The following is a 288358-nucleotide window of genomic DNA, read 5'->3' as shown; positions in this document are numbered from 1 at the left end:
GGCAAACACTTTACTGGTTAAAATAGACTTGTATATATGCATTTAGTCGGTAAATATTCATTAAATCATGTTTCAAAGTAAGCCCTGTTCTTCTATACTGAAACTAATGTATTTTCTAAGATCAACGCACCATAAGACATTTACCATTTGAATTTTCTCGGAAGATGAATTCTTTTTAAAAAAAGATTGTTTCAGAGATTTCCTCAGACTTTGTGCACTTCCACCAACTGTATCTGTCATTATATTGCATTATGCATTCTGGTACCAACGTATACAGATTTTCTCTTTGCTGCTTTGGAATGGTAAGGAGCTGCCAGCCTTCAGTCAATGGTCCCTTGATCCTCTTTCTGCCATGCTCTCAGTGCTGGATAAGAAAAGACTCTGGGCTTCTTTCTGGGTCCTCAGGGAATCTTTTGAGGCGACTGTACCCAAGCATGATATGCATGTTATTTCCTAAAAGGATGTTACAGAGAATACACAACTCTTAACAAAGTACGAAAACTTAACTTTAGCATTTTTTAGGAGCGATAGCTTTCTTTTATCAATTGATCAAGATGAAGTTATAGGAGTACATTATATCTAGCATACATTCATAGGGAGTATTAATAAGTTCTTAACAAAAATGTAATAAAAGCTGTCTTAATTTCAGGGCAGAATTATTCATGACCCTTTAAAAAATAAACCTATGCAGAAGAATATTAAAATAGCATTTACATTTTGTGACTCACAGACATTTTGTTGGCCAATAAAAATTATCTGAATAGTGGAGCAAAATGTAGGTGATGATTAGAAGTTGGATCCTCAATTTCACACCTCTGTCACTGTAACAACATGAGTACGTCCTAAATTAGATCTGTACAAGCCCTCAGGTAACTTTATACTAGTGTGGTTACTGAATAGGTAAGAAAATAATTCATTCATTCTTTTACTCATTAAATCAAGCGATATTTATGAATGTTTAATATGCGCTGAGTACTATCTTAGGTAATTTATATATTGTAATTAGTAAAACAAAGATTGCCCTTGACCTCAGAGAACATAATGTTTAGTGAAGAAAGAATGTCAGTGCATAGGTGAATTTAAAATCACGCAATTAAATAGTGAGAAATGAATGCTACCATGTTAATAAACAAAATACTACCTGATGGAGATTAATTAGTGAAAGCTGCTAGGATAGTTTAGCTTGAAAAACCTGATAAGAAGGCAATAAAAACAAAACAAAAAAAAACAATGAGAGCTTTATAGGCCAGAAAGGACATAAATGTCCAAGATGAATAAAGAGTAAGCACAAAGTATCTAAAACCAAAAACCAGTGTTATTTCAAAATTTGAAAGGAAAATTGGGAAAACTAGAATATAGTAAAGGAAGAAGAAAATGGCTCAAATTTGAGTTTGAGGATTTCAAGATTATACAAAAACTCATAAGGAGATGGAATATTATGTTATGTTCAATAGACATTAAGATTCTTATTATTTAAAGTCAGATAATGACATGATCTCATTTATAGGTTTTTTTTTTTTAATATGATTCTGACTCCTTTGTGAAAAATAATTTTAAAAGAATAAAAAATAAGAGAGGGAACAAACAATGATAATGGAAAGAATTGGGTCTATCACCAGATAGTTCAATGTCAATAAAAGAAACTCTAAGACATCAGCAGTCAATCCCTCTAAATTTTTATCATGTAGGTAGAAGGCACATTGACACTGGTATGAAAATTTAATTGCACACACATACGCACACACATTGCTCTTTTATCAAAGTTAGACTAAAATAAGGATATTTTCCATCCTTATGAGGTCAAAGAAATCTCCTAAATTTCAACATTCTCAAGAGAACTTTCAAGTTATTCTTGAAAATTTAGAGGGCACAATGCCTCAATATACAAAACCAACACTGGATGGAAATAAATCATTATTTAAGGAAATAATTAATCTGTGTTTCCACATACTTTATTTTCACGTGTATTAATGAATATATATATATACATATATATTCATTATATATGAGTATATATATGTATATATATGTGTGTGTGTGTATATATATATATATATATATATATATATATATATATATATATATATATGTTCTCTTAAAAGATGTATACTTTTTTTGGCACTGTGTGTGTGTGTATGTGTGTGTTAGTCATTTTGTGAAAGACAACTTAGGACTTGAATGGCATCATATCCTGCCATATTTCTGTTACCTGATATCAAGTGTAAACAGCTGTATTTTTCACCTTTTAGGATAATGGATAACTAGCTATATCTTCTTAAGTAAAAAATTAAAGGTGGTTCTTTAGTTTCTTCTTCAGCCCAAAGAAAGGTTGGGCCATACCTAAAATCCCATACCTATGATGTTGACCATACCTAAAATTCCATTAAGCTTTAATGTTCTATGAGAAACATTTGAGAATAGCAAAGGGCTGGTTCTTCTTCTGCTTGACAGCTTGGAAATACCTCTATATGTAAATTGTCTCGACTTGAAAATCTTGATCCATAGGATTATTGAGAAAAAAATCAAATGTGTGGAAAGAGAATGTGTTCTATATTTTTCAGTGCTCCAGAGAATGTCAGATTCCATATTCAATTTAACAAAACATTCATTATTCTTTGTGTAGTCCAGATATCAGATGTGTAGAGATTCAAAATATAGCATCTGTTCCCAAGGTGTCCACGGTCCAGTAGGAATAACTGATGAGTAAACGACAATGACAATCCAGAGAAATAAGAAAAATCATTGAGCTATTAATAAAATTATGGTTCTATGAGATTGTGAAGATGGGTTTTATTTTCTGTGAGTTTTCAAATAAATATGACTCTTTTGGAGTGTATCCTAGACTGATTGCTTCCTTAGCAATTTCCCAACATCTCTAATGACAGCTCCTATATAATTGGACAAAACACTGGTGCAAGAACCATCTCTAGTCACATAAAGTTGAAAGCAGGTTCGAGGCCATTTTCTGCAAGCTGATCAATACAGAGTGCACACCACATGTCCACCCTGAATTTATTCCCGTGATTTATCTTAGCTTTGAGTGTAGCCATGGGTAATTGCTAATCCATATTCATTGAACATCACAAATGAGGGCATAGTCAGAGATACTCATGTACCATCTCATATACTGTGAAAAGAAGTTACGAGCTCATATTTTCATCTTCTTTTACAAATGTGTAGCTTCTCTACACATCTTAAAAATTAAAAAAAAAAAAACACTGTTGGAGAATATCACAGAATTTGTATGGCAATACTTAGCAGGCAATGACTTCATGAAAAATAAAAACATAATTTAAACTGCCACCATATAGGAGCTGAATTTGTTTAATTGGACTATTTGTGTTAAAGATATATATATTCTTTTAAGTTGTGAAATTATGTGTATTTCCAAAGGCATCAACTCTAACATTGCAAATGTAATTATTTGGAATATTTCATGAATTCTATTTAAAATGATCTCTAAATTAATGTGAGGCATGGGCCTGCAACCTAAAGCTTTCTGTTTAAGCACTTAGGTATTTCCAAATCACCTTAGTGCATTTACTCTGAGAATGAAATTTGTTGAAAAGTGTATGGTAGAAGGGCTGCTAAAATTACACAGATGGAGGATGTAAGAAATTCACCTCTGATTTGGATGACGCTAATTTTGAGCAGTTTTCCAACTCTGAAAAATATTATGACATCATTTTTGATGGTTTTGATTATTCTGCATTGCATGTGAGCCATGATTGAACTACAGAACCAGCATTCTGGTATTTTTACAAACAACCATACATATATGAAATAGAACTTAGGAGGTAGCCAATTTTTTTTTACCTAAAAATGTTCAATAGATGTATAATGATATTAATTGTATTATAACAGAAATGTCTCTCCCAAATCTCCAACCCTTGCTTTAAGATATTTAGTTGGATATTGGAAAACTATAAAAATGGAGAGATGAAAAGAGTGATAGCTAATACTGTATTGTTTAGCTTTTTGATAACATTTATCAAATACTTTTCTATGTATTGATGTACTTTTAATAATCGTTATTTAAGAACTACATTATTAAGAACTCTAAGCCTTTATTTATGAACATTTTCAGCAGTAACATTAATAGTGATCATACTTGAAGGTCTGGTTCTGCACAAAATCACCTACATTAAGAAGTTTTTTTTAATCCTCAGGATATGAAACTAGGGCCCTATATCAGATATTGGGGAAACTTGAGCCTAGGGAGATTAATTAATATATCCACGTTCATAAAGGAAGGGACTGCCAAGGTCCAGATTCAAATTCAGTTTTGTCTGAATATTTTTACAGATCATGCACTTAACTACTTTGCTGTGTTAATATTATTTCAATTTTTTTATAGATAACACTAAGGTAGCATCTGTTGCTTTTTAAAACTAATTTACATTCCACATATCTGCAATAGTATGCATTTGCTATTTTATATGAAAGTATTATATTCTCAATCTTAATTTATATACTGCTTTCCATAAAAATTTAAAGTATTTATAAAATCCCTGCAGGTATCCACATTTTTGGGGCAGAGGACCTGAATGGACACTTCTCCAAAGAGGACACACAGATGGCCAACAGACGTAAGAAAAAATGTCCAACATCACTAACCATCAGATAAATGCAAATCAAAACCACAATGAGATATCACCTCACTCCTGTTAGAATGGCCATCATCAACAAACAGCAAGTTTTGGCAAGGATGTGGAAAAAAGGTAATCCTTGCGCACTGTTGGTGGGATTATAAATTGGTGCAGCCACTATGGAAAACAGTACGGAGTAACCTCAAAAAATTAAAAATAGAACTACCTGATGACCCAGCAATTCCACTTCTGGGTATTTACCCAAAGAAATCTAAAACACTAATTTGAAAAGATATATGCATTTCTATGTCCACTGCAGCAGCATTATTCACAATGCCCAAACATGGAAGCGACTTAAGTGCTCACCAACAGATAACTGGATAAAGAAGTGGTACATACATACAATAGAATGTTACTCAGCCATAAAAAAGAATCAAATCTTGCCATTTGTGACAACATGGATGGACCTAAAGGGTATTTTCCTAAGTGAAATAAGTCAGAGAAAGACAAACACCCAACAGTATTCAAAGGCGGAAGTAAGCCATTTCCAGAGCTATAACAAAGCAAAAAAGAAGGCACAGGTATAATCCATGAACTCTCTCTCACTCTGCCTTTTTATGTCCTGCTGCTTTTCATTGGTCAAATCCAATAGAAGTCAGAGAGTCAGGGAGCTCAGGAGGTGCCATCCTTGGAGATCACAGAGCAGGACAGAGCAGAGAAGGGTGGAGAATGTATCTGGGGGCAAATTAAAGGATAACTAAATCGGAATCCTTTCTTGTTACCCTCTAGTGGTGTTACGTGTCCCTCCGAGGAGCTTTCTTTGTACCCTGTCCTTTATGAAAATTTTTATCACATTGTATAAAGTGTACTCTTTAATGTCCTAACCCTCCCTTCCCCCCAGCATGTGAGAACTCTAAGATAGATAGATTGTGTCTCTTTTTCCCCCTATAATTTCATCCCTAGTGACTAAAATAAAACCTGGGATATGTTTAACCTTTTCAAAATTCCAAACTTTCACACTTGCTAACTTATACAAATGAACTAAATTATTTATTCTAGTAGGGCAAAATATTGTTGCTGTTGTTATATGAAAGTGTGTGTGTTCCTGTGTGTGTGTGTGTGTGTGTGTGTGTGTGTGTGTGTAGGCATATAGCTTATGTAATAAGGTGCACAAATATTAAGCATATGGCTTTTTAAATGTTAATATATTATACACTGGAATATTTAATAGGTGGATTAATTTTCAATGATACTATTTCAAATCAATCTAATTGAGTCAATCCATCTGGCACTGATCAGCGTTAGTAGCTCATTAAGATCTGAGAATCTAAATTTTCTATATAGAAGAACCTTGGAGTTGCCAATATGTGTATTAGAGATGTTTCCTGGAGGCTCAATTAGCATAGTAAGCTCTGTGTTTTCACTTGGATTGTTTGTTTATCATGCGCGGATCTGGGGCTCAGCACTGACAAAATCACAAGAAGAGCTGCTACACTGCATTACGCAACTCCAGGAGGGACCATTCCTATTGTAATTCACATTAGTACTGTATTGACAGTAGGCTGGAGTCCTAAGGAGTAGCTACAGCTCTCCCAAAATGCCCCTTGGCCACTATCCCCAGGGCCATTGTTTTCAGCAGACTCAAGGAACTGCTGAGAGTGGTTTTATGTGTTTGTTAAAAAAAATAAATAAGTGGATAGTTTGGTGTCGATAAACCTATACATTTAACGTAAATAACTTTAATGGATGTTTCATCATAAGCTTGGAATCTGGTCCACTGACTACTGAACTTGTTAGGCATATTTCATCTTGGAATCTATTCAAGAATTACACCTGTACCATAATGTAGACAGTGGGCCTGATTCCAGTTTTGTTTTGTTTTGTTTTTTCTTGTTCCTGCAGAAATACATAAGCCAACTACGGTGGGTTTGGTGATAACAAATTTAGATAATACTATTAAAAGCAATGGCCCAATGCCTAGAACCTAATATAAATACAATTAATACTATTATTTATTATTTTCCAGATTACTTCTAAATTCTGGAAAAAGATAAAATTAAGGGCATGTTTCTGGGTTTTTTTGGTTTGTTTGTTTGTTTTTTCATTTTACAGTGAAAGGCCTCTTTAATATTATCACCCTCCGTTTTTTATTGACAGCCTGATAGAATACCATACCAAATCCCACTCATTTTCCTTACAAGCTCATTTGTTTACTTGTATTATTTCTCTAATGATTTTGACATGGAACATTATGAAAGACAATTAGAGTCAAATAAGTAATATTTGTTCCAGGCTATTCCTGCATCCGTACACACACACACACACACACGCACGCACGCACGCACACACACTTTTAAACACAGAGGGTACCAAAAATATGTATACATGTTTTAAGAAAAAAAACTATTAAAATTGTAATACTCAATATATACCAATAACAAAAGATGAATACAAGTCACGATTGATTTCTGCAATTACAAGAGGTGCTCAAAGTGGTTACCATCAGCATCCAGACGCTTCTGATTATGGCAAACGACTGCTTGAGCAACGTTGACCAAAATGTCCACTTGTGTACATTTTTTCGGTTCATTCATTTGTCTACTGATACTGTAAAGAATTAATGAGCTGACTTCTTTGAAAAACGGAAGGAAGCAAGCAGATTTGGGAGAAGTCCACTTTATGACTTCAGTGAACTGGTTTTGTTCTGATTAAAGAACAACACTTAGAACTTCATATTGTCAGCACAAGGGAAATTAGCATGTCCATATTTGAATTTAGTACATCATTTGGCATGCAGTACAGTACCATAAATATGCTAGCACATGCCTACGTAACAATTTGTGGCATGGATCACATGTAATATTTTTTCTCAGTTGGTTATAAAGCAAATTTGGAAACCAAAATTAACCAGATGACATTTTATTATGCAGTTGGACTGATTTAATGTAAGATTTAATTACATAATATTTCACACACAGCTGTGACAAAACACGTATGAGTTTCTGAGATTTACCGGCTACCCTGAAATGGAGATCTTTTGTGGAGGTGATCAAAGTGGGTTGTAAGCAAGAACATTTTCGAAAGCTGACTGTTCTCTGGATAAATGAGGGCCTATTTATGTCCTGAGGCTTTTTTCTTAAATACTCAAGTGACACTTTCACCAAGTTCCTCTGAGAGAACAGATATGCTCTAGATAATCTTTTAAGACAAAACAAAACAAGCAATGCAAAACAAAACCGTTAATCTGAATTGCCTTGAAAAGCATCATGAGTAGTTGGTGAGTTTGCCCTATTTTAATCCCCCGTGTTTACAAAAGCTTCAGATTTTTGGTATCTAATTGCTAGCAAACAGCAGATAATAAAATGCACTTATCAAGCCAAACAAGATTTGAGTTCATTTGGTGGCTGCATTGTCTCTGTCTAAAAAATCCTATTTGAAATGTGCTCAATGAAAAGTCATTTTACACCTAGAGAGAAAAATTTAATTAGGATAAAATGAATGAGATGCCAATACCATCAATTCAACCAGCATTTATTGAGTCTTACTATTTATTCAGCACTGTGCAAGGAGATGGAGAGATATGGGAGAATGATTTTTTTTTTTAAGGCTTATATTTCCAGTGCATGTGTTTTGAGTTTGTATGGTCCTGTGGGAAACACCCACCTGGGCTATACAAGAGGCCATTTGATGCTTTGTTCCCATGATTCTGTTCTGAGCATCGGGACTCCAGTCTGAGCAAGGGAGATTCAAAGGGTCCATAAACACTAAATTTATAATTTAAAAACAAGACTTTAATGAGGCCCCTCCCAGGCCTGGCCTTATGTGCTGTCACTCAGCACCCCTGTCTAGTACAAGAGCTTCTTACTAGCTCGTAGGGCCTTCTTTCCGGTGTATTAGGGTGGGGGTGGAAAAATGATGGAACTGGGAGAGCCCAAATCATCATCATTGTTTTTTAAGGGAAGCAACTCCTTCAATGCCAACCTCAGGGTGTCTTAACTTCCAACTCAAAGATGCAAAGCTGGCTTGATGTGTGTGATAAACATGTCAGTAGAGTTGACTCTTAGACTAACTCTGGGGTGACATAACCCACAAAGGGTTCCTGGTTCATTAAGTGCAGCTAAATTCAGACAACAAATAATCGGAAGATTAAGAGGAGCTAAAGCCAACCTCAGTGTCAGCTTCTCCTCACAGAACTGTCTTAATTCAATTACCTAAAGGCTCATGTGGGCAATGTGTTTTCTCCCACCCCCAAACCATCACTGCAATTACAAAACTGTCTTCAGTGTTTCTCTGACACTGTAGGACCAAACCGGTTCCTGTCGCCCTGCCTTTATGCTTTTATCCGACTGTTTATTCTCCCTGCACTATTCATTATATGGAACTCCCCTCCTTTATTATAACACAACTCATACTCATTTCTTCACTAAAAGCCCTCTCCGAAGGTTTCTCAGTAGCTCCATTATTAAAACGTATTATTATTACTACAATAATGCATTGGGGTTGTTTCTTTTCTCTCTCTCTACCACCAGGTTGTAGGCCTCTTAAAAATAGTTCAACCTCTTCATCTGTGTGTCACCAGTTTCAAACACCATGCCTGGTATAACTTAACTACTAAACTGAAGGGGGAAAAAAGAAAGAAAAAAAAACAACAAAAAAACTGAGATATCGCCTCTGCAGAAGTTGTCTCAGAGATTTATAAAACTCCAAACCCCAAAGGAAAAGTAGGGATCATTGCACTTCGAGTTTCTCAGTTATTCTGTTTGCATACAAATCACAACCACATTTGCAAACATCACCTATATAGGAATACCTGCTTGGGTAAAAATGCAAAGTTGTACAATAATTACAATATTACAAGTAATCAGTATACACTTATTAAGAACAACCTGATAATATCACTCTGTTCACTGCAGGCCTGGGTCAGGTCAATTTCAGATTTTATCACAATTTCAGAAATTTTAACTACAGATCTACCCATCAAGAAACCATGTCAGAATGGCCAGCTATTACCTATTTAATTTACCTAGTCCAGCCTTAAAGGTCCTACGTATGCACCACAAGAGTCGTTAGGTTAATGGATAGCTATAGGGTTCTGTTGAGATTGTGACCTAAAATGCAGAAACACTCAAATTACATGTGGAATAAAAAGCTAAGCCACATGCAAACTTATGCAGTGCAAGACAGGAGAAAGAGCTGTATTATGGAAAGAACAGGTAGCAAATAGATTTTGAGAGATGAAGAAAATGTCTGGCCAGTGACAGTGTTTCAGTTTCTTGTATCCCCTAATTGTAGTACTGCCCTGCCCTTGGTGGTCTGTGAAATCAAGAGATTAATATTGTTGTAATAAAACACCGCTTTGTGAGCCAACTTGAACTGTCCTCATCCTTATCATCGCAAACAACACAGTTTTTTTAAAAGTAGAAAATTGAATCCAGTTATTTTTTAAAAAATAAATCACTTCCAAATCTTTGCAGTTTTACCATTATTATTTTATTGTCATACTATTTATTGTGATCCTTAAGAATTGATATGAGTGCACTTCACTCCCTTAGGAAACTACTAATTTCACCGAAAACATTCATTTTGTAGATGAAGAAAGTGAGGTCCAATAAGGTTGGGTGGCTTAACAAGCTGGTCAGATAACACCAACACATGAGTTATTCTAATTATCTCCTACTCGGCCCTGAGATTTGGCTTATAATGTTCATGCCTTGCTCTTTTGTCATCATTCCCAGTTTTCTCTAACATCTATGAATAAAGATTGGCATAAAGCATGAAGGTATATTTTCCATATTTGAAAACAAATAAAAGTTTAATGATAGAAAATGCATTTGGAAAAAATGAAATTTCAGGTATTTCTATGTTCTTGTACCAAACAACCTTGATGTGTAAAGAATATTTGTAAGTTTTATTTTGTTGTATGTAAGAAAAGAGAATATTGCCAAATTTAATGTTTCACTTCATTTCAGCCCACTACTGCCTGGGTACTTCACTGGAAGAAACTGAGTGCCTGAAAAGTAATTTATTAATAGTGGATGAGTTCTGTGTGCGGAGCTCCAGCTGGCACAGCTTACTCTACCCCTGACTGAGAGCTGGAACAGGACAAGCTGATGCTTTGAGAACAGACTACCCTTGTTCCTAAACTGTTACAGATAATTCAGCTTTGGTGCCAACAATATATATGGGGCAGGGTTTCTTTACAAGATTGGTGAAATTAAATAAACAAAATGAGTTCCAGATGCCCAGCCTCTCACACACACATATGCACGCACGAGCGCGTGTATTTGTGTGTGTATATATATATATATATATATATATATATATATATATATATATATATATATATATATATATATATATATGTATGTATGTATATATATATGTATGTATATGTATATATCCCATAATGTGTGTTTAAATTTCTGGACAGATGTTATCAGCTAAGCATTGTGTCGCCATGGAAATGTCCACCTAATCAAGTGATGCCCTTAGACCGTGGAAAAAGAAACAATTACTGTAGTAAGTGGCACCCACAAGTAGATGGAGTTCTTTCTGCATGGGGTGCTCAATGTTTCCTAAGGTTGTGCATCCTCCTTCTCCCAACAAATGTTTTAAATCAGACAGATCTGTTGTCGTATCTTGGCTCTTCTACCTCCCCATGTTGTAAACTTTGACAAGTTACTCAACTGCTCTGAGGGTTCTCTTTCTCATCTAAAGCAGGGGGATCAATACATAACCTTATAATAGTGCTGTAATAATTAAATTAGGACACACACACACACACGAGTATATAAATTAAATCTGGTAAACTAAACTAACCATTCTTGATTTATAAAATCCATACATCATTTATCGATCTCTGTTATGGTAGTTGGGTATATTTTTCTCCCTTATCTCTTTCCCATTTCCCCTTCACCAGCATTCTGTTAATACGTCTATGCCATAATCAGCGTTTAAAATCAATAGTGTACATATCAATGTAAAAGCTAACTATAATGAAGCCAAATATTACATAGAAAGCTCAATTTTTTTTTTTTCTCCTGGAATTGGTATTTAACCTCAGGTACAAATTAACTTGTCCAAGACTGATCTCTCACACCTGGCTTTCCAGGGAAGGACTGTGCCTTCCACTCAACTTCAGAACCTAAACACAGCCAAGTACTTATGGCAAGGACAAGGTTGAATCCCATTTCTCCATCACTCTTGGGGAGGGACTGGTGCTCTTTTAACCATATAAGGTGAGATCATGCCACATCTTACCAGACCATAGATTGGCTCCTAGATGTTTGAGCATTCCAGAAAGCTGAGCTGTTGAAATAAGGTGAGAGACGAGGTACTGCCACGTTGTTTTTACCACACTGAACCCCTGATGATTCTAGGAGAGGGGCTGATGATTCCAAACACACACACACACACACACACACACACACACACACACACACACAAATTCCGACAGCGCAAATGTCTGGTTCTCTCTCCCAAAGTCTGGCATCCATTCCGGCTAGGTCTCTATGTTCTGTCCTTGAAAGTAGAGAGCAACAGGCTCATAAGCCTGCTATCTGTTTCCATAAGCTTCCCTTTCTAAGAAGCTTGTGTATGTGTGCTATTCTATCATCCATTTGCCATTCTCCTGATATGAAGTCTTGTTTCTTGTATGTTATACATACTTTTAAATTAATTCTATACTTTCATTTAAATACATTCTCCCATAGAAACATACGTGTCACCATTTCACTGACAATTGGGTCGGATGCAGAAATTTAAGATGTAAGTATTGTTTTTATGAGGATTTTGTAGGCATTGCTAAACAAATTTTATTATCCAAAATTATTGTTGACAGGTACAATACTATATGAATTTACATTATCTTTTACATGACCTGTAAGTCTATTTGGAAGCCATTAAGAATTATCTTTTTATCCTTGGGTTGTAAAACTTCATCATTGTAAGCCTTGGTGTGTGAGTGTGTGGGTGTGTGTGTGTGTGTGTGTGTGTGTGATTTTTTTAATGTATGAAACATTATTTTGAAAGTTTATTTTTAGTTATTATTTGCTCTTTGCATTTTATCAGTTTCTATTTGCTTGTATTGGTCTCTCTTGTATTGAAAGATTTCCCCAAATATTTGGAGATTCTTGGCTTTCCATTTAGTAAAATAGTAAGCCTTGTGCATGGGGGAAATATTGATGACCAGGGATCCTCTTTTTATTGTTTACACAGAGTAGTCTGCCATCGTCATGGAGATACATATGTGGAGGTATTTATTTGAATCATTCAGTTTCTCTACAGAAAAATCCTCTAATTTCTTGTTTCGACGTACATTAACTATTCTTCCTAAATTTTGTGATTAGGATGGATAGTGAGGAAAGTGTCCCATAGTATAACACATAGACAGTTACTTTTATCACTTTTTTAAAACTGTCCCACCCCTTCCCCATCTCAGCTTCACTTTTTGACAAGTATGACTGACTCCAGATCTTCTGATTAAATATTTCTACATGGCAAGCTTCTTATCTCCGGTGAGAAGGAAGAGTCAGTGGGAGAGAAAGAGTAATCCACGGGGACCGTGGAAGGAAAGGGAAACCTGAGAGATGCCAACTGCTTTGTAAAACACAACAATATAAAAACAAAACAAACAAAACAAAACAAAAAACACAACATATAAATAATTCTCCTGTGTTCACACCTTCTTCCATCTGCCTCCAAATTATGAGCCCCTCATGGGTTCTGCAGGGCAAATTGCCCAATTTCTTCATAGTTTTCCTCCTCAGAAGCCAACTTAAGTTTTAACTTCCTTCCTTCTGTGGCAGAAATCCTCTATTTGTGTTCTATCTACCTGCCAAGTGTCTTGGGAAAAAAAAAAATAATAATAATCTGCTTTCTTCCTCACCTGTCTCTTTGTCATTTGGCTAAATAGTGATTTTACTCACCTTTTTTGCCATCAGTGTTGTGAGATTTCAGAGTGGAGAGAAATTAAACTGCATGTGGTTAATATCCTGCATTACATTTATAACAAAACAGTTATACAAAATATGTAAGTGGTGGAAGAAACTACAAGTTGATCTCAGTTTCAAATGATTACATTTGACAGGAAAACGTTCAAACATGTAATGCGAATGATGTGCATGGAAGCCACATGGCTGTTCTCTCACACAAACAGAAAACATGAGGACGCAGAACATGTGGAAGTGAAAACATTACGGCTAAGACAGAAAAACTGACGGACTTCTCTATGTCAGGAAAACATTCAGCCAAAGGAAATACGCTTTTCCATTTGTAAATCATCATGCACTTTACTGGAAGGAGGGCAAGAAACAGACAAGTGCATCCTGAAAAGGGAAGTTAGATACAACACTTTGCAAAAAATAATATGACAGAATGAATAAAGAACAATCTTTACACTATTTGTCTTATTAATCCTGATTCTGGCAATCCATCGCATAGAGTGTTGGGGAGAGACAAATATTTAATAATAAATAAATTACATAATATGCATGAAGGAAGGAAGGAAGATGGAAAGACAGAAAAAGAAAAAAAATGCTGCAACCTCATAACCGTCGCATTTTACTACACAGAAATATGTAATCTGTATATGAAAAACTATATAACATTGTTCAAAATAATGATTTCATATAGAAAAAAATTACCTACTAATGTTAATTTTTAAAAGTCAGACACTAAATTATATTATGCATGCAATATGACCAAAACCACACCAGAATTAACACTGAAAGAGCCTAGAAAACAAAATATTTAAATGTACAAGATCACTGGCTTTGCATAGGTGAGTAGATGTCATTGTTTTGCTCTTACGTAGTTTTCAAATTTTGTCTGAACAATTACTTTACTTCTACATTAAAATAACAAACTAAACATTTGAAAATAGGATTAGAAGAAAACCCAATGGTGGTGTTTTTAAAGAAAAGAAGGCCTCCATATCCGCCTTTTCAAGCCATTGATCTCATGACACATAAACTCAGAACACTAGGCCCTGCCCAGGCAAGAAGCCCTCCCACTATTGACTCTTCCCACTCCTCATTCCTTTAGCACCATGTTTGCCCGAAAACAAGACCTAGCCGGACCATCAGCTCTAATGCGTCTTTTGGAGCAAAAATTAATATAAGACCCAGTATTACATTATATTATATTATACTATACTATACTATACTATATTATATTATATTATATTATATTATATTGGTCTATATTATATTATATTATACCCAATCTTATATTATATAAGACTGGGTCTTATATTAAAATAAGATCAGCTCTTATATTAATTTTTGCTTCAAAAGACGCTTTAGAACTGATGGTCTGGCGAAGTCTTATTTTCAGGGAAACACGCTAGTTAAGAACATGGGTCTCAGGCTTCATCGGACTTGTCTTAAAGCCTGAATTGTACTCTTTTATTAAGATTTCTCACCCTTGGCACTATTGATATTTTGGCCTAGATAAGAAGTTTGGCAGCATCCTTGGTCTCTACCCACAAGACTCCAGTAGCATATCCTCCTGTGACAACCACAACAAAATGTCTCCAAACATTTCCAAATGTCCCCTAAGGGCCAAACTCACTACCATTTGCAAACAGTTGACTTGCTAGTTGTGGATTTTGGCAAGTTATTAACTTTTTGATCTTTTATAAAATTAGCCTACTAATACCTATATATTAGTCTCAGAATTGTTGTGAGTATTATATGTGTTCAATGTAGCTTGGCACATTATCTGGTAAACATTTGGGGATCCTTAGCTGTGATGAGAGAAAAAAATATTGTTATTTTAGTCATAACCATTATTGTCATGGGTTGAATTGTATCCCTCAAAAAATTATATATTGAAATCTTAACCCCCACTAACTCAGAATGTAACTTAAGCTCTTTACAGAGGTAATCAAGTTAAAATTAGATCATTAGGGTGGGCCCAGATTCAATATGATTGTTCCTTATAAAAGAGGGAAATTTGGAGACACGCACAGACATAGGTGAAACACCAAGTAAAGATGAAGGCAGCTATTGGGGAAATGCTTCTCGAAATCAAAGAACACCAAAGATTACCATAAACCACTGGAAACTATTAGGCTGGTGCAAAAGTAATTGTGATTTTTGCAATTATTAACCTTTTAAACCTCAATTACTTTTGCACCAACCTAATAGATGAGAAGAATGGAACAAATTCATAGTGCTCTGAAGGAAGAGAACCTGTAGATACGTTGATTTTGGACTTTTAACCTCAAGAATGTTGAGACAACAAATTTATGTTGTATAAATCACCCAGTTTGTGGTCCTTTGTTATGATAACAATAGCAAACTAATACAATCATTATTATTATTATATTAATAATTATTATTATTACTTTATTGTTGTTATTATCATTACTTTGTCTCAATCCACCTATTTTCCACACCAGTTGATTCCTATGCAGATAGTAGTAGGGTGTTAGATATACTTTTGCTTGGTAGTAAAAGATAAAATAAATAAAACTACTTGAATTTGATTTTGGTTCTTCAACAGATTTATCCTGAAAGTATAAAATGCTGCTGGATCCGGATTTAGGTTATAAATCACCAAAAGTTATACGGTTGTCATAATTGCGTGAAGTCATTCAGCTTTAGAAAGAGTAATAGAGACTTAACAGTTGCCTTTGAAATTTTGGGGGTAGAATGCAATTGCAGATCATGGATAAAGCCTGTGAGGACAGTGACTTCCTGGGATGTTTGAGTGAACATTGGGCAAACTGCATTTTCGTCCTGGTTCTACTCTTTTGCACTAGGACTCACCACAAGTCAGCTCGCTTTTAGGGACATCAGTTTTATCAACCATGAATGATGTGCGATGGTTGGATTAATGCTTTCCTTGAAGCATTAATATTTTGTATGTTTATATTTTTATGTAGACAAATAGTGAGCAGAAAAGAAACAAGAGTTAACGATGACATTTTTTTGGTTTTCTTTCTAAAATGCACTTCATTTGCAATACTTGTCACTTTTGATTATGTTTCTTGAGAGAGGTAAAACATGCACACACACACACACACACACACACACACGCGCACTCATTAGGGGCTGTGCAGTCATCCCCTCCTACTTATCATGGAGTAGATGAGTAAAGTCCCCTCAGGAGAAAAGCATCGATATTGTTCTTTCACAGAAAATGCCTGTGTTCTTTCTGAAGACTCTGGCACAATGCAAGACAATAGACATCGACTGAGAAGCCTACACATGAGTGTCCAAAGGCTTAATTTCTTAAAAGTCACTGTCTTGAGTTCAGGGTAGTAAATAAATATAAGCTTTAAGTGAAACACACTGTTATTTTCTCTTCTGTTTTCTTGGGTCAAATTATTTCATCAGTTACATGAAGAAGAGTATGCCGATATGTCCTCAAAGCAGAAATAACCCAAAGTCTCTCACAAAAGACGTATCTACCAAAACTCATGTGATAAATGCTCTCTATACACACATACACTCAGTGCTAACTTAGAAATGCCTTTGATAGCAGATGACTATCTTGAAATTCAGCAACGTGGGCTTGTCCATCTGTGTTGGGTTCGTTTCAACAAGTCCTACTGGAATATTCCACTATATAGTACCAGAGTAAGCCTGAAAAAACACCGGTGCCGAGTGCACCCACTTGGGCACAATTATCAACCAACATTTCTTTCTGTTCTTCCTTCTCTTTCTTCTATTGAACAAGATATTTCCATAAGTAGAAGTTAAGACATTGTTTAAAGAATGAAATTTGCACCTTTGTCGTAAAAGACACTACTGGAAACAGCCCATATAGATTTTTTTTATTTAAAGTTAGTGAAGTTGCATCTTGTAAGATTGTGTGGTTTAGCTATAGAATGTAATGGAACATTCACTTCAGTGAGGAGGATATTTCACCCAGAATACATTATAATCCCTCATGACATCAACTGCCTTCCCTAGTAAAAGTCTAAAGAACAATATAATTAAAATCATATGCAATTTGTTCCCAATTTATTAGTTTTGTCCTCAAGGGGTGAATTACCAGGCAAGATAAAACAAATTTTATATTTGAATGCCCAAATACATCCATATAACCCCAGCACTGAGTAACATAATGCAATGCAGGTTTTTGCATTTGTCTCATAATCCTCGTTAAATAGAGTTTCTTTTTCTAGTTATTAATTATAACATTCATTCATCTACAAATGGCATTCTGTGTAAACGGCATGTGCCACAGAATGCAATTTGGGAAGTTGTGTGATAGCACACAGAACAAGGGAAAACACCGAGAGGCAGAGAGACAAGTGGATGTGCCTCTGTCTTTCACTGCTGCATCCAAGTTGCCTGATACAGTGCCCGACAAAACACCAAGTGCATCCTAAATATTTTTGTAAAATAAATTGATTAATGAATACATGAACTTGAGTATTAGCATTTTGTATTTTGTTTCTATTTTCAAACTATGTTAAATGTGATATTATTTCTCTTGTATCCTACTCTTATTGGAGGCTCGAGACTAACCAATTTTAGGCCTGAAATAGATCCATCAATAAATATTGAATGAATGGTCGTTCATGATCACTAGATTGTATCCCTGCTGTCCTCTTCTCACCTCAGCCAGGACCTTCTCCCTGGTCAATCTGAGTCGTGTTAATGGTTTCAGCTGTTATGCCTATGTAGATAACTTTCAAATCAAAGTTTTCAAGTCAGATTCTGTCTGACCGCCAAATCCATGTGTAACTCTGCCAACTTGCTGTGTGCCATTATGACACTGACTCCACAGACTATTTTCAAAGTCCACTTTTTTAATACTCTCCATTCCTAATTCTATGTCGTATGTCATTTGGCATTTGACTCTAGTCCATTTCTCTTGCTTCTGGTCTTGCTTTCTTTAATCCTTCTGCTTTGAACTGATCATTATAATGTGGTTTGTTTATTCACTGTCCATCTAGCATCTTTCGTTAGCTCATAACAATCTATATTATAAGCTGAACCTTTACCAAACTCTACAAGGCTCTTCATGATATAACGATGCCTCCCCACCCACTTCATCTTTGACTTGATGACTTCATTTGGCAATCCCCAATGATTTTATGAAGTACATTTGTACTTTTCTAGACAACTGAACGTGAAAATCTATCCACGTGGAAGACCTTGTAAGCTTATCTACGTAGCAAAATGCTTTTATCCATTAAGTTGAATCTCAAATATCGCCTTCTCTGAGAAGACTCGACAGACTCCCCATGGAAGGTTGTGAGATGATACCTCCTCCACATCATGTACACCCTTCCACAATCCTCTAACATTTTGGTGGGTTTGAGTGGAGGTGGAGGAATTTAGGGAATTCCAGGAATGAATGCCCTAGGGCAGGGGTGTCCAAACTTTTTTCAACGTTTTTTACCAAGGGCCATATGCGGTAAAATACACAAACAGTCGGGCCACTCACTTGAGGGGAAGTACGTATTGCCTCACCTGGTTTATTTAAGTAAACTAAATATATTTTTGGTATTTGCTGTGGGCCAATAAAAAATGGATTGCGGGCCGCAGTTGGCCCGCGGGCCGCAGTTTGGACACCCCTGTCCTAGGGAAACATGCTTTATTTTGCTTTTTCTCCAGAGAATTGGGCATAGAAGGTCACATGTTCACACTTAAAAATTTATGTGAAACAGTGCCAAGATTAAAATGTGAAAAAAATTAATTCAAACACAATTTCCAAATAATAGGCTTGAGCAGATCACAGTTGCTGAGTTACAGTGCTAAAAGAATTGGCCGAGGGGAAAAACAGTAGCCAAGTGACTAAATTAACAGAAGTAGGCACTCAGTAGGGGGTACAGACAAGTTCTGAACTTAGTTGTCAGACTCTTTAGTAAATATTGTCCCTCTCATTATCTGTGTCTATTTGTTTAGAAATATCCACATAGAGGGTGCGGTACAGAGCAAGGAAATACCTCCATTACATAACCATCTTCATAGTGTATTTTATAATCCCCAATTCAAGTATTTCTCCCAATTAGAATATGAGCTCCTTGCAGATAGACGGTACTTTATTTATCACATTAATTCTACTACTTTGTCAAGATCTCAGCCAGAATAAGGGGCAGGGAATGTTGGTTAAATTAATGAGTGAAAAATTATCATCAGGCAGCAGCAAGAAAATCACCTAAGTAACTGAATGGTGGCATAATTATGAGAAAACGTCTCTGAATGTTTTACTGAAATATTTTAATGACCTAGATAAATTTAGATGGTACCAGCTCTGCTCTCCCTCCGATCCACATCTCTGCATCTCTTTGCCTCATTTCATATAAGCAGCATCCTAAGAGGCACTCGGTAAACCTTTCATGACTTTGGAGATACATGCCCAAAGAAGTGATGTCGTGAGAAGAATTATTTCTTGCTGAATTCCACTCGCCTCTGACAGGGGCTTACACTGTTCTTTGAAACAGTGGGAGCTCCAAAACAGCAGCCAAGAAAGACAGCAACTGCAGGGGGACTCCTCTCCCTGCCGATGATGGAAGGGTTTTTTAGAATGAAGCTTATTGACCCTTGGTAAGTAAATGTTGCAATTGTGAATTCTCACTCCATGATACTGAAGTTTAAAGTTCATTGTAAAAGAAGTTGTGCCTAACCCACTAAGCTGACTCTATTGAAAAAGTTGATGAGGCTTCCCCATCCTCTGGAGATGTGTTCCTGGAAAAGCTTTTTTTTTTCCAGGATGTGAGCTCATTTCGAGTGAATCACATAGTTACCTATCTCTTAGGGAAGCAGATCCATTAGGCAATAATCTTTCAGGAGGACAGATGCCATGCTCTTACTTGTCAAAATGAATTGCTTGCTAAGAGTTCTACCTTCAAATCATTTAAGGTACATTCTGCTTCGTCAATTCAGCTGCTATTAAAAATTAGGAAGTGTATTATTGTTAATTGGACTTTCTGAAAGTAACTGGCGATATGATTCAAGATCATAGTTTCATGTTCCAGAGAAGCCTCAGAAATGACCTGGTGGCATTGCCGTAATTGAATTCCTGCCCAGACATTCCTCTGTGAGGCCTCCGTGAGGGTCCTACCCCTGACAGAGGTGCTGTTACCATCTCTCATGCGTCTGATGGGTGATTTTAGGCATAGTGTCCTCATCGCTGTGGCCCCACACTATTGTGTGGGCACAGCCATCAGTTTCAGGTACTGGAATGATCACACCTCCCTGCAAGTTATCTGGTTGACATTTCACTGGTATTTATTGCATGTCTGCTACAGGTAGGCACGGAGCTGATGCATTTCCACATGGTTGCATTTAACTTTCACAACGATTTTGGAAGTTTCTAATAGTGTTCCCATTTTTAAAATGATGAAATTTCAGCACGAACAATTTAAGCATTTTGCCTAAAATCACAAAGATGAAACAGCAGAGAAAGGATGAGAAGCTAGTTTTCCTGATTCCAATCCTAAGGTTATTTCCTATGCTCTCAGCATGAGACTTCTCACTCATTCTGTTTACTTGATAGGATTTAACACATCACCCTCAGATGGTGCTGGTAATTTCTGTTCGTTATCTCTATTTTCCAAAGTTCTTATTATATAATTTTATAAGTGCCTCAAATACATATGGATGCATATATATGTAAATCATTTCTTCCATTATTAAAACTAGGAGTCAGCAAGTTGCCACCTGCATTTGTAAATAAAGGTTTATTGGAACACAGCCACATTAATTTGTTTATTTATTTATTTATTTTTCCCCCTGGCTGCTTTTGTCCTGTAACAGCAGAACTGTAGTTGCAACAGAGACTTTATAACCTGCAAAGCCCAAATATTGACAACAGGTCCCTTTCCAGAGTCCTGTCATAAAATTGAGGATTCTGACCTTAAACACAGCCCTTGTATCAGTGTAAGAGCACCTCATGCCTTTTTGCTTCATTGTACCAAGATAGCGCTGAATAGTGCTGATATACTTTGTACATTTTAAATTAATGTGCTGTCTAAAATGTTTGCTTACCCCGGGTTTCAGCCATAAGAGATCAGGCACAGAAATTGTTAGCATTTGTGTGTGTACGTGTAGAGATATATACACATGCATTTAAAAATGTTGGCAAATTCTCGTTTGAGAAAAAAAAAAAAAGGGTGAAAACAAATGTTTGCAGATGAAGGTTCTCTCTCTCTCTCTCTCTCTCTCTCTCTCTCTCACTCACTATCTAGCTATCTAGCTGTCCTCTTTCATGCCCCACCTTTTACTTCAGTCATTGCTGCAATAACAAGCTTTGCAAATGTACATTTAAAATGGCTTATCTCATCTGAACTACATTTCTCTCTCTTGCTATCGTAGAGTTTCTTTGGCATCACAGCAAGGCCTACAATGATGACCAGTTTAATAACTAGCCTTAGATTGTTTTTTTCTTCTTCCTTATTTTCCCTTTCTAGGGCCTCACTCCTAATTTCTAGGATGACTTGTGGGAATAAACTAACTGCAGTCACACACCCACTCAAGCACACAGGATATAGAACAGTATGTGTACATATGTCATATATGGTTGGTTTAGAGTTGGCAAATGACTAGTAAACTTCCAGCAATTTCTCCTTATTGTGACAATGGTATCCTTTATCATAGACATGCTTCCCCATGGCAGTTAGATGAGCCATTTGAATCCTCTTCAAAATAGAATTTTAGAAAAAAACTACTAAATATACAAAATCGCCATATGAAATAAAAACATCACACAAATTGTATTCTCAATAATATATCTACTCTTGCATATATTAAAGATACTGGAATTTATATTACATAATACTATATTTTGTTATAGTATATGAAATAGAATTATTTGAAATGTGACTATATAAGAAAATGCTGATGTGTCATATACTATCAGATAAAACACAAAACAGGGAAATTTAAAATAGAACAAAACACTAATACAAAAATAGTGATATACTTCTGACTAAACCTGCGTGATTAAATTTATTAGAATTCAGTTTGTTCAACCTGTGTTGCTAGGTTCTCATATTTTAAAAATTGTGAATGTTACTCTTCATGTTTTGGACAGAGAAGCGAGGATAATGCAAAACACACTGCATTATAAAGTTGCTGTTTTGTGATATCAACGTTGGTTCCAGTGGCACAATGTCTCCTATCAGTGAACAGCAAGACAGTATTTATCAATCAGGTGTGAATATAACTGGCATCGCCAAGCATAATAGACAATAGATTCTACTGTAAGTTTAGAAAACACACAGACACGCTCTTCAAAATGATGTCTCTTGTACTCAGCTTCCATAAAATCCAATGTCATAACATTATATCTTTACTCTGGGAAAGTATTTTCATGTCAGCCCAGAAATTATGTCCTATTATAAAATCTGCCCTTGATCGACAAAAGAGTGGCTTCTAGACAAAATACAGTCCGCCAACACAGGTTAGTGTGATGGAGAGATTATGGAGCCTAGAGTCAAACTCTCATAAGTGTAAGTCTGGGGTGGGTGAATGTGTGTGTGTTTCTTTCTGTGACCCTCTGTTTCATTCTCAGTGGGTTAGTTTACTATTGCTGCTGTAACAAATTACCATATACTTAGTGGCTTAAAACAACACAAATTATTATCTCACAATTCTTTAGGCCAAAAGTCAGACACAAATCTCAGTGGGCTCTAAAATCAAGGTATCAGCAGGGCTACATTCCTGCTGATTTGGGGGAAGAATGGTGCCCTTCCCTATTCTATTTTCTAGAGGCCACCCACAATCCTTGGTTCTCGACTTCTATCTTCCCTTGCTCTATCTTCAAAGTCAGTAACACAGCATCTCTCTGACCATTTTTTCATAGTCACATCTTCTGACCTCAGATGGGGAAGGTTTCCACTTTTAAGGGCCCATGTAATACATTGGGCCCACCCACCCACGTAATTAGAGATCTCACCCAGGACACTCTCCCCATCTCATGGTCCATCATCTTAATCACATCAGGAAAGCCATTTTTGCCCCATTAAGTTAACATAGTTGCAGGTTCTGTAGATTAGGATGTGCTGTTATTGCAGGGAGGGGTATGATTCTCCCTACCATACTCATTACAGAGATCAGTTTCATAGGACTGCATGATTGATTCACTAAGATGATACAGGGAAAGTGCCTACGATACTGTAGTCCAGAGTGGGTGACTGATAAATATAGGTTACTTTCTACTCTTCCCATGTCTTTCCAGGTATTTAATCACTATGAAGTTTGTATTAGTTAGACATAGAAGTACACTGATACATGCTGAACACTGTGTCATGATACCCCGGATGATGATATCAGCCTAGAGCAGGCACAGATTAAAAAGTGAGGGAAAAACATTCCTCATTAAACAAATAGAAGTATTCATGCTCACAGCAGGTTCAGATCCACTAAGGGCAAACTGTAATAGAAATTGATTTTTTTTTCTTTTTTATCCCCATTATGTATATGATCTCACTGTATTTTAATCATCTGTTGTTGTTTTTTATCAGTTTCACTGTTAGATAGTGACATTGTTAGGGGGCAGTACATTTTTTTTCTTATTTATTACAGTTTTTCTGTACCAGGTATTGTTGCGAGTATATATACATGCAAAGAATGCTTTTATCATAAATACTACAAGAAAGAAGCATTTACAGAATGTATAATATATTTATATAATATATAAACATATATTAAGCAATGTAAAAAAAGTACATACACCTATATGTGTGTGTGTACACACACACACACACACACACACACTGTTTGATTCATTTATATATGCCTGTGTTTAATTTCTTTATCTATTCATAAGATAATCCAATATTGTCAGAACAGTTTGCATACATTAAATGTTCTATATTTATTTATTATATTATATATATATATATATATATATATATATATATATATATATATATGAGTTTACACACACCCACTTGATTTTTCCCCCTTGTCATTCAATACGTGTCACGGCATTTATTTCTGCCAAACACCCAAATAATGAGATATGGTAAAATGGTTGTGATTTTAAACTGGTAAGTTTTAAAGTAATGTATTTCATAGCAATTGATAAGTATGAAAGATTGAAGACAAAATGGCCTTAAATTCCTAAAAAATACATGGAAGGTGATGATGTGAAAGGTAGCATTTTTTAGTGGTTACCAGAGGGTAAGAGGGGAGGGGGGAGCGGGGCTCTAGAAGAGGGTAAACAGGGTCTAATATATGGTGATGGAAAGTGAACTGACTCTGGGTGGTGAACACACAATGTGAGATATAGATAATGTATTACAGAATTGTACACCTGAAATCTATGTAACTTTAGTAACAACTGTCACCCCAATAAACTTTAATTTAAAGAAAAAAAAGAAAAAAGGTAGCATTTCAGGCTGTGATTAAAATTAGATGAAGATCGGGAATAAAATGATTGTACATTCTCAAAATGGAAAAATGGGATCTTAAGTTTTAAGTTTAATTTTATTTTTTAAAGTATTATTAACTTTATTGGTTCATAAAATTATATAGGTTTCCAGTGTACAATTCTGAAGATTGCTGGCTCTTTGAGGCTTCAACATAACAAGGGCATGTGAAGGTCTGACAATTGAGAACTTGTCGCTACGATGTTGCTAAACTTTTTTGACATCAGAGGGATTTTTCATTATGAATTTGTACAAACTGGACAAACAGTTAACCAAATTTACTATTTGGAAGTGCTGAAAATGCTGTGTGAAAAAGGTAGAGGACCTGAACATTTTGCCAACAATTCATGGCTTTCACATCACAATAAGGCACCAGTCACATAGCACTGTCTCTGAGGGAGTTTTTAGCCAGTAAACAAATAACTATTGGAACAACCTCCCTACTCACCTGATCTGGCCCCCAATGACTCCTTCCTTTACTCGAAGATAAAGAAAACATTGAAAGGAAGACATTTTGATGACATTCAGGATATCAAGGGTAATACGACAACAGCTCTGATGGCCATTCCAAAAAAAGTTTCAAAATTGCTTTGAAGGGTGGACTAGGCACTGGCATTGGTGCATAGCTTCCCAAGGAGAGTATTTCGAAGGTAACCGTAGTGATATTCAGCAGTGAGGTGTGTAGCACTTTTTCTAGGATGGGTTTGTGAACTTAATTGTCCAAACTTCATATATATAAATACACACACACACAAACACACACATATGAAAGTTAATATAAAGACAAAAAGTATGAATTGGAAAAATGTAGGGGTTGAAATCATACAGAGCAGGATTAAAACAAATTGGCAACAACCACTTACTGTTTGACCTTCAAGAGGTAAATAACATCTAGAGTGTTTCTTTTTTTTTTTTTAAACTTACATTGCATCAACGTGAACAGTAATATAAAATACATAAAGAACCTGACACCTTGATGACACCTAATAGCTGATTGCTATTGCATTGGCTTTGCCAGCAGTTCTAAGGCTTGGCTATTCATAGAAAGTCTTTATAAATTCTTAGGAATAAGCAATCCTGCCTAGACAGGACCATATTATTATTCTGTTTTTGTTTTGTTTTTTTTTTAAACAAAAGTAGTGAAGTAATTTGGGGCCTTTCAGATAAGCTCGACTTTCATCTATTGTTACCTGGGGCCAGGGAAAATATCGGTGGGAAAGCAAACGGTAGAAATAGATAGGACTATTTGCTCTGTAAGTGTCTTTGTGCCTGTGAAGTGATGGTTCCACAGGCAGATTTCCCAAAGCCTGTGAGGGGATTACTGCTCAGCTGGAGCCCTTTACCTGTGCACTAAAATAGCCAGAAGAGCTACCTTCTTATGAAGTCTTAAGTCTGTCCATTTACTCCAAGAGATCAATAAATCCCAGTTCCTGGTTTTACTCTAAGTATTCGTCTGCCATTGATAAAAATCAAATGAAAATATTTTACTGTCAAAGAAGAAATCATCGTCATAAAAGAAGGTGCCACGTATGTAATATCAACAAAGCCATGTTAAGTGTTTTGTGTGTATTATTTTATTTAATCCATACAAAGATCCCTCTGAGTTAGATTCTATTATTATTAGCATCATTTTATAGAAGAGGCTCCTGACACTTAGAATAGTACATTAATATTCACAGCAAGTAAGAGGTAGAAAAAAGATTTAAACTCATATCTTTCTTAATATAAAAGCCCTGCCCTTTCTATTGAATTATACTATTTTAAAAATATTAATTGTCACATGTTAATGAGAAATAGTGGTATACTGGAAATTGAACTACGTGGGCTATATGCTCTTATTTTTCATTGTAGAGTGAAGAGCCATTTGCTAAGAGGATGGCAGAACAGGACAAGTCCATAGGAAGACTTTTATCTCAGTGCAATTGATGCTAAAAAATGCAATGTGTTTGGGTTTGGGATATAGGTATCCCTGTTTCGACTTTATCAATTTTTAGCTGTGTGAATTTAAGGTAGTCACTGATCTTCATAAAGTTGTTTCCCCAAAAGGAGACCTTGTGACAAAGATTTGTGTGCAAGTATTTTACTTAAGAATCAATCCTAGCAGGTATGCAGTAGGTGGATGGGGTAGATAATATGGGAAAGAAAAGGAAGTCGATACAGAGTACATTAATGAGCAAGTCATGATTGTGAGCCCCACTGGGGGCTTCTGGGAGACTGCAAAGCACATGTATCAGAGCCCCACATCTCTGAAAACAAGTAAGGAAGTTGGGGCGTTTATCTACCAGTTCCAGTCCATCACTGGGCCAGGACTGCAATATAAGCATTAACCTCTGTCTTTTCTGGTCTGCCCCATGGATACAAGCCTGCTCCAATTACCAGAGGAAATCATCAGTCAAAATGTCACAGGTTCTGGAAGTAGAAAACCATCAGTGTGTACATATAGAAATGACGAGAGCTGGAAACAGACGGACAGGGCACTGACAGCATCCTCTGCACTCAGACAGGCTTAAGTTTCCTGTGCAGAAAATAGGATAACAACCTTTACTCTGTCCAATTTGGGTGCTATTAAAATATAAATAGCATGAACACCAAAATGATTTGAAGAAAAATATTTGATCAAATGGTATGTTTTATTCTTTTTGATGAAATGATTAGTCCTATTGTTGTAACAAAATCTCATTAAGTTAAGTAGTTCCCTTCCTGATACCAAAACCTAGCTTTTCTCATTCTAGCCATCTCTGTTAAGCTAATGAGAGTTTTCCTTATTATCTTTTCTTTCAAGCCATGTACTTTTGGACTTTCCAATTGAAGAAAAGTCCCCCACCACCACCCCTTAGGGGATGATCAGGAAATGATTTGCAAAGGCAATCTGGGGGGAGCATACGTCATTCATCTTTGTGTATCACCAGTTACAACTACATCTTGGAAGGTAATTCATAGGCATTTGATAGATAAATAAATTGAATTCATAGTCTTATATGGTAGGCTAAAGATGTTAGAAGTGTATTCTAAGTTTATTATTTTTAGAATTCTCTCAATTAGAGCATTTTAAGAATACTTAAAATAAATGCCTCTTCTGATACCTGATTCATTGCTTCAAAACAATAGCCATGTTCCTCCCCTTGAACATAGAAGAGCTTGGTGTTATTTTTTATCTGACAGGTACTGATGACATTTGGTCATTTACTACTAAAAAGATTTAAAGGAGTATTTTCACCCCTCTGGTTCATTTTATTGTTGTATATACCCCCAGTAGCCTACTGTCAACATGTGGGGAAAACCTATCTAAATAATGTCACAAGTATTTTGGAGATCCCAACCCTTTTCAAATGTGTAAATTGGGCTGTCAAACAATAAAATGTGTGTGTCGTCGTGGGTAGGGGCCAGCAACAACATGGGGTTTATGAGCAATTTAGAATTTTTGAAATGAAAAAATCAAAAGAAGTTAAAGAGTAAACTCAAAGAACCAGGTATGAAGGGACTTGGAAAGTATGCTGAACTAATTGTAATATATACAATTTAAAGGATTTTTGGCATGAAAACAAGGTACCTAAATTTATAAACTATATGCTTCAGGTAGTACCAAATCCCAACCCCGCACCATTTAGAATATAATAAAGGCTGTCTCTTAGGAGCAAAGACCACACACAAAAAAAGAAAGATGTGCTTTCCCCATAAAGGAAGTCTAAAATTAAGATTTGATAGGATTTGTATGGGAGATAGAATGGAGTTCCTTCTGCAAAAGTTATAGCTGCTTGGGAAATACTTTGGGTTTTCCATAGATACTCACTAGTAATGTTTAAAGAGAAACATATATAAGTTCAAGATGATCAGATCATAACTGAAGATAGAATTCTGCTCCTAGGTATTTACCTAGAAGAAATAAAAACATACGCCCCTCAATAATTTGTACATATACGTTCACAGCAGCTGTGTTTATAATTGTCCTGAACTGGAAACAAACCAGTTGTCTATCATCAGGTGAATATATAAACTATGGTATATTTGTACAGTGAAAAGCTACTTGTTCAGCAATAAAAAGGAAAGAACTACTGAAACACAGGACAAAACGGACAAATCTCAGAAATATTATGCTGAATAAAAGAAGCAAAACAAAAGAGCAAACACTGTATGTTTGTTTTTGAGAATGTGTGCTGAATGCAAAGGGATATAAAATTATTTTTTTATATTAAGGCAGTATTATATATTTTGATTGAGATAGTATTATATATTTTGATTGAAAACATGGGTGTTATGGAATGAATTTTGTCCACCCAAAATTCATACATCAAAAATCTAACCCCCAATTTGACTGTCAAAGAAGTATAATAAGTAAGGCTAAATAAAGTCTTAACGATGGCATCCTGACCTGGGAGGAGTGGTGTCTGTATAGGAAGAGATACCAGAGAGCTCACTCTCTCTTTCTTTTTACCATATGAGGACACAGCAAGAAGGCAATCAAGTACAAGCCAAGAAGAGAACTCTTACCAGAAACCAAAGAGACCAGAACCTTAATCTTAGACTTTTAGCCTCCAGCACTGTGAGAATATAAATTTCTATTGATTAAGCCACCCAATCTATAGTGCTTTAGTTATAGCAACTCAAGCTGACTCATATAATGAATATTTACATTTGTTAATACTTAGTGAACTCTGTATTTAAACATGTGTGAAATTTATTATTATATATATATATATATATATATATATATATATATATATATATATATATAAATTATACTTCAATAAAGTTGATTATACATATGTTACCAAGACAGCTCACTGACAGAAATGTGTTTTATTGATGAAGAAGAATGAAGATGGAAAACAGAATGCCTAGTTACTGTTTGTACATGAATTCAATGGGAAGTACGGAACAAAAATTAAAAGGAAAAAGAAAACGAATCTGGGCTTTTGGCAGAAAGTAGGAAATGGGCTCAAAAACCCCCATATTATCCAGATGCTACAATCAATATATTTTGGAGTTTGACAGGTTACGTTGTGGTGACAAAGATGGATGGGTTTTGGGTGATATCCAAGTTTCTGGATTAAGTGACTAGGTGAATGATGACATTTATTTGAAATTCAGGGAACCATAAACCATGCAGATTGGGAGGAAAGATGCATTTATTTTTGGTAAAATAGGTTGAGTTGTCTTGGGGATATTCAAAAGGCGATACATCTATGGCACTAGATGTAGAGCTATGTACTTCAGAATGAGTTCATACTTCCCTATAAATTAGAGTAATTATCATAAAAATGAGAATTACAACCATGAACATGCATGAGATTATCCAGTTGGAGATGTTAGAGAAAAGCAAGAAATTAGCCAAGAAAACATAAAAATGCAAATATTTAAGAGACAGGTGGAGGAAGTGAAGTCAAGGAAGGAAGCAAAGGAAGATAAAAGGGTCAGTAAAGAAAAGTGGTGTCACAGAAGTCAAGGGAATAGAGAATTTTGAGGAGGGCTACATCAATAACATCAAATGAGGCTGAAAAGCCTTGTAAAAGAGTCCATTTAGGTTTGAAGTACAGTTATTAGATTTGGCACTAAGAACTGGGACTGGCCAGGGACAAGAGAAAGGAATCTTGGTCTAAAAGTTAGAGTATCTGCATTCACATTAAGACTCCAGGTAAGTACAATGTGACACAGAACAAATTCCTTTATGTCTTGGAACCTGAATGCCTACTTTTCAAAATGGGATGATAAAAACAGACTGTAGAAAGATGGAATGCAATGAGTGTGGAAGCAACTTCCTACAATACTTCATGAGGGAAGATAATGTATAAGAAATAGAATCATTCTATTATATCTTCATCAGTCAGGAGAGGATAACCTATGTTGCAGTAACAAAATATCAAAAAATCACCATGGTTTAACACAACTAAAGTATATTTCTCATATCCGTGTTGCCTGGCTAAGTAAGTGGATGATGGAGTTGGGTCCACACATTCACCCTAGGCCACCTTAAAATACTATGCCATCTTATGGCGTGCTATCACACATAGATGTCTTCAGGTTCTTTTTGTCATGGAAGGAAAGAGCTGAAAATCAAGGCCTGATAATTATGTTTTTCCTGGAAATGACAGGCCACTTCTTTTCATATATCCATCCCATTGACATAATTAGATGCTTAATCATTTCCAACGTCAAACAGTTAGGGAAGTCCAATTTCCCCATGTCCTCTCAAGGGAAAGACTAGAAATACTAGAACTAAGTAGAATTACTATTATAGTACTGCAAAATGATATTAGGATACAAGTACTATAGACAAACACTACACAGAGACATACACACTTCTGGCCTTATTCAGTGCAGGCCTTTCTTTTGTTCCCAACTTTGTTTGTCACTTATAGTATCTAACCATGTCCAAAAACTTGTCAGAAAAGCATAACCCTTTCACATATATTGTATGATTGATTATACAGAAAGACATTATTGTACAGTGGAAAGAGCATGGATATTGAGTAAAACAGACACGGATTTGAATACTGGATATTTATTGTAACTAGTATAGGCAAAATACTTACACTCTCCAAGAGTTGCCATTTTTGCTTGGGTAATAAAGACAATATATAACTCTCAGATTTTTTTTTTTTTTCTGAAAATGATATGAGATAAATAAAATCCCTGAGCACAATACCTTACATGGAAATAGTAAAGCATTTTTTCTCATTTACTTTTTATTTTTTTCTTGCCATACCTAGTCAAGTCAGATCCGCTGAATTTAGAAATGATTTTATACCTTTAGGCTACACTTATAGAATGCGTTCATTTTAACTTCCTTGAACAGGTAATTAAAAATACTATTAAATAAACATACTTAGAATATCAGGGGAAATAGTCTTACTATTCATCCATGTTCCACCTTTCCCTGGCTGCCATAGAGGCAAGAAGAACTGGCCATCTCTGGGACATAAGGCTGCTGAGGCCGAAGGCCTTACGTGTGCTTTCTCTGGCTTCCTGCTGTGTGTCCTGTGGAACTGGGGAGATTCAGACTGTGAAGGTCCACAGCACTGCCATACCAGTTCTAAGGAGTCATTAAACTCAACCCCCATATTCACCTAATTTATTCATGGTCTTCTACATGTAGGAGGGGATGCAATAGAAAAAAAATTATAATGGCTTATGAGTTGCTTCCATTTAATTGCAGTTTTCCCAGAACCCATAAATCAGAGTCAATACTTTAATCCAAATGTTAGGTCAGCCACCCAAATTATCAATAATCAGGCTATCACCTAATCAGCTATTTTGCATCTTACTGAATGAAACCATCAGAGGCAACATCAATATTTCTGATGTGGAAGGAAATCTGCTTTTTGAAGGAAATTAATTATATTGCTTTCCATAGCGCCATCAGGTTCTTGTCTAATTTATTCTACTACACTAACTCAGGAGTGATTGTTCATAAAGTGGCAAGCATCTTCTCAGGACCAAAAAAGTGCTGTTGGCAAATAATACTGCTGGAGTCTGACCAGATTTTCCTACTCTCTATTTGGCCACTATGAAGGAAATACGTTAGACATCTCGGTCATGGTTTGTTTGATTTAACATGTGATTATACTTGTATATCTCAACTTATCAGAGAAGTACTCAAACAATAATTCTCACTCCTGTTTCCAAAGCATTGAGCTGGAATCAAGAATCAAAGACCAGGCCATTTGCCACATGCTGTCAATAATATACCTCAATAGTGATTCATCCTCCTTGAAAGGAAAATCACTTTTTTGCATGCTGTTTGAAAACGAACTCTAAACTTATATGACTACTGTAAGGAAATAGTGAAATTGTAAAAATGCAGTCAGCTTCCTTTAGAAATAATTTACTGAAGTAATATAAGTCACAAACAAAAAAAAAAGATATACAGCTTTAAAATATGATCAACCCTTTAAAATCGGATCAAATTTATATTAATATTTTCTGCCAAACAGCAATTTCAATTTCAAAAGGGAAATAATAAATAGCAGCAACTATGAACATAAATCAAAACCAGCTTCATTTTCACAAATGCTTTTCTTGCTTATTTTTTTTAGAAGAGATAACAAATAACTCTATTCCAATGAAGCTGGTTTTAAATGAAATTAAAGCTGAAGGGTTCATTAATAAGTATTGACTAATCTCTGTAATCCTTGAGCAGATTATCTGAAAATAGATTGACTTTTGATGGCCACAAACAGTGCATCATGAAGATACTGGAGTTTTTGTTTTTGTTTTTTAACATAATTGTTACTGTGCTTTTAAAACTAAATAACCAAAATCCTAAAGCCAAAATGAAAAAAAATGCCCATTATTATTTGCTTAAACTTCAACAATCCAAATTTAATCACATAAATAATAAAACCACATGTTTTATTAAAATACAGAGCCATATGTTACAATGATAGAAGTTTGAGTTTGGCTTCTCTAGAATTCGTTTTAAAGTGGGTCTCTTTTACTGGTCTGTGTTAGTCAGGTTTATCTAGGGAAACAGAACCAATAGTAGAATATATATATATATATATATATATATATATATATATATATATATATATATATGTATGTATGTATATTTATTTGAGAGAGAGAAACAGAGACAGAGATTTTAAGGATTTGGCTCACATAATTACAGGAGCTGACAAGCCTAAAATTGGCAAGGCAGCAGGCCTCCAGGCTGGAGACCCAGAGAAGAGCTCATGTTGCAATCTCAAGTCCAAGAGCAATGTACAGACATAATCCCTTTCTTCTCTGGGGCTCTCAGCGTTGGTCTCTGATTGCAGCATATTGGTCATTCCGCAGTTCAACACCTAGGTCAGTCTTAGTGAATGGGAGTCTGTGCTGTTGGCCCACACAGCCTCTGTCTCACCACCTTGACTATTGTGCTCATGCAACAAGACGCATCTCCCTAAAATGACCAATGTTAGGGGCCAACTGAGGTCAATTGGCTGCTTCCTGTTGTCTAGGTTTCTAGGGTCTTCCCCATAGTTGATGCTCTCTGGTGGGTGCTAACATGCAATATAAAGATATTATACTCAGTATTCAATCATATATGTCCATCTGCGTGCTTGCTTTCTAGACCTTTCTGTCCATTATCTTTCAATCATTTTCTTTCTAAGCCCCTGACCAATTAGGCTAGCCATTTGCAACTACCTATGAGTCCATGTATGTTTTTGCCTCAGCCTTATACTTTTCACACACGTATTTGATGAGCACCCAGAAAGCATCCCACTTTTCTTTTTTTTTTAATGTTTCCTCTCTGCTGTCTTGCATGACCACTTATTTATGGGGATGCAGAAAAGCAGTCAATTTATACCTCACACACACAACCTGAGACAACATGTGTAAGGACCATGTTCATCCTATTTCTACCAGTTGGTGATCAGAGGCACTGGCCTTCACGAGAGGGTCTTAGTGTGACACTGCAGAATCCACTACAAAGAATATGTCATATTTTTTGACGACCAAATAAGAGAGGATGGCATAAATACCCAAGTTTGAGTAGTTGAGTAGTCCTCATGAAGGGGTTTGTATTTTCCCTTGATCTTGATAAATTAATAGGAGCCAATTATAGGAGAACGGAGGCATGAAGGGGTGTTACACATTCCAATAATAGTGAAACTCCCATATCCTTCCATATGTTTAGACAATGCCATGCTCTTAAGCAATTCCACATGTCTGGAATTTATTTTTAATCCAATGCGTTAAGGGACCTCACATATATTTCTAACAGCCTAGCTCAAATACCTCTCCATATGCAATGCTTTCCCTGAAAATGTATTCTAGTCTAATTTATTTTTTACAGCTTTGTTGAAGTAAATTGATATACCAAAAATGGCTACAATTTGATGAGTTTGGACATATGCCCATATTGGTGATACCTTCACTACAATCAAGGTAATAAATGTCTATTACCTTCCAAAGTTTCCTTGTGTCCTGTTACAGTGTGTGTGTGTGTGTGTGTGTGTGTGTGTGTGTGTGTGTGTTTTAAGAACACTTAACGTGAGATCTATCCATTAACTTTTTAAAATTTTATTATACCATTTTGTTAACTATAGGCACTACATTGTAAAGCAGATCTTTAGCATTTATCCATCTTGTTGCTCTGGTCTAATTTAAATGCCTGTTTCTCCTGTTCCGGTACTTGCCTGAGGCTTCCTCTCCTCAGTTCTAATGTTCAGTTATCTGTCTGTCTCTGTAGGAATAAGCCCATTGAGAATGGAGAATTCTCTTATTTATCTGTATCTTCTCACTGTCTGGCACAGTGAACTACCCATAATATATGTGATGGCATTTTTGATGATTGAATAAATTCATGTAGCTTTCCTGGCAGGAATACAGAAGAGCACTATGCAGGTGAGTGGAAATCTAGTAGGATATAAATCTTACTTCTGTTATCCAGCTTTGGGACTAAACAAGGTTGGCAATGAGGAGTCATTAGAAAATTTAAAGGAGGGAGAATAGATGCTGGGCTACAATAAGAAAGATGGGTAATCTCCCTTGAAACTCATGAAAGACACCCTATTGAGTGCTTTTATTTTACAAGGTTTACTCCCAATTCTCATCAGGAAAAAAAAGGGGGGGGGTTAATTTTGAAACATCACAGATATTGAGATATCTATAAGTGATATAAAACACAAAAGTTTAAATTTTATCCAAAGCAAAATTATATAAAACTGTAAATAGTACATGTTAATTACCTTCTCTTCCATAATTCTCATTTTGAAATATTTGCACATATTTTCATTTATTTCACCTGTATCAAAATCATGTGGGGCATTTATGGTTATTTTTATGTCATAGATGAGATAACCACAGACTTCACTGAAATACTTCCAAAACTTTCTCAAGAAAACACAGCAAACTATTCCTATGTTTTGTTTAGAGAAATGTGGAGGATCGTAACACTTCCTAAATCAGAGCTTTCTCTATCTTGGTTTTGATTGAAGTATCTAATAAGACTTCTCAAATGAGTTGCTCATTGGCAAGGTTCTTCACATATGAGTAGGCTTTCTATAGAGGGCGGAGTCTAGGAACTCAATTTCAGGCAGGAGAAAAAGTATGCCCAGTGACACAGGGACACAAAAATGCATAGAAATTTAGAAACTCTGTTGTACTCAGTATTTATCCCAATATATGAAAAACAGAAAGAAGCTAGGGATAAGCTAGAAATGTTTGTCACATTGGGGAACATTCTACAATTTACATACAGGCAATGGACAGCCATCAGTGGGTTAGCAGGAGAAAGCTCTCCTGTGGTCTGTACTTGGGAAGGTTAGCCTGGCAGCATGGTGGATGGAGTGAAGAAGGGGAAAATAGTCCCACAAGATGATTGGAAAGGGAAGATGTGGCTGATAACCATTTCAGAGGCATGCACAGTAGAGGTGTTTAAACAGGTTTGATGATCTCTTGCTTATATTGTGGCAAGAATTCTGGTAAAAGACAGGAGTGATTGATAAATAAACTGTGTTATCCTTTCCAGCCCTAAAATTATAAGATTTGATAATGCTCCAAAATGCAGTAAAGTATGCACAGGTTTGGAGTCAGAGCTCTGAATTAAAATCCCACCTGTGCCACTTTTTAAAATGTGAATTGGGTAAAGTCTTTAGCCTTTGGAAGTCTATTTCCTCATGTGCAAAATGGGGGCATAAACACTGAACTTTCTGTGAGTACTATGGTTAGCCCAGTGCATGGTACATGGTAAATGCTTCTGAAAGTGACTTTGCAGTCACTTAAAAAGAGAAGTAAACTAGCCTTCTGGCCCTTGTTTTGTTGCATTTTGCTTTAAGAGGCCAGCACTAGTCTCGTATCTTTATTGCAAAGCCATGTATATACCCTCATATTGAAGAAATGCCTCTCATGTCCATCACATTTCATCACCTGTGACCAAGTGTGGATTTGGACCCTCTCTTTATGTGAGCAGTGACCTCTTCGAAATGTCCCCAAGGTCCATCTGGCATCAATCCTAGTAAATGACAATACTTAGACCAAGTTACACAAGATTGAAAGCACCATTTGCTCAGCTATTGAACCAATGGAAGGACACTTTTTTCCAAGAAAAACAATGTTCAGTAAGGCAAAAATCTGTAAAAGATAAACACCTTTCTTCTTTGTTCTGAGACAATAAAAATAGTAGCTCATGTCATCAATATCTTAAGATGTTTTGGAATATGTTTAAATTAGAAATACACGGACATCTGAAATAGCATTTTTGTCTCCAATTTATGCTTGTAATTCTCCTTATTTCAAATCATCCTAACAGCTGTTGAAACAAAAAACACAGGGTTTGCTTTGACTTACGTATATTTAAGTGATATATCCCTAATTCCCCTCCAAGTCTCAACATTAACATATAGTTAAGATAGCATGCTAAGTTTAAGAAGAAATCTTCTAATTTTTTTTGTTACAAGCAGAGCCAAAATCTGTTTTAGATGGTCACCTATTCTTCTTTAAAATTCCCAAAAGCTAAAAGAAAGAAAACAAAACAAACATAAAAAAACTCCATTGTTTCATCTTCCCTTTACCTACAGCTCAGAGGGCAGGAAATATTTATGTAAGGTCTGTTTTGGAGAATGATATTAGGATATATCATAAAGATAGTGTGATCTGATGAAAATTTTAGGAGATTCTTCCCCTTGGGTGACATACAGTGAAATTAGGCTTTGATCTGTGTCTGATGTCTGCATCTTGACTCTCCCAGTTGTCTCAACATCAGATGCACAGAGATGATGTAAAAGAGGGGAGAGGCAGATTATGATCGTTATCCAGTCTTCTGCAGCCTCTCCTCACATTAGCATTCAACAAGAATCAGAGAAAGATGTGCTAGAGGACAATCAGAGACGCAGGATACTCGTATGTAAATAGGTATGATAAGGAAGAAATCATTTTGTAATAATAATTTTCTACTATTTTCCACTTGCTTTATTATCATTACCGTATTTCCCCAAAAATAAGATCTCGCCAGATAATCTGATCTAATGCATCTTTTTGAGCAAAATTAATATAAGACCTGCTCTTATTTTACTATAATATAAGGCTGGGTATAATGTAATATAATATAATATAATGTAATATAATACCAGGTATACTATATAACATAATATCAGGTCTTATACTAATTTTTGCTCCAAAAGATGCATTAGAGCTGATTGTCCAGCTGGGTCTTATTTTCGGGGAAACATGGTAATAATAATAGTTATCTTTAGAACCTAAAGATACCAGGTACTAGACAGTTCATAGTGAGGACAGAATGTGTCCCCATAATTCCATTCTATTTGAAGTATTTGTGCATCACCAGAGAACTAAGAAAGTAGAAGTGTAGATATTTCTTTATGACACAGAAGTTCCCTCTTTTGCCAGAAGCACCGAAGTTTTGGCTTCTGGATTATCTTTTTGTTAATGGTGACTTATCCTCAGTCCATAAATGTGAAAGAATACTCAGAAGCATTGGAGGATAAAATTGCAAACTCAATGTTTAAACACACATTTAGAAAAATTATTATCTCATTACTGGTCAGGTCAGTTTTATGCACATTACTTTTATTTATTTGAAAATCCGCCCCACCCCCACCCTGGGGCAGCAAATAAAAGTCTGCTACAGTGGAAAACTCTGTAATATAATAATTACTTTTGTGTTTTCCTTGTAGTTTTCTTCCTTCTTTCCTTCCTTCCTTCCTTCCTTCCTTCCTTCCTTCCTTCCTTCCTTCCTTCCTTCCTTCCTTCCTTTCCTGTTGAATTGCAAGGCTATTGCCCAACATTTAAGGTAACAAGAGGTTCTCAGGGTTGGTATTCCTGGTGTCAGACTCCATCCCCACCCCAGGAATGGTGCGGGCCACTTTATCTGAAGTATTTATCTGGAAGTAGGAGTAAGATGGATCAACTGCAAAGCCAAACTCCTTGTATCTCAATTAACTAGAAGTTTTTAGTCCATGTTAATGTGTTAGTGTTTTCCAAGTCAATTACATGTTATTTAAAGTCGACTCACATGTGATTCTTTTCACTACCATCTATTGATGTAATTATTTCTTTAAACCCTGCTCTCTTCTTCTATACTTTTGGGTAATAATAAATTTTGCCATACCATGTGTCTATAAGAAACAGGTGAAAAAATATATTTAGTACCATCAATGTTCTGTGAGATTGAAACTTCATTCTACAAATGTCAACAGTTAACAATATTTTTCTTCTTCGATTCTTATCCTGCTACCAGAAACAACTCCCCACCAATGATTTCTTTTTTTAGTTCATTTAATTTTTTTTATTTTGGTATTTATCTCCGTACACCTAAATAATAAGTGCATCTTGTTATCTCCTGACTAGTCAAATTTGTTTGCCTTTTATTTTAGATGTGGATTGAGCTCTTTTACATTCCTGACCTTTCTCTCTTCTACCAAATAATGTCTCATTTTCAGATAAATAAATATTTTATTGTCCTTGCATTAGCTTTATAATGTTCTTTACTGAGCCAAGAAATATACTATGACTCAATTCTCTGTTTTGAACAACTGTTTGCTTTTGTTTTGCTTATTGATAATTGTCTCATTTTCCTTTTTAAAATTTTCTTTGAAAATCAAAATGTGTCTACTTTTTCCAAGGGATCTTTAAAAATGCCTTTCAAAAAAAAAACAACTCATTATACAATCAAAAAGTCAGATACTTTATTAGTTTTATTTATTTTCAATTTCCCTGAAGATCTCCTTCTAGATGCCCACAGTTTCCTGTTCCAACCTACACCAGTTGCTTCTCAGACCAACTACAGTCTGCCATCTTGGAATTCCCCTCACTTTTCTCCATCATTGGCTTTCTCATTAGACATCTCCCTCATATTTGTTTCTCCTCAGTATATTTCCTAATTTTGGAGGAGCAGATTCTTCAATAAGTTCTTGAAAATTGTACACAACATTAAAAGGAATGTGTTGTGAAGGGTTATAATGAAGTTCAGGGAGAAACAACACCTCTGGAAGGCTATAGATGAAGTATAAATGATAGTGTTCCATGGCTGAGAGCTTCATAAACTTGAAGAAGGGAAAAGGCCCCTCTGAGCATCCAGTCCACATTTCCCATTGAACCACAAAGGGGAAATGATCAAAATGGAGTTAGCAGCAAAATCAGAACTAGAGTTTCCATTTCTTGATTAACTATCCAGGCCTTTCCTCCCCATTGCACCATTTCTCAGGTGTGTGCTCGGTAACTTTTGTGAGTGTTTCTTTTAATATTCAGTGCTTGCAATTATATTGTGCGGTGTGCCTCACTATGCCTATGACTATTTTGGAGTTGAAGAAATGGGGGGGGGGGAGTTATAGAAATTGATCAAACTGTACAACCAGTACGTGGCAGATTGAGACTACCTAAAACATACATACATACACACACACATTCAAATACAGACACACTAACACAAGATCTGCATTTAAATATTTACTGTTTTTATAAGTCTATTTCTATTCATGACCTTAAAAAATAAAAGTTGTTAAGTAACCAAGGCCATCATTTTAAATGTTTCATGAGTTTTCCTTTGTTTGAAATTGGTAATAGTGGTAGCAACACTTGCTGTTATTACTGCTGTGCCCCCAAAGTTCAGCTCTCTCTAAAGGTCAGCTAGAAATTTTCAAAAGGGCAAAGCTGATGCCATGCATGCAGTGCTTGTGCAGCTGGACGTTAGCAAGGGCCTTCTGAATTGCTTCTCTCCTTAGAGAACCAAGGTTCAAGGTGCTTCAAATTCCTAATCTGTCTTTTTTTTTTTTTTTTTTTAAGCCACATTGAGTGCAATAAAATTTGCTTTCTAATTTAAGGTGAATAGCATTGTCTCTATAAATAAAAAACATTAACATAATAGTTATTGGAATTTCCTGAGTGATGAACATTACCCATGGAAATAAAAATACATAACGAGTAGAAACTAAAACCAATTTCATTGGTTCAAAAGCTATATCCTGAATGTTCCTGTACCTGCACCCTTGTTGACATTCCAGCTGCCTAAACGAGCAAGTTATCTGTGTCTTCTACAGAGTAAATTTCCCAATTGCAAAATGAATGTATAAGCCAATAACTTAAACACATTGTGAGAATTATGATAATTGGTTGATAAAGCACTGTGTGATATGGAACAACCACCAATATGTACGAGTAGGAAATACAAAATAGGGATAAAGAATAACTCACAGAGTTTACTTTGATTAAGAATTAAAGGATACTTACTTAAATGTATTTGCGTAAAATATTTCTCATGGGTGTACGGGAAGCTATTGAAAGATTGTATCTGGGATATGGATGCAAGAACTTGGGGTAAGAGATTTATTTTTCATTGCATATAATTTTATGTCAATTGCTAAAGTGTACAAGGTGAAAGATGGACATTTAGATTAGTTTTAGGGATCTAAAAAGTCTCTGTAGAAGTTGTGTCACTTGACTTCAGTTGTCATATATGACGAGGAGTGGCAAGATGATAAAATACAAGAAGGGTTTTCAAGATAAAGGAAATAATATAGCATAAATGGTGAGTGGAAAATATCCATCATATTCTATTACCAGGGGATTAGGCACCCCGGGTGAGAGTGAGACAGGAGCCAGAAACAGAGAACCATTGGAAAGCCTTTTGGTACTTTGTTAAGACCTTGCAATTTGTGATGAAGAATTGAAAATCATATGCCTAGGGATGGGTATACTCACAAGGAAATAACTTATTTTATTAAAAAGAGTAATGACTGTCCTAGGCAATTTACTTTGTAAGAAGTTGTATATGTAATCATGTAATTTTAGGATTATTTTTTTAAATATTATCGTGTTGGTAGCAAGAAGTAGAATAATTTGACTTCATTTTCAACAATATGGCAGACTAGAATCCTGAAAACTCAGCATTATAGATTCTTAAAATATTAAATAAACATAGCAAAAGGTATATTGGGTTGCCTAGTTGCAGTTATGAGAAATTAAGGGAAATTCCCAATGGCCAAACTTTCAGTAGAAGCTGAAAACCAGAGTGGCATACTGGCAGTGACACTTCAGCTATCCTGGGGGCATCAGGCAATTGTGATCCAATGAGCCTGAAGGGAGAAATGAACAAAACAATGGACCAGACAAGATCAAGTATTAAACACTGAGACACCTGAAGGGCTAAAACTTCAAGAAAGATAAAAATATATGAATGCGTGTGTGTGTGCGCGCGCGCGTGTCTGTGTGTGTCTGTGTGTGTGTGTGTGTGTGTGTGTGTGTGTGTGTGCATTTGACTCAGGGCACTGGGACTAAAACAACAGAACTCTCTCTGGAGAATGCTATTACTTTAGCCTTTCCATTGTTTCTTATCTATGAGCACAGCCTTTATACCACATGTCATAGAATATCCTGGAAACTGTACCAACTTAGCATTGCTCCACTCAACATAGGCATGTACACCTTAAATAAACTATATGTCCCGGAAGCTACATTGCCTGTCTTGTTCTGACTTATTTCATTATGGCATGGAAGAAAGTCTCACAAGAAGGATGGGAAGAGAATGAACACATACTACAGAGTTAATAAGTGGCCATTGAAATCTGGGGATTGGGTGAGATGCCGCCAGCCCTACCCCTACCAACTGGATCAGTAAGTATAGCGTACATACCACCCAACTATATTTTAACCAATGGTCTGCATGATACTAAGATAAGAAGGAAAACCACCAGCACATATGTTACTTTTGAAACAAGTTGCATTTCTATTGTCCAGTTCCAATAAAATCTTCTTGCTTAAGTCTGTAAGTTTATAAATTTTCTAGCACCCTATTAACCCATATCTTTAATAAACTTATATCTCTGATTCTATGACTTTAAGTAAAGGTATAAATAGCCTCTGAGATTTTAAATTTTGTATATATCAATATATGGCACACATTGAAATGCATGTGGAGAAAGAGTGGGCACACCTCATTTCTATTTGAAGTAAGTAGAGAAACATAAAATTTTAGACGGTGAACACTGACATTCCATTTCCAGATAAAGGATAGGGCATTTCTCTCTTTGTGCCCTCCCTTTTTACTTTTACTTATTTATTTTTATTGTACTTATTTACTTAGGTCTTGATGTTTATAAATGCTGAAGTTCATGAGTATGACTTTGTGTTTTCCCTCAGTCATCATCATTGATTTCTCCTGCTTTTTCATTAAAAGGCTTTGCACTTACTGTTAAATAAAAACTGCTTCACACAGGCAATTTCCCTACTACAATTGACAATGTGCTTGTCTTAAGATAACAAAGAAGTTCCTGAAGACCTGATGACACCTTATTTAATCAGAGTGCTCCAAATGTAGGGATCATTCAATTTTCTGGGTTTCTGCTTTACAATGCATTGCATTTGTTACTCCCAACCTTATGTGTCTCCTGTAATGAGGGAAGCAGGTTGCAAAATGATATCTTATGCAAATGCTATGTGCCTGATAATACATGTAAATTTCCCTCAACAAATAATTCAAGTATGCTCTTTTATACATAATCCCGGGCTCTCAAATATACAACATTTTGATCATGCCAGCATCAGAAACAAAAACATCAGGTTCCAACCAGGTCTTTTTGATACCTTTCTGATATTTTACTCTGGTATCTATCCAAAATAAATGAAAACAGGATGTCAAAAAAATAACTGCACACCCATATTCATTGTAACATTATTCAAAATAGCCAAGAGAAGGGAGTAACCCAAATGTCCACAGAGGGATGACTGCATGAACAAAATGTGGTATACACACACACGCACTAGAATATTACTCAGCCATTAGAAAGGTCATCCTGTCACATGCGACAACATGAACAAACCTTGACAATATTATGCTGAGCACAAGAAGCCAAGTCACAATAGACATATACTGTATGATTCCACTTACATGAGGTATCTAGAATAGTCAAAATGATGGAAACTGATATTTTAAGTCAAGAATGTCAAAAGTTCTCAGGAGTTAACATGGCAATTTCCTAGTATCCTTTTCCTTACTTGGCATTTTCAGATTTGCAAAAGTGAGAACTAACATTTAATCAATATCTACTGTATGTCACATACTACGCGATAGTGGGCAATCACCCCACGTGTTTATTGTTCTTTTTTTTTTCAACCAAGTCACATCTCACTATTGCCTTTTTAGGGTTGAGGGAATGGAAAATTAATGACTTTCTAGTATCACAGCGTTGATCAGTTGGTAAATAAATGATGGGATAAATCAGAGTCAAGATCCCAAGTCTAACACTCTCCAGTAGAAATGTGTTAATGAGCAAGTGGCAAGCCTAAAATAGGCAGAAAGTGGTGCCCAGGCCCCAGTCAGCTTCCACACTAACTGACCAGAGATGATCCTTAGGTGACATTGTACAGAGCAGAGAGTACAGCTTGGATATTTGCTATGGAAAGTAACCATTCTTCTCCCCACTCCCTGAAAAAAAAGAAGAAGTCCATTCGCAAGTCCAGATAGTGAGACTCAAATTCAACTCCCAGGTGAATCAGAATCAGGAGAATTAGTGTTAGGAATTAAGTACCACAAACTAAGGAGAGACGACCTCAGTTTTGTACAACTCTGAGTCAGGGAGCAGATCTGTAACAAACTGGCATCTTTCAAGAGCTGGATGCAATCCCATTGAAATAGGGTGAGTATACAGTATATCATTCAAAGTGGGACATTTCTGAGAGAGAAAGATGGCCCTTTTAACATTTAGACTTGGGGAAAAGGGATAAACCAGGACCAGTCCAGCAAAGCCCAGTATGTGTTGATTACGCATATGTAACAGTAGGTCACCCCTCAAAGGGCTCCAGAGCTTGTTCTGATGCCAATTAAGTCCTCTCCCTTTTTGCCAGTTTCTCAGGTCATATTTTGTCCTCTAGGAGTGCCCTGAAGTGCCCTAGATAAACTTGCAAAGGTTGTTTTCCCCAAATCCAAGATTTTCACATGCTCAAAATAATTTTCTATCAAAAGGAAAGTAGGCTTTCCTGCCAAGTAACTAGGAGGAGAAAACATGCAGTCTCCACCATTGAGGGAAAATGAGAAGTTTCAGAAACGGAATATTTTACCTCACGTGTAAAGTCAACAAATTAGTTTTGAAGGTATAAGAAAAACCCATGCAGAGCTCCTATTATCTCAGGGACAGATCCTCACATTTAAAGGAAACTTCAGCAGAAAGGATGACAAAACAGCTCCAAGATTCCTGGTTGTGTCTTCCCCTCTCAAAAATTAACACTACATAATATTAACTCTTGGCAGGTTTGCTGAGGAAATCTGATGGGTGCCTCTTTGAGGCTGTGAAATGGAAATTATACTGTTTTTCCCTCCCTAAAAAGATCTAGGAAGGAATCCAATGAAAAAGCTGGGATGAGCTCCATTCATCATTTGGTCCCCAAAATCTGAGCCCCTCTCTTGGGCCTCTCTTTGGTTATACACATTTCCCCTTTGTTCCATGTTTCATAAACTTTAGTCTGGGAATTAAGTAATTTCAAAGCAGCAATAATGTTTCCATTTTCGTGAACCCAAAATATATATCAGAGCCATCAACAACACAAAATGACCACAATGAGTCATATCTCTGGACATAAAAAATAATTTGGTGCTGTGGCTGACTGCTGTAGCATTATCATTAGAAAAATATAAAATTCTTTTTAGAGTTTTAAAACATTGAATGTAGTATTCATAGCTCTGTCACAACTTTGAAGTATTTGAGGAGGTGGGGATAGCTGCTTTTAATAACACATTGACACCAATGCCTGCGTTTTAGAAATAAAGGAAGTGGATTTCAGGGAGGGAGGAAATAGTCTCACTCAGTGGAATGCTGCTAGAAAGGATCAGTCAGAACCGGAGCCTACATGGGGTCAAGTCCATGGTTCACTGCATTCGTATCAACATGTGTTACCCCATTCATAACCATCTTTGTCACTCTGACCCCTACCAATACTCCTAATTTTCATGTCACTGTTTTCCTTCCATATACTCGTATGCCATCCTATAAGCTCCGTTTGAGTCTCATATGGAAATACTGACGTTCTTTTGGTCTCTGTACCCTCTGGCCTTAGATTTTCTATGTGTCTTATCTCGGCCTTTTTTTTATCCTCTATTTATAAATGTATTTATATAGTTTAGCCTTTGATCACATGCATATTAAATAGAACAAGTTTAAAAAATATCTCTGAACTTTCTTATTCCTCATTCTCTTTATATTTCCCCACATTTATAAATTTGAAATAAAACCTACTAAGTGTACAAAAAAAATTAAAAAGAAACAAAATAGTAGGAGAAGAACAGATACCTTTCAGGGTTACTGTAACACTAAAATGCTCAAGTCCACATTTTAAGGAAAACAAAACTGAGAGTCTTAAAGGAGATGTTTTAGAAATACTCACTGTACTTGTCAACAGTCTTCTAGCTGGTTTCTTGGCCAGCAGCCACTTTCTCTTCCATTTCATTTCCATCCAACTGCTGAATTGATCTTCCTAAAATGCAAAATGCATCATTTCATTTACCACTCTAAATGCCTCTGTGAATTCCTATTGCTCGGAGAAAAGACAATGAATTCATTAACTTGGAGGCCCTTCTTTCATAATCTGCCTTGCTCTCAACTGTCTACTTTTGCAGCCTGTCCCTGGCCCCTAACTAAGACATATCTGGTGCTTCAGGAAAAAAAAAAAAAAAAGTCCCCAAATACACCATAATTCCCTTATGCCTCAGTGACTCTGCACACTCTATTCCTTCTGCCTCAAATTCTCTCCCTTTTTGACTAGGGTATCCTTTGCACTCTATGAGACCAAATTCAGATTTTAGAATTTCTATAAAGTCCTCTCTACTTATGCATTCATTCTTTCTCTATTCATATTTTCATTCAAAATATATTATTTTGTATTTTCTAAGTCCCCAGTCCTTTGAGATGTCAAGGAGAACATTTTGGGGGAAAAAAAAAACACCCAGAAACATTTTATCTCCTCAGCCATACCCTCATGTATTCTAGAGGACAGAAAGAATCAAATTAAACAAATAAGTAAGCAATATGTTTTAAAATAGTAATAACTGCAATGAAGAATAAGAGCCACGCTGTTGTGAAAAAAAGCCAGAGAAGAGTGAAGTGTATGGTAATTTGATTGTTCGGGAGATGTCGCTTAGGAAATGATTGTAGAGGGAAGAACTGAATGAGCAGAGGGAGACAGAAGAACATAGACAGAGGTTCAAATATACAGAATAAAACACAAATAACCTAAATGGAACCAAATTTGTCCTGTTCAAAAGACAAGCAAATAAAAAATAGAAAGAAGAATGTTTCGACTTCAGTGTGGTAGCAAACCTTGCTCCCCAAGGGGGGAAGGGGTAAAAAAAATTACGTATTTTCCCCCTTCAGTGTTATAACTACTTATATAATATGATTAAACTGTTTTCTGTATTTATTTTGCCTTGTATGCCCAAACATCAAGTCAGATTGTGAGATACTTCCACAAGAGTACAGCTCATCCATTTTATCATATTTCCCTATGCCTAGAATGGCCTGAGAAAATACATGAGTGTAGACTCATCTGTTAAAGAATTTATGTATTTCTTTATCCCATAATTGTTTACTGAGATGCCAATACACAGAAGGCACTATGTAGAAACACTGGGGTAAACTGGGGAGCGAAGATTCTCACAGTCCTGCCTTTATTATAGAAGTGGAGGAAAAGATTCAAGGCATTGAAAGTAAGCTAGCTTTTGAATTTTTGGCTTTTACCCTAAAACCAGTGGAAAATCAACTGTTTATCACAAGTAAACACCCAAGTATGAATTAATTCAGCTCAGTGACTATTCTGAGGGCTCACTTTATAGCTAATCTGTCTCATTGTCCTTCCCCTCTACCACTCACACGATATATTTAGAAATAACAAACCGAAAAGATTTCCCTGACTAAAACATGAACCAAAATGGCCCTTGTATATTGGATTCCTGCTTACTTTCCCAGTATCATTGTCCAAACGCCTTCATCGATATACCTGTGTTCGTGTCATTCACGTGGCTTTCACTGCCCGCTAAAATGCAATGTGACCGCTTGTATTTGTGCCTTTGAACCTCTGTGCCTTTGCGTTGTCACAGGTGAAAGAATTCTTGATGGGAAGAACAATGGCCTGGTTTACAGTAAGAGATCAAGCCTCTCTTTAAGGATCCTGTGTACAGGATTTATCACCTGGGGTTATCAATGACCATATGGTATCTGTCGTGCCCAGCTAGAAATTGTTACTAGTCTAGATGTGGGATACAAAGCTTTGTGGTACATTCCATTTGCAAGGTTTTCCTTCTGAGTTTTGGGTGGAAGGGTAACATTGGCCTGCATAGGAAATAGATGATCCTGCAATCATAATTAAAGGTTACGATCCCGCTAGTGTCTTTAGGAAGAGGACTCAAGATTTCGAAGGCTGCCTGTCTATCTCCAGCCTAAATCAGCCCACATCTTGTGTGTTGTTTATACAGGCAGACATACACAAAGCCTTTAAGAAATCATTTAAGAATCTTCTAAGAAAAGAAAAAAGATGGAAATGAGTCACCATACTGGGTGAAATAACATCACCATACTGGGCACGGTGTTCTAGTTTTATTATGACAATAGTGAGAGCTTCTGCACAAGATGTGGTTGTTTGATTGGACCTGCTGACCAGTAAGTCTGGCAAAACAAGAGAAATGCCCATGAAATAAATGTGAGCAAAAAAAACCAAAGAAACAAGAAGAGGCAACACAAAGAAAAGTCACAGAATATATAATATATATAATATATGTTATATATATATTTAAACATATTATATATGTAATATATATACATGTGTGTATATATATTTACTCTATATATATATATATATATATATATATATATATACTTACTCTTTATTTATATAATCTTATATAAATATATAATTACTCTTTTTCTCTCTCTGAGCACACTTTTTCATTTGTTAGAAGTTGCACATATATGAAGAATAGATTCGTGCACGTCTTTGTTTTATTTATTCAGTATAATGGACTTTCACAACCTTAACACTATTGTCACTGTGGCCAGATAATTTGTTGTGGGGGGACTGCACTGTACATCGTAGCATTTTTAACAGCACCTCTAATCTCTATCCACTAGATACCACTAGCACCTTTCTGCGCCAAAGCTGTGACAACAAAAAATTCATTGCCAAATGTTCCCTGGGAGCAACAGGAAGAAGCACTACATTACAAAATAAATTGTCTAATATGAATGAGAAAACATGCTAAATAATTCACTTTTCCATATTCTCCATGCCTGTATATATCTGTGTATGTAGCATGTGAGATTGTGTACATGTGTATTTTGCTGGTGTAATTCTTACAATATTTCATTTAATCCTCATAGCTATTCCTGAAGCAGATATTTTTTTCCTATATTCAATTAAGGTTCAGAGAGTTTAAGTAACTTGCTTAAAAATAAACAATAAGAGGTTGAGCCAGGATAAAACCCAAAACTCTCATATAAACCAATGACAAATTGAACATTTTAATTAAATATAAGGTGATATCCAAGTTTACAACTAAAACTTTGACGATTACTAACTTATTACTTTCATTCCATTTCAATTCTACACAGTCAATGTCTCTCATGCACATAACAAATTGAACTTATTTTTAAAGCAGTTTTATGTCATGTTTTCCTTCTACCCTTCAAAACCACCCTGTGAGTAGAATAGCAGGGGTTATTATGCTCATTTTATAGCTGCAGTAACTGAGGGTCAGGGAAATGAAATAACTCAAATAAGGACTAACAGCTCATATGTTAACAGAAACTGGATTCACCATATATATATATATATATATATATATATATATATATACACACACACACACACACACACACACACACACACACACACATATCTGTGTGGATGTCTGTCAGAGTATCATGGCAACTGTACGTCTCTACATATTAATTTTGAATTATTTAAAATAATTGAGCTTATTTCACAACATCCCAGGATCCCAGGAAAGGAGAAATTAATCTTTTTTTTCTTCTTTGTCTTTACTTATGAAGCATTAAAACTGTATTTGTACCTCTTTACCCTCCCCTCCCTCCTCTCCTCTCCCCTTCTCCTCTGGTAACCACTAAACTGTTGTCTGTGTCTATGAATTTTTGTTTGTTTGTCTTGTTAGTTTGTTGCTTACAGTTTTATATCTCACATGTGAGTGAAACCATAAGATCAGAAATATGGTAATGGAAGGAAATTTGACTTTGGATGGTGAAAACACAACACAATCAATATATAGATGATGTGCTATAGAATTGTACACTTGAAAACTATATAATTTTATTAAACAATACCATCCCAATAAATTAATAAACAACTGTATTTGTTCACATGGTTTTCTCTTTAAATTAGATGTCTTATTTCTTGATCATAAGGAATGGAATGTGATTATCTTTGCATTAACATAAATCATATTGAATAACGGTAACTACATACAATCTCTAATCTAAAATTGAAGATTTCACAGAGGTGATACAGGGATGTGGAAAAGAAGTGGAAGAAAGGTATTGGGGTGAAAAAAAAAAAAAGAAGAAAAAAAAAAAATATATATATATATATATATATATATATATATATTTTTTTTTTTATTAAGGAAATAGTAGAATCTGGTAAGCTTGGAAGGCTAATATTGGAAGTCTATGGGAAACATAGTCAGACCCTGGGGTGGAATAGATGAGAATGACTTCCATGGTTTGGCTCTAGAACAAATCCATTTGTCAATATAACTTGATCAAAAATTCAGAAACCAAAGAGGTTAGGAAATATCTTTTGGAGAGATATGTATCAGTATAAAACTGAAAACAACAAAGGAACAAGAGAAGCAAATAAAAAAACAAACAGTCAGACACAGACAACAGTTTAATAGTTACCAGAGGGTAAGGGGCAAGGGGGGTTGGTAAAAGAGGGTAAAGGAGGTCAAATATATGGTGATGGAAGGAGAACTGACTCTGGGTGGTGAACACACAATGTGATATATAGATGATGTATTACAGAATTGTACACTTAAAACCTATGTAATTTTACTAACCATTTTCACCCCAATACATTTAAAACAAACAAACAATAAACGACGAGAGAGAGAGAGAGAGAGAGAGAGAGAGAGAGGTAGAAGTATTCAAATGGGAACAGTTCAGGGAGGCCAACTACGAGATTTATGGCAGGGGTACAAGCATGTGGTCAATCGGTGCAGGGAGAGACTAAAATAATCCAAAATTTTACCTTTTTATCTGATTTTTCAATCATTAGTAGGTATTGTATCTTGGAGTTTAGTGGGTATAACCTCATGTTTTAGGGAAGACTGTTTTTTCTATAAATGTCAATTAGGTGAAGGTGATCGATTCTAAGTGCTGTTCAGATCTCCATTCTTACCAGTTTTCTATCTATTCTATCAATTATTGAGAGTGGTAAGGGGATCTCTAACTGTAAGTGTGGATTGGTCTATTTCTCTGTGCAGTTTTATCTTTTGATTCACGTATTTTGGAAGCTCTGTTATTAGGTGCATAAATTTAGCAAATGATTGGCTTCTTTATAATTATGATCGCTTCTCAGCCTTTTGGCTAAGATCAAGTGTATAATTATGAAATGACCTACTTTGTCCATAGTAACATGTGTGCACTGAAATCTACTGACACTAATATTATTTAATATTAATCAATACTAATATCTAGCTTTCTTTTTCTTGTGTTAGCATGGTATACCTTTTTCCATTTTTTAAAGTTTAACTTATTTGTGCTGTTACAAAGAATATGAGTATTTCATGCAGAGAGCATATAGTGGGGTCTCCTTTTTCAACCTATGAACTATTTACTGTTTGCATTTAATTTGAATATTTATATGATTACCTTTACATCTATCAATTTATTACTAGCAATGTTTTACATTTGTCCCATCTGTTTATGGTTCTTTTTTCCCTCTTCTTCTCACTTCTTTTAAATTAATGCAAATTTTTTTTTTAATGATCCTATTTTATTTCCTTGGGGGGGGGGTGGCTTATTAGCTATAACTCTTTGTTTTGTTATTTTAGTGGTTGCTTTAGGGTTTATAGTATCCATCACAACCTTTCAAACTCTACCTTCAAGTGATATATCACTTCATGTCTGATATAAGAAACTTATAGTATACTTAGATTTCTCCCTCCTCAAATTTGGGTTCTTATTGCTATATAATTTGCTTTTATATGTTAGTAATAAAACTCCCCACTAAATTGCTATTATTTTTGTGTAAACAGTCAACTGACTTTTAAAGATATTTAAATAAAAGTAATACACCTTATATGTTCTGCCCATGTAGTTACCATTTCTGCTGCTCTTTGTTCTTTTGTGTAGATGGAGATTTCCAAATGATGTGATTTTCCTTTTGTCTGAGGACATCTTTATCACCTTTCTTATAATGTGAGCTCATTGGAAATTAGTTCTTTCAGCTTTTGTATGTCATAAAAGTATTTTATTTTATTTTATTTTTGTCTAACTTGGTAGATAGTTTTGCTGGGTAAAAAAATTCTAGGTTGACAGTTTTATTCTTTTAGCACTTTAAATACGTTATTCCACTGTCTTCCTGCTTGCATTATTTCAATGAGGTTTATGCTGCCATTTTTATCTTTGTGTGTGTGTGCATAATGTGTACTTTTAAAAATATCCCTTTATCACTGGTTTAAGAAATTTGATTATGATCTGCTTTGATATTGTGCTTGGAGTTTCTTTAGCTTCTTGGACCTGTGATTTGTTTTCTTGTTTTGTTTTTTCTTTTGTTTGTTTGTTTTTATCTTAATCGAGTTCTGAAATTATTCTGCATATATATATATATATATATATATATATATGCAGAATAAATATACATATATATATATATATATATATATATATATATATATATTTTTTTTTTTTATTTTTTTTTTAATACAGTTTTCTGTGTCCTGCTGCTCTTCCAGAATTACAACGCAGTTATATTAGGTCACTTAAACTTGCCTCACGACTCACTGGCAATTTTTAAAAATTCAGTTTCTCTGTTTTTCTTTTCAAATAATTGCTATCGCTATGTCCTCAAATTCATTATTATTTTTTTCTGCTGTATCTAATCTTCCATGACTCCTATCCAGCATGCATTTCTCCTAGAAATTACCATCTTCATCTCTAGAAATTTGATTTGTCCTTTTTATGCCTTTAATATATCCACCTATCTTTGGCTCATATAGAATACACTTAAAACAACTATCTCAATGTTCTTTCCTGCTATTTCTAATATCTATGTCACTTCTGAGTCAGCTTCAGTTAATGTATTTATCTTCACATTATAGATTATATTTTTCTGTTATTTTGTACACTTAATAATTTTACTGCCTTGAACCACTTTTCTTAGTGCTTGGCCACTCCTAATTCTTTGGAGTGTACTATCTTTTCTAATAAACTTTTATCTTACCACTTAAAGAAAAATAACAATAATCTTGTAGCAAACATTATGAATTTTACTATGTTGGGTGCTGGATATTTCACTGCTCCCATAAATATTATTAAGCCTTATTCTGGGCCACAGCAGTAGAAACTTGGAAGAAGTTCAGTCCTTCTGGGTCTTTTATAATTTCATATGTAGAAATAGATCAATGTCCAGTGTAGGGCTACTTCCCTGTGTATTGTACCTGATGTCCCATGAATTATGAAGATTCCTAATCTGGCTTTTGGGAACAAGTGCTACTCTAAACCTCTAGAAGTACCAGATACTGTTAATTTTTATCTTTCTAGGTGGTCATTTCCCTGGCCTCAGGTTATTTCCTCTCATGCATACACTGATACACAATGGGGACCCATTGCAGATACACATCATTTCCTCTGTATATGGCTCTCTCCTCGGTCCCTCTGTCCTGTGAACTGTATCCCTCAATGTATCCACATTCTCAGCCCTCCCTCTTCAATTCAGGGAGAGATCTGCATGCTGCCTGGGTTTTGCTACCTGTACTGATGCCTGGAAACTTTCTCAAAATAATAAGGCCAGTACTAGGGCTTTCCTTGTTTGCTTGCCAAATCCTGGGCCTGATGTCTTTGTTGTCTGATGTCCAATGTCTTGAAAAACTTTTACATCAACTTTTTAAATTTGTTTTATGATTGTCCTAAGTCAAAGATAAATCCAGTCCCTGTTAGGCCATTTTTGTGAAAACCAGAAGTACCTTCCTTCAGTTTTAAACTCAAAATTTACCACCTCAGCCAGCTTGATATGAACTTTCCTCCTCATGTCACCAGCTACTACATTCCTTTCATATTTCCTTCATACCAACTCTCCCAATCTGTAATCATTGTTTAAGATTATTTGCATACTTGTTTTGACTAGACAATTTTTACTTCTTTTGACTAGACAATTTCCTGTATCACAGCATGGACTTTTAGAACCCCCAAATTCTGCATGGCATAGAATAATTGCTCACTAAATATCAGCTGAATATGTGAATAAATCTCCATCATGCCATTCTCTCTCCTACTTGCATCTGTCTCTGTTAGTATTTAAAATTTAACATCCTATGCATGCATTTGCTACTGAGAAACTTTGTTAGTGAGAATATCGGGTTAAGCAAAGAGGTAAATTGTATTTCCCTGGGCCTTTTCTTTGCAACTAAGTCATCCAACTTGCTGATTGCATTCAAAAGCAGGATACAAAATTGAACACTCATCTATGGAAAGCTTTTCTGGTGCACACTGTATGGGCACCATCCATGCTGCTTCTGCCTTCCTTCCCATGACACTGCTCCTTGAATTGTATACTTGAAACAAGTTTGCTTTAGTGGGGGTGAAAAATAAGCAGGGGTTTGCTGAGAGGTGAACACAGCAAGGTACTCTCCCTGTAATGACATAGGAGGTGACATATGTTATCTGCCACTGTGACCTTTCTTTCCCTCCAGCAACACACATACTATTCTGAGAAACGAACACAGTGAAAAAGAAGAAACAAAATTGAGCCATCAACCTCGGACACTGTTTAGTGACAACCAGCTTGTTTACAGCTCTTTCTCTAACACGAAAGGCTGTTGGACTTTTTGAATTATTTCCTGTGCCTTTCTTTCAAGCAGAGAACTCCCAAGCTAGAACAAATTTGAAAATAACTCTTCTTTCAAACACCCTACATTTATTGAACGTATACTATACCTACTGGAGAAAGAAGAAGCAATAATTACTCAGCACCTACTAATTTCTAGGCACTGTGATGGATCGTTTGACTTAGGGAAATAGAGACATGAAAAATTGATTTATGGAGGCCACAGTCTAATCAGTTTAAGTAGACTAAGTAGTGTTAAAATATTGATGGACATTTGTGTGCAATAAATAAAGTATTATGGGATGAGAATACATATGCCATGGACTCTAAGCATATAGCATATAATAGTGGGAACTGAAGAGAATACTGTATTAGAAAAAAAGAATATCAATAATGTTTGTGTGCTACAGACACGTTAGGAAAATCCTGATATAAAAGAAATACCATGAGTTGTAGGAGTCAGACAAATCTGGTCAGATGGGGAAAGTAATACTCTGGTTAAGTATCATACCTAAGGTCACACAGCTACTAAGTATAAGAGCAAGTATTGAAAGCCAGATTTCTGACATTTAAAAGATGAATCTCTGTGTTTTACCAGATTACCTCTAAATAGCATTAGATGCATTTTTAAAAGAATTTCCTTGTCTTATAATATAGGTTTGGTGATCAAGCTATGTTAAATCAAGTCCCTGGTGATTATGTGGTCAGAAATATGTGCAGTTGAGTGGCTTAAATATCAAAACCCAGAAGACAGTGGACCTTTCTACCATGCTTCTTACGCTGAGACTCCATCAACAAGTGATTTTCTTGCTTTAAATTTAATGCTGAATCTGTTCAAGCAGAAAATAGATTTGAAAACAATAAAAAATGCACTACTTTATTTCCCTAAGGCCTTACCTGCAAAGTAGGCCTTGAACAAAAATAATTTTATAAGGCGAGACAAACAACTAAGTTAATCTTCAAATGCAAACATTTACTTTTTTTTCTAAATTATTTCACTAAGTATTGATTCCTGATTCTTATTATCCATCTTCAAATCATTTGGCTCAGTATAAAATCTGCTTACATTTTGGCAACAAAATTCATAATCAAAAGAAAAGTGGGATGATCCCACCATGATGCGTGTAATTTTTCTGTCCAAGGGAACCTCATAAACTGCAGATAAAAATGAATTGTAGTGGATGAGGAAAATCATAAGAAATAAAATATCAGAGGACACTTAGTGATAAGTTGCACTAGTGATTTGTATTTTAACTTCCAAGGGAACAAGAAATTTGATATATTTTTGAGAATTTTGATTGCAGTTTTTCCACATGAACACCATGTTTTAGAAGATTTCTAATACAATGATGCTATAAATATTGAGAAATAACCGTTACACTGAATTTGATCAATTTGAAAAATGGGAAAATGTGCAGGGTTTGTGATCATTAGCGATAAAAACCACCAAAACAATTTTCTGAGGTCAAAATTTATCCCTGATCTCCAAGGACACCTAGAAAGTCTGAGGGTGTGATTTCCATAGTTGGCGTCAGTGGGTTCTGTGATAGTGTATCCCCCAAAAGGAAGCTGAAAGAGGATAAGACAGTTGAGTTCTTTATGGATTAAAGAACATAGAATACGTTCAGGCTGAGACTAAATTGCACCTTCACCATAGAAAGAAATCCCTGAAGTACCCACAAATGGACTTTTTTGACAAATAAAGAGTATATAGAAGTAGAAGGTGTGGGTAAACTTAGATTAGATTACAAAATGATTAAGGTTTAGCAGGAAACCTGTGCACATTCAATGAATTGCTTACTGTTGGTGTCCCTTCACTAGTTGGTGCTTCGTAAGCATAATAGCTTAAGTATCTGAAGAGAAGGAAGGCAAATAGGAGTCTATAAAACATATCTGATCTTTAGATGTCCAAATGTTTTAAAATTATGGAAATTCTCGTATAACCTATATTTTCTGTACTCATATTTCTAGAAAAATGTGCATGAGGCAGGACCTGCATTACTCTGTGGCACCAATTCTCAGTATTCGCCCTTGAGACAGCAACAATGCGTGCTTTCCAATTCAGCATCTCTGGCACTCTATTGTCTTATAATAAGGACCCTTGATTCATCTAAAGAATCGCATCATTTAATAATTTAAAAAAATGTGTCTGGCCCCTGATGCATTTGGGTTTTTCATCTGAAATAAATTGCTATAACATCTGAATTTTAAGGCAGTGTTTCTCAAGCTTAACTGGGAACCTAAGACCTTGCTGAGATGCAGACTGAGATTCAGTAGTTCCCAGGTAATGCTGATGCTGATGGTACACAGATTATACTTCAAAAAGTAAGAGCTTAAAGCAAGTGTCTTCCTCCAGGGCCTGAGCAAAAGGCTTATTTGAAACAAGTTTATGTGATAATGTGATACCAGGGGATAAGAGAACAGGACAGGTAATTGAAACAGAGGACTAAATCTAATATAAGCATGAATTATCAAGTTGGTCACCAGGATGGATAACAAATGGTAAGTCCCAATGGGAACTTTTGAAGAGTTTTATGAAATGCATACCAAAATTCACTGCCTGGGGGATAAAAAAAGGAAATATTTATCCATCCAATTTTACACCCATTGGCCACAGGAGGCTCCATGTGCCTGCCATCCCAGTTTTTATATGAGTGACTCTAGGATATTTTTCTATGGCAGGCCCATCTATACATATCAAAGAAGCCCTAGGACATTACAAAACTATTTACAACATGGACCAAGACAATGTGTTGTTCAAGTTGCTCCTGCAGAAAGTTAGCCAAGGCCGACTTGAAAAGAGTTGTCACAGGAGTGACAGGGTGGCCCAGAGGATTTTGAGGTGATGTGCAAGAACTGTAATGAAATATGAGGTCAGACAATTAAGATCGTGAACTCATCCTAGAAAAAGTGCCTCATACCTTGTTGCTGAATATCACTACAGTCACCTTCAAAATACTCCCCTTGGGAAGCTATGCACTGATGCCAGCACCTAGTCCACCGTTCAAAGCAATTTTGAAACTCTTTCTCTGTAATGGCCATCAGAGCTGTTTTTATATTACACTTGATGTCCTAAATGTCATCAAAATGTTTTCCTTTCAATATCTCCTTAATCAACAGGTAAAGAAAGAAGTCATTGGGAGCCAGATCAGGTAAGTAGGGAGAGTGTTCCAATATGGTTACTTGTTTACTGGCTAAAAACTCCCTCACAGACAGTGCTGTGTATTATTGTGATACAAGAGCTATGAACTGTTGGCGAAAAGTTCAACTCGTCTAACATTTTCATGCAGCCTTTTCAGCAGTTCCAAATAGTAAACTTGGTTAACTGTTTGTCCAGTTGGTACAAATTCATAATGAATAATCCCTCTGATATCAAAAAAAGGTTAGCAACATCGTTGGAACAAGTTTGCGAACTTAACTGTCTGCCCTCATATGCTTCATTACGACTGGTTGGTGCCTTGAGCCTGACTGAGCACTTGGCCACCAAACTCATGTCTCTTTGATGCAAGCCAAACAGTCCCTCTACACTATGCCACATGGCTTTCCCCAAAGCAAGTTCATGATTTTACCATTCTAATGAAAAAGTATAGGAACACTGGTAGACAACAAGTGTCTGGCGATAAGGTAAGCATCATTGTGTTTTTTTCTTTCAGATTAGTGGATGACCTTTAAGGGACCAGTAAAAGGCAGGGTGGACTTTTCTTCTCCTGGAATTTCTGAGGCCCCCTCCAGTGCCTTTTTGTTCTTGAAATGGTCATTAGTTGATAGAGAATCAGACTCAATCATTTTTCCTCCTCCTTGAGGATTATGCAATTTAGCAATTCTGATGATGCTACTGAGCCAGGCTACGCTTATCTCCAGAGCAAAGTGAATCTAAGAGATTATCACCACTGCCATAACAGTCTATAGAAACCAAGCATGGGTTTTAGGCAGCTGGTCCTTTCACTTTTTTTACTGTATCTCTAAACCCAGAGTGGAAATGACAACCTATTAAAGCACTGACATCCCCAAGCTAATTAGAATGTTTCCAAAAGTTCAGATTGTGCAATAAACATTCACACCAGAATTCATTGTCTTACTAAGGTTAGGGCTGATAACTTTTAAGTTTTCCACTTAACTGTGATGCCTGCATTATTTTTCCCCTTCAGATGACAAAAGGTTACTGAAACCTAGGGGATTTTTAATGTGTCACTAGCACATAAACACCCTCATACATGAGTTCCTATCTGTTTTGTAATATGAGAAGCTGACATATACAAAAACCTTTGGGATTCAATGGAGCATCAAATGACCTACATTTGGCAAGAGGCCATATTGTATAGAGGAACGAGCCTTGGCCCAAGTGTGAGAATAAATTCTCTGGATTCTTGAATTGAATTCCAGCTACTTTTGAAAACAAAATGTATGAGGTTAGATTCATGCTTTTGATGTTAAAAATTCAGTTTCTGCATACTTAAAACAAGGAAAATATTATTCTTTTTCACATCTCAGGAATATCAAGGGAAACAAATATTTTAGTTCTGCTCTGTCCCACACATTGGATGTGTAGATGATATATTAAAAGACGGTAAGGCACTTTATAACTATAAAAGGACCGTGTGAGTGGTTGTTTGGGTTTTGGTAAATCATAAAGGAGGCAATGTGTGTTTTCAAATCTTTCATTATATCCTATAACTTATATCACTTTCCCTTCGATGCCCTTTTCATTACTTCACAGTCACTCTTTACTATTTCAAAAGGTTTTGTTTACTCAGCTAACTCTTCAGTAGGAAATCAATAATCACAAAAAAATACTGATAATGTTGGCAATGATGATGATATAATATTTTGCACGTCAACATTACAATTTAAAAATAAGTATCTATTGTTTCTAACAATGACCAAAAATAAAAAAGGTTTTTCATTTTGTTCAAGAAGCTCTAAAAGAGTAAGTCTTTTAATCTAACTCACATAGTAAGAGATGGTTCCAGAACTTGAACTAAGTGTGTCTAGCTCCAAATCTATTGCTTTTTCTACTGTCATTATGATGATTTCACATCCATTACTTTAATCCAGCATTTTATTCATCCTCCCCCCAAAAGTAAACATTGTGAAACACACTCAGATCATTCTTAATAACAAAGGCCTAAACTCCAAGGTAAAAACATTACTAGAAGTTTATGTAACCTGGGAAAGGGCAATTCTCTGACTTCAGTTCCCTCTACTTTTTCCATTTTTCATTAAGAGAAAATAACAAAAGCTAAGAAACATTGAGAAACATTGGGAATGTCAGACACCAGTGACACAGGTCCATTAAATGGAACTGTAGAAATTCATGTTGCTAGTAGGGACCCTTGTTGGGGTGCAATGAAATGACACCTTACGTCTATTGGCTTCCTCCCAATAATCCATAATCCCAGTCTAATACTAGGGAAGACATCAGACAAATCACGTTTATGGATATTCCATGAAATACCTGACTGGTACTCCTCAAATTCGCGAGATCATCAAAAACAAGGACAGTCTGAGAAATTGTCATAGTGAAGAGGAGACTTAGGAGACTGATGACTAAATGTAACATGGTACCCTTGACGGGATCCCAGAACAAAGACGTTGGGAAAACTAAGGAAATGTGAAGAAAGTGTGGACTTAAGTTAATAAAAACACATCAGTAAGTTTGTTTATAGTATTCCATGATAATGTAAGGACGCAATAATAGAGTAAATTGGGTGTGAGGTTTGGGGAACTCTGAGTACTATTTCAACAGTCAACTGTATTTGCAATCCTTGGTTGGAAATCTGCATATGTGGAGGACCAACTAAAGTCAAATGGGGACTTTCCACAGTTTGGGTGGTCAGTGCTTCTAAACCCCACATTGTTCAAGGGTCAACTGTATTAGGAAAGAAGAAAGATTTAAAATCAATAATGTAAGTTTCTACTTTAGTAAACTACAGAAATTAGTCAATTTAAACCTTAAACATGTAGAAGAAAATAAATAATAACAATTAGGGCAGGAATAAATGACATTCATAAAAGAAAAAACAACAGAGAAAATGAACCAAACCAAAATTTGGGTCTTTGAAAAGATCAATGAAATTGAGAAGCCTCAAGCACACCCAAGCAAGAATAAAGGGGAAAGACACAAATTGCCAATATCAGAAATGAAAGAGAAGTTACCACAGGCTCCATGGACATTAAAAGCAAAACAATGGACTAATACAAACAACTCTATGACTTCAAATTTGTTTAGGTGAAAGGGAACAATTTCAGATCTGAGCAGGCACCTTATGAAAGAAGATATGCACATGAAAAATAATCATATGAAAACATGCTGAACTTGACATATTGGCAATTCTCTGACTCCAGTTCCCTCTACTTTTTCCATTTTTCATTAAGAGAAAATAACAAAAGCTAAGAAACATTGAGAAACATTGGGAATGTCAGACACCAGTGACACAGGTCCATTAAATGGAAATCTGCATATAAGTGGACCTGTGCAGTTCCAAACAGACAAATCTCCCAGGGAGAAGATTACAATTGGTGTAGACACTTGGCTCTGAATGAGTTTGGCCAGAATGTCCCACTCCTTAAGTCAGGTTGGTACATAGTCACTTTCTTCCCAAGAGTGGAGTGTGTGAAGGGAGATGAAAGAGTAAGTTTATAGTGAAGAAACCTGACGAACAACACCTCAGCCATGTGACCAAATTCAACATGAGTACTATTTCCATAGTGTTTTTGTAAATATAAAACTATTCTAAAAATAAAATCCATTAGCATTTTTGAAAATGTAATTACATAGAGGTCAGAAGAACAAAGTATGAATTTATATCAGTCTGTTGATCCACAAGTTGCTCACAGTTGAATGGAATAAAAATAGATATACATATAAGGAAAACAACAATATTGCTAAAGCACAAAACTATACTTAGCTAAACAAGTAATTTGCATATCTCTAGACATAAAATTAAGGTGACTCAGGATAGGCTAGATACTAGCGGCCACCATTCTATCTTGTCATATATATATATACATATATATATAATATATACACACACACACACACACACACACACACACACACATATATTTAAGTCAAAGATCATATAGCATGGGTAATAAAATAACCTTTGCTTTTTCTTTCTTTTTTTTTTAAGATTTTATTGGGGGAAGGGGAACAGGATTTTATTGGGGAACAATGTGTACTTTCAGAATTTTTTCCAAGTCAAGTTGTTATCCTTTCAATCTTAGTTGTGGAGGGCACAGCTCAGCTCTAGGTCCAGTTGTCGTTGTTAGTTGCAGGGGGTGCAGTCCACCATCCCTTGCAGGAGATGAACCGGCAACCTTGTGGTTGAGAGCCCACTAGCTATGTGGGAATCGAACCAGCAGATTTCGGCATTAGGAGCATGGAGCTCCAACTGCCTGCGCCATCAGGCCGACCCAGCCATTTCTTTATAAAAGCTGCAGTGCTGACTTTTATTCATGAGTGGCTTAATGAAAACATTTATAATTTCTTCTGTTAATTTTACTACCTAGTCTATATCAAAAATTAAAAATCAATAGTAACAGGGCAGTGGTAAGGAATAAGACAGACATAATCAGCAGAGTATGGATTGTTTGCTGTGGCAAATACTTATTTTTCAAAGACAAAAAAGGATAAGGCAGACATATTGAGACAGGTTAGTTAGTATGAAATCAGTTAGAGACTCCTTGGCAGACTGAGTAAAAACAGAACAAAAACAGAACACAGGACAACCGTACCGGGACAACCGTACCAGGACAAAAATGTCATCAATCATACTCTGGGACATATGGGTTTGTTTCAAAGGCCTCCCCCAAGCTGAGCAGTAGAGCAAGTCTGGGAAACATTGTATCCATAGACACCCACATCCCAACATCCCCTTCCCAGGTAGAAATAAAGGTATATAAACACAAGCTTTTGCCTTAGCTAGTGGGCATCCCAGGTTCAGGTACCCCTTCCCGCTCGGAAGCTGTAACTCTTCGCTTGCTATAATAAACCATCTTCCTGTGCAACTCTTTGCCTCTCCCTGGTCCGTGTATCCATTCTTCGGCTCCAGGAGACAACGAACCCTGGTATTCACTAAGCAACATCCTACATCGTTTGGGGGCTCGTTTGGGATCTGGGAGAGGTAAATATTATCTGTGCTTGTCTACTTGGCCACTTATGGACTTTCATCATTTTTGTCTTTTTCTCCTGTCACACAAATATTGGGACTCCATCAGCCAGTTAAACATGAATAGCACGACTGTCAACCTTAAGACTCGGAGGGCAGGCTTTGCAGAAGGGCTCTGCTCAGTCCCCTCCAGCGCTGAGCCAGAGGAATGTTGGCCATAGTCCGACTGCCTTTCCTTTTGCCTTCTCTTTGGTGAGGAGGGGAGCCCAAAGATGGCGTGCGGTTGGGGTGAATGGCTCTTGGCAACAATTGAGGGTCTCTTTCCATGACTACTCGGCAGTGGGTTCCAAAGACTCCCTGGGTCTCCCCCTAATCCGATGGCCTGTAAGGGTGCCATCCGGAGGCTCTCCCTCCCCCTCTCTGCTGCTTTCTCCTACAGCTCTGCTGTTTTGTTTTGTTTTGTTTTGTTTTGTTTTGTTTTGTTTTGTTTCCCTTTCTGCGAGGAAGTTAAACACTGCTGCGTGGCTAGGACTGTGGGCCTTTGCAGACAACTGAGGGACCCTGGTCATAGTTACTCTGTGGTGGGTCCCAAAGGTGTCTCTGGTCTCTTCCCAGCCCGACCAACCATAAGGGTGCCAGTGGGATGACTCCTCCATCTATACTGCTCTTTTCATCCTGGCATCATCTCTCCTCAGCTTTTGAAACACTGCTCCAGGGTCTCTTCCCTGTGAAACCTCCTCAACACCTTCCACCAGCCTCAAGCACCTTAAGGTAAGAACATGGATCTTTGTCTCTATAGGACATCCCTTGTTGCTCAAGATAAAGATTTTTCTGGCATTTGCCTCACCCTCTTATAACCTCTTATTGGGATCTCCTTCAAGTTTTAAGTGCAGGTGGAAGTGTCCTGATATACACCCCAAATCTCTCTGTTGTTTGTGTGACCTTCCTGGTGAGACAAATAAACAGTTAACAGAAGCAGGCTTGTGGGCTGCTAGGATGGGGCAGACAAAGAGTTAACAGGAGTGAGCTTATGGGCTAACAGGCACAAGCTAAACATTAACCGCTTGGCTCTGACTCCCTTGGCCAGCACAGCACCTATAAGCTGACAAGCACCTTACATTCATCATAAGTGGAAACAAAATAGTTCCCAATCTCAACGGTGACCACCTACACCTTTTTGTTTTGACCGAATGCCTTCCTCACAAGCTTTAAGCATGTACTCCCTCCTTAAACATCTTTATTTAGAAGGCCACTATTCTATTAATCATGCCATCAATTTTTGGGATGCCCAGAATTGGGGCACGTACCCCTCTACCTTAAAGCACGTCATTATCGGCCACAGCCTGTATCGGCCTGTGGGCCAGCGCCAGACATTCAGGCGGGGACACGCACACATACACAGATTTGGGTAGGCACCCACCGGAGGCACGGGTCAGGCCGCCCAGGTAAGCAGGAATAAATCCTGGCATGCTGTGTCTCCCCACTAACCTCGGAACCAGTCGTGCGGTGTCCATGGCCCAAGTTTTCTAGGGGATACACTAGGTCAAGTTGTGGGCGATGAATTTCAAAGGGATGCCTTTCTGTTCTTCCTCCCTTCCAGATGGGCAATCAGCCCTCATGCGCCTTTACCCCCCAACCTCCCACCCCGAATTGCACCTTGAAACATTGGGAAAAATTTGATCCTCAGACTTTAAAGAAGCAGTGCCTGGTTTTCTTTTGCGCCAAGGTTTGGCCTCAATACAAATGGGAAGATGGGAAAACTTGGCCTTCTGAGGGAAGTACTAACTATAATACTATCATGCAATTAGATCTATTTTGTAGGCGGGAAGGCAAATGGTCAGAAGTTCTTTATGCACAGGGCTTCTTTGCAGAGATAACCCAGATCTTTGCCAAAAGTGTAAGACAGACCCAGCCCTTGTGGCTGTAGTCTCTTTTCCTCCTCCTCCAAAGGAGATGACCTCAAAGGAATTCCCAATGGGGGCCTCCTCCTGAGCCGGCTCCTAGTCCAGCTCCGTCTTATTGCCCTCCATATCCGGGACTTCCTGTATGACTCCGAATTAAGAACAAATCTCCTTCCCTTAGAGGAGACACCACGAGAATTTGGGCCTGTCAGGGTTCACGTCCCTTTCTCCCACAGGATCTCAGACAAACAAAGGGAGACCTAGGGAAGTTTTCAGATGACCGTGACAAATATATAGAAGCCTTCCAGAACCTAACCCAGGTCTTTGACCTTTCTTGGAAGGGTGTTATGTTACTTTTGAGTCAGACTTGCACTAACTCTGAAAAACAGGCAGCTTTGCAAACAGCTGAAAAATTTGGAGGTGATCAGTTCCTAACATAGAATGATGAACAAACAGAACGAGACCCCACTCTGGAGTCTTTCCTACAGGAAAGCAAGAAGTACCTGCTACAGATCCACAGTGGGATCCTGATACAGCCATGGGAAATTGGCAGAGAAAACTCTTTCTGGAATGCATTTTAGAGGGTCTGAGGAGAACGAGGACTAAGTCCATCAATTATTCAAAATTATCTACCGTTAGCCAGAATTCAGAAGAAAATCCCTCAGCCTTTTTAGAACGACTCAGGAAGCCCCAATCAAGTAAACTCCTATTGGGCCAGACTCCCATGAAGCAGAAATCCTTTTGAAAAATAAATGTATAACTCAGGCTGCCCCAGATATCCACCGGGAATTACAGAAATTGGCTATTTGTCCCGAAGGCACCTTGGATCAGTTGTTCAAGGCAGCCAACACTGTTTTTTACAATCAGGACCACAGGGAAGCCCAGGACAAGGAAAGGAAAATAAGGAAAAAGGCAGAGGTATTAGCGGTCGCTTTACAGACCACAGCTCAACAGGGTACCCGAGGAAAGTCTGACTGCCATCATTGTGGACAGTCTGGCCACTGGTGAAGGGAATGTCCACGGCGACTGGAGCTGACTTGGAGACCTTCATGGCCCTGTCCCATTTGCCAAGGGGATCTCTGGAAGTCTGAGTGTCCTTGGAGGCCTCCACCCCCAGGGCCAGCTTCACCTAGCCGGACCCCCGCTCGGGACTGATGGGGCCCAGGGCTTCTACAAATGGCTCCCTCATCCCATTTCGCTATTGGGACTTCCGAGCCCTCAGTAACCCTAGAAGTAGAAGGAAAATCTATTGATTTCCTTCTAGACACAGGGACCACTTTCTCCGTTCTCCTCTCCAACCCAGGGGCCCTTTCCAAATCGACAAGTTACTATCTGCGGAGTAACTGGTAAGCCAAGTACTAAATATTTCTCTCAGTCCTTAGGCTGCATATGGGGTGACCTAATGTTCTCCCTTTTTTTTTTTTTTTATGCCAGGAAGCCTTACCCCACTATTAGGAAGAGACATGACGACTGAGATGGGAACTTGTTCTTTTAGCCCCCGGAAGTGCTCCTAGATGCCTCCTGGTAATAGAAGCCAATATCAACCCTGAGGTTTGGGCCACACAGTGGGTAGTTGGTCGTGCCTTAACAGCCACCCCAGTCCACATCCATCTTAAGGACCCCACTCTATTTCCTTGCTGGAGACAATACCTCTAAAACCTGGGGCACTGAAAGGACTAATACCAATCATTAACAATCTCAAACAACAAGGCCTTCTTAGAGAATGCAGTAGTCCTTGTAATACACCCATCTTAGGAATTCCAAAATCCAATGGAGAATGGAGACTAGTTCAAGACCTCGGAGCCATCAATGGGGCAATTATTCCTATACACCCTATAGTTCCAAATCCTTACACGCTCTTAGTCCAAATATCTGAGACTGCCAGGTGGTTCACAGTTTTAGACTTGAAAGATGCCTCCTTCTGCATACCTGTACACCCTGACTCACAATATCTCTTTGCCTTTGAGGGCCCTGAAAGCCAGACTTCACAGCTCACCTGAACGGTCCTTCCCCAAGGGTTTAGAGATAGTCCACACCTCTTTGGACTCTCTAAGGACCTATCAGACTTTTCCTATGACAGTTGCACGCTCATACAATATGTTGATGATCTCCTATTGTGTGCGCCATCTGAAGACCTAATCAGCTGAGGCTTACTGCTTTTTTAGATGTTTTAGCCTCTAAGGGCTACAAGATTTCCAAGGCAAAGGCCCAGATGTGTCACACTTCTGTCAAATACCTTGGGCTAATTATCTGTAAAGGGACTAGGGCCCTAGGAGAGGACAGGATCTGTCCCATCTCTACATGGCCCCTTCCTAAGACTCTTAAAGGGGCTAAGACAACTAAGCGGCTTCCCAGGCATCACCGGCTACAGCCGCCTACAGATCCCAGATGCGGAGAAATGGCCCATCCTCTCCATCAACTGATTAAATACACCCAGACTGCAAATACCCACCTGTTACTTTGGAGCCCAGAGGCAGAACAGGCTTTCAGCCTTTTAAAACAGGCTCTTTTAAGTGCCCCAGCTTTAAGTCTGCCCACAGGAAAATCCTTTCATGTATATGTAACAGAGAAAAGAAATGGCTTTAGGAGTCCTAACATAGCCCAAGGGACCTTCACAACAACTGATGGGCTATCTAAGTAAGGAACAGGACCTCGGGGCACATGACTGGCCAGCTTGCCTCCAGGCAGTAGCAGCAGCTGCTCTCCTGGTCCCCGAGGCAACCAAACATACAATGGGACAATAGTTAGGACAGGTCAGAGAAACAGTTCTCGAAAACAGAGCTGCCATAGACTACCTACTCCACAAACATAATCAAGGATGTGAAATTTTTAAAGGATTATGCTTTTTCAACCTTTCTGACAATTCTCAGCTAATTAAAAATAAAGTTCAACAAATTCATAACATAGTTTCCAATATTAAACAGCGGACAGGATTTTTTGGCATAGATCTATCCTTCCTTACTTCCTGGCTTCCTAGCTTAGAGAGACTTGAAGAAGCTTTTTAAATTTTTCTTTTATTCATTATTATAGGAATTACTTCATGCTATTGCCTACAGTGTATCTCGGCTTGCAGAGCAGCCTTTGAGCGGCTACGATGGCCTGGGAAACAACACTGCCCCCATCCGCAATCGCTCATCTATCGGGGTCCTTTACATAGACCTCTGGAAAAGCCCTAGCTGCCGGTCTCTCTATGCCCCTCCTCAACCTGAAGTAGCCAGAGCGGTCATCGCCCCCACTACCTAATAGCAGTTAGGGTTTTGTCTTCAGAGGGGGGATTGAAACCAGTTAGTATGATATCAGTTAGAGACTCCTTGGTAGACTGAGGAAAAAAAAACCAGAACAAAAACAGAACCCAGAACAACCATACAGGACAAAGATATCATCAATCATGCTCTGGGACAAATGGATTTGTTTCAAAGGCCTCCCCCAAGCTGAGCAGTAGAGTAAGTCTGGGAAACATTGCATCCATATGCACCCACATTCCAACATCCCCCTCCCAGGTAGAAATAAAGGTATGTAAACAAAAGCTTTTTGGCTTCACTAGTGGGCATCCCAGCTTCGGGTACCCCCTCTTGCTCGGGAGCTGTAACTCTTTGCTTGCTATCAGAAACTATCTTCCTGTGCCACTATTTGCCTCTCCTTGGTCCGTGTATCCATTCTTCAGCTCCACGAGACTACGAATCCCCGCATTCACTAAGCAACATCCTACATCAATATCCCACATGGCAAGGGAAGTCACTGTATGAGGAAACGGGGAGGAGAATTAGAAAAGTATGAGTGGGAAATTGACAATTCATAGGAGTGCTGATTAGCCAGTTTAAGAAAGAATTCAAGAATGCACAAAATAAGCTGAGCAAATGGTGAATTTATTAAAAGAAATAGGACAGTACACTCCCAAGGTGGTGGGAATGGGCAGGCCCAGAGAAGACAAACTGCTCCGAAGAACATAGGGGCTTAAGAATGTATTACCTGCAAAATGAGGGCACAAAATATTCAGAATTTAGGGGTGGCATCATAGGTGTTTCCAAGGCAGGTCCTCACTGACCACTCTTTCTGGTAGAGGCAGGATTGTCCTGTCCTTATTTGGCTCTAGTCAGAACCGTCGTGGTGGTACAGGGAGTGGAGATTTTCCCTGCCTGGAATGCTAATAATGGTGTAATCCATTACATTAGCTAAAATTCACTTTGTGGGCCAAGATGGAGTTCTGGATCTGTTCTCTGCCACCAAAATCTAGTCCTGGCCAGTCTGGTAGCTGCACTTTTCTTAAGGAAATAATCTCATTTCCTCCTTCATCTCCCCTCACCTCCTCTTACCCTTCCTCCCCACTCTCTCCTTGTGGCTCTATTCTTTCTGCCTATAGTATCAGAACCATGTTGACTGCATTGTGAAGCAACAGGCTTTGACTTTCAGCAACACTCCTTGGCATATAGTGAAAGAGAGTGATCTTTAAGTTATAGAGTCAGACCATTTACGACAGTCTGCCATTCTCCTGATTGTGAAAAATAGTGCTAGCCTGGGCCAAGTCCTGAAGAACACAGACCGTTCACTCTGTCTTGGGAAGCACTAGGTCTAGATATCAGCATTAAATAACAGTTAGGGTTCTGGACTTTCATTGAAAGGTAGAGCTGGCAGGCTAAACCCCATCTATACCACTATATAAAGAGCTTGCACTTGGTTCTTCTAAGTCAAGAGATAGCTCAACAGAGGTACTAGGTAGTTGCTAGAATTAGAGATTCTATTGCACTTTCTCATTCTTCATTGTGTCAAACCCTGATTCTTACTTCCAGAAGGCATATATGAGTCCAGTCTACTTTTATTGTTTTTTAAATAATAAAAAAGTTATTATTTAAGTTTACTTCATGAAAGTCACCATCACTTCTTTCCTTTCCTGTTTTGTGAACTATATCTCACTTGCCGATTTAAATGACTTGATTTATAAATGTTATGTTTATAGTTCTCTCCTACTTTTACAGAGCCTAGCACTATCTGTTAGATAGAAATTACTCAATAAATGTGTGAAAGAATAACCTGAATTAACTCAAGTTGACGGTAGCCAAGACAGTGGTCATATCCTACCTCCTAAATATGCAGGTACCTCTGGATTTCTATGTACAATTTCACTTACAGTATGACTATTTCATCATCAATAAAACAAATGTTTAAAGATATTGAATAACAGTACAAATTAGTAGCTCTACATTATGCACATTAATGAAGTTGTAGGAAACTCCCTTTACATATAACTTTGAAATCTTGCAATTAATGGTTTAAAAAATCAAGCAAATGCTGATTTTTTAAACCATTAATTGCAAGATTTGTTGAAAATATCATATAACTCTGCAGTATCCAACCCGATCTAACTATTAGAATCATGTCTGGAACATTTGAAAAATGCAGATATCGTTATTATAAATAACCCAAGAAGTTACAATTCAAAGCTGTTGAATGAGACCTATGATTTTGTATTACTAAAAATATTGAATATTTCTCAAGGATGTTCTGATGATTAGCCAGGTTTTGGAAACAATAATTTAATGCAAATACACAACTGAATAATTTGATATAAAAATTTCTGTCTAAATCATTATTAATGAGACAGTATTTTATAACCATTGGGATGACATTGTATCTTTCATAATTAACCCCCAAATAATTAAAGGTCGTGGCAAAGCTATTTCATAAAGCATTATTTAAAAAAATCAAGGGGATGCTCTACATCCTGAGATATTTTGCTAAATCAGGCTAATTTTTTTTTATTTAAATTAACTAGAAAATTTCAATTGTATATTTTTGGTAGTGCTCAGAGTGGCTGATCTCTGAAAATTTAATTAAAATCTTTACTGCTATTTCACTTTGAGAATGTTTAAATTGTCGATGATTTCATCAAATGCTTAGAGAAATGAAGCATAAGCAGCTTGTGTGACCACAGTTCTTATGCATGGAGAAGTCGGAGGCAGACTGGTTCAGCTGAAAGACAGCCACATACAACTGGATTCAATACTTATTCTACCACCTAGAATCCTTGTAACTATATAGAAGTTACACAACATCCGCTAAATTCAATATTCTCTGCAATAGAATGGAAATTTGGGTAGTTATATTAAAGCTAATGTCTTCAGAGTAAATGATTCTATGCCCAATTTAACCGTATTCTAATGAGAGCTATCAACTGGGGACTCTCCTGGCATCAGCAATGGGCATGCAGTCCCAATACAGATAATCCAAGGGTATCTCAGAATTTATAAAGATGTAAAAAGAAGAATTAAATCTTCTTCCTTTGGCGAAGGATGTGTAAATTTGGAATTGGTTGGCAGTCTTTTTCCCTGACCAAAAAAAACAAGTTGGCACAATGAAGAAGATATTGCCATTACAGAGAGGCAAATTTCCTGGTCAGAGCGACAGTATGGTGGTGGCTATTTCTTGTTTGGAGAGGTTGTCTTGCCTCCAACCACCTTTACTCACTTAAGAAGCCCCTCTGTGTAGGTAGTCTTGCAAAGGGTCAGAACCCTCCCACGTCACACACCTCAAGGAGAAGAGGCCAATTTCTAGGCTAGTCTAGTGGGCTTCTCCCCTGCCGGTGTCTGCACTGGGTGTAGAAAACATAGAGCAACGGGGAGAATGTATTTGCTGATGCAGTATGGGTGGTGCTCTTTAACTCCCCATTGCCCTGGCTGTGTCCTGGTGAAGTACAAGAGACTTCCCAGAGAAACATCCCTGCTACATAAATGGCTAAGTGTACTCCTCTTCGACCTTCTAGAATTTCCTGTTTCTGCCATATTCCAAACTTGACCCGCTAACCTACACTGATTCCAAAAGTGCCTTATATCTTTCAAAAAAGTGCCCCTTTTCTCTGTATTATAGCCTGAGCTGGTTTTCACGGCTTGCAAATAGGAAGACGAGGGGTATTCAAGTCTCAGGTTCCTTTATGAGGCCCTGAAAGCAGAGCTTTACATGACCCTCTCGTAGTGATGTAAGCCATAGAATTTATTTCCCTGTTTTCCCATACTGGTCTGAGTTAATTCTGACACATTCAACTCAGAGTTTTGATTAATACTCTGAGGTGTCTGAGTATTTGCCATAGGCTCGTTATGATACAAAACAGACGAACATACGCAAAATATCCAACAATATGGAGAATATGCCATCAATAGATATTCCTTTCTTTGGAATCCTAATACAAATTTCACAGAAGAACTGGGAAAATGGTCTTATTAAAATTAGTCATGTAGTAAATTGTGTTACTAACCATCTGCCCTTACCTAGGGAGTTTGCCAAAATTGCTTGGAGCCCCTTAAAATTAAGTTTTGACCATTTTGATATCTGGCTTTTTACATTAATAAGCTTCTCATAGGAAAAATTTTGCAGTATTCACTTTGCTTAACATTTCACTTCACAGAAAATAATGAAAGTGGTTCAGATATGGCTGACAATTCCTCCATTATGGGCACTACAGCAGTTGAAAGACCACAGAGGAAAAGCCTTGTCCCAGATTCCACGTACATAATTCATCATTTACAAAGTGTCATGTGCTGGTCTGCTTAGCTCAACAACCAGCTGCCCTATGGAATACAAATTAGCAATGGCCTATGGAGCCTACCCACTTATTTGTAGGTAGCTGAAAAAGTCGAGTTACATGGAAATCTATTGAGGATGGTTGATTTTTTGATAAACTGCAACTTCTATTATTCAAAGTGGTTAGCATATGGATGGAGGTAAAAACAGGTGATTACTTATTATTGTTGTTATTATTATTAATTTATTTTTGAAAAGAGAATCCCAGGAATACAATTACAATAGCACAAATCATGCACTTATCATTTGTTAAGAATCATGAGTTTATACACATCTTCTACAAAACTGCATATCCTCTCATTATTGGTATTTTTAACCCCCATTTAGCAAAGAACAGAAATATGACTCAAAAAGTGGTACAAGTCACTCAGTAAAGGCTCCAAAGCTAATAATCGTCAAGGAGGAGAGCTCAAACCTACTTATTGAAAGACACTACTATTTACAATTGGTTATTGAGTTTTCCCTCTTAGACCAAAACTACGTGTTCACATAGCAGAAGCCTTTTGTTTATTTTTGAAGCATTTCCCACTTATGTTACAGAGTATATAAATTAGTAGTTGAGTATTTGTCTTTATATTATTAATGTTATTTTTAAACTTATTTTAATCAACTATTGGGCTTCTAGATTATTCAAAGTATCTGGCCAAAAGTCTCGTGTTTAAAAATCCACCACTTTCTAACACTGGGTAGGAAAAGAGTTACACATGGATGGTTAACACCTTAGGAGGCAAAGGTGAGCTCTATGTTTCTTAAGCTCTAGGTCCTCTCACCTCTACCTCCTAAGATAATTGGAACAGTCTTCTCACCTCTGCCTCCTAGGTAATTAGAAAAATTAATATCTCCCAACTTCATTTCACATACCTGTAAAAACATTGATCTCTTTACTATAGTGTTATGATAGCATTAATAAGTACTAAATATGTGTATGATTTTATAAATGCAAAAAATTATATCTACTATACTTTTTTTTAAAAGCTATAAATAAATATTCTTCTTTTTCCCATGCCTCTTCCTCTTTCAAAACCCACTCTATAGCCGATTAAGATTTCATGAATTATTTTGAGTTGGTGCCATAGTAAGATTGGTGCTTGGCATCCATCAGGATGAGGGAAGCAAACAAACAAATGAAATACAACATACTTCCAGCTTTTGTTTTCACACTGTCATTTTTTGTCTCTGAGAAACTGAGCAATTTCAAAAGAACAGAGGCGGTATAGCTACTCTCGATCTCCCCTTTGTATTTATTATACATCATTGGGAATTTTCAGGAAGGGTCCCCAGGAAAAGCTGTTTCATCAATTACAATTTATGTGTTTTTTATTCTCAGAGAGCAGTTCTGAGTAAGCCTTCCAATGCTCTCTTGATCTAATTCATCTGTGGATGTGATGCATGCAATTTTAAACTCCATATGTGTCATTACCCATTTATACTCCTTTTCTTAGAAGTCTGTTAAACCTTATTTATATGAAAGATTGTATCAACACCATAAAATGATGTTATTTAAATTGCAAGTGTACTTAGTGCTTTCCAAATGGATTCAGCAACAATCAATATTACAGTTCAATTTCAACTCTTTTATTGTTCACATACAAAAATAACTACACAAGCAATTTGAATATGCATGGATTACTTCTCTTGGGCTTCTCCATGCCTTGGGGAAAAAAAAAGAAAATGAAGTGTTCATTTTTGTATAATTTTAAATCTAGAAAGAATTTTATTGTCTTAGTTAATATCTAGGACAATGTAATCTTTCCCCATTCCTCTTGTATTTATTTTTTTTTAAATTGATGCAATGACAGTTAGAAAAATAAAGAGAATTTATTATATAAGGCCATGGACGTCTACTCAAATTTACTAAATCTAAGTGGCCTGGAATTATACCTCTGGGCAGCAGCCCAAAAGTGTGGGTATTTGAATTTTTAACAAATCATAGCCATGTAAACAATGACCCAATGATAACAAAATAAAACCTCTATTCATAATTCTTTTTTTTTGGTCAAACAAACCGAATAAGACGGATTCTGAGGTTAATCAATTTATGATTAATTGATAACTATGATTAATTGATGATAATGATCAAATAGAATTAATCAATGGGTGCTTAAAATAACTGAAAAAATCCTTATTTTGACTTGGATATTAGTAAATGTTTACCGTGTATATATATTTCATATTTTATTAGTGAGCCCTCTAATTTGTGACTTAGTAATTCTATAGATTTCATAGATTCCCAATGTATAGATTCCACTTTGCAGGAAGGGAAATATTTATTTCTAAACTGTGTTTTGGAAACAAAAGAGATAATACCAACACATACTTTCTGTGCCGTGTTGCATTGCTCTTATGAAATGGATTATTCCAGAGATGGGAGTTCATGTTGCTCATATGAATTCACATTACCGCAGTAGTATGGCTCAGAAACCCCAAAATAAAATACATTATTGGAGCCAAATTATGTTCTGAGACATTTTTTGATTAAAGCATGTGTGTGTGTGTGTGTGTGTGTGTGTGTGTATCATCTATCTATCTATCTATCTATCTATCTATCTATCTATCTATCTATCTATCTATCTATCTATCTATCTTTGTAGGAAATTCATTTTCCAGATCCTTCAGGCTGTTTTATTCTTATTTCTCCTTCCCTTTTATTTTTAATTAATTACTATTTTTTTTTTTTTAAATTCTGACCCTTTTCATAAGACCCTCTACATTTTCCATCCCTTATATTATTGTTACAAATTAAGATGACAGAATGTGCTGACAGGAATAATAACCAGGTATACATCCCACTTGTCATAGCACACGTTGTTATCCATCCTAGAAGTTATTTAGCCAATATAAGAACTAAGGAGATAGGAAGGAGCCAAAGAGAACAGCCCAGCCTCTGAAGACCTTTTCACATCTTCAATACTGGCAGAGGTCAGCTTCCTCCATGGCCAGAGTGTAGAACTCTACAATGCTAAATAGGGTTTACCTCGTGTATCAATTTGGGGCAAAAATCTGTGGTAGTTGCATATACTACAAGCTTGAGAAAGATTCTAAAGGTTCAAGAGCATTAAGAAGTAGAGTGCCATGCACACTTAATAATATCTGCCACATTTGGTGATCCTTACTGCTGGTTCTTGGTCTATATCTTTATGTCCTTGAATTATTTCTACTGACTTGTAATTCATCTAAAATTTGCTATGCTATGTATTCCTTGTAGACACAATTTCCCCATTGTTGTGGAGAGTCTTGAGTTGCATACTGGCTCATATTTCTGGTCATATCAAGGTCCTCATGCCTGTCAAGTTACTAACAGAGCCCAGTCTGTGTGAATGCTGTGTTCACCAGATCAGGTTGGGGCAATTAAGGCTTCTTTTTCAAGATCTAGATTTTGGGTCACAGAGACTCAATCGGTGTTTGGGACTAGAGCTATCAGGTGGGTGAGAAGCAAATCTGGAGATCATGTTGCTTAGAAGAACATCGATTAACAGTTCTAAGTTAGCTAAACTGAGGAACAAGCTATGCGCCACCTAGGAAGTCCAGAAACTTCCTCTTTTTAGTCATGCATTTTTTGTTTTGTTTTGTTTCATTTTTTTTAACCAATATGAGATTTCATCATCATATAGATGCATAAATGTTCCCTGCCTCTTGTCTTTATATTATCTAATACATCACAGATGCAGGGTCACTTTCCATTGGAACTTTGGTTGTAATGTATAAACACTTATGGCTGGATGACGTTGCACATTAATTAGAATTTGGGGGGGATTGTGTGCACTCTATTACTCCTCTACTTATATATCTTTCCCCCCAAAAAAGCCTTATGGTGTTAGTGACGTGTACTGAGGACTCCTATGCACATAAGAGATCTTATGGAAATAAGGCCATGGCAGAACTTTCTGAAATGCAAAGTACAAAGAAGAAAGAAGTAGGATTCTTTGGAGAAAGAGGAGGATGGGGAAGACGGTCCTGTAATGTAGTAGCAGTTCACCCTGAGATGGATACAGAGATAAGGGGCCCTATTGTCTCTCAAAGACTGAAACACTAATAGTTTTCCTCCATTCCCAATTTCATAAGGACTGCTATTCTTGCCCCTGGGTTCAATGCAGTTCCTCAGTCACAGTATCTTTACTTTTATTCTCAGATTATTAGAATATCCATCCTTCATGGCTAAACTCAAATGCCGAGGCTGTGGGGAGGCATCCCCTAATCTCTCAAACACAAATTAATCATTCTTTCATTTGCACTCTCTCAGAATTACACTTATGATTTATTAAAGATTAATTTTACCCTACAATAACTTATTGCTAATAAATCAGTCCTCTCCCCACTGTAAGGTTCCATTAAGATAGTGATTAGTTATGGCATACGTTTGTATATACTAAATGTCCTTTATTTGATAAGATAAAATTACTAAAACGTTACTGTTAAGCACTTTTCCAGATTTTAAAAATATGTCTTGAAACTTAATACAATTATCCTAAGAGAAGGTTCTAATTCCCATTTTACAGATTTAAAAAACAAAGAACTTGCAAAAACATACACATACACAGCGGGGGTGCCAAAAAATGTATACAAGTGGACACCTTGGTCGCCGTTGCTCAAGCAGCAGTTCGCCATAATCAGAATGTCTGGATGCTGATGGTAACCACTTTGAGCACCTCTTGTAATTGCAGAAGTCAAACGTGACTTGTATTCATCTTTTGTTATCAGTATATATTGAGTATTATAATTTTAATAGTTTTCCTTTCTTAAAACGTGTATACATTTTTTGGCACTGTGTGTGTGTGTGTGTGTGTGTGTGTGTGTGTGTGTGTGTAGTTAATGGTGGAACTAAGTTTCAAATTAAGATTTTTATGATGCCAATGCTTAGTAATTTCTGAAATAAATTTTCATTCCTGGTTCAATGGTCTAACTAAGATGAAAGGCTGATCTTGGATCACAAAATTTTGTTTAGATTAACATGAGATGATCTAAGCCATGGTTTTATTGATGGTTGTTAACAAGACTTTGATAGTCTGTAATCTTTCTTCTTTAGCAGCTTGAGAAAGCTTTGCTGTAAACACTTCAAAGAGAGTAAGGTTATCTCATCTCATAAACAATTATCTGCATATCTATCTGAAAGAAAGGTTAAGTTAAAAAATAAAACAGTGACATAGATAATGTATTATGTCTCCATGGGATCCTGTGTGTCTACTGCCTATCGAAGAATGTGTAGGTGATTTATTCTCACAGTGGAGTCTGGGATCAGTGTCCACTCTGTGCTCATTCAGATTCTACCAGGAAGTCAATATGTGTGATAATTCAAGTCCTGGCAATACTCCATTGTAAGAATGTCAGAAAAAGATAGGTTTCATAATCCAACAAAAATTGCAGAAAAATATTATTTTAGAAATTTAAATTATGTTTCAACCACAGTGAACAACCCATATTCACACACAGGAAGGTATTGTGCCTTCCTGTTTTCATACTTTGTTCAAATCGTTCCCCACTGTGAAACAAAATGTACTCTTCCTAATACTACTGATAGTTTTGCTTCTCCAAACACCAGCTCTCCTACAAGGCCCAGTCCCAACACTGGGTCCTCCCATAGCTTTTCCTTCTTGACGCAGGCCAAAAGCGATCAGGCCACCTTTCACATTTCGAAATCATTAAATCCTCTTCTCTCCTATGAACTGGAAGGGAACTAACACAGTTTAAACTAATACCTTGACCCTGGAACTGGCTTTGCCTTCCTTTTCACCATCATAAATATCTGAAGCTCACATAAAGACATAGAGAGATGACACAATAATCCAAACATAAATATTTGAAAGGCAAAGATTGAGATTTGAATCCAGATCTGACTTCAAAGGCTATTCATTTTCATTCTGCCATCTTGTTATCTTTGGGCTGGAACTATCTAACTGCAGCACTTACCACAAGGTCCTCTTCTCCATGGTAGATCTTAGATAAAAGCAAACTAAGTGTTGAGACTCATTATTGCAGCACATAAATATGCATGGTTGGTCTTACCTATTCAGTAAAGCACATTCATAGTTCTCACTTAATGTTGAAATTGATTTCTCACCGCACGTTGCTAGCAATTCAGTGGAGTTACTAAGTTGTGAGGGGAATAAGGTTGCATACCTTCCCAAAACAAAATCCACATTTAAATATTTTAAGATATTTAATAATTCAGGTATTTTATTACTTCAATACAGCCAGTGCTTAAGAAACAATTATTCCAAATTAGCGAAGCTGGTTTGACAAGTGCCTCTGACCAGTGAGCAAAGAGTCATTCATGGCCATGTTGAGAGCCCTCCAAACCCAAAGTGCTAACACGGGTAAGAGAAACACCATGGTACCCAGTCCTTCACATGCCCTCTAAATCATACGCTTATTTATGGAGGAGGCAAAGACTGTCAGAAGAATGCATAGCTGACACTGAGACATCACAGAAGTCTTAAGATCGCCTAGGCTCCTTGCAAAGCTAAAATTGAGACGCCCTTTAAGGCTTTGGCAAAGTCACTGACAGTGCTGAGCCCAGCTGGGAAGTGGAGTCGCAGCACCAGAAAATGGAGAACGCCACTCCTGGGGCCCAGGCAAGCCTGTTACTGGCCTGGCAAGTCTCAGGTAGTCAAGGACGGCATTTACAGCTCCCTCAGGATCTCTGTAAGTGGTGTTTTCTACAATCCAAACAGCAAGGCTTCAAGTTTACCACCCACACAGACATATGCCTCCACAGAACTGCACACAAACACCTGCTAGCACTCACTCTTTTCCCTTCTATTTCTTCTCTTCTTCTTCCTCTCTCTCTTTTAGCATCTCTTGAAAGCCAAGTTAGATGAAAAAACAAGCCTGAAGCACACAGAATTTCTGCAAACAAATGAGGGCAATGTCTTCAAGAGAAACTTTAATTAGGATTCATTGAAAATTGACTAAATAAAAAGCTGGCAAAGCTAATCTTATTTACTAGATTTTCAGGAGTATTGAAAAAGGAAAAAAAAATCTAAGCACACGGAGTATACTGCCTGGTACAGCGGAGGATGCTCAATAATTGTTCAATACAGAAACAAATGAATGATTTCATGGTATTGATGAGTTTACTGTGGAGTTTTGTGTGTTTGTTTATATGTTTGCTTTATGTTCCATGGGTGATTCTCATTTGAGTTGAAATAATAAAAGCAGATGATATTTTAAACAGCGGTATTTTTCTGCTAATGTTTTTCTTTTCTTTGAAAACTATGTTTTTCAGGCACTACATTATAAAATATGTCATGAACAAAAGCTAACTTCTTTATTTTGATTGATTAACAAGCTAAAAAAAACGAATTCTAATTACAAAGTTGTTGATTCAAAAATAATAAGATCTTCTATCTTCCTGAATTTCAGATAGATATTAAGTTCTACTTGAGCTTTGGAGAGAAGTGCCAGTAAGAAGTTATCACTCCTCTGATTGGGTAGTGGGAGGGTGAAATATTAGAAGTTTCAACTTCATGTGATATGGACTCATAGAAGTGGATTAAATAGACAACATATTATTCTCTTATTCAATGAAGGCCAGCCAGCTACGGGCAGGTTAGGTCTGATGTGGTTGTTCCCTGAAGCCTTCAAGAACCTGGCTATGGGTCTTAAATTCATCATCCAAAATGACTGCTAGAGCGCCAACCATCACATCTTTGTTTCCAGCAACATAATGGAAGAAGAGGGAGGAAAAATGAGAAATAGAGGTCAAGTATTCCCTACATAAGACTCAGAAACCCATGACTCTTCTATTTTTATCTCACTAAGGAATTACTGAGACAAAAGTAGGTCAGAAATGTACTATTTTTTTCATGATTAGCTTATGGCAAGCCAAAAATTTGAGGGTCTTTCATTCATTCATTCATTCATTCATTCATTCATTCATTCATTTATATTATTATTATTAGAAAAGAAGGGTAAAACAAATCTTGAGGTAGCCAAATAAATGTTTGGGCAACACCTAGCATAGCATCTAATAGAGTTTTGCATTGTGGGCATTCCATTCCACCGGGACAATACCTTAACATGTAAACCTCTTGCTTTCCCTTGAATAAGAGAGATGAATTCAGAGCTAGACCATGAGGCTTTAAATAACATGCCTCTGCCAGCCATGTCCATCGTATGGAAAAGCATCCTTAGGTAAAGCAGATCTTCCCTTGGGCCAAGAAAGGAAACGGTCAACTGGTGAACTGGTGCTATCTGTGTCTTTTCTTCTTTGTCCATAAATTAAGCATGTGTTTCCCTGTTTTTATGCCTAGAGTTAAAGCATGTTAAACTCAGTTAAAATATTGGCCGATGAGGGCTTAGCCAATAAGATTTAAAATTGAATATTAATTGGTAACTTACTTACATGCTCATTCTGCAGCTAGCTTTAAAGGCACACAAGAAAATTATTAGAAACGCTCCACCCCCAATACACACATGCCCTTAATTTTCCGAATGTCATAATCCATTATTTACCGAAGATAGAACTGAATGTCATTCAAGGAAAATACAGTTTCCAGGTATTTGAAATAATCTATATCATTGAAAAATCTTTTATATAACCTTGATTGTATCTAAGAAAACAACTACCATGTTTCCCTGAAAATAAGACCTACCTTGAAAATAAGTCCCAGTTAAGATCATCAGCCAGATGGACACATTTAGTACATTATGACGATGTTCCAGAAGAAGACGACCTGACTGTATTTGAATAAATGTAGATTGTTGTACATGAAAAAATAAGACATCCCCTGAAAACACACCCTAGTGTGTCTTTTGGAGCAAAACTTAATATAAGACCCGGTCTTATTTTCAGGGAAACATGTTGACAGCTTCTACACAGGAGATAAGTTGTGATAGTGAAACATAACTGTAAAATAGTATACCAAATTGCAGGGTTCTAGACTTGCTTCTTCCTCTAACTGATTCTGTCCCTTGGGCAAGTCAGATAAACTCTCAGGGGCCTGTTTCCTCATCTGTAAAATACAGAGGGTGAGTTAGCTTCCTTTGGGCCTTTAGCTATCACACCCCATGGATACATGGATTTTTGTTGTCACTTTAAATCAAGCTTAATATTCTTCAAGAATCCACCTCTTCACCTTTGGAATGTTGTTTCATTTTATATGTCTTAAGTTTATGTCTATAACTCATGGTCTCAATATTTCTCATTCCTTATTCTAGTTTTATACTTAAGAGTCTGCAAAGGGTCTATTTTTAGCAATTTCCCAGAGGAATTGGAAGAAAGTCTCATCTTTGGCTCATTACCTCTGAGAGCCTGTTCACTGATGCTGGCTGTTTCTATACTCTATGCCCAGCTCCTGCCTGTAATTGTCACCAAGGTCAACACAGGTTCGTCACCTCTGTCAAATGGGAGAATCAAAAAGAGTTTTCTCATGTTGAAAGCTGACTTGGATTTGGGTCCCTTGGGCTTGAGGTTATTCAGCGCTGACTGAATAAGGAAATGCCACACTAAACAGCTACACACACACACACACACACACACACACACACACACACACACACACACAGACTTAGCGGTTACACTTTCATTTCTACCTCTTTCAAATTAAAATTCTTAGCAAAAGGAAATCATGGCTGCCTTCAGATATAAAGATTCGTAGAGCACATGCTTATATTAGAAGAAGCCAACCAGATCCTCAGGTTCTTAAATACTGGTTATCAGATATTTCTACGAAGCTGCAGGCCTAGCATCCAAATCAGAAGCTCAGCTACACCACAGAGGTGGAAACAAGAATGAATTAGAGGTAGATGACTCCCGTAATGGTTCTGAGTTCCGAGTTCCATCAGCTGTCAAGATAACGTAGACTGTTCTTCCTATCTCACAGATATTAGACTATAGATCCTTAATAGAAGTTGATATACTCTCATACGGGCAATGCCGTTAGTACTTTTGGCTGAGATTTGGCAATCGTGGCTCCCAATCTCTCTCTGGCATGATCTTCAATCTCCTATCTTTGTGAGTCCCACGTTGTTTCTGCTTTTGAATTGAAGACTATTTTCTCATACATTTAACCTTGATTTCTTTGCTTCTCAAAAGATGTTGCTCTTTGCTTATGGATAGAATCAGGAGAAGGCTTTGAATATTCCCAACTATCTTAGTAATGAAAAGACATTACACTTTGTAATTTGAAGTTGTCAAATTGATTTTTGAATTGATTTTCTAGGTAGAAATGCAATCTCTAAAATCTTCTTTTAAGTAAAACTTTTGCTGACCTTTGTAGTAAAAAGAAAATAATATGTATTTACGATATCTTATGTGATAAGGAACAAGCTTGATAGATGATAAATATTGTGGGTTTTTTTGGTCTTTTTTTTTTTTTTTAATCTTCACATGAAGTAAATTATAAAATTGCTTTACAGGTGAAGAAACTAGGATGTTGAAAGATTTTATATTTACATTTACTCAGCCCATAAAAAAGGTATAATATATTTCAAATTCATGTGTGTCTTAAAACCTGGGCACTTGCCATCAGCCTGGTTACGGCAGTTCTAACTTGCTAATTTATTGCCAGTTAGCCAGTGAGGCTTTGCGTTGATGCTATCACTAGCCACCTGTCCCATCGTTTGTTCTTTATGCCAGTTTGCTATTAAAAACATTATCTGAACACTTTTCACTTCTTCCTGATGCCAAAACACTGAGGGTCCTGCATTTGATCCTGCTGTGACCTTCGGGTCCAGTATACTTGGCTTTTCCTAAAAACTTCACATTGCTTTGCATTATTGGTACTTTGTGCTATCTAGAGAAGATCTCCTGCTAAGTCAAGCCTTCTCATCAACCATGACTTAGCTTTCTTTGGCCAGGTCCTCATTCATTCAAGGACTGGGCTGCTGAAAAGAGGGGCAACTTACACACTGATCATATTCCCTTTATTTTTATTTTTTAATCATTCTAAAAATAATGTATCCCTATTTATTTATTTTAAGGATATCAACTTGTCACTTTCAGATTTTATTTTAATCATTGCCTTTGGAAAGCCAAGAAATTGTGCAGACTCTGATACAGCTGAATATCATCAACTTGAAATATCATTTGGGGGAAGAGAATTTATACATTTCACTCCTTTTTTTATCTGTGTTGAACTGCAAAGGGTGGAAAATTGAATCGTCTGCTACTATCCGGACAACAAATGTGCCCATGCTAGCAATGCTTTATGATGGCTTTTCAGAGCTGTAGCAAGTCCAATCCATGATTAAATACAAATTTTAACCTTCTTGCTTCACACAGAAAATGAGACTTGTGCAATGGACTTTTTTCTGAAAAGTTGAACCCAGCAGAAAGTATCATCTTGCCATCCAGTCTTCCTTTCTACTATTTCTATTTGCATTCCATTAGCATAATGTTGAAAAATGGAAGTCACCAAATATCTTTTTTCATAACTGTGCTGTGAGAGAAATGGAATACCCTGCATTCCTTTCAACTGCCTATTACTTTAGGATAGGGGCAGAGTACACATTAAATGATTATGAATTGATTTTTCTTGAGCTCACAGTCTTTCCATATTCCCTATTTCTGACCATACATATTATATGAGGAGCAAAGCATTCTGAAATGTGTATTATCATTAGGTTTAAACTCATATATCACTGAAAAGTGTGTACATGGCATATAATAAGTATCTTGCCTTTTTTGAAAGTCTGGTACTTAATAGGTCTTATCTAACATTCTATGTGGACATATTTCCACACCACAATTCACATTGCAAAGAGATTAGTGCCCTAATCCAGTCCTAAACAAAATTTCCTTATAGTGTTAAACCGTCCAGATATGAGAACAGGCATTTTAGAAAAGCCATGTTTATATAGTTAATGGAAGCTATAACATATCCAGTTTCTGAGGCTAAAGAGTGGCTCTTTGATTTAAAAAAAAAAAAAAAAAGCCTTTCTAAAAAAGTAACACACTTACATTGGCTCGAAGTATTGCGATATTCCAAGTGGATGTATTCAGGATTTACATAAGAAATTCTTTCAGGGTTACGACACTATACATGTAATGAGTTTCTATGGATTGTGATAGTGTGCAAGAGTCCAAATTGTGTCATGTCAATGTATGTCTTTGCCCAAAAAAATGTATATTCAAACTGAATGGGTGAAAGGCAGAGTGTATGTGTACTGATTGGAATGCTGGCAGAGATATGAGTTAATTTATGTGAAATGACCCAATGAATGTGCTCAATCTTCTTTGAAAGATGAAAAAAAAGAAAGAAAGAAAATCCTGACCATGTGTTTACCGTTAACCAAGCTGTCTACCTGTGAGCAGGCATTGTTACCTATATGCTTCAATCATGAATACACTTACTTATTGAAATAGCCCTGCAGGGCTCCAGGTTTTTCACTTACAGTGGAATAAACCTGTCTGAGCCTGAAACGAAGGTAAGCTGTAGCTTTGGCAGCATGGCTGTAAGTCATGAATATACACACACACACACACACACACACACACACACACACACAGGGATATATATTAGGATAGAGATATACTGAGAAGCCTCTTTTCCCCAGGGAGCATGTAAATGATCTCTATGAAATAGTTCAGGGAATACATTCTGATGGCAGACAGTGTCCTCCTAGAACAGACCTCTCCAGACACAGAGGAACGGAATGCCTGGTGCTAAAGGCTGGGTCTTGGGAGTTAGAACTACCCTGTTTCCCCGAAAATAAGACCTAGCCGGACAATCAGCTCTGATGTGTCTTTTGGAGCAAAAATTAATATAAGACCTGGTTTGATTTTACTATAATACAAGACCAGGTATATAATATAATATAATATAATATAATATAATATAATATAATATAATATAATATAATATAATATAATATAATATAATATAATACAATTCTGGGTCTTATATTAATTTTTGCTCCAAAAGACACATTAGAGCTTATGGTCCAGCTAGGTCTTATTTTTGGGGAAACATGGAAAGACAGAATATCCCAATTTCCCACCTGAGGCAGTCTGGATGAGAAAGATTTGGAGGGAAGAGGGGAACCAAAAGGCTTCTGTTCAGAATATGAACCAAAAATGTTCTCATAACAAAGTGAGAGGTATCCAAGGTAGTTCAAGGATGGAAATGGGGACCAAGCACAATTTTCTTAGCACCAGGAAGAACTGGTCTCTCAACTATTTTTCCAGGACTTTTCACCCCTTTCTTCCTATTCCTTAGTCCTATGTTTGAAAATCACAGAATGTGAACAAAAGCAACCTGTCTTGAGTGAGATTCCAGCCAGAGAAGCGTGAGGCCTGTTTAAATAAAACGGTGTCTGAAGCATTCATTTTGCCCAAAGCCAGTGTTCTCTGCACAGTCCCGGATGAGCACTGACAAATTCTTGTTCTCTGACGTCCACCTGGCTAGTTTCTTGTGGTTAATGGAGTCTTTCTGAACAGAATCAACATTTTTTTCTGCTTTCCAACTCACGATCTCTTTCTGGTTCAGCACTATCTTCTAAGACACCAAATAACAGTCTGAAATGTACTCACTCATGCCCTCAAATACTGTAGTGACAGCTTCATGGTCAACAACCTAACAAAAGCCACACATGAGACTAACATTACTCATTTCTATGCATCTTAGGTTAGACTTCATCAGAAGCAGATACTGGGTAAAAGCTTCTATGGGTATATATTAAGGTACTATGGGTATTAAGGAAATGCTCCCAGGAGGAACTAGTGAGGGAGTGTGGATGGCCAGAACAGAAAAGGGAGAAGCCAGACAAAGGTACCATTTCAGGGTAAGTTCAGATGCAGTGATGCCCAGTGGAGCTTTGAAGAAAAGAGTTACATCTAAATTTGTCACACTTTGAGTCAAAGGAGATGGGATTTTGTTCTCCCCTACCAATATTGGTTATGGGATGTCCTAGAGTTGTAGGGATAGCAAAACTCTCAGGTGCTTCTGGATGTTTCCTTGGTTACAAAGGTCCCTGTGCCTAAGGGCCAACCTCAGAAGTTCTAGGTGTAAGCTGTTAACAGGAAAGTAACAGAAGCCGAGTGATGGGTGCAAAGAGATGATAAAATGAATCTCATGAATCCGAGTGGGGTAGCAATCAGGTTCCACAATTAAGTGTATTTAATTTTCAGAAAATAATTTCCAGGTGACTGAGGGGTGAGAGGCATACCATCCTATATATTCTATGTGGTTAGTATGTGATTACACATATTTCCCAGAAGGCAACCTGAGTCTTCATGTGGATAACTGAAATGTGTGAAAGTCCTACAGCTTAGGTCAGGACCAGCCTGCTGAATTAATAACCCATTCCCTTTCCACAGGCTGCTCTATATATGGAGCTTGACACCCACCAGATTTCTCTGTGGTTGTCACAGATACCATGTGGAGTCCCTGAATGGCAGTGACGTCCATATGGCACAAGTTAGAGAGAATCATGCCTTGATCTTCTGATTTACCTCCCACTGTTTCACTTCAGTGGGAAACAGCCTGCATTCTGATTAATAATATAGTCTAAACTATTTTTACCCATAAAAATAAGCATTTTAATTATATTGAACATTGATAGACAGAGAGCAATAGACCTGTGGGTAGAGATGGTGGCTTTGGCATAACAGTAGATGATCAGAGCTGCACTAAAATGAGCACCATCTCTATTCAAGGACTGGGTGGGTTTCGCGCTTTCACAGGAACTGGACTGGGGCTTCACACATTTAAGCACTTCAGAGTGGAGAGCCAAAACTGTGCCTGGCATTATTAGAACCAGACTGATGAATGTACTTGGGTGTTTAGGCTCAAGACTGTCTATGAAATGCTTTGAATTCTTCCCACGCCAGATACTCGTTCATAGTCATCACATATTAGAGGAGGAAGGAGCTTTAGGGTCGATGTGGCCTAGATGATTCCACAGTCCCCGTAAGCAAATGGAATATTTTTCCCAGAGGCACAGAACAACGTGGTATCAAAGTTCATACTATATATTGGTCGGCTTTACCACATTTCATCAGGATTCCTAAAACATCACACCAATTTCAGGTTCATTCTTCTCCAATCCGTTCTCCATATTGTACCAAGCGTTAGTGCTGGTCCTTTGGTTTAAATACTTCAATGACTTTATTTGTGGTTACTGTGGCTCTTCCTTATCGTGGCCCTCTCTACCTCCACTGTCTTCCCTCCTAACCCTACCTCCTTTTCTCTCCACTGCAAATATACCAATGTGCTTGTATATGAGCATGTAAAATGTGTATGCTCCTTCTTGCCTACATGTCTTCATACTAGCTCGTCTCTCACAAACACTTTCTATCCTCTCTCTGACTTTGTCTGGCTAAGGTAAGTCTAATAGGTGGAGAAATGCTTCTGTCCCTTGTGTTCTCACAACCCCTCTGTATATATATTTCTACCAGAGTGCCTTTCACTGACCATTGTGAAGTCCTGTTGACCTCTCCATTTCTTTCCGTGGGGTGTATATATTGCCAGAGCAGAACTCTTGTCTAATTCATCACTAGAACACAGCACCTGACATATATGAAACATTCAGTAAGTTTGCTGACTGTTGAATATATGAAACCAATAATATACACACTGCTGACAGGCCACTGCTCTCTGGAGGGTCCAGAAGAGTCATTCCAAAGTGATTATGAAATCTAGGAGTTGTGGATAATAAGTTTTGCTAATAATCCTTTCTCTTCTCTGATTTACTCAGCAGCCCCTGATTTTTGGTGTTGAGTTATAAAAGGTAAAGATTTGGAATCTCATTGTGACACTGCTAAACATACACAAATACCCCACTGGTGGTCTGAAGGGTGCTTAAAGGCAGAAAAGTGATATTATATATCTTTGTGTCCTGCATTGTTTAGGATATTTTTGGTTGTAAGCAACAACCAGCCAATTTATAAAAGAAAAGTCTTTGTCTCATCTGATTCATCTGGTACAAAGAAAGTCATTGACATACTGAGTACCTCAATTTACCTTTGGCATTTGCTCTCCCCTTTCTACTCTGAAGCTCTTGGTTCACCTTATCACTTAAATGTGACCTCTCCACATTGAGGAGAGGTTGTCCCTCAACAAGCCGATATTCACCTACTCCCAGTTTAGAAACTCTAGAAGATTCTGCTACTATAGTTTTTCTGTTCTCTGTTACACAGTCTTCCCAGAGAAAATCCAATTGTCATTTCTTGGGCTGTACTAACTGCAGACCCCACCACAGGTCATGTGCCTGTTCTGGAAAGGTGATCTCTCTAAGATGGTTGAGATGAGGAGTGTTTTACCTTATGAAGGGATAAGGGGTGGTGTTTCATCAGATATCTCTTGTGACTGATAAAGTGTCTGACATGTGATGAAATAATGTGAAAGGAAAGAAGAAAAAATAAAGCCAAGACATGTATGACTTTGTCTTTAATTCATGCAGGCCATGTTATGGATGCTGAAATTATAATAGTCCTATTTTCAAAGGTACTATTGTTGGAGACAAGGAATCTAAAGGCAAAAGATGTCTTTATTCTTATAGAAAAAATTCCCCAATCCTACAAATTCTTATGAGAGTGTACTCTCCCCATCAACACATATATGTGCACTCACAAACACAAAGTATTTCCATTATGTTAGAGAGAAAATGCCTAATCGTGAGCAAGATTGCTTATGTTCATTCACAAATATATAGAACCTCAGTCAATTTTCAAGATGCCTATATGGGCCTACCATCATCCTTCTATTTAGCACGTACTAGAGTGTCATTTTTTTAAGACTCTGATGACATCAGTGAAAGCCACCCAACGAGATGTATTCAATGATTTCACACTGAAATACATGTAATGCATCAGATGGTGAGAACTTAGTTTAGAAGCAGGTGAACTGGAAGGTATAACATCCTGGGCTGGTTATTAAAACAGAGCTTAGTGTCAAGTCTACCTGTCACTAGTTATGCAACTATGAGAAGTCATTTTAACCATTATTGGTACAGTTCTCAGGCAATGAAATGAAGATAATGATATCTGCCGAATGGAGTTCTCATCAGCAAGGTATGGTACCAGTAGAAGAGTAAAAAGAACTATTACATTATCTGTATGTGTGTGTGTATAGATTAGTAATATTTTTATTAATCTCAAGATTCTGAGGAAATTTTTAAATTCATCTATTCTCTTACCAGTTGTTTATGTCTTAATTGCTCAATGTTCCTAGTGCAGATTTACAAATGTTGTTTACCATGTTTCTCTTTCTGGACATAAGTAAAATGTACTGGGAGGCATGAGGGGAGGGAGGGAGGCACAGAAAGTGGGAGGGAGAAAGAGAGAGACAGACAGAGAGAGAGAGAGAGAGAGAGAGAGAGGAGGGGAAAAACATGTCAAGGGGTAACTTACGCATGCATCTGGGGCGCATTTATTGCAAGTATTATACAACATCATTAGTATCATTTCTACTGAAAGCCCATGGAGATGTGACAAAGTACAAATCCTACTCACAGATTAACCTAATCACAAAATCTCCATGCGGGAGGGGCCATTAGAAGTATCCAATGCAGGACGGGGAAAATGCACACTACACCTCTCGCTGCTTCCTTTTATTGTTCTCATGGCAGACATAACTAATCCATGTTTACGCATTCTCCTTCATCGTTAGTTTCTACTTCTCCATCCTATGCTTTAGGTAATATGACTCTTCCTTTACAATGCCAAACAATTAATACCATCTGCTATACCAAACTGATCTGACCCACACACAATACAGATGAAAATTCCAATACAGGGAGAATCAATTTCCTAGACGTGAACAGAAAACTGTCACAACAGCAAAGGCAGAGCCCGAGTTAGAATATAGGCTTCCTGATTCCCAGTTATAAGGAAAACAATTTAAAACAATATCCCCAAACCAAAACAAATGTCAGGAACAAAAGTGCATGTGGTGACCTTCAGACATTAGATCCTTTGGGAATCCCAGAAAAATCCAAGCCAGCTGCTCTATTAGCATATTGTGAAGAGCAATGTCTGTGCTTGTTACCGAAAGAACTGAACAAAAGTTACTGCGTATACTATAAATAAACTACGTAGGAAAGAAAAATGTTCAGCTATAATTTGGCTAGGAGGCAAGTAGACTGAACTTCTGCCCCCCCCTTCAATAAATTGGAGACAATTTAATTACAACATGGACTTTCTAAACTGAGAAAGTTATTTTGACAATAAGTGCAACTCAGTATTAGGCAGTAATAGTGTGTTGTTTTTTTTGTGTGTTTTTTTGTTTTTTTTTTATTGAGCCTTTGCTACAGGGAGACACTGTTCTGGGTAACATCCATATATCATATATCAGCATAAAAATTGTCCTAATTTAAAAAATATACAAGTTTACAAATTTTACAGATTACTAAATCTTGGATTGGGGAAATAATGCACCCAGAGTCACATAACTGGTGGAAGAGCCAAGGATCCAACATGAATCTACATGACTCTATTGACTGCATCCTCCCCAATAAAGGGAAAATATGGACTCTCTCTCTCTCTCTCTCTCTCTCTCTCTCTCTCTGTACATATCACACTAGATTAGCTTATAATATATTTAATTATAGAGCATTTTACATACCATTCTGCATAAATTTATGGCAGCACTTACTTAGATTTAAAACACATCAAAAGGAGAGACTGCATATAGGCACACAACTCTTACTTGTTTAAGACTAAATGAGAGATTACTGGTTGAAATTCTTTTCATTTATTTTGAAAATTTAGGTGTATGAAATATAGATATCTAAATAAATGTAATATTGTAAAAGGCCTCATTATATACTAAACATATACTATACAATTAATTTTGTACATTATTTTATATGTAGAGTCTGTTTTATTAATAGTATTAGATTGTTATAACTTACAGACTGCCCTCTCACAAACACACATTCATAGCCCTGTGGGAGTCTGCAGATGAGACCACGCATCGTTCATGAGCTTGGATGCCATACAGCATCACCCACCTGACACATGTGAGAAACTCTCTTCTATCAATTGGAGCAATGATGCCTGCATTAAGGAAGAATGACGTATAGATGCAATGAGATAAAGTATAATTTTTAAGATAGATGACAGAACTGAAAGACACAGAAATTGAGAAATGTTGCAGCAGAGAAAAGGACTTGGGATTTGCAGAGACAGAATGAGTGGCAGATATACACAACGGCCATTATGTTTCCAGTTTGTGAATTAGGACTCAACAAAACATGCAGCCATTGTTAGTAAGGAATTCTCCAATGTCCATACATGGGAGGTAGCTACCAATCTCCTGTTCAGCCATGCCTCCCACAATGCCGACCTAAACTATTAAATTTCCCTGCAACTCAACTTCATTCAAATTCCTGGAATGGGCCTCCATCCCGTAGTCACAGGTCCTCGGTGTATGTTGCTTCATTATCTAATGTGCATGCCATGGCTCTACTCAGCCATCACTAAGTCAAAGTTGCTGTTGATCTCACCAGAAGAACCTTCCTCCAAGAAGGTTTCAAGGACTCCTCTTATGAGGCCAAATCATTCATTATATCTTCTTAGAGCATCATTTCTTTCCTTTAAGCATTTATCAAAATTATAAATCTATAGTTACTAAGATGAATATATATTAAAGTAAGTTCTCCCACTGATTTTTAATCTCCATGAAGCCCAGGTCCTCAACTTGATGTGCTCACTTTTGTATCTCTAAGCTCCTGGTGCTGTATCTAGCACAGGGGTGTCCAAACTGCGGCCTGAGGGCCAACTATGGCCCGCGATCCATTGTTAATTGGCCCGCAGCAAATTCCAAAAATATGTTTAGTTTACTTAAATAAACCAGGTGAGGCAATATGAACTTCACCTCGAGTGAGTGGCCCGGCTGTTTGTGTATTTTACTGCATATGGCCCTTGGTGAAAAACGTTGAAAAAAGTTTGGACACCTCTGCTAGCACAAATAGGCACTCAAAAAATTATTACTGATAAAAGAAAGGATACATTCAGATTTGCACCCAGACCCCCCAACTAAGTTGGCTGGCTCCTGAACTTTGTGAGACATAATTTATTATTAATATCTGCTCTTTTCCTGTTTTGGGAAAGGAAAAGACTTCTTTATACTCCTGTCTACCTCACATGACAAAGGAAGGCTTTATCTGGGTAGTCAGAGAAAGGCAGGCATGGATACGACATATACATGAAACTAATCTTTTGTTGAGTTAGCTGACTGACTACCCAAAGGAACCTGTGAATGCACATGTTGTTCTGATGTCTGACTTGTGATAGTTACAGAAAGTTCATGATTGTTCATTGGGAAGTCCTCCCAAGTCAATCTCATTACTGCAGAGATAGATGTGGGGCAGAGAAATCAGCAGAATTGAGACACTGGGATAACAGCCTCCACCTAATGTTCTGGACAAGTACTTAGGCATAAGTCAGGAAGCTAAATCTTGTAGTGTCAAGAAACAATTATAAAATATTTTCTGAAAAAAATTATATTGATATTAAAATTTTTCTTTCCTTCCTTCCTTCCTTCCTTCCTTCCTTCCTTCCTTCCTTCCTTCCTTCCTTCCTTCCTTCCTTTCTTTCTGAGAGAGAGGAATAGGAAAGATTGCCAAATCCAAGAGGGCAAGAGCAGAATTCTATATTCAGATAACTACTCCACTGCATTTTAACTTGTTGACAACATCTACTTAAATCCATCTTAGAGCTGAAGTTGACAAGGTGTAGTGCTCTTTAAAAATAAAATGCTGTCAGATAGTTACATAACTGCTCAATCCACACTTTTATATGCAGTATGCACTATCTAATAGTTCTCTCTATTGCTAAATTATTGGCTAAATTGAAAGACACAAATTAGGTTTTATCATCACTCTCTAAACCACTGGCCAAATAGTGGTGCTTTGAAAATATGTAACTCTCAGTTTTTATCAACTGATCAGCTGTAAGCCATTTCTTAGATTAAATGAGATCAAAAGCAGTTTGTGGCTGTCATGGTTTTATATAGATTTTTCATTCATTATTTAAATTGCATTTCTGTGTATACAGCAATATATTAATTCATTAGACAATACATGCAGATGTAATATAGATTACATTTTTATAAATTAGTTGAAGAGGGGCTGGTTCAACATCATAGCTTCTAAAATGAAGCTTAAACTTTAGAGTAGCATCTCCAAATATTGTTAATGACTAACGGAATCCAAGTTCATCTGGTTGTGCTTCTATAAACATTCTGTGTTTGACAGTACCCCATTAGTGACAGATATTCCTAGTCCCATAAGCATATTAATTTGTAGTAATGGAAATGATTTTATGTCACTAGTATTACCCAGTACTGTTCTACTAAAAGGAGGCTTCTTTCCATTCTCAAAGCCAAGTTTAAATGCCCTACCTCCTGTGCAGCCTCCTCCTGAAGGTCATGCTGCCCTCCTCTCAGCTCCCACAGAATGTATCTCTCTCTCTTTTACATAGGGTAGTTTCTACATCTAAAGACAGTTATGTGGTTGGCTATCTTCTCCACCTTACCAGAACATACACATTGAGAATTGAATGTCTGAAGATTGTTAAATATCACGGAAACACAGAGAGGTAATTTGAATTTCCCCGTCCACCTCCCATTTCTCTCCCATTGTCATGTGGACAAAATATGATTTATACACTGTCTCTTTCATGAGCCAGTGCTCAGAAACAGGACCAAATACAGTCAGTAATTGAACCACACTAGCCCTGAAGAATTATCCTCAGTTTGGGATAGCATGAATCCTCCTGTACCTCAAAAGCTGTTTTCTGTTCTAATTCATTAGGATTTACCATGGTTTCAGCAAGCATTCCCCAGGATTCTCCACCTCCTGAAGAGTAAAAAAAGCAGTATTCTTCAACATAAAATATATTCTAAAAATATTTTTAAAAGCCAGAAAGCCATGCACATGACAAAAAATGCTCTAATTCATCCTTTTAAAACAATGCGACAACCATCAAACTTCAAATATGAGAATACAGAAGTATATTAATGACATAACAATGTTCTTTATAATATGTTCTTCAGTTAAAAAAGGATATTACAAACAGAATTTACACAGTGGTCTTGTTTTCTTAAAAACAAAAAACAACCAAAACTTTTGAGTACGAAAATTCACTAGAATACAAAAGATAGGTGCACACACTATTAACATGCCTGGATTAGATAGTTACTAACCAGAGAAAATTATTTACTAACTAGAGAAAGTTATTCCATCTCTCTGTATCATTTTTATTATTTTTAAGGTGGAAATAAAATAAATAATAAATAATGATGATTAAAACACGTAGCTTAGACAATGCAATGAAATAACACGTGTAAATATTGTAAACAGATCCTTAGCAGAAGAACATTCAGCAAATATTAGGTATTTTATATTTCATTCATAGCGACTAAAAGCATTTTAATAACTAGGGCTGTCAATGGTTATATTTAGGTGATCAGTCTTGGTATTTTCTTTCACATTTATTTTAACTTCTGGGTTTTCTAATACTCTCTAATGAATAAGCATGACTTTCCAACCATACAAATGCCTATAAAGAATTCCCACACAGTGTTGGTGAAGTTATAAGTTGGTGCAGCTACCATACTGGAAAACAGTATGGAGGTTCCGCAAAAAATTAAGAGTAGAACTACCATATGATCCATTGATTCCTCTTCTAGGTATTTAGGCAAAGTATATGAAAACAATAATTCAAAAAGATATCTATACTCCTATGGTCACTGTAGCATTATTCACAACAGTCAAGATATGGAAACAACCTAAGTGTCCATCAATGGATGAATGGATACATAAGATGTGGTGTACACATACACACACACACACACACACACACACACACACACACACTGGAATACTACTCAGGTGTAAAAAAGATGAAATATTGTCATTTTAGACGATATGGATGGATCTTGATGTTATTATGCTAAGTAAAATAAGTCAGGCAGACGAGAACAAAACCTATATGATTTCACTTATACATGAAATACAAAACAAGATAGAAACAAATGAACTAATAAAACAAAATGAAAACAAACTCATAGATACAGACAAAAGATTGGTGGTTACCAAGGGAGAAAAAGGGGAAGGCAAAACGGGTAAGGGGACAAAACGTTTGGTGATAGGACTAGACTTTCGCTGTTGAACATACTATAGTGTATACAGATATCAAAGTAGAATGCTGTACACCGGAAACGTATCTTATTAAGCAGTGCTACCTCAATTTTTAAAAATGCCTGTAAAAAAATAACCCCTTTAAATTTATCTAATTACAGCTTCACGGAGGACCTTCATTGATTTCTATTACAGCTATGTGGGTACATGGAAAATATATGTTACAATAATATAATACAATGCCCTCTGATATAAAACTCAAGCTTATGTGATATTGAAGTGGCCTGCCAGCATGTGTCAGCCCAACTTTAGAACAGACTAAGAATACCCAGTTTCTACATTTTATTTAATGAGCACTAGATGTCACACTGAAGTGAACAAACTGAGTGTTCCTTAGGGAATCCTACGAGGTAGCAGGCAGGCAGTATCTCTCTTCAGGGCTATCCTCGCTTACTTAAAGGACACTTCTCAGGGGCTGTGAATCATGTTTTGTTCTCTAACATCAACAGCATCCTGCACTATAAATTCACCAAGCACCTATTCAATAAATATTTGCTGAATGAATGCTTGATGAACAACTATTGGGAGAAATTCATACAAATGTGCGTTCCTGCAAAGATTTAAAGAGGCATCCGATCTATAATGTTGACAGCTGTCGACACCTCTATTTTTAAAATAACTCTTCCCAAGATTTTTGGATGACTTATTCTGGCAGCTGTCCATTCCCCATAGAGTCAGTGCACAGAACTAGAAGACATATGGCCAAGGGTAAATGAGCAGTCTTTAGCTCTACAGCCCAGGAAATATGATGCATCAGGCAAGGGGTGGTGGTGGGATTCAGTGGTCTTGGCTTTCCCATCACTAGGGAAACCTAACATGAGAGACTTTCTCTGTAGAAATTCACGTGCAAATATGAAATTGTTCATAAGCCTATCTTTGTATCTGAGATTTTATAATGTACGCATATTACTCTGAAAGAACTGATCGTTTGCTTTAATATTTTCATTGAGTACTTAGAGATCCTGGTTCCTATGATGAATATTTATGTGTCAACTTGACAGGGTCAAGTTGATAGGGCCAATATCTGTCAACTTGACAGATATTTGATAACATTATTTCTAGGTGTGTCTGTGATAGTGTTCCTTGATGATATTATTACTGGAATTGGTAGACTGTGTAAAGAAGATTGCCCTCCCCAATGTGTGTGGGCATCGCCCAATGCATGGAGAGCCTGAATAGAGTCAAAGACTCAGGAAGAAAGAAATTTTGCTTTCTGCCTGACTGTCTTATAGCTGGGACACTGGCCTCCTACCTTTGGACTGACTCAGATTAGAATTTACACACCACTAACTCTCCTGGTTTTCAGGCCTTTGGACTTAGACTGGAATTCTACCACTGGCTCTGCTGGGTCTCCAGCTTGCTTCCTGCAGATCTTAGATTTCTCAGCCTCCTGAAACACGTGAGCCTTACAGTAAATTCACTATAGTTTCCTTATAGTAAACCTCTTGGTCTGTGCAAGGTGCTTTGAAAAATAAATCATGCACTGCTGATTATTATGGATGAATCATAAATCGTTCTCATATGTGTGTATGGACTGCAATTGTTTAACAATGACAAACAACGCAAAGTATACATGAGAACTTAAATACCTGAGAACTAAAAATGCCTATAATAATTTAATTAAAATAATCAAAAATGTTTAGTTTGTTAAAGTTCATTGCGTGCTTTGTATAATGATTTTAAAGTTACATGTCTTTGTTCAGAGGGATAGTATATCTGCTTGTGACGCTTTCTGTTATTCATATGTTATCTCCCCCACGAAATCCCAGAATACGCATTCTAGGTCCAGATGCCCAGAGAGTGCGTCCTGAATTGTTTTTGAGCTTTCTCTCATTTATGTAGATATCTCTGGCCCTTTGTAAAGAACTGAATACATGTGGAATCCAGAAAACAAAATAAACGAACAAAACTTAAACTCATAGATACAGAGAACATTTTATGGCTGCCGGATGGAAAGGGGGTTGGGAAGATGGGAGAAAAAGGTGAACGGATTAAGAAGTACAAATTGCTAGCTATAAAAATAATCACAGGGATGTAAAGAAGTACAGCATAGGGAATACAGTCAATACCATTATAAAAACTATGTATGGTGTGGTGGTATTCACTTCATACATTATATAAATGTCTAATCACTATGTGGTACACCTGAAACTAATATAATATTATATGTCAACTGCAATTGAAAAATTAAGAAATATATTTTTTAAAAGTATGGAACATACAGATGTACCCAGAAAATATTTGTTGGAGAAATAGACAAAGTAACTCTCTTTCTGATATTAGACAAACTTTGTTGAGACTATTTGCTTAAAATTTATATAAGGTAATTCCACTTTCAATGTAATTGAATTAATATCCTGCATCATGCTGTATTTCTGGTTTGGCCTACATCCCTAGTACGTTGCTTTCTGTGCATGCATATTCTAGCCCAATTACACATTGTAAACATTGTCCTTTTTTTGTGTGTGGGGGGGAGAGTGTTAACATCTTTGTTATCTAAACGTTTTTCTTTCTCAATAACAATAAATAAATTGTCTCAGTGACTTAACTAGTAATTATGCTATCAATATCCATTCATTTTAGGTGCTAGGAGGCAGTAATTTGGTAAAAGAAAACCAAGCTCTCAATGCTGTCGCTTACAAAGGGAATTATCATTGTGAGTACCCACAGTTTGCCAGATAATATCTTAGAGACATTTTAACAGGAAGCATCATAGCTATTTTACTGAGAACATGACTGTGCAAATCACTTAGTATTTGTGTGCAATATCTGAAATTCTCACCCCTAAATTCTTTTAATTCTTACTCTTGATGAGTAAACAGAAAAATTGTAGTGGTTGCGATCGTTCACACCATATGGCTAGACATTGCTAAGATCATTTTGGAATATACATCATTTTGTTGTCCAAACCGAATTTAATGACAGCACATGAACTTCCTGTTTTGGCACCTGATCACCTTGGATGCTATAATGCCTTCAACTCGATAGTCTTTGCTTGAATTCCTGGCAGTTTTTTCATTAGCAAGCTCACCAAGATGATGACTTACATAGCTTTGATGTTGACCCTTTCATATATTTTTGTTTTGTTTACTAAGCAATTAATAGATTAATCTGCTAGGAAAAATTTACAAAACAGGAATATTAAGCAATGCTGTGTGTTCCTTTGCCAGGGTTTCAAAGTGATTTCATCTCTCTTAAGGTGTTCAGGTCCATCTACTTAAATCTTTCTATCAACGGAATTAGAATATGCCTAAGTGGTTATGCCCTCACATCTTTCTTCTGAAAAGAAAGCCTCTGGCTTTGTGACTTTGAGGCAATATGTTTAATCATGCTGACCTCAGTTTCCTCTCTTGCATCAACCTCTCAGGCTATTTGAGAGGATATTAGATAATTCACATGAATGTTCTTTGCATATAATAGTTACTTAAGAAATATCACTTTGACCTTTCTCCTCCTTTGTAAGACAGTTGGCTAGCTATCGTTGATAGGTCTGTGTTTGTTTCTCTGTTTTTTTTTTTGTTTTTTTTTTGGGGGGTATATCATTATTTATTATTTATGTTACTATATGGCACAGAATATTTTCTAAATGTATTTATTTAATTTTGGAAGTAATTCTTGATGACAAGTATTATGGCCTCCATTGTACAGAGCAATAGACACAGTTAGGTGGTAACAAACCTCAGGTTCAAAAATAAATCTGTCCGGCTCTAAAGAATTTCCATTTATCACACAATATTCTTCTTCATGAAAAGCATAGTCACATTTTTAAAAATGCTAAACCATAATTAACATGTTTTAAAACAAATCTTCCAGAATTGTTTATTATGAAAAAGTATTGTTTTTCAACAAATTCCACTCAGTAGGTCACATACGTTGCGAATGAAGTGCCCGATACCCAGGCAATGCTCAGACTTCTTTCTTATGCATTCAAAACCCGTAGTTTCTCTCACTGACAGCAGCTCTTGTTTCTTTGAAAACAGTAAAGACTGATTGACACTAAACTACTCATCTTAATTTCCGTGACGTGTTACTTTGCAAATTTCAGATTCACTAAAAAAGGAGCGAAAGTTACTCAAATTATAAATGATCACTTCATATGGACCAGACCCTCACATACATCAATTTATGTAATGCAAAACTCTTCAATTGCCTCATTCAGAAAGACCTGTTGAGTGGCTTCCATGTTCCCAGCACTGTTCTAGACCATACAGATATAATTAGTAGCAAATAGAGACCTGGCTTTCGACCTCATGTCATCAATAGGCTAATGGTCATTAATCAAATATTAAGACATTAATCAAATATTTATACAAAAGTATAAAATTCCACTAGAAAGATGCTGTGGTAATGTACATGTTCGTGTAAGTGCCCTTTAGAAGAGGATTTGCACTAGTCATGGAGATCAGGGAAGGTTTGCCAGGGAAACACTGATGGAGCTGGCGTCTTAAGAATTAGCAAAGTTAATTCATTGAAGAGGGGAGGGAAAAAATAACTTTCAGAGGGTGGGAAGAGAATGGGAAAAGAGCTTGAGATAAGAGGGAATATACTGAGTTAAATGACAGGGGAGAGGATGAAGGAACATAGGTTGGCATGACACAATGTAACCGGAAGAAAACACCCATTCTCTTAGATCAGAAAAGCCTTCTTTGTGGAAATTCCATTCAAACTGAGAAATGATATCTAATGATAACTTCCACCTATTTCACTTTTTCGTTTAAATATCTTACAGAAGAAAACTGAAAGCCAATTTCAACAGTGTATAAGAAAACTAATTGTGCAATGAAAAAAGTCACAGGAACGACGTAATAAAAATGTGGGTGTTCACAAACTCATTAATTATATAGAATTCCAAGTAAAAACCTTAGGATTTATATGGCATTAGATATTCACTCAGACTATCACGTGGAAATACTTAGAAAGAGAAAGAAAGAAAATAATCTTAAAAATAAGTCCCTTGTATGGAAGAGTCTACCAAGGTTGTTTGCTGGGTGTTTAGCTGGCGAGGAACCCACACCTTCTAAAGGCTGATGATCAGAAAGCAAAGTTCCCATCTACCAAATGCAGGCCACGTAAAGGACTCTAATTAATGTCATCAGTAAATAGAGGTAAAATTCAGCAGAAAGGAGAAAATGAATATGCTTCATCTGGATTCTCTATCCCCAAGTCTCTTTTCTATTTATATGGCTAGTGTTATTATTTTATGTTGCGACATTTACATTTATGTAGCTGAATCTAAAAGATGAAGTGATGTAACTGGCATTAAACTTTTAAAAATGCAACTTGATGGGATTAAGGCTCTTTAAAGACTTTCTTCTCAAGTGCTCTCTGTAGTTCAGCTTTGGGTCCCTGGTAGGAATGTGCCCTCTATTGATATGGAAGAAGCAAGTACAGGTGTCCAGTTAGGGATGCAGCTGATCATGGGGCCTATGAAGAAAGGCACCCTTAGTCTCTGAACCTGACCTGAAGTTGAACAAGAGGCACGATCAAGGCTTGAGTTGTAGTTTCTTTATACATGAATGTTTTCTACTGTAAAGGTAATAATGATAGAATCAATGAACTAGGAAATGAATCACCCTTAATCCCTCCACCTAATCACAACCAAGAGACATAATAATAATAATCAATAATAACAACAACAACAATAATAATAATAATAAAACAGGAATCCATTAGGTGGTATCATGGACAGGTGCTCCAAGTAAGTAATTTCTAATCACTATACTAACCTTGCAAAGTAGGTGTAATTAATATCCTCCGTTTACAAATGAGGAAAACTTCTCAGAGGAAGTAAGTTACTTGCCAGATACAGCATGGAGCCATAAAGGCTGAAACAAGATTTAAAATGAGATTACCTTACTGATGCTTTATAATCTTATTGTAGCATGTGGCTTGTTAGCCAGTTCCCAAGTATATATGTATCTTTTTAGTCACATATCTGTTCTGTTCAGTTTTATGTTAAGCTTATCATTGCTTGCACATTAATGTTTACCCTTATTTCTTAAATAATGTACTATTTAATTACCTATGTTACTACCTGATCTCTATCATTATGATTAATGTACACTAAAAAAAAACTAAATGTATGTATCTTATTTTACCTAAACATTAATTTATATTTGACTATTTCCTTTTTCCCCTTTTGTTTCAGAACCGTGGATAATTATATCACAATATTTTTATATAAACCTTTTTCTGCATTTTGGATTATTTATCTGGGATGGCTTTCTAGACAAGTAATTATGTGGTCAAAAGGTATTAGCCTTTTTTTTTTCTAGAATTTTAAAAATCAAAGGACAAAATTATGAGTTAGGTGCATCTGATAAAATCCAGTCATGTTTGATTAAATTCTATGATTCTGGGTTTTCTCAATCTATGCATCAATCAAGCTATAGAAATTCACTTGATCAAAATAGTTTTTCATTTTAAAATGTCTGTATTATTTGTACTGGAACTAAAAGGGGTCACCCAAAGGTGTTGTTCAGAGGTACTCATCCATCCCTTTATCAATCTAAAGAGATGACCTGACCTATGTAAATAGTTTATTTAAAAAAAAAAAGATATTCTATTTTGATTTGCGTTACTACTGTCCATTTCTTTCTCATTAATAACATTTAAACTGCTTGAATATATATATATATAGTAGAACACCAATTAACTTACCTAAAGTCTCTAAAATGCATTAAATCATGTTTTATATTATCAAATGCTTACATTCTACAATGTTTGTATTAATTAATTTTAATATAATCTTAAAGTAGAAAAAAATATTAAGCATGCCAACCTACAGGCATTGTTTAATTGTAAATACTTTACAAGAACATGTGGTTAAACTGTATATGCATAGCTGTGTGTGTCTGTCTGTGCATGAATTCTCCCATTAGATCAGATTCTTGTCTTTGCAAGACAAATCTGAATCAGTATTAATATATCAAAAAAAAAAAAATCTTCTCTCCACTCATTCTGTAAGGCACCTATTCTGTACTAAATACCCTGTCATTTTCTGGGAAGTACTAAGATAAAACAATTACTTTAAAATAAGTATAATTTGGTAACATTCGTTCTTTGTATGAGGAATTCAAATGCAGTATTTCAATCCTCATATCATCACCACAGTGTAACAATATCATTGAAAAAACTAAAACTAAATAGCTGTTCACCCAAGATAACATAGCTAGAAAGTGGGTAAAGAAAGTCACTCAAGTCAGAACTCTACGGTTGCAAGTGGAAGAAGTATAAACTCAACCATGGTAGAAGTTCATAAATACCTGGCCTGGAGAGAGTATCAATAACCTATGGCTGAAAAATAAGCCACCTCCCATCTTAGTGGCTTAAAACTACCACTATTTATTAAGACTCGAAAGACTTCCTCGCGGTGGCCGGAAAGGCCCTAAAGGACGAAGATGTTGTCACTGGTAGCTTCATATGGAGCAACCTCTTGAAGATAAACTGTGTATTGGAGTGTCAGAGAAGTAGGCTGCCCATTTCCTATCTGTAAGAATGAGCTAGAACACACAACGCTTCCATGCTCTCAGACAGGTCCAGTGCTTAATCACAGAGCCATGCACAGGTGTTTTTCTGACTCCGTGAACAATAAATTTATCTTACACTACCACTAACTGATTTGTCTGTTGATCCTTTATTCCTGATTTTGTTCTGTTTTGGTATTCTCTCTAGGAGTCATCTAAAAGATACTCAAACCAGGTTTACTGACTGCATGAAAAGTGCACAGTAATCAATCCTGTGAGTTACAAAGTACCTCATGTACTTTTCTCTAAGTTTTCAGCACTTACTAAGCTGATGTACACAGGCCCGACTTCTGATTACTAGATAACCAACAGAGAAAGGTGGATGCCACTTCACTTCGGGAGTATTTACAGTATTTACTTTCACTAGATTATTTTGTCACTTCAAGTGTTAACTTTCCCTCAGTTAATACTTCAATGTATTGCTCATTTCGATATTATTTTCTATCCACCAAAAAATAATTAAATTGTGAAACTGCCCAAAAGTTGTAAAAACAACTAGTAAAACATTTCAAACTAAATGCATCCAGCCATTTTATTTTCTACGTACCGTATAACAGTAAAAGGGATACTAATGGCTGTTGGTTCATGGTATGTTAAGTACTTCTAAAATAATTATCAAGGAAAAATAAAAGAGGAGCTATCTTCTGAAGGGTATTAAACCTCAAGTCCAATTTGCAAAATCTTTCTTTCCGGGGGAAAAGCAGGAAGCAAGTGCGATGGACACAGCAGGATTAAAAGTTTTACAGAATTGTTCTCACTATTAAACAAACAATCCAACTATGTGATTCTATTAAAACAACAGGCCAAGCAGGTTGCATTCAATTTAGGACCTGGATTTGCTAGCCTCTGGACCTGTAAACAAAGGAGTTTAAACCCAGCTTACTTGCCTTGTCTTACAAATAAGAGAGCATTTTCAAGGCGCACTGGGAGTCAGAGGTAAAACTGCATCCAGTGTTACACTCTGAGTCCCCAGGGGCTCCCTTTTAGATGGCTTGAGGATCTTAGATTGTATTGAGAAATGACAGTCGCGATATTAGCTACTTGGTGTTCAATATGTAGGTCACATATTAGGTCCTCAGGGAAGAATCTGCATCTTTAAACGTCAAGAAGATGATAGGCACTACATTACACAACCGGTTTCCAGAACTTATTCACCCAGTACAACTGAAATATTACACCCATGGAACAACGCTCCATTTTCCCCACAAAAACAAAGGAACACAAGGTAACTTTGGGAGGTGGTGGGTATATCTATTTCCTTCATGTGGTGATGATATCACAAGTGGTTTCTTATGTCCAAGCCCATCAAATTGAACATGTTAAATGTGTGCAGTTCTTTGTATATCAGATATACTTCCCTAAATTCAAGAAGATGACAAATATAGTATTGCAGAAAGAACAATGCAATCTGTATTGAATATATCTACTCATTCAAAACAAACAAAAAATCTGAGAGCCTACTAAGTGTGTCTGTCTCATCATTGCTGATAAAATAAATATTATTAAGAAAGGTTGTACTCCCGCCTCTGTGATTCAAAATATTTTCTCTGTAGTTAGAAAACTAAAGATAGGCAAAGTTGATCTCTAAGCATTATTTTGCTCTGGCACTTTGTTCACCGTTTCAAAGAAACTGATGTTAAAACTACTGTTCTTCCCATTCCCTACTTAGACACAATCTCCTTACGGGCTTTCTTGCCACACTGTTAGAAATAATCTCTGATGCATTTGAACTTGACTTCACATTTTTCTTGTATTATTTCTTGAGTCTGCATTGCTTCTCCAGGTAGAGAATTTCCTAAATGGCAGAGATAACCATGCTTGACTGACAGATGGGATCTTGTAATATTGTGTACACTTCTTTTCTATCTTTGTGTGTGTTTTGTTTTGATGTTACACTCATGGTGTCCTGACTTTGAATTTAGTCTCCAAGATTTACCCCTTGTATGAAACTTAGGCAATAACTTCTTTCTTAAGCCTCAGTTTTTCAATATGTAAAATGGGGATTGCAATTTTACATAACCCATGCTTTCTTTAAGTATAAAATGAGATTATACTTATACGGTGATTTAAAAAGTATCTGGCATATGTTAGTCATTCAAAGAACAGTAAATACTTGTATTAACTTGATAATGCTTATAATTGTTAAGCACAGTAACACTGCATTATATATGGAATTATCATAATAACCCATCATGGGATATTTGGGGTATATTTTGGAGTATATTTTGAAATCATCATAATGCTACTAAGATGTGCTGTTTTTAGTCCTGAGAATTAGGTCTGTCTAACACCAATACATAGATGTTTAATGTATAATAACTAACAACATTTCTTTCTAGGCCCAAAATCCTTATATCCTTTCTCCACTGTACTATTGATACTCCACACATACCATGGCACGTCAGTTCTAAAGCAAACCCTAGATCTTGATTCTTCCAGAATCTTCACTGATACTGTTCTCTTAGTCTTGTCTACCCTCCTCTCCCATTCACTTACTGACGCTCATCTACATTCCTTCTTTCCTCTGCTTCTGTCTCACTCTGAAGAAGGAAATTCTTCCAGTGCCCATTCTTAATATACTAGGATATTATTTACATCACAATATTTCCCTACTAATTTTGAACTCATAGAGAAGATGGGGCAGCGTCTTCTTGGCACTGTTTCCCACATTAAACCACACAGTGTAAATATGAGATAACCCATATGGCTCAATCAATTGAATGGGTACCCAGTTCATAAAGGTGTCAGAATGTGTCAGCCACGGTGGCTACTGTGACATTTACCAGCTGGTATCTATTGGCTTTTAAGCAACAGAAGAAAAAAGAAAGATTTTTGTGTTAGTATTATTGTCATGTGGAATCTCTCAAGAATCGCTTGCCTGCTTAGTGGCTCTGTACAGCCTCCAATCCATGCTGGTATTACACACACACAGATTAATTTCTGTATGGTGCTTTGGAGCTCTATTAGATTGTTTTTGATGACTAAACTAGCATAACTTGGAAGACCTTTTTATTGAATTTCTCAGACAATCAGAAGAGTCTCCAAGGGGGTTTTTGTATGAGAGCCAAAGCTTTTTATTAGAGTCATGATTTCTCGCATGGTCTAGTGAGAAAAGTCCTTTAATTTTTCTTTTGTAGAAGCCACTACACAACACAAATTAGGTGCTGGGATATTGAAATATTTCCCTTGATATTTATTTTGTAGAAAATGTTGAGATGTTCAACAGTGTGTATCAAATACCTACTATGAGCTAGGTACTGTGCTGTCACCGTCCATTTGTAATTTAATTTCATCCTCATACTGAGCAGAAAAAGCAGATAATGTTTTATAATTTTACAGAAAAGGAAACCAATGGACAGATTTGGGTAACATGTTAGGTTACAAAATCCATGCTTTTAAGCTATAGGTGAGATTTTCTAAGAAGAGATCTTTGTATCAAATAGTAAGAGTTAGCCAAGGTTATTAGAAAAAAATAGTATGCATTGGTTGCCTATTTAAGGATTTTGTTTGATAATCTACTTATTTTCTTAAGTGAATATTCTGTGCCCAACTTCGAAAATAGGTACAATATAAATATATATTGTATAAACATATAAATACAAAAAATGATAATTAGCCAAATCCTACCAGGCACAACTAACTAAAGGCAGCCCTTGCTTTGTATGAAATAAATAGGCAAAGTTTTCAGTTACAATCCTTACTAAATAACACACTAGTCCCCCCAAAACACAGTTCAAATGTCAGTAACTACGGTGTAATAAATAACTGAGTAACTGCAAAAAGTACAAATGTCCCCGTTAGTTATTCAGTCCACAAATCACTACATAAACAAATGGACATCATAATCAGTGATCAATCGCCTAACTTCTTTGAAAGAGTGTCAGTGATTGGACACTACACATCAATTTCACTGCACACACAGAAAGCAAAGCATGCGGTTGTGTTGCCTACTTGTCTCCAAATGGTGTGACATTTTACAAAATTGGGTAATTGAAAGAAATAGCCAACAAAGACAGATATGCATAAAAGAAACAAAATGTGATTAACAATGGAAGTAAAATTGGATGTGATTAGAACATGTGAGAGGGTGACAGAGAAGTTGAGAGCGTTGTGGGAGGGAGTAACAAGAAGCGTGTACAGAACATGACAGAAACATCTGCCATGCTGTACAAATAATGTGCAGCATTTGAATTGAACACAAATGAAACACTGCCGTTGCCACTGTTCAAGAGACTATGGCTATGCAACAGAGGAATTTCATGAAGGATAAAGTTATTGACGTAAATAAGGAAAAAGATGAAGATGACCCAGATGAAAGACATTGGCACAAACATCACATTAAAGGAATACTCAGAGATATTTTATGACAAGGAAAATACAAAAGATAAAATATTGGAAGGTGATCCAAACTTAGGTTTATAATACACTCGTTATGGTAAGTTATACAAGAAGAAAGCAAGCACTGTGCAAACTACTCCTGCTAAGTTTTTTACCAAGAAATAAAAATAATAATAATAATGAATATATTTATAGTGTTTTACTTACAGTATATTAAGTAAATGTTATATTTACCATTTTATTTTTATTTCCCCATACATCTGTAAAAGACAGTAAGAGAGTTTTTAAATGTTTTGGCAGATTTTTTTAAAATCACAGAACAATCAAAATTTTTCCAAATGATTTTTAAGATCACTCTGCACGTCCTACTTACATGGACATTTTTTATGGTTCTGTACTACCGTGAAAAATGAGGGCTGCCTTACTAGTTTTTGTATATATCTTTGTTTATATATTTTTCTTTTCTTCTCAAGTAACATTTGTAAAGCATTCCTGTTAGAAAATCTAACTTAAGTGAAAATTTGCAAAGAGGCTGTTCAACTGGAACAATCTACTCTCATCAAAACACCTTGTGTCCTATAGTTACAAAGCATTCCCAATCCAAGGAATCCGAATACAGTAGTCCCCCTAATTCGCTGTAAATTCATTCCAAGACCCTCAGTTGATGCCTGAAACCACAGATAGCACCAAACTCTATATATACTATGTTTTTTTTCTTATAAATACATATCATCAATGAAGTTTAATATATAAATTAGGTACAGTAAGATATTACGAATAATTAATAAAATAGAATAGTATAATAATATACTGTAATAAAAGTTATGTGAATGTGGGAATGTGGTCTCTCTCTCTCTCTCTCTCTCTCTCCCCCCCCTCTAAAAAATTCCTGTGCTGCATGTATAGTGAGGATATGCTAGACAAAAGGGTGATTCACATCTCGGGTGGGACGGAGCAGGACATTATGAGATTTCATCACATCACTCAGAATGGTGCACAATTTAAAATTTACGAATTCTAATATATGGTGATGGAAGGAGAACTGATTCTAGGTGGTGAACACACAATGGGATTTGTAGATGATTTGTAATACAGAATTGTACACCTGAAATCTATGTAATTTTACTAATAATTGTCACCCCAATAAATTTAAAAAATAAATTAAAAAAAATTACTAATTCTTTATTTCTTAATTTTCTTTCTAATATTTTCACACCATGGTTGACCATCGGAAACTGAAGCCACAGAAAGCAAAACTATAGACAAGGAGGGACTGCTGTAGAGCAAACTCTTTATCACATAGCAAGTAAATTATTAAGAATAACTGAGCCGACACTGTGAATCAACTAATAGCTTTGTTTTATACACCTGTAATTAGCAGACACTTCACTTGGCTCTACCTTCTACTGTAACAACCATATTAAGTACATTTACATCTTATGTTAAATGTAACTAAGAGATGAGTAGCAGTTGACTGATTCCAATAAAATTATGTATTTTAGATATTTGATCACACCTTTTTAAATCAAGCTATTGTCAAATTTTCAAAGTTGGTGACCTAAATTTTCTTTTGGCCCTCGAACAGCTTGCAAGCCTTTGTTTTTCAGTGTGTTTAATGGTTAAAAATGACCCAAGGGTCACTTAAAATGATGTGGTTCTTATGACCAGTGGCCACTTAATTTTATCCAAGAAGATCTAATTTGTGTTGACACATTGTTCTAATCCATGACTATAGAACACCAGCTTTGGCTTAAGTGGTCTAGATACAGTTCTCTGATACTTAGGCTCTGTCTCCAAATCAAAGCTGTATCGATTATAATACCACATAACTATAACACTCATTTTCTCCACTGTGAGACTGAGGTCACTTTTAAGTCTTCCTTGATGAAATAATTGCTTCTTTTTTGGTTCCAAACTACAAGTAGATTTCTCTCTTTTCCTAATGCTACATGACCTTTCTTGCACAAAGCCATTGAGTAATGACAGATGATGTTACTAAATAATCAATCACTCCATGCAAATTTCATGTAAATTATGTGTGATTACATAAATAATTTATTGTCCTTTGCTTGTTAAATATTGTTACATAGGCATTTGTTTTTAAAAGAATCAGTCTTTAATAGAGATATTGTACTTTCTCAATGATATGACATTACATGAATACACTGTAGTTTATTTCTTAGGGATTTAAATTGGTTCAGATTTTAGTAAATTTACATATAACAGCAGGAGACATTCATTTGCAAATCTGTGTTCAAATTTCAGATTATTTCCTAAATATGCTATTACTAAGTAAAAAGAAAAATCATATGCATTTTTAAGGATTTTGATATGTATTATTAAAATATTTTCTGGTGAGATATTTCTTATTTACTTAGGATCTGAAAAATGTATGGGAAATTTATACAAATAGGATCTCAATCTTTCCGGTCATAATGGCATAAATGTTTACAAAAATGATGAGGTAGAATTTTGTTTCTTCTTCTTTCAACCTGAACATAGAATGTCAACCATGGGAAGTTAAAGGAAGTTAAATTTCATATTTCTATCTGATAAAAGAGCATTTCAAAGCATCATACTACTACACTCATATTATGGTATTAAATGCAACAATCAGATTTCTAAGCACTGTGATTGGTAATATATGTTATGGCATTTTTAGTCTCAAATTCAAGAGAAAGAATATAATATTTTCTCATTCATAGCATTTAGTTAAGGAAATAAGCAAAGGCTATTTGTAGATAAAATCTCCCTATGTAGATCCGTCCATCTATTGATAAAACTACCGTGTTTCCCTGAAAATAAGACCTAGCTGGACAATAAGCTCTACTGCATCTTTTGGAGCAAAAATTAATATAAGACCCAGTATTATTTTACTATAAGACAGGGTCTTATATAATATAATATATATGATATGAGATGAGATGAGATGAGATGAGATGAGATGAGATGAGATGAGATGAGATGATATAATGCTGGGTGTTACATTAATTTTTGCTCCAAAAGACACATTGTCCAGCTAGGTTTTATTTTCGGGGAAACAGGGTAGTTTGTCTGCTCTTCATTAATGTATAATCTAGAAAGTTGCTAAGTCCAAAGAAATGCCTATGTATCACTAAAATGTCATTGCTCCCATCACTGGGCCTCAGTATCAATATAAGGAAGACCCTGAAAACAAAACCACAATATTCTACAACAGCAATTGGAATTTAAAGCAATGTTCATGAGCATTTTGAGGACCTGTGTTGTCTTGGAGCAAAGGTAATTTCCCCCATGATTTAATTAATATTTGCTGACAATTAACTATGTGTATCTAGCACAATTCTAAAATATAGTTTTATAAAAGAGGCGAGTGTTACATCAATTGAAACAAACTTGACCTGAGACCTGCTCACAATGACAAACTGACTCATCAAAGTGATTACTGAAGCATCAGGATCGTATGTTGAACTATTTTTCCCTCTTTTAGTCCTTTTCCTGATTGAAAAGAAAACTGATTACTAAATATTGTATATGAAAACTGAAGATGCTCTGTAACACGCCTTATTGTGTAGAAGAACATATATTTATATACATATTTGAGTTGAATATTCTGCTAATTCAAAGCTGGGGGTCAGAGTTTTAAAGGGTGGTCTAATCTGTGCTTACCATTCCTTGAGTTTGAACAGCTCAGTGTCACACCGGAGCATCTAGGGCATTATCAAGAACCCTCACCCTTAGTGGGCTCTGAATTCCATTTGTATTTGTCCCCAACACTAACTAGGTCACTGCTGCAAACTACTTAGCTTTTCATATGTGTTTACTTTCTTTTCTTCTCCTATGACAAAAACTAGAGTGAAAACATGAAAATTCAGTAGCTAATAGGAGTACTGAATACCGAAAAATATATTTAACCAAAAATCAAAAAGGGAAAAAAAAACAAAGTAAAGGTGAGAGTAAGAAAAAATGAAAATTTAGATGATAAATATAAGTTAAAGCATATCAATATATTAAATGTAAATTAACAAATGCTTGAATAAAAAATAAATACTGTCAGAAAGAAAAATATATTTTAAAAAAGTAACCACATGTTCCTTCCAAAAGTCACAATTTAAGTACAATTATAGAGAAAGAACAAAAATAAAATAATGGACTTCTGGTTTCTGGTCTAAGAGGTAAAGACCTTAGAAGTTAAATCAACAACTCTTCTTAGATTCATGAGAAAATTGATCACAATGTAAAAAAGTTATTTAACATAGTTAAGCATTTCATTTTTTTCTTCTGGAAAATCAGAGTTAAAACTGAACAATTACTAATGATCCAGTTGAGCACTAATATATATATATATATATATATATGATACATATATACATATACAAAGGGTGCCAAAAAAATGTATCCACATTTTAAGAAAGGAAAAAACTATTAAAATTGTAATACTCAATATATACTGATAACAAAAGATGAATACAAGTCACGTTTGACTTCTGCAATTACAAGAGGTGCTCAAAGTGGTTACCATCAGCGTCCAGACACTTCTGATTATGGCAAACTACTGCTTGAGCAACGCTGACCAGTGTCCACTTGTATACATGTTTTTGGAACTCCTGGTATATCAACACACAATTTTGGTAACATAGTAGCTTCTAGAAGACAAACAATCTGTTAAAATTTTAGACATGAAAATATGGAAATTAGTTTCCTAGAGTTTTATAAATATGAGTAAAACAAGAGCAATTTTATATAGCATCTACATTAAAGATTTATTTGCCATCAGCAACATAAAAGAAAAAGAAAAAATGAAAATGTATACACACTGACATAGTAAAGAAAAAAGGTCCTCTGTGGCGGAGAATAAAGTGGTTGCTTTTGGTTGCAGGGAGGGATGAAGCTATTTTTTGTTTCCTTTTTCTTTTGTTCTCTTTTAATAACGTTCTTAAGAATCAATAATGGTACATATAAGTACTGTGTACACATGTACACACGTTACTCACGTACGCACACACAGTACTCAATGTAGAGGGGATAAAATCTATTCCGAAGGCCGCAAAGCAGTTGGATATTAAAAGTGATGCATTTTTTTTTCACATATGTTTGATTTAAATAATGATCTACTTATTATTTAAAAGCTCTTTTTGCTGCAAGGAGTTATCAGTGGTAGGCTGATCATCAATTCACTGAATCAATTTTATTCTTAAAGGGCTACCTCAGTGGCCCACTGAAGAGCCACATCTCTTGAGGATGATTTTACTCTCAATCCTTCCTGATAAGTAAAACAGCACATTCTGACTTTTTTTTTTTTCCTCCCTACCACCATCTGGCCTTGGTGTGAGAAATCAATTCCACGGCAGCCATCGAACGCTGGTGCACTGAAAGGCATGTCCAAACTATGCTTGCTTCTCTAAATACCTTTAGCACAACTGACCTTTTGTTCTTGCAGAAACAGGCTCAATTGGAACAAGAAGGAACCTGTCAGGCCATTTCCCTGCTACAATATTCATTAGCTGGGGGGCACGATCTTCAGTGTCTCTACAGAACATTCTCCTTAACAAGCTCAAGTCAGCAGTCTGCTCTTTCCTTGCACCTCAGTAACGTTGTTTCAGGATAACTAATTCTTAAATGAGCCTTTCTGGCGGCATAATCTCTGAACACGTCTGGACACTGTTTCCCTCAGTAGTTACTCTTTGATGACAGAACAGACTGTATTCCATAGCATGGTATTTAAAACCCCACAGGCCAGACCTATCTCAACTTCACTGCTGAGTCCACTTTCTGGGCACAGCAGTTATTATAAAGTAGAAGTTTAGTCACCAGGACTCTGTGCGGCTCTTGGTTTGATGTGTTTATCCAGGAAAGTTGAGTCAAGGTCCTCCTAGATTCATATCTTCTAGGAGGAAGTTTTGTTTTTGTTTTTTAATACTACCAAGTAAGTTTGAAAATCACTTCAGGAGCTTCACAAATACATAAAAGAGAATATCAAAGAAAACATTTTGGGTCAATATACACATTAGTGAAAATAATGTTTATATTTGAGAATCACTATATATTTATATAATACATTTCATCTTATATTTTGCATTTATAGATTTCTTCATAGTATGTTCAAATAGGCAACACTGAGGGGAGGGCTTAGAGACACAGATGGCCCAGAGGAAGATAGTTGATCAGGAACAAGTTACACGGCTTTACAGAATAATTCAGCTGACTGAGGAAATAGTGACCACGGGATGAGGTGTCATTTATATAAGCGTGATATCCTTTTTATAGAATTTGTTTGATGAAAAAAAAAGTGATATGCTTCCTCAAATTTGTGAGACTGGAATTTGGAGTGTTTTCATGTGCCTTTCGGGAGAAGAGCTTATGTAATCGGAGGTCATCTCAGTTGCAGGAGCAGAGCAGAAATAGATTTTCTATCTCTGATATCCTTCCCTTTTTCCATGTCCACATGTTCTGTCCCCAGCTCTTAATTTATAAAGGTGACTTAGTGACAATGTGAAGAAGCTAATACTTTTAAAGAAGATTTCTGTCACTTCTATTTCCCAAGAGAATGGGGAATGCATGCATGGCAGGGCCATGGGGGACTGGAGGAGGGGGGCACATCGTAATTGGATCAGGAGGCAGAATCAGTAGTGAGGGAGAAGCCAAGGTCAAAACATTTATTGGGGTTTCTGAAGGTCAGGCAAGGCAGGGCAGGGTAAATCGCTTAGGACTGAACAGTGTGAATATCATAGATGAGTTCTGGAATATATGGATGGTACCTGGCCCTGGGCTGATTTAGAGCAGGGGAAATACTGGCGTGTGAAGGTATAGACTGTGGGTTGTTTGCTTGGTATATGAAAGGCATGTTCCCCGGAGCCCTCTGCTTTCTCCAAGAATTGGCTAGTCCTAGAAGGAGCAGTCTCTCCTCAGTCAGACAGGCCATAAATACCAGAGCATCAAGAACAGAGCAAATAAGACAGTAGAATCAATATAATAATAGACCCTGTGCTGAATGGATGCAAAAGAGACAAACACAGAACCTAAGAAAATACAGAGGCACTAAACTTCTGGGGATGAATACATAAAACAAGATTTAGAGATACTGTTAACATAATTAAGCTTTATTATTATCTGAAATAGAGTTTACCAATATCAGAAGGAGAAACATTTGTGTTTATGGAGAACCGATTCCAGTGAATCTGGAAAAGCAGACCATGTTGGTCCATCCTCCCTGATGGAGCCAAGGACCTTCAGAAATGTCTCCAGAATGGCGCAGCTTGGTGTTGACATCATGGCAGAGAAGGAGAGAAGCAAAGGGAAAGGAGAAGAGAAAGGGGGATCAGAGAAAAGTGGGACTCTTAGACATTCAGTGTAAGGAGAGTAAATGCACTCCAAAGTGATTTATGCTGTGCAGCATCTTGGACCCTGAGTGCACAGGATTAACTACAAGCAAAAGTTTCCTCCCTGGGGATGAACTGCCCATTGGCATCCTTCCATGTGTCTGATATTCAGATAAGGATACAGTGGCATCTTTGACAAACTATTATTACACTGTTACATGCAATCATATAGGACAGAAGTAAGACCCCTGGCAAAGTCACAGGGAGTTGTGGTTCAGTTGGTAGTTTTAAAAGGAAGTAGTATTACTTTACAGGAAGGAGAAGCTCTAATGCCAGACCCTTAAGTGTCCTGGGGTAATCCAACTTTCAACTGAGACATCAGACAAAGTGGCCCCTAAGTTTCCACATCTTTATCAGAGTGTTGACCTGACTTCAATACTTTTTATATCATAGTATGTGAAGCTTTTTTCCTTATTAGGGGGAAAAAGACATTGTTAAAATTCTATGGGCCTTTGCGTCAACAGAGTAATAATTAGCACTGAAAAGTATCCTATGCCAAAAGAAGAACTGTGAAAAATGTCATCTTTGGGAAAAAAAAAATCTAAGACCTCTTTCTCTAAAGAAAATGTCTTTAAGCAAGCTCTGCTAATTTTCAAAGGTACCTAAATTCCATCAGACTCAGTAATGCCATGCAGCTGGTTAAAGACAAAGTATTTCACTACCTATAAAAGGTCTCCTTTTATTATGTCTCAAGAAAGCAATATAATATTTCTACTTTAATAAAAACTAATATCAATGTGTTCCTCCTCATTAATATAAGCCAGGTCCTTCTGGGGTTACAGCTCTTTAAAGGAATCTTGTATTTGGGTTTATGTACTAGAAATAGAAACCCTAAAATGGTATATATATATATACACACACACACACACACACACACACACACACACACACACATATGAGCTATTAGAAATTGATGTAAATTTTTAGCTGAAAATACTTGGATTTTTTTTCTAATGCCACATAATAACTATAATTTTACCTGATGGAAGGTAGTTTTGTGCTCACCAATTTTAGCCTAGAAGCAAAGAGTAGATATGGGACAGAATCCGAAAACCAGCTACCTGCTGCTAAAGAAAAATTATACCTAGGAAGACATTTTATTCAACCCACCAATTACACGCAAAAGATTTGGGTCAGATACTTTCTGTCTGAATTAAGCACCTGAATATGACAGGCTGCATTCAGGCATAATATTGTTCTTTAAAAAATTAATAAATGTGTTATTTAAATTTCCATCATTTGGAACGTAAGATAGCAATGTCCAAGAAAAACGAAGCAAAAGGATGGTTTTCCAAGCGTTATTTGTACTTTTCTTTCCTTCATTCTCCAAAATTTCATTCTAACCTCTCCCTATACAGAACATGGAACTGAAGTTTAAGGAAAATAACATGCAATCGTTTAATCATTCATTTATCAATGTACACTTATTATGTTCAGATATTTAATACTGCATTATCTCACTTAACTTTCACAACTTTTCAACAGTTTTTATTCGTTTGTTTGTTTGTTTGTTATCAACCCCCTCTTTTGAAGGTTGAGGGAATTAAGAAGTTGAAGAACTAGTTCAAGGTATGGGATGGAATAGCAAGGATTTAACAAGGTTTGGTCAGGCTCCAGATTTCTACAATAGCTGCTAATGCATTTCCATAAGACCCTCTGTGAAAAGGGACAGGTGAAAACAAACAAACAAAAAAACAAGTCAGAAAACAGAAAAATATGAGAGCAGATTGCAATCTCATGACCTTGTAGTCTGTTTTTCAGCCAGCACAGAATCCCTCAGTAATTCTAAAACAATTATTCTGAATTTAACTACAGTTAATGCCTAAGCTGAAAACCGTTCTAGCTGTAATTATTTTTATTGTAGTCTCTTTGGTACTTCCTTAAGCATAACCCGGAGACATTAAGCTGCTTTTGATGGAACACCCCCATCTAAATTTTCCTTCAAGCCCTAGCCTTTATCATGATCATTTTAAAAGAGAAGTCATTGGAGCAGTAGCATTACAGATAATGTTTTATTTCCTATTCTCACTTGATGGCTGGCTACACCTGCCGAGCTATATCCTGGGGCATTTTCCTGGTTAAATACATCCCTCAGGGAGTGTATAACTTAGTCTACTGCTGGACTTCTCCAAGCATTGATGTAACATGGGTGTATGGCCATTCCATTGCCTCTATATGTTTTCCTGTAGAAGATAAATATGCTACATCTTTAACTTAATGTGAGAGACAGAAGGACTTGTGGATTTCCATGGTTGAAAATGGTCACAGTGTCAGAGGGTGAGAGTCACCTTCTAATTTGGGACAAATGGGTGGGCATAGCCCTTACTGTGCTAAGTTTATCACATGTAAAATGAGGATTATATCCCTACCTCATAGGGTGGTTGGGGGATTGAATTACTTAATAGAAGTACAGGACTGAGAATAGTATTTTTAACGTGAGTGCTATATAAATATTAAACATAATTGTTGCATTGAGGTAAATAGAAGTCTGTGTCTCAATGCAGATGAATACTGAGTACTAAGAAGGAGAAAGTTAAAATTTGAGCTCATCTTAACATTTACAGAATGACTATTTAGAGGATAAGAGTCTGGTTTTAATGATTCGCGTTGAAAATGAAGTCAGAAAAGCAAAATTTTGGGTTGATACGGTGAATATCTTATTGGGAACATGGAGGGAGTTTTATACTATTTTATATACACATAGTTTTAAAGCAAAAAGATCCGTGCCACCAATGCTTTCATCCAAGGTCTCTACATCAATTACGAATTTATTAATTCTACACACCCCTTGCTTAAAACTTCAATAGCTTCCTATTTCTCTTAGAATACAGATGAAAATATTTAGTACAGCCTCCAAGTCTCTATACAATTGACGTGACTTCCCAGCTTCAAGTAGAATGCTCTCTCGGTTCTGTGCCTAAGCCCCTGCTCTCTGTGTTTAGAGCTCCGCGTGCCCTCCCTCCACTGGGCCTTTGCTTACGCTGTTTCCGCTGTGGGGAGATCTTTCTTTTTGTTTAGTTACTTGCCTTCACTATTCATATTTCAGATCAAACATAATTTCATGGATGAAGACTTCCCTGACGCCAGAGATAGAGCTAAGGTCCTATATGTCCTTATTAAACTTTGACACTTTTTTTTTCATAGCAATTAATATGCTTTTGCTTCAAAATCAAACCAGTCCTTCTAAAAATAATAAACTAGGTTGGTCAATGTTTATGTGAGTATTAAAAGAAAAGTATTTTGGAGCACTCAATTCAGACATTGGAAAACTTTTAAGTATGTTTGGAACACGAGGGTATGTGAATTTACTTTTTCTACTGCAAATATTATGAAATCTAAATATAGAAGATGCTTTTGAAGAAAAATTAGGATCTTAATTGAAATATGCTAAAAGTTTAAAGTACATACTGTGTATTTAAGAACTGATATGAATAAAATAAAATATTTCATTAATACTTTTACATATTGATTACATACAAAAATGATAATATGTTGGAAATATTGGGTTAAATACATATATTATTACAGCTAATTATATGTTTTTTTATTTAAAGTTTTTAAATTACATATGCATCTTGCATTATCATTTCTACTGTTCACCACTGGTCTAGCACTATCAAGCATCTGACTAAAGTAAGATAACTGATACCTAAATTATTATTTGGCACATTTGTATGTTAAAGTAATGTGTTCATTTGTAAACATTCCTTTCAATTCGGATTGAATTCATCTGTTAGTAACTACAAAGTTAAGGTTACTAGATTGCAGACTACATTTTATTTTGTTATTTTTCCTTTTTAATATTAATTCTGACGATTTAACTCTCTGCTTCATCTATTACAATTAAGAAACATAAGAACTTTAAAAAAACATGAAGGGGATATAGCAAAGAAAACAAACATTCACAAACTGTGGCAGAGGTGATATCTTGTTAATTTCTTTTAATGACACAGATGGATGGAGTCATTCAGTGGATCCTTAAAGATAATAACCAAAGTGAATCAGAAATGTTATTACCTCATTGTATGATGTTGGACTTAAGAATCGGCTAGATCCTACCTTTTATGTTGAATTTTAGAATAATTCTTTTCAGAAATATAGGAGGGTTGATTGTCCTCATCAACATCATTTAACTTTTATTAAGGAATTATTAGGATTTTTTTTTATGTGTTGGTATAAGTAGTTTAAAAGAATTTTCTCATTATTATTATTATTATTATTTTTACAATTCTAAGAGGTAAGCTTGATTATTTCTCCCATCATATAGATAAGGAAATAGTCTAGGAAATATCAGGTAATTTGTATAATGCTCAAGATTCTGAGAATATCAGCGGTGGTGTATGTGGACCTACTATTAAAGAAAACAAAGTGTCACAGATAATATCTATATCCTTTCAGGGCACACTCTGGGCACTAATGTTTGTTATTTAAGACAACTATGATAAGTTTGTTGTTTTCTGGCACCTAACAAAAAATATTGAAAACAAAATATATTAAAATAATAATCTAATTGGGACTTTCATCTTAAAAGGAGTAATAAGGCAGATTTTCTTTAAGAAAGGTCCAGCTCAGTGCTGCCACTTAGCTACTCACCCAATCCAAGAAACACACTGACCTTGTTGTGACACACTCTGCTGAGCTCGATACCTTAGCTAGACTTTCGTCACATGGTATTCTCAGCAGCTACCATCAATAGATCAGAGTAAGCACATATGTGTCATTCTTGATCCACTATGGCAGGTCTATGAAAAAATTCTGGGGCCAGTTAGAAGAAAGGAAAAGATAATGTGGAAGTAGTAAGAGCAGTACGAGAAGTCAACTTGCAGCTTGCAACGTAGGGGATCATTCCGTGGTTGCCTGACATTCTCTTCTCTTCTGAGAACCTTGACCAGATGAAAAAAGATTTGAAAATGCAAGAGTCAAGAGCCCAACACACTGCAGAATCTAAAATGCTGAGGTATCCTAGCAACAGGAAAGATTGTTCTTCTTTTTTTGATGAGAAGGTGTTAAAGGCTAAAGCCATGGCATATACGCTGCTTGCCTCCTGGCCCGCATGCCCTACGTCTACAGTTATTAGAACCAGCTGTCCTGGGTGTAAAAATTCCACTGTCCTCGTCCTACCACAAGGGACTCAACAGGTGAGGGGTACTCCAAATCCATCTCATCTTTTATGAATGTGTGTGTGTGTGTGTGTGTGTGTGTGTATGTGTGTGTCTGTGTGTGTCTTATGCCAATGTCATTCCTGTTTTTGGATATTTTATTTGCTGTTTCTCCTGCTTGAAATACCTTCTCCCTGTGATCTTTATAGATCTCAGATTAAATGTTATAGCAAAGGGAATCTTGAACTCTACAACACAATGGGTCTTACTTATATCATTTACTGATAAATTGCCCCTAGGTTATCCCAGTGCGTAGTACACTGTAAGCCTTCAAATATTTATATATATATATATATATATATATATATATATATATATATAAAAAATTGTTAATATATATACATATGATATATACATATACGATTAATATATATATACATATACATATACTATATACTATATATATGTATATACATATACTATTAATATATATGCATATGAATGACTATATAAAAGGATACTCATTTAGATGATTATATTTCAGATCTCAAAGCTCTTTTAACATGTGCAAAATTATCAAAAAACCTTAGGCGATTAATACTTTATTGCCCTTAATTTTTAGTTGAGGAAATGAAGGCTCAAATTAGAAGACATCTTGCCCCATGTAAGTCAGCAGGCAGGTGGGAGCACAAGACTTCTGATTCCAAAGCCTATGTTCTTTCTAATGCATCAAAGAGGTAGATATTAGGGATTTATTTGGCTCTACTTTGTAGACATGGATGGATAAGAACTGAAATTTATGACTCATGCCCATGTTTTGCTCCTTGCGCTCAAATTTGATACTCTCATTGCCCCCATGAGCCCTGAGATACTACAATATTAAATACTTGTAGTTCTTGAAATGTATCTTATATCATCCATGCTTTCATAGCTTTATATAGTCTGTGCTATCCTTCTCAGATGTCTTTCTTCCCTTTGCCTGCCTCTCAAAGGCCTATCTTAAGATAACTTTCTCTAGATAGACTTCCCTGAGCCGTTAGAAAGAGTCACTCACTCCCTTCCCCTCACTTATCTCTGTCTATACCGCACCTGGTACCCATTCCTACTATTAAATTTTCACGTTTTATTTTGCTTATGTACCTACCTGATCTGCTCACTAGACATAATACATGCTTTAGGTATTTGTAAACATACAGTGCCTGCATTTCATGTAAAAGGTTGATACTGGGAGCATAGCAAAAGCCCAAAATGTGATTATATTGGGTGGAAATACTTTTTTAAGTATATAGAGAACCAAAGCCATTCTCAGCAATTGAAGCAAGAAATCTAACACATTCCCAACTGAGTAACAGAGAAAAAGTCTGGATCCTGCAAAATAGAGAAATAGGTAGGATACAGGTATTACTAGTAATTAACCTCTTCAAGTGTGTGCACAACGGCAGTGTTCCACAAGGGTCAGGTAACTTGCAATGAAAATAAAGTTTAGGACATAAAAGGAAGAGAGACAGATTTCATAGAAGCTTGATTTCACAAACACCTTTGTTCATTTCCGATCTACACAGGTTGTTATTAATAATACGTGCATCTGTAATTTTTATGTCTTTTTCTAAAAATCGAGATACCTTTAAAAAGCAGTTTTAAATAAATATAATAAAATGTACCCATTTCTGAAGCAAGGTTATAGTGGAAGCCTTATTTATTATAGTTATGGCTTGAATACATATACTGAAATGAATAACAAACCCAGAGAGAGAGGGGTATGCAAGACTCAACAGCAGGGAAGGTATTCTAAGTTCATCTGAATTCGTATCACAGAGAGAAAGAAAAACAGACAGACATAAAATCATATTTGGTTGAATGATATATCAAGTAACTCTGGGTCAAAACACTAAACAATACTTATAACTCATACAAACAACCTGATTCTGTAAATTTCTTTCTAAATTGAAGAGCAGATTCCTGCAGGCTTTGAAAGGGAATTTTTTTCTAAATTACCGGGTAATTTTCTCCACTCCAATTGAGCTATATAATCAGACGTGGTCAAAACATTGTACTAGGAAGCACAATAGAAAATGAATTCAACAAAACTATGACTTCATGGACCTACAACTGCAGAAAGGGGTCAGAAATGAAAAATGGCAAATGTGTGAGCCGGACGCTAGCTGGTGCTTAGTTGAAATAAATCCATTGTGGTTTTGCATTCATGCAGTTTTCAAATTATTGTAATTTAAAATACAATTTAAAGTGTATAGTTTACAGTTTCGGACCCTTCGAAATCTGGACCCATTGTGAGATGTGCTTCACATGCCCTTATTTCTCACCCCTAATGCTAATTACAAAAAAATTAGACCCATGAAACTGAACAAATCAGGATAGCCGAAGCGTCCTTTATGGTAAAAAAATTAAATGTTGCTTCTCAGCCATGCTTAAACCAACTAACACTCCCTTCCAATTATATTTTTCTTGATGTCAGCTGTCTTAAAAAATTGAAGTACACAACACTCCCTCTGAAACAATGACAAATGATTTTCAGAAAAAAATTGTGTGTTTATTTCAGTGCAAATCAGGTGTATAAACATTTTTGTTGTTAAAAATGTATATTTGGTCCCAATCCTGCTGTCTATGAGAGCAGGTAGCTCTTCTGTTTTAGCCTCCAGAAATGGGAGAGAATTCCAAATCAAGCCCCTATATAATCTCTTGGCCTGGCACCCACTTATTCTTGTCCTTGGGTAAGGACAGAAACGCCAAGCACTTGGCTAAGAAAAAAAAAAATGCTTATTGAAAGAACGCCTTTTCCCACCCCCTTTCTGAGCAGGGTAATGCACCTAGTATCACAGGTTAATGAGCTGTTGGCAAGTTCTCAGGTTGATAGAGTACAGATGGTGAGTGACATTACAGTGTATAGCTTTCATTTATTTACCCATTCAGTAAGTATTTTTTGAGCACCAATTGTGTGCCAGACAATATTCTAAGCACTGATCATGCAAGGTGAACAAAACAGTCATCTTCTACCCTCAAGAGACTTACATTTATTGCCTGGGAAACAATGAAGAGTTAGGTAAAGTATTCCTGTTGGAAGATTTCTTCTTGCTATTTTTTCAAATATTTTTCCTTAACACTTATTAGATAGAGATTGGTAAACTAGGATGGAGCAGTTAGTGAACTTCCTGGGAAGGTGAGTTTTGAACTAACAACTGAAAGATGACACAGAGCTGCCCATATGAACAGCTAAGAATGGAGGTGAGAATGTTGGAGGGGAGTATTTCAGACAGATCAGTAGGTAAACAAGGTATTTCTTCAACCAGGAAATTCTTATATTTCAAACTCCCAAACATTCATGCATTGCACAGATATATGGAATTTGCTGCAATTTCTTGATTATGTATTTTGTCTTATCTCTAGAACCATGCACAAAGTATTTTGTTGGCTTTCTCTCACTAGTGCATTTTCCCACTGGCTCACTCCTTTAGTTTTGGCTAACATCTACTGTTCTTTTTAGGTTTAAGTTTAAATATCATGTACTCTGGAAGGTTTCCATGACCCTTGCATATAAGCATATATGAGTCTTCTTATTTTTATATTCAGATTGTACATAAATATATATCACCAGTCCAAGTAAGTAAGAAAAATATATTAGCATTCCCGCGATCACTGTAGCATTGTAGACAATTGCAAAGATGTGAAAACAATCTAAATGCCCATCAACAGATGAATGCATAAAGAAAATGTGGTATAAACATACAATGGAATAGGATTCAACTTAAAAAAGAAAAGAGGAAGAAAATTCTGCAATATACAACAACATGGATAAACTGAATGATGGAGGACATCATTCTAGGTAAAATAAGACAGTCACAGGGCAACAGATACTGCATAATTCCACTTATATGAGGTATCCAAGGTAATCAAACTCACAAAATCAAACAGTGGAATCTTTGGCTGCCCGGGCAAGGGTTAGGGGAAATGAGGAGTAACTAATCAAGTAACTAATCAACGAGAAGAACATTAACGTTTCAGTTAAGCAGATGAATAAGTTCTAGAGCCCCGATGTACAACATATAATCAAAGACACTGCCCTGTACACTTAAAAACTTGTTAAAACATCATGTTAAGTGTTCTTACCACAATCACATATTTAAAAAAAAAAAGATGTGAGCAGACGATCATTAGTTCCAGAGAAAGCACAAAACCTACCAGAAGCAGGGTAACATCAGCACACGTGACCACACGAAATGACCAAGTGGAAAATGCTTCACAGTGTAGCACACACTAGGACACTACCCAGGAGTCTCAGGAGAAGATGGGGCAGCAGACCCTTGCTCTTGATTTCCTGGAATCTGATGACTCTGGCCAATCTTTCTAGTGATACGGATAGGGTGACCAGTGTGCTAAGAAAAAGAGTAATTACGGCAGATTATATGCTGGCCAAGCATTGCAGTGATGGTATATTTGGAGGGAGGAGTTCTGGTAACGGGGCTGTAGGCAGGGAAGGGGCTTTTTGCTCTTCTCTCTGCAGTGGGATTACCTTACTAGTTTGTTCCTCTGCTCTTTGACATGGTTCGTCAGGTGCAGGAGTGGAAAAAGTGGTTTGATGGAAAACTTTGACATGTTACACTAACCCTTGACCACAAAAGCCACCAATCCAGAATAGCACCATTTCTAAGATCTTTGCACAGAAAATCTCACTTGGTCTTAACAACACATCTATGAGTTGGATGCTATCATTCCCAAATCCAGATGAAGAACCAAAAGCAGAAAGGAGTTGAGGACTTTCCCAAGGTCAGAATAAAACTCAAGAGGACTAGTACTGAGGCCAAGTTCTTAACATCCCCAAACTGAGTCAAGGAATGAATGAATTAATGAATATTTGGTAATGATAAAGCTTGCATTTGTGAGGCCATTAAACTATGTGGATTAAGTAATTACGAAACACATGTGTAAAGGTCAAGGGTTCTCAACTGGGGGCAGTTTTGTCAATTTCCCCAGGGTACATTTCACAACATCTGCATACATCTGTGGTTTTCACATCTGGAGCCAGGGGAATGCTACTGGCATAGAGTCGTAGAGGTCAGGGAAGCTGCAAAACATTCTACAGTGCACAGGCTAGGACCCCACAACAAATCATTGCCTAAATGACCTAAAATCCCTGACTTAAAATGCCATACTAAGAATTTTATACTTCTGTTGACAGATTTTGTTCATAGGGGGAAATCAACTGGGGAGATGATACAGTAACACAGGAAAGAAATAATGCACATTTGAACCTGGGTAATAGCAAAAGGGATAGTCAAACCCACCTAATACTATTGACTGATCACACTGATTTGGATGGGAGGCTGTTGTTGTTGTTTTAATTAATTAATTTATTTATTTTTATTTATTTATTTTTTGCCACTTCATTCATCTCTTGCTATGAACCTGAGGACATGTGAATTTAATCTTTCTTTGCAAACAACAATGTCTCACTTCTTATATCTAAAAAAAAAACACATTTTAATCTATGAAATGAATTTTATGTTTACAAATCAGACTGTCATCTTCAGGTAAGCTATACGTGCATACACACACATACAAATCCAATTTGGAGTTGTGAATTATTATTTGAAAGGTATAAGTTTCACATGAGAAATTCCATCATCTGAAATTGCCTTGTCATTGAGAATAATAAGAATTAAATTCAGCTACTGAAAGGAACAAAGACAAATATTGAAAGATGGGAGACTTTTCTAATCCACTGTAGAACTATAGTATTCTTTGAGATTAGACTGAGGTACCATTTGCAGAAATCACTAACTGTTTCAGTTTATTAAAAGATTAAGAGTCAATCTATTTTGGGTAATATGTGGTTTGCAAGACAAAAAAAAAATTTCTTCAAAATCAATGTTTTTGCTTTTCCATTTCCTCTCAACTCACCGAGAGGTAATCAATGTGTGAGTAGCTGTCATCATACTAAAAGAACATTCTGATCTTCATTAGTGCAGGGTCGATGCAAGAAATTTTATTTCACATCAAAAGCTAGAGACAGTTCCCCAGAATTAAAACCCTCTTCTGTTTCAACACATGAAGCCACAGTGTTTCACAATCCCTATGATTAATACACTACTGTGCATACAACTTTCAAAATAGGGCTTTGGAAGTTACAAATTGAGGCTGCATTTTTGAAAATCGATAAACTGAGATATTTTTCTTCCTTTTACTTTTCACGTTTTTCCTTCCTTTTGTGGGATTACGGAGGGGTGAGATGTGAGATGATGACAGGAAATGTCAGAAGGACAGATTACTTTTCCTTAGTCTTGAACTAATGTTTAATTCTATCTTCTTTATATGTAATATTTTCTGCATGAGATAAAATGCAGATTATTATTACCCAGTGATTGTATTTATTTGGTGATTCAGGTATTGATGAATCCATTATTTTGTTGTGAGTCATTAAAATATTTCTTGAGCATATGTACCAGTCATTTTGCTGGGCACAACATACCAAATCCACACAGGGCCCCTTCTCTCCAGAAATTCAAGAGCTTGAAGGGAATCAGGTATAGAAACACAAAAACATAATAATTGTGTGAGACGTGCCATGATTAAAGTAAATACACAGCACTACAATACTAACAAAGAGAGACTCTTAGAAGGTCTTGTGCCAAGTATCTTTGAGAGAGATTTAGGAAAGCAATGACCAGTTTTGAATTGGGTGCAGTCAAAAAAACCAGGGGCAATCCAGTAATTGGGCAAATTTATTTTATTTATTTATTTATTTTTTTATATGGGAGTTGGGAGGATTAAAGTGGAGCTAGAATTTTTATCATGTGCCTAGAGTTTATAGAATTTCAATTCAAGAAATAGTAAATTGGTTAATCAAAATACAAGAATACTTAATTATTTCTGCGATTGCATGGTATCCTTATTCTGTCTTGTTTCAGTGGTGAGTTCAGAGTGACCTTACCTCTCTCTTATTCCATTATAGTTACATAGTAGCCTGTTTGAGTATTGCTCATATTCTGTGAAAGTTCTTTACCTTCAGTAGGGAATACTACTGACCTGTCAACCCCTAGCTGTCAACAAGCAGCTGTCAGCTATCAGGACCATTTTTGAAAATGTATTTTCTCAGTACGCTATGTGTCATTGAATTATTTCTCTATACAAAGGTATTTATATTGTTCCCATGTTCTTTATCATGTGCAATGTTGCAGTGAATATCAATGCATATACACAAAGCTGGAATTTCTCAGGAATAGGGATATACATATTAAAATTATTACATACTGCCAAATTCCTATTCAGCATGTCAGAACCAATATTCAATATTTAAAGTCCTTCCAGCACTGTAAGGGAGTTCATTTTACCTTATATTTGTGCAAACAATTCATATTGATAGACTTTTTGTTGGCCAATCTAATGGCATGTACATGTACATATGTACTTTATATATTTATATATATTACATATATATTTTATATGTATTATATATTTACATTCATATGTACATATATTTATAAGTATCTCTATATACATATATGTGTGGTATAGATAATATAAAATCATTGCTTCCATTGCCATTCTCCTGATTAAAAGCACTTATTCATATGCTAATTTCTCTCAGTTGAGTTTTTCTCTTGTGTGAATTACTTCTTCCATTATTCAAATTCCCTGTGATTATTTTTCTCCATATTAATTTTTAAATAGTTCTTATATTTTTTGAAAGCAAAGAAATTGTTGGTATCTATTATCTCCATTTAGTATGTTACTTATTTTTAGGGCTAATTTATACTATTTTTTTCTGAGTTTTTTGATGAAATCATGTGGATAAAAAATCATAAGGTCTAGAGAAAAACATGTAAATTTTTAAAAAGAATGTTAAGAAAAAGCATGCCTTAATTTAAAAGAATAGATAGATAGATTAGATAGATAGATAGATAGATAGATAGATAGATAGATAGATAGATAGATAGATAGACAGACAGACATTTTATTGAGTTTCCAGTTTTAATTTAGATTTCTACTTCGTACTTCCATAAAATTTACAAGGTAAAATTTACCCCATGACATTATACTGAACTTTAGCCCATGATTGTCTGCATGTGTCTGCAACATTTCTCACTGATTTAGTTTTTATACTGGAAATTATCTGTAGCTTTAAAGAGTGTATTCTGCATCTTCACATGAAAAGAAAAGTTATAATTTATTATGTATTTTGCAGTGTTTTGAATATGAAGTAGATGTTGAAACATTTATTGAATAGACTCAGAATGGTTGAAATGTTAATGTCCTTTAGTTGAAATTCTTTTGACTACCATTTCCTTATGAAATAACTTCACAGTGGACACTTTTTTCTTGTACACATTTGTTTCACTTAGAGGCAACTGACCTTAGACTTCAGAGGAAGACCATTTTAGTCTTTAAACTCATCTCTGTCATTATCAGCTGTATAACCTTGACCAAGGTAAACAGGCATTTCAGTACTCAAAGTCCTCATCTACAAAAAATGGGGAGTTGTTATGGTGAACTCCTAATAAACTCTCCTTACTTGGTGGTGCAAGGAAGTCTTAAGTACATTAATCTTGTTTTCTTAGGAAATAGGTACAACTGATGACTGCACCTATTGTGATGAAGTAAGGTTAACCTTGTACACTTTGTTTAAAAATATTCTGTTCTCTTTACTACGAGAGATTAACTCAGGTAAACTGGATGTTAGAGAGCCTTATACTACATTTTATAACTACCGCCCTTGGAACCTATTGCTTAAATACTTGAATAAAATAATTTGTTTTTCTGAGAAATTATATTTTAAGACATATTAATCTGATTTCTAATGAATATTTTACTTAGTGTAGTTGATGCACATGTCCCTGTTATTCCTTATTAACAAAATCCAGCATTATTCAGACATCCTGTGCCTCCCACTTATCCAAGAGTCGGTGAACTAACTCATCTTTAATTCAGAACTTAACTAAACCTTTTGAACCAATTATGAAAAAGCCCCTTTTATTTGCTTTTAGGGTTGATTCTATGGTCCAATGTTGGCCAATGAGATATAAGATGAGGCTTAGATGTGGGCTTGTCATAGAGGGTTTCATTTCTCTTAAAAACAGACACAAGGCAAAGGAGGATGCTCTTCTGCTTTTGATCATTGAAATGCTAAATGTGACTTATGAAAGCACTGCAACTAAGTGGTTACTACAGAGAGAGCTGAGGACAGAAAATCATGGGTTCTTGAAAACATATGGGGTAACTAATTCACCTATGAGCCAGGCTCCTTTTCTCAGGATTCATTATTAAGTAAGCTGATAACTATTTATTTTTGATGTCTGTTGGCTTCGTGTTTTCTAATACTTGGACTTCAGCTGCTTATAACATGGATGCTTTATAACAACCAATGCTTTCATTCATCCATCTAACCATCCATCCAAAGCATAATTATTGAGTGTCGATAACATCCCAGGAAACATGTCACAGCCTAGGGATTCAAATGAGGACAAGACTTACGAGACCCTCATGTATAATGTATGATTGACACCAATGTGTCTGTTTTTCTCCCATTAAACAAAGGAAAGGTTCAGCTCATGAGCTGCTGTGATGATGTGTAAGGAGCATGTGTTCTCTTCCATCTACCAGAAGACATTGGTTCTACCCATAGCTACACTCATAATTCTCTCAGAGAATGGAACATCAGAGCAATCGTTATAGGACACAACCAGGCCTCAAATATGACACGGACCTGTGACTATTATATGATGGGCATTCTGCACTCACTCTACGATCTTCAGGTCTAATTTTAAAAGCAGTACGCATGCATATTGTTGTCAGTTCACAGGAAATTTGCATTAAGTGATCATCTAACTGCCCTTCAGCCTGAATTTGAATTCAGATATGTCGGTGTCTAAAATAAAAGCTCCCTTCCCTTAACGTCATGCTGACTGAAAACTCCCTTCATTTGGAATCTGTGATAATATTGTTTCATGAGCTAGATTTGCCTTTTCTTTGCACTGGCTGTGGGGGAAATATAAGAAAAAACATTATTATATAAGTGAAATCTCAACAGGTAGTTTCAAGCCCAAGTCACAAACGAAAATGCCCACAAATGCAGGAAGGCACGGGAAATGCACAAAGATACACAACACAGTGAGTGGGGACCGTGGCTGACTAGAGAACACATGTATCAGCCAATTATTGCCACAGAGAAGTAAGAGTTCACTGTTGCCAGATGTCAACTTCAAGGGAAGCCAAATGTAGATGTATATGTGATTTCAGGGCACAAGTAATTCATGTTTATAAGACTATACAGGCACATTTCTATTGAATTCTGATAGACACATTTAAGAATATGCATACACAGCCAAGAATGTTTGGCAAGCATAATGACTACACATAAGACATTTCTAGATAAGCTATTTATAAAACATTTAAGCAAAATTTCCAAAAAACTTAATTGATTGCCATGTTGCAGAATACAAATTATTTTTGACCTCATTACTATCACTACTTATAATTAAGTTGAATATCTTGTATCTTGTAAAAGTGGGTCCAGACTAAAATTCTCTTCAAACATAGTTTGCCATTATCCCTAGTCATAGAAATTAATGATATAATAGTAGTGGACATTTATTAGAACCATATAAAATAATTCCTAACTGTTCATGATTAGAAGTAGAAGTTAATATTACATCTTTTGATTTAGCATAATTTCTTTTTTTTTTTCCGCACTTTGGACATTGTTCAAAATTGTATCGAAATGTTTCAAAATAATTTCACATTTACAGAAATCTGGCAAAAATAGTATAAAGGATGCCTATGCACCTTTCCCTTCCTCCACCCCCAATCTCGCTTTCTCTCTCCCTTTCACTGTCCTCCCCCAACATACTTATACACACAATTTTTTTCTGAATCACTTGAACGTGCATTACATATGTGATGTTCCTTTATCCCTAAGAAATCCAGAGTGTATTTTCTAAAAGTAAGTACATTCTCTTACATAATTCCAGGCTTACAAAAATCAGGAAGTAAAATCTAATGTAGTATTATCATCTAATCTACAGATCTTATTTACATTTTGCCAATTGTCCTGTTACTGTCTTCACTGAAAAAAAAAAGAAAAAGAAAAATCTGGTCTGTTATTAAATTGAAGGTCGTGAGATGCATTTAATTATTATGTATGTTATGTTCACACTCAGAAACGTTCCTCAGTCTGTCTTTGTCTTTCATGATACTGATATTTTTGAAAAGTACAGACATTTATTTTCAGAAAATCTCCCAATCCGATTTTCTCTGATATTTTCAACTTGCTTAATATTAACATAGTTGAAGGTACAGTCATTTCTCAGTATCCACAGGGAATTGATTCCAGGACCCCCCAGATACCAAAATCCACAGATGCTCAAGTCCTTTATATAAAATGGCAAAGAACAATGCATACAGCCAGCTCTCTGCATCCAACAGAGGATAAAAAATACTGTCTCAATTGATGGTTGGTTGAATCTGCGGATATAAAACCCAGCGGTACAGAGGGCCTACTATATATTTATTGGGGAAAAAATCCATGTATAAGTAAATCTCTACATTTCAAATCCGCATTGTTCAAGGTTCAACTGTATTTATTTTTATCTCTATTGTTAAAGCTTTCAGATCCTATTTTAAGTATGCCTTTCTTACCCCAAGATCATAAAGATATATCCATTGTTTATAGGCTTCAGTTATTTAATTTTTACCTTCGGAATTTAGATTAACAATCTATCTAGAGTTGTGGTTTTTGTTTTTTTTTGTTTCATGTATTGTAAAAGTCATGATTCAATTATATATACATACATATGTGTGTGTGTGTACACATTGGAGATACACACACACACATATACACACAGATTTTTAGATAAATAGTAAGTACACATGAAACTGTTCATACATGATTGATCCAACACCATTTATTGAAAAGATCCTAATCAAAATTATATATTAATGGAATTCCATTATATGGAATATTTTCATGTCATATATATTTTCTATTTTAACAACATGAAATTATTAATATTATCATATTTTTAACTATTCATTAATGGTAGATCTGTAGTGATATCTTCTGTTTATGGTCTTCTTTTATTTTTAAATTTGTAGTAAGTTTTATTAGAGGCTTATCAATATTATTAGTCTTTCTAAGAACTAACCAACAAATAACCAACTTTAGATCTTGTTGATCCTCTATATATTTCGTTTTCCATTCCATTTAATATTGCTTTCACCTTTAACATTTTTTTTATAATTTGAAATTATTTTTCCATTCTTCCATTAGTTTTCATTTTTTTTTAAATATTTCATTAGTTTTATTTTTCTTTCCTTTCTATAACATACATGGAAGAATTTAAACTTTCCTGTAAGTACTGCACCAAGTGAAACTTAATGAAATTTAATTTTTGATTTTTTTTTCATTATTCAAATCAAAATATACACCATCATTATTCACTTTCTGTTTTCACCCTTGACTATTAGCAGTGAATTTCTAAATAACCAAACACAGAGCGATGTTAGTTTTATGTTTGTATTTAAATTTAACTGAATTGAACTATTGACAGATGACAAACTTTGAACTTCTAGGGAATTGCTTTGCACCAAATAGCTGGTCAATTTTTCATAACTGTTCTGTGAATGCTTCATAGGAATGTTGATTTGGTGGTTATTGGATACAGTGTTCTATAGATCTCAATAAATGTCTAAATAATGCTATTTGATTTTTAATATTATTTGTAATATTTTGTCAAGTTATTCTATTGATTTTTCAAACGTTCTGCTAAAATATGCCTATTTTAATTTGTATATTTCCTATGGCACTTCTGTCCATTGTTGTTTACTTATTTTGAAGCCATATCAATAAATGGAAAAAAGTAATTAAAATTGCACACAATTTATTATTGTCAATTAATGTCTACTTGCATCTCTATAACAGATTTTGCCTTACCTTCTTTTTTTTGGGTTGTTGTTAATAATACAAAGTCATAAGTTTAATTTGGTTAGTTTGGGCATATAGTCTTCTTTCTTTCTTTTTCTTTCTTTTCCATAAGCCTCCTAATTGTTGCCTGCCTCCCACTGCCCTGTAACATTATTTTGTGTGTGTGTGTGTGTGTGTGTGTGTGTGTGTCCCCAGACACTTAAATTGATATGTTTTTCTCTAGAGAAGCTTTCCACTTGTTTCTGTTCAGCACATAGGGGCAACTAGAGACCCTTCCATTTGGTACTACTTCCAAACTTGTTTAAAGTTTGAGGGTCCCTGAATCATCAAGACTATGAATTCTTAGGATAGAAAAAGTGTGGACAAAGGAAAGGAAGAGGCAATTATATATCTGGCTTTCAGTCTAAGAAAATAGCCTTTAAAACCTAAGATCCATGTGGGACGGTTCTCCCATAAGCCTTTCCTCTCTGTTCAAGCCCTGGGTCCTAACCTCTGAATCTGGCTCAGAGGGGCATAGAATCAAGAAGCAAGTGTTTGTGATGAATATTTTAGGTTCTGTGTAGCTCCGGTGCTCTTATGTTCTGCACGCCTTTCTGATTATAGGGTTCCCAACACTGGACTGGACATTCTACTTTTTTTTTTTTTCCAATTCTCATGTTTCTTTTGTTTGTTTTAACTCATTGTTTGATGGCCATTGCTTGTTGTTCTGACTTAACTAGCCTAGCCTGCCACTACCACTACCATAAGCTGCCGTTCTTCTACACACATTTCCTACTCCGTGTTTTCTTGACTCACTCATGTGGAAATAAATTGCGATTTTTATAATGCTAGCTCATCAACTTCAATACCTTCTTTCATTTACAGCCAAAAAACAGTTTCCCTAAAAGGAGGTGTGAATTACAACAAGGACTAGAATTATTGAATTGCCATAGAAAAAGCCCACAGACTAATATGATGGAATTAGAATGAGTTATTTTCAATTTGGAAGAGGTTGTTTACTTTTATTTCCTGACATCGATACACATTCAGATTACCACCAAGTTTGTTGATTAAGTCTCTTTATGAGTGTAACACCAACACTGTGTCTTCCCTCCCCCCGCCATTACACCTGGAAAATAACTCCAGAGAGTCCATCTAAATTACTTTCTTTGATGAAATAAATCAATACATAGCATAATGTCTGGCACATAGTAGACTTTTAATGTATGCTTAGTGAATGAATCAAAGTGTTAATTTGTATCTGAAAATTACTCATCACACATCAAATAAAATTTAATGGTCAGCTTGTTATACTGCTGTTTTATGTTTATAATGCATTGAAAAAATGGATACCTAAAACAGCACAAAAGGAAGACAATTAAAATTTTGCACAAATCTCTCTCTCTCTCTCAATACACACACACACACATACACACACACACACACACACACACACACACACACGGTGCCAGAAAAACGTATACACATTTTATGAAACCAAAAAACTGTATTAAAATTTAATACTCAATATATACACATAACAAAAGATGAATACAAGACACATTTGACTTCTGCAATTACAAGAGGTGCTCAAAGTGGTTACCATCAGCATAATTTTACTATAGTTTTTTCCTTTCTTAAAATGTGTAAACTTTAATTAAAAAAAGAATGCGTATACGTTTTTTTTTTGGCACCCTCTGTATGTGTGTGTATACACACGCACACACACAGACAGAGACTACACACACACACACACAGACACACACATTTCTCTTCTGTAAGTCTTTGACAATGTTTTATTTTCTTTTTGCATGAGTGCTTAAACACATGGATTAACACTGAATGTGATTTCTGTAAAAGTGAAAATTGAATTCTCTTTGGGGAGTATGTTTATCCTTCATATCAACCCTCAGCTTTTAAAAAGGAATGTTAACATCGTTTTGGGGTACACTGTGGTGTGTTTGTGTGTGTGTGTGTGTGTGTGTGTGTAACACATTCCAAATAGATATAAAGATGTATTGAGCAACGCATCATTGCTCTAGGCAGGGTTTTTAAAAAAGGAGAGTGTTCTGAGGGATAGTTCCGATTTGCCTCCTCCATATGTAGTCTCCTCTCTCTTCTCCAATGCTACCTATTCTCAGAGGTAAATAAATGGACTGTACCTGCAAAATCACTTGACATGCTCCTTTGTTTTGGGTTTGGATCACTAGAAGCACTGGCAAAAGTGGAAGGAGGGTGTATACATAAAAAGTCATAGCAGAGATCAGGCTACTTGGAGCAAATGCCGCTGGAGACAGAAACTGATAGGACCACTTAAATGGTAATTCTCACTAATTGTTAGAGACTGAGTGTGGACTAGGGTGAGAGTGAGAAACTGCTGGGGGAGGCAGTCTTAGGGAGCCCCGAATTTACCTTTAGGGTGCTACCTTACTAGCTTCTCATGGTGAGGAATTGCAAAAGAGTTCGTGATTCTGGCAAGGAGAAGAATAAAAATTGTGAAATATTCCTTGGATATTCTCTGTAACAAAAGGCTACTCTCCAGAGAAAAGACTTTACCAGAGCCTGATCCCACTGGGAGAAGGGCATTTCTTCCATTACAGCCTTTGTCTTCAAAATGATGGAAAAAATACAAGAACTACTTATGACAAGGTCACAGCCTAGGGACACAAGTTCAACAAAGACTAAGATTTAACCACAAGATTGTTGTAAATATTTACAAAATAATGGTAACATATATAAGGAAAGGCAAAAGCCTTGGAATAACCTATAAAATACTGAGGAAGGAGAAGGAGGAGAAAAAGAAAGATGGAGGATTCACATGATCTTTTTTCAAGATTTAATATAAAACTATAGTAATCTAGACAACATAGTGTTGTTGAAACAATTTACACATATATCCATGGAACAGAATAGAGACCCCATAAATAGGTCCACAGACATCAAACTGATGTTTGACTAAGGAGCAAAGTCCATTATAGAAAAAAATTATAGTCATTTAAACACATGGTGATGGAACATTTGAACGTCTATGAGCAAAAATCAGAACCTAGGCACATACTGTACACCTTTCACAAAAATGAAATAAAATGATTATAGATCTAAATGTAAAAATGGAAGACAATAAAGCATTTACAAGAAAACAGAAGGAAAAGTATTGAGGACCTTGGGTTTGGTGATGAGTGCTTACATATAACAGCAAAAGTATAATCCAAGGGAGCAAAAATGGTAAGTGACTGTATTACAATTATAAATCAGGTTCTCTAAAAGACAGTGTTAAAAGAGTAAAAAGAAGGCAATGACTGGGACAAATTATTCGCCAAAACGTATCTTATAAAGGACATGTATCCAAAATATACAAAGATCTCTTAACAATCAAGAAGAAAAGCAGGCAAAAGATCTGAATAGACACTTCACCAAAGATATGCAGAAGAAAAATAATCATCATTTTTCATTAGGAACTGCCAGTTCAAACAATGAGACATCATTTCACATCTATTAGAACGGCTAACATCGAAACAACAACAAAAAAACAACAACAGAAAAACCTGACAACATCTGTTGCAGAGGATGGGGAGCAATAGTAACTCACATTCTTTGCTGGCGAGACTGCAAAATGATAAAGCCACTTTGCAAAATAATTTTGCAATATATTTCTTAACTTATGATCCTGCAGTTGTGCTCCTAGGCATTTATCTAACTTATTAGAAAATGTATGTCCACACGAAAACCTGAACAAAAATGTGAATGAAACTACTTTAAAAATGCTGAGTCCTTTATGCTCTCAATTGTATGCCATTCTGGAAAAAGAAAACTATAAGAATGTTAAAAAAGAAAAAGTCAGTGGCTCCCATGGGTTTGAGAGGAGGGATAGAGTTGTATAGATGAAGCACAAGGAATTTATTAGGTGAAACTCTTCTATGTGATACCTTAATGGTTAATTCATAACACTGCACATTTTTCAAAACCCATACAACTTAGGACAAAGAGTGAACCTTAACGCACACAAATTTTAAAAACTCATTTAGAATTTCATGGGCTCCTTGGATGGAATATAGAATGCAACAAAACAATCTAAGTATATTACAGATATATAAAGCAACCTCGCTGAAGGATGCTGACCTAAGCAACTTTGGAAATGAGTAGTCTTAAGACCGCAGGAAAAGTAAACTGTATATAAAAGTAAGCCGTATCATGCAGTTTTTTTTTTTTAAAATCATTTATCATGAGGGTCTACGTTAGCAATTGTGATACTAGCTTACATATGTACTAGAAATGAACAACTATGTAAATAAATACATAATGCTTTAGTGGAAAGTTACAGATAAATAAGAAGAGTCTAGAATGATCCATGTGGTAATGGATTTAAGTTGGAGATATTAGTGTGAAGTCATGTTTAGCTTAATATAGATATGTATAGCTTAGTATATGTAGATGTGTACACATAGAAATATTTATTGATATATGTGTATATGTAGTTTAGTGTACATTTATCTCCATGCTCTAGCAGCTGAGAATGTTTAGAAGCATCAAGACTTCAGTGGCAATGATCACACCTAGCACGCAGAACTGGGTTTCAAATACCATTCTCCAATAAAAGTACAAGGGCTCCTTGGAGGAAATGCTGATTTTAGACCATGGAAGGAATTACACAAGGTGAGCTTGGAGCACCTTGTAGTAAGAAAAAGTACTAAAGTGCTAACAAAGGAAAGGGGGCCTCAACAACGGTAGCATTTCAAAGGGAAACAGAAGCCGGATGAAAGAGAGTTCCCAATGCCCAAAGCTGGAAATTTCGTGAAATAAAACAAATACAGTAGGATTGTATTATAACCCAAAGTATAAAATAAAAATCAATGAGTCCAGACTGATATAAATAAATCATTGAATGAATAAATAAATGGGAGAGAGAGAGGAGACAAGTATCCTGTAGAGAAGAATTTCAAATTTATGGGTACTCTATCTACCTCAGGGAGGTGAAACATGACTCTCCACTCCTTAAATGTTAGCTGTACATAATGACTTCTTTCCAAAGATTACAGTATGAAAAAGCAGAGGAAAAGAGAACCTCCAGTGAGAGGCCGACATAACTACCTCAGCCAGGTGATCAAGCTTAACATCAATGGTAATAAATCACGTTTATATAGACTCTTGATATGTGCTTAAAGTGGCATTTAGCTCTGTGATATGCTTCCCCCAAACCCATAGTCCCAGTTTAATCATGAGGAAAACATCAGACAAATCCCAATTGAGAGACAGTCTATAAAATACCTGACTAGTACTCTCCAAAACTCAAGGTCATCCAAAATAAGGAAAGTCTGAGAAATTGTTACAGAGAAGAGGTGCCCAAGGTGACATTGTGAGTACATGTAATGTGATATTCTGTGTGGGATACCAGAACAGAAAAAGGGCATTAGCTAAAACCTAAGGAAAGCTGAATGAAGTATAGACCAGTTAATACATCGATACTGGTTCATTATGTGACAAATATACCAAAGTAATATTAAATGTTAATAATAAAAGATATTGGGAGTGGAGTTTGTGGGAACTCTCTGTACTACCTTGGAATTTTTCAATAAATCTGAAACTTTTATAAAATTAAAAGTTTATTTTAAAAGGTTAGTAGATTGATACTAAAATAATTATGAAACATAGTATGCAGTTAATGATACATTCTATAAGTTGTGATGATATGAGACAATCCACCTTAACCACTGTTATTCCCTCTAAAAATAAACTTTTCTATAATCTAGAAAATGTATCCATGTAGTTAGGAGATAATACTGAAATGTCTAGATGTTACTCTTGAAAACTGCGATGTCAGAGGGGTAATGGATGGGAGGAGGGAGTGTCACTGTGTGAGGGATATAAATGATAAATGTCTAACTATTACATTGTTTTGTGCACCTGAAACTAATAAAACAAATGTTAAAAAATAATCGTAATACTGTACTACAATGTTGTAACTTGGTAGATATTGCTTCAATGGCAATCATTACAATATATAAATGCATCAAAGTAACACATTGTACACCTTAAATTTACAAATTGTGACATGTCATATTTACCAAATAAAAACAAATATTTTAATAAAAATAGAAAACAAAAACTGTAAAAAAAGAGAAAACTTAGGCATGTTAGTTGAGACAGCTTAGTCTACACCTGCCACATTCACATTCTCAAATTCCTGTCAAATAATCTCACATCACAATAGAGTCCATTCACTCAAATGTTAAAGAAAACTCAAGTACTTCTTTTTTTATAATCATAGCCTCTCAATTCTTAAAGTCATAATTTTTACACTAAGTTATGTTTTTCATAGTGTTCTCTTTTTACCATCCCAAATATGTTCATTCTTAATTGACCTCCATATCTGTGGCTGAAATACATTTATTCTATAACTTTACTTTTTCTTTCATTATTTACACACGGCTATTTCCTTACTGTCTATTACTTTCTTTTTATCTCAGTCTAAATATTAATCTTCTCGTAAATTCATTTATTTTTGAAGTTGACATTATTATTCACACGTAGTAGATTCTGAAACCTACGCCTGCTAGTCTTGGCCCATTTTCTAAGTCTTGTTTCAAACGTCCTTCCAGCCATCTCCATCTGGGTTTCTAACAAGTAATTCACACTTAGTGTACCCCATTCATTGAGACAGCATTCTGTCCACCATCAATGGCATTTGACGTGTGTATCCAAAACACAATTTTTGCATGGATATATCTTTCTGAGCATTTTGATTCTTTTCCTCTTTCTCCTCTGTCTCTTCTCATTATGTTTCTTTCAGGTCGTGGGCATAATCCTCATGCTTCATTCAACTCCTTCTGTTTATATTCCATTGGCTTCATTTATGGTTGTAACTTTCCTGAAAATTCTCTTTATAACTCTGTTTCTCTACTTCAGAAATAAGAACAGGGATTGTCTTTAAAATTTCATTCCATGCTGTTGATTTTTGCAATCTATATCTTGCTTTAAAGAAAAACATCTTGAAGAGGTGCAGTTACAGAGTTTTAGGGATGAGAGGAATAAATGGTAAATTCCCCACTTCATCACTGTTCCAGTGTGTGGGTGGGTGACAAAAGAGAAGGAGAAATTAAATATGATCTTTTACAAGATTAGGTGGATAGTACGCCATTAAGAGAAACACAAAAGATGGAGAAACAGATTTGAATGAGGAAATAATAATGTATAATTCAGCACATACTCTTCCCACGTGGTCAAACAGAGTCCAACACACAAAGATATCTGCAAAGATATTAATAATGTATATGTTCTCATACTGGGGGTGTTTTCACTTTACTATGCTTTATAATATATAAATTCATTTCAGACATTTTACGTAAAATTTTATATATATTATATGATTAAGTGGTCTCCAAAATGGAGCCATTTATGTACAATTTCCACAAAAATACATTTGCATTAGAAATCCTCTTACTTTTTGCCAAATGACAATTGAGCTCAAAGCTTCCAAGTTCCAAAGAGACATAAAACTTTCTTAGAACTAAACAAGTAATTGCCAATTTAATCATTTTAATTTGCTTTCCCCTCTGACACTCTTCTAGCCCTTCATCTGTTATTTAGGCTCAATGAAAGGTAGGTAAGAGTAACAAATCTGATCTGTTAAATAACTACATGTTTCTGATCTCTATTTTTACTTTTACTCCAATTATCTTTGATCCTGGAATAAAACTATTGTTCTGCAAATAAAAAGAACCTTAATGTTTCATTGACTCTTCTTGAAATCCAAACTCAATTTCTAAAACAAAGTGTTCACGATGTTAAATTCAGAAACATCCTGTTAATCGAATCCATTTTCTCTGCAAGTCGTCCGTGCCCAAATGTGGTTCGTCTTCCTTTCTTTCTTGGGCCATTTGCCAGGGTCAATTATTTACCAGAGCTCACCCACTTATTTTTTGTTGCCAAAGTCATAAAAAGGGACTTGAGTCAATGGATTAGAAAGGTATATTGTTAGAAACATATAGAGCATTTTTCAGTTTACCGCATGAAGTCAAAGGAATCTTGATAAAAGTACCCGAAGGCTATTTATCTGAAACTGAGAAGTCCATATGGTAAAAACAAAATATGCAAATATGCTTTTGGGAGGTAGGACAGAAAGAAGAAGAATGCAGAGGAAAGAGCTTCACTATATAATACATACATGGTAAAGCTACGAGATATACACTGGAGTACATACATACTTATAAAAGGCATACTTTGGTCCTGGTATAGAAACAGAATTAGCTGTTAACGTAACATATCCAATATCCCAATTCCAACGATATACTGTACTGAATTCGGAACATGATAATGCCAGCATACTGAATCAGCAAGATGTGTTTCTTAATAAGTGTGTTTGGAGCAACTGGTTAGGATTTTAGAGAAAAGCTGCTGTAAAATACATTCCAGTGAACATGAGATTAAAGGAAAATATTAAATCTTAAATGGCTAAGAAAATGTGTTTGACATTTTTATTTTAAAATCTTACTTTAGAGAGGGTTTTTCTAATAATGACAGAAAACCTAATGACCATGATTTATAATTTGACTCGATCAGTAGGCAGTACATTCATTTGTCAAAATATTATGATCAAAGTTAAAAAAACAACACCATGAACAAAGCTGATTTTTAAATAGATAACAAGCTAATGAACATATATACACTCTCCCAAACTCACACAGAAATAACTTTTAAATCAATAAAAAAGGTGTGTGTGTGTGTGTGTGTGTGTGTGTGTGTGTGTGTGTGTGTGAATATTCTCATTTGGATATTTAGTGTACCAGTCACTACTCTTTATACAATTGTTTTACCATTATGCCTGTCAGATAAAGGGAAGAAGTTATATTTTACATCTATTGACCAGATTTTAAAAAGCACAGAAAAATGCTCAGTCAATCTCTAAATTAAAAAACAAACAAAAAAGGAACGAGACTTAGCAAGCTTCCCTATGAAATATCTCTGACCTTATATCTACCTGTTCTTATTATTCAAGGGTGGAGGACATAAAGCATTCATGAGAAAAATAGCATTACCACACCTTAGACATAAACAACTAATAAAGAAGCTTAAACAACCTTCAGGCACATTCAAAAAGAATAAGAAGTCAAAATTTTAAGATAGGATGTATGCAAAGACACTAAATTTTAAAAAATTGGGGGGATGGGGAAAAGGAAGGGAAAGCCTAAGAAATGCAAAGAAAAATGATGAATACATTTCCCATATTTAAGATTTTCATTGCCAAGTAAATTTTAATTTCAAAAATTAATCTGTGACAGAAATGAAAATTTCAGAAAATATGTTTTGACACTTTCAAAAAATAGAGAGAATATTAAGTCTTTGGTAATGAAGCTTCAAAGAAGGTGTAAAAATAGGCAGTGATGTAGCAACAGAAGAAGAGTGAGATGACAGAATCAAAATAGAGAAAAGAAAAACTCCCAAAAAACACATAATCAAATAACATCAGAAACAGCTATCAATGTTTTAAATGGAGCACAAAATGCAGAAGACACACAGAATAAAGAGAAGAAGAAGAAGGGCTAAAGCCCTCCTGGTATTTCCAAATCCAACCACACCAGCCCCCTCTTCCTTTTGTCCATTTTAGAAACACCATTTCTCATAAACTCCACACAACTACTGAACAATGATATTTACAAATGCATTTTCTTTTCAGAGGCCCTGGTTACCTGACTGCAGTGAGTTAGCTTCTGTTCACCTTAGTTTTCAGGTTGAATATAAGATCCTTAGAGACTCTTTCCCTTGCCACGCTGCCCAGGCTGCATCTACCTATTTTATTGTGTATACTTTTCTTATACCATGCATTTACCATTATACATTACTTTTATAAATTTATTTTTGCTGTGGTTATTGTTGTCATTGAGATTGTCAATTCTTTTTTCATTAATATCTACTCCCCTGTTCAAAGCTATTTATTGCTTGCTGCAAAACGTGCAGATTGCAGCTTGCCAGGAACAAAGTAGGTGCTCTTTAAGTGCATACTTGACCAGAAACTTGAACATGGTATAATATACATTATGGATCTCCTAGAGGGGACGAATGTGTGTATTTTCTAAATGTATTTGATCCTGAAATACATTCTGTGTTCTTCTTCTTGTGTTCACTTGGCCAGCTTTCGATATTCCCCATTCTCCCTGATATACACACATGCACGCGAGTGTGTTTCTGTGTGTTTTCCACTAATCTCACAAACAAGTGATGATTTAAAGTGAAAACAGCACTGGACTTGGTGCTTACAAAAGTAAGTGTAAGATACATTATGTTAATTTACATCATGGGTTCGGGCACCAAACTAATCATGATTAACAATTTAATTATCACAAGAAAACAACAGTCATATAAGATATCCCCCACTTACTGATTGCCTACCATAACTTGAGCTCTGTGCTGGGCACTATGAATTCATGATTTATGACCCTAACAGGAGCTTCCTCATTGCCTCTATCTCACAACTGGTTAAAGCCCACAATCATAGCTATACATCCTAGTAACATCTAGGCCACACGAGACAGGATTTGAATCCAGGTCATAGAGCCAAATGCTAGGTGCTTTGCACTGATTGATGTGGTTTCCCTAAACTACTTTTCTCCGCATAAAAGAGGTGACAGAGTGTGCCTCCAAGGCATCTGTAAGGATTACATAGGATATAATGAAATAGCTACTCCAGAATCTGGAACATACTAGGGGTTCAATAAATATCGGTTGTGAACAAATTCTCACCCGAAGGACACATCTTTTAAGTGTTTACTATATATGTACTAATTGACCTCACCATATTGGAAACCCCATGAAGACAGGAATACCTTGAATTTCCAACAGCAAATGGAATGGCAATACTTGAGCTATAAGTCAATACTTGAGATAATAACTGATAGAGGCAGTAGACATGCAGTTCAATTGTTCAACAAACACTCACCAAGCGCTCTTTTAGGGTCTGGGTAAATCAAGTGTTATTTATACCTCATAAAAAGAAGAACTGTTACAGGGCTCATGAACAATGTGATAAGGACCAAAAAGGTGGGAGCTAGATGGTATACTGGCTACATAAACTCAGTTTTCTTAATAAAACTGCCAAGCTGTAATTTAAAACATCATTTAAAAAATTCTTATTGGGTAATTGTTTTCCAAGGGAAAAGTTATATAATAATCTGTTTCAAATGGACTTGTCCTTACTTAGTAGATAGTCTATCTGACTATTACACTTAGCTTTGCCAGGTAAATGGATGGTATTCTGTTCTTGCCTCATTTGCTTTCCTCAATAGTTATTCAATGAAAATAAATAATTCACCTAAATTGTCACAGACTGAAATTCAGGATCGTTGCTCACTCCAGACATGATTTTAAGTAGTAACAGCATAATTACCCGCTAATTGTTCTGTGATTACATTTACCTTTAGCTGTCACAACTTTAAAAGATATCCTAATTGCAGCTCAAATAATAGCACTCCTCCATTATACTATCTTCAGCTTAACTGCAATGCAGAATAAAGGTATTTAATTTCTCTGCAACATGATAATCTCATTCTGGACATTAAACATTTTTAAAGAGAGGCAGTTATTAATGAGGAAAGCTTATGCTATTTGTGCTTGTCCAAAAGGGAAATTTATCAAAAGGCACACATGATGTGTTAATGTAAAAAGACGCTCTAAAATTGCACATCTAACTGCAAGGTTGTTTTGATCTTTTCTTTGTATAAAGTGTGACTGGCAACTGAAGTCTTTTTAGAGTACTAGTAATTGGGATAGCATGGATCCCTGACAAGCACAACTAATATTGTTTATAACTGTCGATACAACGATGCCTTCTTAATCAGATGCCTTTTAGCCTAAGGGAGAAAGATTTAGGTAACTAAATGGAGGGACAGAAACTGCCAAGTAGGAACTACTTTCTCTCTCTCTCTCTCTCTCTCTCGCTCTCTCGCTCTCTCGCTCTCTCGCTCTCTCAATTAAAAAACAAACGAACAAACAAAAAACTTACTGCATGCTTCATTCTGGTGGTTAGCCTGTTGAGAAGCTCTGATTGGCCTTTGGTCCTCGTGCACTGTCCAGCTGAGGTCAGTGGCCCTGCTTCCTCCAGTCACTGAGATAATCCTGAACAGGAAAAATAACACCTTTGAAGCTACCCGCATCCCCATAGATGGATCCGAGACACCTTTTGGGCCTGAAGTGAAATTGTACTACCCACCAATGACAGTGCCACCTCCCTCCCATTAGCCCTAGTTTCTTGGGAAGAAATGTGAGTTAACCAGTCTTTTTGAAACATCTCATCTTTTTGAAACAGAAGGTGGATGGGACATTGGTCTACTTTGAGACCAGTATATTGAAGGAATGATAACACCCTGGGCAAAGCTTCCGTGGTGGTAGCTGATATTAGCAAAGAATGCTTGGGAAATGTGACTATAGAAGTAACATTTGGGACTGCATGATTATGTTGTCTCTGTTTTCCATGAGATCCAACTTCCTCAGCTACCAACCTCGTTATATACATAATGTGTGCTATCATTTGTCACACAAGGTGAGGAGACAATGAGTAATGTAGAGGCTCTGTGCAAGGACTTTGGAGTTCAAATGATTGTAGCCCATTACTTTTACCCTTTTGAAACCAAATGTCTGATAATGTAACATGCAAAGACTAAAAGCCCTAAGGCACAGAGTTAATGTGAGGACTGAATGGGATACTGTACTTAAAGTACTTGGAATAGTGCCCGACACATAGAAAGCATCATTATACTATTATTATTATTATTATTATTATTATTATTATTATTTTGATTAAACTTGTGTCATGCTGTGAATGCCTAATGTCAAGATGGTTTTTCTCTAAGTTCTGAATCTTAACTTTGGCACATCTAAATTTTTGCTAAAATATGAATGCATTTTACTACATTGTATATAATGTGTGCGTGTGTGTGTGATTTATTTAAAATGTCAAACTGCTCTACCTGACCCCAGGTATTTCCATTTCCATAGGTATTCATGGCCCCTGTTTCCTTTAAATGATGATTTTTTTCTTTGTTTGTTTCTGTGTCTTCTTGACAGATTATCAGTTGCTAAACTTTATTTGCCAAAAATATTAGTATTAGTGAATCTGTATTTTGCATCTTTGTAATCTGATTTTTACACATAAATGAGATAATGTATTCCAAAGTTCTAGTTCTTTACTTTTTAATTAACTGCTTGATTAAGACACTATTAATATACCTAAAATCCACCCACTGTGTGTGTAAATACACATAATAAATTTATATTCAGTAAATTTATACATGGCCACTATCCAGTTTTATCACATTTCCATGATCCCAGAAAGCTATTCTATGTTATTTGAATGTCAATCCCCAGCCCTATGCAGCCGCTGATGCTTTCTATCCTTACAGTTTTGCCTCTTCTGAAATTGAGTATAAGAGAACGACACAGTATGTAGTTTCATGTATCTGATTTCTTTCACGTATCATGCTTTTGAGGTTTATCCATGTCATTGTGCATATATGTGGTTTGTTCCTTGGAATTGCCAAGTAGCATTTTATTGAATGGACATACCTCATTTTGTTTATTTGTTTAACTTTTGATGGATATGTGGATTGTTTCCAGTTTGAAGTTAACATAAATAATGTTGCTGTAAACATTAGCTCCGCTATGTTTTTATGTGAATGGATCTTTTGGAATCTAACTAATTTTGTTCCTGTTTTCTGAGAAACATAAATGTGCTCCTGGCCAGAAAAACAGGAATTCAGTTTCAAGATTCATAGGCTCCTCGAATTCTGAATGTCACCTATGGTTCCCTGGATCCCAAATGAAAAGCTTATTCCTAATAACATGCAGATCATTATTTTGAGAGTCACAGAAATATTCTTGTTCCCTTACATAAAATGATAATTATACTGCATTTTAGGAAAAAAAATGGAACAATTGGCTTCCAAAGAACTGAAGTCATTTATCAAGCTAGTCACGGTCACCCACCCATACGCAGAGTGGCCTGGGGACAAGGAACAGTATGAGCTGTTGTGGCATCTGCAAAGTTGTCATCGTACAATCAAGGCTCTAGAAATCTACACCCCACAAAGTACGTAAAGTGGTCAAACAACAAGATGTGTTCACAGAATGGTTTGATCTCAAGTCCTGAATCCTCAAAAAGGAGGGACCAGAAGTAACACACACCATCGATAGTCAATCACCACTGTTGGGTACATGTCCAAGCTATATGTTAGCAGTTGTGAAGGAGACAAAGAAGTGTCTGTGCGGTGCCTGCCCTCAAGGAAGTTGGAGTTCACGGATGTTCATCATAAGAGGAAATCTCTCCTTATTGAGCTTTTAAACAACGGTATCTAAGTGTCAATTTCAACATCCTGTAGTCATCTTAAGGTCATTTTTTGTAAAATTTATACAGCAGAGTTGCTTCTAAATATATGAAATAATGATGTGGATATCGTGCCTAACACAGATTAGTCATTTAATTCATTATGGCCTTTAGGACTTGTCTCATTCCAATACAATGTTGATATACGCTGTTTTCCTGAAAATAAGACCTAGCTGGACAATCAGCTCTAATGTGTCTTTTGGAGCAAAAATTAACGTAAGAGCCGATATTATATTATATTATACCCAGTATTATAGTATAGTAAAATAAAACCTGGTTTTAAATTATAGTAAAATAAGACTGGGTCTTATATTAATTTTTGCTCCAAAAGATGCATTCGATCTGATTGTCTGGCTAGGTCTTATTTTCGGGGAAACATGGTAATAGCTAGAGAATCTGATGCATAAATAAATAAGAGCAGATCATTTATTACTGTTATAGTGGAAGCACATAAAGCATGCTTTCCAAGCACAAAGATAGGACAGAGTTGCCGTAATTCTGGCTGGATTAAAGAGGGATGCAGATGAGGTACTGAAAGAAAAGATTAACTTGGTTTTGGAAGATGAGCAGAAGTTGACAGAGCAGATCAGAAATAAAGATTAAACAGAGTATTTTGGGCAGAGGAAAAACATGCAACAAGACATGGACAATGGAAGTGTATGGAATATTCAAGGAGCACAGAGTATTCAAAGGTGGCTAGAAGGGCATTAGCAAAACAAGTATGGTAGGGTGCAGGCCATCTCAGGGTTTCAGGAGTTGGGGAAAGCAGGCAGCTGGGACAGTCCAGTGAGGCTGATCCATGGTGATGCCCTGGGCTAGTGTTTTCCAGGAGGATGTTACTGCAGCCTATATTTTCATATCTCATGCTGCAGAAAACTGCTCACTTGTAATAAGTCTCATTTTTTCCTTCACATTACCTGATGATGGAGGTGGCATAGGTATCTTTGGCCTCATGTTTAATCAGAAAACCTTTCCAGAGAACGTAATTGATTTTCCTAAATCATACAGGCAAGTAATTCTCTGATTTAAAGCTAAGACTACTAACTGCAAATATGATGGTGATTTTCAATTGCCCTTGGTCTTTGAAATTAGAGTGAAAGTCTTTGAAGTATTACTATGGAGAAAACGAAGATTTCCAACAACAGGAGTGAGGATTCTGATGCTATTAATTCCCAAGATTATTTATGTATGTATTTATTTCCTGGGTTATTTATTCTCAAATATATTAGGCTCTATATTGTATTAATCTATATTTCAGATTGAATAAATGACTTTTTGTTCTGGAATCAGAGTGAACCCCACACCAGGCCCATTATTAAACAAGAAGCAGAAGAAGATGACGAATCTTGTGAGGCTTCTTTTTCAGAAGCCTGCTGTGCATCAGTGTCTCAGAATGACCAAACTATTAAATAGGATTATCATGCAAACTGAATACACTTCTTCTTAATAACATGTCCCCAAATTTAAATTGCTGGTCATCATCAAGGTGTCATAGAACATTAAAACTACCACGTAAAATTTCTCTTTTTCTCTTGTTGTTTCACTCTTCCTTCTTCTTCCTCTCTTTTTCTCCCTCCCCCCACCTCTCTCTGTCTCTGTCTCTGTCTCTCTGTCTCTCTGTCTCTCTCTCTCTCTCTCTCTCACACACACACACACACACACACACAGGCACGCACACACCAATCTATATCTAAAGAATACTGAAATACAGTACACCCTCCTTTGTTAAAAAACTGCTTAGCAACATCTTGAGGTATGTATCACAACGTAGTTGGGTTGCAACTACATATGGAAATGTGTCAGTGGTCGCCTTTGGGTGCCCTCTGCATAGACAGTTTCCTTACCAGAAATGGCTAATGCCGCCTGATGAAATGCCTCCTGGGAAAGCTGCCCCCTGCCTCCCTTCACTCTTTCCCTACGACTACATCTGCTCTGGTGCATTTGTCAAACCAAAAGAAGATGGGGCATATTTACAAAGAGAACTTATGTTGCTTTTTTGTTTTTCCCTTCCAAAGGATGGAAGCCACTGAAACATTTATAAGTGAATGGGAAAACAAAATAAAATGTCTTACAAACTAAAAGTTCTTGCAAATTTAAGCATCCACTTTTACTACCACTATAATATTAGAACTGAAAGAAGGACAGATTCCAAATATCTTAAGGGCTTTTAGAGTAGTTTATTTTATTATTTCATCCAATCATCACCTGAAGACAGGTGATATGAAAAGATGAGCTTCAATAGAAGTTTACTCTTTGAGGCATTTGCTTAATAATTACATAATCTAACATTCATTGAACTCTTCTTTTGGAGCTAGCAATATGCTAAAGGTTTAGCACATTGAATAAGAAAGGAGTCCCATTTCTCAAGGTTCTCATCATGGAGGATGGTCTGCAGAAAGAAACACAATCAATGGCAGGGTTATCATTGGCTGCTAAGACCACAGCACTATGGGGTATTGAGAATAACTTCATGTAAATGGAGGAAGTCTGAATCTTTACGAATCAGTTGGAATTGGAGTCCTAAAAAGTATGCCCTGGAAAAAAAGAATTCCCAAAGAGTGAATCAATTTGCAAAGGAAGTGTTTTCTCTGGGAGTAAGGTAAATGGCTGGAGCAAAATGGCCTTGAAAGATGGGGTGTGAAGAGCACTACAGTGGAGGCCTCAAAAGGAGACTTTTGTATAGAATCGTGATCTAGGAATTGTAATTCACTCAGTCATGGAACATACTTTCTTAAACTCCTTCTCTACTAACTGCTAGAGGTAGTGAGATTAAAATAGAGATGGCCCATGCCTGCATAGAGGATAGGAAACTATCTTTGGAGGGAGCAGACGATTCAAAACAATCACACAAATGAATATGTGGCTGATGCAATTTTATGAGCATTATGAGGACGATGTTAGAACGCTACGTAAGAGTTTTAGTCTTTGGCTCTTGGGAGTCATAAAAGGATTATAAGCACAGGAGAGAGATGGTCAACTGTTCTTCAGGATTAGATTTTTTAAAACCACAGGTGATGGAGCAGAGTCATCAAAATTGGACTTGGTTTAAGCCATTTTCACCTTAACTAATGGGTCAATATCAGCAGCTGAGGGATGAAGAGGCCCAGATAATTTTAGTAGCACTCTCAGAAGAAAATGTAGTCAACTGTCCATGAGGGACAAGTGAGAAAAAGGGATTTACTGAGCTTACACCAATATTGACAGAAGTAAAATGCATCCATGTATTCCTTGTACAAAATCCCAGAGGAGATTGCAGGATATTGAAAGAAGAATTCAATTCAGTTTTCTCCCTCACAGAGGAGAAATACAAAAGACCATCCTCGGATAACTGACATATTTTACAAAATTTGGTTCAATTTTTAAACATAGACTAGAAAGCTCTCAACAAATTTGGTATATTTTTCCAATTTCATAATTTAATATTTACCCACTTCGGTGATGAGTTTATTCACAGTGCTTCTAAAGACCTACTCTTCATTTGTTTATCAAATCAGGCAATGGGCAACTGTAACATGTCAGACACTGCAGTAGGCATTTAGTAACAGTAGTGAAAAGGAGACGGAGTTCCTGTCCTCACCTGGTGCATAGTCTAGTGGAGAAGACAGACAATGACTATATTATGACGATGTGCAAATAAATTATGGTGAGATAGGATTTCAGGTACCGAAGGATAATGTGGTATAGAGGGGAAAACAGAGCTTCAATGGAAGTTTATTTCAGGAGAAAAAACTTTAAAAAACTTGAATGATCAACCACATTAAAAATAGGGAAGAAAGGTCATACAGATGAGCAAAAACAGCTTCAAACATTCTACTCTCTTTCATATGGGGGGAGAAAAAAATCTCCCCTGATGGAGTAAGAAAGTAGAACCATGATCATTAGGAGACAGTTAAAGGTGGATGATTCATATCAAATCAATATAAGGAATAATTTTCTAGTGATCAAAACAGTCTGGTCATGGAGAAGTCTGAATCTGGATGTACAGAGCTTCTTGTCACTGAACGCATTCACGCTCATGCTGGAAGAATTCCTAGAAAATGGGTTCTGGGTGTGCAGATTCAAATGGAGAAGGGCCAGACAGTACACAAATATGAATGCGGTAAGTGAAAAAAGAAATTATGGAAGATGGACCAATTGATGAGAACACACACTGTAGAAAGCATTCATTTTTATATTGTATAACTTCTGCACTTATAAATTGTTTATGCACAAAGGACAGTTTCAGGATGCTACAAGACTTTAGTCTGGTGTACTGCCCTACTGGTAGCAAGTCTGTGACCCTCATTAGGTTATGTGAAATGTGAGAAGGCAGCTGAAATATGGAATCTGAAGTCATTACTTTTGTTTCACACCCCGATATCCAACAGTTTTGTAATTCTCTGATAAAATTTCAGGATACTGAGAAATACATTGCGAAGCACAAGCAACTTCCTGGAGTCCTTTAAATTATACCCTGTCTGTAATCAGGGGACAGGATAAAAGGACCCAGAGTATGCACCAGCTACGATAACCCAAGTGTCTGAGAACATCACTGCATGTTAGATTCCCCATCTGCAATTGGGAGACTCGGCTTTAGCAAAGAGAAGCAGCAGAGTCCCAAAACTCAGCTGTCATGCTCAGTGAGCCTGATCTCTTGTCTGGGCAGAGAAGGTATGGGGAGCGTAAGGCACTTTGTCCCGATAGCCCAGTGATCCCCTGCAATGCCATCGTTCCCTTGCTCCTACGATCAGGTCCCACTCTAATGACTTCCCCCCAACTTGTCCATATATTTTTCAGGAGACTAGATAGTCACTTACATGACTCCAGCCCCTAGTTGATCAGTTCACCCACGATCACCTGATGCAAATTAGGTCGATCATAATATTCTGACTCCCATTGACCACCTTGCTGTAGAACTGGACACAAGCTGGGTCAATAATTTCCTTCCCTGGTCTGATTAGATGTGGGAAAAAGAGGCTGAAGTTATACAGAAGTCAGGGGCGGTGTTTTCCATCATATTAAAAAAAAAAAAAAAAAAAAAAAAAAAAAAAAAAAATTAAAACATAATCCCTGTCATGCAGAGAAAGAAAGACATATAAAACTACCCTTTGGAGAGAAGACAAGGCACAAACCTGACAGCTCCAAAAATGCCAAGATCCCCCTCACAGCCAGCCTGGTATCTGAGCCCACCCCTCCCGACATGGGTTGGTAACTTCGTGAGATTATTTCAGCATTCTAGCATTCTCTCCAGGAACCTTTGTTTTCCATGTAAGCTCCCTACTTTCATTACTTATTTTGCAAAGTCCTAACAAACACATCCGTATCATCTTCTTCAGAGTTAGTTTGTTCAAAATATGTTCTGGTAAGCAAAACTAGCCATCAGAAATGATACGCTTCCTCTTTGTCCTCTTATTTGCTTAATGGAGACCTCAAACCAAAAAGAAACATATAACGTCCGTGATAACTAAAGGAAAGCTGTGATTAGCGTACGCTATTATGAGCATTCCATGAAGTAATGCGTTTTGCCGCATCCCAGTCCCTTTGCTACTGGCTGCCCTTCAGTCAGCTGCTAGGAGGACTCCTCAGGGGCTGGAGGACTAAAGTCTGTGCTCGTCTAAGGTCACCACACGCATGAGTCAGAGTCCTTGGCTGGACACCTGAGAGAGATGAAAAAATGTCATTAACAAAGGAACTTGGGACCTCTCGTCCTGATATTGCTTGCACCATGTGGGCAATTGCCACTTAGTAATACGTGGGCAGATGTTATGGAAACAGATGGCAAACTCAGGGGATACGTGGTGTCCTGGAGAGAGCAGACTTCAAAGACAGAGAGACCAAGGTTCAAATTTTGACTTTGTCACTCTCTCTTGGGCTAATGATTTAGGTTTTGTTTTTTGTTCTTTTGGGTTTTTTTGACCCTCAACTACTGTAACTGTGAAGTGCAGTAATTAAGTGAATAATATACCAGCCACCTTCATATTTAAATGAGATTATGTAAGTGAGGTGCCTTGTACACAGTAAAAATGTGATTAAAATGGCGCTTCCTTCCCCATTGGATCCCTCTCAGACCTCCTCTGGGACAGCCTGACCAGAAAATTAGAGACGATGGGGAGGAGGAAAGGGAGGAAGGGGAAGGTGACATACACTTATTTTCTCATCCGTCCCAAGTTATCTGGCTAAGTGCCAAGGCAAGGACAATCACATTTCGAATGCATACATGCTTCCAGGTGTAGCTAGTGCTCTTTGTTGTTCAATTTCCAAGGTAACTTTACACAGGGTGTTTTAAGAATACGTGACAGCTTCCCTGCAAGACTTTCCTCATTCAAACTGGATACCCGTCCTCAAGCTCCTTTAAGCTGTGAGAGGATAATTAAATAAGTACCTGGTATTAACTATTTATTTTAATGACAGAATTGGTACACTAGAGGGAAAGGACTGAGAACAATACTTATCAATCTTATTTATTGAGCACTTACTATGTGTCAATCACGTTCTAAGCCACTTCCATCAATATTATATTTGTAAAAGGAACTTTCCAAGAAAAATACCTGGGGATTTCACCTTACGTTTGTTAGAAATGGCATGTACAAGATAATATATTTAGAAAGATTTTTAAAGGTCAGTGGGAATTGTGATAGGCATAGGAAATAGAAAATTGGAAAAAAAAGCAGTGCTTCTGATGTCAAGAGGCCCAAAATAAAGAGAAGAGAAATGTCAAATCATGATCATAAGATAATAATAGTAGTTGCTGTGTATTATACAAATGCATATCATTACCTATTCGGAATGTTTTTCATATTTTCCTGTTTTCCAGAAAAATAAACTGAGAAGCTGTGAGTATATTATATGGACCAACATACTCTCTTTGAATCCTATAGGCATAAGTAATACCATTTTAGAATAAAGAGATTAGATATAGATATATATATTGTCACAATGCTCGGCATAGGGATAACACAAAGGATTTAAATATCCTGTTGTTATATGTGATCCCTGCCCAGGTGGGTACTTAGTTCTTCAACCCCTTTTAATTCCTCGTTAGCTCCTTAACAAACACTTGTCGAATTCCCAAAGGATCTGAGGAGACTAAGATCAATGACACCCTGACAGAGTTTCTGAAGAGCTTACTGAGGAATGTTCATGGAACAATCAAACTACTGGAATGAGGGTATCTGGAAAGGTGGAAGAAATTGCATGAAAGCAAAAAAAAAAAAAAAAAAAAAAAAAGGCAGATGTCCTCACTGATATCCTAAACTATGTTGTTAGGGTCTGTATCGTATTATTTTATTTTGTCTTATTCCTCTGTAATTGTTCTTTTGCCAGCAATCTTGGTGTCTGCTGGTATTGCCAGACTTGTGGGGAAGGGAGACAGTCTCATAGTTAGTTTGGAGCAGCAACTCCTGGGGAGCCGTGACCCAGGTGAGGTTTTCCTGGATACATGTGGAATGATAATGGTAGAAGACAGCTAGGGACAATTTTTTTAAAGCAATCAGTAGGTACAGGCCAAATAAGAATAGTTTAAAAATAATAAGTTGGACAATAATAAATAACAAACTGAATAACATTTTGCAATGTGAGGAAACCTGAGGATTTGCTATACTGCCTACTAACTAGACTTTTTTTTTTTCTTTCCTCAGAGAATGAATTGCTTATGGTCAATAACAGAGTTACCTGAGCTGCTGGTTAAATGCAGATTCAGAGGGTCAGAGGCTATGAAGATGCAATATGACACCCGTGTGAGTGAAATGTTAAGGAGATCAGGGTAGTCCCTACAGTTATTTGTTTTGTTTAATATCATATTCCAATTCCTAGCACAATGCCTCGTACATTATAGATGAAAGAAGGGAAAAAGGAAGGGAGGGAGCGAGGGATGGAGGGAGGGAAGGAGGAAGGAAAGAGAAAGTAGCAGATGTCAGAGGGAGAGATAGGGATTGGGGAAGGTGAGGAGATGAGAGGAAGGGGAGAAACTTCCACAATACAAAGAAGCCATATTGAATTTTTGTCATTTTTCTTTTTCATATTTCAAGTTTTCAGGTTCAAATTTCCAATTGGACACATATGTGAGGAGTGTGTGTGTGTGTGTGTGTGTGTGTTGAGGAGGGTCTGAGAAGGGCTTCCCTCTGTAGTAATAAAAAGTAGATGATTTTCTATCCCACTCCAGGTTGCCCATGTCATTGCAATTTTTTGATGCTGATAGGGAGAAATCATTTGGACCTCTCCATTCAAGAGCCCAGTCCCAAGGATATTTGTGCTTAAGGTCAAGTTTCTATAGCAGCCGCTATATCCCATTTTTCTAATCATTGTACTATTGATTATTTGGGTAATTATAACATTTATTGCTATATTATAACCATTACATGAGAAAGGACCTGGTAGATTACCGGTACTCGTAGATATATACTACATAAATAAGTGTTATGTGTTTATATGAAAGGCTAACAATTGAAGGGTCACTACTGTATCACAGGACTTGATGTCCACTCTGTTTGTTTTTGTATCATTTTCTTGTGAATCCTTCAGTCCTGCCTGAGATTGACAGTGAATTGGAAGGACTGGCTTGAAAGAATATTGGTGAATTCAAATGTAGAAGACATGGTTCCACTAAAGAAAGAAACAACTCTATGGGGAATGGGGCGGGGGGTGATGGATGAGAGGAATGAATTAAAATATGCTCAGAAGTATTAAAATAAAACTTAAAAAAAATGGGGGGGGCAGTAATAAAGAAACTGAGGGAAATCTTACCTGCCAGACACTGATTGAAGGTAACAGGTTTTTCAATGGATGTCTTATTTTGCTATTATTGTTTTCTATTGTCTTATCTCTTTTGAGGTACTTGTGATAGATACAGTTGTGCTTTTTCCTCTACAGTCCTCTCTCTTATATGATACGTATTATGCCTTGCTACCATTTTATTTTTATTGATTTATCTTTGGCTAAGCATGTTCTGAGTTCATACTTAGAGCTATTTTGTGCTTTACGCCATCTTGCAAACTCATTTGTTTTCACATAGACGTGGTATAATCTTCCTCACAGTTAGGATATTGTTGATTTTGCAGCCAGTTATTATCTAGGTTCTGTGTAATCTTGGCAGCCTTATCAGTGACGATGCATATGCACTGGGAGGTACAACGAAGCCCAAATTTCAAGATGTTCTCATATGAACAAGAGCTTCCAAACTCATTACCAGGGTGCACACCAAAACATACTACCCACAGGAGAAAGGTTAAACCACAACGAGTTTAAGCCCCTTCCAGTTAGCACATTATTGCTGCATTAGAGCACACGCCAGGATAGCTTTTTGTGAGTTTTTCTAAAAACTGGGACTTTCTTAGTTTGGCCTGAAGCTCATATAAAGAGAAAAGATGAGAGGAGAAAATTAAAAGCAAAGCAACTATAAGGCCAAATCTATACGTGGCAATTGCTAGTTAAAAGAAGTGTGCTTTAATGGTGGTTGGGATGTCTCAATATAGAGACTTAAAATGTAATGACATTTGCAGAATTCTATTCCTGTGAATTAACCTTCAACATCATTTTATCTATTTAGTTGTAAGCAAAGCTTTTCATCAGTTATTTATTCAATGTAGATTCATATGTCCCATTTCTTACTTAACATCACTAAACGTGTACACAAAAGAAGATTTAATATGGACAAATAACCTTCATGAACTTTAGTCCCTCTAACCCATTCTTAACCTCATTTTCCCTGATCTTTCCCATCTAAGAAAAGTCATGTATTGGACATTCATCTGGGTAACAAAGGCATTTCCTGTAAATTCTTTCTTTCCTTCATACATCATATCCAAGATACCCGCAAGTCCTGCTCAGACTTCAATTACTACCTCCTGTTTCCAAGGAACTATATACTCTCATGAAAGTCTCTTAAGTAGTCTCTTATATACATCCCCATTGCTATTAATTCCAGTCTTCATATGGAAGCCAAAATAAGCTTTTTAAAAAATAAGTCATGGTTCTTCTTTGTTTCAAACTGTTCAATGGTTTTACTAATAAACCAGAAAAATATCCATATTTGTTTCCTTGGTTTACAGATACGGCCTCTGTCTACTTTTCCCCTTAACATCATTCTCCCTCCTTTTTCCACTATTTCTAAGCTATACTCATGTTATTCTCTTTTTCAATCATGCCAAATTATTTTTAACCTAGAGCCTTTGCAACAGTTCTTCCCTTAGCTGGAATTGTTTTTATTTAAACTTTGTATGATTGAGTCTTTTTGAAGAGCGATGCGTAGATGTTGCCTCTTTTAGACAGATTCTCTTGGCTATCCAAATTAAAATAGCCCATATACAATCCTTATCACTCTACTTACCGCGGAGCATATTTTACACCAGTGAGCAAAAAAGACAGCAGCACATCTTAGTTTATTGCCAGTCTACCCATTTTAGATTGTAAGCTACATGCGCATAGAAACTGTGTCTATACTATTCATGCCAAATTCATATGATCTAAAATAGTTCCTGTCCCCTAATAGGCTCCCATGAAATACATGGTGAATACATATGTATTCAATAGGTTTCGTTCCATGTAAAGTCCTATGTTAGGTGTTGGGCATTCAATGCTGAGCAAAACAGATACGGTCTCTTTCTTTATGAGGCTGGCTACCAGAAAGGAAAACTCACATTATTTAAATATTCTTACAAAAAGATAAGTATCACTCAACAAGTGAGAAAAATCTTGATAGCCTATAACTGGGTAGCATATAACACAGGAAGTGTTTTCTCAAGGAGATAATAGTGACACTGGGATCCAACAGCTGAGTTAACTAGAAGAAAGACTGGGCATGGCAGCGTCCTAGGCATCTAGGTGGAAATAACGACATATATAAAAACCATCAAGCAGACAAGATAATGGCCTAGTTGAGAAATTAAGTGAAGGCCTATGGGGTTTCATTCTCTCACAAAGGTGAATGGGGTGAGAAGTTCTAGATGAGAGCAGAGGACTCTGTGAGCTGGGAAATGACTCGGTGCTCACCTTAGAGCATTACAGCAAAGGAGATCACTGTCCTCTCTCTTTGCTACACTCCGGTTTGCGAAGTCAAAGTGAAAAAGCACTTATAAGAATATAAAATGGCAATAATAAAAGTATACAGAGTATATGGTGGTCATCATGTTTCAAAGGGGTGGAAGTGGATTAAGTACACCTAGGATTTTTCAGGCAAGACTTAAGAGAGATGATTCCTAAACCAGGCTCTGATGGACACGTAGGAAAGCTCTTGGACGAACAAGAATGAGGTGGCGATAGATGAGTAAACATTTTCATAAAAGCAAAGTCTTCTATTCTGGCTACTGGATGTAGTTTGGAATTACTGAAGAATAAAGTATGAGGCAAAGGTGCCTAGAAGTGACACTGCACGAATAACCAGTGTTGGATTATGCCAGGCTTAGCATGACTTGCTGAATAATTCAGATTTCACCCAGGTTAATGAATCTCAAAAATTTCCGTTCAAACACTCTTAACAAAAGATGAGCTAGAATGCAACTCTCAGGGGACTAGAGCTATAACCCAAAAGAGCCACCACTAAGGTAACTCGGTTTTCAAAATGTCCTATTTCAGCTTAGAACATGTGTGTGAATGTTGTATTCTAACTATGATTAGTTTGGTTTAGTTTTATCAAAAAAATATATATAGTGTCCGTATATTTGGAAAAAAACCAGTCCCCTGCTTATCCTATGCGATTGCCTATTCCTGGCAGACCATTTTTTACCCTACTATTTAAATTAAAAAGAGAGCTGACAGACAGTTATTGGAATCTTTAAAATATAGGAGTGGCAGGATCAGATTTCTATTTTTAGATCACTCTGACTGGGAATGTGGAGGCTGGAGTACAGGGGAGAAATAAATAAGAAGTCAATAAGTTTTGTGGAATTGCTCTGTCAACGTTCACCAAAGCCAACTTTGCATAATCACATGCAAACATGTTTGTATGGCTCATCCGGGTTCCTAAATCACCAATTAGCACAGTCTGTGTTAATCAAATGTGCCACAGACTCACTTCCCACTCTACTATCTCAGGTTGTATGAAAAATTATTATCACCACACTTTTGATCTGGTAAACAAGAGCTTAGCATAGCTAGAGTAAAAGTTATCCAGTTAAGTCATTTCTTATAGCATTCATTTGGGAATAGAGTCATGAAATTATTTTGAAGATGGAGAAAATTATCCCAACAAGCAAGAATTTTCCCAGTATGGAAGATCTCACCTAAGTTAAAGACGAAGATTCCGATAGGCTGAGATGTGTCAACGATAGGGAGTTATCAGCTCACAGAAGCACTGAATTTTGTCTTTCCTGATCTTACTCTCACCAACCAAAAGGCGTCATCACTTATAGCTTTTTTTTTTCCATCCCTAGGACTCTTTTATCCAAAATGATTTCCTTGATAATCACTAAAAAAAACTCAGCTGGCTCTGAAGTGAGTTACTGTTTAAGAAAGAATGCTTGCTGTAAGCTACCTGGTGTTGGAAGGAGATAATCTTTTCCAGGTGGAAAGGAAGTAGAGGGAGGTCCGAGGTTTAGGGAAGAGAGGCCTGGGATGAGTTGAGGTGAACCTGGGGAGATTAAGAAAGCACGTTTTCCTGCAGGAAGTGTTGGGGATATTGTGGTCTAGCTGACAAGGCAGGCAGTACTTGCAGCTCTGTGTGTCTTCCTCAGGCATTTTACGAAATTCAGCAGAAAAAAGAGCAAACTTAGACAGGGAAGGGTAAAGAGACCAGGCTTTCTTATAGCTTCTTAGAAAGAACCCCTCTCCCCTTTTCTCTATTTAGGCTCGCTACTTAAACATTTGAATGTGGTTTTTCCCTTTGTAAAATATACGCTATATTCCCTACCTCCCAGGAATGTTATAAGGTGATCCAAGGTACAGGAAGTTTTATGTGACCAAGATGGTCTGAATATTCCCCTCAGATCCACTAAACTTTAGACATCATTCTTCTGGACTATAGGCTCCTAACTTCCCTTTTCTTAGAGCATTTGCTTTGGAAAACTTCCAAATGTAATGCTTCTCTCTGACTCTTTAAGATGTAAATCTTGTCCCAGCCTCTTGCCAGTTTTACTGCTCAGGAATGTCATTCTCAAGGCCCCGAGAGCCATTCTTGGAAATGTAATCAAGAAGAAAGAGCCCGTATTTCCCTGTATCTATGGGAAGTAAGGAGCCCAAACTTCCATAAATTCCATTTAGCAAACACAGATGGCCTAAGGCATTGACCACCTTCCCCTACAACAGCCCCCAATACTTTTCCACTACATCACCCCAACACTTAAAACTCTCCACTTATTACAAGTCTTGAGTAAAGGCTTCCTTATATAATTGTATCCAATGTAGATTTTCTTTCATAAATGCATTCATTCTTTCCATTTCAAGTTTTTGACAATCTATGCAACATTTCCTCTAATACTGAGACTTGAGAGGTCAATAGATTTTCACTCATTCCTTAAATATATAGTGCAAAGTTGCAGACGATATTAAAGTAAAAGTATTAATCAGAATCAGACATAGCTTTAGTGAACTCAAAGTGGAGTACTGAAGACATCTGGGCAGCTAGGCAGGCAGCAATTTTATGGGCAGTATTTTCTATTGTTTATCCTCTATGAGTTCTTTCAGTAATAGTGAGTGTAAAACAACTGACTTAATATTCCCTAAGAGAAAAATATGAATAAACATTTTCTTAATATTTGTGTGCATGGAAGTATGATGAATATAGTTGAGAGGGCTAATATTTTTTCTCCTGAGTCCCAAAGGAAACAATTTGGACATGATACTACTGATTGCCAGTTAATAGAAGATGTTTTGTGTAGTAACTTAGGGTGGCAGAGTTGGCAGAGGGCAAGGATGTTTCCCCTAGCATAATAAAAACAGGGTTAGAGATGAGTTTCTGTGAAATGCAGTGCTATTAGAAGCTACATGAAATTCTCATATGGACTCAATAAGGGTTTGGGAAGAACATTAGTTCTCATTTTTGGCAAGATATGATTTTCCATCTTCCAGGAACTAAACATTTGCAGCCTCGGGTGAAAGCTCCCCTGTACCACGTCCTTCCCCTGACATATGGCATTCCCACTACTACCACTAGCTACCGGGCAAGGACTTACCATTTAACTTCCCATGGCAAGACCAAAATCTACCCTTCCGTTGCAGAGGCAATAACTAGACAGATCCAAACTCTCTGATACTCCATGAACGCTTCAGGCTTTGAAACTTGAAAGATATAAGACAAGGCTGAGTCCTGATTATTTCTCTAGATTGGTTGGGGTATTGTAGAAAGTGGGTAAGAAGAGAGTTTAAAAGAAGAATTCTGTGGGAAGTGAAAAGGAATGGGTGAAATTAAGACACAATTGGATGATATCCTTGTCAGATACCTTAGGAAGCACAGAATTGGATCAAGGTATAAAGCAGGCGCCCTCTAAACACAGTCATAAGGACAATTAGTTATATACTTTGCAAGCACCTGCTTACATTTTATTGAGCCCCAGATATATATGAGTATAAGCTAATGATATTATTAATATGAGCTACGGGAAGTGAGAACAACCTGTCTTAAGAATAAGTTAAAAATATATTCCCAAGTTTTCTATCTAAAGAAGGCAAAAATAAAAAGAGTCTAGTACCAAAACTGCATTTTATTTTTAGAATGAATGAATTCATTCATACTTGTAATCATTGAACCAATATTAGTGTTAAACATCTACTATGTATTAGGCACCATTCTTTGTTCTGGGGATGCATCAGTAATTACAGCACAATCTTTACTTGCTCTTGTGGAGTTTATATTCTAGTAATAGGTATCCAGTAAAGATGAATGGGGAGACAGATAATTACAAATTAACAAGTAAATACAGAGACTAAACTTTGGCATTAATTGTTGCTGTTTTTTGGTAATCTCAAGGTAGCCAGAATAGATACAGTAAATGGAAAGAATAAATGGAGAAATTAGAGTAAATGAGAAAAGGAGAGATTAGTAGGAGATAAGGTCAAAATGTGGTGGAAGACTAGACCCTTTTAAAAAATTATAAGAAATTTGATTTTATCCAAACAAGACAGGAAGCCACTCAAAGTTTTTATGCTGGAAATAACTGATTTGTATTTTACAAAGCTCATACTCGCTTTGAGGTTGAAAAATAGACTGCAAGATGTGACCCAAAAGAGAGGGAGAAAAAGAGGGAGGGAGGTAGAGAGTGAGGGAGAGAGAGAGAATGGAAATTCATTCAGAGGACAGAGAGTATTATGAGAAGAACTGGTCAGATACCAAATTGCCTTGGAAGGCAAAGCTGATATGATTTGGTGATGGATTAAATGTGAGGGTAATAGAAAGAGAGAGACCAGGTATGGCTTTAAGGATTATGGCTGAGAAACAGAAAGAATTAAGTTATTTACTGACATAAGATAACTGTGGGAAGAGTAGATTTAGAAGGATGTGAAACCAAGTGTTCAGCTTTCAACAGGGGTCGGCAGTTGGATGCATTTATTTTGAGGTCAGTGAAGATATCTCAAAAGGGAATCATACAGAATTCTATTTACAGATAATATTTAAAGTCATCGTAGTAGATGAGATCACCTAGACCCTAAGCCCTAGAGAGTGAGTACAGGGAGAGGGAAGAAGAGCTGTTATTTGCAACTTGGTTAGATGAAAGCAATAATCAGAAGAGATGGTGGAGAGAAAAGCCAGCTAGGGAGGAGGATAACCAAGAGAAAGGGTATATTAGAGGATAATTGAAGAAGAGCTGATCAGCTATGTCAAATAAACATGATAGGTCAAGTAAGAGGGTCATGAAGACTTGATCACTGGCGTTAGCAAAACTGAGGCCATTGGGGTCTTTCGTAAGAACAGTGTTGATGGATCTGGTGGAGGTGAAAGCAAAAGTCCGATGGAAGGTGTTCAAGTGAAAATAGGAGAATAGTGTTGTTATAAGTTGAATACAGAAAAGGGTTGATAGTTACAAGGTAATATAAACTTTACCATAATTAAACACAGATTTAGAAGAGAGAAATAATACCAAGTCTGCATGCCAATATCTGTGACTCTGTGGAGAAAAAAGTTGATGATGTGGTAAAGAGAAAATACATCACTGAGGAAACGCGCTTGAGTAGGCTGTAGGGTGTACGGGGTAATACATGCATTAGCAAGGAGCCCAGATAATTCATCCAAAGTAATAGGAGGGAAGATAAAATATAGGGACATGGACACAAGTGTTCAGATAGATGTAGCAATTGGAGAGTACAGATATTAATTTTAAGTCTGCTCCTATTTTCTATGAACAAGGATACAATATCATCAGCTAAGAGTAGGATGGGGTAGAGGATGTTTAATGTTTGTGGAAAGAGTGAGTGTGAAATAGGCGATGGAAGAGCAAATGGACTAGGGAAATAGAGTAGAATTGGCTGGCCGCAGAGAAGCCTGGCTAGAGCGGGCCATGGTCACTTAACGTGAGACCATTCTGCATAGTTTTCTGTGCCCCTCTCTCCCTACATTTACATTAAGTTGCAACAGTGCAGATGGACTTAGCTGATGCTGGTGCTTGGCAAAGGAGAATTCAAAAGGGGGAAAGACCTAATGGAGTTTGCGGAATAATTCTAATTGACCATGGAATCTAAGGTTGGGAAGAAAATGAAGTGAGAATGTGAGGCGGGTGAGTAACCATTACAGGATAACAGCGTCAAAGTATTAAAAGTAAACTTTTAATTTTGGGGGTGAAAAATAGAAATGGACACATTTGAAGGAGTGAACCGGAATGGTTAGAAGTTGAAACGCTTGGAATTTCTGTCAAGGAGGGGTATATCTTTGGGTAATATAAAAGTTTGGGTCATGAGCATCGGTGACTGATATAACGTTAAAGACCAGCTCATTGGAGGAGAAGGGGAGAAACTGAGATGCCAGGGTCTTGAAAGGATTATCGACATGGATATTAAAATCACTCAGGGTTTTGAATGCAATTGTGATGGGGAGAGACAGTGAGCCAGGGGTTAATGCCTTCACGCAACAAAGGGAAATGAAGAGTAATCTGAAGATTCCCACCACAAAAGCTTTAGAGTAATTTGGCATGATGAGGAAGGAGGTGAGATAATTGCCAGGAAGAAGCCATAACAGCACTGAGAGGACCTATTTTGTGTCTTTGTCCAGATATGGAAGAGAACAACCATCAAGATCCTAAAAGGAAAGGGGGATGTTTGGAGGCCAGGCGAGAGATATAGCGAATATGGCTGAAGAAATGTTTTGGGTTTCTGAGAGCAGAATAAAAAGGTTTCAGGTGCAAAAATAAAATAAAAATGGACTGCAAGACAGGTTTTATCTGTTTCTAATAGAAGTAGAAGCTGGAGCTGTAAAGAATTATTTGCTCAAAATTATAAACCTTGCAGAATTTGAGACAGAATTTAAATACCAGTATCATTCTAAAGGCTCAAGAACTTTTAAAACCATTTACTATCATAATTTAGAAACTATCTAATGCAGTTAGGGAAAGAGTAATTTCCATGTGGGAATTACCTCTGACCATGTAATACTCTCCTATTTTCCAAATTTATTCTGCATGACATGCCAGAAACTAGGACATGTCTTTACCAATTCTAAGATACTTCTGAAAATTATTTTTTTTCTGCATAGCTCATACTGAAGATTTGATTATCATTACAGATCTGCAGCATAGTATATAATGCAAATGGACAGAACAAAACTGGGTTCAAATCCGAACTCCAGCATTATACTATCTATGAGGCTTAGATTAATCAATTAAATCAATTATATTAAGTCAATTAACTTTTCTAAGTCTGTTTCCATGTTTGTGAAACTGGGATAACAATACCTCCCTGCAGTTATATTAAAATGGTGTTGAGGGAGGTTGGGAAAGAAACTTCAATTCAATTAAAAAAAAATTCTATAGTATAAGGAAGATAATATAATCAATTATTAATAGGAAGATTTTTTTTTTCGTTATTCTCTCAGAGACCAGTAGAGAAGAGAAGAAGAATGTCATTTTGAAGCTGTTTCTAGAACTTCTGTACCTAGATGCGTATCCTACTTTGCTGGATCTAGAATAGATTTTCTGTTTTTGTGTGTTTGTTTTTAATAGCATAGTAATAAATCATCAAATATCCAAAGGTAAGCCTCCCAATAAATAGAGAGTGAAAGGTAATTTATATTACAGAATAAAAGGAGGATATTAGATGCCAGAGAACACCGGAAATAGGGAATAGGAGTTATTGAGAGAGACAGAGAGATAGAGAGAGAGAGAGAGAGAGAGAGAGACAGAGAGAGACAGAGAGACAGAGAGAGACAGAGAAAGAGAGAGAGAAAGAAAAAGAGAAATCTTAAGCAGTATGGTGAAGAAGGTAATGGAGTTTTATGAATGAAATGTATCTGAATGGAATTTTATGAATGGAATTTTAGTTGTTTGCATGTTGCATTTCTTTAATGTAAAATCACTCAGTTATATTAAGCTTTCATTAAAGTTGGCTGCAAACACATGTCTTATTAGCAAACAATTGAACTAATCGTTGGAGGAAAGACTAAATTATCCTTTCATAAAGCCATAAATTACTTAAAGGAAGCATGCTTCAACTCCACAGTCAGCTCTGCCCTACTCCCTTTTCTACTCTCCCTTACAGTGCCCTTCCCCCATCTCTGGTCTGAGATCTGGGCTCTCTTCATTATGAAAGTAGCCCTATCCTTGTGGAGTTAACATCTTCTTTGCATTTCAGAAGTCAGTGTAAGGACAATGACCAAACAGCTTTATGAAGCAAGACTAGCCCACACAATTAATTTAATCTGATGTTTTCCTAATGAAAAAACATAGATAAAAGTTTAGTGTCTTCACTGAAGAGAGTGGTTCAACCTAGATAAAGAGATCATGTCCCAGAGACAGGGAATAGGATGGACTTGTGATGTTCCCATGAATGACATGGGTCCTGGAACAAATGATCGGCACTGCCAAAGATGGGAAGAGTGGATATTTTCATGGAAGGCTGTGAGGAAGTGGACATTAAAGACGGTGGCCATGGAAGCAATGGCTAATATTTTCTGGGGCTGAACCTTTAGCAGAGAGGACCTCTGTGAGGTTCATAAACACAGCCTACCTGTACAATAAGAAGTGGATAGCTCGTTGTGCAAAAATTAGGATTGGGCAGGAACATTCTATGAAAACAGATGGAAAGAAACCATGGAAGTCACCAGGACTCAATGCAGAATGAGTTCCATTTGTGCAAGACCAAGTGAGTCTTTGAAACACTGCCTAATAAAGGCAAAGGGATAGTGAGCTCTGAAAGTGAGTATCATTAGAATCAGGAAAATACTGACAAGTGGAGTCTAATCCAGTTTAAGTTGATGTTGGAAAGTGCAGACATTTGATATTTCTAGAACCCAAGTGTCAACACCAAAATTAAATCAGGTAACATAGCTCATTTTCATACAGAAAGTTAAGTATCTTGGTATAAGATAGGAATATGACTTATAAATATCAGCATACCTTTATTTTTGTTGAAGACCACAGAATTGAGAGGGAAAATTCCTGAACTAGAATTCTAATTTAAAGTTAGTGCCTGCCTCAAAGGGATATTGCCAGCATTGAATGAGGTTATTCATGATAAATAGCTCATCACAGTTCTAGGTACATGAGAGGCACTCAGTAAGTTTTACCTTCATCAGTAATATCACTCTAAGTGAGTTTGCAAAATTTGCCAGCCACACACAGTTTTTCACTATACAACACATAACTAAAACCACCCAAAGTTAGGAAAATTATAATACTATTATCTGTGAACCCATTAGTTGGAAAAGTACAAGAACATTGGTCTGAATTTCTCTGGAAGATAAACAAATCCCTCAGCTGTACTTCTTCCTTCCAAACAGTGATTTCTTCAAAACAGCTGTGTTGAGTTTAGCCTCAAAGTTTCCATCACTGAATCATCCATGTTGCTCTGATTTGTAAATACATTTTTTTTTAAAGCTCAAGCTATTTTATGAACAAAGTTAAAGACCCCCAACATTTAAACTAATTAGATTTTAACAGGAGGCCTTGGTTTTGTAATATTTCACAAGATTGACAGATGCTTTCCTACTGTGACAGTTGTATTCTGGGGCAATTCGTCAGCCAGCAATTGAAGACTTTTAACACTAGCATTTCTTTTTCAGCTTTCAGAATTGGCCATTTAAACATGTTATGGTTGTTAATTAACTTACACTTTCAGAAAAATGTCAAAGGGTTTCTGAGTAGAAGATGTGCATAATCACACACTGTATGGCATTACACGATGGTATAACCCTTTATTCTTACAAATATCAACCCACACTCCAATCTGGAATCACAGGGATGAAATGCAAACTAACAGTTATTGTTTTAATGTTATAAAGCTGGTGAAATCAAACGTGTATGCCATGTAAGGACTACTACCACGTTTCCCCGAAAATAAGTCCTAGCTGGACCATCAGCTCTAATGCGTCTTTTGGAGCAAAAACTAATGTAAGACCCGATATGATATGATATGATATGATATGATATGATATGATATGATATGATATGATATGATATGATATGATATGATACCAGGTATTATATTATATTATATTATATTATATTATATTATATTATATTATACCCAGTCTTATATTAATTTTTGCTCCAAAAGACGCATTAGAGCTGATGGTCAGCTAGGTCTCATTTTCAAGGAAATATGGTAATACAGCTACAATTAATATTAACATTAATGGGGAGATTTCTGGTCAAGATAGAGGAGTAAGTAAATGCTGCACTTGCCTCATCCCACCACCACATCAAAATTACAACTAAACCACAGAACAGCCATCATTGAGAATCAGCTGAACTCTAGCTGAACAGAAGTCCTACAACTAAGGACATACAGAAGAAGCCACGTAGAGACTGGTAGGAGGGGCAGAGACATGGGATGGGATGTCCAACACCTACGTATAGCAGGGAGATATGGGCTGCAGAGGTCAGACTGGAGGAGTGAGAGGTCTCAGCCCCACACGACTGCTACCTGTTTGCTGAGAATAGCAACCTGTTTTAAAACATATTATATAGCATTATGTATACATTCTATGCACACAGAAATTTATGTGGATATAGCTCTAGATTTACCTAGTAATTTTGTAACTCTTTTCCAAAAATCACATATGATTTTTGGAACATTACTTATTTATACTATGGATATTAAAATGTCTGGTACTTAAAAAAATAGCAATTATATTATATGTTAATTATACCTCAATAAAGTTGATTTTAAAATATCTAAATAAAACATTAATGGGGATACTATTTTCCAGGCTCCCTGCAGATTGTTTTTTTATATACAATAACTATGGCTCCCACTTTCATTCTATAATTATCCCCATTTGGCATGTGATAGACTTACACCTCATAGAGCCCAAGAAACTTGCCTCAGGCACAAATAAACTAAAAGCAGAGCCATGATTTGAATCCCAAACGTCTGATACGCTTTCTGCTATCCCCACTCTGACTCACTTAATGGGTCTAAATGGAACCTTTTACTGGTGATAGTTGGAACAGTCAGTGCCTTAACAGGAAACAGATGGCATGCTCAAATTAGGATAATCTGAGGAAAGTTTATCTAAAAAAGGGAACTCTATATTGAAGCATGGCTGGTAGGGTAACCGCAATGAATGTTGCAAAATTCCTGGGATAGTAATAGAAGAGCTGTTACTATCCCTGGACCTAAAGGGGCAAGAACAATTAATGGGTCCTGAAATACACAGCTGTGTTCAAAATGCCACTTTGAGAAAAACAATGACCTTTAGTAGAGGACACAGCAAGTCCAGATAACCCTACAAAAGGAAGGTCGGAGGCTAAATACAGTCACCTCAGTTATCTTTCTCCCTTTAATATCTTGCCAGGGCTCCCTAATGTCCTAAGCCAACCCCAATAACTGAGTCATGGGATCTAGTCGATGTACTTTTTACGGATCTTTTGCAACAGAGAGCAGAGAATGGAAAAAGGAGACGGGAAGGGCAAGGCAAGAGACATCTGACCACTGTTTATGTTGAGCTAAGTGTGGCTAGAAGAGAGGCCACCTGTTTCGAAAGTGGTTTGTTATAGCTTTTTTCTCTAATCTTCAGTCTTAAAATGCATTTTCCAAGATAATTGTTGGTTAAATAATATGGTGGTTTTTAAATAATAAAATACAATTGTGAGACATACACAGAACAGTTTTTTTAGGAACTACAGAGCAACTATCAATTATAACAGGAATATCATTTTTTTTCTTCACTATGATTCAGTGAGGTGCCTCCTCTCGCCATCAACAGCTATTCACAACAGTGAAACAGTGGTCTGTTGTTGCCTCCCAAAGGCCAAGGACAGCCCTTGAAGCTGTTAGATATCAACACCAGAGTCAAAGTCAGCACTCTGTGAAGGCATAGATGGGGGGAGAGCGGGGAGAAGAAGTCTGATGCATGCAGCTGGGACTGTATATTCTTTCTTCAATACGATCCTTTTCTAAAATTAAAAAAAAAAAATACAAAAAAAGAAACCAGCTCATCAACAGATAACAATAATCGATTCCTTTGACATCTAACTTATGTGTGTTCTCATTTGTTATTTCTCTCAGCCACTAAAGCATAAGTTTCAAGAGAGTAAGGACCTGTGTGTCTCTTTTAAATTGAATCCTCAGTACCTAGAAGCATACCGGACATACAATAAGCACTGACTACATATTTGTCAAATTGACTGAAGAATAGAAATCAACCATCACAGGAGCATTTGAGAAAAACAAAAGATGTTTTGCTTGCAGAACATCTTGTGAGTTTGTACTTTTGAAAGATATCTAAAAAAATAAACAGATTCACAAATATTGGATGATATTTTAACTAAATAAGTTCACATTGAAAAAAACAAAAGTTTTATTATTCCTATTTCATAGACAAATAATCTGAACCTTAGAGAATTTCAGTAGTTCTCAAGGTTGTGTTGCTTATACATTAACCATGACCCAGTTGAAATCCAAACACAGTTCTTCTAGCTAGAAAATGATATGTAATTTCTACTGCCTTACTCTGATGGGGGGGGTAGCAAAGGATTTGCATCTGAAATTGCTAATGAGCTTGGGTTTGAAGACTAAAAGAAGGCCCTCCCCTGGCAAGCAAGAGCACATGTAAAGGAGCGAGAAACATGCTGAGAGACAAAGGCAGGTAGGTGACTGTCATTTAGTGATTTCAAGGTTGATCAATTTTACTTGTTTTGAATGGACTCTTACCAACTTAAATAGCAACGGTCATTATTTTCCTGTTATGATTCCTAAATGCTGCGTCCATACCCCTGTCAGCCTATAGTCTTTGCCTCATAGGCCTTTCTGGTCATTTGGAAGGAACAGTATTGCACACTCTTAACGATTTCACAAAGCTCCTGATGACGGAATGGGAGCCCAGCACAAGATGTCAGCATTTTTTGTCAATATTCCACTGTACATCTGGGGTCTCTCTCATTCTTCAGACATTTGGAGTATGAAGCAAGGATCAACTTCTTGAAGGTCTAAACAATTTTCCATGCTGACAGAGTCATGTTGACATAAATGATACTTTTTTTTTAAATTTCCTGTTTTTGAGGAAAAAAGACCCTTTAAAATTTCATAATTTGACCATAGGTTATACTTTTTAGACTGAAGCTTCAAGTAGTTCCAAGACAAGAAGAAAGCAATGCTGTCTTATTCAGATACCATCACCACCACCCCTGCCGTACCACACCATGTCCCCACTCATTGCCACTGGGTTCCAAATATGTTGCTCAGGATCTAAAAGACTCTTTCCAGTGATGACTAAGATTTAATATTAAAAGAATAAAGGGAATATCAAGGTGGTTGTATCTTAAAAATGGGCTAACAGCTTCTCTCTATCAGAAATACCTGAGAGCCCCATTAAATATAAGTATTTCCAGGATCCACCCAGACTTCCTAAATCTCTAGGAGTGAGTACCAGCATCTGGATTTTTAACGAGATCTCATGTAAGATGGGACATGTAAGATGATTCTTCAACATGTAAGATGATTATTACATACACTAACATTTGAAATCTAACTACTTCTTATAGCTCATCTGTGCAGTCTTGCGCTCTCAGGAAGCTCACCACGTCTAGAACTACCAACCTTAATTCTTGCACGGCTCTTTCTATTACAACATCTTTTACTAGCTCTTTCTATTACAACATCTTTCACTAGCTGATAATGTGTTTTTTCTGTAGCTGCCTACACACTAGGTCAAAACAAGATCACTTTTGACAGTTTTATAATGAGCATGGAACTCAGTATTCTGGAATATTTACCTAACTTTAAAAAGCTCGGAACATTTAGAAGAAATATAGCTAGGAGATCTTAAAAACAACACAGATTCACATTGACACAAAGTAAAGTGAGAGTATTTGATAGCGGAGCCAAACAGAAATAGAAATTTCATCACTGGATGGTTCCCATTGCCAACAGAATCTTTTTTCCTATAGTCTCAACTTCGACATTGCGTTAATTCCAAAAAATGTGAGTGAGTGCCATCATTTCTTTATCCCACTTGCCACTTAAAAATATGGTTGGCCGTAAGGTTATAAAAGGGCAATGCCCCAGCTGTTCCAATGGCTACACATCAGTATCTGATGTCAACCATTTATGCAGCGTCCTCTTCTGCCCACCCCAACAATGCTCACCAGAACCTGACAGAGTGTGTTTCTCATTCTCCTAGTTAGATCGGTCTTTTCCTCCCTCTGTACCTTAGCAGCCATTGCATGGTCTAATTGAAGATCCCCTTTTCTATTTCCCTTCTTTCCCCAACAACTATACATGCCTGTTATGGACGGAATGTTTGTGTCCCTCCAAAATTCATACGTTGAAAATTTACCCCTCAATTAGGAGGTAGGGCCTTTGGGAAATGATTAGATCACGAAGATGGAGCCCTCACAAATGGGATTTGTGCCCTGATAATACACCAGAGAGCTCACTCATTTCTTCCCCCAGGGGAGGACACATCAAGAAAAGGGCTGTCTGAGAACCAGGAACCTCACCAGACACAGAATCAGCTGGCGCCTTGATCTTGGACATCCAGGTCTCCAGAACTGTGATAAATAAAATCCTGTTCTTTGTAAGACACCTAGTCAATGATATTCTGATATAGTGATCTAAACTAAGACACTGTCCCTCCTCACCTGAAAAATGTGCACATTTTCCAAGAATAAGCTTAAAAGTTTCCTCTTAGTGAAATCTTTCCTAAACATATGTAATAGTTTGATATATTTTAGCAAATTCTTTATTTGTGTGATAGGCTGGACTCTTACCCACTTAAGTAACAGTGTTCATCGTTTCCCTAGTAATAAATATAGTTACCCTTGCCAGTCCATCTTTTAAATATATTCACTGTAGGAGAGTTGTATGATGTAATGGTTGAGACGGCAGGATTCAGTGTCTGATTTCCTACGTTCACATTCAGACTTTACCACCCATGGGTATGTGCGATTCAGCAAGTTCCTTTATTTCTCTATGCTTTGGTCTCCTCTTCTACAGAGGAAGACAATAAAAGAACCACTCTGAATATAGGGTGATTTATATATAAAAAGTTTATACTTAATATTCTAACATTTAAATACATTCTATGTAAGCATCAGTAAATAAATACTGTAAGGTTTAACGTGTTTTTCATCTGAGAAGTTCCTGGAACATAATAAGCACTTCATTAATTCTAATCTTTTGAAATATTAATAATGTTAATATTATTTCAACTTCATCATTTTTTAGTTATATCATTGCACAGACAAGAAAACTGAGATGCAGGAAAGGAAGCCATCTTAACCTACATCTTATAAATAACAAAAGATGGCTACTATAACAGATATTTTAATATATGTGTAAATGTTCTTCACATATACACATTCTCCATCATGGATCCAGCACTGAGTTTATTTTCCACCTGAGGATGATAGATGTTACTTCTACACACCTGTAATTACCATCTCTGCCAACCCTACAAAATGTCTCTGGCAACTTGCTCAGATTTCATCATGTCAGTTGTAAAATAGGTTAGAAATAAGTATAGCATTCTGTCATCTGGCACCTAATTTAGGAAATTAGTATATTAACAACATTAAATATTATTTTTCCCCTCTTACTCTTTTATATTTTATTGCACTGAATCATCAGGAGTATTACACAATTTAAAAATACCCTATAAATTGAATATGCTTTTTTAAAACTTATGACAGATCATGTTTTGATTAAATCATAATATGCCAAAAATATAAGTAAGAAATACATATATATATTTTAGGTAATTAACACTTGGAATTAGAGATGAATAGCACTTCCTCCCCCTTACCAGTTGGCTAGTGATTATAACTGATATTTTTGTCCAGGACAATTTTTATCATCAGTCTTTCTTACAGAAACTAACAAGCATTTCATTTTCTCAGCTGCTGTAATTCATTTGATTTCCTATAAGAACCACAGAAGACAGAGTTAAAATCAGAAAAGAAAAACACCACTTCTCAGAATTTTGGGCACCACTGGTATTAATCAAATGGGTAGTACTTAAATATTTTCATAATAATTAATGTAGAGGGTTAAATAAAACACTTTGCTTTCTCTTGCTACAGAAATTCTCTACAATGTGTTGTTGTTTGATAGCTCTCACCTCTCTAGCGTGCTCATTGTTTCTTTTCTCTTTAATATGACACTGACAAAGCTTTATCTCCCCAATTCTACATCTTCAACAGCAAGGGAGCTATAGTACTGTCTGCTATTCCCTTTTTCTCTAAGACAAGTCAGACAGACCTTTCAATTAATATCAGAATTATTGCAATAAAAATATTTGCCCTCATTTACGTGCAAAATTTTCCTCAAAAGGAGATTCCATTAGTAGGAATATTTATCTTTCAGAAGTATTTGCTTTATGAGTCACTGTGCTAGGTACTTGATGCATGTCATGAATCCTAAGAAACCCTTGTTAATTAGGTGGGATTGTCCCCATTTTATAGCGAAGAAAACTGAAGGTATATGAGTGGTTAAGCTACTACTCAGTTTCACACAGCTGGGATAAAGCAGAGCTAGGAATTAATCCTGGCTGGACTTTTTTGACTAAAAAAAATGTATGTTATTTTATACTTTCTGCCTATGTGGGGTTAGATGCTGAACATGAAAAAGAAAGGACTGCAGATTTCGCAATGAAGTAGAAGGAACTCCGGGAGGACCTGAACTAAGGAAATCACAATGGAAACGGAAAACCTGAGATGGGAGCCTGAAAATTGCTTACGTTTCTTTAATGCTTCTTGTGGACTATAGACCATTTTCAACAGTATTCACCATTCACCTGCGAGATAGGACTGACATCACATTTTAATTCTAAGTTGCCAGGAGCATCATGATTCACAGAAAGGAAACAGCAAGCAGAAACAAGATGAAAAGAAAAATAATTTTTCTTCAGCCTTTCCTCAGTTAAACAAGATATGTTTATAAGCTGTAGTGTGCCCTAGTATAGGGTTAAGGGTCAGTGTAAAATGTTCAGAGCATTCTAATAAGTTCTATAACAGCAATGAAAAGCACATAAAATTAATGTTAATTGAAATCAAAGGATTAAAATAAACTCATATAGAATATAAAGAGAGTGAGTGTAACTTTTAAATGGACCCCCAAATAAACCTAAAGGCTGTTGATGCTAGTATTTTATTTTACATTAAAATAAATAAGTAAAAGTATTATTTTATTTTATTTTGTAATGGGATCATGTGTTATACTTTTTCTATTCTTCTAAAATCTGTCAGCATAGTTATGTCATTTTTAACATGGAAAAGTAATAATTTTAAAATGCTTTTAAAATCTCACACGGTTAGGTGAGTCCTTTGGTTTAGGAAATCATTTCTATGTATTAGCATGGTCTGTAATTATTGCAACTGAATGTATCCCTTAAATTCTAATTGTTCAAACCAAACTCCTCCTAAATAATGACCCCGGTTTACTTCAAATCTAACTCTTTAATGCTAGGGCTCACTTCACATTATAGTCGTCCAGTTACAAACTCTGGATTTTCTATCGTGAGTTACCCTGTGGGCTAACAGTCTCTCCACAAAGCTCAGCTTACCCACAAGGCCCACACAATCACCAGACAGGCTCCAAAGATGGACATCAGGCTTGTGGTGTGATAATATGATACTGCAGAGGGCCACTGAGACCTTCCCTTTCTCCTTTTGCAACAGGCTATGATGCAGAACCTATCTGTGAACGTTGTCACTTGCATTCGATTGTTTTTAATACGCCCATGTGTGTTTTCATTTTAATGGTTAGTAAAAAAAAAAAAAGTGTTAATTTGTGAAAAAAGATTAAAAATTAAAACCACAATTTCAGGAACATCCCACCTTGCCTAAAAATATGTTCACACTACAAAAGGCTAACTATATTCTCCATATACCCACAACAGCCTTGCTCAGTTGACAAACCATGGTCTTTAGAGTTAGCGTAAGCAAGATTTGAAAGCCAACTGCATTATTTAGCAATGGGGTAAGTAATATTAGAATGCTTCAGAAACAAGACTCTGGAATAAGTATTAAAATATATTTGGAAGTGATGACAGGAAACACCAGTAAGGAGTCGGGGAATGACAAGGAAATAAATTGATGCAAGTGTTTATAGGTACAGGTTACTATTATAACCAACTAGGGCTCAATCCCATTGGAAAATAGTAGAGAATATCCCTCAGAGCTCTCCTACCAAAAGAGCAAGAAAGCTGGGCATTAGCCTCTTATTCCCATCAGTCACTTGTGAAGAGCTGTTGAGAGGATGTGTTAAGTAGTAGTCATGAAAGCCAGCTGGCATAAAGTCTGTGCTCTAACGCTTTCTTTCCCTATTCAGGGTACAAAGTGTTGACACTGTATGTTGCCTGGAGGATGATATCAGGGACATCCATCCTTTCTCTTGTGATTTGTTCATCTTGGCCTGGTAACATCTCGAAAAGCTACTAATAATGGGAAAAACGGCATTTCAGTATTTTCCAAAGTCATAAGTACATACATAATGAATCTGTATTTGCTGTTCTATCATAAAGACACTTATTTAAGATTATCCAGGGAAGTAAAATTATTACATTGCAAGTGTGCAAATTAGCCCTAATATTATCTAGTCATGATCAGATATTGGAAAAATCAATTCCTTGCTTAGGGATTCACATTTGTCATCTGAAACAAACAACAAAATATGGGACTGCAGACCTAGTGTTAGTGTGGACGCGAATAAAGAAAGCTCCGCCTCCTTCTAGGTTCCCGGGATGGCTCACGACACAGTCACTCAGGACCCCACACAGCACGCCCAGATACCAGTAGCAAGAGGAAAGCTTTGAACGCACGGTAGATCATAGCTTCCATTCCATATTTAAATTATATCTACGATCATCGTGGGATCTAACAGTCAAAAACCCTGGGATTTTCTGTCCTATTTTAAATAAGTCTGAGAATATCAACGTTGATCTACTGTCGGTTCAGATAAAACTCTATGTGAACTGCAGTTGTATAAGGTCAGAAAAACCAAGTGGGTTCAGCGTAGGGAGGCCTGTGGATGGGTCTGTTTAAGGATCTGAAGAACCCTGCCTATTGGGCCCTGTGGCACATTTGAAGAACGCTTGAGCCCCAGAAGTTCATGAAACAGCCTTAATGAGTAGAGGCTGCTGGACCGGCCCACAGCGACCTGGAGGTAAGGCCAAGAGTGAAATGGGCATTGCGACTCCTGGATGACGTTCTCCCGCAGCACTCAGGGCTCGGTGCACACGATTAGGCCTGACATAGTTCTCTGCTGAAGGAGGGCCTATAAATCTCCTCATGGGGCTCTCACAACACAAATCACTCTTGGTTAAACTGTTCCAGCAGGATTCAGAGGCGGGGAATAACACATTCCCTAACACTCCTGTGAAGACGGATTGTTCCAAAAAGAGGTGTGCTGACTTAGATATGTCGTATTCTAGCATACAGCTTCCAAACAAAGTGCACTACAAAGGCAAACCACCAAAGAACAGCCAGATACAACTTACAGCAACAAAGGAGCAAAACAAAGAAAGAAAGAACCAAAGCTCTTGGACACAGATAACAGTTTAGTGGTTACCAGAGGGTAAGGGGGGAGGGAGGATGGTAGAGGAGGGTAAAAGGGGTCAAATACATGGTGATGGAAGGAGAACGGACCCTGGGTGGTGAGCACACAATGTTATATATAGATGATTCATTACAGAATTGTACACTTGAAACCTATGTAATTTCGCTATGCATTGTCACCCAAATCAATTTAATTAAAAAAAAAACAAACAGAAAAGGGAGAAACATTAAATATGGAAAGCAGAGAAACTGAGGCCAAATAAATAAACGAATAAATAATATGAAATATGGGGAAAAAGATCATCACTGTACTGTGACAGCTATTATCAATGCCAGAGTTGTAACCAGGAAAAAAAAAAAATCCCAATATTTTCAATAACTATGCTATTAATTCTGATTTCAACATTTACGAAGTTTGATCATTACACTCCTTAACCCTCAGAAAGCAGTACAAGATTTTTTGTGAGCCCTAAAACTATTGGAAGGGGACTGATGTAGACAGATAGAATTATATCATAGAGACAGTGTAAAACTGTTCACATCAGTTTTTCTTCTCTTGAATGGCAGCTTCACCCACATTTCAGTAAGGTCTCCATTAAATTACAATGTCTGTCAACAGGAGGCCAAGAACTTTTGTGTTAACTAGAGGTAGTGGGTTGATCCATTCCGATTTCTCAAGTTTTATATAATTTAGTTCCCTGTAATTATATAGAAAACATAAAAATTTGATATGTCCATATTTTTAAATCTAAAGATAACCATTACCAACCATCAGTACACTTAATCATTACCAACTGTTTTGTTTAAATCTGTTTAAAGTTTTAATTTAACTTCTTTGATATGATTTGATATCGTTTTTATAAACTTGACTGTGGTAATAAAAAGTGTTGATATTCTGATTACTATGTATTTTTTCAATTTGCACATTAAATCAATTATCCATCTCTTTACTGATTCATTTCATTATTCAGTTATTTTAATATTTGTTTTCCTAATAGATATTTATTGAGCCTTTTCTCTATGTCAGCACTGAAAATACAGTGATGACTAAGATAAACCAGGTAGCTGCATTTATGAACCTCACATTTAATTGAACCAATTATTTTTGTTTTGTTTTGTTTTGTTGATAATATTACACTTTAAATTTACAGAGAGTCTATTTTGTATCAGCTGCCTTGCTAACTCTAATTATCCTGGCACCCTTACAAATTTGGGGTTATTATACCTACTTTATTGACATGGAAACTTTAGGTCAGGTAGGATAGATGATGTCTATATAATAAAACTGCCAAATTAATGAATAAGCTATACATGAAACCAAAGTCTTTTTTGGCTGGCTAAAAAATACTACATCTATCTTATCACACAGATTAATCTGAGAGGTTTCCAAGGGAGGAAAATGATGGCGAGATATCTCACAGACTGAAATAAGTAATTGCAGCTTAGCTTGGGAACAAAACTACTTAAATATAGATCACTATTGCAGTTCAAAGTTATGATATGGCATTAATAAGAGCATTCTTGCATTTTTAATTTTACATAGTATAACTTTAAAAAGTAAAACTGATTCTTTTATGAACACCTCTGGGATTGTATGTCCCTCCCCCACCCTCACGTGAATACAGCAGAACCTCACCACCCCCATATAATATTTGATTTGATTCATCCAGAGTTGGTATGTAACTACATATATAAGTCATTTCATTTCGTTCTCATAACAGCAGTGTAAGAATTGTATTAGCATCCCACCTAAAGGCCAGGAATCAGAGACTTTATATGGCATGCTTGAGGTCACATGGCTTTGTTCCTTCTCGAAAGGATAAGGGGCAGAATCACTGGCACTTATTCTCAATGACCCAAAAGAAGTAAAATCCTTTTTCAATTTATCAGTCTTACTTGAGTCTTAAATTCCATATGTACCCCTTTCCAACTTGTTAGCTTCTATCCGTTTCATGGGTATTAGGTTAAGCATCATGCCCTTGAACTTTAGGCTCAGTGCAGCACTCTCCTACTCAGCTTTCATGTCTACTTGTGCTCCCCTTGTTACAACTTCATTTTTAAAAATTATTCTATGGCTCTTTTTTTATATGATTGTCTTATCCCAGACTGTTGAGCTACTAGAGTCTAGGAACTAATAATCCTTTAATATCTTTTAATTTTCAGTGTTTGTTACAATGTGTGACATACTGATTGCATTGAATAAATATTTTTGAATGAATTAAATGATGCATCTTTGATTCCCAAATAGTTATATTCTCAAATTTACAATATTCAATCATACTTTCTTATACGATCCCCTTACAAGATGTGACCGGAAACCCGTCAAGACAATAGTAATTTACAGAAAGATGGATTAAAGGGAGAAAGTCCCAATTGACACTAAATCACATTTTCACATGTCTCAGAGAAAGGAATTAGAGTTAAGCCATTAGCAGAGATCACTTCATGAATGAAGAAATTTACCAGTGAAGTATTATCCTTCCACTTAACAAATGAAAAAGTTGGGGTTTTGCAAGATGAGTAACTTCTAAGCTCCCTCAAGGAGTGAATGGGAAGCCGCGAAGCCTGCCCTGTCCTCTGTCCACTGCATTGTGCTAAGGGCCAGATCTGAATGAAATTCACACATCACATCTCCTCCATGACTCGTAATATGCTCAGTACCGTGACAGGTTGATTTACTGTGTGTGGCCAGTGAAGAGTCTATAGCATAATAAACTATAAAAAAATGCAACTATTGAAAAATGACCATGTGTTCTCATTTTACAGATGAGGAAATGGACAGAGAGAGAGGAAATGACTGCCAATCAATCATTAATAGAATTTATTGAACTCAGTTCTGATTATATCACTCTTCTCTGTAATATTATTCAATGGCTTTCCATTGAAATTCAAATGCAATCCAAGCTCCTCACCATGAATTATGAAACACTTTGAGATTCTTTTCTGCCTTATTTTTCTGCGCAACAGCTATGCTAATCTTCTTTTAGATAACCAGCTGTATCAACTATTAATTTTCCTAGATTAAGGTTTTAAACATGCAGTGCATTCTGACTGACCTTATTTCCATATGTCCCTCTCTCCGCACACAGTTCTTGACCAGTACCTACTTATACTTCAGAGTTCACCTGAAACGCCCTTCCTAAGTTGAACAAGATTTCTTGCCTGAGTTATTTTCTGATACCACTTGTACTACTTTTTTTGCACTCCTCAAAATCAAAATTAGATGATTATATCTTAAAATTTTTATTTCAAGTCCTTATTTCCATCTAGACTATAAATTCCATAATGAAATGGGTTATAACAACATATTTTGTTGTGGGGGGTGTTTTTGTTTGCTTTTTCATTCCAAAACATTTTCTTTTTCAATAATAATTTTCTTTCAATTACACTTGACATACAATATTCCATTATTTTCAGGTGTATAATATAGTGATTAGACACTTATATAACTTGCAAAGTGATCACCCTGATAAATCTAATATCCATTTGGCACCATACATAGATATTACAATATTATTGATTATACTCCCTATATGTTCTATCTCCACGACTATTTTGTAACTACCAATTTGTATCTTTTCATCCCTTTCCTCCCTTCATCCATCCCCTCAACCCTTCCCATCTGGTGCCAACCATTAAATGTTCTCTGTATCTATGAGTTTGGATCTGTTTTGCTTGTTTTCTTATTTTGCTTTATTATATTCCACATATAAGTGGAATCATATGGTGTTAGTCTTTCTCTGTCTGACTTATTTAACTCAGCATAATAGCTTCTAGGTCTGTTTATTTGTTGCAGATGGCAAGATTTCATTCTTTTTTATGACTCAGTAATGTTCCATTATATAAATGTACCACTTCTTCTTTATCCATTCATTTATTGATGAACACTTAGGTTGCTTCCATATCTTGATTATCGTAAATAATATTGAAATGGATATATAGATGCATATGTCTTTTTGAGATAGTGTTTTGGATTTCTTTTGATAAATACCCAGAAGTGGAACCACTGGGCTCTTCTTTGTCACTTGTTGCATAGCTTTTATTTTAAAGTCTATTTTGTCTGGTGTAAGTATTCCTATCCCTGCTGTTTGTTTTGTTTGCTTGTTTGATTTCCATTTTTATGAAATATCTTTTTCCATCCCTTTACTTTCAGTCTGTGTGCATCTTTTGATCTGAAGTGAGGCTCTTTTAAGCAGCATATGTAAAGGTCTTATTTTCTTACCCATTCAGCCTCCCTATGTCTTTTCATTGGAACATTTAATCCTTTCATATTTAAAGTAATTCTTGATAGATATGTAGTTATTGTCTTTTACTATTCATATTTTTAATCTTTTTTTTTTTCCTTTTCTTCTTCTTCTTCTCCTTCTCCTTCTAGAAGGCCCTTTAACACTCCTCGTAATACTGGTTTGGTGGTGATGAACTCCTTTAGCTTTTTCTTTTCTGGGAAGCTCTTTATCTGTCCTGAGATTCTTTACCTATCCTTAGATTCTATCTGTACCAGCTTTGCTGGGAAGAGTTATCTTGGTTGTAAGGTTCTTGCTTTTCATCCCTTTAACTATTTTCTGCCAATCTCTCTGACCTGCAAAGTTTCTGTTGAGAAATCAGCCGACAGTCTTATTGGAGCTCCCTTGTAGGTAACTAACTGCTTTTCTTATGCTGCTTTTAAGACCCTCTTTTTGTCTTTAACTTTTGGCATTTTAATTATCACGTGTCTTGGTGTGGGCCTCTTTGGGTTCATCTTGTTTAGAACTCTCTGCACTTCCTGGGCTTGTATGTCTATTCCTTCTCCGGGTTAGGGTAGTTTCTGTCATTTTTTCATATAGGTTTTCAATTCCTTGCTCTCTCTCTTCTCCTTCTGGTACCCATATGATGTGAATGTTGGCACACTTGATGTTGTCCCAAAGGCTCCTTAAACTGTCCTCATTTGGGGGGATTCTTTTTGCTGTTCTGATTAGGTGTTTTCTGCTGTCTTACCTTCCAAATTTCTGATTTGAGTCTCTGTATCATCTAATCTACTGTTGCTTATCTCTAATGTATTCTTCATATCAGTTATTATATTCTTCATTTCTGACTGATTTTTTGTTTGTTTTCTATCTCCATTTTTATGTTTCCTATCCCTTTGTTGAAGTTCTCTCTGAAAACCATTGAGCATCCTTATAACCAGTGTTCACAACTCTGTATCTGGTAGATTCTTTGTCTCCATTTTGTTTAGTTTTTTTCTGGAGCTTTGTTTTTTTTCTTTCACTTGGGACTTTTTTTTTTTTTTTTTTTGTCTACCACCCTGTGTTTGTTTCTATGGATTAGGTAGAGCTTCTATGTCTGCCAGTTTTGACAGAGTTGTCTTATGTGGTAGGTGTCCTGTGGCCCTAGGTCGTGTGCTAAAGCTGTATCTCTTGTGTTGTTTGTGTGTCCTCCTGGTGCAGTTGAGCCTTGACTGCTGTTGGCATGCCAATGGGAGGGACTGACCCTCAGGCTGATGGTTTGTGATGATTGGCTGTGACTATAGTGGAGGAGCTATTGTGTAGGGGCTGATTCTACAGAGCAGGATTCGTTTTAGCAGGGCTCTGGTGCCTGGCCAGTCTGTCCTTTGGGTGTGTTGTTTGTGGAGTTGGTTGGGTGGTGCTCTGGTGTGGTCTGAAGCTGGCCACTGGGTATCTTGTTTCTGGGTCCTCTTGGTGGGGATTCTGGTGTAGGCCAAGGTCAGCTGCTGCCTGTGCTCTGCTGGGGCCACTTGGTATGAGCTACAGAGTGATCTGAAGATGGTGCTGCTTGTTCTAGTGTTGGAGGTACCTGGGAGAGGGAAGCTGCAAACTATGACCTGGTACCTCTAGTGCCAGGTGTGGGGCTACTTAGCAAGAGGTACTGGGCATGCCGAGTCCAGGTGCTGCTTGCTTGGGGTTTGTGAACCTTTGAGAGACTTTAGGAAAGCCTGAGGCATGAGCCAAGCAGCCCATGTAACAAAGTATTTTGAATGAATGAATGTTACACTGAAAATATCAGTAGTGAAAAAGATTTGATAGGCTACTTCAACTCCACGTGGAACACTTGAATTCTCTCTGCGTGATGACCCCATATGACTAACCCTTCATTTTTAAAAAAAATCAGTATCATCTTTTGAAAGCTGTGAAGACTTTCCAAGACTACTTATTGCTACTTTTCCATGTATGTTTGATTAATGTTGAAAAGTTTGAATACCTTTATAAGATTTGTGAGCCTAGAAATGCTACAAAGTTAATTTATTTTTTAAAATAGTAAAATCATTTACATAAAAATATTTAGTAGTAGCTAAATAAAATCAATTTCTTATTTTTTATAGTATGTCATCAAAATAGCAATAAACCCTCAACTTACAATATTGCACTAGATTTATCATGATGTATGAAATACAATGAAAATGAACACAAGGGCCTATGAGAATGGCCAGTGTAACAGCTAAATTTCACAGATGAGGAAGGCCCAAAGTGATTTGTGTCTTTGAAAGGTGATCTTCAGTGAGCCTGATGGGCAACCTGACTAAACCTTCTTTCTCTTCTATGTCTTTATCTCCCTTCTTTTGTTTTGCTGAGAACAATAAAAACCTCTAAGTCAAACCTAGATTTCCCTTCTAAGGAGAATGTCCATTTTATTCTTCTCATGTTAGTGGATCTCTGTCCTCTGCTGACTATCAAATCGCATCTCAGTATGTTCTGCTCCATCCAAGCTTTCATTCACAAGACAGCAGCCATCTGCCTAGCAGGTCAGTGGCGTTTTATGTGTTAACCTTCACTTACGTCCAGAGAGCAATGCCAGATGATAGTCAACATTTATTGGAAACAATTTCATCTGCTTAAAAATTTCTCTTTGCATGACTGTGACATCTCAGGACTCAGACCAGAGGCATTTTAAATAATAATAATAATTAATAATAATAACAATGATAAAAAGTGTTTTCAAATTCCAACATTTTTATTCAGATATATATACCTTTGATAATTCTAGTCTGCATTTGTAACAGCGGTCTTTCCCTAAAGCAAACCATTTCTCCTTGACTTTAAAACTTGAAACATGTATCTAGTGTTTCGTCTCTCAGGTCTCCAAGAAGACCTCTGACCTCCACTTACAGTGATGTTCAGTATGTTCTCTAGGTGTCTACATTCAACGAATTCACTGAAACATTGTATTCTAAACATTTAATTAGATTAGAAGGCTGACCACTTCCCTTTGAAAAATAGAAGCACCTGACCCCTAAATGCTACATAAGGTAAGGTAATCACGAAAAATAGAAAGACTGATGAAAGTCTGGTCAATAAACTTAAGTACCAGTTGAATGATATTTAAAACTCTTATTGCTAACCAAATGACATTTGGTGTCTCTGTGTGTGTGTGTGTGTGTGTGTGTGTATGTGTTAAGGGGGTGTTTTTATGCGTTTCTTTTAATGACATCCAAACCATCCACCTTATCCTTTCTGAAAAGGAAAACACAAATGTTTTTAGTACGTGTAATATTTATTCCATTTTATCTTCTTAATAACCCTGTGAAGTAGTTTCACCAATATGAGATGGAGAAATGATGATTCAGAGAAATTAATAAATAACCCAAGGTCATATGTCAAATGGGTCATTAAATTTCAATTTGAACACAGGGTTATAGAAAGGGAGAATGTTGTTTCCAATCATCTCTATCTTTTAAGCAGCTAAGGGCCATATGTGTAGACATTCATAGTCTCTTTCCTTGACACTTAATCCAATGAATTCCATAAAAGCCCCAGAGAGCTCTATGTAGAATTTTCCAAAGGCTAAAGCATTGATTTTCCAAATTTGGAAAGAGTTGCTATCAGATCATATGCAGGGGAAAAAAACAAAAAACGAAAAACAATGGAGAGGTATATTTCACTATTGAATGGCAAATATTTCCAAAAGAGGTATTTCCCAGCAATAAAGTAAGAAAAAATAAATTACCTACTGAATGAGCAAGACATAATGCCATTAACTAGTTTTATATACTGTGCTCTCCAATTAATTACCTTCCAAAGCTCAAGCCAAGCGTCAGCAAATAAAGACTTATAGAAACCTTAATTCTCTTAATAATAAAAACAATTTCAGGAACAATATACTGCCCCCAGTAGGAGAAAAGAAAAAAAAAAAAAAAAAAGGAATGAAAATAAAAGAAAGAACAAGAAAAAAGGAAAAACAAACTTTTGTGTTTAAGATTCTGACTTTACTTCTTGACTCTCAAGAAATTAAAGAGAAAATGTGGCTATCAAGTACCATTTCTAGCTGCTGTAAATGATTGGAACCACTGAAGGGAAGCAAAGACAAACAGCTGTCAGAAGGGATGATAATGATTCATAATGTCTCTCAGAGTCACATTCAGTAGATTTGAGGATGAAAGTGTTATCATGTTTAAAAATTTTAATATATCTGAAAAATCTAATAGGCACCTATTTGGCAAAATTCATGAAAAACAATGCAGCCTTTCAAGTTAAATTAATAAGTTTAATTTTAGAATAGGAAAACAAGATATATATATATATTGATTTTGCTTTCCTATTCTAAAATTAAGCAAATGGCCAATGGGAAATTTGAAAATTTTATGCAACTTTTACTCTTCTTATAAAGACCACTGAATTTCCTCAATGCAGCATATATACAACATCCCAGGACGCAATAATCCTTCTTACCTAATTCTGTCTCTAAACACAATGAGGTTTTTTTTCATGTAACACCTTAACATTCATTATTTCATTCATCTACATATTTATTGAGTGCTTATTGTATGACAGTTTCTGGTTTTACTCTAGGATTATACTTGCAAATAAATTTAAAAATTGCCCTAGCTGAATCAATATTCTAGCGAGGGAGACAAGAATAAACAAATAAATAAGAAAAATCATTCCAGATGTTTAAAAGGGCTGTGAAGAAGACAACACAGAGTGAATCAATACGAGGCCATTTGGAGAGAGGTGTCATTTCGAGAAAAGTAGTCAGAGGAGATTCCAGTGAGCAAGTGACATTTGTAGAGAGGTCTGAATGACAAGAAGGAGTAGCAATCTAATTAACTGGGTCTGGAGTGTTTCAGAAAGAGAGTGACAGACCTCAAAATATTGAATTGAAAAAGACCATGATCTCAGAACAGAAGGGAAGCTATTATGGCTGGAACTTACTGAGCATGAAGGGTTATGTTCGAGAGTAAGACAGGGGTTATACCCTGTAGGGGTGTGACACACTTATTTACTTCTGCCTAAACCAGTCTGAGTGTTCTGGATTCATAACACCTACCTTTCATTCTGTGGGTCTCAAAAGCAATGCATTTCATATGGAACTGAGCCATCAATATTCACTTGGATTAAGTCCTAGTATTAAAGTGCCTAGTATTATCAGGGGCATAGCTACATGCATCCTTTTTCACATGAGCATCTGTCAAGTGAAAATGTGCCAGGCTCCATGCAGTTTTGAAAGCAGTATGGAGGAACTGAAACAGACTGAGATGGAAGTCAGAGGCCCACATCATAACCCCTTTCTTACACTTATTATCTCTGGTATTTTGGTCAAGGTATCTACCTTCTTTACACGCAAGTTTCCTTATCTGTAAAGTGGGAATAACAGTAGTGTATCGGGCTGAATAGATCATTGTTCAAATATATGAAGGGCCTTGAATGACAATAGGCTGAGCCCTGAGAAGGCAGAACTGGATAAAAGAGATTGAAGGAAAGGAAAGAGCCGGCAAAGAAATGATAAGACTGGGTTGGGAGAGCAGGCGTAAGCTCAGAATGTGTACTCATGTCAAAAGGATAATGAGAGGGAATATCGTTATGCCCTACATAGGAAAAAGTGTAAAAATGGCTGGTGACTAGTTTCGGTTTTGTTTGTTTGGTTATTCTGTCGTTGCTTTATTTATTAATGTGAAGAGGTCATTCTATATTCTACCCTCGCACAGTACTTGGCACATCATAAGCATTCAATTAATAAATGTACGTTAGACGAATGAACAAATACAAATAAGTAAACGGACAGATGTGTACACCCATGTAGACAGTTATCTAAGCCTCAGTGTTTGATGTCATCCATCAAACACTGATCATTCTATGACCAGATAAACAGCTTAAACTGAGTGAGCCAGATTCATCCTTGAGTCTAGGACTTAGAAAGCTCTTCTACAACATCTGTTTGTCAAGGTCTTTGGTGAAAACGCAACTATGTTAGTGCAATTATTGACTGAGCACAAGCTCAGAAAATGGCAGTTCTCTTAGAGTTATTCACAGTGGGTACCTGGATTAACAGCTTCAAACCACCTTGGGGTTGTCTTCAAAAGCAAGTCCCAGAGCTCCGTTATCTACTAGACTGATAAGAATCTCTTGGATTTGGAGCCTAAAAATCTAAATTTTTGAAACGTCATTTAGTTGACACATATGTTCCCCAAAATGTAATAATCTTTATTTTAGTGGCTTAAAAACATTTTCTTTTCTATTTGAGTTATATTAGTGGGGGACATAAAGTAAGGCAAATTACTAACTCCATTGGGAAGCAGAATTAGAAATATATGTATGGTTCCCAAATTATATCCAAGAGAATTGTCTTGAAAAAAAATAATATATGAGAGGGGGACAGCAGAGAACCAATGCATATGTAAAGATGTTCAGCTTTTAGGATGACAGAAAATCCAAGTGCTAGTCAACCATGTGATGGAGCTACTTCCAAGCTAATTAATCTCCAGCTAGAATACTAGAAATCATGTACTCATCAGAACTATGACATTGATGATTCCATATTTGTCAGAGTATCATATGAATATTGTGTAAACTCTTAGGTGCTAACTTTTAAAAGGACATTGAACTAAATAAAATGGCCCAGGTTAAAAGATCATGTCCTAGGAAAAACAGCCAAAAAAACTCAGAATATTTGAATTAGATAAAATATTAAAAAAAAAAACAAACAAAAAAAAAAAAACACAAAAAACAAAACATACAGCAGTATAAAATTTAGCTTCAAGTTCCTGGAAGACTGACCTGAGAGTAGATAGATCCTCTCTGGGGGTAGGGAGTGAAAAGAGGGGACTCTTGAAACCTGCAGGGTGATTATTTTGTCTCGACATAAAGATTTTTCTATTTCATTATACTATTAGAAAAAGCTATACTGTATATAAATTATAGAAATATTGTTTAAAATGTGGAAAGGTGGTATCTATAATTCTTTAATATACATGTTCATATTTGCACAATTTCTTCTGGTTTTGTCCATAAACAGGTCTATTTTTTTTTTCTTTGAGGTGATGGAAATGTTTATTATCTTGATTATAATAATGTTTCAGGGGTGTATACACATTTCTTTTTTTGTTGTTAAATATTATTTTATATTAGTTTCAGGTATACAGCATAGGGATAAATAAATTACCTATTGAATGAGCAAGACATTTATATAATTTATGCAGTGATTCTCCTGATTAGTCTAGTACCCACCTGACACTATACATAGTGTTGTTACATTATTGATTGTATTCCTTATGCTGTACTTTCATCCCCATGATGATTTTGTAACTACCAATTTGTATTTTTTAATCCCTTCACCTTTTTCACCCAGCTCTGCAACCACCTTCCCCTCTGGAAACCATCAGTTTGTTCTCAGTATCTATGAGTGTGTTTCTATTTTGTTTGTTCATTTATTTTATTCTTAAAATTCCAGATATAAGTAAAATCATATGGTATTTGTCTTTCTTAGTCTGACTTACTTCACTTAGCATAATATTCTCTAGTTCCATCCATGATGTCACAAATGGTAAAATTTCATTATTTTTTATGGCAGAGCAATATGTCACTGTATATGTGTACCACAACTACCTTATGATCCAGTAATTCCACATCTGGGTATTTGCCCAGAAAAATCCAAAACACTAATTTGAAAGGATATATGCACGCCTCTGTTCACTGCATCATTATTTACCAAGATATGTAAGCAACCCAAGATATGTAAGCAACCCAAGGCCTATGTTTTGTTTTGTTTCGTTTTACTTTTTCATAGTTGGATCATGACACAAGCAATTATATGTCTTACTTAACATTATAATCTGAGATTTTTATGTGGATTTCTATTTATCACTTTGATGGCTGCACAACAGAGCAAGTGATATATCACAATAAGCCATTTTTATTCTACTGACTACACATATACGAAGAGTTCTGGATAACCAGAAGGTCAAAAATGAAATGGAGTGCCTCAAAAATAACAGAATCTTGGGGCTCAAAGACTATTTTGAGGTAATTTCTATATAAAACATGTTTTATGAAGAAAATGTTTTGAGTATTAAACTGTGCTACTTTAGGATCCTTGGTAAGTAGAAAAACCACTTCTGCTTACTGGATAGATGCTCTTTTCCATCACTGGACTGAAAAAAAATTGGTCTCCTTTAAAAATACTCACGTTGGTCAGAGTGATGACTTGCATGGACCTCATAAAGGCGATTCAAAGTACAAAAGGGAGGACATTGCAATGCAACCATTAAGAGCCTTTCCAAAGGGAGGATTCTATCACTCTGCATAGTAAGGGTTAGTTCCGAGGAAGGAGACACCACTATTCCATAGCATGGCCTCAGAGTAGTCCCCAGAGAAGGACAGGAGGACTGTAGAGAGTTTTTAGGTATGAATATGCTGAGCTGGGTATATTGATGTAGTATTGAAAATTGTGCATGCTTATGGATCTGATATAAAGGCATTATAAATAAAGTATCCCAAGTGTTCAATATTCTCATTGATATTTTACAATAAAGTAGTAGCCACTTCCTATTATTATTCCAATTTTGCAAAGGTTAAAAAATGACAGGTAATCAGGATGAACCACAAAATACAACCTGAGACAAATAATGGTGCTCTGTATCTTCTAATTTGCCATGCTTCTGTCCCACCATCTCAAAATAAACAAGTTTAACATGAAAGTAATCTTTCTAGAAAGACTTTAGAATATAATTAATGAGCGTTTAAGGTATCTCCCTGGGACTAACACCAGGTGCCTTGGTAGGTGTGGCCTTATGCATGCCAGATTGATATTTTTATAGTCATCTGCCTTTTTCTTAATCCTATTTTTATAACAGTCACTAAAATCGAAGCTCATTAAATACAGGATTTCTACTTTATTTGCAGAAGATGTCTATTGCCAGATTTTGTCGGCTGTCTATAATTTCTTACTTAAGAGGGTAATTTATTCATGACACTAATTAATGATGAAATAATTATTAGAGCTACATGGTGTGCCATCCCTTTCAGTTTCTGTGTCATTTTACACTGAGCTGGGATCTGTCTTTTCAGAATCTCTGTGCCAGGATAATTATATGGTCACATGTAAATCACCCCATCACACCTCTCTGATTTTTGAGTGAAAACCAGGGATAGAATTACTGTAGACCCATAACCATTTTATATACATCATAAAAGGATTTTTGGAATTTAATATGAATTATAAGGTGAAGATTAATTTAAAAGAGTAGTTTTAGGAGATGCTATCAGAAATTAACTTTAATGATAAGTTTGGAGGATTTTAAACTTAAGCCAAACGAAAGCTGCAGTATTATGAATTTATTATCTTTAGTAACTTCTCGTTAAGACACTCTGTGACTTGTCTTTTATTTCATGACAAGATACTTAAAAGGTTGATTTCTATGAGTCATAGTCATAATTATTAAGCAGTATAAAAAGATAATAGACTTTGTAACTTTTTTTTTTCACTTTTTAAGAACTTAAAATACAACCTGAACTTTTGCACTATTGAATCTAAAGTAGGGTCTCTTAAGTCTCTGACTTTAAACATCAATAAAAACTTCAAAAGGGTATAAAAAATGAAACCCTGTATTGATAAATTTAATTCACTTTTTATAATGTATAGATTATTGCCCTTCTGTGAAATCTAGGAATTCAGGAATGTAAACTGCATTCTTTCAGTCACAGCCTGTGGGGGGAATTATCAGCCAATGTAGCACCAAAACAAAAACGTGCCTTTCAGGGGACGGCTAATATTGGGACTGCCTTTTTTGTATTGTTCAGGCCAAAAATCTAAGCGTGACTCCTCTCTTTTTTCCTATACCGACATCTAACCAGTCAGAACATCTTGTGGATTCACGCTTCCAACCCAGTATAGAGAGTCTATCTTTTCGCCACCTTCAGATACCTCCCACTCAAATCCACCATAGTCTCTTGCCTGGAATATTCATATTCTAATTGATTTCCATCGTCCCACCTTTAGCACCCTATAATATATGCTCCATTCAGTAACCAGGGTGAACCCCTGAATGTGAATCTAATTATGTTCCTGGCCTGCTCAGAACCATCCAATAGCTTTTCATCACACTCCAAATTAAATTACAATGCCCTACATAGCCTACCAAATCAGCAGAATATGGTCCCTAACTACGCTTCTGACCATGTCCCCTGAAACTTCCCTGCTCTCCTACTCACCTCTAGCCACGTTCATTGTATTGCTGCTTCTGAAAATATGAAGCTCGTGTCTACATCAGAGTCGTTGCTCTTACTATTTCTATTCCGACAGGAACACTTCCCTCACAGATAGCTTTGCATGTTTCCCTCCTTCTATTTCAGTCAGACATCCAGTGAAATGCCATCTTCTCCAAAGGGCTGTTTTGACCCTTCCCTTACTTTACCTTCCTAGCATTTATCACTACGTTAGACACGTGTTTTACATTATTCTCCCTCATGATAATATAAGTTCAATAAAGTAGCTTACCTCTTAAAGGCCAGAGGGGTGCTTGTCCATAGGGCATGTCCATTTAGTAAATCTTTGAATATGTCAATGGAAAAATTGATAGGTTGTATAAATATATTTAGTAACATGGTTATTTCCTTTTTTTCAAACCCACCAGACTTCCACGTAAGTGTGAATATACCTCCACTTGATTTCTTAATTTGCTGAAGGGACTTCTACCCCAAATTCCCGTATAGCTATTCTCACATATAAAGTTCTTGACATGTCTAACACCTCCCCCAACTGTACATGTAATTTCCTAAAATGAAACTAGACTGATAAGAGTCTAAAAACACCTCTTCTTCTCATTTGCTTACATGGTATGACAAAAGTCCTCCATGAGTAAAACATACCCAGCCAATAACTTTTAAAGGAAAAACGTAAAATGAGAAAAATTCACATTCATTTGTGATGAATCCTAATTTTCAGGGTATACTGTTTAAAACAGGTATTCCATATCTCCTTCAGTTACCATGGTGACAAATGACAATATGGACAAAAAGATTGGAAAATCAGTCATGGGACGTAAGAATGAACCAACAATACCACCCATGTCTTCATATAAATAATCATCATTATTTCCATCATCATCATCGTCATCATCATCATCCTCACTAAGTGCGAAGCAAAGATACAGACATTAAGCTGTTTGTTTCTTTAGAAGCAATAAATCTCGATTCTTATATCATCTCATGTAACTTCTAACTAAATTGCCTTCATGTAGATCATCAATAATCTTTTCTTCATTACATCCAAGGAGCATTTTCTTAGTCCCCATCATTGGAAACTTAATTAGCCATATTTCTCATCACAACTGTTACTCATTCTTTGGTCTTTGACACTTTAGTTTCTCAAGGCCTCTGCCTTACACTCCCTTGTTCATTTTTCACATTCCCTCCTTGTTACATTTCTGTGAGGTTCCCACTGAGTGGAAAACTGACAAAGCATTTTTGTTGCTATTTGTTTGTTTGTTTTTCTTTGCAGAGATAGTAAATCCAGGCCTTGAACTCCATGACAGTTGAGTTGTCATCCCCAAGTCTCTGTCTGAGCAGCCAATCTGTCTTCTCCTCAGAATCTCCCCCATTATTTGTAGTGACCTTAATTCCGTGAACGTATGGCTGTCAGTATGTACAGCCCTGCATGCTTTATTGGGGCTGCACTAGATGGATGGTTTAATCTTCAGTGCCCTCATTAGGAGTAAGTAAGAGATAAGCAAAGAGAAGAAGTCCAAGGAAACAGATTACAACAGAAGAAAAACAATTTAGTGTTTGCATTATTCCAGGGGATATTTTAAGTGATTTTTGTTTTCTTACCTAATTTTTGTGATAATACTGGAGATTAATATTAATACGTCCTATTTTCAGCCAAGAAAATTGACTTTGGTTACCTGCAACTAAAACCTACACATTATTATAAGCCTATTCAAGACTTCCAGGTAACAATTTCAAAAAGCATAATTCTGAGCAAATCTGTCCCCATAATGAAAGTGTGAAGATTTTTCAAAGTCCACGAGTGTCACACACCTTATTTGTCCCTCCAGATTCACTCTCCACCCTTGTCCAAGGCACCCACTTGCCTCATTTACTGCTCCCGGTATGACCTCCTCTGACAGTACTGGCAGGGGAGGGGTCGGGCGTGGCCTTGTCAGCGCTGGGCAGTCCTGAGAGTCCCAGGGAACCTAGACTTCCGCCCTTGCCAGTCTGGTGTGAGGCCCCTAATCCTACAGCCAGGAGTGGTGTCTGAGGAGCCGTGCAGGCATCAGGGACCGCATGCGTCTCCAGCTGGTGTCATGGAGGGCCACACCCACTCACGATGGTGGAGGCCTAGTGGTGAGCGTGGGCTTCCTTATAACCAGGTAGTGATGGAAGTCTCCACTGCCTACAGGACTTTTCCGACACACAGCAGCATTATGATGACAGAGAACAAGAGAAGATGGAAGCACACTGAAAGTGGGCAAGCAATGATTCCCTCTGTCTTGCCATTTAAAGCATACTATGGCAGTTTATTTCTCATCCTGGACTGTGCATTCTTGAGAGTACAAACCTGGCCTCTGGTCTCTCTATGTACAGTACCTAGATTAGCCTCTCACGAAGAAAAGGTGACATGTGAAAGGGTTTGGATACATTCCCTAAGTGCCAGCATAGTGACGTGCACATAATGAATTTCAAAACTGCTTCATGAAAGAATGATTGCATTGCATATTGTTTCCTGAAAGAAACATCTTTACAGAAAAATGCATTTCCTTACAAAAGCTTAATAGAGTCCATAAAATAGATATTATGTCACACTTTTCAAGCATACATGAGCACTGTCCAAAGATAATAAATATATACAATAGATGTAAAGTCAAATAATTAAAGCAGCTGATTTTATGTCACCTTCTGGAAGAGTACACATTGATTCTCTATCCTTCTATCATATTTTGAAGCTTAATTTTGACTGGCCTCCAGAAAACCTTTTTCTTGCTTGGCCACTGAGAAGCAATCTTATTCATATATATATATATATATATATATATATATATATATATATATCATTATAAGATAGAGCCTTCTGAAATCATGTTTCTGAATACCAGTTAATAAAGGTCAGTCATCCAGGAATTTGACTGGTTGAACCTGATTTCATTAGGTATTATATGGTAATACAGGAAATGAAGAAAGCCGTCTTATTAAGATCAGCAATTTGAAAGCCAAGAATCATTTTGGAATAATAGCATGCAGAATTCTTCAAGCAACTGAAGTGTACAGAAGATGTTAAAATAAACCACGGTGCTCTAAATGGAGAATCAATTCATCCTATGCCAGACCGATGAATTTATGCTAATTGTTCATTTAGAGTGGATAAAATTGCCTTCTATTTAGAAAACACTGACCTCATCAGGGATTTGTGAAATTGGAAGCAAAAGAAAGTGACATACTTTCAAAGAGCAGAAAATAATAAGGAAATAAAATCAGTGCCCCAATATGCAAAAATCAGATGCTAATATGATTATATTCTAATAACTATTGTGAATATATATAAAACAATCCTAACTAAATACCAATGGCCACCACACTCATGAATTGTTTTCACATATCATGTTAAATATTTTAGTTCCAATGTGTGTGTACTTTTTGTAAGTGCGGATTTTCAGTAGAAAGCAGGATAAATTAAAAGCAGGATAGCGAAGGCAGAACTAAATTGAGGAGTACCAAGGATGTAGGATCCTTGCCAAAGGATGAGAACATATCATGCCAGAATTCAAGAGCTGCACTCTCCACTGCTTCAAGCACTTTTACATTATTGGGCAGGAGCAATAATACTTTTGTGCACAAATGTGTAAGAGACAAAATATAAATGCATTTCACTTTTGGGGAGGAAAAATCACAAGCCTTTATTAAACAGCCATCAAAAAGACAAGGACTGTCAAACAAGTATCCATGTGAAGGAAGCACACATATAACTGGATGTAATATATGAAGATATGTTCAGTGGGGTCCTCAAAATATTGATTGAATGGGCTCTCAATATCTTATTTACCATCAACATGCCTAAAGGATGACGGTATTAAAATATTTTATACAAAAGACTAGAAGGTTATTTAATCTACTCCCATTTTACAGATGATAAAACTGACATTCAGAGTCATAGGAAAGTGAGTGCTATTGCAAAACTAATGTCAACTTTTTTTTTTTCCAAAAGGGGGAAAAAAGACTTAAGCTATACGTGATTTCTTGTGAACTTTTACAAGAAGGTGACAAATGAAAATTAAACTGCTTGCAAACCTTCTCAGCCCTTCCTTTCATAGTTCCAAAAGAAGTAAACTGTAAACTTGCCCTGTAAAGTCGAAAGAGAGAGTACATTTCTCACCTCCTCTTAGATCTGTGCTATCTTACCATCACGTCACAAGCAGAGTGAAATGACAGGACAGGCTTCCTAATGACTTTGAAGCTCAGTTTATGATGTTTCACCATTGCTGGGCAAATATAACTGTGGCAAGTTTCCATACATACGTCACTGATTTAGTTGCTTCATGCTTTTCCTATTCGTATGTACTGTTAAGACGTTAAGTTCCACTTGGGGGTATCCATGTACATTACCATGATATCCACCTCCCAAACCCTCAAAAAAGTGATATGCCTGCACTTTACTTCTGCAAATCAGATTCAGCTTTGAACATGAAAACATATATGTAAAATTTTGAGATGAGAAAGGAGGTTAAAAAAAGAAAGAGATATGGAAAATGGTAGGAAGCAGGAGGGAGAAAGGGAGGTAAGAAAGAAGAAAGGAAGGAAAGGAAAGAAAAAAATAGATGGTGTACATTGTTAAAAATCAAGTTTTAAAAATTAGGAAACCATTACCAGTGGAAATTGTATTAGATCACACAGTTACCAAATGTTTATGGATTCAAATAGCAAATATAATATTTATAAATGCACTACACATGTATTTTCTGTATTATCTACATTACACACTAGTGGTTATGTTACGATAACTTCATCTGGAGAAGAAAGGCTGTTCAGTAATCTTTAACTTCACTAATCTTTTTAAATTCTCTTTTTAAAGATATGATGACTTGATGTGACTTACAGAGCAATTAGTATAAAGCAATAGTTTTCAAAGTGTGGTTCTTCGTCCATATTAGCATCCTCTGGGAACTTGTTAGAAATGCAGTCTTAGGCTCCCACACTAGACCTATGAACCAGAAATTGTGGGGCTGTGCCCAGAAATCGGTCTTTTTACAACCCTTCCAGGTGTTTTCCGATAAATGTTGAAATTTGAAAACACCTGTTTAAAACCATATAGAGAAGTCTTTTTTTTTTTTTTTTTTTTAGTTTACTCTCTGGTACAATTTCTTAAAATATGTGGTGAATATATGGTCTAGTGAAAATATGTGTCCTCCTAAGCACCAAATGAGAAAAACATTATTTGGAGACTGATTAAAACGATTTGTTCCCATGCATTATGTTCATTCCTTTCAACTTTCAAGGTGAAACTCAAATAATTATAGTAAAAGAGTGGAAGGAGCAAAAAGCTCTTTCATCTTATATAACTGCCAACATTTTCCCGAATCCAGAATAACATAGGCAGATAACCTGGTCACTTAGGTGGAAATAGGTATTTTTCTACATACACTTGTGTGTGTTTAGGGTTTGAAACTTAACCTTATCTTCCTATATCACCATTTGATAGATGGAATTGGCAAGTCTTTGTGCACACCAATTGTTGGTGATGGTTAAAATGTAAATACTTGAAGAAAAAGTAGCACTTATATGGTAGTAGTCACTCAGAATTGGAGGAAGCGAGAGTTGGGTGTGCCCATTACCTTACACCATACACAAAAAATCAACTAAAAATGGATTAAATCCTTATCTGTAAGACCTGAAACCATAAAATCCCTAAAGGAAAACATAGGGGAAAAGCTCCTTGACCTTGGCCTTGACAATAATGTTTTGGCTGGAACTCCAAAAGCTCAGGCAACAAAAGCAAAAATAAATAAGTGGGACTATATGGGCTAAAAAGCTTCAGCGCAACAAAGAAAACCATCAACAAATTTTAAAAAGCAGCATATGAGTTGGGAGAACATAGTTTCAAACCATACATTTAATAAGGAGTTAATATCCAAAATATATAAGGAACTCATATAATTCAATAGCAAAAAAGCAACTAATCTGATTAAAAAATGGACAAATGACCTGAATAGAAATGTTTTCCAAAAAATACATACAAATGGACAACAGATATATGAAAAGGTGCTCAACATCACTAATCATCAGGGAAATGCAAATCTAAACCAAAATAAGCTATCGTCACATACCTGTTAGAATGCTATTATGAAAATAAAATAAGTTTTATGAAGGATATAGAGAAGAGAGAACCTTTGTACACTGTTGGTATGAATGTAAATTGGTACCATTATGGAAAACAGTAGGGAGTTTCCTCAATAAACTAAAAATAGAACTAACATGTGATCCAGAAATCCCTCTTCTGTGTATACCCTAAGAAAATGAAATCAGTACTTCAAAAACATATCTGCATCCCAATGTATATTGCAGCATTACTCACAATAATTAAGATATGGAAACAATCTAATTTGCAGTTTTGTAGAATAAATGAATCTAAAGATATAGTATGTAGCATTATGATTGCAGTTAATAATTTCTGTATTGAATACCAGAAATATGCTAACAGAGTAGATTTTGGGTGCTCTCACTCATCACACACAAACAAAATAGAAATAACGTGAGGAAATGCTATGTTAATCGGCTTGATGTAATAATTTCTCTATGTAAATGAATATCAAATCAGCATCTTGTACATCTTACATGTATACTTTTTTCATTTTTTTAAAAACTTGAGTGTGCCTCTGATAGGTATATTTGGGATCATTCCTTTTCTATACTAATAACCCTTGAGTGAATAATACATATAAAGTCTGAAGTTAAGCATTAAGAAAAAAAAGTATTTGAAAATATTATTATTAAAAACCACATCAGTGAATTGGCACATCATCTAAAGAAATTCATCAAAAACTGTGTTTCACATGTACAACACTAGAAAGAAGACATTTTAATTGGGTTTAATACATTCTACATTAATTTATTCAAAATTAATGAGTTATTCATGAAACAAAAGAAGAAAAGCTAATGTACATTTTCTACTCTATCAATAATTACAAGAAGTAAGTGAAAATTTAATCACATAAGCAACTGTTTTTATGCTACCATGTTAGCATGAATTATTAGTTTAACTGAAATTTCAATTGGCAATTAGAGAACTGTATTTTGTGAACCTGGTGAGTTTCTTTACTTTTCCTGAGCCTTGACATTCTGTTTAAAATACAAGGGAATAAATCTAGATTTTTAATTTCGATGTGTGATGTAGGGAGCTTTCAATAATTATGGTGAATACTTTAGAAGCCACAGTGAGGAAAAAGGAACGGGACTGGACAGAAGGGTCACTCTGTACTGTGCAGTTCTTTGGATTTTGACAAATGCATAATGTCATGGTATCCATCATTATAGTACTATACGGAGTAGTTTCATTGTCCTAAATAACCCTTCTGTTCCACCTATTCATCTCTGTTCCTTTCCTCTACCTCTGAACCACTAACTTTTTATTGTCTCATAGCTTTGCTTTTTCCAGACTGTCATGTAGTTGGAATCATATAGCCATGTAGCCTTTTCAGACGGGATTTTTTAATTTAGCAATATCTGTCAGGGTTCCTCCATGTCTTTTCACGGTCTGATAGCTCATTTCTTTTTATCTGTGTGTAATGTTCCATTGTACAGGTATATCACATTTTTTAAATCTGTTCTCCTACTGAAAAATCTTGTCTGTTTCCAAATTGTGACAATTATGAATAAAGTTGCTATAAATATTTGTGTGCAGTTTTTTCTATCTACATAAGTTTTCAACTCACTTGGGGTAAACAGAAGCTGGGTTGTTGGATCATATGCTAAGACGACATTTAGCTTTGTAAATGTGGGTTTTCTTTTCACATTTTAAATAGTGTTCTTTGAAGCACAAAAGTTTTTAATTTTGTTAAAGTTCAAATTATCTACTTTTTTAAATGTTTGTTTCTTGTGCTTTTGATGTCACATCCAAGAAACCATATCCAAGAAACTCCTAAGTCACAAAGACTCATGGCTATGTTTTCTTATAGGAGAATTAAAGTTTTCGCTCTTACATTTAGGTTTTTGATTAATTTTGCGGTAGTTTTTGCATCAAGAATCACTTGGCCAAAAATTTGTCATTGTAGGGTTTGTATTTTTGAATGTATGTTGTAAATTCTGGATCCCATTATATTCCTCCAGAAAGTGTTGTGTATTTTGTTTTACTTGTTTGTTTTAACAGGTAATTCATTTGGTTGTATTAGAACTGCAAACTCTTTTTGGTGTTAATTCAAAGCTAGGTCAGTTCCTTAATCTTTAGCTGTGTAGCTTGAAATCTACATCACAAATGCAGGCTTCAGAGCTCAGCCAAGTATGTGGTGGAATAATTATACACAAAATGTGTCTCCCACCTCTGACTTGCTCCTTTCATGGATTCCATTCCCCCAATGTCAGGTATAATGGTTGCCCAGAACTCTTGTTCTCTGGATTTCCAGGCCAAAAAGACAGTCAGTTTTCTATTTCAGTCTCTCCGTACAGCTCTGAGTTCAGTCTGCCCCCAGGCTAAATCTCATTTGAAAAAAGGGAACTCCCTCCCAATTACTTCTTAATCCAAGAATTGAGTGTCCTCTAAAATAAATTTATACTTGAATCATTTTTGTTCTCAAGTACTTTTGGTTGTTAAGGTAGTTGTGTTCAGTTTACAGTTATTATGTGCAAGAGTGTTGGTTTGGTAGTTTACTCGGCCATATCAGAAGCGAAATTTTCACATGCAAATTAAAATTCTCAATAAAACTGTCTGTCTTTTCTTGTTAGGTTCTCTGTGTCTTAAATCTCTCCAGTCTTCAGTCTTGAATCCAGCCTGAATTTAGGCTTATTTAAATTTCCCAAAAACATACTCTTACATAAACTTTCCTCCAAGGGATCCATTCATTGATACATTCATTCATTTAAGGAGTATATACATTGAAGATAATTATCTTAAAATAGACCCTTTGAGTTATTATTTAACTCTCCTCAAAAGTACAGCTGTGGCTTCCTTCTTGACTTTAAATTTCTGAGAACCAAAGTATTTCTGCTATAAGAATGAATTAAAAATAAAAGAGAATAAGACAATAATTTCCATTATAATATTTTTTATGATTTGAGAGTGAGTAGTGTCTTTCGATTTCAAACTGATTTGTCTTTACTGTTTGAATTTTTATAACTTTTCATTTGCATCACATTTATGTTTTGTTTTAGGCACCTAAAGGATTTATGTTTCATTTTATGTGGGCTTTGCAATCACAACCCTGACTCTCCTCCACCCACCACCAATTTAGAAATCATTTACGTATGGAGTTTCCAAATTTGATAATTGTCTAACTTAATTGCTGATATTTAATTTAATGAGCCAATGCATAGCTGTGTGTCTTTAAGAAATGCCTGAATTAACTAAAAGGAAACACTGCATAATCGTATGCAACTACAATTGCACAGTGAAGGGGCTTCCATGATTGTGCTCTTGCTAAGAAACTGATCATATCCTGACAAAATCTAGAAGAGGATTCCCTTTTTTTAAATGGGCAAACTTAGAGTAAAACTGCTTCTTACGGCACAGAGATGAAAGCAGCAATCTACATTTGATAAAACAGGGGAAGGGGATGTTCCTAGATGAAAATATTAGGAGGAAGGCTGCAGGTTTCATTGGACATGACACCCTTGCAAAGATCTTTGCAAATTCAAAGAAAAGTAAACAAAGCTAATGATCCCAAAGACACAAACTTCTGACATGTAGAAATGTGGGGAAAAATGAGTCTTCTATATTTGGAAATAAAAACATATTCAAGTGAAAGAAGGAAGACATAGATGTGAAGTTTATTTCCTCTAAAGATTGGTTTAGAACACGTAACAGAATCTGTGCTTAGTGTTGACTTAAGTGACTACAAAAAGTAATCCAGGCCATGAGAGAACTATTTCAGCTAGCCACACTTGCTAAGAATTCTACAAAATTATTTAATCAGTTGTTGAAAGCTGATGCCAGAATTATATATTATTTTCAGTTGTTCTTGGATGCAGGGTACGAATACGTGCACACACACATATGCTTTTTGAGCTTACTGTTTAGTTAACCAAATAAAGTTTATATATGAGATGTGAGTTTAGTCTCTCAAAATAAGAAAAACACATGAACAAAAAAGAAAAGTGCTTGCTGATTTAGGACATCCTGAGTAAAACACTAGTCAAGCTCAATTTTCCAAGTACCGTGTTTCCCCCAAAATAAGAACAGGTCTTATATTAAGTTTTGCTCCAAAAGACGCATTAGGGCTTATGTTCAGGGGATGTTCTACTGAAAAATCATGCTAGGGCTTATTTTCTGATTAGGTCTTATTTTCGGGGAACACAGTATGTCTCTCATAATGTTAGTGCCATATGTGACACCACACACACACACACACACACACACACACACACACACACACACACACAATCTGAGTATTTAATGTGATCCCTCAGAAAAGGCAAATAGTGAATTCCCTTTATGAGGCAAAAGAAATGCCTTCAAGATCCTCTCCATTCATCCATCTCTGCAAATCCAATTCATGGACCAAAACAGCACTCCCTAGTCTCCTTATCAACACCCACTCACACCCCCATCTCTTCCTGTTTTTACAGAATTACCATACAGCTCCCTAAAAACCTAGTATGTGCAGACACCACTACTCTTCCCCACCTTCCCTAGATATACTGCTTTCTATTCTCTCCCTGTAAACACGTATTAACTTGTGACCAGCCATTTTACCTATTTCCTCTTCTCTGTATTTCCACAGATACACACACATAAGAGTTCTAGAGTCATTTGGCTGAGCAGAAAGGAAGTGAAGTGAGGTGAGGATAGGATGAAGGTGTGATAATTCAGGTATTTTCCCCCGATCCAAGAAAACTTCAACTTTTTAAAAAACACTTTCTGAATTATGACTTCGGGTGTTGTTTCAATTAGTGTTCAAATGGGTAAAGCATGCTACAGTAAGTATCTGAAGTAAGGAGACATGCATTTTAGCCATATGAAACATTAGCTAAACATCAGCTACGGAGAAAACAGATTGCATCAAATAACTTAGGTCCAATGAACTCTAATGGGTTTGGTACAGAGTACACATTTCTCCAACAAGTGATCTCCTGCTGGTGGTCATGAGTTTCAAATCATTGTCCACCCCGATTTCTGATCAACTGGATTCTCACACAGTGGTTGAAAGTCAAGAGCAAATGAGGAAAGTATTGACTTTATTGGATATTGTAAATTTCCTCTGAACGCTCTTACAATAAATCCATATTTTTGTCCGAGGTGAAAATATCTTTTGATTTTATTTGATTATGATACTTTTTAGCTTTCAGAGTACAACAATGTTGTTTCCAATGTTGTTGGAAGCATTGGATCCTTTATATCTCATCATGAGTTCATGCAATGATATGTTTCTACTTTATAAAAAAACACTGAATGTGTGTGTATGTGTGTACACGTACACAGGTGTTTACTCATTTTTTTTCTTTTAATATGATTGAGAATTTTATGTAAATAGGCAGTGACCAAGGGGTTACTATACTCCATCTATCAGAACTCGGTCCATCCTCCCATGATCTTCTTCCTCCCTCGGTAAATCTCAGTGTAGTTCCACGGTGTCCCAAATTAAGAAATAAGAAAGATCTTGAGAGCGATGGCACCTCAAGAAAGTTACACTTATTGTCATGCCATGAATCAAGACTATTCATACTTGGAAATACTTTTAAAAATTGTTTCCTCATCGCGGAAACATAAAAGTTAAGAAAGCAAATTATTCGTATCATGTGGAATTTTCTTTCAAGAATACCTCGCATTGTTTTAGTTCATCAGTATCTGCTCTGCTTCCTAGGATCTTATGGACCTTTGGTGACTGTCAAGATTGTGTAAGAGAAGAAAGGTCATTAAAGAACGAGGCTGCTCTGCTGTGTTTGGGGGCAGAGGGTTATGCATTAATAAATTGCCCTAAACTGAGCATCATTCATGCTGAGCAATAAAATTTATAAAATATGTAAATCCATATTTTAAGAAGCAGCATATCATATTTGTGGTGGTACCCGTTTCTGAAGACTACATGCCTGGCTTAAAAACCCTCCAAGGCCTTTAGCGAGGCATGTGACCTCTGGCAACTTATGGAATCAGTCTTTGCCCGAGATTCTGCCTCTGAGAAATGAGGATAAAATGAAAATCACTTATTTTTTTGGAAGGATGAAAGGAATACAAATATGTGAACGTACTATAAGTACTGCCTGAACATAAGCACAATCAAAGTGTTAACTATTGTTATTAATATTATTACTAATATAGGAAGATATTTTATATTGCATGTCCTATTCTGGGAATTTTTATAATTAAAAAAAATAAATAACCATACACAAAAAGATCCCTGATGAAACACGGGAGTAACTTTGTGTGGATGTGAAAAAATTTGTTCTTGGACATGGACCGGTCTCTAGACTTATGCTCTTTCCTCTCACTTATGGCCTAGATAATATAAATAATTCAGAATCATCAATAAAATGTATTAAATTTCATATGTTAAAATAGCCCTTAATCCTCCTTAATCTTGAACCATCCTCTGAATACATTTTTGCCAAAAACTTTTTCACGATAGTATGCGTTGCAACACACACATTTTTTATCATTTAAAATTCAACTAAATCTTGACCTTCAATACTTGCATAACATTAACCTTTGAATAGCAAATTGCAGAGAAGTTTAGAAGCATGAAACAGTAATATCCACTCAACGGCACAAATTATGTAGTATACAACATATCTTGGAAGAACTAAAATTGCTAAAAGCTACATATTTAATTATGCATGACCTGAATACTTTTGGAACAAATTTAATGTGCTCAAATAAGCACTGTTTCAAAGAGTTCTTTGGAACAGAAATGTAAACTGACATCCCCTTTTGTGACTTATTTTCTTACTCGGCAGAACTTTACTTCTAAAAAAGAGCTTGAAAAAGAGCCACTTAGTAGGTCACTGTTATTAGAAAAAAATGCAAATGAACAACTAAACTTCATTGCACCAATCAAGCTGCCTACTCTCCTGGGCATTATTCAGTGTTTGGTTTAATATTTTCCTAACATTTTAAGAGTTTTTTTCCAATTAAATATTAATAGTTTTTTCAAAGATAAAGAGAGATTTATTATCCTAAAGAGATGGTGGAAGGGAGGGATAGTGATCCGTGTCAGCAGTTAGAATGAGGAACTGAGGAGATAGGTTCATTAAAGAAAACATGCTGAGCCTACTTTCTATAATATACCAGGAAGTCACAAGGAGAACCTCATGTTTAACTCTATGGTGGAATTAAATAAAACATCAATATGGTTTCCAAATGATTGACTTATCCAGGGCAAGGAAGTCCCCAACCATAATATCAAGCCACTAGAAGGTCATGGAGGCATTACAACACCCAAATGTTCATATTAAAAAATAATCACAAACATACAAAAAACTAAAGACTTAAGTACCTGCACATCTCACATTTCCCTGACTATATAGAGTGACCCATATGAGAAGCCTGTTGACCTTGCATTAACACCTACTGTGTCCGATACTATGGTTTACCTCCCAGTTGCCCCTGCAGGGAAAAATTCCTGAAGACACCAAGAGAAGATCAGCTAACAAATATCAACTAATTCTCTTGTGGATGTGACATCAGTTGAGATGAGCTGCATTGACCAAGATCATGCCCCCTTCCTGAGGGCACCATACATCAATTCACCAGTCCATGTGAGGTATAAAGACCTGTACCCCTTGCCCTGATTTAAGACATCTCTGAAAATCCATTCCTACTTCAGAGTGCCTTGTCATAAAAATGCTGTGACTGCATTGCAGTAAAATATTGCCCTCTGTTCAACGATACTTTCTTTATTTACTTCTTCAACAATATTAATCCTGAGAGTACTTCCAAGGAAATCACTGCATTAAAATATCCACCCAAGAGTTGGCTTATTAGAGAACCTAATGTGTGATATCTACCATTTCTGGTATCTAACTCTGTGACTTTGAACATGAGACTCTTACTCGAAAGAGCTGTAACGTTTCTTTGCTCACCCTGTCTGAATGCATACAACACCACCTCTCTTTATTGGCCTCACTATGGCTTCCTAAAGTATCTCAGGTCAGTCTGCTTTGCTGATGAAGTTTATGTCAAGACAGGATAGTCTACCCTGCATAACAAACAGTTCCTAAATCTTTGTGGTTTAAGAGTATACAATTTAATTTCACTTCTTTTTCCCTCTACAATGGGGAGATGTTCACCTGTCACTCTCTTGATACTGTTTATTCAGGAATCTAGGTTACCTCCATCTTGTAATTGTGTATTCTGTAACACAGAGCTTGCAAAGTTGCTGAGACAGAGGAGGAAAAGAGATGCGGGAGGGAAACTTCCTCCAGAAGGTCTTTGTCCCCAATGTAGAAATTAGAATCAGTTACGTGGCCCCAGCCCAACTCCATTGGAAGTTAGAAAATGCACATGGATAATGGGTGGGCTATAAGCAAGTATGAAATCTCTATCCAGCAGCCCCCCAACTCCTTCCAGCCATACTTACTCAAAAAAGTTGAGGATCAGTCACTCAGTCACATAGTATAACCTGTAATTTTTCTTTTTCTATGATATGTACAAATAAAAAAACAACTTTATTTATAAAAATTGTTATAATTGATTATATCTGAACTGTAGTAACCTCATCTGTCATATAGTAAAATATAAACTATTTTTCAATCAGCTAATACTTTGCTTGACAGATAAAAAGCTCTCCATAAAAATTAATCTTTATTATTTTAGTTAGAATCCCTACACTTTTTATCTAGGACCTTTTCCCCCCTCTTGTTTATTATTGTTAATACCCCAACCTGAATAAAGACGATGGCAACTATTGACAAACAACATAGACTATGACTGAAGACATGATTTGGAAATAAACAACATGAATATATGTACCTGACTTATTGGCAATCCTTTAATATGGAAGGATATTTGGCTGTCCGGAATGTAGCCTAATATTTTCAAGAAGCCTATGTGGTATGGGGAGGAGGAACTTTCCAAGCAAATCTGTTGTCTGATCTGCCCTGGAAATTAGGCTTTAACTACTGCCAGTCTTGATTCCCATTCTCCACTTAAGCCCAAATACTGGTTCTGCCACTCATGAGCAGTACTATTGAGGCCAAGCTACTTGACTTCTTAGGGTATCAGTTTTCTCATTTGTGAATAGATTCCACAGGACAATCGAAGTTATTAGCACATAAAAACCACAAAAAGGCAAGTTCCTGGATAAAGACCTCCCCTCTGCTATATCCGGCCTTCCCCAACATAAATTCATTGAGCTCTCAATCTGAGTCCTTTACTAATTTCCAGAATTGTGAATCATACTTGGGATTAGTATGTCTACTAATACTCATGTGCAAAGGGTTAGCTTGCTCTGTACCCAAGGATTAGTATGTTTCTCCCCCCAAACTCAAATGTAGTGAAAAAAAATAAGCACTGTTTAGATCCCAACCAAATTGTTTGCCAAGCATCCTTCTGGGTCAAACCACCTTGGATTCCCACAAACTGGCTTTTTAATCCCCCATAACATGTTTCTCCTTTTTCTCTCCACATATTGGATCAACCCATAGGGTTACATAACTGCCCAATTTGCTATTATTGTCCTTCCTATCTTGTAACACTCCTCTTTGTAACTAAAGCCTACTCTATACTTTCTCCAAAAGACTAACATCCTTGCCATCTGTTTTCTCTATGGGAAACCAGAACTATAATCCTGTCTGATTCTAGAGAATCTAGATAACTCCCAAAGTCCTAGTCCCAGTCTTGACTTGTGACCTGTTTCATCAGTCTCCCATTCCTGGTAAGAAAGAGGCACGTTTTTCACCTCCAGACTTATTTGTCAAATACTCATTGGATATGTGTCCATTATGGATACTGCTATTACTTTAAAACTAACTCATCCAAAAATAAATTAATAAATTAATAATCATTTCCTCCATACTGTTTTTTGTTTGTTTGGTTGTTTTGGTCCCCAGGCACAGCTCCATCATGCTGTGATTAACCCAATGCAGAGACGTGGAGGTCTTTCCCTCGGCCCATATTACTAACTCCACCATAAAACTGTTCATCTCTGCTAAGTATCATTCAAATGATCTTTCTCTCCAGCCCAGTTAGTTTCTTGGCCCAGATCACTACATTCTGTCAACCGTACCCTTTAACAATCATGTATCTGATTAGCTTGCTCTAGTCTCTATGACCCCTTCCCCAACACCATTCACTGGACATACTACACCCAGTCTGAGCCCTAAATTTGTAATCAGATCATTCTCTCTTCAATGGCTTCCCACTATCCTGAGAATACTTAGTCTTAATATGACCAATATTGTCTTCTATTGAATTAGTATTGAATTAGCTTACTGATCAAGTCACTTTATATTTTCTCTCCCACTGACTTTCCAGCCATAATGTACTAATTTGTGTCCTAAAACATGACCTGTTTTCTCTCACCTGAAGGCTTTTGCCCTCTCCTTTCTGCCTCCCACATCTTTGCTTGACTCTTGGTTATCCATGAAGTTTCTATAAATTTTAATATTTTATTTCTTCTAAAATGACTAGGATATTTGGTCCTGCTATACATTTCTTGAGCACGCTGTCCTTTCATTTTGATAAATTGTATCATATTTTATTATTAATCTTTCTTTAATTTTCTGTTGATCTTATCTTCAAATTGTAGAATGGCAGACTTTATGCTTGTCACACTTGCTTCCAAATCCCCAGAAAATAATATGGCAACAGCAGTTCCTGTTGAATGAATGAATGCCACAGATACATAGGTTCATATCCCATCATGGAAATTGCTAACTCCTGCACGGACAGTAATCAAGAACTCCTGAAACTTATAGTAGAAACAGTATTGTATAAGGTGAAAATAAAGCCTTTATGGTTAGCTCTTATTTAAAAATTGGCTTCATCACTTGCAAACTTTTTGACCTTAGGCAAATCATGCAACTTCTTTCTTCTTCATCTGAAAAAAATACTTTTGAAAAATTACCCCACTGGATTGTGGTGAACATTGAATTAAGATAAGGAATGTAAAAACGTTAAGTCCAGAGCCAGGCACAGAGCAAATGAGTGTTAAATATGTCAGCAATTACTATGATTTTAGGAAGAGGCTATGTTAGCAATTAAGGCTATGTGTGTGAAAAGTAAACTTGTTCTAGTTTGTCCAAAAATGCTTATAAAATTTTGCAGCCATTTCCCTTTTGTTTCCCATTGCTTTAATCATTTATAGGAACAATTCAATTATAGTTTTCAGTCAAGGTAAATTATCTCTGTGCTTTTAAAGTTCCATTCAAATTCATTTGGCTTCAGCAGTGAAGGAGGAAGTGATAGTCTTTCTGCTGTTGACTGAACTGACATGTGACATGCCTCATTCATTAACTATAGACAGCATTCACTTATTTATGTGGTGCACACCGCAAAATGTCCATGTCTAAGGTCCTACAGACTCTGAGATGGTTCTCAAGATTTCCAGTAGTTTTTAAGGTCTGGGGCCAATTCAGAAAGACAAAAAAACATATATATATATATATATATATATATATATATATATATATATATATATATATATATATATATATGTATGTATAATAGATGTATTATATATGTATATATATAATATATACATGTATACAAAAAAGGTATACACATGACTTGTATTCATCTTTTGTTAATGGTATATATTGAGTATTACAATTTTAATGCCATTTTTTCCTTTCTTAAAATATGTATACATTATTTTTGGCATCCTTTGTATATATATATATTACTTGTAGTAACCACCAGGTTGGTAAATTTGTGCATGGTATCTGCTGTTCTGTGTTTACAGTTGCAATCATTATCCCAAAGACATTTTCCTAGTTCTTTAAAATACTCATACAGTGAGCTAAAATGTGCCTTCAATTTTGCCATTTCTCCCATTTCTTTTGTCACAATCTTAGTCCAACATGAGATTAATTATTTAACTGGATATCTGCATTATCCATCTAACTCGCCTCCCTGAGTTTTTACTTCCCAACCACACTCCACTTTCCCTGTCAATTGTCTATTCAAAAGGCAAATCCCAGTATTCTACTTCCATTCACAAAACCATTCAAAGACTTCCCATCCTCATATATTAGCTGAAGCCTCAACTGCTTAACATGGTCTATTAATCCTTTCATTATCCTTTGGGTATTGCTAGAACTTCAGTTCTGCCAACCCACTCTTCGTCATCTTTCAGTTCTGGTAACATGCATGGGATCTCTCACCAGCCTCACAAACTTTATCCATCTACTCTGATACACTTCTTTTTATTGCACAACCCACATTTGCCTATTTAACTCTTCCTCAGATTTCAGACTTGAGATAAAATATTGCTTTCCCCAAATCCTCATTATATGTCCAATTCTTATATTCTAACAGAACAACATATTTCTACATCACCATACTTATCTCAGTGATTATATACTGATTTGCACACTTAGAATGTTAACTGACAAGAATAATACAGCACCTCCTTCCACTAAGCACCTGAGATATGGACGTAAGTAATTTTGGAAAGGGTATAAATGTAAAGCATTGAAGAAGAACAGAATCTGTCACCCCAAAATATGCCTCTTTGGCATAAAGATGATTTTAGGATGATTATTTTTAAGACTAGCAGACAGGAAATACTCTGAAAACCAAGTATAAGTATACTTTTTTTTGTTTAAAAAACATTACATTTATAAGGGAAATCTCCACCTAAAAGGGCATTTTTCTCTCTGTACCAGGAAGAGGAGGGCGACTAAATCTCTAGAAACTCTGACCAGTGGAGAAGGGAGAGACTGAAATCTGCATGAAGACCACACCCTCATCTACTGTGCTTTGCCTGAAAACCACCCATAACTGGCTCCCCACCCACCAACATCTTTTGTTTTTAGCTGGAGGTGGTAATTATGGTGATGGCTTGGGCCATTTCAATGAACTCCTCAGTTCTCCTGGGTATCTCCCATGTATACAGGAGGCATACATGTTATTAAACTACTGTTAATCTCCTATTAATCTGTCTTTTAAGTACAGGAGGATCTCAGCCAAGAACCTAGAAAAACAGAGGGAAAATGATTTTTCGTCCCTCACAGCACCATGAAATCTAGCTTGAGATGTAACAGGAATAAAGAAAATTAATATTCATACTGATAGCAATAGTTATCATTTATTGAAAACCTTTTATACCTACGTACAGTGCCAAGTGAACCCAGAGATTGAGTGAATACCATTGGCTTAATAAACCTAGAAGTCTCACTTATATCGGAAATAAGATGGACTATAATATGATTACAATGGATGCTTATGATTAAACAGTGTCAACAATGATAGATGATGATGATTTGGAAGTCTGCCCATAGTAGGCCTAGATCGGGGATGCATTAGTGCCTTCAATTTTCATACTAATGAGACTTCTGAAGCACTGATTGAGGTAAGAGCCACATTCAGTGAGCTAAGTCTACTAGACGTTAAAGAAAGGGAGGTGACAGAAGGGATAATTTCCAAGGGATATCCAAGATTGTGGGTGTGACTGCCTCCAATGCTTCACTGTAGAAGAACCAATTCTTGGATTAGGTAGTTCACTTATTTTAAGACTAAATATATTAGATGATTTAATTATCACCTACTTCCTATCCAATGTGGTTCAGGAAATGACATAGGAGATGAACATCCAGGAAAGACCATTACTGTCTGATGTGGAAAAGACAAAGAGTGGCATTAGATGAAGTAAGAGAGTATTTACAATGTTTCAACACTGTATTGAGGGTACTTTATAAAATACAGACACATATATTTCTGCCAGCATTACTCTCCAGTGCCCTCTTTTTCAATTTAATTATGAACAAAAAGAATCCCAGAGAAATTATTTAATAAAGACTACACAACCTGCACAATTGGAATGAAGGTATGACACACAAAGATGAGATTAACACTAATGTTTTTTTTTTTTTTTCCTTTTTACTCCAATACTATTAATGCTTCTACTCCCCACCAGGTTAACCTGTAAGAGAATAATAATAATAATAATAAAAAACCTTAATTTCTCTGCCTCTATCTTTCTGTCTCTATCTCAGACTAGCCCTCACTTTAACTCTCACTCTTTTTACGTACAGATGATACAGATTACCTGGATGGAACTGTTGTCCTGTATGTTGTTCTATTTATCTCTCTATCGATCCACGTGTGTAAATATGTTGGCATATTTATTACATTGAATTTCGAAGTTTTATGTGATTAACACCTATAGATTTCTGGCAAACCCAAAAGACACACTTTTTCATCATTTTCAGGACATCACATTTTCCTTCAATATAGAAACAAACATTTCAGCAAGCAAAACCAAGACATATTATTTAAGTGTTTCAAAGAAACACAGTCCCCAAACACTAATAAATACTGAACTTGACTTGACTTGAAACCTGCACCGCATATCCTAGTTGCCTTGGGGTGTACATGAATTCTATAATTTATTAAAGCAGTGCTTCACACAAGCAAGGAATTGATATTTGCTTAAGAACGTTTTGTTGGGTCTTGCTAAAATCAGGATTGTTCTTGGTTAATGAAACAGATTATTCCCAGATTGAGAGCAGCATAGGGGAAAGAAAGTAGGGTCAGTATACCGACAGATCTGGGTCAACAGCTGCTTCTGACATTTTCTGTTATCTAGAAACCTTGAGTAAGTTACCTTCCCCCAACCTCATTTCTTCTACTAGTAAAGTTCAGATAATACCTACTCCGTGGAGATGTTCTAAGACTTTAGGTACAAAGTATGATGAGAGACAGGAGTAAATACTTAGTAAATATGTGTTCTATACCACAGAAATGTTGCATATAAAGTAAAACATTCCTAAAAATATCCATTCACTTCTGAAATTTTCTGCAAAAAAAAAAAAAAATCTGGAGAACCAAAGCACACGTTTCCTGCAAGTTGTTTTTATTTGTTTTATGCAATGTGATTATAATTAGATAAACTACATAAATATAATCTGAGTCTTGTGAATGACCATCATGAAACTGAGTGCTATCTCCAGAATTCAGTGTCCAGATTTGCGTTTGGATCAGATTCATATCAAACAGTACTATTTTGTTAATGCACAAAGGGCAGAAGTGAACTTAATGCATAGGTGATGCAATCCTGCCAAGTAAAGCCAGAAGCAGGGTATAGTGAGCTGAACCAAAGAGGTTTCTTCAGCAATTCAAAGAGAACTTCAAGAAACGCTCTGTCTTGACATGACACACATAGTAATATACGCTTTTTAGCAGTTGGTGCTATGTTCACATGCTAAGGAATAATTTAGTTACAGCAAATTATAACCCTATATATGCGTATATTATTTTTACTTTGAATTGTGTCAGACACACGAGGATGATTTTATTGTTTTAGTATTTTATGTGTGATGCTTGCTTTTTTAATTTATGTAAGCTAAAAGTTTAAGTAATTTTCAACTAGCAGACATGAGTGCATACCTTACCCATATGGAAATAATGATAGACCACGATTATTTTTTGCTTTGATAAGGGTTTATAATTTGAGAAATATTATTTTACTAGAAAAATAAGAGTTACTCTTCTGAAACTCAGACTACAAGATTAAGTGCCAGCCCCTCCAGTTTCGGTATTAACTGAACCTCACTAAACTTCACTTTCGTTCTAGAAAAATTGGGATAATTAAATTCATCCCACCTCCTTTACAAGGTGTTTGAGAGAATTAAATGAAATCAAACATGTTAGAGTGTCTCGTAATCTGCAAAGCACTGTGTTAATGTAAAGGATTATTCATCATCATTACTAATAAACACTTGAGCTCTGTACATCACAACACTGTGTACGGCGTTTTCAGAGGAAAATGGCTGATGCCTTAGAATGCAAATCGATTAGTGAATTTATTGTTCCCTTTCATGATTTGGAAGGTTATCTTGCACAAAATCCACTTTTTCTACCACAAACAAACTTTTGCATTTTAGGTCTTTTCACAAAACTGCAGTTTGAGGAGAAAGTATAGGTAGATCGAAGTGTCTGCATTATGAGAGTTTGGTTGTAGACAAAAGGCTAAGGACCTTGGGAAAATTTCTTAATTTCTTTCTGATTGTTAATTATATCACGTGTAAGATATAGCCTGCCTCTTTAGCAACTTGCACAGAGATGATGAAAAAAAATATTATCTTCATAATCAGTAATATAAAATATCTATAATGTATATGCACTAAGAGAAGGTTGATAATGTATATTTATAATAAGTGAAAAGCTAGATATATAAACAGTTTTTGGGGTTTTTTTTAATAAAAAGTGACAGTACATATTTAATGTTCCATCTATATTTATGTCTACATACTTCCTAAAGATTTTCTGGCTGTTACATAAAAACATACAATTGGATAAAATTCAAATAGAAGCAGAAAGAATATCAAGTTCAAAGAAAAATAAGAGATACAAATTTTATCATATATAGTATTTCTCAGTTGCTTCAAACATATCATTACCATATTACCATCTGAATAATAATTCGACTAGTGAATATATGATGATATAACCTTTGATGGGCATTGAACTTTAACAAATTTTATACAATAAATAAGAATATATTATGTGTGTGTGTGTTTATAGGTCCTTTTTCGTCTATCATTGAACAAAATATATAAATTATGTTTGAGCCTTTCATGAAATAAACCTTCACATTGCTTTCCAAAAATGTACAGGGGTTACATTTATATATACATACATATACATACATACATATATATATACACAAACACACACACACATACATATATACATATATATGTATATGTATCATACATACATATGTATATTATACATATCTACATACATATATATATAAATTTATTCAAATAACCATTAATTGTTATGCATTATTTATCTCTATTCACTATTTCAAGGACTCCACCAGCCTATTTACAATGCCATCTGCAGCATAAGTATTTGCTTATGTTGATGTTACCTAGTTTATATTAGAAGTTCATTAAATTCATCAAAAATTCATTAACACTCAGATTAATGAAAAGTTTCTCATTTCTGTGTTACTATTTTTCTATCATTGATGTTCACTGTTCTTATCTTTACAGTGAGAACAGTTGCTTGAGAGAAGAGTATATTTTTTTTCCTGAATTTTCAGGAATACTTAGCACAATGTTTGGTAATTGCAGATCCCAAAGACATATTTCCTATATAAGCAGCAATGCATTAGGAAAAAAAAAAAAGGGCAGTTGAGAACTGGGAGAGATGATTTTAGAGAGAGGTCTCAGTTTACAATCTGAGCACACAAGACCTAAATATTTGCAAAGGGAAGTAAAACAAGAATTTAATAGTAGCCCTAATAACAGACCACTTAATCTGGGGCTCTGGTTCTCTATCTGTGCCTCACAGTTTGTCTTCCATGCCTGGAGCTGCACCCTTAGATGCCACTCAGCACTCTGCTCTGTAATGCACCATGAGATAGCATCAATATAATTATAACTCTGTGTGTCATCCACTCATTAATTATTCCATTTAATTATAAGTCATATTAAGTAGGCATTATCCCCATTTTATAAATGAAGTTAATAATGCTAAGAGAAGTTAAGCTATCCACAACTTCACAAGAAGAGTAAACAGATTTGAACCTGCTGGTGTCTTAATCTAGTGTCCATGCTTTTGCTTATCTACCAACCTGCTTTCCACAGGGCATGTCTTCGGGAACAAGGGGCACTCTCTTGCAAATGCTGACGGCCTGCCTATTGGTAGGAACTGCTGTAGGAGTGAGTACTCCTGGCTCCATCACTTCCTTGAACAATATTCCACTTGGATTTATATTTTGGGCACTCCCACCCTGACTGACAGAATTCAGCTCTTCTCTGAAACAAGTTTATTCTTCCAGATTTCCATTGTTTCTGGCCTTGAATTTCTTCATGCTCTCTTTCTCTGTGTTCAAATTGTTGAAATCACAGACTACCTCAGTCCTTAGCTGCACTGCTATAAAACTGTCATCAGTTTAAGACAAAGGAGTAAGGGAGGTGTCATACAATAAGTTGGATGTTTGCCAAACATTTAGGATTAAACAGGAATTGCACTGGAGAAAGGAATGGTGTAGTACACTCATGGAAAAAAACATTCCCAAATGAAACCTTTGCGTTTGAAACCTGAACAATGTATTCAAATAAAATTCTACTCCCTTTGGCAAGAGAAACTCATTTACAAAATGCCAAAAGCCCATTAGTAATACAACTAATAATATATGCCTAGAGCTTTACAGTATATGTCTCCTTTCTTTTCCTGTTTGTGAGTGAGATCATTGAATCCTTAGCTATTACCTTAATGTAGTTTGTAAAGATTTAATTATGCTGACTTTACACATAGGAGAAATAACATCTCTATCATAAAGCTTAAATTTCCCTGGCTAGAATGTAAGAATTAGTTTGAGTGTCTGAAAATACAAACCTAGAGTTCTGTCTGTCCCACTTTCATAGTGTGTGTGTGTGTGTGTGTGTGTGTGTGTGACAAGAAAAGTCACTATTCTATCTCATAGTCTGACTAGTCTCTAAATAAGCATGCCATACTATTCTACCCAGTGGTGATGTGGATTATGCTAGAAAATGTTAAAAATAACAATCCCACCCCTGATTTTGTACACATTGTGGACTCTAATAATGACTGTGGAGAAGAAAAGAAAATAAAGCTATATAAGTAAAATTCCCAAACAAATCCCATAAGGTAGATGGCATGTAATTCAACTCCATATACCTTGATAAAACATATGAAATTGAAACAGAGGGTCATTTTAGGATTCATGATTAAGCATGTTAATCTGAAGTTAATGTGATCAGTCCCACCATTTTGTGTCTCAGTATTCAGCGCAATCATTACATTATTTTGTGCAAATTGCTTAAATCATCCAACAAGGAAACTGTTACCTAAACCTTAAAATAAAGAGAATGCATGTGGCAGGCAGCAGGGGTTGGGCACGTCAGACAGTAGAGGCTGCTAGACAATTGTGGTGACATGCCAGTGGTGAGATCCCTTGCAGCTCACCATCATAAACATTGAAGAAAACTTACACATACTTCATGTTCACTGGATGCTAACACTACAACCTAAATTAACATATGAATTGTGAAGATAAGGTGGTGATATGAATAAATTTGCTACAATGTCACTGCGTGATTTGTCTCTTCATTCTGCCCCCACCCCAAACACTAATCTTGTAGTTTTGCCAGGGTAATATTTCCCTGCTACTCCAGTGAAATTATAGACACTGATCAAAGTTCCCAGAATGTGCAGACCCCCACGTGAAAACCATTGTGCTATTTTGTTGGTTTGCCTGGCCTCGGACACGTTTCTCTTCTACTGCCAGCAGCTCTGTTCTGTCCTGGAGAACTGCCTCTCTTCCTCATTTGCTTAGGTCTTGGTGGCGAAGGCAATCAAAATACCTAGATCTTCTTGGTTGAACTCGTGCATATGAGGCGTGACTGGAAAATCTGATTCTACCTCCCCAAAATGTGAGCCTTGAGCAGAGAAAGCACCGACCGCACGTATAGGAGCTGCCTTCTCCCAGGCTGTTCAGAATGAGGCTGCCCTTGATATTCTCATCGTAATCCTCGTACTGTCCAGATTCCTGACTCCAGTCCTTTCCCAAATCTGGTTCTTCATCTTTGCTTTGACTTTTTGAATTTCACCATAAATTTATGTTGCATTAATTTAATTTCCCTTTTTGTGCTTGTCTCCTTTCCCTTCCTTTACTTTTCTTTTTTCTTGAATTAGCCACAGTTTCTGTCGCCAGCAAATGAGACAACATGAAGACAAAACAACACTTCACATATGCAGCTAATTCGGTTGAAAAGCCTTGCATGTGTACTTCATACTTTTATAAAGTACACCCTGCAGCCCAATCTGAGTTCAGAGGCTTTATTCCAACTCTGATCCCTCATATTAATTGGCGGGGAAAAAAATAATTTTGTAAGAAAAAAGTAAATAAATAAAACCAACTACTGTGTTGCCCTGAAAATAAGACCTAGTTGACCATCAGCTCTAGTGACATGGAATTCTATATGCTCCCTTCCCTTTACATAAAAAGTGACCTCAGGTCAACACTTCTGACTCAGGATGGCGTTCAATGAGTGTCCCTTTTAATGGCAGTAAAACTTGAGGAAATGCCTACAGCCTGAAGAAATCTGTATTACAATTATTCTTTTTTTCTTTTTTCCCAGCTAGCATTGTTCAAAGATTTTACATTGATCTATGATATAAAGTCAATGGCTCATTTTCAGGTCTCAACTGAGGGCCATGAAATGTGGACTTACTTAGGAAAGGAATTTTACTGTAAAGCCCAGGATTAAAAACTCATATTTGTGTGAAGAGGATCGGCTAGCTCTCAGTTCTGTAATAAATAGTGAGCAGAACGATGTCAACTTGGGTAATAACTGGGATTACAAGAAGATTTATAAAAAATTTAAAATAATTGATATTCATGGTCATTGTTTAATGCTGGTGTAACCCCATTCCATTAGTGGTCACCCTGCCATTGGTTCCTATAACTTTAAAATGTGCGTTTCACCAGTGAGTAAACCTGGCTTTTTATGACTCAAACTACTTGCTCAAGAATGCACCATTATGTGTACCATTGGTATACGAAACAGATAGCCTAAATCTAGAGCCCACCCACGGTGTTCAAAACTGGTTCAGGCTGCCTTCTGGACAAGTTATAAGAGTGACACCTGACAGAAAAGAAATGGGTCAACTTCTGGGTGTAGCTGTGGATGCAGGGAGAGGCAGAGGCAGCATGGAAAAGACAAATTGTAAACTTACATACTCAGGTGTTCATGAAGATGTGACATGGAGGTGGAGGAGGGAGGGTGGCATCAGCTTGAAGATTTTATGGCATAAAAGTAAAAACGGTAAAAGTCAGCAACGTCTGAATTAGGGAGAGAGATATGCAAGAGACAGGGAGGGAGACACAGAGAGAGTGAGCATGATGGTCAGTAAAGCGAATGCTTATTTTCCAGACATACAAGATTTGGGCAAACGAGGGAGGTTTTGTTTGAATCTACCTTCCACCTGAATTCAGTCTTGGCATAGCTGCTGCTCCTACCTTTTTCTTTGATAAGAAAGACAAGACTGCTTTTGACAGTTGAAACATATTCATCCAATTACATGTTAAATTCTGAGCAATGCTGAATCTCCTGTTGTGAAAATGCCCTGTGATATAGATTTGCAATCTTCTAGAACCACGATGTTTATCTAACGTGTCTGAGGATCCTGCCAAGTTTGACAGACTAAAGAGGAGAGAAAACGTCAATCTTTTTCAGTATTTTAGTAGATTCTTAAACAAGTTACCAAATCTTTATTTGTTTTTAATAATGTGAATATTTATTCTGTGTTCCATTTAGGGAGTTTCAATGCTGTTTGATTTTGCAGAGTTGAAAATGCATGGGTAGCTCAGCAAATCACCCTCCTCCTTCTCATCATTTGTTTTCCCCATGGAAATATGGACAGAGTCCCAGTGCTTCAGATTAGACAGCATCAGACTGAGAATCAGATGACGAGAATTCTCTTCCCACTTCTGTTACTGAATGAACAGAAGGGTATCGGGCATGCCCATAAAAGCTGTCTAAGCCAAGTGCTTGTTATAAAATGAGAAGGCTGGACTTTATAACAAATGATCTAAAATACAGTCCATTCTAGAACAACAGACTGATTATTTAAAAAACAAATTCTATTTTAATTATTATTTTTTAAATAAAATACACAGTTCTCTGTATTCATATCTATTTTATGACGCACCAATGGAAGTCATAAAATTATTTTTGTAAACATTTAAAACACTAATATTTTTTCCAATAAAACTTATTTTTAAAATGTAATTATCCAGGTGTTCCTTTTTTATAGAACTGTGGGCCTTCCTTCTCAATAGCAGGGACACATATCATGGACAGACACTGTTACTGGAACTACACTTTAGGCTGAAGAATGCGTCCTTTAGTTCTAGACTATCTTTAACACATGGATTGTAATGCCTAGTATTTAGCTGACCTGGCTCAGGGATTTCAACTCTAGTGTGTCAGTTTATTAAATATTTTCAAATGGTCCTTTGGAAAACTCTCTGAAAGGCAATATTATTTTACTAAACTTTGTTTGTTGTTTTTTAGAAAAATCTAATGCATATGTTAGTAAAATAATACTTCTCATGCCTGTATGCACCATTTAATATCATTCACAAGCTTTCAGAGCTCCAAGGTGGTCAAGTTGTCAATGATTTTGAAAAGAGTAAGAGACTTCTATATAAATGTGGATAGAATGCAAGTGGTAGGTAGACCTGGGCAAGGGACAAACTGTCAACTAGATGGCTCAAGATGGACATAAATATGACACAATATTTTTAGGGAGGATTTTCAACATTATGTGTTTGAAGCAATGCCAGTTTTTAAAACTTTTTGTAATAAAATCAAACATCATCTCCATAGCATATTGTTCCATGCCTCAGTTGTAACGTTCTTTTTTATTGCCATCTAATCATTTGTGTAAATGTCTGTTCGTGATTTTCAGATCTTACTTAGCTTTGAACTCTGGGCCTTGAAAAATCCTTCTTAATAAGTAAGTGTCTGAAAGCTTCTATGCAGCCTTCTATTCTCATCTGAAAAGTCACTGTGTCAAGGAAGACTTTCCTGATGTCCCCAGGGTAAGCCAGACCATTTCATCATAGATACGGACAGCAACAGATGCTACCCTTTCATTTAATACTTTGTAATTACATATTTATGTGTTTTCCTCCTCTGGACTGCCAGCTCCAGGGAGACAGGAAATTTGTTTGGCGGGCTTTTAGTTCAATCTCCTGAACTCAGCCCTGGCACTGACTCATAGTAGGTACACGTGAAATATTCCTTGAAAGAATGAAACAAGCAAGTAAATCAATACTCCTGGAATCAACCAGTTTAACATCTCCACATGCAATAGATGGGGTTAAAAATTATAGCACTGAGTTCAGCCAGATATGCCTTTAAAACTTACAGTTTCCAAAATACATCACTGAAGAGTCTACCCTACACCCTATTCCTCGTGGAATGTTTGTATTTATCTGTAATGCATTTGTGTCAGGAGAGCAAGTCTACACAAGCAGGTCTTCCTCTTGCTCTTTCTCTCTCTCTCTTTTTTTTTTTCTTGTCTCCTTTTGTTTTCTCCCACTGGAAATAAAATAAAGGGCTACTGTCACTCTTTCACACAGCATAGTAACTCAAACACACTGCTGCTAGTTTAAGATTCCTAGTTAAGGATACAGGACAATGCAGCTTGTGACAGCAGCAGTTACGTACAGGTGATACATCAAAGCTAGTATCTCATTAAGCCTAAAGAAAACCCATTTTACCTTAGCCACTTTCTCACAGAGTGTTAAATGCAATGGCTTCTTCAAATGAGAGTAATTCACAGCTGGTTATCTATCTATCTATCTATCTATCTATCTATCTATCTATCTATCTTATAGCTTAAATCTTTATGAAGAAAAGTGATTCTTCTATTTCAGGAAATTTAAAGTAATGAAATGAGGAATATTGTCATAAATGATTGTATCATGCCAAATGACAATGTAAAGCTTTGGTGAAGGTACATGTGCTTTTCCTTATGTGCTTTTTAAAATTTACTTCCATCTCAGTCTGATTAACATATTCTAGAAAGTGACCCCCCCCAAGTCCATCTCACTAATAATTCTTTATCCAATAGATCTTATTTGAGAATTCCCTTGAAAGGAACAAAGCATGCCAGATAAATTAAAGGAACAGATGTAGATTAAGAGTGATGTACATTCTGAGCCTGAACGTTTAATTTCACTAAATATTATTTTCCATCTTTGTGATCACATTATATTGAAATGTTGGAATTTCAATTTCCTTTACTATTTCATTTAATAAAACTATTGTTTCCTCTGAGCTGTTAAGGAGATGTTAACTTTAAATCACACTGACTTCACCCTTTGCAATTTACATATGTTGAGGAAATAAAAGCCTTTTCAAGAGTCACTAGGGGGCCTAAGAGGCCTCAAAGGAGTGTTAAGACCTTGAAATAATGTGAGTTGCCTCAAACACAAAACACAAATCTTCCCTGTGGAATACTAATGGCTTTTGTGTACAGTTACATTTTCTTGTGTGTGTGTGTGTGTCTTTTGTTTTTTGGTTTGTGGTTTTTCGTTGTTTTGTTTGTTTGTTTGTTTTAAGTCTAGGAGTAGCCCGTGTATAAAACAGCCTTTGTGCTGGTGATTGGGAAACACAACTCCATTTCTGAGACAAAAACGACTGCTTTCCATTTCTCATCACCACATAGTCAAATTTACACGGGAATGATTAGGAAAGCTTTGAAAAGACCAAAAAGCAATAATATTGAAACTCCAATTCATGGATTATACATCACATGCCCTGAATTGAGAATCAGATTACTATGAAGATTTATTCAAAAGGACATTTTAAATATATAAAATACTGTTCTGAATTTGGTCTTTGATATTTAACTGTTGATTTGTTCGGAACTGTCTTTTTTCTCAAAGCCACATTTTTACTTTATTTTCTGAAACATACGCCTGGTTTTAAATATCAACAGGATTTATACAAGAGTTCAAAAAGTTCAGGGGGTGCTGATTTCCTAAAACAAACAGCATCCTGCCCTCATAATAGAGCTTTCGTATGTAACTCACATGTCATTAAATGGTTCAGAAGGTTTTAAACGTGACAGAAAGCCAATAACGTGCTAGGAAATTCTTAGTAACATTTCTTTGGAGTCACCTGAGGGTTTCAGAAAACCCAGAAGTTCATAAAAGTAGTACTGTAGAATGCATAGTGGAGCAAACAAGCTCTGAAATCCTTGTTCTCAAATCTGGCTGCACAATGTATCACTTCAAGAGTTAAAAATAAATAAATAAATAATAGGGGTGCCTGGGACCTGCCCTAGATAAATGAAACTGCAGTCTCTTGGGCTCCATTCTTGCCACATCCAGCACAACACTGGCATTGAGAGAACGAGAAGGGGCGAAGAAGGGTTAAGAGAGAAACAGAAGTCAAGAGATTTATGCACTAGGGGCCAAGGGTCTCACAGCCTCAAAGGACTGAGAGCCCCGAATCGGGCCACCATGTGGCTTTTATTGATGAACACACAGGGGAGTAACATTGTTTTCTCCACAGGCTGTGAGTCCCATACCTCATACCAGAAAACTGATTCAAACCAATCACCCTTGCCTGCAAGTGGCCGGAATCGAAAGTCCCATGATGTCTTAGTAATTGTTGTATGCACCTCCCCAAGGGACAGAATCTTTATGCTGAAACTTATGGATAAGAATAGATGGAGAACTGATGTTATCACATCATTGAATCACTTCCCAAGCAGGTTGTGGGAAGGAATATAGCCACAGAGGTAGAATCTCTCCTTAGCCGGGGGAAGGTGGGGGTCTATGTCTACCTCTATCAACCCCGTGAGTTCTCCAGATGGCCCCTACGTGACTGTGCCTGTCGTAGGTTGTTCCTCCCTTGAGGAATCTTACCCGTCATTGACTAACCAGCCATGCTTTGGGGCCAAACAGTGAGACATAAGGTGTAAGCACAAAGGTGAAGCAAAGTCCCTGAAAGGATCCGTCTCACAGACTCTCCTTTCTTTAGGGGCAGGTACGAGGGGACAGACAGGTAGGCTGCTGTGTGGCAACACATTCTCTAGTACAGTAGCCACCAGGCCCACGACGCTACTGAGCACTTGAAAGATGGCCCGTCTGAATCCAGATGTGCTCTGAGTGTAAAGTGCACATTGAATTTCACATAACGACTCTGAAACCAATAAACATAGTGAAAAAGACTCTCTCCTTGACCAGACTTCAGACAGGCTTCTCTGAGCTCTCTTTTCATATAGGCTTCATTCTTGGCCTGTTCATTGGCCCGCCAAGCCCAGTTTTAGTAAAACCCCTGCTAAATTAGTTTTGCTAGAATCCTCGCACACTTCCTATTTGATCAAGTTCCTCATCCCCATCATTGACAAGATCCTGTTAAGCCAGTTTAGAAACAAACCCCCTACCCTCAATGGCTCCTCTTAGTAGTCTTCCATCCACTGACTGCCTCATGCTCCTTGGCTACAGATTCCCAGTTGCGTTCCTCACACTTGGAGTTGAACTCAGTCTCCCTTTCCTATTGCAACAGCCTTGAATAGCATCTATATTGCCATCTTTAACAACAATCCAGTGACTAATTTACAACAATACAAAAGAATATGAACTACATCAATAATTTTAATGTGAATCGCATGCTGAAATGATATTTGGAATATATGAAGTTATATAAAATATATTACCAAAATTAGTTTGGCCTGCTTCTTTTTACTTTTACTTCCTTAGGTGGCTGTGAGACAATGTAAAATTACATATCTGATTTGTAGTATTTTTATTAGACAGCAGTGCTCTAGGGGTAGAGCCAGGGCATTGGTAACTTAGCAAACATTCCAGGTAATGAACTGTGTAGCCAGGATTGTGGCCCTCAGCTTGTAATCTAACAGAAGGAAAACAACAACATATATATTACACAAATATGTTAGATCTTACTGTATAATAGGCACAGTTCCATGAGCTTGACACTTATTCACTTGTCACAGCAATAATATATGGTAAAGGCTATTATCACCCCATTTGACGCATGGCAAAATGAGGTGGAGAGGGACAAACTGCCCAATGACACAGGGCAGCGAAAGGAAGGGTCAGAATTTGAAGTCAGGTAGCAGGACGTGAGTTCACATTTTCCACTATTATTTCCTACTATTGGAAATATTTAAGAAACAGGTTCAATATATATAATGTTTCTTAAATATGTAAAATATATCTGATAAATCAAACTTGCCCCACAGTCACACAGACTTCACCTCATGTATTTCTTCTCTAAGGTTTGGCTTGATATTCCTATTTCCCAGTTTCCTGGTATCCTTAGTATTATACCAAATGAACTATTTCAGTAGACTCCTGCTTCATGTGTACTTCAGGCAAAACTTGCATTTCCATCTGATTTAGATCATTGAACTCATTGATGAGGGGGCTATTGAGTCAGCTAGTTCGGAGAATCTTTACGAGGGTGAGGAGGAAAATGTAGCCCGGGGTAGGGAAAGATGTTGGAATTGTCAAATACAGAAATCGAGCTGTAAGAGACTTGTTACTAACACATCCTCTATAATACCGCAATACTATCCTTGCATAATTACAATGCTATCTTAATTCTGTAAAATACAAAAAAATAAAAAATGTATGGTCTTATATCCCTGAAATTTGAACCCAGAAATATGCCAGGATTTCTCACCCTGTATGCTATCATATTCTAAATGTTGCAGAAGTACTGGGAAAAGAAATAAGATTATGCAAAGTAGGTAAGAGTCATTTGTAGAATATCATTATAAGAATACGTTGAGATGTTCACTGTCTTTAAAATACATTTTTTGCTGCAGTATATTTAGTTAGAACCAAGATTCACAATGCTGATGAAATTGAGAGGTTTAGTGTATGTCTTTGTTTTTAAATGTAGTTCTTTGCTTTTGTTCTCAGGTTTCTGTTTCATTGCCTTTAACAATAATGGCCACAGAATTCTCATATCAGTGCCTCTACATGGCTCTGCTTGCAGGTTCAATAATTAGACTGAACAGGACGAGCATGAGACCATGTGCTGAGATTGAAAATGCACCAGAGGGCCATAGCTGATTGACTCCTAAGTGACTCCACCTGTATGTACTCTAGTTCGTTTTTCATCAGAAAAATATATATTATTTTTCTATTTGTAGGAATTAAATTAGATTTGCATAAAAATAATTGAATATGGTGCCAAGGTCAGAGTAGATATTTAATAAAATTGAAGTTCCATTTGCCATTTTCTTTCTTTGTGTCCCCATCAGAAAGGGTGCACTTCAACAGATCCACAAGCCATTCATACAAATGCACACATGTGCACACACAAACACAGACATGCATACTTGTCAGGTGGAAATTACGCTGACAACCAATGTGGTACCAACATGACCAATAGCTCTCCACATTAGTCCCAGAGGGACAATTCCAACACCCACAATATGATCTAAAGCCCTCCTCCCTTTCCATGTCATGTCCACACTTTGCTCACAAGTGATCCATATTCTGAGCTCCTAAATAATGACCAAATCATCCCCACTTTTGCCTGTGTACCATCTCTAGCTCTGCCTGGCCCAACAGACTGTGGTTCCCAGTCCTAAAAAGTTGTCCTATAGCAGATAATTTTTACCTGGGATCACTCATATTTTCCTGAAACCTACACTCTTCTGTGTATCACCTTTCTCTTTTGTATCTACATTCCTTCTGAGTTCATTCGTATCAGCCAATTTATGTCAAATCTTTCCCTAAATGTTTTTATTCATGAATTCTATGTTGAATGCTGACCAATAGATTAAATGAAATACAATATTCTCTTGAAACTCTAGAACTCAGAACAGGGAGTCCATCATCCTCGTAAATTAGAAAATATTATCCCATCCCTTTCCTTTCAGCCTAATGTGAGAACTATGCATATTATGAACTTAACTTGCTATGGAAGATATAATGGGGAATACTAATTGTCAATAAAAATTGACATCTTTCACAGAGAAAGAATTTTAGCCAGGCACATGCATGTTAGTTCTTAGACTCCTTTAGGCTGACCTCTCTGTTGGCTGGTGGTTCTGGCGGTATCACCTGAGGTCAGCGGTATGGTTGCAATTATCTGGAGATTCAATTGAGGCTGGGTGATCCAAGTTGACTTTCTGCATATATCTGGCTGTTGGTATTTGCAGTTGCCTGAGCCACACTCTCTGAGTGTCCATGTACGTGTATTCTCTCATCATCCAACAGTCTATCCCAGGCTGCCCCACATGGTCATGGCTTATCTCAAGAGCCTCTCCAATAGGATTTGTAGGATTTGATAGGAAGTAATGTGTGCAGTTCTAGGCTTGTGCATCAACACAATGGACATAATTTGCCATGCTTTCTTTCGATGGCCCATCTGCTGTAAACCAAACATGGCAGAGATTCAAGTTACATTATGCAGGTAATGTTATTGGCTTGTGTGTGGCGTATAAATAAGTCAAAGGAACCTGGACCTTCAAATGATTATGACGAGTGCAACTAACCCCCTTTGTTCTTTAAGCTGCTATATTGTTAAGTCTAAACCTAGCCCTGACACACACACACACACACACACCAAAAAAGGGAAAAGAAAAGAAAAGCAGGCAGAGCACAGATTCAGCATGAATCCTTATAGTAGTAGTTAACATGAAGATGAGGCATGAGAAATTCCAAATTTTAGTGTCTGTAACCTAAAAACAAAAGATAAAATAGACACAATCCAATTAATGGATTCAGAATAGGAAACATACATATACATATATATATGTGTAAATATGTATATATATACATATAAGTGTATATATATATATATATATATGTGTGTGTGTGTGTGCGTGTGTGTGTATATATATATATTCCCCCCCCCTGGAAAATAAGACCTACCCCGAAAGTAAGCCCCAGTTAAAATCATCAGCCAGACGGACGCATTTAGTACATTATGACCATGTTCCAGAAGAAGAAGACATGATGTATTTGAATTAATGTAGATTGTTGTACATGAAAAAATAAGGCATCCTCTGAAAATATGCCCTAATGCTGACGTAGGTGATGTTGGATCTGCCGGCAGTTTCTGAGTGTGGGCCGGGATCGTGTCTTGTGAAGCCGAAGAATGGAAACACAGACCAGGGAGAGGCAAAAAGTTTTAAAAAGAGGATAGTTTATTAGAGGCAGGAGAAGAGGTTGCAGCTCCTTGCGGGAGGGGTCCCGAATTGGGGTGCTCCCTGACTGAGGCAAAAGCTCTTACTTTTATACCTTCTCTTGCCTGCTTGGGGAAGGGGAACTATTTGAAGAAGGAAACTTGTTTGAAGAAGGGAACTGGGCCTTCTAATGAAATTCGTCTATCAGGTTTGTTCTGCTTGCCCATCCTAAAGGAATTAGCAAAGTAACCCACTCTTTATCTGTCAGATCTGCTCCATTTGTCAGGCCAAAATGAATTTTATGATGAACCTCAAGGCCTTGTTACATTATGTCCTGGAGCAAAGGAGTGATTTCAAAACCTGAAGTTTTAAGATATGGCTGTCTTTGTTTATCCCACCAGGGACCTCCCTGTCTATCTAGGGACAAGCTAAGTCTCCTGTATAAATGCGTCATTTGGAGCAAAAATTATTATAAGACCTGGTCTTATTTTACTATAATATAAGACTGGGTATAATAATATAATATAATATAATATAATATAATATAATATAATATAATATAATATAATATAATATAATACAACACAACAACACAACACAACACAAACACAACATAACATAACATAACATAACATAACATAACATAACATAACATAACACAACATAACATAACATAAAAGACCAGGTCTGATATTAATTTTTGTTACAAAAGATGAATTAGAGCCGATTGTCTGGCTAGGTCATATTTTCAGGGAACATGATATACATATATATAAATTTTTCCCCCCCAAATGACCCTAATAAAATGGAAAACCAATAAAATTATTTCCATATGAAGGAAAACAGACATGGGGGTTACAATCATTGGTCTTGATATAAAACACCAATACCTATGAATATGATATAAAAGTGAAAGTATAATGACTTGAGCTATGAGTTCATCTAATGACAAATTCGGAACAACGATGCTACCACTGAAACTTTAACAAAAATATTGATCATTAAATGAATTTTATCATGTTTTTACACCTAGTTGTATTAATATATACTGTATATGCAAAACAATCACAATTTGTAAGTTTTACAGAATAGTTGAAGGAGAAGAGTTAAGAGATAACATTTAAATAGCCCACAAAATTCTAATCATTTTCCCCTGGGGAATAATTACCTATGGTTAGTGAGTAAACTTCCCTAGATTGTTATGAATATTTTGAGTGGTTTTGAGAGTAGCCTTAAGGCTGTTCCTTTGAGGGTAGAAAATGGGGAAGAAGATGAGGAAATCCTCCTTCCTCTCACATCACATTGACAGTTATCTCTAATTCATTATCCAGAGACCAAAGACATTAAAAGTAATGTATTTGCCAAACTAATATATTAACTAGGAGGAAATGTAAAGAATGTGTCTTAATAGTGAAATTAGAATGGATCCATCTTGTTTGTTGGTTTCTTGTTCAGTGTTGACCACTAAGCAGAGAGGAACTAGTTTTTCTCACTGTCCTAAAAGCCATTATGAAAATATTGATTTTTAATTAATTATTTTTTCATGTAGGAATGATTCCATGGTGTTAAGTTCCAGTTTTCTGACTCATGGTGTTTTGTACTAACTCTTTTCCATTGTGCTGTTTATCTAATTATCTCACCCTCTCTTCCATGTTGCAGTTTCTAATAGGTTTTCTTTTCACAGCTCACTGGATACCCAGAGTTTCTGGTAGTAGAAGAACTGGGCTTACACCAAAAGTGTACTAAAACCGGAAGGCACTCAAAGATTCTGAATGAAAACCATCTCATTTTACAGGCAACAAAACTAAGGCTTAGAGAAGGGGAGATCCTTGTCTAAGGCCACTGAATAGGTGTGGCTCAGGGGGGATTAGTGAACCAGAGCTAATCAGAGATTATCAGCAGAGTTGCTGTATCCCCATACAGCCTCCCTAGCCTTTACCTACCTAGTCTCTTTTTTCCTTAGTGGACATTGCCATGAATATAATCTACGGCAAAGATGACTCAAATATTAACATTCAGGAAAAGAAATTCCTTCAGACTCATTTTGAAGAAACACTTTGGCTTTTACTTTTCAATAGGCAAAAGTGATTGAAAGATTATACCTATAAACAAAAATGGAGGCCTAATTGTCCTATGTGTTACTTCAGTTGTTACTTCTTTTTACCTAAGTTATTCCTAGCCATTTACTAAACTGTTTTTCTTTTTTTTTTTTTTCCTGTGAGCCACCTCAAAGAATTCTAGAGCTGTTTCCCCTTCCCTTTAATTTGCAGTCCAGAGGGAATATTTACTACTCAGTTGACAATGAAATAAGAATATTTTCCCTCTCTGGATGGCTTTCAGTTTCTTCTATGATTCTTCCTTGACTTTTGTATCAGTAGATAGTATATTTCTTTGAGCCAGAAGCCATGTCTTATATATACTATCGATTTCCCCATAACTCATGAGTGGAGTAAACTTACATTTGCTGAGTTCTTCTAATGCTCCACTGACTCTGCCAAATATTTTACAGATATCATTTCACTTAACCCTTACGAAAACCCACTGAGGGAGGGCTTATTACCCCTGTGTCACATAGAAGGAAAACTGAAGAACAAATACTAGCCAACAGAAGTTCTCCAAGAACTAAAATTTAGTAAACAGTAAAAAGGGTGATTAAACCAACATCAACTGTCTCCTGAGAGTGCCGCTTTCACTAAATACTTGTGGTTGTACTTACTGCTTGGCATACAGTAGGAGTTTAACAAACTCCTGACTATAAGAATATTTGTTATTATTAGAATTTAGAATATATAAGAATACATATGATATATGTGTGTGTGTGTGTGTGTGTGTGTGTGTGTGTATTTATGACTGTGAATCATGTGTATATATGCTGTCAGTCTTTAAAAAGACTCGCTTTTTGTCTTTCTGGATGTTCAAGAGTTTTTTAATACTAATTATGATTATCAGCATGAGCAGTGTCTGAATCAGTATTTTACAATTAATATATATGTCATAAGAGAAGAATGGACTCAGGCAAGGATGCTATGCATTGCCCAAAAATAGTTTGCAGGGCATGATTTTAATACAGAGCCTATAACTTAGACACTATTTGGGAAACATTTCTTAAAGGAGAGGATGACCACTTTAATAGGAAACCTGTTTGGCCATAAAAAAAGCATCTAACAAATTTAAGAAGTAACTCTTACAGGAATATTTTTCTTCCAGCAGATATTGTTGAATGATTATTCTCTATAAAAAGGCAACAAAAAAAGAAGCTTGCAAAAAGAAACAGCTCTCTCAATACAATTATTTAAAAACCCTCACCATTGTCTACCCATCCACTGCACATATTCAAGCATGTTCAAGTGCATCTATCAGTTTATCTTAAAAGTTGTCATATTTTTATGGGCAACTTTAACCGTTTAATTTTAATAGGTTTTCCATTTATAAGTTGGAATATAATGCATAGACTTAGTGGTCTTATTCTGGGAGGAAAAATTATGTCAAATAGAATATTCACAGTGGAGGTTTGGAAGTGTGAAAATGCAAGGCAGAGCTTAGTTTAATCAGATACTGTACATCAATGAAGCTTTATGGACAGAATGGGAGTCAAATCTCTCAATCCTGTAACAGTGAGTTCCCTAGAGCAAATTTTTAAAACAAGTTCAAGTGATGATATTACCTCATTACATAGTTAATTTAGTGAGAAGGAGAATTAGGAATATTGTATATGTGGATGACTAAAATAAATACTACAGTTTTTGTAGGCAGCATTTTGGGGGAATGTGTTGAAAAACTGTTGTAAACTACCTATCTCTTCACATTAATAATATTAGTGTCAGATTATCTAGGATTTAATAATAGTAATTTGATCTGCAAGGTATGATAGTTTTGTTCAAATTACATTAACAATATTTAAATGTATATGACTATATTGATAAATCATGTATGTAATGTATATTATGTATGTGCATTCTTATACCTATAATCATTAACATTTAATTATAATTATTTCAAAATAATGTATTATGTAATGTTTGCTTTATTAAAAGGACCCCCCCATTCCATTGTCATCATTTTAAGAGTTGATTATTAGATTCCATGTGAGTAATTTGTAGGTACCGGATCTAAGGTTATGTGATTGAATTCTAAGTGCCTTAGGCTGTTGGGCTTTCTGCCTAAATCAGAACCCAGAAAAAAGTGGAGCTTGAAAGTGGGCTATCAGTAGTAATATTCAAGAAGCTTGATATTGTGGGGTTGAGGAGGTGATGGTTAAATACTCATTAACTTGAATGACATTTCTTTTGTTTGTTTTGCTACTTTGCGGGCATAAAAATTAGATTTCAATAGAAATGCCTCCATGATTTTTTATACATCTAATCAACCTTCTGTAATTGGTTATCTTCCATTCAAAAAACATTCTTGTTAATATTCCCCATTCCACTGCACTGATCTCTGCATCCATTGTGCATGAAGTATTTATTTAACAGTCATCATTCAACAGAATTTTGCTAACTCTGAAGCAGTCTGTGTTAAAGCTGGCAATTCAGTGGCCGATCAGTCAGACAGAGACCCTGCCTGTGTCTCATAGCCTGGAGCACGTTCAAGTCTAATAAAGGGAGAAGTGCAGCAACACGAAGGACAAAACAGAAGAAGCATCTTACCTAGGCTTTGGGGGCTAGTGGTTGTGGAGGGCTGCCAAGGAAGGTTTCCAAGAAGAGACTGTGTCTAATATAAATCTGCTTAAACACTACTCCATTGCTTTCACTCAGTATGCACCATGCACAGAAGTGAAATTCACTGGAGAGTCATCATTAACTCTTCATCTTTTGCTCATTTTCAAGACTGGTTGATTGACTCTATAGTCTCTCTCTCTCTCTCTCTCTCTCTCTCTCTCTCTCGTTCCCTTGCTCGTCCTCATTTCCCTTTTCTCTTTCTCATTTAACCCAGAGACTTAAAGATAAGATATAAAACTGAGGTCTAGAAACTCAGCTTTATTAATGCTGACAACCATTCAAAATATTGTGCTTCAATTGTACTCACGAGGCACTTTGAGTGTGAACTGCAAAGGTGGGAAGATGACATAAGAAAATAGGTGGCTGCTGTTGTTTTAATATACATCATTTCAATGGACAGCAACCCATAAGTTCCATTCTCTTAAAAAAGCAAAACAAAACAAAGAAAAAAACCTGCCTTTTAAAAAAATAATGGCATAAATAGAGATAATTTTACCAATTGTTCTGATATGACTCAGTTGGTTTGTAACAAAGTTTGATCTCAATTCGTGGACTCTGCATTATTTCAAATAATGGGGAAACATAATCATGATAATAGGCTGTTTTCCTGTGCATGTTATTATAATTTTAGTTTATATTTCCATTATCAAAGTGAGCACGAGTTGCAATATCATTTTAAATAAAAATGAACAGTACATATCTCTAGAATTGTTTGCCTGACAATTGTGTCTTCTTTTTTAAAATAATTTCCAGCAATATATTTTTGGCCTATGCAAGGTTAGTCCATCATGGGAATAATACTTGTGTGAGCCACGTCTATGGTTAAGCATTGCTCACTGATCTCATAGTAGCAGCTACCAAGAATCTCTGTATGCTATTCAAGTTTCTGACTTATTCCAAAAGATGTTTTAATTTTTAAATAATTATTTGGAAGCAAAGTGAAAGATAAATCTCAATAGTAGGTTATTTTTAAATCATAAAGTTATTTATGAATTATTTTTATAATATCATATCCATGGATGTTTCAGTGAGGCGTAAATCAGCTTGTTTTATCTTCTAAATGAATAATTCGTTGCCAAAAACTCTTAAGATGATATGATTTAGACTCAATGATACATTTAAGGAAACAGTAAGGACCTGAAATTATATAATTAAATAAAAGGCAATACTTTCTGAATCGATATGCATCATATATAATTATGTGTTCAAAGGTATGAAAATCTATAGGATAAGAAATATCACACACATATGTTATGGAGACAGTGTGTCTTATATATAGCCATTAAAGGGTTAACCCCTAAATTTCCAAGAAATAAGTTTTAAATAGACTCTTAGGCCTTGTTTGATTATTGAGAATACTGCACACTTTAAATGGGGGAAATGGCACTATACGTAAAGTATATCTCAATTAAGCTGCTTAATAAAATTTAAAAAATAGTAATTTAAATGTTAACTAGCTAATGAAGTGAGATAGAGATTGATTGAACTATGGAAACATTGAGGGAAACAAAAAGTTAAGAATTTCAGTTTAAAAGATGGTAGGAATTATTTCTTATTACAGCTACAAGTCTAATTCCCCACACCTGGCATTATTTTCAGACTTAGAAAAAATTTAAGATATATTCCAAAATCAGTTTCGTCTTCATACATGTTTCTAACGCTTCAGAGTTTTTTAAGCTTAAATCCTCTGGAACAGCTTTATGTATCCACAACACATTGCAACAAATGAGAAAATCAGAGGTAATTTGAATGTCTGAAGATAGAGAAACAGGTAAATAAATAATGGTACGTCTACTCAGTAGAAAGCTACAAGGTAATTTTAAAATTATTATTACTCTTATGATCCTCACGACACAGAAATATTCTAATTCTCAAAACGCAGAGTGAAAAATTGTATTCACTGTTATTTTAACTAGGTAAAGGTTTAATAAGTATAACAGCTACTATTAATTAAGTGCCAATTCTGTGTTTGAGTATGTACTAGAAGCTTTAAAGATGTGATAAAATTAATTTCTAAAAGACACTAAATGCCATAAATTTTAAGATGCACCATCAAATTAATAACAACTCTTCAAGATGGGAGGGAGAAAAATGAAGCATCATAACATATTAAATTTATGTATTAATTATAAACTTCATTTTTACTTTATACATATAGTTCCCAGTCAAAACATCAAAACCACATTTTCTAAGATTACTTAGGTCAGCTCCTTCCACCCCAAACCCCTGCAGTGAGGTTATATCACACATCTTTGCTATGGATTAAATTGTGTTCCCAAAATTCATATGTTGAATCCTTAACCAGCCCCCAAGATGTGAATACATTTGTTGGACGGTTGGACATTGTTTTACAAATTTTGGAAGTTTTTTTCTCTTTATGTTTCATTTTGGATACTTTCTATGAACTTGTCTTGAAGTTCATTGATTATTACGCACAGACTTTAAGGTGGTCCTATAACCCTCTCTTCCTGGTATTCACAGCTTTGGCTAATCCTCTTCAGTCAGGTACAGGTGGGGCCTGTGACTTGCTTCTGACCTGTTTGTATGTAATTACATAAGATTTTAATATCCATCATTCTAGAGTTTCTCTCTCTTTCTCCCTTACCCTCCACATTGCCGATTGCTGGTTTGAAGAAACAAGCCACCATTGATCCTACAGCTGCAAGAAAGTTAATTATGCCAACAACATGAGGAAGTTTGGAAACCGATATTTTCCTCAGTCAAGCCTCTAACATCTTTATTGCAGCATTGTGAGACCCTAAGCAGAGGATTAATGTAAGACCTGCTCAGATTTCTGGCTCACAGAAACTGTAAGATAATAAATGTGTTGTTTTAAGTAGGTAATTTTGTGATGTGTTACACAGCAGTAGAAATCTAATGCATAGTTCTCTACCTCTGTTGTGTTTAATATGATACTAAATCCCACCAATGAATTTTTCATTGCTAATACCTCATTTTTATTGATAACATTCTCCTTTGCATCTCCATATTCAGTTTTTCCATTGATTCTTGCATGTGGTCCATCATTTCTCCTAGGTCATTTAATTTCCTTATTGTTATTTTCAAATTCAAAATGATAATTCTGATATATGTCTATCTGTATGTCTACTTCTATTGGTTATATACTCTTAACTTCTAGTCATAAGTTTGATTGATTGATTGATTGATTGATTGATTTTGGTCTGACATACTTTTTTAAATTGTATATCAGACAGTACAGATAATAATTTAAAAAAGCGGAGACTGAAACATTTTTAATTTACACCCAGTAAAGTATGTGGTCTATTATGACCATTTTTATTTTCAGGCAGCTATTGTGGAGGGTCACTCAATCTAATCTATATTTATATGCCTATAGAGTTTGTGGTAGACTTAGTTAGATTCTGCTCACCAGTGGCTTCAACTATTTTGAAAGCAGGATTAGTACTTTTTCTTTAGCAGAACATGGGATTTCAGCACTGGCAAACTGGGTATATCTTTATGCAATACTTCACCGTCACCAAGTTTCAGAAACACAAAATATCTTTTTGTTTCAGAGCCTAGAAGGTATATTTGGGATGCTGACAAGCTTTTCTTTTTTTCTTTCTTTTTTTTTTTTTTTTTTTTTTCTTGTTTTGTCACTCACTTTCTGTTACCTGATGATCTATTTCTTATGAATTGCCCAGACTCTGAAGGGATCTTACAGTATTCTTGGCAAAGGTGTCCCTCAAAAGGGATGCCTTGAATTCTACCACCATTTCCTTAACATTCAGGTGGCTTTTGCCTTCCCTCCTGATGAAAGCTCCTAATGCCTCAGAGGAAATCTTTATCAGTTCTTTTTTCTTCCCTCAGACTTTATGTTACCACCCTTGTGAATTCAGTGAAAGAACCGGTGGCTCTTTGCAAGCTTGGTCTTTAGCTGGAATTCCTAAGTATTCTAATCTTTCACACCAGCACACATAAGGCCATAAAAAGTTTGATAAAAGTTTGGCGTTTTCCTTCCAACCATTGCTTATGGCAGATTACTCTCCTCCTCCCCACATTCCACCAGAGGTGAAAGTAGCTACAGATGCTTTCCTAGGAAGTGTCCATCAATTTATATTTAGGTCCTCAGCTCTCTAATTTTTTTTTTCATTTTTCCAAGAACTATGACTGTATAGCTTGTTTATCAGACTTGCTCCATGATTATGGTGGAAGCAATGGGCTCTTATGATTTTTAACATCTTAATCAGAATTATTAATACAGTGCAGGAATTTGAATCTCTGCATATGTGTTGCCAAAAGTATTCCTTTGTAGTGCCCTGAACTGCCCACCCCATTTGCTAAACTCTTGCCATCGAAAACCAAAGAGGTGAACTAGTGGAGCTTGCCCTATTCCATTTGAAAATGGAAGGACACTATTTTTTCCACTAAATTGAATGAACATTAACTTAGATGTCTTGTTTAGAAACATGGAGCCTCTTTGGAAAGTCTATTTCCTTTCATTATTTAAAAAACAGAATTTCAGTATATGAAAAGAGAAGGGGCGGGGGAGCAAGAAAAGAAGAAAAGTCTAAGATCATGATAAACCAAGGCAAGGAAACTAATTTCATTCTAGGCACCAGCAACATTTAATGAGAGTAAAGCCAACAGCTAGGTGTTAGATAAATGAAGGAGACAGGCAACAAACAAACAAACAAACAAACAACTTGCTCAAAGAGTAAGATATATATTTTATGATAAAATATATTTGATCAGAACTGTGATAAAAGAAAATAACCTTAAAATGAAAACAATACTTGATTTTTTATAGAGCCATTTAGAAGACAGAGATTCTATTTAAAAATCCAGCCAAGTTGTAGTAACAGATCTATATTTTATGAATCTATTTCTTATAATAAATATTCCTTTCTATTTCCTACAAATTGAAAATGGAGTGCCCAATAAAGAACCATGATTTCACTTATTACATAAAACAAGGCTCCAAAAACAGATAAAAGAAACAGTTTATCTCTTTTATTTACACCTATAAATAATATATTATAAGAAGCTAATTTTAAGACAGAAAAAAAAATTCAAAGTAGGAATTGTGATGTATACTCTATATAATTGGATGGAGTAGTCTTAATGATTTCACAACTCTGAAAATATACCCCAAATTACCCATTTTGAGAAATGTACTAAAAATCAGTATTTCCCCTAAGAGGGTTTTACAGACTTAGTTAATGGACCTTTCTGAAAAAGTCTTATGCATGTCATGGCAATTTGGGGAGAAGCGGAGGGTTTTAGGAATCATTATGCACTTTTATTGGTGCCCAGTTCTATACCCTGGTTAATTTTGGCAACCACTATACCTATCTCTGTACTGTTTCTTCTAAAGTGCTTTACATGGATTTAACATTGATAATTATCTTTCTAGAGAGCGAACACATGAGCATATAATCTTATTTATCCTTTAAAACTGTTCATTATATAGCAAAATGATATATCCTGCAAAATGAGAAAAAGATGGTATTATAAAATGGTATTCTCTGCATTTGGCTGATGCATAGTATATCTTTCTACCTAATCTGTCTTTTCTCATTGTATAAAAATAGCAAACTGCAAATACAATTTAGAAATTTGTTAGTAGTCTTAATTACACATGCCTGACTTCCGTATTTGGGTCCCAGACTTTAATCCTGCATTATCACAGTTCTATGCTTATTACATTTTGTTGTTGTTTAAACTTGCTTTACTAGCACTGGATACATAGTCTGCACCAAGTAGACACTCAAGAAATACTTCTGAAATAAGTAAATGAATGAAGGCTTATTTACTGGAAAAGAAATATTCAGCACTAAGTATGTACGAGGTGTGATCAAATAATATGGTGAATGTTTAAACTAATATATATATATATATTAGAGTGAAAGACACATCACCATTAATGCCCCTCAAAACACTCCCCCTCGCTTTGAACACACTTATCCCATCCTTCTTGCCACTTTCTGAAGCAGTTCTGGAAGTCCTCTTTCATGAGTGTCTTTAATTGCACTGTCTTGGCTGCCTCAATGTCCTGATTCAATTCAAAACATTTACCATTCAAGGTCATTTTGACTTTGGGAACAGGCAAAAGTCCACGGTGCCAGATCCCGTGAATAAGGTGGAGGAGGACACACCGCAATGTTTTTACAGTGGTACCTCGGTTTTCGAACGTCTCCATTGACAAACATTTTGGTTTATGAATGCCATAAACCTGGAAGCGAATGCTTCAATTTTCGAACATGACTCAGAAGTAGAACATGTCACACTGCTTTAGCTGAGTGCAAAATCTTGAGGCCTAGCTGTGGGCTGTTTGCGAATGTTTCAGAACTTGTGGATTACATTCGAAAACGGAGGTACCACTATATTTGAAAGAAATTGCGTACCAGAAGCGATGTGTTTCAAGGAGCCTTTCTGTTGTGTTCAAAACATATGGTGAATGCTGCTGCTGAGTGCCATCCAATGGAAAGCAGGGATCTTCAATACCAGAAGCAGTGCATTAAACCTCAGTAGCAGTGTGTGACAAGTTTCAACTTGTTTAGTGCAGTCAGTCAGGTGTGAGCTATGGTTGAGAGAAGGTGTGTTTTAAGGTGGGCTGTAAATCATCCTCCATCATGACAACACTCCGTGTCACACATCACTTCTGGCATGGCAATTTCTGTCATAAAAAGCATTACGGTGTGTCCTCATCCACCTTATTTACCGGATCCAGCATCGTGCAAATTCTGTCTCTTCCTCAAAGTCAAAATGATCATGAAAGATAAATCTTATTTTTTTTTAAATTGGGGAATATTGGGGAGCAGTGTGTTTTTCCAGGGCCCATCAGCTCCAAGTCACTGTCTTTCAATCTACTTGTGGAGGGTGCAGCTCAGCTCCAAGTCTAGTCACCATTTTCAATCTTAGTTGCAGGGGGCACAGCCCACCTTCCCATGCGGGAATTGAGCCAGCAACCTTGTTGTTAAGAACTTGCACTCTAACCAACTGAGCCATCTGGCCCAAAAGGTAAACATTTTGAATTGATTCAGGACATCAAGGCAGCCATGACAGCGCAACTAAAAACACTCATAAAAGAGGATCTCTGGAACTGCTTGAGAAAAATGGCAAGAATGATGGGATAAGTGTGTTTGGAGCGAGGAGTGGTATTGTGAGGGAGATTAATGGCAAAGTGCCTTTTACTGTAATGATTTTTTTTATTTAAACATTTACCATATTGCTTGATCACACCTCATATATATCTATATGCTAATTCTCGTTCTCTGTATATGTGTGTATGTACAGACACACACACTTGCATACACATGTACACACATATGCACACACACAGAGGGTGCCAAAAAAATGTATACACCTTTAAGAAAGGAAAACTGTATTAAAATTTTAATACTCAGCATATACTGATAACAAAAGATGAATACAAGTCACATTTGACTTCTGTAATTACAAGAGGTGCTCAAAGTGGTTACCATCAATGTCCAGACACTTCTGATTACAGCAAACTATTGCTTGAGCAACGTTGACCAGTGTCCACTTGTATACGATTTTTTGGCACCCATGGTGTGTGTGTGCCACATACATATATACATGTATATGCATATATAATGTATGCCTACTTTAGAATTAATATGTAAAAATACAAAACTATAATATAATATATATGCTAATTAATTATTATTATTCTTATTAAACACTATTCTTTTCTCTTCACCTATATTACTTCATTAACTTTAACCACAGTCTCTAGGTTTAGCCCAGTTTTTCTTTAAGAGACCTAAGGCAGAGAAGCTAAATAAACAGCCCAAGGTTACACAGCTGCTAATGAGAGCACTGAGATTCAGAGATGGATCATTTTATACAGGTTTGATCTGTAAAACATTAAAATTGGCCACCTCTCCAACCATTGAAGCATAAATGAGATGCCTGTATATGAAAACACAATATTGCCCTTGTTATTAAATTATTAGACAAATGTCCTATTGATTTTATCTTACCACACCGATACAACTATAATCAGAAATAATCATGAGATATGTGCATACATTATAAGGCTCAGAATTTAAACGAGAAGTATAAAGGAGGGCGGTGGGAGAAATGCAAGAATTCCTATACTTCTTAAGAACATGCTAGAATTGCACTGTGATGAACTGGGTTTCCAAGCTCTTCAGTGAGAGTGAATGAATGCTTTTGGAAGTGAGCATGGTGATACCTTGTTCATCTTGCTCAGGATCTAGTACTTAGCAGATGTAAGTGGAAATAGGAAAACAAAGAAGGGAAATAGGGAGCAAATGAAGGATGGAGGAAAGAACCAAGGTCTTTGGGAAAGGAAAGTGTCTTTCCAACTAGAGTTAAGATCTTGGTGGGCAGAAGGTGGTATCTATAGTTCTTTTCAATCCTCTTATGTTAGATATAATGAAATGCAAAAATCCAAGCAGAGACATTATTTCCTAACGTGAATATTTACAATCTGTTAATTCTATGTGGCATATCACTCTCATCATTTAGACAAGAAAAGGGATGCGTGGGATAATTAAATAAATTACCAAAGGCCACATATCTCAGTGTTATAGCCCAGACTCTATACCTGGTCTGCTGGTTTTGAAACATATAAACTTTACTAGGATGTATATCAAACCTCACTCTACTCCATGACTTAACAAATAATTAAATGTTGGTTCTTAAATGTCTTACTTTTTACCAAACTTGGGTCTGCTATTTTGAAAATATATTAAAATGAAACTTAAAATCTCTAACCTTTTCTATACTCACTGGACATATCTGAGTTTCATGAACCAATACAGTTAACCTCTCTATGAAAATCCCTTATGATGTGTTGTCAGAATTTTTCCCCACTTATAGTATCAGTTCAAACAGCTTTTCAAAGATAACTATAAGTCTGAGGAAAGCCTGAGTTCTTTATGGCTAATCCTTCATATGGCCTCACCAGTCACTTTATTTTTAGTATCATTCAGTTCAAACGACTGTCACACTCTGACATCTACAGTGGCTTCTAGCTGCATCTTGTCTCCCAAAGGGAAGCTGAGGAGAAATTGGGAATGGATACATGGTGTGAATGAGTTTTCTCAAAGTCTTACTAAATAGGAAGCTTGCCACATTACCTTTTGGGGGACTTCCCACGTTCATTCTAGTGATATGCGTTGACTTTGGAGGGAGCAAAACCACCACAATAGATCCTCTTTAGTTTTGGTAGAGCTATACAATCTCAAGTGTCTGTGCCATAAATGGTTTTATATGTAATGTCTATTTTCAGGAAAAGGCAGTTTGAAATGCAAATTGACCATGTGCTGCCTCAGCCACTCTTCCATTATGAATGCATGCATTCATTCCTTCAGTTACAATTTCATACATATCCTTCATATAACAAATATAAATTTCACACCTATCATATATTAGATGTTAAATTCTGGGAATGCATGATGTGGAAAGTACCCTCTAATTTTAAAGATGCATGTTCTTGTGGAGCAAACTCTGTGAAGCAAATCTTTGTAGTGATTTACTGTTTACGAAGTCATTCCATCTCTCCCTCTCTTTTCGTTTTTAATCCCCTAATCTCTGGGATTCTTCATCTCTCTTCACCCTACAGTCTCAAATATTCTAAAGTATTTTCCCAAGTGTTTATTCGTAAATATTTAAAATTTTATTCCAGGAATTATATATTACTATTCTTAGTTTTTGCTATTGTAAATAGGAATGCATTACATTTCGTAACCTGTCATTTGAAAGTATATAAAAACATTGTTGATTTTACCCTAATTTTGTTACCAACTCTATTATAGGGCTCACTAATTATTTTTGCCTGTTTTTGTTTTGCAGCTTCTTTTGCTGGGTGTTTCCCAAGTGAAACATCTTATAACTGAAAAATAGTGAAAACTGTATTCTTAACTTTCAAAAAGTATCTAATATTTTATTGTATTTTCTGATGTTGAAGATCGTTTCTAGAATGATGTTCAAAAATAATGATGGTATTATCCATTCTCAAACTAATTCTCAGAATTAATGAGAATGCTTCTAATCTAGTGTTTAACCATTATTAAAAATGCTTGTTTACCTCTCTTTTTTTAAATATATATTCTTGTTGTGTTAAGGAAAAATTCTATAATCATTACTATAATCATGACCAACAATTTCTAGTAGGTACAGGTTTTAAAACTTTTAAATGTCTTTGATATGTATTCATATGAGTCATTGTTCATTGACCCATGTTTTGGCAGATTACAATAATTTGTGTCCTACTATTCAATTATCATTGAATTCCCCATCTATATTTTATTTGTTCATTTTGTAACTCAGCTGTAGGATCAAACTGGATAGTTGGGGAGAGTTTAATAAAGACACTATTCACCAATTGTCATCAGATTTAAGGAGAACAGCAAGAGGTAGCACAAGTACCCTAGGACTAGAAATAGTGGGTGACTTTACTATTCCCATGTTTGAATGGGCAACAGGAAAAGAAAGAGCGTAGCTACGTGAAGAAGATTGCTTGGCCAGGGGTGTGACCTATGTTAGGGAGATGTAGCCAGCCAACAGTGACATTGCATGAAGGGTGTAGATGGAGTAAATACCCCTGCCTCAGGCTCCTGCTTCCCACTCGGTTTTGTCCATGCAATCTGAAGCGAGAGAGCAGAAAAGTCCATCAATGCCTTCTGTGAGGGTCTGCCTTCCAGGACGCAGAGCTGAGTAGAGAAGAACTAGGACGAGCACACAAAAGACATCTTGATCTCTGTTTCTAAGAAGAATTTCTAATAATCGAATATGGCCCAGTCCCTGTGTTACATAACAATGACTTTTCTCATGATGTAACAAGTACTCAAACCAATAAAATGGCAATTTTATTAAGAATTATGAAACAAATAATGAGGATCATATGTTTAAAAGACTGAAGTGGCGACTGCACCTAACAACGGTATGAATGTGGCTAAAGCTTGCTGAGCAAGGGCAACAGATGTTAGGAAGACGACAGAGAGGAAGCCAGGAGACAATGCATATTCAGGGGCTTCCAGTTCAATGTAAGATGTTAGGTTTTATTCTAAGTACAATGGAAGTCCATTGAAGGTTTTTTCAAAGGGAGCGCCATGAGCAGATCATCTGAATTATTTACTCTTAAAAGAATCCCTGATAAAAATCCCTGTACCAGATGACTGACGTACGTAGGTATATATGTAGGTAAGTAACATTCTTTTCTGAGGATATAGGATGGGCTGTTGGTCAGGGATAGATTTTTAACTACTGTTTGGTTTCTTAGTTCCAGATTTTTTTTTTTTTAATTTTTCAGATATAGGCTTGATGATTTACACTTTGCTTAATGTAAAGAATGTATTTGAGATGTTCTATTTTTTTTCCCTAAATCAGTATATACTAGTGTTTTGTTATAGTTTTTTTTTTTAATATCTTCTGTATTTATATTTGTATTTCTGAATATCTTTATAAAGTACACTTATTTGACATCTTTACTAGACATTTTTCTAGCTTATTGATGATTATTTTCTTGAAGAGCAACAATTTTATTATTTCCAGCACAGGTGTTTGTTTTCCACTACTTTTTGTTTAGTTGTACTAAGTCCTTATTTTCCTCTGTGTTTTGCCCACAATTAAACAGAATGCTGTCTTTACTGTGTTTTTGAGTATAACTTGTAAGCACTCTGGTTTTGTTCTTTTCTGCTTGGTACTAATATCACTTAAACATTGCAATTTTATTATGAATACCATGTTAGTTGCATCTCATATTTCAAGTATTGTTTTCTTTTTTTAATTAAAAAAGGTGCACATTGCAATGCAATGAAATTTTTCCAATATAATTTTAAATTAAAAAAAAAAGTTTTCCTGCATATCTTTACTAAATCTACTATACTTGTATCCGGGAACAGTGACAAAGGGGTGACTAGGAAATTTTAGTTCTATGGTAAATCTAGGCTTTGGGGGAAGACATCCCCTGGAAAGAGTAGGTAGTGGTAACTTCTGAGAAGAGCAGAAGGCTTGCTGTGCCCTGAGGGCCTGAGGCAAGGGAAGAAAGAAGTAGCAGGATAGGGGAATGAGAAAGGAAAGAAGATAGGAAATATATAAAATGGAGTCTTTTTAACGAACCTGATAAAAATAATTAACATTATGGAGGTTGAGGCATGAGGAAAGACTCCATTCTTGTTCTAACTAGCCTGGGAACTTAAACATTTTTGACCTTTCCAGTACTGCGTCAATGCCCGGATGGACACCTGGACTTCTTGATAACCCTCTGGTTATCTGCAGATGAACTCACATATCCAGATCCCTGACTACCCACCGAAGGAGTCGCATATATATCTACCTGAAAGCCAATATCCAGACCACCAGATGTGACCAGACATCCTGGTACCATCTTCTGAACCACCTGTCATTCATCATCTGGCTGCCTGACATCCAACTGATAACCATCCTGGACCAACCCCAGGTCTAAGAAATCAAGACTGATGATTCTCAAGATTGTACTTTTTACTATAAGAACTTTTAACTTTTCTTTCTTCTCGGAACACTCCTGGGTTTTTGCCTAGTTCTGTTCTCCATTTGCAAACTCCAGGACCCTTAAATAAATCTTTATCATTTATTTCTAGCCAAAGCCTCCAAACTCTTTTTCAGCCTGTTTGACAAGAAAGTATCTTTATTACTTAGAGGCAGATTAGGATTTTTGAGCAAACGTGGTTCCCCATTTACTGATGTACACAAACAGGTGCAATTTAATGGCATTGTCCCCTGAATCAAATAACTAAATAAGACAAATTTTCAGAGACTACTGGGCCAAAAATCTATTTCTGAATCAAGTATAGCAAGGAAAGTAATCTCACACATCCCATAGTATGCTAGTATTACCAGAGAGCGAGAAATAGTCACATTTCTATACATTTTATAAATTTTTTTCCGGTTTCTAAATAGCACCATTCAAATTTGTTGATGGGTTTATTCTCAGCTTAAAGTTAGATGCAGACATAAACAGGTCTTAAATATTACTTATTTCCCACACACAGATTTCCTAATAAAATTTTGTAATCATACGCATAATGGGAAAAAACTATTACAGCTTAATTTTCAATTATCTATTTGCATCTACTGACAGTAAACCCTATTTTCACTTGGTGCTTGTCATGTATGAAGCCACTTTCACAGGTCTTAATCACTGAGAACATGACTCTTTATTCTAGTCCTGGAGGACCCAAACCCCTCACACGAATGCAGGAAACTGGGGAGTTGTCAGGGAGATAGTTAAAACAGCATTGTACAGGGGGCACTGATGATGAGTAATAAGTGCTCTGCTCAAAGCTGCTTTGCTTTGATGAGCCAGAGTTAGAATCTCTGGTTAGATGCTCCAAGTCCAAATCCATAGCTCGTAGTGCATCTGTAGGGCCAGGACTTGTTTCTAGGTTCTAGGCCAGGAGATTGGTTGAGGAACTGACAGGTTAACCAAGGTATTGCTATAATTACATCTGATGTAAATGAGCTCTTATATGTAGAGGCCTGTGTTAAGTACTTTCAAATGTCACCTATTTGTCATAGTCGCCCTATAAGAAAGGGAACTCTCTTTCCAATTCACAGATAAGAACTGGAAGGAAGGGGGGCGGGTATTATCTTCATACTTAGAAAGCAATGGTGAGTTATTTTCTGCTAGTGACATAGAAGATGTCCTTCTTCGCAGGTCTCCTTTAAGTCCATTCATATCCCAAAACCCCAGTCTCATCTTCAACTGGGGGAAACGTAAAAGAAAGGTCTTGATGTCTCAGCACGGATGGTTTCAGTCTCTAAAATTGTCACCTGCTTACACGTCTTCCTGATCGTTTTCTGTCTCAGACATATTCTGCTGTTGAGCACCTCTTTTGTTCTAGCTTCATCTGTCTGTATATCTGTCTAACTAATATATTTGTAACTGCCTCCCACTTATCTTTTTCTACTTAAAAAATTAGTAAGATCGTTCAATATGAATGTTTTATACCAGCGCTTATCAAACTGAATTCCATGGAACAGTGGTCACACAAAATAATCTGTGACCAAAAAAATACCACAATAAAATATATTTCAGTGGTATTACTTCTCTCTAGCCCACTTTGGGAAATCACAATCAGCTTTAAAGAGATTAATGTTTCTGGGGGGAAAAATGTTGATTTTCTTTACCATAGCATTTCCAGATGTAACTAAGTATAAATCTCTACACACATACGTTGTCTTTTCATTATCGTCTATTTGTATCCTAAGGAACAATTTATGTATGCATTTTTTGTCTGTTCACGTATACAATAATATCTGTCAGTGTTTTAGGAAATCCTAGAAAACAAAAACTTGGATTTATCATTGAGATTAAATATCCCCTAAAGAGTCATCATCAGTGAATGGCTCTGCAAAATTTTCAGTTTTAGATGCCTTGGTTTTAGTTTTCCTACAGCCCATTCAGGGTCACACAACATGTACCATCTGCTCCTGTGCTTTACTTCAAGTAAATGCTCTCACCGTCACTGACTCATTCCCCAGAGAGGTTATATGCTTACTTCCATGTCCTACTTCAAGGAATTAAGCCAGTTATAAAAAAGAAGAATCCAGAATGCTACCTATGGAAGATTGGCAGTGTCTTCCAGGGGGATTCTCTTGAAGGGAACCTGGGAATATACTTGTTTCCAGTTGTATGGGTCCCTTGTTTCTTGCACGATGCCTGTTTGTATGCTGGAGAAATGGAAGTCCAGCTAAGACAACTCTTTGACATTCCTAAGGAGGACCCCTTAGAGCTCTATTTGGGATTCCTTTCCTGCTAAAAGTCTTCCATACAAGTGATTTTCATTACAGACTTAATACTGACAACTTAATTATCAAATACTCTGGAGAGAATGCAATAACATTAATGCGACTTGACACATAATTATCATTTTTTCCAATAAAATTACCATGTAGTTAAAGCTCAGTTCTTGCTATGATAAGGTTTCTGAAATGTTCTTGTTCCCCTATGGTGCTGGGTTTACCATTGCTTACCATGCTCACCTCTAAATATTTTTTTCTCATATAAGAGCAAGTCAGATAATGAAGAAAGAGTTTGTTTAAACAATGAAATTCACATACCTTTTCCCCCTAAACTCTTATAGTGGATATTACCCCAACTTCTCAAGAACAATAAAGGAATGGACATGGACATTTCCTGGATGTCTATTATGTGTGAGATAAAGGCTTCCACACATAGATTGTTTAATCATCTCTATAATTCTGAAAAGTGGCTATCTGATTCTCATTTAAAGGTAAGAAAACTAATGCTTGGATAAGTAAATTCCCCATGACCATTAGGATTGTATTGCGAGCTCAGTAAATATTAATACCTGAGTTCTAGCACTGGAAATGAGAGTGGGCCTTGACCTTTGGGGATAAAACAAACAAACAAAAAACAATAAAACAAGCAAAAAAAAAAAAAAAGAAAAACCCAAAACTTCCCAGGTGCTTCTGCAGTAGCCACAGTTGAGAAACACTTCTCTAAACCCCTTCTAGAAAATCTCCCTATTTGTGAAATAATTAAACTTATATGTTTTCAACCTAGAAATGAAAAAACAAGAAGTGCATGACAGAGTGCAACAAGTTTCACTTACACAATTAGTTTGATTTCAGTTTGAGGGAAATTGAGTAGATAGAAAATTTTGGAGAAAAAGTGCACTATGGAGGAGGAAAATGGCCTTTGGAATTAAGAATGAAACTGAGTTTAAATTACCTCAGGCAAATCACTTAGCTGGAAAACTAAGACTTGTCCTTCTCCATTTTTTCTCTTCCCCATCATCTAGTTCACCACTAAAACTTAACGTTAACTTCATCCATATGACTACTCTTTAAGCAACTCCCCCCACACACATGACAATGTCCCTGTCCCCAAGGATGTAAATTCTAGTCGGAAAGACAAAAGTAGGGCTACAACGGATTTAAATCCAAGTAATTCTGGCAGCCCAAGTGATAGCATCATCCTGGGGATAGGAAAAGCCTTTCTGGAGGAAGTGACAACTGAGTAGAGGATTAAATAATAGAGAGAAATTAGCCAGGGAAGTGGCTGAAAGTAGGGAAGTGCAGGTGGAAAGGACATTTTACTCAGTGAGATCAGCATGGCATATGAGTGTGGAAATGAGAGAGCTCTGCACACAGCACACTTGGGAATTTGCAAATAACTGAGTGTCAGCTGCATCTGGGATAGTTTTTGAGTAGGGACAAAATATTTTTAATTGGGAATCTACTGAATAGATACATAGGACCTTTCCATTAGAAAGGACCTACTAAAGCATGTTGTTTATTCCCATTTCTGAAGTACAAAATCCCTCATCTTTTGAGGTCCAGCAACAGGAATGTGAGACGCAGTAAGTACATACTAAGAGGGAAGTAGAATCAGTTCTCCTCGTTCTGTATTCATTTTCCCCAAATTGTGACTCAGTCTCAGGATGTACACATGCAAAATATAAACAGGCCTGACTTCTCTTTGGAGACAGAAGCATTTTTTTTTTTTTTTTTTTCCTGGAAAATCAACACTGGCAAGCAAAGGTGTTAGACAAAATTGGCCTAGCATAGCTCTCTCAATCAGTGTTTCTGTTCCCCATTCATAGCCACAGTAATGATTAAGTATGTGCTATTCCACAGTAAAGAATACATATTTCCTTCGATTACACAGAAAAACAAAATGTACACTTAACACAATAGGAGGGGCTTTGGAAGGCAGAAAGCAGAGAACTGCCAAGGAAAGGAAAATTGCCAAGTTTGAATTCCACTTTGGACGCAGTGTTTTCTTTTGTTTCTGCGAGTTACTTTACACTTGAGACATGCACTATCATTCTACATACTACAGATTCCAATGCATGTGGACTCCAATCAGATCAGATGGTTGGGGCCGTCCATCACGGGGTCCTAAAGACTGAGCATGCACTGTGACTAGTCTTAAAGAGAAAGTGTATTAGTTTATGGGCCCTTTAAAAAAATACCCTTGCTATGCTTTACCTAAGCATTTCAGTAATTTCTAAAACTACTCCCTGACTTCTGGATTCTTGTTTCAAAACACTCTACCTACTTTTGTCAAGCCAATCATTTTGTGATTTAAAATAGAAAGTTTCATAATCCTGCAGTGATTTTCCTAGCTCTTAAAGCCAGTTATCAAGATCTGTTTTCACAAACTAAAACCACATTTTTTCTGTATCATTGGACATCCTACATGTTCTGTGGTTCCCCATACACTTCTCCAACAATCTAATATTGCTCATACAGTTTTTTTGCTTGACCCACATCTCTCTCTTTCAAAGCTCACCCCACCACCACTCTACCAGGATTCTCAAATCTGTTTAGTCTGAATTGAACTTTTCTCTTTATTCCTGATCTTTTGCTACAAGTTTGAACATTTGAATCTTTTTGATGCACTTACTACCTTTCCCCAAAAATAAGATCTAGCTGGACAGTCAGCTCTAATGCGTCTTTTGGAGCAAAAATTAATATAAGACCCAGTCTTATTTTACTATAATACTGGGTCTTAATATAATATAATATAGTATAGTATAGTATAGTATAGAATAGTACAGTATAATACAATATAGAATAATATAATATAATACAATACAATACAATATAATATAATATAATATAATATAATATAATATAATATAATATAGTATAGTATAGTATAGTATAGTATAGTATAGAATAGTACAGTACAATACAATACAATAAATATAATACAATACAATACAATATAATATAATATAATATAATATAATATAATATAATATAATATTAATATCTGGTCTTATATAAGATTGGGTCTTATATTAATTTTTGCTCCAAAAGACGCATTAGAGCTGACTGTCCAGCTAGATCTTATTTTCGGGGAAACACGGTAGAACAATATGCCTCATATCCCAATTTACCTTACTTTGGGAGTCCTGGCAAAAAATAAAAATCTCATTACCTCGTCATCTCTCTCACCATCCCCCAAATCACATGTACACATTGACTTTCTTATTGTAACAAGTACAATGTTTGGTGATTCTTGTTCTTAGTTATAATTCCAAAAAAATTCTTAGATTAATCAAGTCCTAAATCAGTGATCCTTGATTGGTTTAAATCACCGCTTCCCAAGTTACTGAATGACAACTGTAGTTGGTTGTCTTCAGGTTGAGTTTAATGTACAATAGTCACAAGATTAATCATGGAAATACAATGTAGAGAAAAACACTTGCATATGTTTCCATGTTCACACCTACTTTTGTCTTATCTTCTTTTCCTTCTTTTGTTTACTCTTTTCTTTTAATAGTCTACCTTTTTTGTACATTCATACATTTTGTACAGTTTGTACATTGTCAACCATACTTCATAAATCTGTTTAAAAAAATACACTTGAAAACTTCGCAGAATGTAAAATATTTAAGCATTTTGTTTATGTTTTATGGCTTACCTAGGACATATTATCATCATTATTACTAGTTATTTGAAATTATTATTTTCATAATAATTAATTGCAACTTATTCTGAATCCTGCAGCTGCTGTGGGTCCTTTAGGAATGCTCTAGACACGGGCTACAGGAAATGAGATTTGGGTTGACTTGAGGATTTTTCTATAAGAAAAATTTATGCTGAGCTTCTTTCTTTTTTCCTGCCACCTCTCCCCAAGTATGAGTTTGGGTATAATTTTATATCTAACCTCATTCTCTGAGGTACGTATGCTGTCCATAGCTCAACTCTTTGAGCAAGAAAATGTCAATATGGACTTAAGGATGTTTATCTTTTCTGGCTTCTTCAGTGTGTGCCTTTTCTCTTCACTTTACTACAACTAAATTTAATATCAAGAGGAAATCCTGGAGCTTTATTCCTTACATGGCAGAAATTTCACAAGGAAGTAAAATAGCCCCCCCACCCCCCGCCACTACTACGCCTCATAGAAAAAGGCAAAGAAGCATAGATTTTTCTGACCTTTGTGCAAACTTTACATCTTGAGCTATTCCGACTCTACATATATTTGCCAAAGTGCATATGACAGCATTGTTTGCAAACAAGACTTGGCTTGCTTCTTTGTTAAACAGGGCCTATTGTGAAGGAAATATACTGAAGGGAATACTGTGGTTGATATATGAACTGAAATGTGGTTACTGTTCCACACCGGGTGGGTGCTCATATGTGCATTTTTGCTGTATTGCGAACACGTAATAGAGAAAGAATGTAATAGATTTGGGGACCAAATAATCTCAATAGACTACAAACTCCACAAGATTAGGAATCACAACTGCCCCAATCTCCACTGACATCAAACACTAGCAGACTCTTTCCACAACAATGTGTTTGTTAAACAAATGAGGAAATGAATTAACAAAAACAAATGGGACAAAATTTTGGTTTTGGCATTTATCAGCTGTCCACTTAAGAATTAAGTTCTTTGAACTTTAGTTTCTTTATTGGGATGAAGACCATACCACCTATTTTCCTGAATTACTGCTGTTTTTAAAGGACAGCATCTGGCAGGTTTTCCAAAATATAACAGATAGTAAATAAGTGCTTATGGAATGGATGGATGGATGGATGGATGGATGGATGGATGGATGGATGGATGGATGGATGGATGGATGGATTGGGACAGCTCAAACAAGGAGATGTTGAGGTTTATGAGGATACATTCACAGGTTAACTTTAGGAATACTTTTTTTTTTGAAAGACAAGGAAGTTATCATTGACTTTATCCTCTGACCTCATTCCAAAGTTATTATTAGAATTCTATACATCCCTTGAACACACAGTTTAAATGACAGTCTCATTCTACCCAGGTCTGTCACTTACCTCCTGCCAGGTGCATATACGTTGGTAAAAAGGAAAATTATCAGTGCAAGCATCAGGCACTGACTCCAACAGGTTTGTTCCTAAGGTCCTTTCTTTCTCTATTCTCCCATTCAGAGCATTATAGATCTGTGGATGGGAAGCACAAAGAAGGCGACAATTGAATTTGGAATGATATCCCAGTCTCATAAATTAGAGTTTCATTTTATATTGTCATTATGGAAGTTATAAGAGAACATACTTTTCTCCTGTTAAAAGTTAAACATATGTTTATCTTCAGGTTGAAACATATATTTGCATTTTTTTCTTCTGATTTTCATATTTATTAATAATATTAAACTTAGACTCTGTTAACAATTTGTTCATCCCCTTTAACACAGTATTAATTTGTCTCTACTTATTTTCTGCATTTATTGATTTTTATATGTGATTATAAAATCATTGTTAAGAGGTAGGGGTACATTAACATATGAGCATGTGTTTTTGTGTATGTGTGTGTACATGCATGTGAATGGATATGGATGCACATTGTCACAGCTGAAAGATGCTATATCTTTTTAATTTGGATGAAACATTAGCCATCTTATGTTGCAGACTCTATACTGAATTACTTACTGGCTAAGTTCATTAGCACTTCAGTAACGGAACAGTTTAATTGTGCTATGAAATTGCTTTAATTGTCCTCTCCTCAGTAATGAGAAACGTCTCACCCTATTGTAAAACTTTTGAAGTACTGTGCACAATTCTGGATCTCTGTGACCTATTAAAGCAGCATCTCTCTGAAGGCAATATTTACAGAAATCTTAAGCACGTCCCTGATCTCTTCACAAACTTGATTTCAGTTTACCTCCTCAGGCCATCTGTCCCCATTCATCACTTCCAGGATCTAGCTTCCTGGAATGGTTCACCATCCCTGGGCATATATACGCTTTTATTCTGTTATCTAAACATCATACTACAGATTTGCAGATTATATATTACTTTTATATGAAAGACTTGATTATTTAACCAGTTTTTATCTCACTCCATTAAAGTGAAAACTCTACAAGGCAGAAAACCTTTCTTTCCTAAGTATTGTTATGTTCAGTGTCTAATACTCACAGACTGTGTTCAAGTGAATAAATAAATGGAATAATTCATTTAATTCATTTTTAAATTATTGATCAACAGGATGCAGCTAATTTGACTATGTGAATGTTTAAGAGTCCAGCCTAAAGCAACAAACTCAGTGTTTCCATTACAATACGATTATGGCTGAAGGAGGGTAAATAGTAGGCTACATATAGGAATCCAATTAGGGCTGTTCAATTGATGATGCCTTTTAAGTTCTGAGAAGACTCAAGGAATAAGTCAAATTCCCTTGTGTCCTCAGCCTTTTGATTTTGCAAGGAAGAACTTGAGGCCATAAAAGTCAATTTTACACAACGCACTGAAAGAATATACTGGTTTACCCAAATATATCTGCTGACTTTCAGGAGTTGCTTTTCCCCTCACTGACACTTTTGTCTTTTCTCATCTGTAAGACTGTCTCTCTGGCTCAGTTCTCCTCTCCATCTCTTTCAATTTATGTAGCTATCATGCAGCTATCATATTCTGTGTGGACTGTAATCATGGGTAGACATTTTGTTTTTCATAGATCTACAACCCACTTGAGAATTTATGTTCATCCTGAATTGTTTTGGGATTTTCCTATGGCAGGTTTTTCTATACTGACTTCACAACTTAATAGTTGTGTGTCCTGCATGAGTCACTTAACCTCTTGTGTTTTAATTTCCTCAACTGAAAGATAAGGACAGTGACTTCTAACCAAAGGGGTTATTTTGAAGATTATATTAATAATGAAATTTAAAATAAAATGTGAGTCATAAAGGAATAAATAATATGCTATATTTGATGATGTATCTTACCCTCATCATCTATTTTTTAACCTAATAAAAGAAAGAGAAAACAAGAAAGAAAAACAAAATTAAAAGAAAAAAAATTCTATGGTATAGAGAGACAGAGAATAGCATATAATAGTTAAACTTACAAGTTAAATGTTACTTGATAGACAAAAGGGCAAGATTTGTCTCTTTTGGGGGGGAGGGTAGATTGAAATCACCAGTCCTTGAAAGGAATGTCTACCTTCTCATTCTAGAAAAACTCCTGGATTACATGATTTGCACATGCATTTAATACAGTTACAAGAAAAAAATGGCTAATATATAATGTATTGAGTGAATTTTATTCATCTTAAGACACTGACCTCTCTCTACAAAGATAACTGCAGTTGCTTCCAGCTGTGTGAATCACTTGAGTTTGTTTGTTTATTTATTCTTCATTAGTGACAGCAGTTTTGGCAAATCTATTCTTGAATTGAGATGTCAACCAAATGCTCAAAAATTCACAAATTGACATTTTGTGTCTTTTAAATATTCATTTTTTTCTAGGTGCATCAGTCCTCTCTAGTGTATAGTTATTAAGAATCAGTTGCAAGAAATAAAAAGTCATGAAATAAAAAGCAGATTTTATAACACATGGCTTGGAATCTTAATGTGGTGCTTCAGATCAATCAAATCAATGAACATTGAGGTTCAGTTTCAGCATCAGTATTTTTATGAACATCTTTCTTTTTCTTTTTTTTTTTTTTTCTCCTATTTTCTCCTGTGGCTGGGATATAGAAGGCTTCAGGTAATGTTTGTGTTGTAAAATTGAGGCCAGTAATTTTATTCCCCCATAAAACTCACTCACAATTACAACAGCATTGAAATGGTACATAAATGAATTCTTCATAAAGTAGAAAAGAAAAATGGTGCTTTTTAATGATGGGCACTAAAGCGATGCTGCTGATTAGATTCTTGGCTAATTACCTTCTGTTACTTAGATTGGATGTATTTCAGCAGAATAGAAACATCTATTCATAAATAGTTGTTTTCTTGATAGCAATATGAAAACATTTGATTCTAAAGCTGGAAAGTGACTCTCAGGGTCATATCATCCAGCCTTCAGCTTGCACACAAATTTAATCATGCACCACCTGAAATATAGTTCTAATGACTTCCATTTAGTTGGAGGGTATCTACTTTTTACAACATGACCAAAAAAAAAAAAAAAGAAGACTACAGCAGTAATATGAGCTGAGATTTGAAAATCAAAAGATGTCCGTAAAGAACCTTCTGAGAAGGGGAAGAGCGAATGCAAAAGCATTGAGGCAAGAATGAGTTAGGGGTATAAATAAAGGAGAAAGCAGTATACGGTGAGTTCAGAGATTTAGACAGAAGTCAGATGAAAGGGACTTTTCAGACCAGGCCAAGATATTGGGGATTTATTCCACGGGTTATTGAAAAACCTAGAGGATTCAATCAGAGGAATGTTAGCATGCAAATATGGTCAAGAAAGTCACTTACCTGCTAAGTGTAAAATGGGCTGTAGGAATGTAAGGCTGTTATGGACTGAATTGCATTGCCCCAAATTCCTATGCTGAGGCCTTAACCCTCAGTGTGTCTGTACCTGGGGACAGGGTCTTTAAGCAAGTAATTAAGGTAAATGCTGTCGTAAGGGTGGGGCCCTACTCCAATAGGACTGGTGTCCTTATAAGAAAGGGAAGACAAAGCCGGAGCACGCACACACACAGAGAAAAGGCCACGTGAGGACACCGGGAGAAGGCAGCCATCTGTAAGCCAGGAAGAAAGGTCTCATCAGAAATCAACCCTGCCGGCAGTTTGGTAAGAAAATTAATTTCTGTTGTTTAAGTCATCCAATCTGTGGTATCGTTATGGCAGCCTGAGCTGACTGAGACAAAGGTCTCTGAGTTACCCTGGAAAGTGATGAAGGTAGTTTATGTTGGTTAAAATAGAAATGGAGCGAAGTAGAGAGATTTAAGATACATTTTAACGGTAGAGCTTTCTACCCCTAATGAATTAGGTATAGTGTTGAGGGAAAGACATATGGCGATAATAGATCGACAGGAATATGGTAGTGCCATTACATGATTCAGAGACAGATGGAAGAAGAGCATATTATGGAGTGCAGGGAATTGGTGAATTTTTTTCTAACATGCTAATTTTGTGATCCAAATGGAGATACAAAGAAATTGATGCATGATTAGTAATTCAAAGATATATATTTGGAAGTCATTGTCACCTCCTATAAGAGTAGTAGGATTGTACTTGTTAATTTTCAGTTACACAAAACTTAATTACTTTCAGGATGAACTCAGATACATGTGCACGTACGCACACACACGAACATACACACATTTGTCAAAGTGCAACCAACATTTATTAAAAGGCTACGACGTTCCAGGACTGCAATTGCCTGGGATTATGTTATTGCCTGGGGAAGCAGAAAGCCTAACATCTATTCTATTACAGGCTTACAATTGTAAGACAAAAACTCTCTGAAATCCAAAAGAGTTTTCGTTATTCAAAACAGAAATTGAAGAAAAGTGTGGTGGACAAATTGCCCCCAATACTCTCACCTCCTAGTATTTTTGCCTTTGTATAAGCCTCGCTTCTTGAATGTGGGTGGGAGCTGGGGTTTGCTTCTAACCAACAGAATACAGAAAATACGATGGGATATGTTTTCAATACAATTGTAACTTTTGTCTTGCTGGAAGTCTCATTATTGACTCTCACACTTGCTGACTTGGGTGAAGCAAGAGGCCACATTGGGAAGGCCCACATGGCAATAAATTAATGGTCCACAGTCACAGGGGAACCGAGGACAGTCACTAACCAACAGCCAGCAAGGAACGTTAGTCCAACAGGCCACAAGGAACTGAATCTAGCTCACATCCAAGTAATCCTAGAAGCAGGTCCTTCCTTAGCTGAGATTCCAGATGAAACCCCAGCTTTCGTTTAAACCTTAGTTGCCAGTTCCTGAGAGATCATGAAGCAGAGCACCCAGCGAAACTCTGCCTTTATTCCTGACCCACAGAAACTCTGAAACAAAATGGCTGCTATTTCAAGCTGCTAATTTTATGGTAATACTATTATGCAGAAGCAGATCACTGATGGAGTAATTGTTGCTGGGATGTTCTGAGAGTTACAGAGGCGGAGTGAGGTAAAGACAGAGACCTCAGCATGAGCAGATTTGTGAGGGTCTTTCAGGTTATAATGAAGAGCTTAGCTCTTATCTCAACGTAGTGGGAAGCCATTGAAGGATACAGGTGAGAATGGTCACCTGATCTGATTTACACTTTTAAATGTCCATTTTGGTTACTATATAAAAATACTTTGTTTGATTAAAAATGTAAGAAACCATGAAACTAGCAATTCAGAGGACAGACAATATGTCAGTGATCAAAGGTAACTTTGCAAAGGAACAGTTAAAATAAACTCTGAAAATGGTATAGGATCTGGATGGTCTTAGCAGATGGGGAACACTCTCTGGTAGGAAAGAAAGTTTGAGTAGTTATGGAATGAATGAATCTTACATAAAAGGGTGGTTATGTTTTGATTGAAGTAGGAAATCCACATCAAGAAGTAAAAATGATCTGGATTAAGAAGTAATTGACTTTCTCCATCATATCAGAGAAAAAGCAATGACATTGGAATTGGAAAGTCTGAGATTCAGGCTCAAACATTCATAAGTTATTAATAATGAGCCTCTTGGAGAGGTTCCTTATGGAAGTTCTTCCGACGGTAGCAATGTGATCAAGGTAAATACTTTTATCATTCACATACAGCGAGAAAATACTGAATCTATTAAAGGAATAAATTAGTTGTGAAAACAGATTATGTACATCATATGAGGAAATATCCATATGGAGTGAATTACATCTGAACACTGGTTGGGCTTTAAATATGTGAATGATAGAAAATAAAAGGATAACAGTCTTCAATTCCCAACCATTTCAATGAGTTGGGAAATAAAATGGTGAATATTTTATTTCTAAACTAAGTGCAGAAATAGAAAAATAAAGAAGGAAATAGAAATTTCACAGAAGTTGGCAACTGAGAACCTGAATGAAGAAATGTCTCACCTTGCTTTGTAACAACAAAAACAAAATAAAACTAAAACACAAAAACAGAGTTTTACACTTGAGATATGATTGTCTCCCTAAGTTTGAACCACCATTTGTGGAGGGTAAAACCCTCTCTTGTTTTTACCTTTTGTTTAACAGAAAGCATAGGAAGAGTCTCCTCTTAAACCTTACAGGTGTCTGAGAGACAGTGTCTAACATACGAGGTCAGACAAATAAGTTCGCGAACTCATCCTAGAAAAAGTACTGCATATGTCATTGCTAAATATCACTACAGTCACCTTTGAAGTACTCCCCTTGGGAAGCTATGCACCGATACCAGCGCCTAGTCCACCCTTCAAAGCAATTTTGGAACTCTTTTTCTGGAATGGCCATCAGAGCTGTCATCATATTACCCTTGATGTCCTGAATGTCATCAAAATGTCTTCCTTTCAATATTTCCTTTATCTTTGGGTAAAGAAAGAAGTCTTTGGGGGCCAGATCAGGTGAGTAGGGAGGGAGTTCCAATATAGTTATTTGTTTACTGGCTAAAAACTCCCTCACAGACAGTGCTGTGAGAACTGGTGCATTGTTGTGATGCAAGAGTCATGAATTGTTGGCGAAAGTTCAGGTCATCTAACTTTTTCACGCAGCCTTTTCAGCAATTCCAAATAGTCAACTTGGTTAACTGTTTGTCCAGTTGGTACAGATTCATAATGAATAATCCCTCTGATATCAAAAAAGTTTAGCAACATCGTTGCAACATTTTGTGAACGTAATTGTCGGGTTTTGGTATATTAGTGATTGCCAGGAGAAGGAAAGGAAGAAGGCATATTGGCAGTGACTGCTAATGGGCATACACAGGGTTCCTTTTAAGGGTGATGAAATGTTCTGAAATTAGATAGTGGTCCTGACTGCTCAACTTTGTGAATATACTAAAGTTCACTAAATTACATACTTTCAAAGGGTGAATTTTAATGTACATAAATTATATCTCCATAAAGCTGCCACAAAAATAACCAAAACACCTCTAAATATGTGCTGGTCAATTTCACATTTTTTTCCAGTCAATTATTTTATGAAATTCTATGAAGCAGCAAATGGTTTAATATCTCCTTTGTTATATGACTCTTGCAGATAAAAGAAGTCATGTTTTAAGCTCCCATCTTCTAATCCTAAGACCATCACATACATCTAGAGTGGACTATTATACCCATGAAACCATAGAAGACAGTTTGAACAATCTGGGAAGCACTTGGGTTTTCTTATTAATTTACATTATAATATATGCCTATAAAAAACGTAAGTCCACTTAGACTTGATCAAACAATAAATTGGAGGGACAAGGGCTGTACATCAGGAATAATACATAATGTTACCCCCTGACTCTCTCCCTTTCAACATATGAATTCTAATACCTGGGATTGTACTCCCATCCCCCCCCTCTCCGTTTCTCTTAACCTAGATAACAAATGTCAAGCTTAGATGCCAGCCCAGGTGTCCATTCTTTTCGTAATTCTCTCCTTACACCATGAGTCCGGGGTATGCTCTTTCTCTAGCTTACTGCTCTACCTGACATTGCTTCCTTCCCACTATTTATTTACACACAGTGCTTCCTGAGTGCATGCTTACTACACTTTCCACTGACTGGGGAATTTTTGAGAGAAGACGCTCACTATAGTTTCTTCACCAGAACATTTCTCGACCCTAGCACAGTACTTGGAACCTAATACACATTCAATAAAAATGTGCCCATTAGGATAAAAAGATTAAATGTTTGTAACAGAGGTATGTATCTTTCAGAGCATTTTCATTGTTGATTAATCTGCATTGACCATTTCAGTCCATACCAGAAGACAAGGCTCAGGTTAATTTATTTTAACCATCTAAATAAGTTTCAAACATCAAAACGTAAGTCGTCCTCCCATACGACATGACCTTTCCCAATGCATTATTAATCTTTCAATAATTGAGCTTTATTAGTACATATGTGTCAAGCCAACTCTGAGAAATGTCAGACATCTCAAATAAACAGGCACCATCCCAGTGGGGTGACATTGTCAAAAAAGGAGGCGAATGAGGAGACACACATGTCCTAAGGAAGAAAATATAAATTAACAATGACTTTATCAAAATTCCACAAGGAAAACAGATTTAATAATCACCTTCAGCCATTTCTCCCTATACAGAAATGCTATCTCTTCCTGGTATCTATTTAATTAAATAGTCCTTACACAAAATCAATAATTAGTCACTCTGAAGACAGTTGAGGGATTTTAAGGTCAGTAGAAGCCGTAAACAGCTTTACCAAGTCAAACCAAACCACTGAATAAATCAGAAAGGAAATTCAGACTTGGGAAGGGTGGCTCTACAAAACTAAAATATATTTCTAAAAATGATGATAACAGGGGTGAGATAGCGTCACATTTATTCACTGGCAGAACTAGAATTCAAATTCAAAGGCGTTTAATTCAAAAGCCAAGAGTTTTCATCTAGTAAATCAGATCAAATGAATATATGAATAAATGAGTTACTGAAATAATGGATGAATGATTTTGAGCTTTGCACTATTTTAGAAATAGTGGGATAATCTCTTTATTTCATTAACTCTTTTAAAAATATTAAAGAAGATTCAGACACTACATATTTTAATGAGTCCCCAGATAACCATCATCCAGCATCAACAATTATGTATTCATGTATCATCATCCTTTTTCATGTATGTCCCCACTCAATATAGTTCTCCTGGGTCTGGATTATTTTGAGGCAAATTCCAGACATACTATTTTATCTTTAAATATTTCAGCATCATCTCTATACTATAAGGGCTTATATATTTTTAAACATTCACAATATCAGCATTATATATCAAATGATAATAATTTGTTAGCATTACCAAATATCTAGTCAGTGTCCAAAATCCCCATTTACCCCATTAATATTACATTATCTTACAGTGTGGTTTTATTGCTATATTAATTATGATAGGGTGATAAGTTTCTTAAGTCTTATTTCTCTATTGATTATGTCTGTTCTCTCTCTCTCTCTTTCTCTCTCTCTCAAATTTTCTATCTCTTCTCTCCCCTTGCCATTTATTTCTTGAAGACCCAGGTCATTTGTCCACTAGTTATCCTCAGTCCAGATTTTGCTGATTACACTTATATTATGTCATTTAATACAACTCTTTGTATTCTGTATTTTTCTGTAAACTGACAGGTCTAGATCAGGCTGACATTTTTTAATAAGTCATTTGCATAATTCTTTGTTGTGGGGGTCTTCCTGTGCATTGTAGGATACTTAGTATCCACTAGATGCCAATAGCACCTTACCAATTCTGACAATAAAAAAATGCCTCCAGACTTTGCCTAATTTCTCTGGGTGAAAGAATTACACCTGCTTGAGAACCATTAATCAGATCAATTTTTTTGTTGTGTTGATTGTTCTTGTATTTACTAGGGTTGCTTTAGACTAATTCATAGGAGATGCATTCTTTCATAAGTGTTCTCTTTTAAGGATGGCGACCACCATCAATTAACATTTTTCATATCCTTAAAATTACAAAAACGTTGACTGTCTAGTTTATCAATCTTGCTGGGTTTTTCATTTTGTTTGTTAGCTGGAATACTTCCATTAAGGAAAAGTTTCCCTTATTTTTTGGTTAGTCTGAGATACAGCATGTATAATAAAAGCAAGATAACACTTTTTTTCCTTTGTTACTATTTTACAAAATAGTAAATCCCAGTGTTCTCTAATAGTGATCAGAACTGATGCTTTAGTTTTGTTTTCATAATCATGGACTTTAATTAGATTATACTTTATGAGTTTTAATCAATTGTAGTTATTATCCCTATTAATGATCAATTTATCTTATCCTTGGCCAATATCGCTTCTTCAGTTTGACTCCCAATTTCTTTAGCTTTTATAGTACTGTGTAGTCTTTGACTACATCCTTGGTTTTTTGCATAAGACATATTCTAGGTTCATCCTTTATATTTCCTGCCTAAACCAAGAATCAGGCATTTCTCCAAGTAGCTCTTCTTCCTTTAATTAAAATCTATCACTTTTAACTAGTAATTATATCTTATTTGCTTAAACTTCTCCAGAATATTGTTCATACTGCTTAGTTGAGATATTATGAAAATGGAAAAAAGTAGTCATGTTTGTAAGACTTATTTCAGCAGTCCTTATAGACTGTAAAGATATTGAAGACACAATATATGTTATCCATCCTTGTACCCTCTGCAGTTAGTATAGGGTATATTGTGAATAGTCAGAATCTCAAAAATGGCTGCTATGCAAAAGAACAAATGGTTTCTAGTTGAGTGTATTAGTGACATTAACATTTATGTTATCTAAAATATCAAATAGACACATTTTCACTAACCTCCTTTTTTTCTTCCCCAGCCTTCAAACTTGTATGCATAGAAAGCCACCATTTTGAATAGGACATAGATGTTTTTTGTTAAAGGAACCAAAAACACAGTAAGCAGAATAGCTATGATTTTAAGTAAAAATAAAGCTATCTGTCCACATTAAAAAAGAATATGAGTCAAAGAAAATCAAATTAATTTGCACTACCTGTAGAACAAATTAGCAAATGTTGTGACCATCTGTGAAAGACACCAGGGCCACATAAGACATGGAATTATTTAATGTGTTAAATCCATTTAAAATGTTTGTATCCTGTTAGTTCTAACATAATTACTATGTTAATTTCTGTGTGTTTTGCATATTAAACAGAGCGCACTCTGGGAAGCTAATGGCTGCTATGTCAGCTTTTTATTAAATCACAAAATAAACATGCACAATCTTGCTTCCAAAGATAATTAGTTTACTATTTCTGCCAGACCTTAAGTATTGGGTATGCTTTGAAGATTTGACTTCCATTTGGGGCGACAGTGGGCATGTGGTAGCTTCTCGATTCCTCATGTCATCCTTAAGGCAAGAACATTTTCAAGGGGAGAGAATTCAAACATTTTATGTTTCTTTTCTACCCTTCATTTTTAGCACTCCATAATTATAAAAACAACCAACAGATATTTATAGCATTGTTCTACATAGGTATTAGAGGGTGGGGCACAGACATAAAAAACCGAATTCCAGGGTGCAAAACGTTTCAATCCAATTAGAAATAGAAAATGTAAGACCGTCCAGCTTATACTGCTTTCAAGCAGAAGTCACAAAAAGGCAGCCAGAAGCCCTGGCCTGTTCCAGCTACAGACAGAATACGCTACCTGTTAGATGAAGCTAAAAACAACACCAAAACAACACCCCAAACAAAACAAGACCTGATAAGCCTAGGGACAGTGGCAGGCTGTCTCTGAGTCACACAGAAGGATGCCTCCAAATTGCCTTAGAAGCAGCTGGAGCCACACAGGACAGCCATAGGCTTGGCACGGCAGGCACTTGTGTTTCCTCATTCACTTCTCATACCTTTGCTGAGCAATAAACTAGGCAGGTATTTTTGCCTGGTGTTAAAATGGTATTGTGGGGCCTCTGATGCTCTTATTCCCACCTGAGCTCCATTTGATATGTTTAATGCAGTCTCAAGCATGTCTGTGAGCCTTAGTTTCCACTTGTATTATACAAAATGGAACCGATACGAAACCTGTCATAACGCTAATGCAAAATCAAGTGAGATGTGTTTTTGTAAAAAAAACAAAGCCTTGCTCATGCCGTACAGTACATGCTTTTAAGTATATAACTTATGCATGCTTAAGTTATTACTATATGAATTTTATATACATATATAAGTATATACACTACTAATATATACATATATATGTATATACAAGTATATATACCAGGGGTGCCAAAAAATGCATATACATGACTTGTATTCATCTTTTGTTATTGGTATAGATTGAATATTACAATTTGAATACAGTATTTTCCTTTCTTAAAATGTGTATACATTTTTGGCACCCTCTGTATTCATCTTTTAGGTCTTTTAGAAGCACAATAGTGTCTAGTTTTATTTTTATTTTTAATTCTAGGGACGTAGACCATGGACCATCTTAGCTTCTAATGCTAAAGAAAAACTGTTTATAATATAAAATAATAATAATGTATTTTACTGAATTTTAATATTTTCTAAAATATACACATTAAAATGCTGATTGTACATTCTATTTTATTAAATATTAATATTTTATTTAAATAGTAAAATATTTTTATTTGCCATCTGCAATAACCTCTTAATTTTCAAACATATTTTATATATTTTTCTCATTTGATCTTTCAAAGAAATCCTGAATGATGAAGTCAGGTCAGATATTGATATATTTAATGATATATACAGTGGTTAAAGGAATTACCAAAAATCAAAGTTAATTGGTGACAAAGTCAGACCCAAAACCCTGGGGTCCTTTCACTTAGTTGAAGCTCTGTTTCACCATTCAGATGTTGACTTTCCTAAAATCCTTGAATTAAAGTACTTTTCTCGCTTCTGATTTCCCCTTCTTCCCCACCCCCTCACCCCACCCCTTTTTGGGGGTCTGTTGTTTTCCCTTCAAAACTCTCCAAAATTCAGCAGGTAAAAATAAAGCTTTCAAACTGATTTGCATCTCTACTGCCTATGATGAGCTTTAAAGTTTCCAGGTTTTACATAAAATTTTTACATAAATGTATCCTAAAGCCGTTGCATTCATAAAAAAAAAATGCTTATTAATTTGTGTTGACTCAGGATCATTACTGTTTTCATCAATGATTACTCTTAGCTCTAATAAACTGGTGCTGAAGGCAGTACTCCCCAAAGTGTCTTGTGAAGATGCATCCTGTACCCTTTCCGGAGGACTGCATGCAAAATTAATCACCCTTTTCCCAATGTTTCCAGAGTGTTTGGTTCATAACCACCAGCATAATTTTCATAAAGCTATTGTTATTCAAGTTTTTCTACGGATATTCTGTAGAGACATTCATTAGTTGTGTGACTTCTGGCCAAGTCAACCCAAATTCTTAACACTCAAGTCTCCTGGTCTGTGAAGTGGGGAAAATGATACGTTTTTATTGAATCTCTTGAAAGACTTAAAAGACAAATTATGCAAACTACCTGGCACAAGACCTAGCACTGAGTAAATGCTTAACACGCGTGGCTATCCTTTACCTCTGTATCCTAGATTAATTCTTTTAATGCTGTGTTCAAAAAAAAAAAAAAAAAAAGGAGGAAGAGGAGGAACAAGAGGAGGAGGAGAAGTATTAAATAAAATTTTATTGGTCATTAAAAATTGCCGGATAAGTAAATTTTTAAATAACTACTGACTGCATTATTCTAATCAATGTGTCCTTAACTATATCAGCATAGCAGTAAATATATTTTCACCTGCCCCTTTGTCCAATGGCTCTAGATAACTTAAGTTTACCTTGTCTCTCCTCTCTACTACTTTACAAAATTCCTCTGTCCCGAGGGCTGTTCTCAGGTTCCCTTCCCTAAGGAGTCATGGAGGTGTTCTTTCCTAGAAGTACAGAGTTAAAACCACAGACCAGTCTTAGGAAACTCTACCATCTTTCATCTACGCATGCTCCTTGAACGTGAAGTTATTTTTGAGCTCTGGACAAGTTATTTCCCAGCAGGCTTTTTGATATCTCACGTAAAAAGATACTTGACAAATCTTCCCTACTGGTAGCTTAGACAGAACGGTATCCTGAATAAATGTAGTTTAGGCTTAAGCTGTGGACATCGTTTTAAAATCTCCTGGTGCTTTATTCACAAGTGACATTCAATATTCACAATGCAACATGCTCATGGAACCTGCAGAGTGGCCGATTGTCTGAGTTTATATGGAACTGGGGGCACTGCTGGGTCATGGGACTTCCAGTGATGAATCCTAGGAAAGACTGGAGAAACCAGAACAAGTTGGACACTGTATGTTGGAAATGGCCATGAAGTAAACTGTTTCAATACATAATGTTTATTAGTGTCATTAAATGAATACCATGTTTATTATCTAGTTCTGTACTCCATTGCACCTTCCCCAGGACGTAAACTCATTGAGGAAAGAGACTTGGCATTAGTCACTCAACACAGCCATGTTAGTTACAGGGCACATTCTCAAAAATGTTTACTGAAGGAAGGAAAGTAGGGAGGAATGGAGGAAGGGACGGAAGGAAAAACAGAAAGAAGAAATGCAATGTTGAATATTAATTGTTTATCTGTATTTTTCAACATCTATGGCACAATGAATGGGAACTTACACATACAATCATAGAGGAGAAAATCCTAGAACCCTACAATGTTTTCTAGGCTTTAGACGATGCCTGACTCCCTGAACTCTAGAGCATTAGTAAGCAAGAGCTTCCTGAAAACCACTATTACCATGTCTGCAAGTACTAAAAGATGTTAAACATTTCAAAAAGGCATACTTTATTGGCTGAAAATGTCATAGACGATAAAAATCAGATTTATCTATACCTGCTGTCTGATAAACCTAGAAATTCATCCTGATATATAATCATTGCTAATGCTTTCTGTTCAACCACACACTGCTTAACTCTGTCATGTTATTTTCTTCTGAGTGAAATATTCAATTCTGTATTACATTGACTTCAGTCTGTTTCCCCTGGATCCTTGGCAGAGCTTTAGATTATTCAGGCTAATTCTAAGAGGAAGTGACTCTGTGGCATCCAATTATAGATGGGATGATGGTTCGAATTCAGTGGTCTGGAGTCTGTGGCCCTTCTGGTAGCTAAACAACTGTCTTTTCTCTCGTCACTTCCCAAAAGATGGGCCAAGCTTCAGCCTCATGATATCCCTCTCTTTCCATCGATGGCCATCCTACTTGCTTTGGCAAACATTGTGTATGAGACATCTGCATTGCTTCTTTGAATGCTCACTGCAACCTAAGAAAACTTTTCATGGTCTATCTTCTGTGAAGCTGTCAGTCAAACGTAGTCATCCTTGGTCCTAATTCACTGTGAGTTTTAGTATACTCAATTGGAATTATTACTTAATTCCATTGTACTCCCTGGACCGTCAAATCATGACGACAGAGGCTTTCATATGAATCTTTTAACCCTGCCATCTAGCACAGTGCCTGCTACCGAAATGCAATGAGCTCATGTTTATTAAATAAACACCAGCAAACAATGCTGCATGACTCTCTATGAAAATATTAAGCAAACTAAGGCGCTATTAATTATAAGGCATAAAAAAATCTAAAAATCCTTTTACAGATTTTTACTCTTGTTTATTCTTTTACTTAAAACTGTTATCATTAGTAATTTTATAATTTTTTCAAAGTTAATCTGCTATTACTAAAAGAACAATTTGAGTGTGCCTATTTTACATGTTTTTCTTTTAAATTAAACTTTAAGATACAGACCCAGCTACATAGAAAGAAACTTGTGCTACATCATTTTCTTTTGGGAAAATTCATTCAAATAGAGTTTTTCTTGAGCTTCTCCTGTTTAAACAATGTGTTTTTCTTGAGCCTCTCCTGTTAAACAAACTGGCATATAGGCTACTATGGTAAATGTTTGGCAATCTCTTTTCAGAGTTGACTTTTCAAATTCACTGCAGTGCCATGCAAATTCTGGACATCAGACTTTGTCTGTTTCACTTTTGAACAGTCAAGATTTTATAGGAAGACATTTTGCAGACTATGAGTCTACAAAAGTGATATTAATATGTAAATAAACCCTATTTTTAACCCAAGTATTCTAAACTTCCTAAATCTTAAGATTCAAAAGTGCCTGTGTCACTTATTAGCAGTGGCCTGTGCAAGTCAACAACACTATGCAAGCCTCAGTTTGCTCTTCAGTCAACTCGTACAAGTGATAATTCCAGTGTAAGCATTCCTGAATTTAAAATATCCTCTACATTTAATTGCAGAGTTTCTGCTCTCAGGGAAACACAGTTTACTTCTTTTTCCTTTTCCTCCATTTCTTCCCGAAATTTTACAACCCCCAATTCCCCATGAATGCTTTCTAACATTTTCCCTGCCTGGAATGTGGTGTCTCCTATAGGTTACTTAGAAAGGTGACCTCTGGCCAATGCCCCTGTTATTGGACTAAGATGTGTTCCTTTTCTCAGATCGTTGCCTCTGCCTTTCTGTGCTCATCATCAAGTCCTCTATACACAAGATACATAAAAGCAGGTTTGTTCATATACTTGTCCCCTCCTTTCCTATACTACGTACTTTAACCTTTATTATTTCAGAATGAAGTATTGTAGGAGAGGCAACATGCACTATTATTTCAAACGTTTAATTTCTGACATTTTTTCCTAGCTTGTATGCTTCTGGAAAGGTGAAATCTCTTTGTCACCCCATAGGGCTTACTGGCCCTACAGTAAGTTTTTAACATTTTATTTCTAAATATTGACTCTTGTGGCAGTTCTGAATGACTAAGAATAGAAGCATGAAGGTACACACACACACACACACACACACACACACACACACACCTTCTCTGTGTTGGCATCTTAAATATGGTCTGAGAAAGGGAATATAGGGAAATGCTATTCTATTAAACACAGCTGTCAATGGCTGTTAAACGCTACACTTAGGAAAAATTCATGCAAGCAGGTTACTCTATAGCCAGCAGGACAAAGTGTTCTAGAGTTATGAGGAATCTCATGGATTAGAAAAATTGAAACACAGAATAGGGAACAGAATTGGCTGATGTCACACAATCTCTTACTAACTTAAGGAAAAAAAGTCAGTATCTCCTTTGGGGAATTAAACTTTATCTTCCAATAACTATTCTCTTTTACTGATGGTACTGGCAAACTCATGTTCCGTTATCCCATACACACTGTGAAGGACCTTCAGATGATTTGACAATTTTGATCTTTATAACAGCACACAATGCTATTTTTATTCCCATTCAAACAACGCAACATATCAAACGAAATGTTTTCTCTTAAGTCAGATAGGAGTGGGGCAAAGTCACAATTTCATCCTTCAATAATATTTAATGAGCACCTACTATGTGCCAGGTATTATTTTAGACGTTGGTGATGTACGGCTGAAGAAAAAAAATCCCTACTTTCAGGGAGATCAGACTCTAGTGTCGATGAAAAACAATGAACAAGTAAATAGATAACTTAAACTCTCACTATCGGAATAAAGCAACCCAGTAATGAGATAGAGAACATGAGGGAAGATGAACTTCAGTCATGTTAGTCAGGGAAAGCTATCTGTGGAAAGATAACCAAGATGATAGATAAAGGTTGAGAAGGAGTCAAGCTTACAAAATGCTGGCAGAAGTGAACTCCAAAGCCTGGGCAGAGCAGGTGCAAACATCCTCAGCAACACTGTCTCTGGTGTCCCAATTCTCAGTCCAGTGCCTTGTCTAAAATCGCCGCTGACTCCTTTCTCCACCTCTGTTTAGAGAAGGCATTTGTAGATAAACTTCTGTTTATGTGAGTCCCATATTTACTGATACTTCCGACGTGCCTCCAGAATGACTCACTCCATTTACAAGGTGCCACCATCTGGTACTCTATATATCCATGAGAGTGAAGTTGGAGGATGGAGCGTTTTTCACTTGTCTTCCAACAGTATTGCCTGCCCAGTGCATTAACATACGGCCCAATTAGCTAGAACACAGCACTAATGAACCCAGTTGTAAATTCAATTCTTGTATGGGCCTCTTAGCTTTTTATTTTGTTCAGGCCTAAGGTTCAGTCTCCAACTGCAGTCTCGTTAGTCTCCTTCTAGGTCAGTCTTTTCTGCTGTGCCTCCCCATCTCCCAGACCCCATTCCTCTTACAGGGCCCTCTACAGAGTAGATGTTCACTTAATAGGTGCTTTGTCATTTTCGTTCATCTTTTTTTATTACTATTGACAGAAAGAACTTGAAATTTAGTTTGTTGCATATCATATATTAAGTTCTCTAGGAACTATTTCTTTGAAAACACTTAACCTTTCTGAGACATTATATAATTGAAGTCCATAGTGCAACATAGTATCTCTCTTCTCCTTAACAAAGCACATACTGTAACCAAAACTTCCGGGTCTGTGGCTCATGGCTACTTATTCCTTTCATTCTCAGACCCACCTGTGCTCTAAGGAAATTCTGAATGCCACTTCTGTGACGCTTGTTCATGGCCCTGCCTCCTTCTTTAAAACTCCCATGAGATGTGGTTATCTATCCATATCACTTTCATTGCATTTATTACTTTCTGCTTTGTGTCATTTTTGCGTAATTCTGACCCCTTCACAATTCTGAGCTCCTTAAGTAAAGTTTCAATCTCTAAATGCTCCTTTAAATCTCCAAAGACTTGTCTCTCAGGACAAGAGCATTAAACTTAGAGGTATTCAGATTAAGATTCAGGATTTTTTTTCTCTGCCTTTTTTCATTACAAAAAGAAAAAAAAAAAAATTGTTTATAGTATCTTTTAATTCTGTTTCAGTTTTATCACCTTAAAAATAACACCTGTATACGCACAGTAAGAACTAAATGAGATGGTGCATGCAAAGCCACCCTGTGTAAGATTCTAGTTCTGCCACTTCTTAGGGCTGTGATTAGGAAAACTATTTAACCTATCTTAACCTCAATATCTATATCTGTAAAATAAAAACAACAACAACAACAAAAAAACCTGACACCCCTAATCTTTTAATCTTATTTTGGAATTAAATGAGAAAATTAAAATGAAGCACCTGACATAATTCTCAGCACTTATTAACAATTCAATAAAAGCTAATTGTGCTTTCTGTTGCTGTTTTCCTATATGTCAATCACAGTGCCTGGCACATAGTTAAAACTAAACAAATACAATTTATTGAGTATTGTAGTTGATGCTCAAATATTTCCTGTGCCTTGGCTATGTGCTTATACTATGTGCTAGGCCCTCTGCTTAAATCTGTGACACAAAAGTGAACACAAAAAATATTGAAGTTTATCTTTTATCCAATAACACATACATTAAGCATATAATCGCACCCTGCATATGAAATATATTCTGTGCATAGAGTTACATAAATGTAAGAGTTTTAGGTGAATGACATATACTGGGGAAATGTCAGAGTTCCCTGTACAAATTTTGGGTCAGAAATGCTCCTACTTCACAAAAGCATTCTTCTTTTTTATTTCTTTCTTTTTTAAGAAACATGATTTTTTTAATCTAGATGATAAACCATCAGATTTGGAATCCCAGACAGTTTCTTCATTTGGCTAAAAAAAGCAATAAATTCAAAGAAAGCAAAACATATTTACTGAGTAAAACTCTCTCCAAGAACCAAAACAAAATGGAAGAAGGAGGATTCCTGACAGTTTTCCTCAATTTTTTATTGCTTACACAAACTGCTTTTACAAGATGTACTTCGGACATCTGGATTATGAGCTTTAAGTTTAGCATAGTTCATCAATTTATCTTCTGTGCCTCAACAGTATCTGACTGAAAGCAAAGTCATAACTCAGTTTTCTAAACACATAATATCAAGGGGAAGGAAAAGGAAAGCATTGTGCAAATGAAAACTCAAAGCACAATTTGGCAGAAGGATTTTTTTTTTTTTTTTTTCACCTTTTATGAAAAAGATTTTTAAGCCTTTCTTGTCAGGAGTTATGTGCCACTAGAGGAAAATATTTTGTTGTTTGTTTGTTTGTTTGTTTCAGTATTGTTAATTAGTAGATATTATTCCAACCATCAACTTTATTTCTCTTACTACCCAGTCTGGAGGAAAATGAATTTAAGAAAGAAAATAAAAGGAATTCTTGTCTTCTACTACCTGAATCATATTTTAAATCACTTTTCAAGTCATTATTCTTCTCCATTTCCAGGTTGACATATTGATTTTACTCCCCAAAGTAGAAATAATTAATCAGCACAGTATTGATAATACCTGGTTCACGTTTTGACCTTCTCAGCAATCTATTTTTATGCAATTCATACTGTTCAAGTTGACTTTCTTCTGTAATTGCTGCTTAGAAAAAAAGTTGTAGTGTGCATGTGTTTTGTGTATATTAAAATAACTAAAAAAAATTTTAAACAAGTAGTGTCATCACATGTCAATCTGATGAAACCAGAGTGAATTTTTTAAATTCAACATTAATTAGTGTATGCATTTGCCTATAAATTAAGAATGCATATTGTTAATAGACTGCATTTTTAATAATGTTATTATTTATGTAGACATTGTGAGTAATGGATGTGTGTGCATGAAAGAGAAGAGGAAAGAGAGAGACAGAGAGAGAAAGAAAGAAAGAAAGAAAGAAAGAGAGAGAGAGAGAGAGAGAGAGAGAGAGAGAGAGAGAGAGAGAGAGAAAGGTAGGAAAAAAGCACCCGTAGTTTCTACCATAGTAATAAAAATCTAATGATAGCAACTTATATTTTACTCCAGTTTCTTTTCTTTCTTATTTTTAATTGGACTAGTGCTTCTAAAATGTGTATGTTCTACTTTGTATATTGCTCTTTAAATTTAATATTATAATACAGACTTATTCTTATGAGATTACAATTCTGGAGAACATAATTTTCATGGCTGTTGAATAGCCTGGAGAATGTTCATAAATGTGGTAGGATGGCAGAAGTTCTCTGTCTCCACCCTATGGAATCACTCCGTCTTTCACTCTTGCTCGGAAAGACATCATCTACATTAAGTAATTAATTGAACTTATGCTATGTGTGGAGTGAAGGAGGGTGTCCTAGGTGCCCCATGCTGAAGGGTCCCACTTCTCCACCCTGAGCACCACTGGAATGACATGGGATATATCAGTTCATGTACAAAGTCGCACAACAAAACTGGGCCCTAAGAGGAGAAACAGAAGAAAGCAGGAGGAGGAGGAGAAGGAAAAGAACCTAGGCAGAGGGACTTCTGAGTGTCCAGGGGAAGAACACGTCTGGGGGAAGTTGGCTAGGAAGGGTAAAGGAAAATCTATGCCGTCCGATGGACTCTCGTGTGTCTACAACCATTACCACGGAAGTTCAGATTCTCTCTTAACTGAGTTCAAATATCTTTATAGCAGTTGCAAAATATAACAACACAAACATGAAAACTATTATTTGAACAACAGTCTCTGAATAAACATAGCTTGTTTAGAAACTCTAATATTGACCAAGTCTTAAAGTGTTCTCAGTGTCTGGGGTAGGACGTGGTAGGGAAGGAAAAGGAAAAATCTGACTGAACTTAGTTCTAGGCTGTCACTTCTTTTTTTTTTTTTTTTAATCTGAGCGCAATTCTTATTTTGCTTTGCTGCAGGCTATTTACATAGTTACTTATTTACTGGTTTGCATGTCTGCCTGCCCTATAAGCCTGATAGCACAAGACATTGTGTTTTTATGTATTTATATTTACATATGTTCTCTTCATTTTTTCTGACACATTGATCTAATTATATCATTAAAACTTGTCCAAACGTAAATGAAACAATCGAACAAATATTGCCCAGAGAAGTGGTATGAATATAAAACAAAACAAAACAAAAGCCACGTTTTAAAATAATGGTTTGTGCCTTGGTTTAAATCCCTGATGCACACAAAATGTCAATTGAAATACCCAGTCCCCAGGAAATGTGGGGAAATGAGTAACCACTCATAATTTGATCAAAAGCTTTATCACCAATCAATGTATGCACAATTAAAAGGTTGAGGGGTGGGAATGGGGAGTGTTCATTTAAGGGAAGAGCTGATCCCAAGGGAGAGTCCCTTGGAAATTAATTAGAACCCAGTGGGAAGTCAAAAATAAAGAACCTAAATGATTCTGTGCTCCCTCACCCACATCACACAAATGATGATGGAGAGCATTTGTGAACCTTCCCTGATGCCCCCGTCCCAAATTAATCACCCTTGCTTCCCTGCACACGTGGCACTTTGCTTCAAACACCATTTGGAGGGCATATTGCATTGGCTTCTTTTAAACTTAGTTGTATGCTTGCCTATCTCTTCTACTGAATTATAGAATGCTTACATGATACCATATCCCTAGTTTTGAGCATAATTTCTGAAGCATTTAAAATTAAAATGTGATGTCTTTAAACATAATAGTTTATTCATATTTGGAAAAAATGTATAGAATGTTAAGCTAATTCAATATTACTGCTGATAGGAACAGCTTTGAGTGTGTGTGTGTGTGTGTGTGTGTGTGTGTGTGTGTGTGTGTAAGGGAAAGCATATGTGTAAACATCTGTTTGTAAGTGAGGAAATGAGTGACAGAAACAGGAAGACTAAGAGACAGAGAACTGTCTCAGTATGTCTTTAAGATTTTTGTTTTAAGATTAGTCTTTAATTTGATATTAAAATAGTTATATTGTAAAATTTCTCAGATATATTAACTTATTTGACTTTAAAAAACATGCTTTGTAGTAATCACCACATGAGTGATTCAGGACAACAAAAAAGAATAAAGCACATATATAGTCTAAATAATGCGCTGTTCAAAGCAGAAGATACTAAGACATTTTTCCCAAAACACCCTATAAAAATACAATTTTAGTTTATTTTTTTAAGATTGTTTTTTAGTTGATTCACTGGGGACAAGCAAAAATATTTTCACTTCCAAAAGTATACTGAAAAACCACTAACCTACAAGTCCCTTTCTTCTCTAACAGTTATTGTATCAATTATAAAGTTATTATCATTTGGGCACATTAGTCTGAGTAACTATCACTAATCTATGAAGCCTGACAGGGTTAATATGATTTTTTCAACAATCTAAAATGGGACAATAAATATTGATGTTGTAATTAACATTTGCATCATATGATAGCGTCCAACGCACTTTTACATGTTTAACTCAGTAATAATAACTAACATGTGTTGATTACTTACTGTCTGCCAGGAAGTAATTGTAGGTAGATTATGTCTTTTAATTTGACACCATACCATAAGGTTGGCATTTCTATATCATCCCAATTTAACTGATGAGAAAAATGTGTCTCAGGGCATTGATTTGTCAAAGGTTGCACAGTGGCTGCAGAAGGATTTGAACAAGGGCACTCTAATTCTACAATCTGCACTATTGAATACTACAGTATAATACTTCCTTTAAAATAATGTTGTTATTAAAGTTTGGCCAGGAAAAAAAAGTATTTAATGCCTGTGTACTATCTTTTTAACTTTGAGCCATATTTTAAAGATAGTATTTTATCTTTATAAAACAAAATAAAATAATATTATCCTCATTGTACATATGAAAAAACTAAGACAGAGCTAGGATAACTCATAGATAAACTGGGCATACTGTGTTTCCCGAAAATAAGACATAGCTGGACAATCAGCTCTAATGAGTCTTTTGGAGCAAAAATTAACATAAGACTGGGTCTTATATAATATATGTAATATTATATTATATAATATATATGTAACATAATATAACATATTAGACTAACCCTATATAAAATATACATTATATATATATATATATATATATATATATATATATATATATGTATTATATTACTATATATAAATAAGACAGAGCTAGGATAACTCATAGTTAAACTGGGCATACCATGTTTCCCGGAAAATAAGACCTAGCCAGACAATCAGCTCTAATGCGTCTTTTGGAGGAAAAATTAATATAAGACCCAGTCTTATTTTACTATAATATAAGACCGGGTCTCATTATATATATTATATATTATACATATCAGATATAATCTATATTAGTTTATATAATATAAGACCCGGTTTTATATTAATTTTTGCTCCAAAAGACTCATTAGAGCTGATTGTCCAGCTAGGTCTTATTTTCAGAGAAACACGGTAGTTGGTATTCTGCTTCTTGTCTTTTGACTTTGGAGCCTAGGATCTTTCCACTGTGGCTTAGAGTAGAACACAAATGGGATTCAAAAGCAGGAGAAGAAGAATGAAGGGTTTAGATATAGAGGACTCTTCAATGAGGATTATGTCTTAAGGAATTTACATCTGGAAGGCCTAGGGTTTTTACAGGAACACTTCAATCTAAGGAGAAAGGGGCTTGACTTTATCATTTCTGTAGCCCAGTTTTAGCAACTGCATCCAACCCATATAGGTTAGAAATAAAAAGTAGTTTTGATGCTGTTGTCATTTTTAAGTGGACAGAGCACAATTACATAGTGAATTAAATTAAATTTATTGACTGAATGACAACTACAACTATAAAATACTGAAAGAGAAGAGTTGGTTGGTGATGCAAAGTCTCTCAGATTTGTTACTATGTTTGACCTTGTACCTTTAACACAGGAAGACTAATCTTTACAAAATGAGTCAGAAATATTTGAGAGATAAAGAAGATCTCTCTATATATATGCAAGACAACAATGAAGATTTTGATTTTGGGTGGCCTCTAAGGATTTGGGGTGGCACATTCTCTTTGGGTCTTCTCTACCTGGTTGTTTTGGTTAGTACAGTAGCCATAGGTGGAATTGACCAAATAATTCAGGCTCTTAGTAATCTAGGCAAATGGTGGATTGAGTTTCTCTTTGCAACTGGGTGCGGCCATGAGACTTGTTGTGGTTAAAAATAAAAATGAGAGACTGGGTGATGCATAACTTTTGGATACAATCTTAAAGAGAGAAACCACCATTCATCAGATTGTCTTTATACTACTGTGGTGAATGTAGAAACAAGTTTAGATAAAATGCCTTTCAGCCTGGATCCCTGTGCTGCCACGGTGAATACAAACCTTATTTTGATCTACCCAACGAATATTAATAACCAAGATTTGGAGATTCTTTATTACTTGGGCATAACTGAACCTATATTGACTGATGCAGGTAGGTTAACGGACTCAAATACTGGCCTTTAAAACAAAACTTTCTGGTCTCTGTCTGTTCTTGTCCACTCAATCCTTAATGAGTGTAAATTCTGAATTCATGGACATCCATAAATATTAAGGCCACAAATTATAAAACCATCTAATTTAAACAAATATTTTTTTTCAATTTATATTTTCAAAAATTGTTTTTACGCTCAGAGTCAGTTCTGTCATTTCCATGCTTCATCCTTTTCAAATACCTCTTACTTTTATGACAAAGTGTGCGTGCAGATATTATACCTTGTAAAACTGCATACTACAACAACGTCCATGGAGAAATATATTTTCCTGAGATCAAAGGTACTTATCATTTGTGGAGTTCAAGTACAGTATCAAAATCAACCTTTTCAGACCCATTTAATATTAAGTGTAACTTTTTACTTTCCAAAACCAAAGACTGGAAACTACCTGCACAAATCTTCATAATGCAGCTTTGACAACAAACAGCACTTTAAAAACATTCTTATGTGTTAAGTGTAAATGAATCAGAGATATACTGATTGAATTTTCCATTGAAATTGAACTTTTTTTTGGGGGGATGGTTAATTACTATTATTATTATTATTATTATTATTTAAAGTTTTTATTTATTTTAAGTGTGTTTTTACAGGATGCATCAGCTCCAAGTCAAGTAGTTGTTTCAATCTAGTTGTGGAGGGCTCAGCTCACAGTGGCCCATGTGGGGATCGAACCAGCAACGTTGTTGTTAAGAGCGCTGTGACCTAACCAATTGAGCTAACCAGCCAGCCCCAAAAGTGAACATTTTGAAGGAAAAGACAAAGAAAGAAGGTGAAGGGATGCATGTCATGCTTTGCTTCACACAGAGCATTTGGAAATCTGCCTGACCTCTTATTTTTATTTATTTAACTTAACAGCAGCAGCATTCATTGCCATCTGGCCCCCAGGCACAGTAAGCTAATTAGAGGGAAAAAAAGAAAAAACACCAAGAAAGATATTTTAAAATATCATTTAAACCTTTTTAAATAATTCAGCCATTGCAAGTGTTGAGAAAGCATCATTTGGAATGGCAAGCCAGACGAAGTAGGCCCCAGGAGTCAATAAATCTGGATTCAGCCAGAGCTGTGTATTGAGAACATTTTGATCGAAACTTCCCCAGGAGTAATTGCACGTTCCCAAGGAAGAACTTAGGATGGGATGGAAACTGGGCTAGTCCCAATGCTAACTAAACTCCACTATTTGGAAGATGTCCCACTTTTTATCTCCCCAGCTCAGATTACAAAGTTTGTTAGCAGTTTCAGTTTTTGGTCTTTGTGTCTCTACATAGTGATCCAATGTGAAATCTTACTCTATATTGGGAATACATCCTGTCAAAGCATCAGCATCCTGCATTCATTTTCCATTCTATGATGAGTCATTGAAAATTTTTGTTATTTACTTTGAAATATCTTGAAGCTCTCATCAAAGGTGATGCTAAAAGAGCAATTTTAATAAGTCATCTGGTTTTTCTCTCAGTCTGCACATATTTTTGGCAGCACAGGAATATTGCTTTCTGCCATCTGTGCAGAATAGAATTTGAATATTTGTTCAGGGTCAGTTAGAGTGTGCTTAAAACCTAATACGTAGCTAGGCTTTTATTCCTGCTCTAAACTCTTATTAGGTGTTGTCTGGGATTTAAAGTGGTTATACTAAAATCTACTCTCTCTTTTCTGTAACTGACATATTGTACTAATAAAGTTCAAAATAAATTATTTTCAGTGGTAGTTGGTTGTTTTGTTTTTATGGCAATCTAAATCTAACAGCATTTCATTGCCTTCATTTTGAAGATATACTTTCAGAAAGAAATAATTTAAGAACCTATGCAGTCACATACACAAATGCAGAAACACAAAATGTGACCTAGAGATTCTACGTACCAAGTTAATTTCTCACAGTAACATTTCAGTTTGATGTTTTCATTCTCATTTTGACAGATGAGGAAACTACATCTCAGAAATGATACACAACTATTAGTAAGTAGAACCAGCCATTAACTTTTGTTTGTATTGAGCCAAAGCACACGTTCTACTTATTAAAGAAAGATGTGCTAATACTAGTCACTTATTTTAGGTAGAGATCAATCAATTACTACTATATGCTGAGGATTACACTAGATTCCCAGGAAAATGAAGTAATTGAAAATAGGATTTGTTCTTTCAATATTTTTAGATATAAATAAGAAAGCAGTGCACACAGAAAGCAATCTCTGATTTACCATAAAGAAACTCTTTCTCAAGCACAAACCTAATTGCATACAACTTTGTTTAAAATGTCTTTGGTGTCTGTCTGTATTTACAGGACAAGGCCTACATCATTTAATATGACATTAGTCGAACCCCTGTCTGTTTCTCCAATTTCATCTCCAAAACACTAATATCCTTCTGTTCTATGTTCCAACTCCACTGAACTACTTGAATTTGCCAAAATACTTTTTCTTCACAATTCTAAAATTTTGCTTGGTTTCAATTTCTCTATCTTGGATTTCTTTCCATCATTTAAAAGCAAGCACTTCCTTATTTATCAAGAATCATCTGAAACAGTAACTCTTTCATGAATTCTGTTTTTTCCATCAACCAGCCCAGATCAATGATTCCACAGTGTAGCTATGGCAACTCGAATGTTTGCATACTTTCTTCCTAGGTAAACTGAATTTGATAGCCTCAGAGCCATGCTCATGGAATATGGTAGAATAACAGCCATTAATTTTTTGTTTAATATGCAAAAAACTAAGAAAAGGAGAGACAGGGTGGGTGAAAAGAAAAAGTAAAATAAATAGATACATAGATGAATAAATAGTATTACAACAAACCATCTAAATACCTCTTATAAAAAAGCAATAGGAAACCCCACAAAAAATCTTATAAAAAGTCAAAGCAAATATGATTTATTACCATAAAGATTAGCTAGACAAATATTTCAAGGAACTTAATTTTAAACTAGGCTTTAATTAAAATGGTAGACACTGCTCAGTAAAAACAACACAGGTCACTTTAGCTCTTATAAACTCAAAGAGGATACCAATAGAAATTCTTCCAAATCCAGAAAACACGCTTGAGTTATTGCTAGTTGCCCACAACGACACCTCTACTCTAGCCTATATCATGATGACACCTATATACGGATCTGACAATTAAGTTCACGAACTTGTTGCAATGATGTCGCTAAACTTTTTTGATATCAGAGGGATTATGCATTATGAATTTGTACCAACTGGACAAACACTTAGCCAAGTTTACTATTTGGAAGTGCTGAAAAGGCTGCGTGAAAAAGGTAGAGGACCTGAACTTTTCGCCAACAATTCATGACTCGTACATCACAACAACCCAACAGCTCACAGGGCACTGTCTGTGAGGGAGTTTTTATCCAGGAAACAAATAACTGTATTGGAACATCCTCTCTACTCACCTGATCTGGCCTCCAATGACTTCTTTCTTTACCCAAAGATAAAGGAGATATCAAAAGGAAGACATTTGGATGACATTCAGGACATCAAGCGTAATACGACGACAGCTCTGATGGCCATTCCAGAAAAAGAGTTCCAAAATTTGAAGGGTAGACTAGGTGATGGCATCGGTGCATTCCTTCCCAAGGGGAGTAACTTTGAAGGTGACCGTAGTAATATTCAGCAATGAGGCTGTAGCACTTTTTCTAGGATGAGTTCGCGAACTTAACTGTCTGACCTCATACACACAACTCCACACACTCTTTTTAAAACAGATTTTATTACTTCTAAACAAAAGATCAACATTCTACACATTACAAAAATTTTGGTATTTCTAATATTTCTGCAGTGTTTATTTTCTCTGTTTTTATTTATTTATATGGTTATGATAATAACTGTAATTTTCATTTAGTACCATTTCTGCTTCAGTGAATTCCCTTGGTTTAGCCTTAGGGAAAAACATTAACATAACTAAAATGCAAAGGATGTAATATGCTCTAGAACAATATATGCATTGCTTTGAAATAGGATTAATACCTTCTGAAAGTGGTAGGACTTAGTACAAGAGATATGAGGGTGGACACCTGGGGATCTTCTTAATGGAGTTGGTCTGAGACTGGCACTAGGAGAAATAAACAAACAAAAAAGCAAATTTTACTATTTTCCCAGTGCTTCATCCATCCAAAAAAAAACTTGCTCATTTAGGGACTTGGTAGAGGTGAATCGTATTTCCCCATTTCCAGTTTTTGGTACATTCTTTGTGAGAGACTAACTTTGGAGAATGTAAAGTCAAGGAACATGGGTCTGTATATCCTAAAACTCTTGGGGTGATGGAAACCCTGACGGTTGGTTGAATGAAGAAGTGAGAATACCTTCATCTGACACCAAGGCTTATGTGTGTGATCTGAACATGCCTTGACCTCTAGCCTTGTCTCTCGCTACTACATTCCAATATTTAACCCCATCGCAGTAACGAGGGCCAGCTTCTCATCCACTGAGTTCTTCCAGCTGCTGATGTTTTCTTTTATCTGAAACTCTACAGCAGCCTTCCTTATAAATATATAGTATGAGCCACAAAGCAAGTCCCATGTGTAATTATAAAATTTTTAGCAGCCATACTAGGAAAGTATATTAAACAGGTGAATTTCATTTTAATGTTTTATTTAACCCAATACATTCAAAACACTAATATTTGCCATGTAATCCATATAAAAATTGAGGTTTTAACAAATTATTTTATATTCCTTCTAGGTTTTTTAATGTAATTTAGAAATGTTTGTGTATACTGGACTTATAGCACACCTGAATTTACACGAGCCATTTTCATGTCCTATAATGGGCAGTGCAGTTCCAACCCTCACAGTCTTCATTCTCTGCCCTCCACCATTGCCTGGGAAGCTGTTCTAATCTACTATAATGGCTTAGAGAAAAGCTTCCATTTACTGCAGATCAGATTTCACCTCTATACAAGGTGTGATCAAACAATATGGTGAATGTTTAAATTTAAAAAAAAGTGATCGCAATAAAAGACACATTGCCATTAATCTCCTTCAAAATACTCCTCCTCGTTTTGAACATACTATCCCATTGTTCTTGCCACTTTCTGAAGCAGATCTGGAAGTCCTCTTTTGTGAGTGTCTTTAGTTGTGCTGTCGTGGCTGCCTTGATGTCCTGAATCAATTCAAAACATTTAACTTTTATAGTCATTTTGACTTTGGGAAAGAGCCTGAAGTCACACGGTGCCAGATCCGGTAGATAAGCTGGATGATGACACACTATAATGTTTTTATTTGACAGAAATTGCCATGCCAGAAGTGATGTGTGACACGGTGTGATGTCATGATGAAGGATGATTTACAGCACACTTTAAAACACACCTTCTCTCATCTGTAACTCACTCCTGGGTGATTGCACCTATCAAGTTGAAACTTATCACACACTGTTACTAAGGTTCAAAGATCCACTTCCCGTATTGAAGATCGCTGCCTTTCCATTGGATGGCACTTGACAGCAGCATTCATCGTATGTTTTGATCACAATGGAAAGGCCCCATGTCACACATCGCTTCTGGTATGACAATTTCTGTCAAATAAAAACATTACGGTGTGTCCTCATCCACCTTATTCACCAGATCTGGCACCATGCAACTTCTGGCTCTTCCCCAAAGTCAAAATGACCATGAATGGTAAACATTTTGAATCCATTCAGGACATGGAGGCAGGCACGACAGCACAACTACAGACACTCGTGAAAGAGGACTTCCAGAATTGCTTCAGAAAGTGGCAAGAATGATAGGATAAGTGTTTTTGAAGTGAGAGGGAGAATTTTGAGGGGGGAGCTAATGGCAATGTGTCTTTTACTCTATTATTTTTTATTGTTTAAAATTTAAACATTCACCATATTTTGTGACCACACCTCGTATTCATGGTATATTCCTTCATTGTAGCACTCCTTCATGTAGCAGCCTTGTGCTAACGAATAATAACTCTTGGCACATCAGTTTAAAATCTATATACTTCACTATTTGAAGACTCCACAACCATTCCTTTCATATGCATCCTTATGCCCCCTGTGCTTATATACTATCCTAGAAGAGGAGGCAGATTGTCAATGAATCCTGAATAACTATCATTTAGTGCCCCTGAGCCTTAATTTCCTCATGTGTATAATGAGGGATGAAAGTAATAGTGCCTCATAGAGCCCTTGTGAGGATTAATAAGTTCATATGTCCGTGTGTGTGTGTGTGTGTGTGTACTGAGGACCATGGTTAGCACATCCTAAGTTCAATATAAGGTCTGGCTGTTGGTAACAGTTGTAGCTGCACTACTACATGCAATTTACTAAGTATTAAAGGAGACAGCATACTGAGAAGAGTGTCTGGCATGTGATTGGTGCTACTTTTATGATTTTTGTTATACTTAATCTATTATTTCATATACTGGGGATGCCAAAAAAATGTATACAAGTGGATACTTTGGTCAACGTTGCTCAAGCAGTAGTTTGCCATAATCAGAAGTGTCTGGATGCTGGTGGTAACCACTCCGAGCCCTCTTGTAATTGCAGAAGTCAAATGTGACTTGTATTCATCTTTTGTTGTCGATACATATTGAGTATTACAATTTTAATACAGATTTTTCCTTTCTTAAAATGTGTATACATGTTTTTGGCACCCATTGTACAAGATATGTAATATCTTCTACTAATTAAATATCTTAGTATCAATTTGTAGTCTCTGCTTGGACTTGAAATACTCTAAAAAGGTCCAGGAAAATAAGTACTCTTTGTTTAGCAACAGTTTGCACATCTAGTTACTAGAAAAGTTGTAGAACGAGGGCTTTAATTAAGGCCCACATGAATGACTGATAAGTGTGGCTAGGTAGTAAGACCACTTATCTGTAAACTAGAACTTCTAGATTCTATTTCCTATTCCATTAACATATATGTGATTAATTAAGGCATTTATTTAATTACCTATACTTTTTTTTTAAGAGGTAGTATTGGTGAATCTTTATTGACTAAACTTGGGCCAGCCAAGAAAATACGTGCGTATAATTGGTCTTCCTTTAGCCCCCTCTGCAGTGACATAAACTGCTAATCAGCTTATTTTACTTTTATTTTCCTTTCATTACCCTTACCCCTTTCATCTGAAGTGGAGATGGACAAGGTTGAGCCTCCTATACATTATAGTAGGCTGGGAAATACTGGGATACACCCTATAAGTCTTCTCTGCCTTGGAAACGCTAAGGATATGTAACCAATAATCTGTCCTTCTAACATAAACATAGAAATCTAATAGGATAAATTGTACAGATATCCCAGTTTCCCAAGCAAGGAATTAAAAGCTTAAGAAATAAAAAAGCAGATGATAATTCTCAAGAGGGTCCCATATAGAACTTGGCATGAAGAACTTGGTAGCATAAGTAACGCTTTGTTCTAGACAGAAACATACTGTGTTCACTGATTTCTACAGTCAAAAGAAGGCTACACGGTGCAAGTAGGCTACTTTTCCTGACTGAGGCCCAATATTGTCATTATAGCCTTAAAGATGTGGGGACGAGTGTGGAAGTGCCACCAAACTGCAGCTCAGATGATCCCTAAGAGAAGTCAATGGTTTAATCAAGAAAGTCAAGGCAACATGGGGTTTTAGAGTAAGGGAGGCAAGAAACTGGAGACTTGAGGAGGACAAGAGGAAAAGAGAAATAGATGGAGAGCTGTTATTGTGCACATCTGGTATTTAATAGTGGATGATCTCTCTGCATGTGGGTAAGAGTTAAACAAATTCAGAGACTGAAAGGACTTATTGTGCATCATGCAAAGGAAAAGGTTAGGATTCAGCCTGATGTGAGTTAGTCGGAATTCTGAAAGCACTATTTGATAGTTGTGTGACCTCTGTCTGCTTAAGCTTGATGAGCTTCCACATTCTCATGTGTAGAGGAAATGGGGAAACGCCTGCAGTAAAGGCTTAGTTTTGTTAGTTTGTTTTTGGTTTGCTTGTTTCCTTTGGATTTTTAAATGTCACAGAACAGATATAAACAATGTTATTTCTCTTCTCTGTCCCCTTCTTTCTCTCTTCTTACTGGCACTGTGTTGTACAATCCTGCATTTAGTTTGATCATGCAGCTTGTGGATTTTATGCTGCACACAGGAATACAAACTAAGTTAAAGAGAAAAATGTGACAAACTTTCAGTGGGGTGTGTGTGTGTGTGTGTGTGTGTGTGTGTGTGTGTGTGTGTGTTGTGAAAGTTGAAGGTGTTCATTAAAAATACTTCATTTCTTGATGTATTTTTGGCTCAATTTTCTAGATTTTAAGATAGCTTAATAACTTTTGATTCTTAAGAATAAAACATTGTTTTGTACATGCCAATAACTATTTAGAGATAGAACAATAAGCAAATACTCATATGCTCATTAGGAAATAGTAAATTTAAGACGGTAATAAGCATTATATAATGAAGCATCTTCATTACTTTCATATACATTGTCTTTTTACACAGGTACAATAACCAGGTGAGATAGGTAATTGCTGGCCCTGTTTCACAGCGATAGATCTTAAGTCATAGATCAAGCAAGTTCCAGGCTTTCTACGTCTCATCTTTTCCTATAATATTGCTGCTGCCAAATGCAACCATATTTTTTGTGTGTGGTAAAAGATCACCGTCTAATTTCCCATGACGTTATGAGAACTCAAATACCGAGGAGAGATATATATTGTTGACATTAAAAGCACAGGAAAATAAAAAATGTAAGCACTTCTTCAGAGATCACTTCTCCTAGGTTGGAAAGCCCGTGAATGTTAACAAAGAGAGTAACATAGAGAGGAGTACAAGGTAACAGTTTCTACCTAGGAAACGTTATTCAAGGTCTACTTGTGTACCTTGTAAGTCTACTGGTTGTGGGATTAAAAGCCGTACACCAAACATGACAGAATATCCAGGGCAGTATGATGATACCTGCCTCAAGAGAAGTCTCATTTCTAAGTCAATGAGCCTTGAACAAGTTAAGCATTGCTGGTATACCTGTTAGATGGAACAAATCCAGGACACATGTATTCATATGTTGACCAGACATTAGCTATCGATAGTTATTAAATGAGCTTTCATTCAGTTTTTGACAGTTCTGGGTTTGATGAATACAGGAATTTTTTCTTCATGATTAGCATTTATAATACTAGGTATTCTATGAGGCGGAGGGAATGAATGGGGAAAGGAAGACCTATATTTTTATTCCAGCTAATTCATTCTCTCTGGAAAGCTATCTATGGTCTCTGAACTGACATTTATCTGAGATCATAATCTCTGACCGGCCTACATCACAGGGTAGTTGAGAATTATCACAGAAAAAACAATACCCCATATTGTACCAAGAACAGTAAGATTAGAAGGAGGTGCTATTCTTAATCCAAATTAAAAAGATTCTGCCAACACACCCAGTTTATTATTTCCTGAAACATACTGTTCACTCATTGAGTGTATATGTACTGAACATTGGATCCATTCCAGAAGCATTGGAATTCATTTTTAACTGAATACCAGTGTTCAGTAAATAATTGTGAGCATATGTGGTGCCAAAAAGGAAAAGTGCGGATGGCTACGAAATATTGTTGAGGGGATTTTTTGGGTCATGTGTTTTAGGTGAAGGGAGAGTGGGGTAGAGAAAAAGGCAAGAGACGGTTGGGGAGAGTGGAGAAGTTTTAATACAGTCAGGGAGAATGGGAAAACCAATAACATGAGGAGGAGACAAAGCAAGATTGTTAGATGGTTGAGGACCCATTTGGTTTTGGTAACCATTAAGTTGAGTTTAATCAATCACTAACTCCTAGATCCAGTTAGTATAGTTTCAGTAGATAAGCATCAGTGTGTAGAATGTCTGAGCCTATGGAGATTTTTAAAATGTCAGAGTTTAGTAATTTAATTGCAAGATGGTGATGAGAAGGCAGATGAATTGAAATTGTGCTATGTACCAATGACTGTGTCAACAACTTTAAATTATGCTTCCCTTTTATTACTCCTAATAACTCTATGCAGTAGGTTATTCCCCCAATGTTAGATACAATACAGGAGACTCGGGGAGTTAAGCAACTCGCCCAAGATCACAAATGACAAGAGCCAGGAATAACACCGTATCAGCCCATGTTATAAGCACATGCTATTTTCTTTCACTAAACCCTCTCTCTATCATGGACATGTTTTCCATGATTCTACAGAGAAAAATACCAATGCACATTTTTCCCACAAGATAGCAAGAACATCTATCCTCCAAAACGTTCCAAAGGAGGCAGGTTTTCACCTCTTCAAGGTCTGTGCAAATACATGGTTGATGCCTGCAGTTCTGTTCCATGAAGCATGAAAAAGCTGGCCTTAGCATGGGAGGTTATAAAGACAGGCATTTCCCATCTTTTATCTCTGCATTGAAAGCCTCTTGAAATGCCCTGCAGAGGACCAGATTTTGAGCATGGCCATGTTTTGACAGAACTGCGAGGACACATTAGCTGCAGAACAGTTCATCTGGGTTGACCTACTGGCCTACTTAGTTGCTTGGCTCGACTTTATCCATCTGGAAGCTGAAGCGTGTCTGCCAAACACAACGGTCAGAGTTTTCGCAGGGCTGAAATTGAGCTGTTCTTTCTAATGGTGCCTCGCTAACAGGTTTATTTACCTCCTATGACCACTTCCTGAATGTTACAGTGATGTCATGCTTGGTGGGGTGGAAAACCATAGACTGTGGAACTGAACAGAGTTAATCTGGCCACTTCACAGTGTGTCAATTATAGCATCATATTGAGGCTCAGTGTTTTAAATCTACAAAATGGGGACAATGATTTCTCTCTTACACAGTCGTGTTGAGCATTCAAGAGAGTGTCCGTGTGGTACAAGTAGGAATTGTGTACCTAGCCTTTCTTAGTGTGAGGCGTTATGTCAAGCACTTTATAAAGATGATCGTTCTTCATTTGGAAAGTGCCACCTTCCGTAAGCATTATTACTATCCCAATCTTACAGAGGAAATAATGAAAGGTTAAATACGTAACTTCATTTGTCTTCTATGGCAACCTAAGAAGTAGAAGGAGGAGAATTTGGTGTTAGGAGACACACCCCAGTAGTTGTATGATTTGGCACGTGGTACACTCCTCCTGATGCCATTGTTGTAGTTGCTGTCTCCTGGTTTGGGTTACTGGCTAGAGATCATCCACCAAAATATCAACTGGCAGGGGAAAGGATTCAGGAAGGTTTTCTAGATATAGTTTACATCATTTAGTGCTCAATATCCTTGCAAACATGACAGAGAAATATATTAACTGATCTGCTGTGGTCCTCATCTGCCCTCAATTATGCTGGGTTTCCATTAGGAAGTGTACTGGTGGAATCACTAGAGCTCAAAGTCATTTACCATTTACCAGGCTAAATGTTTCACAGAAGAGGTCTCTATTGATGTTCATTATCCTTGAAGTGTGTCCCTTTGGAGGTAGATGAATTAAATATGGGAAGCTGTGCTGAAAGCATAAAAATTGCCTGAAACAATGTTTTCCAAAGGGGAATCTCAGAGTTTGTGTGTGTGGTGCTCTCAGTTTGCCTAATAAGGGAATCCATCTTCTAAGACCTGTCCTTTTTATGATGTACTATAATGAAGATTCTGCTTGGGACAAATGGAGTTGAGAACATAATAAAATAAATGAACTGTCACAATTCATGTAGCACATTTCCGGAGGCATCAAAAGAAGCAGCAAAGGCATTAGGTGACTGAAAGTGTTCTCTGCAGGCTCACTATAAAGAGATCTCAAATCTAAACTCTTTTGACCATGTATCAAGAGCTTGATCTAACCCACCTCTAAGTTTAGTAACTAAGTTTAGTAACTATCATCAGCGAGTATATGTTCCTCTTTTATGAAAGAAGACATCCAGGTGAAGACT

The sequence above is a fragment of the Rhinolophus sinicus genome, linkage group LG11 (assembly GCF_036562045.2).
Source record: "Rhinolophus sinicus isolate RSC01 linkage group LG11, ASM3656204v1, whole genome shotgun sequence".
NCBI lineage: Eukaryota > Metazoa > Chordata > Mammalia > Chiroptera > Rhinolophidae > Rhinolophus > Rhinolophus sinicus.
This window is presented reverse-complemented; position numbering follows the sequence as displayed.